Source organism: Pholcus phalangioides, unplaced genomic scaffold (genome assembly GCF_987345545.1).
Source record: "Pholcus phalangioides strain wild (caught in Gottingen) unplaced genomic scaffold, Ppha-v1.0 ptg000010l_1, whole genome shotgun sequence".
In the NCBI taxonomy this organism is placed as follows: Eukaryota; Metazoa; Arthropoda; class Arachnida; order Araneae; family Pholcidae; genus Pholcus; species Pholcus phalangioides.
Window position 1 is genome coordinate 27,997,208 of NW_028301603.1, and position 243,793 is coordinate 28,241,000.

The 243,793-nt window shown below is 37.8% G+C and overlaps 9 protein-coding genes across 13 annotated transcripts; 4 read left to right on the top strand and 5 right to left on the bottom strand.

The window, feature by feature from the left end:
* Window positions 1–17,734: 17,734 nt before the first annotated feature.
* ATP8A (ATPase phospholipid transporting 8A1) lies at window positions 17,735–70,221 on the bottom strand. 2 transcript variants are annotated; one of them, XM_089238018.1, is made up of 41 exons: window positions 70,072–70,221; window positions 68,776–68,893; window positions 67,572–67,671; window positions 64,696–64,794; window positions 64,139–64,184; window positions 63,446–63,560; window positions 63,059–63,128; window positions 61,724–61,851; window positions 61,531–61,601; window positions 59,923–59,963; window positions 58,013–58,069; window positions 57,216–57,324; window positions 55,791–55,918; window positions 52,526–52,692; window positions 47,159–47,216; window positions 45,317–45,428; window positions 44,841–44,923; window positions 44,589–44,638; window positions 44,419–44,488; window positions 44,167–44,251; window positions 42,065–42,117; window positions 39,035–39,121; window positions 37,619–37,666; window positions 36,418–36,508; window positions 35,930–35,994; window positions 34,594–34,683; window positions 34,349–34,431; window positions 32,731–32,836; window positions 32,534–32,611; window positions 32,233–32,343; window positions 31,978–32,052; window positions 30,596–30,718; window positions 29,538–29,616; window positions 28,376–28,437; window positions 27,579–27,635; window positions 27,280–27,387; window positions 26,731–26,819; window positions 24,198–24,299; window positions 23,138–23,226; window positions 22,387–22,430; window positions 17,735–17,957 (listed from the first exon to the last, which is right to left on the bottom strand). In XM_089238018.1, the coding sequence occupies exons 1-41, from the start codon at window positions 70,115–70,117 to the stop codon at window positions 17,904–17,906; spliced, it is 3,447 nt and encodes a 1,148-aa protein (XP_089094144.1). In that variant the 5' UTR covers window positions 70,118–70,221; the 3' UTR covers window positions 17,735–17,903. The 2 variants fall into 2 exon arrangements, with proteins under 2 accessions (XP_089094144.1, XP_089094145.1); XM_089238019.1 differs by lacking the exon at window positions 22,387–22,430 and having other exon boundaries at window positions 17,873–17,957.
* A 3,507-nt stretch (window positions 70,222–73,728) lies between these two features.
* Window positions 73,729–108,210, bottom strand: LOC149081202 (carcinine transporter-like). Of its 2 annotated transcripts, XM_089238020.1 has the most exons (11): window positions 108,085–108,210; window positions 103,788–104,221; window positions 99,160–99,263; window positions 96,065–96,219; window positions 94,493–94,661; window positions 94,152–94,281; window positions 90,979–91,091; window positions 87,135–87,349; window positions 86,304–86,485; window positions 81,679–81,842; window positions 73,729–74,392 (listed from the first exon to the last, which is right to left on the bottom strand). In XM_089238020.1, exons 2-11 carry the CDS (start codon window positions 104,163–104,165, stop codon window positions 74,257–74,259), a joined length of 1,746 nt encoding a protein of 581 aa, XP_089094146.1. In that variant the 5' UTR covers window positions 104,166–104,221; window positions 108,085–108,210; the 3' UTR covers window positions 73,729–74,256. The 2 variants fall into 2 exon arrangements, with proteins under 2 accessions (XP_089094146.1, XP_089094148.1); XM_089238022.1 differs by lacking the exon at window positions 108,085–108,210 and having other exon boundaries at window positions 73,730–74,392; window positions 103,788–104,288.
* A 7,475-nt stretch (window positions 108,211–115,685) lies between these two features.
* P5cr-2 (Pyrroline-5-carboxylate reductase-like 2) lies at window positions 115,686–141,333 on the bottom strand. 2 transcript variants are annotated; one of them, XM_089238024.1, is made up of 7 exons: window positions 141,048–141,248; window positions 136,565–136,635; window positions 128,387–128,566; window positions 128,080–128,292; window positions 119,377–119,469; window positions 116,096–116,253; window positions 115,686–115,910 (listed from the first exon to the last, which is right to left on the bottom strand). In XM_089238024.1, exons 1-7 carry the CDS (start codon window positions 141,112–141,114, stop codon window positions 115,889–115,891), a joined length of 804 nt encoding a protein of 267 aa, XP_089094150.1. In that variant the 5' UTR covers window positions 141,115–141,248; the 3' UTR covers window positions 115,686–115,888. The 2 variants fall into 2 exon arrangements, with proteins under 2 accessions (XP_089094150.1, XP_089094149.1); XM_089238023.1 differs by lacking the exon at window positions 116,096–116,253 and having other exon boundaries at window positions 141,048–141,333.
* A 6,658-nt stretch (window positions 141,334–147,991) lies between these two features.
* LOC149081204 (aspartate dehydrogenase domain-containing protein-like) lies at window positions 147,992–155,441 on the bottom strand. Of its 2 annotated transcripts, none has more exons than XM_089238026.1 (7): window positions 155,351–155,441; window positions 153,841–154,061; window positions 153,569–153,712; window positions 152,718–152,823; window positions 151,651–151,771; window positions 151,182–151,336; window positions 147,992–148,157 (listed from the first exon to the last, which is right to left on the bottom strand). In XM_089238026.1, the coding sequence occupies exons 1-7, from the start codon at window positions 155,388–155,390 to the stop codon at window positions 148,120–148,122; spliced, it is 825 nt and encodes a 274-aa protein (XP_089094152.1). In that variant the 5' UTR covers window positions 155,391–155,441; the 3' UTR covers window positions 147,992–148,119. The 2 variants fall into 2 exon arrangements, with proteins under 2 accessions (XP_089094152.1, XP_089094151.1); XM_089238025.1 differs by having other exon boundaries at window positions 147,998–148,175; window positions 155,351–155,433.
* A 242-nt stretch (window positions 155,442–155,683) lies between these two features.
* On the top strand, window positions 155,684–169,617 carry Scsalpha1 (Succinyl-coenzyme A synthetase alpha subunit 1). Its single transcript, XM_089238027.1, has 8 exons — window positions 155,684–155,781; window positions 159,001–159,101; window positions 160,532–160,648; window positions 160,746–160,958; window positions 161,056–161,275; window positions 162,370–162,443; window positions 163,617–163,805; window positions 169,353–169,617. The coding sequence occupies exons 1-8, from the start codon at window positions 155,745–155,747 to the stop codon at window positions 169,377–169,379; spliced, it is 978 nt and encodes a 325-aa protein (XP_089094153.1). The 5' UTR covers window positions 155,684–155,744; the 3' UTR covers window positions 169,380–169,617.
* A 1,539-nt stretch (window positions 169,618–171,156) lies between these two features.
* On the top strand, window positions 171,157–188,715 carry LOC149081206 (D-beta-hydroxybutyrate dehydrogenase, mitochondrial-like). The gene is made up of 3 exons (XM_089238029.1): window positions 171,157–171,624; window positions 177,998–178,150; window positions 187,059–188,715. The coding sequence occupies exons 1-3, from the start codon at window positions 171,303–171,305 to the stop codon at window positions 187,550–187,552; spliced, it is 969 nt and encodes a 322-aa protein (XP_089094155.1). The 5' UTR covers window positions 171,157–171,302; the 3' UTR covers window positions 187,553–188,715.
* LOC149081207 (m7GpppX diphosphatase-like) lies at window positions 179,359–182,463 on the top strand. The gene has a single exon (XM_089238028.1). It carries the CDS (start codon window positions 179,376–179,378, stop codon window positions 180,411–180,413), a length of 1,038 nt encoding a protein of 345 aa, XP_089094154.1. The 5' UTR covers window positions 179,359–179,375; the 3' UTR covers window positions 180,414–182,463.
* Window positions 188,716–192,912: 4,197 nt separating the features above from the next.
* LOC149081208 (uncharacterized) lies at window positions 192,913–208,769 on the bottom strand. Its single transcript, XM_089238030.1, has 5 exons — window positions 208,566–208,769; window positions 205,202–205,433; window positions 204,879–204,978; window positions 199,616–199,638; window positions 192,913–197,893 (listed from the first exon to the last, which is right to left on the bottom strand). Exons 1-5 carry the CDS (start codon window positions 208,569–208,571, stop codon window positions 197,268–197,270), a joined length of 987 nt encoding a protein of 328 aa, XP_089094156.1. The 5' UTR covers window positions 208,572–208,769; the 3' UTR covers window positions 192,913–197,267.
* A 207-nt stretch (window positions 208,770–208,976) lies between these two features.
* On the top strand, window positions 208,977–240,788 carry Slh (sec1 family domain containing Slh). Its single transcript, XM_089238031.1, has 25 exons — window positions 208,977–209,141; window positions 211,178–211,248; window positions 211,481–211,569; window positions 212,211–212,301; window positions 214,240–214,362; window positions 214,532–214,619; window positions 216,390–216,479; window positions 217,032–217,087; window positions 220,318–220,403; window positions 220,529–220,628; window positions 220,765–220,898; window positions 222,571–222,661; window positions 223,622–223,701; window positions 225,895–225,976; window positions 226,204–226,263; window positions 226,736–226,772; window positions 227,683–227,750; window positions 231,714–231,793; window positions 232,651–232,710; window positions 235,367–235,442; window positions 237,263–237,369; window positions 238,075–238,111; window positions 240,031–240,096; window positions 240,243–240,320; window positions 240,620–240,788. The coding sequence occupies exons 1-25, from the start codon at window positions 209,105–209,107 to the stop codon at window positions 240,647–240,649; spliced, it is 1,917 nt and encodes a 638-aa protein (XP_089094157.1). The 5' UTR covers window positions 208,977–209,104; the 3' UTR covers window positions 240,650–240,788.
* Window positions 240,789–243,793: the final 3,005 nt, after the last annotated feature.

Consider the following 243,793-nt stretch of genomic DNA (forward strand, 5'->3'; position numbering starts at 1 on the left):
AATAATTTGTATCAACCTTGTATTACAAGGTTTCTGGCAACTCTGTCGTTTTTCAATAGTATGAACTGGAAAAAAAATTTTCCCGATAAAAAATTTGCTGAACAAAGGAAATGCTTCCCAAACAGAACACATTATTGGTAGGAATTCCTTCTCAACATTTCTCCAACAACAGTTGGAGCCACCTCATTGGGCATTTTGCCTGTTGTGGCGTTGTATTTGTATAACAGTTGTTGTGTGCATCTTCAGCAGATGCTTTCAAGTAAAATTATCTTCTATCGCCTCAAAAATGGGAAAACGTCTGAATAGGCCAATCGCCAGTGTTGGAGAAACTCTGTGAAGCAACTCAAAACCAAGAAGTTTTTTAATCAATTGTCAGCTTTGGGAGCTTACTTCAGTTCTCAAAATGTTATCACTTTGTCTGCCGTTTTGGTCAGAGAAATGATCAAGCAGATTTTGCTCAGAACCCTTAAGTATGTAAATTGAACCAAACGAACTGCAGAAATGTGTTCCTTTTAGCTGTGATTTAGTATTAAGAGTGTACAACAGTGTCGTTTTGGCAGACGAAAAACATCAATGAAAATTGAAAGTCTATAGCATAAAACCATCAAAAGATCTATAAGCAAATCTTTGATATACCACAGAGCCATGCTTTAGTGAACCCAGTTGATAACAAACATCAAATAGAAATAAATTTTCAGATCCTTGAAGTTTCTTACAACAAGGTTTGCTTGTACATTCATATACACTGGCTTGTAAAAGTTTAGCAGTTGCAGCTTATATAACATAACCATACCACTTTAATCGTGTCCCTCTGGATTGGGCAGTTAGTGGAACACAAACATGTGGTACTCAGGCGTACAGTCCCTTCATGTGGAGCCTTCACACACAGTAGTTTCAGATATTGTCTTACTAAGTGGCACTGCAACTATGATTGTAATAGTTGTGGAGGTTGTTCATCGATTCCGCTTGTTTACTATAGCAATACATTAGAACCCTGCTAATCCAAAAACCCACTCAATCCAAACAGGTTTAAAAAAAAAAAGATGTGTGTGAAAAAGTTGAAGAATCAACCAACAGAAAAAAACAGACGCTCATAGATTCTGCATTGTGACACTTTACATTTTGCAAACGAACAATGAATACATGATCATACCGCATAATGGTGAATTGACATAAATAAAGTTCTTTTGAAAAAATCTCATTTTCATTTGAAGAAGTTACATATACCTAGCAAACAATGCAGTTCGTAGTCATCATCTCAGAGACATGATATCTGCAGGGCTTGCATTATCATGCTGCTCCACGCATAATGGGGCAGTTTCAAAAGCTGTCACAACTTCTGAATCAGCCTTTGGTGGGGGAACTTCATAATTTAACCCACTGGTTCTCAAACTTTTGCCATCCGTGACTGATTTGATACTACAATGTTTATCCATGACATCCTAGAATAATCTAAGAAATAACCATTCTAAAGCACTGAAAATCATCAATGTTCGCAGCTCACTAAAATGCCCTTGACAAAGGTTGGTGATGTCTCTAAGAGAAACCATTCAAACTTTGGAACCACTGATCTAACTCATCGCTTGAGGACGAATCATTGCCAGTTTAAACTTCTGAGACAATTTCTGCATCCGTGAAAATTTGATGGCTGTTGGGATTTAATATTTCACCCATATTTTTTATTCTGTTTCCCTCGCACAACCAGGGATTTATTTTTAAAGCTGGAGAATATTTCATCGGATTTCTTTGATTGTCGTCGAAAGTAATCTCTGCCATAGTTTTTCCCAGGTTTTCTTTCGCAATGTTTCCATCATGTATGCTTCGACAGGCCAGTAAATATTTTTTCCAGAATTGTTTTTTTAATTTTTTGGAGAATGGAAAGGGACACATTCTCATCTTCAATGAGCAGGGGTCAGCACGGATCATGGCCTCAAAATTAGTGAAAATAGTGACCAAAATGTTTGAAAAAGTGACCAAATAGTGACCGAAATGTTTAAAAGTGACCAAATAGTGACCAAAATATTTTTAGAGAGAGAGAGACCAAATGGACAATGAATTTTTATTACCAAATTGAATGAATTGAAATTGAATTTAGTTTTAACTTTGCATTTCAATAGAACTCATTGAACGGAACCAATTGAATCAAACTATCGGCCGATAGTTTAAATAAGGCGTACAGTGGAATATATATATAAAACACGCTCTTAGAAAGAATCGTTTCACGGTAAGCAGGAACAAAAAATTTTTGGCGTCCTTTAAGAAATTCTGGACATACGAATCAAAATTAGCTATTTGGCGCAGAAAAATACGAAAACACTATAGGAGCAGGATGGCGCAAGATGTTAATTTTGGCCCAGTGTTCCTACCCCTGAAAACAGTATAATTTTGGCCTCCCCCCGTAATTTTTAACAAAAAAAGAGACTCAGCGGCCTTCCCCGGTAAATTTCCCATGAACCTTGTAAGCACCAACGTGGCGACTTTTTTACGCGCCAAGGAATCGCCGTTTTGCGGTAGTCAATTCAAGATGGCTGACAAAGGGCACATAAAAAATTACAAAAAAATATACAATTTATAATATGAATTAACCTAATATGCGAAAATCGATAAGAATATATCGGGAAATACGGAAAATTAGGATGAAATGAACAGAAAAATCCAATCAACAACATACGGGGTTTATAAATGCGGTTGATAGAGTTTATGGATGCTGCTGTCAGGGCTACCTATTTTAGCGCGAAAACAAGTCGCCACGTTAGCGCTGACTCCTCCCGTAACTTTCAACGAACAAAAATAGTGAATTCGCCTCCATCCGGGACACCCGAATTACCATGGCCGTAATACAATTGTTTTTTCTGGAGGAGAAACGTAATTTTACTGCCCCTTGACTGTCAAATTCGATAATTTTGCAAAGGAATTTTTATTGCCTTTTCTTAAATATACCATTCCATCAAAAACGCCGTCCAAGGCATTGCCCCCCCCCCCCGCTTTTGGATCTGATCACGGTAAGTAGCAATCCGGGTCGCAAGTACGAACGAAAATTTACTATCGCTCGGGGCCGGTATCCACCCTTTTTAACAGAAAATGAGTAAACTTGGCACCTTTCATCGTTCAACACCCGTGGAACCAGACCCCCGCCCTCTCCTATTGCGGTCATAACAGACTCGAGACAAACGTTTAAATAACTTCCGAGGTCTAAAAATAAGATTTTTTTACACATCAAGAATGGCGCGCAAGATGTCGATATTTGTTGGGGGGCAGAGCGTACCGACTGAGCTGAAGAAAAACAATGATCAGAAGTTCATTTTGAACTCTTTTTCCATAAAAGTTGCAAAAACAAAAAACAAGATCATTTTCGTTCATCAAAAATACGGCCGGCAATCAAAAGGGAGAAACAAATCGAATCCCGACATACATCCATGCGGAAAAAACAGGCATCTCACCTATAGAGAAAAAACCAGTCTATATATCCGTGCTCCCGTGAGGGTACGCCGCCGCCGATTTGCATACAGCGTCGGAACAACCGGTTCCCGCACGTGCATGGAGAGAAAAAAAAAGGAAAACAATCCAACAATATTAAGTCAACAATCAGTATCGTGAAGATGCTCTAAATTAAGTTACGGCCCGGGCATAAAAAAAATTAATATTAGGCCCTTTAAATTAGGAAAAAATTTAAAGTAGGGGCCAAAGGCGCGCTCGGTGTGCCCATCGTTAAATCCGCCTCTAGTTACGGCTCGCATGCACGTTAACTGAGTTTTTATCAGCCTGATGACAAATTTTCATCTGATTTGGAAACCCTTGTGTTAAACTAAACGTTGAATTGCAGGATTCTGTGATCTTTTCATAAATAGTTCTCCTTTCGATCAAATTTGGGGGTACGGTTTCTTGCTGAGATTTAAATCCAGTTAGAAAAATAGTACGAATTTTATTTGTCGATAGATCGCGATTTTCAATCGGATGATTTTTTTTTTTATTGTAAGTAAATTCAAAATACATGCGAGCTTCTTTAACCTTGGCCAGCTACAAGAGTATTCTCCAAAGCGTATTAATACGCTTAATACGTATTAATAATACGCGTCTTTAATACGCGCTTTGGTATTCTCCCGCTGCGCGTAAGTTAGCTTCTGCACGGGCTCTCTAATCGTAATTTCAAATAACATTTAAAAAAATTAACAAAAGTAACGATAGAACAAACAACAAATGTAACTTTCTCGATGCTCCAAGAAAGGAATTCGGCCCTTAGGACTAAAATTTTTTAAAACAAATAAAATAAAGGATCAATTTTAAAATAAGATGAAAATGAAAGAACGAGTGAGCACGCGTGGGGAAATAAGAAAGAATGGTAGTAGGGGGGGGGGATTCTTTGTTGTAAGTACGCCTTTTATGCTAGTTTTTTTTCCGACCGGCTTTTCCATAAAATGACGATTCTTTAACCAAGGCGCTTTCTTTTTCCAAGCGCCTTGAAATCAAGTTATGCTGACGTCACACGGTATGCTCCCGGGAAGATAAGATGCCTTCGATCGTAGTTCAATGAAGGGAGGGAGAAAATTAGCGATATTGAACAGGTAAAGTTCCTCCTTGAAGAAAAGAAAAACACTGACAGCAGAAAAGCGCGCGAGACCGAGGTTTTTTTGCTAAAAAAGTGGAAAAAGTGACCTGGGCCTGAAAATACGTAATAAAAGTGACCAGTTTCTAAAAAAGTGACTTTTAGTGAAAAAAGTGACCCGTGCCGAGCCCTGAATGAGATATCAAAGCAACATTCTTTAGAACTCCTGTTTGATAATGTAAAGCCGCTTGGTCCATTGGCTGAAACAAAGACTGGAAAAGACTTTCCCCATAACTGTTTCGGACATTGGAAGCTATAATTATCTAGTCTGTAACTTTTATCCCATCCGTAGAGATATTCACTATTATTACGGTTAAAAAAAAAGCCATGCTTAAAAGACAAACCTAGTAATCCGAATAGGTCTTCGTCCCAATTAGTTTGGATTAGCTGGGTTCTACTACATACAGATCATCAGAGGGAGTAGTACACAGTGGAAGCGTGAGAAAAACATTTCTACCCATGTGGGACCTATTTTTGGTGCTCCCCGTTCATGTTTTCCAGTCAACAAAGCTTTTTTTCTATGCTTCTTCTAGAATGGTGCCCCATGAGGCCACCCCTGGTCGACTAGGTACAGGTTTACAGACAGCTGTTTGACTTGTTAGGAATTAATTATTATTTTTTAATCAAGCGCAACTAAAAAAACAGATAATGCATATCCAAGGAGCAAACATTGATCGCTTGTTCTTGATGTTAGTGAAAAGTAACAATTGAATATTTAATATCAGAATGAGAGAACAATTTTCTTTTGTATGAAAGAAAAAGATTAATAGTTTATTAAAAATTTTGCGGCAAACAGTGGTGGTAAAATGGATAAGGTGAACACATTTATATATATAATGGAAGTCTCAGTAAACGCAAGTTTTAATGAAGAAATTTAAGTTGTATAGGGGTAAACATGATAATGTAGAATATGAAAGAGGGTAGAAGGAAATGAATCATCTCTCGGAGAGAATCAGAAATACTGTTCAATGTCAGTAGTTGAATGGAGGTAAGATTTGATCAGTTTTTCTATATGAATGAAGACTGACAGCTGAAATCAGAGTCAGATTGAGAAATTTGAAGGTTGTAAGCACTTGAGTGATGTTGGTGCTCCCCCATTCAGATAAATACAGTATAGATAATTTTTGGTCGCGCATCTTTTCTCCCAATGCTTTAAGCACATGCTTATTTTGCTCAATGGTTAATACAGCCCTGATTGAAATCATATCAGATGACAGAGAGTTATAAAATTTACGAATTATATGTGAGAGTAGGGCCGGGTTAACATTATAAAAGTTTTTTAGAAAAGTTATTTTATAAAACTTGAAAATTGCAACCAATAAGCTGAAGCGAATGCAACAATAGGTTTGGCTGTTTTTTTTTCAAGTTTTGTAAAAGATCTTTTACCAAATTTTTATAGTGTAATCCCGGATTGAAATGCTTTATTTTCAAATTTTTCTGAACACAAGGTAATGCATAGGTTGAATTCTGGAAGAAGAACGAGACATTTTAATATTTAAAGAAAAATATAATTAATAATTAACTAATAATTGAAGATTTTTGAAAATGAGTAATTTATAAAAATAAAAAAATACATGTAGTGGCAAAACGTTGAAATGATTGCAAAGAACAAAAGAAGTCGAATGATTCGAAGAGAAACTACTGGTTGAATATATTACTAATATAGTCAATGCCCCAGATTGGGAGACTGTAAAGCAAATGAGAGTGAAAAAATAGAATAGTACACAGTTAATAAAAAGGACGGACTAACAAAACATTTAGTGTAGTAAAACTTATAAAGGATAAATCTTCTTAGTTTACATTGAAGGAATTCGATATGAGATTTTCACTGAAGATCTTGATCAAGGTGGAAACCTGCTCTAAAGCTTGGTAGGTGTGAGAACGGGCCAATGTACAGTTGGAATTAATGAAGAATAAGATTAAGCAGAGTCTTTTGGATGTAGGAAAAAAGTAATGAATTTAGTTTTATTAGTATTAATTTGGAGATCATTCCATAATCAGTATATTACTATAGTAGCCAAGTGGAATAGACGAGCAACCTCCACAACTGTTACACCCATGGTAGCAGCATCATTTGGTAACAATATCTGCCACTACTGTGGATGGAAGGTTCCACATGAAGGGATTGTACACTCGAGTACCATGTGTTTCACTACCCATCCACACTGCAAAGGGACCTCTGGTGGACTAAAGTGGCATCGTTATGTTGTATAAGCTGTCGCATGTTTAACTTTCAGAAGTCAATGAATGCATCATCAGTTTCTTCATTTAAAATTGAAATAAATAACCATTCTCAAATATGGCACATAGAAAGTTCTCGGCACACAAGGCATAATATAAATATTTTCAGATAGACATGTATCTGTATAAACCATCCATATTGAAACAAACGGTGACAACAACACCAATCTGCATGACGTTAAAAATGTGCGTGCGTTAACTAACTCACAACCACAATCTAACATGCAATGCTGAACTATCGCTACCCATTTAATCATGAACGAACTTTACCATGAAGTTTTTTTCAAAATTTAATATTCCTGAAACTGGCAGATAGAAATTTTCATATTTCAACATCACACATTAGTCCGAAAAAGATATGAAAGAGGAGGATGAGGACATTGAAGTGATACAATTCGCACAGTTATTTACCAGATCGCACACACACATATACACACAATAACGTCTTAATCCGAATAATCTACTGACAGTTGATCACATTCACATTACCGATATCTTCATTTAAAACTTAGCTTCATTGCATTTACTCGTATAATACATTATTTTTTCTCGCAACCGCAATTTATATATATTTATTTACTTAACTCATTATAAAAACAATTATGATATAATTTCGCCATCACAATGTCATTCATGCAACCAATGGAAGCATAACAATATGAATATATATTAATATGGAATACACCGTTATATATATGTAAGACAACAAACAGTCCCACATGATTCCTTGAATAATGACAAATATTGCAGCAACAATATTTTTATATGCAGCACGTGCAACTTACATTATTCAATGCACATATAGCCCCGCAACATTCATCCAATTAATGAAAAAAATTTACATGATAACTGTATTTACATGGTTTTGTATAAATAAAGCCATTCTCAGGTGCGACTGCTATGAGATGTTAACACGGTTTGTGTGGGTTACTGACATAATTAGTATTGAAAAAAATTTCAGAAATTGAAAATACTTTTTCTTTATGAATGTTCCAGCTGAAATTGAGTGCACCCGAGTGATGCAGAGGTAAGATGCTCATCTTCCACCATGAAGGTTAATCTCATGGTCCACAGGTTCGATACTGGAGGAAGAGCATCAATAAGTTTTTTGCCCACCAAGCCCGGGGTGACCACTGATAGATGGCGCCTTCATTTCTCACCCAACTCCATTGATTGAAAATTGTCATATGGCGATATGAACGGAGTTGGTCTGCAGTAAAGCAGTTGAAATTGAGTAGCACAGATATGTTTAGCAAACGATATCCGAAATGGAATGGAACGATATCCTGAATTCATCAGTAACTCAAATACATAAGTTGACCCATAATACCTCCTGTGTTGGGCAGAATCAAAACAATTTTAAAATATTCATTAGAATAGCTGCTAGGTAATGTTGAATCATTTTTCCAGAATTGGTGCAAAGTAGCCCTAGATTATGGTACTTCGGGTTACTTTAATAAATGTTGTTATTATTATTATAGGTCAGCGGAACACAAAAGGTAAGGAGCCCATATATATATAGCATAGTTTCCAACCTTGCAGAATGAATTAGAGCAATTTACTGATGTAGATCTGAACTGCTTAGAAAAACTGTATGCAAACAAATACAGGATGGTTATAAATAAACTGACACTACTCAAGTCTCCAAAGTACTCGAGTCTGAGAAATGTCATCTGGTCCCACAGAACTCAAGGAAGGGAAACACACAACCTGACATCTCCACATGATAGGGACCGGAAATGTGATTTAATGGCGGCTAAGGCAGGAGGAAGACCAAGTGGAAAACCAGAATATGTTTCCCATTTCGACCAAGTGGTGTAACAAAGTGCACTCTCATGTCCTTGGGGTGAGAAAAGTGAGAAATCGCCCCTAAAAGTGAATGAGCTGACTCGAATCAGTCAGCGTGGAAAAAGCACTGGTTCTGGAGGCCCAATGCTTTCTTAAAAGCCTTCAAGAAATCATGGATCAAAGCACTATGAGACAGAGAGCCATGGTTACCAACCTTCGAATCAGAGACGGCAACTTATGATGATGATGACACTATTGGCATATGTAGTACCCATTTTGATGAAACTTGGTATATAGGATATATGGACCATGGGGAAAAGAAAAATTCAATAAAAATAGTTAAGCTTTCGACCACCAGGTATAAAAGTGGTGCTTTTTATGGTAGTAATCTTTTTTCCTGATCCAAATAACGTACATATGCCAAGTTTCAATGAAATACGTCCACCACAATGGGCACTCGAAGTGGTGGCAGTATAATTGAACTTACAACTAACTCAACTTAACTACACTGACACTACTGCAACCTATGTAGCACCTGTTGTGGTGGACATATTTCATTGAAACTTGGCGTATACAGTATTTGGACCATGGAAAAAAAAAGATAACTGCGATAAAAAAAGTGCCACTTTTTAACTTGATGGTCAAAAATGAAACTTTTATTTTTTTATAGTGAATCTTTTTTTTACCCCATAGTTGATATATCCTATATATCAAGTTTCATCAAAATACCTTAATCAGAATAAACAGAATGGGCGCTACGTATGTCCAAGTAGTGTACGTTCATTTATAACCACCCTGTACAAGAAGGATTTTTTTTGGAAAACATGACATCATGCCCAGCCATCACCAATTAGAACAAAGTCTCATTATTGCCTAACAGTAGGTAAGTTAGGCAATAATTGGTCACTTATTTAAACTCAAACTACGCTCGAATTCAGGGCTCCTTGGCCTTTTTCACAGGGTCTTTCTACAGTGAAAAACATAAAATGATAAGAATAGTCTCAGGCTTCTGGGCTGGAGTCCCATTAGCCTCACCCTTTGATGGGGGGGGGGGCAGGACTGACTTGGCCAAAGTCAAGTGGGGGGGGGGGCAGAAGACTGGCTGGAATTTCTGGACAATGTCAAGTCAAAAACCCTAATGGAGTTGATATTGACCTTAAATCCAGTCTTCAAATGGTGCGGATTGGCTATATCCTTAGATCTCCTCTGCACCTTTTTCCTTTAAAAGGGTACCACAGATAGGAATCTCCTCAAGTATTTTAATAGGGGCCCATATCGGTTTGCAGTTATACCATAATCCCACTCAAGGGGCTAAACAATATGGTAACAGACACCATACCTCACACCCCCTACGCTGGTTGAAAGAACTTTTGGGAATTCACAGAATAATATCTCTTCACAAATGCATGACCCACAATTCATGTTACACTACTTGGTGCTAGAGTAATGGGCAAAATTGCCTAAGCTATTCCTACATGGGACACCAAAGATGATGATGATGGCCAAAGTCATTCAGTTGATCAGCCTAACTTATGCTGGTTGTTTGGCAAATTTTAACCTTTTCATTGCCAAAATATTTCTTTATGATTCCATGCAATGACGTCAAGTAATTTTTTTTTGGGGGGGGGGTAACAAACAGCAGGCTTTTTCCATGTAAATTCTTTGGGAATAATTTTTTTATTCCTAAAAGGTCAGGATTTTTTTTTCAATCACAGTCAAAATTCAGGATATAAGAACTTTTCAGAAATTTGGGACCCTTCAGGGAAAATAAAGGAGACTTGGCAGTGAAAAAAAGGGGGGATCACATGGATTCAACAGTGACTCATATAACACCAAACTCGTTATTGAGCCAGAATTCTGTGAAAAAATGGTGCTGTTGAATCAGTGTTTGACTGTTCTTCATATTTTTTTTTTAATATTACTCTCTGGGCAAAAGCGAGAAATTGAAGTTGAGAATTGAATGAGATCTTCGATTTTTCGATAAATTAAACTATCCAGTAGAATTGACTAATCCAGTAGAGCCCTTATTGGGACTGAAAAGCGTTGAGATTAATAAAAAAAATTCAAAATACCAAGATTTTAAACTTTTTTTTTTAAACGTTCAATATGACAGCAGGTATTTTGACAGAATATTCATTACAGAAATGTGTGTTCCCATATAAAATTGAACAAGTTACAAGTTCACTGTGTAACTAAGTACTACCCCCTGTTTCTAATGCTCATTTGAAACTTGCTATACCTATGTAACAAGTGTGATTTAAATATACTCATATGTATATAAAATAATATACAAAAACTATAACAGAAGCTCTGAGTGTTTAGATAAATATGATATAACGATAGAACTATAACAATCATAATTACAAACAGTTGTTGAACATATATACTCATAAACATACAGGTTTTGAGCCTTTCAGGAAGGGAGGGGAAACAACCAAAAACCCCCACAGGGTTGTTTTAGAAATCTGCAAACATAAACAAATAAAAGTGTACAGTGCAGGTCTGTAACTAAGATTTTTGTGATGGGTGGGGTAAACATGATTTTACCGCCCCCACAGTAAAATTCAGTGATGTTATAATGGGTTTTTTCACGCTCGAACATTTACAGTCCAATAAACTTTGCAGCCAGAGACATTAGTCGCCCTATAGTTCTGGCCCTGTTACAGTGGATCCCACTTATAACATTTTTCATAAAACCTCCATCATGAAAAAAAAAAAGAAGTTAAGTGGGAAAAGGCAACCAGAAATCTCTAATGCAGTAGATTCTTAGTCCGGCAGTAAGTTAGTCAGGCCCATCCAGTACTCTATTATTTTTAGGTGAGTTTTCTTCGTGCCATAGAAGAGGAAAACATGTCACTGCGTGCCTGTGCTTATATAGTTTATATTAATTAAAAGGGTTTTTGAATCAACTTCTAGTAATCCAGTGATTTTGATAATCTGGCACACCCCTGGTCTGATATGTGCTGGATTAGCAAGAGTCTACTGTATTAGCGAAAGTTGGGACCAAGAGAATGAGTGTGAATGTTGTAAGCGGGATCCACTGTATATTTTTATATATTATGGTAGATATATAATTAATATACATATATACACACATTCATAGTATATTGTATGCATATGCACACAGTCGTAGCCAGAAATTTCTTTCGGAGGGTAACCAAAAATTATGATAGAACAATATAGATGTTATTCTAATCGATACCATGCTATTTTATACGCTGTGGATCACAATTATAAGGCGTTTCAGAAAAACCATCACAAAAAAATGTAAGCAGGAAATCACTTTTAATGGGAAATCTCGATGAGTATTAGTAAAAGTTGGGACCATGGAAATGATTTTTATTAAGTGGGAACGTTGTAAGCGGGATCCACTGTATACCCCAATCATTTTCTCACACTTCGAGGGTGTAAGAACCAAACTCCTTGGTCCTCACCTCAGGCTACGGCCGTGAGAACATGCAAGAATGAGCATACAGTAGACTCTTGATAATCCGGCTCATCCAGTTATCCAGCATTTCTAGGCAGGTTTTTTTCAAACGTAGAAGAGGAAAAGCAATGTCTGGGCAGAAATTTATAATATTCAAACAAAACTTTTCAACTAACTTCCAATAATCCGGCACACCCTGCTCTGACGTGTGTCACATTAGCAAGAGTCTACTGTATTTCAATAATAATTTTCTAAGATCATAGGTATGATATGGTTTCATCAATACAATGGGAAAAAAAAGACGAAGTTGAAAATACAGTGGTAGATATAATCTGTTCTTAACATCTACTGTTGATAAATGACAGTAAATTATAAGTAAAAGGTCTATCATAAAATTTGTTTTTCAATATGGGATCACAATGTTCCCTCGCATCAATTTTACCTTGTTGGATGATAATCACCGTTTCTGATTCTACTTTCTAACTTATTGCAGGATAAGAAAGGAAATCGATTTATTATTTTATTTAACAATAATTTCTTCGAGAATTTATTTTTGTTTGCTCAAGAAGTTGAAAAACGGCAAAAGAGGTACAGTGGCTTAGAAAGGTATACAAGCGAATTCCAAATCTTATCAAAAGTTCTATGATCTAGATCAGTGGTTCTCATCCTGGAGCCATGTATCCTCCTTGAGGTGCTAAGATATTCTAAGGGGTGGGGAACCACTGGGTAAAAATAAAGTGGAAGGGGAATCATGACAAGTAATTTGGGAGGTGTCCACACAGAACTTTGAAATAAAATATAGATGTGAAGAAATAAAGTTTGTAATTGAAATACTACTATGTTCTAAAAGTTCCTGAACTTATTTTATTATAGAGTAATGAGAACCGATAGAAAACTTGGTTTTTTTTTATTTTCCTCAAAGTAACTGCTCTGTGCGATTATGAATTTTTGCAATTTTTCCATCCAAAGATGTAAATACAGATTTCAAGCCTTTTTTGCCACATCCTCCAATGCCTTCATCGCTGCACTTCTTCGGAACCTGAGAATCATTGCCCCTTAAGCAAATTCTTTATCCAAGAAAAAAGGAGTAAATCATATACCGAGAAATCAGGAGAATAAGCTGGTTGTGGAAGTATTGGAATGTGATGTCTTGACAGGTAATCTGACACCAGGAGGGACCCGTGAGCCACTGCATTATTGTGATGGAGCACCCATGACTTGGCCTTATAAAGATCTAGTTGCTTGCGTCTCACCAAATCATGTGGACGCTTAAGGACTTACAGGTTCCTCCTGGTGTCAGATTACCTATCAAAACCATACTTCATTCCGATACTTCCACAAACAGCTTATTCTTCTGATCTCGCCCCATGTCACTTTTTTCTCCTTGAATAAAGAATGTGCTTAAGAGGCAACGATTCGCAGGTTCCGAAGAGGTGCAGTGAAGTGTGATGAAAGCACTGGGGGATTGAATAAAAAAAGACTTGCATTCTGCATTTACATCTTTGTATGAAAAATGGCAAAAATTTATAATCACGCAGGGTAGTTACTTCAAAGGAAACACCAAATAAACAGGTTTTCTATCTATACTCATTCTTCCACAATAAAATAAGTTGAAGTTTTTGAACGTATAATTGGAAAAAATGTGACTAATTTTAAAATTTAGGAAAACTGCTTATGAAACTAGACTCATCTTTACGCCCATTCGACCCATTTTGGTTATGTCCAAAGAGGACCTACACAATGATTTCTGCTATTATGATTTTGGAGAGTAAGTATGTGAAAATGTAAGCTCTTACTTCCAGCCAAGTATGGAGGGTCCTCCTAGAACCTCATTTTACCTGGGAGCCCATTCTGCCCCTATGAGTTTAGAATAACCGTTTACTGTGCTATATAGCACAGTCTAGTTTCATATAACCAAGGTGAATTTTTCCAACTATACTGAGGATAAATTACAAAGCCCTGGAATGGAACGATTATCTGAGAAATAATAGCTGATTCATAGGTGCTGAGTTCAGGAAAAATTATAACAAAAATTCCAGCACCCATCAATTTTTTTGCTTCATCCTAGATTTAACTGTTTTTATCAGTAGTATTCAGATTAAAATTGAGCGCATCAGTACTTATCAGTTGTATGAGTGCATTCTTGTCATAAATAAATTTCTATGAAACTTTTCATTCTTTCAAGGACAGGAAAGAAAAAGTACAAATTGTGTCTTTTAATTGATTGTCATATAGACAATAATTTAAAAGACACAAAGTAGATAGCTGGGTGCAGCAAATGTAAAATAGTTTGGGAATTGAACGCTATATAAACAAATGACTATTTCTGAATTGAGCGCAACATTTGAAAGGATTTTGTTCACTACGTCTATAGCTTTAAATAGTTACAAATCTATAGCAAAAAATTATACAAAAACAATTGTAGATGGACAAAACAAGAATGCTCCATACACACAATTACAAAAAAATATGAATCGCGAACTTGAACTATCTATGTACATTATGTACATCAAACAATACCAGATGCTTTACGTAATAGAAAAACAAAGTCAATAAAGCACGTTATGTACACATGATCAAAAATAATAAATACAAAACTGTTTGGATACAAACAATAAAATGCATGACTAGGTAGGGAGGAAACAAACACTGAGCAGCCACCAATAAGCAGATGAAATATAAGAATAGAAAAAAAATCATAAGGACAAAAAGCGATGCATAACTTCAAATGATATTAAACCGTTACTGAAATTAACTTCATTTCCACATTTTTAACAAAACACTGGCACTAATCAGGTAACAATGCATGATCAAGAACTGCATTTAATGAAAAAATTCAAAGCTTTTCTGCAAAAAATAAAAAAAAAATACTGGCTGAGATATGGAACGTGCTTCGATATTTTTGTCCTTGTGTTCGCATAATTACCTCGTAGCTACATAATAATAGGTGTGTTTCTTCTATTCATTCTACTGCAGAATAAATACTACCTTAAAAAAAACTGAAGAGATTAATACCACATACATTTAAACAATACAATTCAATTTTCAAAATAATGAAGAGTTTGAAATATTGGTGGAGGAGTTCAACAAAACATGTTCAGCTTTTAGGCCATGGCCCAAGAAATGCATTCCCTGACATATTGCTCACGTCCACAGCAGTGAATAGTTAACTAATAATGATAAACTAAATAGTTTAAACCTATTTTGATAATTTTTTGAAGTGTTAAACATTTCTTTGTAATCAGACAATGGAAGTTAATTATTTAGTTTAGTTTTAGGCAGGTATCTTTAGCCATTCAATAACTGGGATTTACCATATTCCATGTTTGTGTAAAAAATTATAAATCGGAACAAAAAAACAACAACACTGCACAATGAGAATAAAAAGAACATCAGAGAAGGTGTTGCCGCCTGAAGAATTCAGCCAAATGTTGGAAACTTGGCACAAGATAAAATTTCAAAAAACCAAAGTTACCTCCTCCGAAGTGCATTAACATGCTCACCTTCATAAGAGAGGTGACAAAAATCTAATTTAAACATAAATTGAAAGGAGGAGATGATGAAGTGAATCCTACTTGGCTCCCATTACTCTAAATACTGCAGAGAACCAAGGTGTGACCCCAATAACATCCAGAGAGGAAAGGATCCAACCAATCGTCACCTGACTCCACTTGTAGCCAATCAGACCTGATACATTCAGTCAAACCAGCCAATACAACTCTCTTGGAGCAGATAAAATCTCAAACACATATATATAGATACACAGATTGAAATAGACAGTAAATTTATTTCTCCCGTAAATAGCACTCATTATCTTGGTATAATCATTGACAAACCTCTCATTTGTAGCGCAATCAGAGTATGCTATACAAAGAGCTAATGTGGGAAAACACACACTGAAGCGTATTCTCACATGTATATCTTTACTTACCATTAGCAATAAACTTAATGTCTATAAGATGGCAATATGAACAATCTTACTTTATGCAGCTCCCATATGGCTTTACTCGAGTAATAATCATATGGTGCAGCTACTACACTTCACTAAAACACCAACTCTGACCATATTGCTATATTGCAATTTATTGCCAATAATAACATGGGTTGGAAATGAAGGCACTATCTATAAATGGTCGCCTCAAGTTCATTAGGAAAAGTACCTTATGTATATCCTCTCTCGGGTTTGAACCTGGGACCGTGATGGTAACCTTCACGGTGGTAGACAAGCATCTTACCACCACGCCACTTGGGCTTGATATGGTGCAGCTGGAAAGATATAAAAATAAAACCATCAGGGCAATAATTGGAGCCAACTGGTTTATTAGAAACAAGGAACATCAGATCAGACACTAAAATGCATACAATATTCAACTTCTCACAGAAGTTAGCCAGGAATTTCTTCGTCTCTTAAGAAATCTGAGTACCATCATCTCAGAGAAATTTCAAATTATCCTGTTCAGATTGCCAGACACGAGGGGCCTTAATTTTACAAGGCCAAAAAACTTCCTGATTATGAAGAGACCGGAACTGCCAGGTTTGTAAATACCAAAAGCTGTATAGAATTTTGCTATCAATTAGCTTATATTTCTTAAGAGAACTTAACTTGTAAATAAATTTAATCTCATCTATATTATTTAATCACAATTACCTCTAAATAAATTTAATTGTATCAAATAAGTATTTATTTTAATACTATCACATTTATCTTGTATTATGAATGTCATTTGATATTTCTTAGTTTTACTGCATAATTGAACAAAATTTAATTGCTAGGAACACAACTATGATAATGATATCTTTATTGATATGATGTCCTTATAGCATCTAATAGTGACATAACATCAGTCACTGCTCTGTTAAGTGCCTTTTTTTATTTTTGGTAATTGGCTCCCTACCTGCCTAAGCTTTCTTTTTGAAACTGTAATCAGCTCAATGAAGAGCATAATTGAAACTAAGTAGTTTAATATTACTGTATTAAACCCTATATTACTATAGGATTATATACTATAATATATATAATATTTTACTATATTAAACCTATATATTATAGGTGCATATAACACCTATGGTGTTATATGCACTACTGAATATGGAATGGCAGAGATATGACTCGAGGATATGTACTGATTAAAAATTTCAGTTGGGACCTCCAGGGCCAATATTCTCATTTTCGAATTTTTATATTTATAGATATTATAATATATAGGGCAGAACTTGGCATGATATACCACACCGTTCTCACTTGTCACAGAGACTATATGTGTTATTAAAGCTTAAGATGTGGACAAAATGTCACAACATGAATTTCTCGAATCATGGCCAAACAGCCTGAAAGTTGCCATCCATAATTTCTTTAGTATTAAGCCGGATAGAAACCTTTAATCATGAAATGGTACAAAGTGAGAAAATTACTTCTATGAAAGCTAAAAAAACAGTTATGGAGCACATTTGTTATGAAAATAAAAAAAATAAGACATGAACCTGTTTTTTTACTACAAATATCTCTGTAGTGGCAGGCGAACAACATCTAAAATTGATCAATATATATATCACAGAATTATGTATATAATATGCATGTATACATAGTTTTTTCATCATTCACAAAGAGTCACATCAATATATATATATATATATATATATATGTATTCAATTTATAAACACTACCAACAATTGTTCAGATTCCGAAAAAAGGAATTTACAATTTTATTATGATTTCGGCTAAATAATTCTTGCTTTGAACCCGCAATGCAGGAAAGTAAAATAGTAAAATCTCTAATTTTCTTTGAAAACTGCCAGCGCTGAACTGCATCGTTGAAGAACTTGGATCCATTCTTCGGATGCTGCCTATACACCCTGAGGCTTGGTCTTGGTTGTATCATAGGCACGAATCAGTTCAGACTGAAAAAAAAAAGGTGTGATAAGTTACTGTGTATTTTTTTTTATCACATCCTTCATATGAATAAAATGTCAACTTTATCAAATTGATATTTTCATACTGATCAAATAGCAAAGTTGTCAACCTTAGAAAATAAGAATTAGGCAGATTTTTGTGCGGTTTCAAATTCTGAACAAAAGTGTACCTTCAGACAAATACAAAAGTTATTTTTGACTAAAAAAATGAGGAATTTTTTATGATTTAAAGTAAAATCATTCAGATTTTCTTTTTTTGAAAAAATGAGACATAAGTGCTAGCCATCCAATTAGTGCAAAGTTGTCAACTGCCACCTATTGGTAGGTTAAATTACCTGTGATTACTGCACTAAAATCAAATCACTGCAACAAAAAACCACCATTATGTCCAAAAACTAGACATACAGACTTAACGGGACGTATACTAATACCAGATGGGTGATTAGAGCTTGACCTACAGTTTATACTCAATACCATAGCTATGGATTTTTCTTCTATGTTTCTTACCTGGAGGTGGGTTTACAGATTTAGTTTTTAGCAGCCACTTGCTTGTGTAGTTTTCATGGTGTCATCTCTCTTTTACAAGAGGAGCTACTACTACTTTACTGCACATCAACTCTGCCATTTCGCTAGACAGCAATTTACAACTGATTGAGTTGGATTGGAAATAAAGGCGCCATTTATCAGTGTGGTTGCCTCAGGTTCAATAGGAAAAGAACTTGTCAACTACAATGTTTCAAAAAGTTCTGAGGCTTATTTTATTACAGAATAATGAATAAAGATAGAACCTGTTCATTTGGTGTTTCCTTCAAAGTAACCATCCCATGCAATTATGCATTTTTGCCATTGATCATACAAAGATGTAAATGCAGATAGCAAGCCTCTTTTTGTCACATCCTTCAGTGCCTTCGTCTCATAGTTAGAAAAACTGATGGCAGATGGTGGCACTACACATAACAAGAATTACACAGAAACAAACTTCACATCAGGTTCACTACACTTACGAGCACATTCCAACACGCACCAATTCGTTAGAAGTTCTGTAGAGGAATGTAGATGAGACACGTATATGGTTTAATAGCAGTACTTTCCTCACTACTTGTTGCACTTTTTCAGAACCTGAAAATCATTGCCCCTTAAGCAAATTCTTTTTGAGAAAAAGGAAAAAAATCACATTGGGCAAGATCAGGGATTAAGCTGGTTGTAAAAGTACTGGGATGTGATGTTTTGATAGGTAATCTGATACCAGGAGGGACCTGTGAGCCGGCGCATTGTCGTGATGGAGCACAAACAACTTGGCCTTCCAAAGAGCTGGTTGCTGGCATCTCACTGAATCATACAGATGTTAAAGGACTCACAAGTCCCTCCTGGTGTCTGCCAAAATATCAAATATCATATTTTGATACTTTCACAACCTGCTTATTCCCCTGATCTTGCCCTATGTGACATTTTCCTTTTTCCTTGGATAAAGAATTTGCTAAAGGGGCAACAATTTCTCGGTTACAAAGAATTGCAGCAAGCAACAATGAAGGCACTGGAGAGTGTGACAAAAAAAAAAAAAAAAAATCGGGCAATCTGCATTTATATCTTTGTATGAACAATGGCAAAAAACACATAATTGAACAGAGTAGTTACTTCGAAGGAAACACCAAAAAAACAGGTTCTACCTGTATTCATTGTTCCGTAATAAAATAAATCTTGGAACTTTTTGAACGTAGTAGTATGGTCTTATGAGGAAATGATCCAGAGGACCTGATGGTAACCTTCACCCGGTGGTGGACAAGCATCTTACCACTGCACCACTCAGGTGGTGTAAGAGAAACTGGTACATTCTAAATCAAAAAATAATTCTAAAGACTGAGTGGGCTAATTAGAAATTTAATTTGGCACACTAGTCAGATGTTTCATGGACACAGAGCTACATCACTCTTCTACATGTTCAACAACAATATCAGAAGTTTCTAAGTTAATGAAATATTGAATTTTGTAATACAGTGATACTTTGCCTTGCGTGACTAACTTGTCCTAAAGGCCCGTTTACACAAGGCAAGCGCTTTAGTTGGTAACTTAATTTTTAGTTGCCAAGTACGATACAATGTATGCAGACGATAAGGGCCGTTTACACGGCTTTAGTTGGCAAGTGTGCAAGTGATTTAGTGGTAAGTGAATACGAACGGTTCTATTTTTTCCGGTTAAGTAGATGTATGCGCATGCGCCAGTGGGCGTGACCTGCCGCGCTGGAGGGGTCTTTTTGCTCTCTCACGGAGGGGTTTATTTTGATCTCAAGCGCGAACCTGTTCATACTCCATCGTCTCCTGAAGTTTCGCTAGAATTCCACGGAAATATTGGATGGTGAGGTGGCCAGAGGACACAAGCTTCAAGTTTGTTGAAAAATATCTTCGCCATGAATGTTTGTTGAACTATTGAAATGAAAATTACCTTAACAAACAAGCTAAAAATTATTCGATGTTGGAAAAAGCTATGGAATATTCTGTCGACGTGATGTCAGGAGTTGAAAAAAATTGAAGATTCAAAAATATATATCAGGTGGGGAGGATTTATAAATTAAAAACTGGAAGGGGGCTTTCGAATATTTCTCTCGTCCAGAACGAATTTGCTGCCACCTATTGTAAAAATACATGATCAAATATTCAACATAAAGATGTCATCTCTATAGATTAAATTAAAAAATAATAATTTCGAAAATTTGGAAATAATTTTTATGTTTAATGAATTTTTATTATTTAATTTTTAACCTTTAGAATTTCCTACAAATGCCAAGAATCTTCTCCCGTATTTTCGGCTTACATAATTCATATAATTTATCTCCTCTTTAACGATTAAAATATCATATAATCGATATTTACATCTTAGAGGAGAAATAGAGAAATCTTATATTTCTTCTTGATGACTTACATAAGTTTATAATATGTTGTGTATTCTTTTTTCCCCTGTGGCGTCATCTCTCGCCCCCCTTACGTGGGTGGCAAAGGCGAAAAAAGGGTACAAGCGAACTGTTTCCCTTGCGTGACCTACTTCTTGCTCAGTGTGTTGCTCTCGCGCAAGTGAGAAAAAAGTTTCTCCTTTTTTATTGAATAAATTTATATTCTTTAAAAGAAATATCATATAATGTGGCTGTGATCACAGTATTCGTAAGTTCTACCTGATCATCTTCATCCATTGTTATGAAAGCTATGAGCTTTAAAAAAAGCACCTCTCTGAATGCCAGATAAATAAAAAATTATTACTATTATACTCCCACGCATTGCGTCTGTCTCTCTCTGTGGATTTGAGTAGACTGAAGCGCGTATGCGCTAACTGCGCTCACCTCCTTAAAAATGATCCAATGAGCGCCTACTTACCACTCATTGTGTACAGTTTCAAGAAGAATCGGTAAGTTAAAATTAAGTTGCCCACTAAAGCACTTGTCTCGTGTAAACAGGCCTTAAGACCAACAACGTAAGTCAAGGTAAACTTTTCCCTTCCCTCCTCAGGAGGCAGGAGGTAAATTTGCAGATTTACTTTATTATTTCTCATCTATTTGTTTTTTTTATGTGACTCTCTCGGGAAAACAGTTTTCTCTAAGAACTCAATGACCAAGACCTCGGAAATTTTTTTTTCTTCTTGGATATGACAACGTAAATGTGCGAGTATTTCTGAACAGTTAAAAATCATCATCAACTGAAATTTTCAAACAATCAATTAGTTTATTATTTTCATAATTTTTTTGTAGAAAAATATAACTATTTAACTAGGAAAGCTGAAAAAAAAAAACAACTAGTTTTAACCCACTGTAAAAAATTTCATCTTACAAGAAATGTATGCTCCACATGTTCTATTAAAGATGGAAGTGTTTAAGTTGTAGTTTCAATGTAAGAGTATGTGTATACATATAGTTGATTTACCCACTACAGTAAAGAAGTAAATTGGGTTATAAAAAGAAAAAAAAATTAATTCATTGAAATTGCAGTAAGTGGCAGCCTATTAATCTCACTAAACCTACTAATCTTCTAAACTTATGTTTTATCCCCACTTTCAAGGAAATTTTTTCGTTCACCCCCTTGCTAGAACAACCCACAGAATTCCATGCTGTATCTGTAGCTTCTGCTGCCCCAACCTGTTTCATTACCCTCCTCAAAGCACAATATTCCCAACTTTGCGAAATGCTATTCTAGCAGATAGGGGGAAAAAACAGCACTTATTCTTCAATTCACATTTCTTCAATGCTGAAAGACCAGAAGTTGTTTGGGACCAGAACTGTTTAGGTAAGACATTAAGTTCCATTAAGGCCAGGAAAATGTAGTAAAAAATGTAACCATAGCACCGAACCCAATAAAGTAGACAAGGAGGAGGAAGCACTTGCAGTAAGCAGAAAATAGATAAGCGGGAAACAGATCACATGCACAAAGAAAATTACCTGTGGAACAGCACCATGTTCCTCTTGGGAGAAAGCAAAGCCATCTGCAAACATTTTAGTCAGGTTAATACAAACACTACTGATACAGCACGTACTCACATATAACGCTTATAAAGACGGAACAATGAAAGGTTGGGTATTTAGGAAAGAATACATAGTCAGGGGGAAGGATAATGGATTTCTGCATGGAATTTCAATAATAGCACAATTATGCAAACATGAAAAATTCTTTTTAACATTCAAAATTATCTTTTAGTTTGGCAGGGAATTTTAGTATCTTATGATTTGTTTAAAAAAAAGAAGCAATTTTAGCTTATTTTTCAGGTTTGGAGACCTATGTAGATGATATAAACACCTGTTATGGAATACTCAAAAAGTTGCTTTATAATGTAAAAAAAAATTCACTAGATGATATTTTTAAAAGAATAAGTAACAAAGATGTTACACATTATTGCCGTAAATGACGTTCACTTAAGAATTAAAAAAAAAACCTGTAAAATTTGTTTATTCATTTTGAACTAATGAAGAATACTTGTTTACAGTTATGTATAATTAATAACATAATCTGTTTAAGTACTCCTTCCTGTTTAAGACATTTTTTATTCTTAGAATAAAGAAAACTATCCAAAATAATAGAGTTAGATTGATTTCCTATGTCAAAAAACAAAGAAAGGCCATTGATTTAGAAAGATGTAAAAATAAAAACTACATAAACTTTGAGAAAAGACATGAATTTGCATAAAAAACTAACGTTGCAATTCCATTTCAAGAGGTACCGCTGATACGTGTGAAGATGGTCTTCTGAATACATTCTTCAACAGCCTGGCAGTTTCCGTGAGCCTGAAATGAACAAAGATGATTTAAAAAAACACTCAGATAATGATGATAATAATAATCAGCAGTGCTTATTAATTAACATTCACTTGATTCGCACAAGTAATTTAACCCTTTAAAGAGGCTTTAAAAATTTTCTTGATCCGCATTATAACTGACTCAGTAGAAATCACTAAACCTTCTAGAAAAATTGCCACCTATTTTCAAGATTTTTTTTCTTCAATTGCACAAAGTGATAAAGCTCCCCCCCCCCCAACAAACAATAATAATTAAAAAATAAGGAAGAAAAAAAACTATTGTTTTCTGTTATTTATGCTGTATGCTTAATCATATAACTACATCAAGGGGAAAGGAAAAAACATTCTTACTCCCCCACTTCTGTTATCAGACTTTGTACAAAAACTGACTCCGCTCACTGGCAGTTGATTGGCAGGACAGGGGAAAGGGGAGGAGGAAAACATGTTATTGGGAGAAGAAAACTTACAACCGTATCTGGGTTCAGGGTTGAGGATATGAGAGAGAGCTTTAAGAACCCAAGATATTTTGGGATTGCTAAAATAAGCAGCTATAAGAGTTAATAAATTAAATTAAAATAATTTTCAGTTCAGTCTTAGTATAAATGTTGGTGGTAACCATTCAGTGGTTTGATGGCAATATGAGATTTTGTCTTTCTAGTGCGGTAGGTGATTCATCAGATTTATTTACAGAAAGACATATAAGCAATACTTAATTGTGCAACGTGCATAAAGAGGATCAATCTGGATTTGAAGTATGAAATGAAATATTTTGATATATTTTTTGAAGTATTTTATTCATTAAAAATTAAAATCATCACTATTTCACCGAGATGAAAGTAAAATTTCAGCGTTGTATTTTGCATTAAATAATTACAAATGCATAATAAAAACATGGAAAAAAATACTTTGAAATGCACAATAATGGGATAACTAAAAGCACAAAAATAAAACTAAATTTACCTCTGTTTAGTTGCGTGAAGTATAACTGTACCAGGATCGGTATTAGCTATTTCACTTTCACGGACAGCCTCAGCCAGGTTTTTAAATGCAGATCTTCTGATACTGAAATAATGACAATAAAAAAAAGGTTCTTAATCATCCATGGAAAAAGATGTTGCACATCATTAAATGGTTACACAATAACAGCCGGTTCAACAAAAACAATCATAATTCCATTCATTTTAAACTGATTACAGATATTTTTTCATGAAAGCTAAATATTTTACATTTATTTATAGCATGTGTTTTTCATTTCATATAGTGTTTTAGATGAATAGATTGACACACAACAAGACTTTGGTTGATTTTTAAGCTAAATATTTATAAGTTAAAATGTTACGATATGGACTTTTTCCTAGAAAAAGCAAATTAATTTATCTGTATATTTGTTGAGTGTCACTTGGGTGATCTTCTGTGGATCACATTGAGGTAAGAATGCACCACAAGCCACTTGAGTGATTTAGAACAGCATCCCAGGTCACTTAAGTGATCTGGAAATGCGCCACTTAACAGTTTTGCCCGAACACCATTCGGGTACTGCGAAAGGGGACTTTCCTGATTTGCCCATGCCTTGCTTGGGCAGCTTATTTTCCCACACCAATCCACTGATTTGCCTGGCTTTCTCACATTTTTAGTTTGCTGTGTTTCTAATATATGACTACAGTGGTCCAATAAAGATTGAATTGCAACAGAAGCGTACACCGATTTTAAGTCATGTTTTACTGCTCTTCGTTTATGCGGGAAAAGGAGTGAATTTTGTTTGCACTTGTTAAGGGTATCACGTGTTGCGCAAATACTATTTCTTTACAATTTTCCAATAATGAATGAAGTGAGAGGCTCATAACAGAATATCAATTCTGATACTTTCCAGTTCAGTGAGTTCTTTGGAAAAAAAAAAAATGTTAATTTTTAGCTGTAATTAAAAATTATTATAAATGAATAAATTCAATACTTATAATCGTTTTTACAGCTGATTTGAATTTATATAATTGATATGAACACAAAATTGTTTTCAAAAAATGTGCTTATTTTTGGACACAATATGGCACAAAAAAGAAATTTTTAAGTGATTAAATTGTGGCAAAAGTAGGAAAATAGGAGGACATTTCTAAAGAATAAGAAAGGTAGAAAAAATAGGAGCGCTGCGACCTCTGACGAAGTGTTTGCACTTTAAAAAATTTTAATATTTTTCATCCCTTATTTTCTTCTGGTAATTTGAAGTGACATTTGTTGATGATAAATGATAGTGAGAGAACATAACTACATAAACACTTCAACATACTACAGTGGAATCCTGTTGTAACGAACTCCAAGAGACCGGAGAAATCACTTCGTCATAATGAAATTTCATTATAAAGGAATTCCAGGTTTTTGCATTGTTCCTATGTAAACTTATCTGGCAGATTAGAAAAGTGTTCGTTAAAATGAGATTTTTGCAATAACGGTATTAGTTAAAATGGGATTCAACTGTAATTCATTGACATTTTTCTTAACTCTCTATGGTTCACCCCCATGAAAGCATATTGAAATTTTTATTTTATTTTTACAAATACCAATGTACACAGGTACTGTTAGCAAATTTTTTACTGAAAAAAAATCAACACAGAAATTTTATTAATTAGAGTGGATTTTTTAATTACAATATCCAATTACGGGTAAAATATTCAGTTTGACTTTATTTTACTTATCTATAAACTGATCAAATCTTACTTAGCTAAGCTGAATAGGCATTACGTTTGATTTTATTCCTAATTCCCTCAATTTGGTGCGATTTTATACATCTCTGAACTCATAATATTTCAGCAGCTCTCAAAAGATGACACCAATAAGGAATCAATTGTTTCTAGATAAAAAGTACTGTACTTATACAGCCATATTTTGTACTGAAATGACACTAAAAGTGCATCTTTTATTATCACTTGGTACATTTTAAAATTCCAAATAAATTGAGAAAAGAAATTGGTACAATGGATTTTTCACCATGTATCTGTCGTGCATATTCAAATACACACCGGACCATAGAGGGCTAAAATAATAATTTAACTGTAAAAACAGTGGTGAGTATTTAAGAAATAATTCAATTTTGATAAAATCATTGAAGGGTGAGTACAGTCGAATCCTGTTATAACAAACTCCAAGAGACTGCAGAAATCACTTTGTTATGACAAAATTTTGTTGTAAAGGAATTCCAGATTTTTAGATTGTTCCTATGTAAACTCATTTTGGGGGGGGGGGGGGATTAGAAAAGTTTTCATTAAAACAAGATTTTTTTTCCTATAACGGTATTTGTTGAAACGGGAATCGACTGTATTTATATTTAGAAAAAAGTACTGAATAAGTATTCTTTTTCTCTCTCTCATTCCAGATTAATATTCTGAAGTTGTTTAAGTATTATAAGTTCTTTATGTACAAAGGAAAACAAAAAGATGGCTGAAAAGATCAAAGAAAAGTATAACACACATCTGCACTTACACTATTCTGTTGATGTACTTACACTTTATATGTGAAATCTCCAAGGAGAGCGATGAATGGAATGATGCATAATCCTACCCAAAACACACCAGACTCAAACACCATCTTATCCTAGGAGAATGAAAAAAGGAAAGATTGAATGAAATCAAGCAACCAACTGAAATAGCTAAAATACAGAAGCAAAGATATCCTTAATATTTTTGTTGCATATTCAGTTTCACAATTCTAACAAAAAAATAATAATAATAATAAATAAAATAAATAAATAAAATAAATAAATAAATAAAATAAATAAAATAAATAAAATAAATAAAATAAAATAAATAAATAAATAAATAAATAAAATAAATAATAATAATTGATATTTATTAATTAGTTTTTTCAATGTTTCACATAGAATTGAGTGAACATGAACAAACTAATGTGATTCATTCTTTTCAATTCCAGTTTGCTGACTAGTTCATCTATGTGACAGAGCCCAGGCCATGTCTGGTCCTGCAGTTGGCTGAAAAAAATTTAATTCTAAAAATCATTAAACAAAAACACAGTTCAAGAGGCATCATAAACTTACCATTCCTAGCATGTCTGCCGCAATGGGCAGCTTGGGCCAACAGTTGCTGTATCCCCACAGAAATATGAACCAGCTGCCTATACTTCCCCAAATTGCAAGGTGTGTTAGCTTGAATATCGGAAAAAAAGTGCTATAAGTCATATTAAAGAAGATTAATCAATTAAATTATATAGGCATAAATATTTTCCAGTATCTTTGGTTTTGCGTGATTATTATCAGAAGCATATTTAAAATACAATGACAAGACTCTTCACCCTTTTTTTTTTATTTTAACATGAATTTTGAAAATGTGAACTCACCCATGTCCAAGCATTCATCTCAAGTCCAGCTTTTAAACACACTGTAACAACCACATGCTAAATGATAAATGTTTAACAGTTATTTTGAACCTTAAACATAGAATTATTTTAAATATCAATTTTAATTTTAAAAATGCATCAAAAGGCACCTTAAAAATTTATACAGAAATATTAATTTTCCCAAAAAACCCATCAATATTATGAAGGATTAGAATTTGAGACTTTCAGATAATCATCCTAGTGTTAAAGTTGTTTAAGTATCTTGTCACACAACACCTGATCGTTGGCCAATGAGTGTGTATTGGAATAGAAACTTCACAAGAGGAAGAATTCTTTTTATTTCTTTTATTAACCCTTCAAGCTGGTTTCTCACAGTATTTAAGTTTAAAAAAATTGAGCTTTGTGCAGCTCTGCTGATAATAATTTATATATTTTTCTAATTTATATAATTTTAATTCCAAAAAAAATTGTTATAAGGCAAAAATGTTTACTCTATGCAATAAAAATATTTTACTGTGATTATTTTTACAAATAATCAGGCGGTTAAAAAATATTAGCACCTGTGACGAGATCCCCACAGAGAGGTTAATGGTAAAAAAAAATTCAACTTCATAGTTTTAGAAGTGATGAGTTTTGATATAACTTTCACATGCGCTTTGATAATGCATAGGAATCTGTATCTCCATAATCATCACAAAGACACATAGCTTGATTGGTAGGTATAACAAATTCAGTTACTGTTAAATAAAATTTGAAATTAATGATTGATTGGACTTGAAATTGGTAATTGAACTTACAGTGTAGACCATGTTACCAAATACTAGGTACCCTCCATCTCTTCCATTGCTCCAAGCAACATCTGAAATAATTTGAATTATTATTGATTGATTAATGATCTAATCATCAAATGTATTATAGTACATTAAAAAAAAGTATTTTTGAAAATAGCACTGCAATATATATTTTTTTAATGAGAAAAAGCAGCATCACTAATTTTATGAAGCAAGTGACATGAATTTATACAGGCATCCCTCGCTTTACGCAATTAATTGGTTCTACAAAATAGTTGTGTAATACAAAACCGCATAAAGTGAGGTGTTTAACATGGGAAAGATAAGGGTAGGTGGTTGGTTTTCTACAGAAGAATTTAAAAAAATTGAACTCAAAAGCAAAGGAACGTTTTTAATGAATTAATTTTTCACAAACTTATATATATAAATAAATCTGAATTTAGGCAATATGAATTAATTAAACTAATACTTTTTCCTGTCTTCACTACTTATGATTGATTCTAGTGTGAGTGAGAATGTTTTTTTCCTGAAGAGCCTGATATGATAGGCTGATAACTCTTGATAAACAGTCAGGATTTAGCTGACAACCAGTATTTTTCTTCTCCTTATGAAAATTTTAATAGCAAAGCCAGAGAAATTTGCATATTTTTCACAAATATGAAAATTATAGTTTCACTGGAACCACTTTTTTCAATTAAATTTCGCATAGCATTGTCAATGTGTTACCAAACGTTGTTCATCAGTGAGATCCGGTGAGTTGTATCTAGGAATTTCTCTCATATTTGTTTCAGCTACGCAATCAAATCCGTCATCAAAGGATTTAAGTATGTTATATCTTCGATTTGAAGCCCATTTCTAAGATTAAAGTGCCAAATTTTACAGGTTGGAATTCCTAAAATCCACTTTTAAAAATCCTGATATAGTAAAATCGCGTAAAGCAAGGGATACCTGTACACAGTTTCAAGAAATATAGTATAGTTGAATTATTGGAAGAAATAATATTGAACTAAGAAATAGTAGCCAAGTATGGTATTAACTATGCTATAATTTATGCAATGTAGTTTTTCCTCAAATATTCATGATTTATGCTCATGATGTTTTGTAATTTAAGCATTACTTAAAGTTTGAATTTGATATTGAAATAGAATGTCTTATAAAAAAAACTCACCTTGTTCCATGCTCAAATATGTCAACCAAAATAAAATCACTGAGTGAAATATGGAATTTGATATCCAAACCCAAAACACCTGTAAAAAAAGAAGAGAAAAACTAATGAAAAAACAAAAACACTGATTTATAAATATATGCTTCGAGTATAATCCATGATACTAATTTAAATCACAAGTATATTCAAAATACAGTAGATGCCACTTATTAGAATCACGGATGATGTTATTATTGGAGTACTGTTATCCCATTTGCAAAGTACAAAACGCAACAATATCATAACATGGAGAAAAAGTTGTTTATAGTTATCAGGATTTCGGTTCATGTTAACTTTTTTTTTTGTCAAATTCTTTTTTTTTTTTTGCACACTTTGTAGCAAATATGGAACCAGACTTATTTTCCTCCCAAAAATTATCAGTATCAACCTGCAAGGCTATGTAGGAGGTCAGAAGGTGTACACCCTCAATTGTTTATAAACATTTCTGTACTCGGTTCCCAATGCCCTATTCTCTTCAGGCAGTAGCAGCTGCTCTAATCCATGTACCCATGAAGCTACTTTTGCAATCGCCTATGTATAGTAAAGACAAATATAAGGTTTAAAAAACCCTTCTTTGAGTTCTTGGTCATTTTCTTTCAGTTGACCGGATTCACAGTTTTTGTCCGAAAGACTTTCACGCAGAGGATCTATGAAACACACATCAAAAATATTATCATAATTCATAAAACACATTAGGCAGTTCCAGTCAAACTTTTCATGATGGACAAATAATGAATGCAGAATTTTAACTTAAAGCATAAATATCTTGTTTTAGAACAATTGAAAAAAAGAAAATGGCAGGATTGAACATTGTGTAACTGATTGCGTGGGAAAAAAATTGAGTTGTCCAGTTTTATAGAATGGGACATGTGGCTATAGTGTTTGCTTTGGAATTTCTTTTAGATATAGTTATCAATCTGTTATTGTTTTATCAGAAATCCAGAGTCTCGATGTGATTACATTAATAGGCATGCACTGTGCTTGGTTTCAAAGAGGGAAATGATATGGACATGCATCTTTACCTTGACATTAAAAAACTCTGATGTCTGAGATGGTTTATAGAGAGCAGGATATTTGAGCATTGTTTCTGCACTACAAGTACGATCAAATAACCCCATTGCTAGTGGTGGAGCAGCTGTAAATATCTGCAAATGCACAGGGAAGAAGAAAAATATAGTTGTAGTACAGTTAATACAAACTTTGGAACTCGTTGTAGCAAGCAAATACAAACCCCACGTACATAGTAAGCACGAATATTTCTAATCTTTTTAAAAAAATGCATATAGTATCTATAATCACTATAAATTGATTCAGAAACGAAAACATTCTTTTAGTCGCATAATACAAGGTGTTTCAAAAAGAATTACCTGATTTGAAATGTGTATATTACAAAAAATATTGAACACATAGACACTTAAGATCAATTTTATATTACATGGCTAATCATAAAGTTTTTTTGCAAACCAAATTGAAGGTGCTCAATATATCCACCTTGGGATGCATGGGACATGTCTATATGGTAGTCAAATTAGTCCCAAACTTTTGCTAGCATGTTTGCTTCCACGGCTACTGTTATGTGTATCTTCAGTTTGGCTAATGTAGCCAGAAGGGAAGGCACATAAACATAGTCCTTTATAAACCCCCCCACAAGAAGAAATCGCGCGATCTGAGGTCAGGCGATCTTGGGGGCCAGTGATGCTTAACTGCTCAGGTCTCGTATGACTGATCTGTCGTTTAGGAATGCGATTGTTTAAAAATTCTCAAACATTCAAACTTCAGTCTGGTGGTGGCTCGTCCTGCTGGAAAATGAACTCACCCGAATCAGTTTATAACTGTGGGAAAGTCCAATCTTGACAAACAGTGGTGACAGAAGGAAGGGCATTAGTGCTACCTATCGACAACTGTATGAAACTTGAGATTTCCCTCTTTCTACCTATACATTATTCGATCAAAACGGATTAAAAGCTGAATAGTAATGACTTTTTCTAATTGGATGCTTCTTTTTGAAATACCCTGTACTGCCATATTCATATTTTTCCATGTACTTCCAATTCACATTCAGCTTTAAAACAAAGATGATCATGGATAAGACCCCACCAGTTGCAAAATAGATGGGCTGAGTTGAGATCTTTAAGAGGTAGAAAATGAATCCACCAAAACAGGCATTCTTACACAAAAACAAAGTATGAATAAAGAAGTGGGGAGAAAGCTTACACTTCAACTAAAACAGAAAACTATTAAAAAGATTAAAAATGCAATTAAATATTGCACCTGCCCAACATGAAAAATAAGAGGCAAAATAAGAGATTCTCTTGGCTGTGAAGACGAATCTAACTGAAATAATGTTTGTAGAAAGCACTCTTCTTAGAAGAATGAATTTATACATATATAAAAAAATACATACCACATTATACATGCCAATAGTCCATCGTTCAAATAGGGTTTGTCCAGACCATCCACTGACGATAGCAAACCATAACTAGAAATTTGGGAAAGATTAAAAAATATAAGATTTTAGACACAAATAATTTCACAATTTTCATTAATTTATTGTTTACATATATTCTTCTAAAAATATTTTAGCTTTGTTTTAGAAATTGAATTGGTGATAAGAACGTTCGGCACAAAGATTTTGATCAAAAATTATTATCTCACAAACCTCTATGACATATAAACATATGTTTTTGTGGAAGGAATATAGAATCAGTTTGCACATTCTTCCATGGCTCCATGCCCCATGAACAAACAGAAGGCGCGTCAAGAACCGAAACTGGGAAATAAACGGAAAAGAAATCCAAGTTTCAAAACAGCTCTCATTGATTAATGATTTAGCATGCCATATGATACAAAAATAAATATATTGCCATACCTTAATAAACATCTGCACTGGGTAAAAAACATTCTGTATGCATAATGAAAGTAATTTTTGTATGAGTAAATACAAAAGTGAAAAAAACTACCTGAGCAATAGCATAATCTGAAGCACATGTTGCTTGAAGTCCTTCAACACCACTTATACCGATACCAACATGTGCTGCCTAAATTAACAAATAATTATGAACAAAAACTGTTATGGAGAATTTGTGCTTTGCAAAGTAGTTTTGAGAAATATAATAAGAATTTAAAATGTGAATCAATGTGCAACTGAACAAAATACCTGAATCATAGCCACATCATTTGCACCATCACCTATAGCCAATGTGACAGCTTTCGTGGCTGTTTTCACCATCTCAACAAGCTCTGCTTTTTGAATGGGAGACACCCTATTAACAGATAACATCTACACGTCATAATGGAAATCAACATTTTATTTTTTGATACTTCCTTATTCAATGTTATTCTTCATTATTATTATTTTTCAGCATATACAGGGTGAGCAAAAATCTGTGACACATTTAAAAAATTAATAAAAAGTAAATAAATTGACATTGTACAGTTTGCACTAAAATACTCATCAAGGCATAGACTTTTAAACATTTTAACATTAATTGTGTTTGTGTTGTATTTTATGTGATATGTTTTGTTATGTTGTGATAGTGCTATCTGTGAGTGAAATTTTGAATTTTTTTTAAATTAAAAAAAAACCGCCATGATCAGCATTTTCGTGCAAACCACTTTTTTTATGTCAATTGATTTTTATCAATCTTTTTCAATGTGTCAAGAATTTTTCACCAAACTATGTGTATCACATGATAAAAGTCATTCCCAAAGGTCCTTTTAAACAGATTCTTGGCAGAATACATTCTATATCAGGCAGTATTTGCCAATACACATCAAAATTCGATTTCACTCCCACAAATTTCGTCGATTCGTGAAAATACTTCTCAATTAATCCTGCTAAATTTTAGGTAATTCCCTTTTAATAGAGTTATTTCTCACTAATGGGAAAAATAATTTTTTTTACAAAAATACCCATTGTAATTTAGAAGAAGAGTGAAATTACCGTTCAATTTTTTTTTTTCAGATAATACTGATATCAGGTTGGCCACATACAAGATTTTATTAAAATTCTTAAATATTTTAATACTTTGTAGCACTTATTTATTTCTTGATGATTTTTCTTCACTTTAATTAAAAGTCACAATTGCAAATATGAATCCTCTCAACCCTAAATTAAAATTTATGCCACCTCTCCTAAGTAACCTGTCATAGCAGCAAGTGATACATTAAAGCAATGGCTCTCAACATTTTGGAGCCTGTGGCCGGGTTGATTTATTTTTGTAAGTAGAAGCATACTAGTGAGAAGTAAATGGGGGAAAAATGAAACGCCAAATTACTCAAGGCCCTGAGTGGTTGAGAAACACTGCATTAGGGCACAATTGCCAGAACCCTGTAACTAAGTATATTCTGTTGTTTATCTATCCCAAACCGATTTATCTTTGTTAACCAATGTGTTCATGTAATGTATGTTTCTGAGTAAATTGAATTTTAAGGTTTTTGAATGTTCCAATTTTTATATTTGTGGAAGTTACCCAAACAGTTGAACCTAATGGTAATAGTACTACGAGCTCAAATTTTGATTTAAAAAAAAGACTGTTGCAACTGAAAACCTGCATACTAGACTTGCATATACCACATAATTTCATACATCAATTCTTTTACTTTATTTCTTTTCCGCAATTAGGTGAAGAGAATTAGTATCCATAGATATATTAAAAAACATTTAATGTTTCTATTATTGCGTATAGGTTATATTTAGGCATAGGTTATTGTAAAATCATTTCGAAACAACACAAAGATCAGGAGAAACTATTCCGATAAAGACAATAATTTACCTGCAACATATTACTGATTTGCAAGACAAAGCAATATCAACGAAATCTCTCCTGACATCTGATGATAATGCATATTTCAGGGTCTATTATAGAATGAGAGAATTTCAAATATGAAAATATGATATGATGCTAGAGCTTTTTCAAATTATAATGGTAATAAAATAGTATCAAAACTAAAGTAGGATTTTTAAATGGGGGTGGGGAAGAAACCTTTAGAATTAATTTATGTATGTACATATACACACTTTGCCATCAGTAATAAGAGCAGCTTCATGTTCTTTTCTAAGCAAGCTTCCAAATTCCTGCATGTGACGATGCATAGCTTCACGGGTATTCTGAAAATTATAGAGTGACAAATTAGACATTGTTTCCATATAAACAGAAAAATGAAATTCAATATGGACGCTGAAAAATTGCATAGGTGAAATTTAACATGGCAAGTTGGATAGAAAGTTAAAATATGGTTATGTAGGCCTGGCGATGGTGGGATATACTCCGATGGGATGTTTTGGGTGTAAATTTTTTCCAAAGGGAGAATTGCTCTATTCTTCAGTTGAGAGTGTAAAAACTGACAGTACAGTCGAGCTTGAATATAACGAAGTTGCTCTGGAACGTGAAAAAAAACTGTAATATCAATAGTCGTTATGACTGATGCATGATAAATATGTAAGTTTAATGACAGAAGTATGCATACTTAAAGCAGGGTTTCTGAATTTATGATCCCCAACAGTAGAGGTGATTCCCAGATAGACTTGAATATAATTTTAATTAAAATGAAAATTATTCATGAGTGTCATACATATGAATAATGATATTCCCATTGGTCTGAATAAAATATTAGACTCGTAAGTCAATAGTTCAGTGTGCATCGTGACTCTTTGGGGACATCACCAGCCAATGTCAGGGGTAGCTGTCCATATTAGTGTGTGTCTATTTAGTACTTTGAAGTTCTTTATTAGACTATTCTGAGGAGCCGCAAATAAACGTTCACTGAAGCAAGAGAGTAGTGGAAGACAGAAACATAAAGGACCACTAATATGAGTGGTCACTCAAACTCTCTCTTTCTCTCTCTTTCTGTTACAGACATTTTAATGATCCTGAGGTTTACAAAAAATAAGAAATGCTGACATAAACCAAACGAAGGTTACGCCAATCCCTCTTTATTCGAGTGGTTCTGGAAATCACCAGAACCAGCACTATTTACAGTCATCTAGCTATATGTGGCGCTGACAGAACCCATCCATAACTTTTTTGGAATAGTACGATAGTACGTACTTCACAATCCAGTTTTGTTTCTGAAAGAGAATTTGTGATTTTTATGAAACTCAAATCCTACAGAAAAAAATTCAATTTTTGCCAAAACTTTGTTATATCTAATATTCATAAACACAACAATTCTTTATAGTTATATATAACACTATTTTGGTATTGCAGGTTCACTGGGATGGAAAGAAATATGTAATAACTGATACTTCATGATATATGATTTTTTTATGAGCAGGCTCAACTGTATAAACAGTTAAAAGGGACAGTTTAAAAGGGTGTCGTATAAAAGCAATTTTACAATAATAAAATACTTACATCTAAGCTATCTTCATTAATGACAAGAAGAGGCATTGTTGGGGAAAGTAACTTGCACGAATAACCTAAAAAAATAACAGGATTGCGCTTTATGAATCATTAACAATAGGAGCGATTAAAATGTTTTGAGGAAATTGTGTGAAAAATATTCAAAAAAATTAAAATGTGGTGTTAAAATAAAATAAATAAAAAACAAATATTTTATTAATAAATTAAATAAAAACATACTTTCATGCCAAAAACAAAAAGATTATTATCACAATGTAATTTCTGGTTTTAACTGTAATAATTATCAAGTAAATGGCTGGTGGATGAAGGCAATAACACAGAGCAGATATCCCATTGTACAAAGATGTTACAGAGAAACAAAGAGTGAATTAGATGTATGTTTCTAGATTTAGTATAGTTCAAACAAGGTCAAGAAAAACTGGCAGAATTTTCTAATTACTGTAAGTTATAATAATGTGATAACATAGCAAACTTTCAACCTATATTGATAGCTGTTTCTTGTTTATCTCCAGTGAGTATCCAGAACTTGATATCAGCTTTTAGAAGATCAGCAATGGCTTCAGGAACAGACTGAAATTTAACAAAAAATGTTCATGGGAAAAAATCAAAGATCAGAAATGAAATGCAATTTTTTTTCTATTCTCAACGTCTTAGATAGGACAAAAAATTAAAAAAAAGGAAAAAAAAAGAGAGAAATTTTGCAAACAGTGATCACTATTTGTAAATACAGTATAACTTCAATTAACCAGGGCCATGGTGAAAAAAACCATGGGATAACCGAAAATCATGGCAAAAAAAAGTTCTAAAATAACAGTAATCAGAAGATAGTTTTAATTGAATATATATTTACAAATTTTAGCTATTTAAAATGAATGTCCGATACATGTCTTTGAAGTTATTTATGTTAAGTAATCATGATTTATTTTTTTACCTATAGAATTTATTTCAGAAAAATGCATTTAAAATATGGAATTTTTATTTTTCTGTTCAATTTTGAGCATTATATCAATAGAAAAATTAAACAAACTTAATTTTGGCCTCCATGGGAAGGAAACACTAACTTTTCAGAATTTGAACAGAATTCAGCAACACAGGTAAGGAGGTTGAATTTAAAAAAAAGATGTAAAAATTTATCTATACTCATTATTTAAATTATTGCACTACAAGCGGGATCTAATTTCAGCATAGACAAGTTGGGCTTTGTCCAGAGTTTTATAATTTGATTCCCTAAATTTATGTAGTAAGCATATTCACTCCAATTCACTTGACATCTTTGACCCCAGTTTTGAAGGTCTGTAGTACCTGCTTTGTCCAGGGGCCCCCTTCAAGTCACAAATCCTAACTACAAATAAATCAATGAAATGAGCTTAACAGATGTTGTCATCACACAATCATTTCTTTTTCTGATTCGTTTGCTTCTCATTCATTTTTATTATTAAATAGCACAGTTTACGCAAAAAAGTTTGTTATACACAAAAGGGTGAATAACCATGAACCTTTCAACTAATCATACCCTTTGTTAAACCTTCACCTATCTAAAAGTTATTTTTTAATTTTTTGAACCTCTGTTGATCCACTTCGAAATAGTCCACCCGCAGATAATCAGTTCTACTGCACTCAAAATACCTGCACATATATAGACAGACATGTAAAATAGACAAACATTTTTTTTTAACATACTTCTTGTAGTTTATCCTCAATAGCAGTTGCTCCTAAGAGAGTAAGATTCTGTATAAAAAAAACAAAACATATATGTGTAAATATTTAATGCTATGCAACATAAAAGTTAATGATTGTTCAGAAATAAAAAATGTTGAAGATACATATAATAAAATAATTTTTTTTCAAAAGACGTGTATAATTGGAAAAAAAAACCTCTGCTTCAAAATTTGACACAATTTTTCTTTTAGAGCAAAAGCCACATATCTCACCTCTGACAAAGGCTTTACTTTTCATATTTGGTCTCACAAAGTTATTTTTATTGCAGCAAAACTTTGCTACAATGATATTTAATAAAACGAATCCAAGTACGACAATATTTTTTCAAATCTTACTTGGAGAATTGCCCATAATTTGATTTTTAATTCCTCTAGATATAATGACATCCTTTACTACGATACCTTTACTTTACTTACCTTATTTACCTGCGATACCTTTACTTTACTTACGATCCTTTACTACATCCTTTATTACGATAAATCTCTCCATAACGATATTTTTAGGAAATTTTCAAACTGCTAGAACACTATATTTTATATTTTGCTTAAAATCACCTTCAATTTATTCTAAAATTCTTAACCAGTTTCTGCTCTTTTGAGGGTGTTTAATGGAATCAGTGCTTTGCACTATTTACCCTCGGAGAGTGTTAATGAAGTTGCTGTGAAGCTACAGTCTGTATAGTACACAAAAGTGCTATGCCATAAACCACTTTACAGCTAGAAGCAACTAACTGAATTTTACTGATCAACCAATCAATAATTTTTTGTTGCAAATGAATACTTATAAATGTATTTTATGATGGTATAGTGGCCCCTCTTAATGGCTACCCCTCAGATGCATTCAAAATAATAATCCTTTTTTACAGCCAAATAATTTCCCATTCTATAAAAAAAAGTATGCAGTTGAAACACTTGACCCTTCTTTTATGGACAAATTGTTTTGGCCCATTTAAGTCTGTAAAAGAGAGGTTTTACTGTACTAATAATGCCAATTCATAAGAGACGAAACAACAGCATATCGTGGTGACTGCTACCTCTTGATATAACGATAACCTATCTAAAACATTTTTTTCTTGGTCTGCAAAGTGTCGTTATACCAAGGTTTCACTATATTTTTGAACAAGAAATTTTAGGGTCTCTTACAAGTTTGAGATTTCAATTGTACTTGTTACTGAACTTTCAGATATAATAAAAAAAATTTTTGGTATTATCCCATGGGATGCTCCCTTACTAGATCAGACATAGCGAGCTCTACAATAAAACTGAGCTAAATTTCCCATCCCTTGAAGTTTGTTATAACAAAGCTTGATTGTACATATCACCTGAAGAACTACAGAGACAAACTTTCATGAAAACTAATACTAGATCAAACACATACAGTTTCAATTAATTGGGCAGCATCTTGCACTTTTCTTTCCCTGTGTTGCAATGCAGTGCTTGCTTTGTGATAGGTATCTTTCCATTCCTAAAAATGAAGGAGGTGTAATACATTACAGTTCTGCTTGACTGCAATACTTTTCTATAAAAATTATAGGAGGAAAATTAAATCAGAAGAGTAAAAAATGAAACAAAATAGTTTAAAAAGGTATTAAAATTTGTAATCAATTAACCCTTTAAGCGTTTTTTTAAAATTTTCTTGATCTGCGTTATAACTGCTACAGTGAAAATCGCTAAACCTTCTAGAAATTGCCACCTATTTTCAAGAATGTTTTTTTTCTGATCTCATGCACTGATAAATGCTTCTCCTCCAACACAAAATAATAGTAATAAAAAAACAAGAACAGGGAAAAAACGATTGTTTTCTGTTATTTATGCTGTAAGCATAGTTGTATAAAACCTCAAAGAGAAAGGGAAAACAAAATTTTAACAACTGGCTGTTGCGAAGATGAATTTTTGGAAAGAGAAAATTCAACTGCCTTTGCAGGGAATCGAACCAACGTCCTTTCACTTTCTGGGTGAACGCCCTAAACCACAAGACTACAAAGGTAATGAATCTCTCAATCTTCTTTCCTTGGAGCTTGTGTGTACTGAACAGGACCGTACATGGACGGGCGGACCTGACTCAGGCTAAGCTCACAACTAGAGTGACGTCATCATTTCATGAGTTGCCATCTGGTGGCAGCATCAGCAGTTTCGAGCTTGGCTTGAACCAGGTCCGGCCATCCATGTATGGTCCTGTTCAGTGCACACGAGCTCCAAGGAAAGATTGAGAGATTTGTTGCCTTTGTAGTCTAGTGGTCTACGGAATTCACCAGGAAAGTGAAAGGACCTGGGTTCGATTCCCTGCAAAGGCAGTTGAATTTTCTCTTTCCAAAAATTCATTTTCGCAACAGCCGGTTGTTTAAAACCTTGTATGGATAGCGGAGAGTGATGTCATCCTTTCAAAGGAAAAACTTCCTTTCACTCCCCCTTCTGTTATCAGACTTTGAACAGAACCTGACTCCGATCACTTGCAGTTGATTGACAGGATGAAGGGGAGGGGAGAAAGGAAAACATGTTATCAGGAGAAGAAAATCTACAATGGTATCTGGGCTTGCCAACATGAGAAGAGTTTTAAGAACCCAAAATATCTCAGGATTGTCACTGTAAGGGTTAATACATAGCCGCAAACTAAATTTTTTTCTTTCACTATTTATCTTTAAAAATTCACAAAATAGAAATTTATGAAAATTTTAAAGATGATTGATGATTTGTACTCAAAAGGTTTCATGTTCCCATAAAACACAAATGTATAGTTTTCCGGTAGACTTAGTGACCATATGCTGTATATACACTGGTGAAATAAATTAGGAGAATTTGCATATTTTATCGAATTTCATGAAAAGAACTGAACTCAATGTAAAACCACTGCTTCTAGACAAAAATGCAAATCTTGTACGTCAAATACGTAAGCGTACACGTGTGTGTAGGCGGAGCCAGTAGAGAAACAGGCTTTATAAGCGCGCGTAAGTTAAGATGCATTTCGTTCGCTAGCACATCTCTGCGAATTTTTTGGTGTTATTTTGCAGCAATCAGTTAATTTCAAATTGTGACAGTAAAAATGAGTAACCACCAATGTTTAGATGATGGAATGAGGTGGCGAATTGTGGGGAGGCTAGAAGCAGGCCAATCTCAAGTCCAGATTTGTAGAGAGTTCAATTTAACGCCCAGCATCGTGTGTAACTTATGGAAACAGTTTCAGGATACCGTTTCGAGAGAAAGCCTGGGCAAGAGCCACGACAGCCAGAGAAGATCGCCATTTGTCGATTATAGCGAGGCGTAACAGGAGTGCTACAGCTTCTCAGCTCTCTCGTGACTTGTATGCAGCCACAGGAACCCGTGTATCAAGGGTGACTGTTTCCAAAAGACTTCATGAGAGAGGGTTGTTTGCAAGAAGACCTGCTGTTTGCATCCCGCTCACTTCTACCGACAGGAGAATCCGTTTATCATGGTGCAGAGAGCATAGAGATTGGAGTATGGATCAATGGGCAACCGTTCTCTTCACTGATGAGTCCCGGTTCAGCCTAAACACAGATTCTCGCCGTACGTTCATATGGAGAGAACAGGAACCCGCTACCTACCCTCCAATGTCCGCGAAATCGACCATTATGGTGGAGGAGGTTTAATGGTCTGGGCAGGCATCATGTTGGATGGCTGCAAACCTCTCCATGTCTTTGAAAGAGGCACTGTGACTGGTGTGAGGTATAGAGATGAGGTCTTGGAGCCCTTTGTTCGCCTTTTCAGGGGTGCAGTTGGCCCTGAGTTCATTTTAATGGACGATAACGCGAGGCCACATAGAGCTCTTCTGCTCGACGATTTTCTAGAGAGTGAGGATATTCGCCGGATGGATTGGCCAGCCAGATCTCCAGACCTTAACCCTATAGAGCATGTCTGGGACGCTCTGGGGAGGGCAATTGCAACTCGCAACCCCCCTCCGGGAACCATCCAGGGAATGAAAACAGCGTTGCTGAACGAGTGGAACCAATTGCCACAGGAAATGATAAACTGCCTTATTTCAAGTATGAAATTACGCTGCGAGACCTGTATATCTGTAAGAGGGGACCATACCCCCTATTAACCCATTTTTTTGTTTATTCTGCAACCACTGTTTCATACCTTTCGACTCCAACAAGTGTTACGCATGATCATGCATGTGTATTACAATTATTGAATGGTTATTTGTTTTGTATTGTATCAATGTATGTACATATCAAATTTCATTAAAATCGGTACAGTAGTTCTACAGATAATCGACCAAGTCTGCAAATTCTCTTAATTTCTTACACCAGTGTAGAAACATGAAATAAGAGAGTGTCTCACATCATATATCTAAATAATTTTTTTAAGTAAGTTCTCAACTAATTCGAAATAAAATAAAATGAATAAAAAAGAAAAAGGAATCAAAATACATAAATTCAAATTAACTTACATAGTAAACATCTGGCGAAATTTCTGCAACAGCACAACAAAGTGTTCGAAAACCTGATATGAAAATTTGAAACATTAAATTATTATATTGAAGATCATGTCAATGATTATAATATTACACTACGAAAATCCCTGTAGGGGATTTGCTTTAGCTAAAAACTTTGATGATAACAGATAGATGGCGCTACAGCAAAAGTGTCAAACAGGAAAGAAGTTGATATGTGTGTAGGTGGGGAAGGTGGCACTAGCCACATGGTTTTTGATTTCTCTGTTGCGTGTGGTTTGAAATAAAATCAATTAAAAATAATTTCATGTCTCTGTGGGAGGTTTATCCTCAACCAAGAAGACCTAGACAAACCCCACATTAATTATAATTGATCTTTGTTTGAACATCTCACTTGAATTTCCATTTGCTATCAAAATGAGGTTTTGTGAACAATTGTGCAAAACACTTTCAATTTTCCAAAACATATTGTTTCTATCACAAAAAAAAGATTTTCTAAATGAATTTATAAAAAATTTTTTAATATTTTTAAATCCAAGCAATACTATGAACTGTGGCTTTGTAAATAGAAGTACTAAAATGATGCTCTGCACTAGTTTGAAAAGACCTAATAATTTCACATAGCTGCCAACTTTTGAAAATGAAAATTCTGGAGATTTTCGCGCAAACCCGTATTTTATGCTTAAACCACTCCGTAATAAATACAATAGCCATAATAGATACAATATATACTCCGTAATAGATACAAAAATCCCAATAGGGATTTTCCAAATAAAATAGGGATTTTCCAAATAAAATAGGGATTTTCCAAATAAAATAGGGATTTTCCAAACATAAAAGTTAAAGCATAGGGAATAAAATCCCTACTCAAAAACTTAAGTCAAATTAAAATAGGGATTTTACAAACATGGAAGTTAAACCCTTGGGAATAAAATTCCTACGCGAAAAACAAGTGAAATTGGAGGCCAAAACTTCAGTGATGTAAAAATAAATATTGTGTTCAATCAGAAACGCTGCGAACAAACATTGTGCGCGAATGACCCCAAAATCATCGGAAGGTGAAGGAAAAAAGCGTCAATTTTTGAAGAACACTGACTAAGGCACTTGCTTGATTTTTTTTCATTTCACGAGTGATGATGGCAGTCTTTCCATGACCAATGTTCATGTCCGTAACACAACTTGTACAAAAACGAAAAGTCTGCCCTCTTCTGGAACATTTGATGAAAGGAAATTCATCGGAATAAGTATCTTTAAAATTGATTAAATATGTTTTTGCTTATCAGTATTCGTGTTTTGTTATATCGCACGTACGTAACTGCAACAAAAGAAATTTTGACCATATGAGCGTCACTATAATCTTCAATTATTATCCAGGACTATTAGCTGCTAAGCCATTTCCCTGCGCGATAAGACAAACAACTTTCTTGTTACCATCAGAGGGTTTGTAAAACTTCCTGAAAAAGGGAATTTCCCCATTTACGACGTGTGGCGTCATTTCAAAAGGGGGACAAAAGTCTTCATGCCCCAAAAGAAATTCCTTAGAGATTGTTTTCATAAGCGGGGATTTTTTTTAATGAAGTAGGGAATGTTTAGGGACAATTAGGGATTTTTTTAAAAATTCGGGAGATTTAAGAACTTTTCGGGAGGTCGAGTGATGAACTAAAATTCGGGAGACTTGGCAGCTATGATTTCAGAACAAAAAGAGGATAAAGGAAATCAGAATGCTGGCTGTGAAAACATTTTGCTCTACAGCAGTGTTTTTCCACCTTTTTTGTCTTGTGGTACACTTAAATCTACAGTCAAACTTTTCTGCGGCACACTATTTGAGATTTCAAAACATGTAATTTTAATTTCATAGTTTGACTACTTAAATAATTAATTAAAATAGTACTACTGTTTATTACTGGTACTTGAAACCATGAGGAAAATTTCGTCTGCATTTCATTTCAAATGAAGAGCAATAAACACCAGAAAACAGCTGAAACTTATCTGATGCTATATCGATACACTATAACAAATACCACAATTTACACATATATCAAGTATATCTGACAGCTTTTTGAAAATCTGAATACATTATTCACAGAAAATTTCTTTACCTGCACTTGCAAATTCCTTCAAGTGTTCCAAAGTTATTTCTTTAAATTGCTGATGATCACTCAACCGTTCATAAATGACAGTATCCTAAAGTAAATTTTAAGGAATGGAATTAAATCAAACATTCATGAAGGAAAATATAAATAATATTTGATTTAACTATATAAATTCAGTGAAAACCCTCACAAAGACATCATTCATTTGAATACCAATCATTTAGAATATAAAATGATGTATAACATCTATATATTTACAGCTCCTTTGCAATACAATTTTATTCGGCCATTTGGAGACTTCACTATGACTGACATCCTTTTCCGATCACTAGAAGAAAAGATAAAATAAGATTTGAAAAATAACATTTTAAATAAAATTTCAACTATCTAATTTCAACAACAGCTAAAGCAATACTATAAAGACATACCTTGTGAATTCTAACACATTGAGAACTTCATATTTCTCTTCTTGACCCAACTACAAAAAAGTGGGATATACCAACAAATAATATTATTCATTTCTTTATAATGAAAACTATTATACATAACATTAGATTTTACTTCAAATAGTTTCGACTGACTAGGAGAATTCTATAAACTGAAACTGCTGTAATTTATGATCTATGAAATGAGTTTGACAAACTGAACTAAAGATATCAAGAAAAAAAAATTATGCTTACCGCATTTACGATTATGTATGTAGGTGTCCGAGTTGTAAACACGAATCCTAGTTGTTTTGCTGCCTTGACTAGAGCTCCTTCATCTAAATTATCAAATCATTTAAAAGTTAATAAGTCAAGAATCTGTATCAAAAAATTCTTATTTTCATCAATGAATTACCTGAAAAACACCTACGATTTATTTTCTCTTTCTTGCATAAATATTGTAACACTGATTTGTTTATAGACAGAAATCAGGGATTCAGATTCTAGACTTACATCAATTTAAGTGGGGGAATTTAATAACAATTTAAATTCACGTATTAGTAGGTTTGCTATGTAATTGCATGACAAATTTTATGTGGTTTTCATGAGCATGTCAAAAATTAAACCCAAAAAAAAGAATTAAAAAAATTGTCTAAAATTATCATTGTTTCTGAAAAAGTAAAATTTCATTTTGAACAAAAAAAAAAAAAATGTTTTATTCATTTTCTCACCTGGAGATGCTGCCTGATAATACAGTTCATCAGTCTGCAGATCATGTTCAGGTACAACTGTATGACAAACAGCCATTAAAGTCATAAACTCTTTGATAAAAATAGATGTGGGCTGAAACAAAAAAAAAGAAAAGTGCACGTATAATTAAAATCAACTTTTTTTGCCAAACACAGACAATACAAGAATACAAAGTTGTGAAACAGTTTTTCAAGTCCTCCAGAAAAACAAATCCCTTTTCAAAAACGTCATTGCAAAAGGTGCCATTGTGAGAGTTGGCATCCTCCTATTCCTCACCAGATCATGACCCACCACTCTGTCTCAAGGAATAGATATAAGCAGGTGAAAGAGTTGGCATCCACTTCGATAAAGTTTTATCACAGTGAGCAGAACACTAAATATGCATTTAGCTACAAATACAGAGGCTACCAATAAGCAACTTGCCCAATGAGGTGGTGGAGAGAAATAGAAAAAAAAATTCCTATCACAAACTTCAAGAGTAATTTGTGTTGAAAAGGCACTTTTTGGTGAGACGTAGTAAATCATTTTTGTCTCCACAAATAAATGAATGTAAATAACTTTTAATCAGGAACTCTGTGGTCAGAATGAATAGCTCAAAATTATGATCATAAATTCAGATAATATACAGTATTTTTACCTAGTTGTGAGGGCAGCACAAAATTACCTTGTGGACCGCATGCAGCCAGCCATTGGCCACCCTTGTTCTAGATCATTCAAGTTTTTATTAAATTTGTGGTGCATAATAGATTTCCCTAAAAAGTTTGATAGATACTAAAAACAAATGTGTGCTTTCTATGCTTGATATGTTTTGTGACTACCTGGTAGGGGGGTAATGTTTGTAGTCAAAGATGTAATACAAATTTTTCCGGCTTTTGCAACTAAAAATACACAGTCCTTCTTTTGGATTATTATACTGCTACTAAACCATATACGTACCTTGTAAATATTCCTCTGAGAGTGAAATGAATTTCTCTGACAGCCTAACAAATCTAGACCGGAGTTGAAAGAAAGTCTAATGAACAGAGTATGTTGGAATGCATAGGCATACGCAGAATTTTCTCAGGGGGAATTTTCAATTTTTTTTTCTTCTTAAGTGGGGGGGGGGGGGTTAAATTTTTTCCTGCAAAATAACATATCTTGGCTTCAAGGGGGGTTAGAACCCCACACCCTCCCTTTGCGTACGCCAATGTTGGAATGTGCTGTGCCCCTAATGTGAGTTTTTGAGGAATGCTTGTTATTTGTAGTGCTGTCTAATTTTGAAAACAACATCATGTTTAATTTTGCCTGTTTCATATTATGCCTCAATTTTAAATGTTGTAGGACGGATTGCTCTCTGTGATATTAGTCTATTTTGTCAACAATCTATATTAGTCTATTGCTCAACAATCTATATTAGTCTGTTGCTCAATGATCTATATTAGTCTATTGCTCAACGATCTATATTAGTCTATTGCTCAACGATCAAAACTAAGCCAGACATACAACTGGGGCAGGCCATCAGAAAAAAATTATACTGATTACTAATAAAATGAGAACTAACAGACAATGAAGAAGAAAAACCAGCAATAAGGGCTAATAGCAAGACACTTCCTTGCTATTCGCCTTTATCACTGGTTTTTCCTGGGTCAGTAGCAGGCAAAATATTTCTATTTCACCATAAAATGAGAACCCTTATTCAATGTTAATATGTTTCAACTGTTTCTTGGTCTCATTTCATGCAGAGATAAAAATAGTGCTCTAATTTTTGGATTGGTCTAATAATGGGAAGTAATAGTTTGAGATATTATGCTTAGGGTAAAAATTTAATGTAACTGTTAACTTACATGTTTGCCAGTTAAATTACTCAGCAAATCAGTGCCGTCAAAACTCTGCTCTGGTGATCTAAAAGTTAAAAAAAATTAATATAGTGAAAAATAGAAAGTATATGATTATATTAAAAAAAATAATGGGACAGTGATAGTCATGGCTACAGGTATTTTTCATAGAACACAGATATGTTACTATTTGCAGCATCAATTGCAGTTGATAGCATGAAGTTTTCTGGAGATGGAAGCATTGAAGAAGTAACGAACTATTATAACAGAATAAACGTTTTTCCTTTCAATTTACTCCCCAATGAGCTCCCACTCATCATGTGGTCGCATGGCCTTTGATCATTCATCTTATTTTACGCTTTCACCTTTGCTCTTTTTGAATCAGTTTATTTCAATTATGTTTTGAAATTATATCATGATTTTTGACAATAAAAATATAATCATACCACACAACATTTGACAGTATTTAACCGGTTGAGCGGTGAAAGGTTTTTCGATTTCTATTTGAAAAATGGTGTGAGGTTATACGGAAAAATACTTGTAAAGTGGCGAAGCTTCTTTATCTCAAGTAGTGCTATCCCCCCCATCAAACATGCAGGACGACAGAGAAGGCGTGGTTGGTGGGGTCAATCCAAGTGACAGGTTGGCTACACCTATTCCTAAGTGATCCTATTCTTTACTAATACACACTCAACTTCAGTACCTGTTCTTTTGTTACAGTATTGGCTATTTTTTTCTCCCTGTCGTGGTCACAGAACATATTTAGAAGTTTATTTTTCCCATTGCTGTGGAACCTCGCTAAAATGGCACTTGATACAATGATATTTTTCAAGTATTGTTTGGAAATGTCTATACTCTAATGTTAATCGGCTGCCTCTCGATATAGCGATATTTTTTCTTAGTCCGCAGACTATCGTTATATCGATGTTTCACTGTATGTGTATTGTACTTTTCTCACTAATTTATTGGTGAAAAGAAGCGTTTATATTCTCTAAATGCATAGCAACACTATAACAGGGTATTGGGATTACGCAACAAAATTTTTCTTTTCTTTTTTATTGAAAAAAATATTTAAGCCTGTTCTGAGTCTACGTAGAGTTTCATGGCGTTACAATACTTTATAATCGCACTTCATTGCAATTTTTTTGTTGCTCTTTCGCTGACGTTGCATGTGACTTATCATTTTGCGGTATCACTAAAGTATCTTAGCACATTTTATCCGAGCAGTGTGATGCACTTTCCCAATGCATACTTTTCAGTTTAATCAAATAGTTTTTTCGCAAGGGTAAAAGCTGCACAGTTTTAAACAGTATAGGAAATCTATGAAAGCAACACACATTATGTGTGATAAGGCACAAAAATATACATATATGGTGTACCTTGAATTTTCTAGAAAGTTGAAAATAACAGTAGTCGATGATTTTAATTACATAAACATCGATATTATATCTTATGAGTAAATTTGAAATATGCTATGAATTGGAAAATACCTTCGTTTTTATTTAATCTATTTATACAACACGAAATGATTTATACTTCACATATAAAAAACTAACAGATTATAAAATATATAAATTTTATGTGTATATGGAAGGAAGCAATATTATGATGTATTTAATACATGCCATTAATAATTTAGGATACGTAATAAATGCAAGAGTTTCAAAAGCCTATTTCAGCCTCGTTTCGCTGGGTGGCATGTTCAGCAACGCGATGTATCTTACAGAATTTTTTTTTCCTTTTGATGAAATTTACTTTCTTTGATTATATACTGACCAAACAAAAACAAAAGGTAACAAAAGAAATGGAATATTTGTCAAAATTTTAATTGAATTAGCGATAACAACTGCTTTTTAGGGTTTATCTCAATGTAATGTCACATTCAGTTGGTCACATATAATTGAATTTTTACACTTCGCATAAATTGCATGTGTTATCATAGAATTCTATAAACACATTTCAAGAAAAAAACCCGCATACATACACACATATGCAGTTGTACCCGCTTATAACGAAGTTAGAAAAAACAACGAATCAAGGGCGTAGCGAGGGGGGGGGGACTTGGGGGTCTGGTCCCCCCCCCCCCCGAAATGTGAGAAAATGACCGAAAAAAGGGAAAAAGATGGCCAGATCCATTGTTCTGTCACTTTGGTCCCCCCCCCGAACAAAATTTCTGGCTACGCCCCTGCAACGAATGTATTCAATATACGGGAATTTCATTATATCCGTACCAGCTTGGAAAATGATATGATTAAGCGAATAACACATTTTGCACGAACGATACACATTTTTCAGTAATCTGAACATTCTTAAAATGAATAGATTAAAATAATGCATTTTAATAAAGATTAAAAATTTAATTGATGATATAATAACATTCCATATGAATAAATATGTGCCAGTTATTATTTTTTCTTGATATGATTGTAAATGACAAATGTATTGCGTTTAAGTCATTTTTGCCAATAAGCATACAAAATATGTCTTTTAATTTAGTAAGTGCATAAACACCAAACAATTTTTGGTTTCTTTTTTGTAAATCATTTAAAGAGAATGAAAGAATTATACAAAATGAATTATATTCTCAAATCCGGACCACAATCATCCCATTCTTTTTGGCATGCATTGTATGTATTACGAAAGCTACTATATATATCGAGTAGCTTTGTGTATCAAAAGTAGGCCTATACACAGCATAGGCGTTCTCAGGATTTTCTCAAGAATGGTGGAGGGGGGGGGGCAAATTTGTTTTCTTCTGAGGGGGGGGGAGTGAAGTTTTTACTGAAAAATAACGCTATAATCACGGCCAAAGCTTGAACCCCAAACACCCTTCTCCCCTTTTCATATGCCAACGAAACATTCTGTATTTTGGGGGGGGGGGGATCGTTTCATGCCTTGACGCTGCTCAGAAAACATGTCAATTTCAATATTATTTTTGACAAACAGACATCTATGATTTTTTTTTTCAAATTTCACATAAAAAAGAAAAAATTCTTGTGTAATAAAAGAAATTAAGATGTCGGATAAAACAGATTTTGCTTTCGAAGACAAATTAAACATGCAGCACAATGTTTCAAAAAGGCCACATCACATACGTTTTAAAATGAAGAAAGTCTTGGTTTTGACGTATACAGCGTACGAGCTATTTCTTTATAAAATTTAGTTTCTTTGGTAGGGTGCAATTCACATAGACTATTATTGCTTTCAAAAGAGAAAAAAGTCTTTCTGATCGGTATATTGATCTCTAAGATATCCATATACCGATTCCTTTGATCGTTAGAGTTGCTGTCACTAACCATAATTATAAATGGTCACAATTATCACCAAACAATATGTCAACGTGACGATGACCCTAAATCATAAGAATCGATACATGGGGGCCAGTCAAAGCACAAAATTTGGACATTGGCTGGGCAAACTGCCCAATTTCGGGCATCGCCACTATTATGCAGGGTCGCAACTAGATGCTTGGCCACCCCCTGCAAGTGCGCATTTTGGCACCCCCTTGTAATGTTGAAGGTAAGGTTTGAGAATGAAATTTGCACCCCCCCCTCTGGTCCAGCGCCCGGGGCACGAGACCCGCCTGCTCCCTCCTAGATGCAGCCCTGCTATTATGTGTGTGTATATATATATATATATTTATTTATGCAGACCAAGAAAGAAATATCGATATATATTGGTTATCGTTATATCGAGAGGCAGCAGTTTGACATTATAGTAGTGACATTTCCGCACAAAACTTGAAAAAATATCATTGTTGAAGGATTTATCGCTTATCGTTGTAGCGGGGTTTCACTGTATTTAAAAAATTTGTAAAATATAATTAAAACATGTGAAAAAACACAGCTATTGTGTATTAACAAATAGCATGAAATATTATGCAAGCCTCAAATTAAATCTGTATGCATATAACTCAGAATAAATTCTAAAAAAAAATAAATTCTGGAAAAAAATTTAATTTTAATTTCATCTTCCAGTCAATAAACTTTTTTGTTGGATTTTAGTGGATTGCATACGTTTATTTATGTGTTTATATACAGTGAAATTTCGTTATAATGACACTCGATACAACGATGAATCCTACTACAACGATATTTTTTCGTCTTATTTAGCAATGCCTACAGGCTAATATTAAAGTGCTGCCTCTCGATATAGCACAATAATCCTTCTACAACGATATTTTTCATGGTCCCGAGAATATCGTTATATCGAGATTTCACTGAAAAATTAAAATAAAAAAAACCAATATTTTTCAGAAAATTTTTTTCGTACAGCTTCACATGTTGTGAATATAAGTAGGGAAAAAACAGTTCCCCTCCTTGGAAAGATAAACAGTTTCTCTCTCTCTCTGTACCACGCTTCCCTAATTCCATTCTAACAATCTAGCACATTCTTACTTTCAAGATACCAGTAAGAAAGCCACACCTTATTCTGTACAGACGGTATTTATTGTGATGGTCTATAACCAATTCATTGTACTGTTCAACCGAGCGCTTCATTCATTTGAAGGATTAGGAGGCGTTGAAGGTGTCAGTCAAGCTACAATAGGTCAAGGGGGAAGGAACAGGTCTTCCATGACCCATATATACGTCACCACCGCTCAAGGATTGGAAAAATTTGGACCCATATATTCGTCATCACCACTCAAGGATTGGAAACATTATGACCCATATATTCGTCATTGCCACTTGACTGGTTAAGATATCACTGAAGATGTAGTTAGATCTGACAAAAGACAAATCTGTATTACACACTTGATGCTCATGAATTATACTTTTTTCAAGAGAGGCTTTTATATGACCAAACTGCAACACCCCTACCAGCTCACCACTAGTCAGGTGACCTTTGATTTAATTTAATTACACAATCTGATCTTTGTTTGCTTTGAATCAAATATCACTTTCATGATAGCTTCATTACTTTGAAGTGACAGCATGGTTTTCAGTCAACACTTTTTGCCACTTTGAACCATAATTCCTCACTGATCATGCGACTGCATGCCATTCAGCTCTATCTCATCAAAGTCTTCCATTGTTGCTCTCTTCAAATGAGTCAGCTTCTTTTTTTTTTTATGAATTTATTAGCTTTGAAATTATGGAATAATATTTACTTAACATTTTTTGCATGTAAGATTGGATGAAAAAAAATGGGGGATGAACAGGACATTTTTATGAAAATGTCATTAATGGTCAAAAATATGGTAAAAACACAGGAAACTCCCGTAAAATGCAGACCATATTGCCACCCTGCTTATGCCGAACTATGTTTAAAAAGTTACACACTGAAAAGAGGAAAATATATATTTTTTACAGGTAATTATGAAAAAATTCAGATATTTTAGAAAAGACGGATGAAATAAATAAAAATCACACTCACCCATATTTAATGCCTGCTATGGAGCTCTGTTTAAAAACCATGACGTTTTGAGTTAGTGTTCCTGTCTTGTCAGAGAAAATGTATTTTACTTGACCAAGCTCCTCGTTTAGATTTGACGTTCGTGCCATCGCTGGGGTGTCAGTGTCTTCTTGATACATATTGATGTCCTAGTGGTCAGCAAACAATTAAAATGAGCTTGTGGTTTATAAAGAAACAAACTTCAAAAGTGGCTTTTTTTATCCTCTATCAAAAGCAACGACATATAAAAGATAAGATATATAAAATATACAGATATATGCAGTAAAACCTGTCTTTAACAGAACCTGTATTAAGCGGAAACCTGTTTTCAACGGGAAAAAAATCATGGTCCCTTGATTTCAATGCCAAAATACACATTAAAAAACCTGGATAAAACTGAACCCGTCTAACATGGAAACGGAAAGGAAAATTTTACCCCTTAACGCAAAATTTCACACAAACACTGTGAGTATTAGTCAACCAATAGGCCAAAGGATCATACAAAATGTTAAAGTGTTCCACCAAAATTTTTTACGTAATCTATGCTTGCAAATGTGAGTTCTACATCATCCACCCTTAGATTAGCAAGAATCTGTTTCTGTAATTGATGCATCACACACGAGATCATTACTTAACTTCACTTTTATAAGAATTGAACTTTTATTAAAAAGAAGCCTGTGGAACGGGGAAAAAACTTGACTCCTTGTGATTCCATTGAAAACAAGTTTTACTGCAATATTAAATAGGTATATAAAAAAGATAAAATCAGTCCTGCAAGTTCAGTGTGATCAGAGGACAATAATCAAGGTTTTTTTCCCTTCTCAGAACTTTTCCTTGACTTTTATCAAATATAAGCCAGTTTCCCTGACTTCTGCCAAGTATTTTACATTTTCCCAAATGATTTTTCATTCCCCTGACTTTCCAGGTCGCTGGGAACCCTGTTGCACAATGGTTATAGGCAGTAGGAACACTTTAAAAAGTCTCGACACAGAAAGTGGCAGCACTATAACAACAATTACACAGAAACAAGCTTCACGTTAAATTTGCAACACATACATGCACATTTCCAAGCATGGTTTAGGTTTTTGACTCCCTGCTAAAATTTCTTCATTAACACAGAGCGACAGGCCATGATCTGGTTAGGAGGAGTAGGCAGTAAGAATACTGGATTAGGACATGTATTCTGCAAGCCAATCTCCCTGTTTAAAAGTATTGCCACAGAGAGCAACAGATCTGCAACATTATAATTTTTCAATCATCACACTTTACTCACAATTTTAAAAGTAGATGGCAACACTAGAATTCACGAATAGCAACAGATGTGCTCTCAGACTGTTAGGTACATATGCACACTTCCAGCACAACTAACTCAGCAATAAATTGCCCATGACGATAGACTAGAGTTGCGCTCAATTTCCAAGAAAGAAAGGATATGTATCCTAAATTAAAGTTTTCCATACCAAATATCAAAAATCCTTTTGATTTGCTCCACATTCTTACAATAATAATATGCATATAAAATTTAATTACACGACACAGTACAAAAATTATATACAAAATAAAATGTGGTTTTCCCACATTTTCAAGCTCGTTAATTATGAAGCAAAAAAATATTTGTTAAAAATGCTAGTGAAACATATCATTTTTAACAAATATTATTTTGCTTTTCTACTTGTGTAAAGAGGAACTTGTAGATCAAGGAATGGGATGATCCAAAAGTCGCACAACCCGTTACAAAATAATTAATTTCTCAAATTCTACTGATTGTAAATGCAGAGTTTTTTCTTAGACAGCAGCACTATGCTATTCAAAGTGGGAAGTCATTTTTTTTTTAATTTTCCATGTGTACTGATACTCTCAGTGGGGCTCTTTATTTATTGTATGACCAAGATGGTTTTTGCCAGAAGCAAAGAATTTTTATGATTGAACAATATTTTTCAATTCATTCGTTTCAAGCTATTATTGAGGCGTTCAAAAGTGGATTCCCAAATGTTTCTGTGCCCAATAAGAGTAATAATCTTATGATTGGTGTGCCATTTTCGAGAAACTGTAAATGCTGAAGAAAGCAGGTGAAGTGGGTGTCCATCTCTACTGAGCCAGCATACAATGTGTGAACTAAATGACAAAATGGTAAACTCACTTTCAGAGAGTGTAAGAAAGATCAGATCCTTCACTGATATGACTTTGATGAAAATGGTATAGATAATCTTGATTCTGATCTTTACAGATGAAGCCTAGTTTCATCTAACAGGTTATGTTGACAACCAAAACAGAATTTTCTGAGCTGAAACCTGCACGCCTAGCAAAGCCTCTGCATTTGATCAAAATCAGTGTGCAATTTCATGTCATAGGATAGTGGGGTTCAATTTTTTTTAAGAAACAGTGTAGGGCAAATTGTACAGGAATGTTGTGTGGAATTGTGTTCCAATTCATCACACTGTTGGGTAAAAATGAATGTTTGTGCTTTTCTTTTTGCAACAGGATGGATTAACCTGTCATACATCTAATGAGACATTGGCATTTCTTAACAAATTTTTCGAAGACCGTTTTATTTTAAAAGGATTGTTTGGCTACCAAGATCACCGGATCTGTCACCACCTGATTTTTTTCCTGTAGGACACCTGAAGGCAAATGTATAAAAAAATAATCCCCATCCCATTGATGAACTAAAAAAAACCATTAAATCAGAGATTGAAAGATACACTCGCCGTGAGAAAAGTGGCCAGAAACCTGGCAACAAGAATATGTGCTTGCATTCATGCAAAAAGCTCATATTTTGAACACATGTTGTGACATTTTGAAACACATTTTGTTTCTGTATCCATAAGTGCTGTTTTATTCAAACTGATATATTTTTTTTATTTATTTCTTCATATCATTTTAAAAATAAAATATTTTAGAACAGGTTGCATGACTTTTGGATCACCCTGTATAACTGTACTTTGACTGTTTTTTTTTTAATAAATTATAATTTTTTTTACTCATCTGCGTTGTAAAATAAAGCACAGTTTCATTATATAGGAGTTTATCGTATAGATGGAATATATTAACACTATGAGAAGAGTGTTTACCAGGACCAAAGAGTAACATAGTTACACAGGCGATTATTGTTACAGAGAGTACTGTTCTACAAGATTTTTACTGTATTTCTTATTTCAATAACATAATTTTTTCCTGGATTTATATTAAGCTTCATCTGATAGCATTAAGTAACAGTTGCAAATTTCTGAACACATAGCATACATACCATGTTGATAAAAATGGCCTGAATAAATCGAACAAGTTCTAAGGTTACTTGCAAACTTATGGGTATGAGGTTGTTGTATAATATGATGAACGTGAGGAAAGTATACCCAAAATTTCCGCTGCCAAGTTCTATAAAAAAGAGGAAGAAATTACTAATCAGTCAAAACTTATACTATTACACAGTTGAAATTTCACAGAATTCAACAAACTTCCAGAGAAAAAACAAAAAAATTAACATTATTTGCTCAATTAAATCAAATCTTTTACTGTTATGCACAGTGTTTTAACGCTAATGTAGCACCTTCGCATAGAAACTAATCTCACGCACTGTGAACAAAAAAATATGTGATAGTTTGAAAAAAAAACTCTGCCAAATAAAATACATGCCATATGGTCGCTCACTGCATTCGATATTAAACTTTCAATATACCATTCGTTAATTCCAGTTATTTTTTTCTAAATGTAAGGGTTACACAGAAGGAGGAAAAGCCTCAGTCAAAGTTACGTCAAGAGGGGAGGATGATTCCATAGGTTATTGTACATCTTCACGGAAATGATGTCTGTGCTGAAGTGCTGCCATTTATTTTTCAAATTAGAATGTAACATTGAAAGAAAAGTACAGTTTTCAAAATTTTACAATAAACAATTAACAATAGTGCCTGCAGAACCTGAACAGAGATTATCAAAGCTGAAAAATAGTAATACAATACAATACAAATACAAATACAACGCCACAACAGGCAAATTGCCCAACGAGGTGGCTGACTTAAGAACATCATGGATCCCCGAGCCCCTACCTACTACTGCTAAACCACACATCAACCCCCCCCCCCCCGCGGAACCCCCCAACGAATCGGTACATGCGGGAATGTGCGTGTACGTGTAGTGCAACCTGAAGTAAAGTTTGTTTCTGTGTAATGCTTGTTATGTGTAGTGCTGTCACCTGCCCCCAGTTTTTTACTAACTATGAGTGAAGTGTTATGGTTGAATGATTTACCGTTGTAGGACTGTTGCTCTCTGTGGCGAGACTTTTTAACGGGGAGATCGGCTCGCATTTGCGCCTTGAAGTTGGGAACCACAGAAAACCAACTTCAGCCGACCACCACTGTGGGGTTCGAACCCGGATACTCGCATCACGAGTCCGTCACTATAACCACTCGACCACCACAGCGGCCAATAGTGGTTAAGCATTCTGCACTAATTATGCATGCCTATATAGTGGTGGTTGAACACCACTTTTTTACATTGTACAGACATGATGTAAAAATAATTTGACTATCAGAAATAATTTATTACAGCCACCTTAGAATGCAATCATTTGATGCTAATCATTTTGGTGCCAAACCCTATAATTTTTACAGACGGGCCACTAGTGGCTTTAAATAAAAGCTTTTAGAAAAGTATGCAAGATTCTAACAAAACTCACCATCAAGACCCAAGTACCAGTCAGAAAGAACATGAGGTTTCGTCCACAGCTCACTGGCTATGGCACTGACAAGGCACAAGATAATCAATAGAAGAAACAGCATCAAGATCTAAAATGTGAAGGGGGAAAAATAGTGTTTTGTAAGTAAATCATTATACACATATTTATTATTACAACGGTTTTCATGACAATGTAACATATTTATTTTTACATTGTCATGAAAACCTGACCAATCACTGATAGAAGCAATAATGTGTATTTCCTAGCTTCATGTTATATGTATAGTGTGATGTTATATGTATAGTATATGATGAATAAAAAAAATCTCAAAATATAAAAAGAAAATCTTAGACAAACTTTTCTCTAAATTTTAAGCCCAAAAAATTAGAGGGTTTCTTATACATGTTAAAAAGTGGTATTCTCAAAAATTGATACAGATTGATTATTTTTCACAGATCAGATTATTATGAGACCCTCTCTGTGTTTGAAATCCCCGGGAACATACCCAGGTGGGTGACATTGATAGTCAAACCTTGTTAAAAGAAACCTCTAAATACCGCCTTACTGGAAACATGTATTTCGTCAAAACAAAGAAAAAGATTTAGAAAAATTTTATTGGGTAACAAACTTAGTTTAATGCAAAATAATTGCATTTTTGGTTTCTTTTGGTTTTATGTTCTCACTGTCTTTCTGTCTCTCTCAGCATTCATTTGTTACACAATCTATTTAAATATTCCAGATGTTGCAAAATTTACACAGATAGTTATATTTAGTATGAAACATCATATCAAAGTTACCTGGTTATTGGTAATTTTATCAACAGTTGATCTCTTCAATGGTGCTGTTGTGGAGTTCTGAAATGATAAAAGAATAAAGAATCTATTTTCAGTAACAAACACTTTACATTTTATACTTGTATTATTCTGTAAAATGAAAACTGAAAAAAAATAGGAATTTCAATTAATGAAACATATAAGGCTTTGATAGCTGTCATTAAAAACAAGAAAAAAAGAATCACATAAAAATCATATTAATATTGTACTTAATACAGTAGATGTAGCTTATTAGGATCATGAATAATGTTATCTCATTCCACTACAGTTATGACTTTCGCAACGACAGAACAAACCTATATCATGACATGGAAAAAATTCTGTTTTGTATTATTAGGATTTCAGTTTGTTATGAATTTTATTTTTCTGTCCATTTTTTTACACGATTTGAGGCTAAGGTTGAGCCAGACATATTTTTCCCCTCATAGATTATTATCATTATCAACCTGCAAGACTATGTACAAAGACAGAAGGTGTAACGCCCCTCCCCTCTTTGTTAATAATTGTTACCACACTCAGTTCACAATGGCTGTAGTAGCCACCATGATCCAACTACGTGTAGAGCTACTTTTGCAGTGGCCAGAAGGAAAAATAGGGAAGTTATAAAAAAAACTTCTATCAGTTGATCAGATTCACATTTTTCAACCAGAAAGACTTTAAAGAGATAGATGGAATGCACCATACATTGGAAAAACTATCATAATTCGTAAAACACATTATACCAGTGATTCCCAATGTGGGCGTTAATGCCCCTGGGGGCCATGGAATTTTCCAGGCGGACGGTAGAAACTACGGGTATAGCATAGGATCCTATGGGTTAGATTGCGTTGGGAGAAAAAAAATTCTGAAAAAGGGAGCAATGGGACAAAAAAGGTTGGGAAATACTGCATTAGACAGTTTCATTCTAACTCTTTACAATGGCTGAAAAATGATTAAAAATAAAATGGGGGATTCTAGTTTGAAGGATAAATATCCCGTTTTAGAATAAATTGTGTAGATACATTAAAAATAATGTCGATGTACCAATCTTCCCGAAAAGTAGTCAATAAAATGCAGCGGTACAGAGTGAAAATTTTGCAATCAGTTTTGCGAGAAAAAAACTTTCCTGTTCTTTTTCACTCACATCCAAATTTGTTTGATATAACTATCAATCCGTTATTGTTATCAGAAACACTTGAGTTCCGCTGTGATCACATTGAGTGGTGTGCACTGTATTACCTATTACCATCATTTCATGAGCATAACCCATGGGTTATCCAAGAAAAGATTTTTCTAAACCAATACAGTGTTTTATATATTAAGTTATATACTTAACTGTTGCTAATTAGCAACAATGTAGATCCCTAAACATTCCTTAATCCCTCTCTTATCTCTCTAACCCCTAGCACAGTGGTTCTCAAACTTTTATCACCTGCTGCTCCCTTGCCTAATTTACGGTTCATCTGTGGCTCCCCAGAATTGTTTAGTAGATCTTTTCACTTATAAAATAATCACTTCAAAGCATAAATAAGCACACAAATCTATATCTCCAGCTCATCGCAATGCCCCTTACAAAGGTTGGAGATGCCCCTAAGAGATGCATCACATGCTTTGAGAAATGCCTGCCCTAGCAGTAACATGAAATAGGCAAAATGTTTCAGGGACTTAAATGTTTCGAGGATATTCCCACAGACGCAAACCAGTGGTTGAAGAACACTGGTTTGGGACACATTTGAATTATTTTTGTAAGGACCTAGTGAGGCATTAAAAATGTTTCAAAATAAATTACTTCTTACACACACACGTGAGTCACATGCATACTAAATAAATTTATAAAAGTAACGATCCTTTTCAATTTTCAAATTTATTGTATGAATACAATAGAAGCAACATACCATCATTAATTTTGTTTCATGGCCTGTATAAACGACAACACCTAGAAATTTTGAGAAAAGCACAAAAACAATAAATTATGAGCACAATCGACTTTCAAAAAAGAGCAATACATAAAAATTCAGCATTTTTTGTAATTGTTTTGCACTAGATTTAAATCTTATTAAGGTTAATCATAGGAGTTAAATTAATTGTAAAATACAATGTGATAAACAGGTGGCAAGGGGGGGGGGTTGCTTACTCAAGTGGACTCAAAGAAATAAAACTATGAGAGTGGTGACTGCACCTGATGTGTGACAGGAAAAATAGAACTCTTCCTCGTGAATGCTCCTGATATAAGGCAAGAATATTCTTGAAGAATGAGAATAGGAAAGGGTTCAACCTTTTGAGCACAGTACATTAATATAAGTGACACCAATAAGTCTAACATTGCCAAAATTCTCAGCAGATTCTAATTTTCAGTGTTCTCACCCATAGAGATAAAATTTGTTTCCATCCAGCTTGAAGACCCTCTTGATAACCTCACGGATTGGGGCAGTTACAGCATTTTCTGCCAATGATGCTGTCTTTCATAAATTGGCCAAACCAAACATTCCCTGAAATTTTGACTTTCCGAACATAAGCACTATGTAAAAAATCAAGAGCCCGTGTTCTTTCATAGCCCATCACTTATGGACCAACAATGACCACTTTAACTTTGATTCTGCTAAAATCATCCAAAAATGTTCTTTACCTCTTGATTAAGATTTCTTTGAAGCACTTCACATTCATAAAAATTCTCCTTTGGTTAAGCATTTTTTCAGCCCTCCATATTTCTCCAATATTCAGGCCCAATTTTTAAATTTGCCCCTTCTTTCCACTCCATCATCTCTCTCTCTCTCAATACACTTTCTGCCTAACTATCATAATCACACCACCATCTTCATCACTATCAAGTCAAGTCTCTTCCTCTGCCATCATCTCACCATCATGATAGATCTTATTTCAACCACGTGCTTTGTTCAAGAGATTAGACTGCACTATAATAGACTATAACTGCTTATATCGTGAAATATATTAAATTTTTCACTGCCTATAACATGAAATTATTATGAAGAATTTCTCCATCTCTACCAGTGACTGAACATGAGCTTGATTAAATATTATTTATCGTCAATTTGCTCATTCCAATTCTCTTACAAGCACTACTGCTACTAAACCGTACATCCAACTTTATAAACATTCCTTCACTTGGTTCTATTTAGATAAAAAATCCCACCTCTTTCAATAGTTCAGATATCAGTATATCTCAAAAATTTTAAAAATGGTGCTTGGTTTCTTTTATATAAAAGCTGTCCATATAATGACATGCATTATAACAAAAACCCTTTATTTGCCATGAAACTGTCCAAAAGATGGATGTTTCTTCTCACAGAAACTCAAAAAAATACTTGATCTGGTGGAAAAGTATACTCCCCCCCCCCATTCTACAGCCAGTAAAAGGGTTAACATATTAAAATTTGTGTTTATGCAATATGTCACATTTATAATAATGAAATATTTGATTTTTCAGCACATTTAAAACACACTCATATGTGAAGAAATAACGTGAAACATGAGATAACACATACCAAATACCCAGTTTGTGTTCCTCATTTTGGCACCTCGCAGAAGAACTTGATCAGCTCCTAATGGTAATGTACTGAAATAATCACAGCAAAAATTTTTCAATATTTCAACAGATGAATAACCATTAAAAGTTTAATATTTGATACCTCTAGTAAGCTGATAATTTAATAAAGGTACATATTAAAATCATAATACCTTTTGCCAGCTACCCTCAGGTTTCCAGTGAACTCATATAAATGCCTATTAGGTAGCTCACATTCAACAGTTCCATGCAGGTTTTCCAGATCTTTTCCAGTAAGCCAAGAAGCTGTTTGTGGTAATCCCTGAAATAGAAAGAAACAAATGCAATATTGGTAAAATGTTGATCCATGCTTTACTGGACTCAAATCAAGAAACATAATTCAAGCAAGTTTTGTCACATTACCAGCATTGCAAAGATGAGCCTCAGTTGTACGATAAATAAATAGAAATTCATAATAATTGATATATACCCAGACCTGCAAAACCTTCAGAGAGTAAAAGTCCTGTAACTTTCTTATGAAAATCTGACAACTTACTTAAAAATCCGGCAAACATACTTGACGATTAACATTTTTTATTGCCATAATAAGAATCAAAATAAGACGTAATATATAAGGTGACTAATAGCCATAATTAAATAATTAATTAGAGACTAATAAGTCACAACTAACTAATAGTCACTGACTATATTATTCACATTTTACAAAACATACCCATATTTTTCGCTATCATTTAGTGTCCGATTACTATTCTAAAGAAATGTTCCATTTTTTTAACGATGAATTTCTATTTTTAGTGAAAATTTTTGTTATGTTATATATTTTTTGGTGAAATCGTTATAATTGACCGAGATTTGTAGAAGCTCTCCATTGCTCCACCCATTGAAAATCAATTTTCACCAATAAATTAAGAATTCTGCCCACAATTTGCGATGCCTGATATTTTCCTATAAATTCTTTGAATATGGTCAGCATAGTGATACATAGAGAAAATATGGTGATTGAATCATTTACCAGCTGTTTCACGAATAAACACATACGTAAAAAAACCATTTTAAATGTGAACGGGCTGCCATGTTTGTTCACATTCAAGGGTTTAGATGGCTTTGAGCACCTTTTGTACAAGCTACCGAGCCTGGAGTCTAGGAGGCAAGACATTATAAAAACTTTTTATTGTAATGGGAACGCGGTAACCTTTAAAAAAAAACTAACAGCAAAAATACTGCAAACTGAATATTTTCCTTCTTCGTCAAGTTTTTATTTTCTTTAAACTGATGGCAATAATTGAAAACTGGGAATGTGAATTCATAATCTGGAAACCCTGTAAATGTTGTGAAATCCAGCATCGCCAGGCTAACTTAGGAAAGATGGTAGCTCTGTATATTCATTTAGAAAAAAAAAAAACCACTACAAATATACAGTAAAATGAAAAGTCCTAACATATAAAAACATATGTTAACAAAACTGCCGGTTTTGAAATATTTTGTTCTATGAAAAAATTTATGCCCACCTGTCTGATTTTCAGATTTGTCTCGCCATCCAAATTTGCTGTTTCTATGTAACACATGGCTTGGGGTTCACTAAAATGGATTTAAAAAATTCATTAAAATATGCTTAAAAAAAACACAATCAATCAACAGTCGTCATAGTTAGTCTTGTGTTTACTTACTATTACTTAAATTATTAGAATCAAATGTGGTTCTAAAACAACCTTGCCTGATACAAATTGACTACAAAGTTCATTTATCGACATTTCAATTACGAATACTGTTTTCGTAAGTTTAGAAAGAAAAAAAATTATAAAAACAGCACCACAATGACAAGATTTCAACAAGAATCGGGAAGTAATTAGAAACACACTAGTAATATATGCAGGACAACAATTACATATACTTGCCTAGAAGATAACAATATAAGGTCTGCAGGAAAGAACTGACCACTAGTGATCTTCAAAATATCCCCAACTGAAACATCCATCGACTTAATCCATTGCCAGACACCATTTTTTAGGCCTGAAATTGATAATTATTTTAAAGTGAACAACAAACTATACTATCCACTGGATGCAAAAAAAAAAGTCAGACAAACTGATATAAATCAAAAAAGTTATAGAAAATATAAGGTCTGTACAAAAAGAAAAATAATTTTTAGACTAGGCATATATACTGAGACGTGTGAAACGATCTATGCATGAAGCAACATTACTACAAATTCACTATCAACAGGGATGCACAACATTATTCCTTACTTCATCAACTCTATGAATATTTTACCCAGGAAACAGTTATAAGCACCCTTCTTTCTTATATATACACATCATACTAAAATTCTAACTTGTTGGTTATTTTATTTCTTTATTTCCACCTCAAAAGTTCGAAATCATTATCACTGTCATGAATATTTCCTTCACAGGGTCTAATTAAAATAAAAGATTTAAGAAAAAAAATTACATTTAAATTAGTTCACTAATTGAACATTTCAAAGGTTTGGCTTTTTTGGACATACATCATCAGAGATTAGATTTTCTTACGAGATAAAAGTATGAATAAAAAAAATTTAGCATATGTAAAATGTTTGCTGTATATATTACCTAAAACTTTAGTTTTATTAACAGCATCATCAGCTCGGTGACGTTTCTATACAAAAAGAAATACGTTTAAAAAACTGAAATGCTTCTATAAAGTTTTAATAATATAAAATTTATATGCACATTAGTAATACATAAAAAAAGCATAAAATACTACATAACCACCCAGTAAATAATTTAAACCTTAACTTGTAATCATATCTTACAGTAAAAATGTTTTTAGAAAGAGGATGGACATTAAGAGGCAAGCAGGTAAGCAAGATATTGCAAAAAAAGATGAATCTTGAGCTTCCACTTTAAAAATTGCTAATTATGTTCATTGCTTTCGTGTTAGCTTTTGACAAATAAAATTAATGTTTATAAAAATTCATGAAGATCAAGAAATAAACTTAACTGGAACAAAAGGGGGGAAAAAAACTTATTGTAATGCTTGATTTGAAGCTTCAATATTGAAACTGTCAGAGGAAAGAAAAAAAAGTATTATAAATTGAAATTTTTATTCTTTAAACCCCCAAACAAGATACATAATGCTTTGTATCAATCCTTCAATACAAACTTACAATGTCTTCAACAACCTCCTTGATGGCTGAAATGCTGAGAATGAAAATAAGCGGCACAGCTGTTGTATATCTACCAGTTGGAGAGACATCTGGGATTTGCTAGAAGAATAGCAATTTTATTCATTGGATTACTGACATTAAAAATAAGAAAAAAAAATCATACATGCATAGATTAAAAGCTTCAGGGAAAATTCAAGGGAATGTAAGAGGTGTGTTAAATACACTCAAAAAGTCAGTTACAATCCACCACTAAAAAAATTTTCCTCGAAAAAACTAAAAGATAAATACAGTCATACCCTGGCTACGGAATTTTCCTCCATAGGTAGGTCATAACATAGATGCATGGTACTAACATAAAACAGACATGTCACGAGTTAAATTTTTATGCCAATCGATGAGTAATTACTACTCAAGTCAGATTTGTTTCTACCTCAGAATTGCTTTCTAGATAAACCTCTCTTTCTCTTTCAGAAAGATTTTTAAACCATTTCATGCAAAATGAATGAAATTATTAAGCTAAGAGAAAATGCACATTAAAAAAAAATGCTTCAGACTTCAATGATTTCAATGCATACAGTAAGACTCTCAATACCAAACTGAATGCCATCTGGACATTCTAGGAACTTAACTTTTCCATCTGCATGTGAGAGAGAGAGAGAGAGAAGAATGTGCTGATTTTATCACATAGCATCATCTCATACACTGTTTTCACTATGGCTTACGAACCCGATTGCATAGCTTTTTTTTTTTTTTTACATAGTATGAAATACAAAAATATTTATTTCTCCATCTGAGCCTTTGGTCAGTTTTTATTTATTTTTCTTATAGTGCTTTTTAATGATTTATGAAAGTTACTCTGAAATTTGGGACGATTCCTAGAACAAATTAAACATTTTTCCATAGAAAGCTATGGAAAGTAGTGTTTTCGCTAAGATTTCAGTTAATGAATATGATTCACGAGCAAATTATCTTTGTTAGCTCAGATATAATTGCATAATAAGCTCACTGGACAAAAAAATGAGTAGCCCTGGAGCGCAAGCATAGCGGTGTCTTAAACTGGTACAGATAGCGCAGCGATCGAGTCATGTGCTCAACTGAGCACACACTGCCTCTACGTAATCATAAGACAGTAACGTTGAGTGAGAAATTTGTGTTGCATGAGGTAATTGTTCATCAAGATAGGTAAATGCAAGAATGTGACAGAGAGGTAAAAAAGGGGTAATCATGTTTCGCCCAACCCGTGGCCATATGGTGAGTGAAGTCGCCGGATCCATTGATTTTTGCGCAGTGGGCTAGTTTAATGGGTCTACAAGAAGCGGTGTAACATGGATGGCCATGAAACATGATGCAAGAACTGCGGTCGGATAAAGATCCTAACCAAGAAGAACCTGGCTTGTAAATCAAAATTGCTTCCAAACCCGACAGGAATTGCTGCAGTCAGTGAATGAAGGTCCATCCCAACCTGTTTGCAAGAGAACATCGTGACAGGAACTGCATGCAATGGAAATTTGGAGTCTGGTACCTTGCAAGAGGCCATTGTTCACACAGGCACATAAAGTTGCATGTTTTCAATGGACCAGAAATCACAGAACGTGGGTAGTAGCTGATGGGAGGTGTGTAATGTGGTCTAACAAATCATGTTTTTGCCTTCATTCATTTAAACTTACCTTTATTGATGCATGGCGCCGAGTGCACCAAAGGCCCAATGAAGTATTTCATCAAAGTGTGCAAAGACCAGGTTCAGGCCAGAGGTGGGTATGTGATGTTTTTGGGGGGAGGGTGTTTTTTGTACTATGAATTGGGCCCAGTCATTGAGGTGACTACTAAGATGAAAACCAGCATGTTTATTTTAACATTCTCTGTGATCAGGTGTTGCCCTTCAGTCAACATCTTCATGAAAAAATTTACCATTGACACCCTCATTTTTCAAGATGACAACAACAAAGTTCACAGGGCTGATCGCATATGTGACTGGCGTGATGAACACTCACACACTCTATCAAACCTCGACTGGCCCACAAAATCCCCTTGCCCTCAACTCTATTAAAAATCTTTGGGATCTTTTGGAACAGCAGATAAAATGCCAAAATTAACATCCCTGCAATTTGATAGATTTGCATCCAGTTTACGCCTCAGCGAGTGGCTTAAACTGGATGCAACATACCTGAAGAACCTTGCGGACTGCCTTCCTAACTGAATCCAGTAGGTACTTATCAATACCAGAAACAAAGTTACACGGTATTAACATGGTTTCTCAAGGGGTGACTAATTTTTTGTCCAGTGAATTTACATTGCCCATAAGAAATTATGGCAGTCTTCATCTAAGTATGGATAGCTATAAATTTATACCAATATGGATGGTGTACTTTTTCAAATATACATGTCAATTGAGATAGAATTCGCGACACTCTGTGTGTGTGTTCAATTTAATTTACAACTCTGTTGGAGAAAAATATAGATTAGCAAGAGTCTACTGTAAATTTACTGGGAATAAAACACAAGTATCTTTGCTAGGAGGTCTGAGGTCCCAGAAAAAAAAAAGGATAATGAGGATGCAAAACTGACCAATCCCACAAGACACTGATCATCTCAAAGTAGTCACAAAACATACAAATTGCAGAGATGATGGACACAATGAATGTCTCTGAAGGTAGCACCAGCTCAGTGACAAAATATTTTGACACACATACAGTAAATGAACAGAAAATTAGCATGATATATCATATGCAGCATCTGAGGATTTGACCGTGACAAATACATACATTATAAGCAGATCAACTGGTTAAAAATAATCTAGATTGATTTAAATGTATTAACAGAAAAGAAGTCATGACAAAAACTTGTCAAAATCTGCTTCCAAACTAAGTAGTAATTACCTGTAGTAAAGCGATGAATAAAAAAAATATGTTGGAATATCTTCTAAACTGTTCAAACAGGAACTTGGGCAAGAAAGAAAATGCATTGTATTTTGCGGTACTGCAAATCAAAGGAAAACGAATGTCAACACACAGATACATACAAACAAAATGACGTGATGTAAAATTATAAAAACAGGCTGCAGTAAAATAAAGTTTTAAACTGGAAAATATTAAAAGTGAAACCTTACTACAAGAATACTCAATATAATGCTATTTTTTCAAGTCTTGTTTGAAAATGTCTGTACTCCAATGTTGAACTGCTGCCCTCGATATAACGATAATCCCTTTCTACATCTATATTTTTTCTTGGTCCGCAGCATTAGAGGTTTCACTGTATCAACATATCTTCATTGTTTCATTCAATTGAAGGAAAGATCCAATTACTTATATAAACCATTGAATTCGTCTAAGTTGAGCTTCTATAACTTAAATTTTTGATATCTTAAAGATATCACATCTATTATTGCAAGGGTTCTAAAACTTTTTTCATCCGTGACACCCCGTAATCAATGCTTATCTGTGGCTTCGCAGAGCAGTACAACAAGTAATTGCTTCGAATAGCATTTATCAGTGTAACCACTCCGCAGCACCCCTCACAAAGGTTGTTGGTGCAGCAGAACACTGTGGTGTAGTTTAAGAACCCCTGATGTATTGCATTATATCTTAACGATAGATACTATAATTTGATCACTTGATATTAAGTTTTTAATCTCTACTGAAATTAAATTTTTGATGATTCAAAGCAATATCAATCATGGTTTTAAATGACAAGTTTGTGATGTCAGACATAGGCAGGCAAAACGTTAATATTAGTGTTGTGATAAAAAAATCTTATTTTTAGAAGCAAGAGTGTATAATCATATTAATAAGAAAAAAATCATAGCACTGTAAAACCTTTATTTTGTGTTCACTGACGGAACAAAAAAATTTGCCTGTAAAAGAAGGGTGAACCATTAATCAGATTTGAAATGCATACTTTTATTATAGAAGGAGAAATTATTATTTGTAAAAGAGGGGTGATCGCATCTGCGGGGTGTCCATCAAAAAAGGTTTTACTGTAAATATAATAAAATCATAACAGTTGGAAGATATGGTTGTGATATAGGAGAAAACTTGGAACACACATATAACCCAAAAAATCCTACGATTTGTTGTTCATTACCTGATTCTGTTCGTGCAAAACTTCTGTTTCTGTGGATAATTTAAATATATAACCCTATGCTCCATTACGTCGGGCAGCTCCGTGACACCCGATGTTTGGTCATCATCGTCATCATCATCTGAGAGGAAAAGAATAAAGAAATACAAATGTACATAATATTCAACTCAAAATTTAACAATATGGGTATTTCATGTGCAAATTAATGAGTGATAACTTTAGAATTAATTTCATTCCCAATCTGTAAAATAGTATTTTTTAAGGATTTTGATGAAATATGGATGGGAAAAATAGCAGATGTAAATATTAGCCTATAGTGCAGTAGGATTAATCATTTTCAAGTAAGTGTGTAGAAACAATTTGCATCATTGCCCGTAAATAAAAAAGTAACATTAAAGCATTCAAGACTTTAGCATTTTAACATACCTGGGTTGTGCATGTAGCCCTACTATATGAAACAGTGACCCAGTCCATATTCAGAAGAATTTCTAACTGATAAGTCACTGCCTGGAACATGACGTGCATGTAGCCGAAAAAGATACATGCCCGGTCAAAGTTTTTACATGCCCTATGCATTTCGAGCAATATATTTGTCCAGCCCTGACCAATACTGATTTTCTAGCAGACCTGGTGATTGGGATTTCTCACTAACTAGTTTTTAGTTCTTGTATGAGAGAATGTGCATTCATTTCATGCATAAATGAGTAATAACATCTCGCTCACATAACCCATATGGTGAAGCACCACACCCAATTGAGTAACATACGTAACGCAATTGCTCAAGTGTTGAATTGGGTGAGGTTATAGGTTACAGTTCCGAGAGACAAAAATACACAAACAAAACAAATTCTTAGCAGCAATTCCTATACAAAATGAATTCCTCAAACTTCAGTAATAATAGTTATTGCGACGAGTTTGTATACAAAATATATAGATCAGTTATTTCCTCGAAAATCTATTAAAATAATGAAAAATTATTGTAAAAAGAATTCTTTTTAATGCATTTAAATATAATTGTGATTATTATTTTTTTTTAATGTGATCACAATTCCACAAAAAAAAAAAAACCGTGATAATAAACAATGAAGCGTTCAGCTTACTAATTGTATCCGCGTGAGGTAACATCGGTAGTACTTGAATAATAATCCACAAAATTATTTACAACAAAATAGACATACGTAGGGCTTTACCACCGCACTTCGTTATTTGTATACCCGATCGGTGGATAGGCGCACTCGAAGAGAAATATTCGAGTATTCAAGAAGAGAAGAAGAAGAGAGAGTGTGAGTTTTTAAATACCTTCGAGTCGCTCGAGATCTCCGTACGTTGTTCCCGCCGATCTCATATTTATTCAAAAAACCGGGAGAAAAAGAAAAGTCCACCTAAAGAAAACACAACACAAACCCACACACAGAAAAACCTGCCTGACTGACAGATGGAGGAAATCTTCGTCCCGTGGGGGCGGGACTGCACTTTGAGTTTCGACGTATTTTCACGAATCGTCTGCTGTTTATTGTTGCCGAAACATCGTAACTCGGAAAGAAATCGTGACGGTAAACGACTTTCTTGTGACAGTATTTACTGATAACCATATAACCCACATTTTACGGGACTGAATTAGGGGTGCGCGCATAGAGCTTATGGAGGTTTCGACAGCTGGCTGATGAGAAGATAAATCCAGGGAACAAAATTAAACTGGCCTTGCAGGAAATTGAACCCGCGTCTTCTCACTTGCCAGGTGAGCGCCCCTGACCATTAGACTCCATGTACGGAGCCGTTCAACGTATACGAGCTCCATAGGCGGTGATAGACTTGAAAGTTTGGGGGGGGGCACGTTCATTATTGCTGGGGGGTGCACGATGATGTACGATTATGATTATGTCAATTCATATATGCATATATACATTCGATCAGTCGATTCCACCTTTGATGCTGGGGGGGGGGGGCATTGTCCCCTCTCCCGTATCTTCGCCCATGACGAGCTCTAAGGGACGAGGGTTCTCTGGCTTTGTAGCCTAGAGATCTAGGGCGTTCCTCGACAAGTGAGAGGATGCGGGTTCGATTCCCCACCAGGTCACAGTTGAATTTCCTTTCCTAGATTTATTTTCGCATCACCTAGCTGTCGAAACCTTCGTAGTAATAGCGGAGAGTGACACCATCTTCGCATAGAGCTTATGTTATAAGGGTAATATAAGCTCGAGATATTATAACCTCGATGGGTGCGTGAGTGTTATTGCTCAAACAAGTTTAAAAAAATCATGTTGTAATCGAATTCATCCATTCGATGTATAGATGGTTGATCCCCCAGATGGTCAACCATAGACTCTCGCCAAAGCCCCGACCGGAGCCAATTAAAGCATATTTGTTGCAGAATATTCTTTGTCATATGGCGGATGTCGTTAAAATCAGTGGAATATTCCGTCTTTTTTTACCTTCAAAGAGAACCAGCGTGAGAATTTCTTTGGCTCTCAGGGAATACCCGCTGGTGCCTGGCACTAGGAGGCCCACCAGCGTGAGAATTTCTTTGGCTCTCAAGGAATACCCGCTGGTGCCTGGCGCTAAGGCCCACCAGCGTGAGAATTAAAGCTTTCCAAATTCTCTGTTGTACATTTTTGATTTTGAATATTTGCCATGCTACTGTTAAGACAATGTTCCACCGAGGACTGTTGTCGCGAGACATTGATCTAAAGCATGGATAAGTTAATATATATATATGTATTTCTTTTTTTGGTTATGGGGATCGGGTTGCGCTATGGCGGCCGCAGCGTTGTCGGTGCGAGAGGCGGGAGCGTTGTGGGAGATTGGGAGGGACGTCTGGCTCTCGGAAAGGCTGTGATGTTGTGGTAAGCCTGAGCTATAGTCGGTTTCAGATAAAGATACCTTCAAAGAGAGCAGAAACTGAGCTATTGAAATGTTCTTTGTGGTCAGCTGGGAAAGGTGCAGCAGCCTCCAGTCACGGAAAAACCCCTTCTTTTTCATCCTTATCACTGTACGAACACCCGCCATAGATAGCTCTCCGAAGAAGATAACCCCAGGGGATGTCGGCTGAACTCTTGTTTTTTTTTAACACCCTCAGTAATCTGAAATGAGCGCTGCTTCGCTGGACGCCAACTCACCCTCCCACCTCTAATTGTGACATTACTATTTGGGAAGGCCACACTCTGTAAATAGGAAGGTTAGGCAATCATGTATTTTTTCAACGCAGTCTGTGTGGAAAAAACACAAAAAATAAACAAAAATAAAAACAGTATGGTTTAATAATTATATATTACAGGGGTGGCCAATTTCTTTCTGCTCGCGGGCTAACATAATGGTCAGCTATAGCGTCGCGGGCCACATCAGTGGTGCAACTTCGGTGTATAAGCAGCTCCATTATTAATTGAATTAATTAGTTAGTTATTAAATTAATTTCGTCACTAGAAATAAGAAGTTTGTAAGCTAATCAAGGAGTCTGCTGTTGGAACCGATAGTTAAAATAATGATCACAAATTTAATTTTTTCACGGCAGTTTTAAGGGGCCAGTTGTTGGTCACCTTTGATATATTATTTACGATAGAAATGACGCATATGACACTTCCAGACGTTTACGAAACGTGAATTTAAAAAAAAATGTTTTTCTTCCCCCACTGTCTGTACTCCAAAATTCGCCGCCCTGGGCTATAGCCCACTTAGCCCTCCTGTAAATACACTACTGGTCACGGGCGTGAAAATTTATATTTTTATAATTAACTAAATTAATTGTCCATTAATTAATTGGCAAACTTAAACTATATAGAGTAAATAATGTGCATTACTTTTATGAGCATGTAAATGAATTAATTTATTTTCAAGTGACTTATTTATATTATACGGTACTTAAATTACATACGAGATCGTCACGTAATTTCACGCATTATGTCAATTGAACCTCTATTGAGCGGAAACCTGTGTTCAACCGAAAAAAAATTATGTTCGTTAAAATTTTTGGATTGGCTATATGCTAATAATGGCGTATTTATACAGGAGGGCTTACCGAGCTCTATGTAGCCCAGGGTGGTAAAGAGATGTGTTCAGATAAAGGCAAAATTCAGGAATGAGTGGCCAAGAAAATTATTAGAATGGGTGAAGATCGGCGAAATTTGCATAACCCTCAATAATTCCGCGTCTGCCCAGACAGCAAGGGTGAGCGGCCTAAAGAGGTTGCAAGCACGTGAGTGAACGAAAGAGTGACTTAGAGCATGAACAACCAAGGGAGTGAGCAAAACAGTGTACAAGCATGTGAGTTATCAAAACAGTGCGCGAGCATGTGAATTGCCAAAATAGTGTGCAAGCATGTGAATTGCCAAAATAGTGTGCAAGCATGTGAATTGCCAAAATAGTGTGCAAGCATGTGAATTGCCAAAATAGTGTGCAAGCATGTGAATGACTGAAACAGTGCGCAAGTACGTGTGATAAAAACAGTGTGCAAGTACGTGTGATAAAAACAGTGTGCAAGTACGTGTGATAAAAACAGTGTGCAAGCAGGTGAGTGACCGAAACAGTGTGATAGCACGTGAGCAACCAAAATAGTGTGCAAGCATGTCAATGACCGAAACAGTGTGCGAGAATTTGGGTGACCAAAACAGTGCGCAAGAATGTGAGTGACTAAAACAGTGTGCAATCATGTGAATGATCAAAAAAGTGACTTAGAGACACCGGTGTATTTGCAGGAATGGGGAGGAGGGACGAGAAGAGAGAGGCCAAGTGGGTTATAGTACAGGGTTGCGAATTCGAGGAAAGAATGATCAAGAGAATTGGACTAGAAGGGGAGAAAGGAATGCTAAATAGTCATCTCATGGCATCTTGGGATTTCTGTTCTGAGGATACGTCACAATGATGCAATAACGTCTGCAATGGTAGAGAAATGAGAGTGCTTGGTATTAATAGACGCATGCGATTCCTCCACTTCAATGAATTGAGGCATTTACAAAAAAAAATAGATAAAAAATATTTATTTTTAAATAATATTTGTGCATGAAATCAGAGATAAAATAAACACTGATGAGGAAAATGACATCATATTAACATGCGCGCATATGCGAACATTGGATTCCCTTATTTTGGACGAGCGAAAGAGAATTCTTTACGTATATAAATTTCAAATGGACGGCGATGGCGACACATTTACGTTTCTGACGGCGGCGCCGGCGGAGTATCGTATCATGTCTATGAAGCAGGGCCGTCATTTTAACTTTTTCCAGGGCGGGGGGCAAATCACGTGTACTCAATGTATGTATATATATATTTATATGTATATATATATACAACTTCTAGTGTATTTTCAAAAGCCAGGGGGGAGGCCCATTCCCTGCCCCCCCCCCCTAAATGACGGGCCTGCTATGAAGAAGTGTGTTTCGCTTCTTTGGGTCGGAGATTCGACACCGAGTAAAAGATGTGGAGTATTAAAAGTGGGGAAGGGTTCAACCAATGCATGTCACATGATAGCGATTGAGTCGACATTCATCGCTATTGAGATATCGTGAAGATTGTCGATGTTTGGCTTCTTGGAGTTACTGCCGGTCTTGGAATCGCATCTTCTTCATCATGCGTAGAAAAATCGGCCGCTTGGTTTCTTTCTCCGCTATAGACATCCGAGCACTTCCTGCGGAGGAAAAAAAAATTATACTACATACAGTACATGATAATTTCAGGCTAGTTAGAGCAAGGTAGCCAGTAGTGAGGGGGGAATCAGGACGCGTTTGCCCTGAAATGTGCGAAAGTTACTGAAAAAAGGGGAAAACACATGGGTCAAAATCTATTGTTCTATCACTTTGGTCCCCTTATCCCGAAATGCAAATGGTATCCCTCCGAAAAAAAGTTCTGGTTAGGGCTTTGTGTTTCAGGGAACATCAAAACGACATAGAAATGCATGATGGTAAACACCGGAGACAGTTAGTCACTGTTCGTCAGCACTACAGGTAGATGAATTGGATCTTTCTTTCATAGGGATAGTGTGGGGAAGTCACAGCTATGGCGTACGAAATACTCATTGTCTCTGAAACGCACTGCCATTGCCATGATTAACAATGGTATATCCACGACAACCGGCAATGCAATGATGCCTGCGTGATACCGACGATGCAGTGATACCATTGACGCAGTGGCTGGCAATGCAATGATGCTTACGCAACACCAGCAAAGGAGTAACATCAGCGATGCTTGATTGCTTGTGCAACACCAGCAAATGGGAATAACACCAGTGATGCAGTGGCTGGCAAAGCAGTGGTGCGTGCATGATAATGGTGATGAAGTGAAGCATGCGTAATGCCACCAAAGGAGCGACACCTGTGATGCATTTATTGCAGTAGTTTATGATTTCTATTATAATTATAGAAGACAGATGGCGATCGAACAACAAATTATGCGTACCCCTGACATCATAAATTCATTAGAGTCACGCATACTGTGCATATTCACACACAGCATTTTCTGTCATGCACCCATAACGTATCACCGGTGAAAATGATGTACGTAATTTTTTTAGTATTTATCAAATTTACCAACGATGTTTGAATATTATGCATAATCACCTGTAGAAGTGTAAAAAAAATATCAATCTTTTACGGAGACGATCAGCAATCGTAATAATCGATTTATTACATTTAATGTAACACATACTAAAACATTTTGAGCTACTTGCCTCTTTAGTCTCGCCTTTCCTTTTAGTGACGCAATAGTGACCTCAGCCAATGAGCGTAACCCCATGTAAAAATACTATGTATAGGATGGAATAACGCTTACGGGGTATGGCCGCAACTAGTTACTTGGTCAGTCGAGGCAAGCAAGCATTTTAGCACCCCCTTGTAATGTAGAAAGTACAGTTAAATGGTGAATTCGGTGCCTCCTTTAGTCCAGGGAAATGGGAACCAGACCCACCTGCTCGTCTCTAGTTGCGGTCCTGCACCGAGCATCATACAAGTCTGACAAAATTGATGCTAATTGCTATGGAAGACCGTAAAAAGTTCCCCTTATTCACCAAGCACATAGGCCGTTCCAGAGTGAGCCCTTGCGTTAAGTTCGCGCTGTTTTTCGAACTAACTTGTATAAAACTAGGGGCACACTCGCATCCAGCCTGACCCAATACATTTGAAGGTTGGTCATGGGCGAGTATTGCTGTCGCTACACAATGATCGTCAAATGTTAGAGACCGGAAGGTATTGGAAGGCTGGCTTCCAGCCTCCAGCCTAAGTCAAAGGAACAGTCTCACTCCCTTTTTCCCAATCTTCCAATCAGTCTGTAAACACATTGGTTGAAGAACGTCAACAGGCACAATGCGCATTGGCGTATTAAACTGTTCTGGAAGCAAATATCCGCTAAGGAACATTGAGCTACTCTGGGCCAGTGTATGCCGCTGCTGTTTCTTTGCATCGGAGACAGTATTTATGAATGACTATTGGACCAGTCTCGATACGAGGCTTTACTACGTTAGTGAAAAATCAATGAAAATATTTTCAGCCGAGAATTATGTGATCCAGTGTTTCCCAAAATTTTCACATCGCGGACTCCTTGTAGCGGAGGTCAATGTATCGCTTATTCCCTGTGGCGCAGGCAAATGTAATGAATCCTCTGCAACGTAAGGCCGAGCACATACTGCAGCGAAGAGATAAAGAGGGCGACGAGAAGATTGAAAAATGCATCGGGTTGGAGGTAGAAGTGCCCACACATAGTAAACGAGTCTAGGAGAGCGAAAATTACCGGAGAGGAGCTCTGAAATGTAAGGGCGTGGTGGTGATAATGATGATGATGATACCTCCGCAGGAGAAAGAAGAGAAAAAAAAGGGGAGAAACGAACCAATCAACAAATAACGAAAGTCCTTACCTCGCGGTAAAAACAAACCGGATTGCTGAAGTCGCGTACCTCGTTGTGAGTGGCCTCTTTCTCTTCTTTGTCTCGCTGCTCGAGTTTGCGAGGCGTAGAACAAAATAGTACAATTGTTTTCGACACACGGTCACCTCTATCTCTTACCTCTTCACTGCAGTATGCGTCCGACCTTTAGAAGGTCAATTTTGATACGTCCCTCCCATAAAATACAAAATGTATTGTTTTTTTTTCTAATTTGCATATCTTAAAAATGAATAAATTACAATTTCATAGCACAAAATGTGTCATTCAGGTAGGAAATGAAAATGATCCCGCGGACCCCTTACATAGTAATCGTAGATCCCCCAACAGGGGTCGGCTGACCGCAGGTTTTAAGCACTGCTTTATACAATGATCTTTCCTCCAGTAGACAATCTGAATGAGGAACATGAAATTGTTTTTTTTTTCTGAATTAATCTTTTTGTTTCATGCCTTTCATTTCTGAGATGTCTTTTTCTTGGCAGTTCGCCCCCCCCCCTCCTCACCCCGGTGACGTTTTGCGTGAAGCCAGTGGGAGATTTTCTCTCGTCGTTTGTGGAAATGATAACAAAAGTCTCGAGTAAACGTTATTTGTGACATTTGAGAGCATCGGGAGAACGTTTTCGAGGAACAAAACCGTTGTCTGTGTTATAAGGCAATCCTGACTCTCACTTTGTGTCTGGCTCGTAATTAACGATTACGCAGTCATTTCTTATGATAAAAAGCAGGTATAAATAAAGGCCGTCCTCTTGTAGCGAACTTTTCCGACGAAATACATCATGAATTTTTTTTTTAAAAATCAGAAATTACTCTGTGTCGTATATGTCTCCACAAATTGAAGAAAAAGAAATGAATTCCACACACAAGCCTTGATGTAGATTTTGCTTCTTGGTTTTACGTATATGGCAGGTGTGAAACGAGTGAAATTCTGTGTACTAATTGCTTTATTCCGCAACCCGTTTATTACCGGTCAATGTTGAGGTATACAGGGTGCACTATAAAAACTAATGCGGCCTTCATCGCATCAACCGCTCGTCGTAGAGGTATGATTCCAGTTTGAAAAATACTCAAAATGCGTTCAAAAACTACCCTAAACCAGTTTTGAGAGTGAAAATACATTGTCACAGAATAAAAATTATAAATTTTTAAACGGTACGCCTTCCTCTAACTTCTAATTAGACAGTTGTTGTCCAGTTTCTCCTGAGGACAACAAAGAAAATGCTATATTTCTAAGTGCAATATTCACTGAGATATTCGAATTCAAAAATCGGAGAAAAGTTGCGAAAGGACAGCATAAATGAGGGAAAGGATATCGTTGTCCGTTAGTTTCTGCTGTTATTTCCCACCTTTTCTCCGATTTTTGAATTAAAATATCTCAGTAAACTACTGAGGTAAGAGGTAGTTATATTATAGGTATTTGCTTCGCATAACCATTCCGTCATTCGCGGTGTCGTATATAAACTGGAACAGTTTCAGGGACCTTTACGAATCGATGATTCACAAAAACGAGCATTGGACGAACGTCCAGAAATTCAGCTACTTGAAGTGCCTTTTGGAGGATGATGCATCGGCACTGATCAAATATATACCAGTGTCAGAGGCCCCATACATAGAGGCGTGGGAGAAATTATTGCTTTTCGTTTCGATCGGAAGGAGGTCATAATTTCGTCCCTGATAAATACCTTCCTGGAACAGCAACCAGTTTCTACTCCTAATGAACCGAAACTGAGACACATTGTCGTTACTTCGGATGAGATATTCGAAGTTCATGTGCCATTGCTGATGAAGCTGTTACTCTGGACCCTCGGCTCATTCAAATCTTGCTGGAGAAAGTTGATCCGGAAAGCGACAGCTTTGGGCTCAAAAGACAGCAGAACAAGATTTCCCAAAGTTCGGATATTTCATCGAGTTCCTCAATTCAAGATGCGCTTCTCTGGAGATCTTCAATCCTGAAAGGTCAGCAAGTAGAATCAAGGTGCCACAGAAATCAACATCGTCACCTAGCGGTACCATCAAGAGGTGCCCATCATACTTTACAACAGATCTCACATGCTACGTAAGTGTCATGTTCAATTCCTGGTCAGTGGCCGAGAGGAAAAACTTCGTTCGCAAGAAACAGTTATGTTTAAACTATTTTTCCAGCTCTCACAAGATCTATGAATGCTTCTCGCCGTTCGCATGTTCGCGATTTGATCAGCGGTATCATTCTACTCTGCGCGAAATTGTTTCCAACCAGTGGTACCTCTGCGTTATCAGATGTGCCTGTAGCTACCGAGTCTGAGGTGAATGTTCCCACAGTGTTGCGATCAAATGTTTCCGCTAATATTTCGTTCTGTGCTCTATTACCTACGGCTCAAGTGTGCGTCTTGGATACGTTGGGTAATCGTCATATTATCCGTGCCCTTCTCGACTCGGGCTCTCAATGTGCCTTTATTAGTGAGGCATGTGTTCAAGCATCGAGAGAGAATTCCCCGCGAAAATGCCCGCTTTACTGTGAAAGGAGTGGACGCTAGAGGGTTAGTGAACTTAAAATTATATTCTGCCTATGATGATAATCATTATATTGACATCTTGAGAAAGTTAACGGCGCCATTGCCTACTGATTCTGTCCGTTCCGATGAACTGAATTCTTATGCTGATTCGCTTAAATTAGCTGATGTTTACTTTGAAAAGTGTAAAAATATTTACATTGTTATTGGAGCTGAGCATTCTTTCTCTTTGATACGCCCAGAGCAAATACGAGATAACGATAGCGCACTCATCGTCCAAAATGCGTTGTTTGGTTGGGTGCTGTCAGGAAAGATTCCTTTGACCTTTGAAGACCGAACACACCCCGCTTCCCATCTCAGAGAGATATCGAAGCGTTCCCGAAGGATGGGTGTATCCGGAAAGTTTTATTGTAAACAACAAAACATTGTCGCCTCAGACGATGGCAACAAAAAATAAAATATATTCTGAGATCATTATAACAGATAATTAAAATCGGAACAACAAACGCCAATAGGCAATCAAAATCATAAACAAGATTATACGATGATGGCATTCTCATAAAGAATCGTCAGTCAATCGAACGATTGCCAATAATCTAAATCTAATGATTGCCTATAATATCAATCTAATGATAGGAAAGATTCCCACAAAATATAATGAAGCTAATAATAACTCTCAGTCTAATGCTAATGTGATATGTCTTCATTCTCAGAATTGGATATCGATGAAACACTGAAACACATGTGGGATTCTGATGAGATTCCTACTGTTTTCTATCAAAAGTGTCTCTCCCCTGAAGAGGAATTTTGTGAGAGACATTTTCAGGACAATTATCGTATCAACGAACGTGGCAGATTTATGTTAAAATTCTCTCTCGTGCGGAACATGAAGTTGACATGTTTTGGAACATGCCAAAACATGAACTTTGAAGAATTATACACGTTATAAAGTAAATATTAAGTATATTTTTATAGTAAATATTATAACAACTTTTTAACCCTCAGACTGCGGGAATAGCTGGAGAAAATCTGCTCTCAGTGCGGCTGAGTAAAAAAAAAATATTTTTCACTTGATCTTTGTGAAAGGTAGGTGGCAATCAAAGTCAGACTTGCAAATTGAGTATAATTGAAAAAAAAATGTATGGTTCAGAGAATTGAACCCACAGTCACCGACAAAATAACGATTGGGGTATAGGAAAGCACTCTACCACTGCTTAACAACGTACACCCGTCCAATGCCAAGTTAGAAAATAGAGAAATGATAATATAGATATGCATATACAGGGTGATCAGCGAATAAGTCCTTATTTCAAAATTAAATATAACAACAAAGATCAATAGAATTATGCGGTAAACGGTACGTTTATTAGCAAAACTGTAAGAATGTTGTACAGAAATTTCGAAAATTTAGTTTTTTTTTAAATTTTTTAAAATTAAAAGAAAACAAAACAAAACTGGAGATTTTGGGGTTCCGAAAATCCTCATTTGTGTGAAGAGAAACCACTGCATTCGCCTAAAGTTACTGCATGGGCTGCGGTATGCGCCAGAGGCATTATCGGCCCCTTCTTCGTGCGAGAAACGATTACTACTGAACGTTACGTTACAATTTTGGAACAATTTGTCAGCACACATCTAGCGTTGGAGGATCGACCAGGTATCGACTGGTTCATGCAAGATGGGGCTCGACCACATCGAACAGATAAATTTTTTCGCTTTCTTCATGAATACTTTGGGAATAGAGTAATTGCGTTAGATTATCCGAAATTTACTGACACAGGAATAGATTGGCCTCCATATTCTCCCGATCTGACTCCTTGTGACTTCTTTCTGTGGGGCGCATTGAAAGACACTGTCTATCGAAACAATCCCGCTACTCTGGATCAGCTTGAATCGTTGATTGGTGTTGCATGTGATTTCATTTCCGTTGAGACATTGCAAGACGTGATGTCAAATTTCATTGTTCGTTTACGCCACCTCATTGTTACGAACGGTGAACAATGTCATCTATTCCTGTGTCAATAAATTTCGGATAATCTAACGCAATTACTCTATTCCCAAAGTATTCATGAAGAAAGCGAAAAACTTTATCTGTTCGATGTGGTCGAGCCCCATCTTGCATGAACCAGTCGATACCTGGTCGATTCTCCAACGCTAGATGTGTGCTGACAAATTGTTCCAAAATTGTAACACAACGTTCAGTAGTAATCGTTTCTCGCACGAAGAAGGGGCCGATAATGCCTCTGGCGCATCCCATGCAGTAACTTTAGGCGAATGCAGTGGTTTCTCTTCACACAAATGAGGATTTTCGGAACCCCAAAATCTCCAGTTTTGTTTTGTTTTCTTTTTAATTTTAAAAAATTATAAAAAAAAACTAAATTTTCGAAATTTCTGTACAACATTCTTACAGTTTTGCTAATAAACGTACCGTTTACCGCATAATTCTATTGATCTTTGTTGTAGAGATATTTAATTTTGAAATAAAGGCTTATTCGCTGATCACCCTGTATACGCCATCTGTACGTCATTTAAAGAATTTCATCTTAATTTATTATTAATTACCTGGTGCAGCTGAAATAGTCTTCGTCGGTGGAGAATCTCTCGACGTCCTCGATCGACTGGGGAAGTTTTCTGTTCAGAGTCTCCGGAAGGAACGAGGCGCAGGCGGCGGCGCAAAGGCTCGTGCACGAGAACAACAGGAACGGGAATTGCTTGCCGTACTTTGCCTGGCGGGAAGCATAAAACCATCCATTGAGAAAAATCAAGACAACCTTACACGAATAATATATACTGTAACAATTAAAAACATTAAAGAAAATTATAACCAGTTAATTTGGAATCATCGCTCGAGGAGAATTGTAAAATTCTGTAATTGAAAGAAGATATATGTGCCTGTGCTAATTACAGATTAAAGCTCGGGTTTTTGGCCTAGCCTGGATTGGGCTAATGTGTTAAAACGGCCCTGATTATATACCACGGAATTAGGGTTTTTTTTTCATTCCTTCTAATACAAATACAACGCCACAACAGGCAAATTGCCCAACGAGGTGGCTGACTTAAGAACATCATGGATCCCCGAGCCATTTTTCGGACGCCCTACCTACTACTGCTACACCACACATGTCACCGATTACGTTCCTAAGTGGATTTTGCCAGTTAAACTCAGTTCAAGAACTTGCAGACAAAGTCTTCCCAAACATTCAACAAAATCACCGAAACCATGAGTGGCTTTGTGAGAGAGCGATTCTGGCACCGAAAAATGACAGTGTGAACTTCCTAAAAATTATTCCGGGAGACTCCACATCTTACAAATCGGTTGACACTGTCACAGACACGGCACAGACATTTAGTTCTATATCCTGCAGAATTTCTGAACTCTTTGGATATTCCGGTTGTGCCACCATACAACTTGACCCTCAAAGTCGGAGCACCTATAATGCTTTTAAGAAATTCGGAGACACCGAGACTGTGATGGCACCTGACTCTACGTGAAGAAATTGCACAACTGCATCATTGAAGCAACGATTCTAACTGAATGTGCCAAAGGAGAAGACGTCTTCATTCCACGTATCCCAATTATCACCGAAGAAATGCCATTAACTTTCAAGCGATTACAGTTCCCGATTCGTTTAGCTTTTGCCATGACAATCAACAAAGCGCAAGGCCAGTTGTTAGTAATGGCAGGTATCAACCTACTTGAGCCCTGTTTTTCACATGGACACCTTTTCGTCACCTGTTCGCGTGTTGGTAATCCAAAAAATTTGTACATCTACACACCAGATGGAAAAAGAAAAAATATTGTGTATCCACAAGCGATTGCCTGAAGATTTTCATTAAAATATTTAAAAATAAACGTAATTTTTTCTTACTTGATGCAGAAATTTTTTTGATTAAGAAATAATTAATAAGCTATACGTATATAAATTTTTTACGGGGCGGGCAACGTCACCGGGTATCAGCTAGTCTTATATATAAATGTGAAAGTATGTACGTACTGTATGCACGTTTGTTCTTTATACAAATCCACAATTTTAGACCGATCGTCTCCAAATTATGCACATATACCAAACAGGACCGGGATTGAACCGTAGGCTACTTTAAAAGTTCGTCAGTGCAGGGCAAATGCTCGAAATGGGCAAAAACCGTCGGACAATAATGGTTTCTGAGCCCCAACAGTCACTTTCGGAATATTTACTTCGGTTGTCGTGATTTCTTAACAATGCGTTTCAAACGTGCATACATGCCTTTACAATGGTTTGCTTCTTTAATACTGCCAGTAGGTGTTATAGTTTATTCCTTTATAATGGTTTGTCACTTTTCAATCCTCCCAGCAATTGAAGAAAACCCGGGCAGCGCCGGGTATTTTTGCTAGTAAAATATAAAAGCAGTCTAAGCCAATAGGCAATCAAAATTATAAACATGTTATATCCGAGTATATAACACTTCATACGTCCTTGTCGTCAATGACCTAATTTGTCTCTACGTGCTTAGATTTCCCATTCGCTGGTTACTTCTGTTGACGACGACGTGGTCGGAGATCACATTTCCTCGTGTGATCAATCGTTGGGGCTCTTGCCGTCTTGAATTCATCATCGTTCCTACTGCTCAGAGGCGCACTTCCAGTGCTCTTAGTATGTATGCGGTGTAGGTTTAAATTATACATATTGCGGCGGATTATACATATTGTTCCATGTCTAGGAACAATATGTATAACCCGCCGCACTCGAGCCAAGTTCATAGGGCTCTTCAAAACTCCCCTTTTGAAAAACAGTTGACCGTGCTCGGGGATAGCACGAAAATGAAGTTTTGTCGTATGTGGACAAGATGTCAGGTAATGCCATAAAGATCCAGTCTCACCACAAGCACAATTGGCGTTGTCCGACTTCTTGAAACGTTCTAGATATGTCGGCAATGGGCCGTATTCAGTTTTCATGATCACTTTCTCTCTCTTGACCAAATGGCATCATTCTTACAACGGACGCATTTCTGTATCTTGTAGGCATCTTTATGTGCATTCTTGTAATAGGCGACACCAAGGCCAACAGATGACGACATATAGTGTATGTAGAAACAAAGATGACGTCTCCACTTGTTAATGCAAGATGCCCAGGAAACCGGTTGTTATGCAGAGATGATGATTGGAAAGAGAATCTACATTTTCTTCCACAAGGATTCGAACTACAGCTCTTTCGCAGTCCAGGCGAGTTCACTACCACTACATAGAAGAAATGAGAAACTTCTTCCTCGGAGCTGAATTCTATCGTGTGATGGACGGTGACAGCAAGCAGCCAATGGCTCGTAAACGACACGAAGGCCACCAGATGACGACATATAGTGCGTGTAGTGACAAAGATGTCCTCTCCACTTGTTAATAGGTACAAGATACGCAGGAAACGTTATCATGTAGAAGAAGGAGATGATGATTGAATTCCTAATTAAAAAAAGTCTCTCCGTAGAGAGCAGGCAGACCTATAACACGATATTAACATGGAAATTCAAGCATTTATCATCTTTACTTCAAAACGTGGAGAACAGGTGGCAGCATTACCAAGAACACGAAACAAGCACAATTCTGACAACATAAATACATTAGAGAGCTACACATACACTTAGAACACCCATTTCGACATGTTCCAATTCGTTAGAAATTCCGTAGAGGAATGCGTACGAGGTCCGTGTACGGTTAGTAAAGGAGATGATGACTGGTCTTTGTCTCTACATATATGTCGCCATCCGATGGCCTTAGTGTCGTTTACGAGTGGTTACCTGACTGCTGGCTGTCGCCGTCCATCGCACGGTACCGTTCAACTACAGGGAAGAATTTTTTTTATTGCTTCTATAGCGCAGTGGTAGTGAACTCATCCGGGCTGTGAGAGAGAACTGCGATTCTAGTCGCGGCAGAGGAAAATGTGGATTCTATTTCCAATCATCATTTCTATCCGCAACAACCAGTTTCCTGCATATCTTGTATTAATAACAAGTGGGGAGAACATCTTTGTCTCTTTACACAGAAGACGAATTTTGCAAAACAAGATGATCCCATGGGATATTTTAACTACATGTATCCGCTTCTCGCCATACAGTATGTTTTATATTTGTATTATTATATACCAGTGTTTCTTAACCTTTTTCAGCTCATGGCCCCCCTATGGATCACATTTTTTTCTCGTGGCCCCCTGTCCTATTCAGGGCTCCCCTACCCTCATTCAAGAGTGAGGTACTTTCTATTTTTTATTACGAGTGAAATTGTAATAAATCAAATCAATCTCTGGAATATCCTGGCTAGACACAGATTTAAACGGTGGATTATCATCTCTCTCAGGAGTAAAATTATATGGTAAAAAATGGTCTGTGTAAAATACGGGACCATCCAACGAACCTGCACGATAAATCGACCCTCCCAACACACCAACCGTTGCTCTGGCGGCCCTCCATACTTAGCTGGAAGTAACAGCTTACTTATGAAAATCATAGTACCAGATCACATATAATACAGTCCCCCCCCTCCCTCCCTCCATGATAGACATGAAGACCCGGGTCATGCCCACATAGACCCAAGGGTTAAAATGCCCTTGGTTCTATGGACGGATCTGATTAATTCTGAAAATAGTAATATTTTTTAACCGTGTTTCACTTTTAAAGCTTTTTTTTCTCTTCACAGCTCTCTATGACTCCCTTCACCACTTGTCGTGGATCACCTTTCTTCTGATTTTCTCTCGTGGCCCCCCTAGAATATTCCAGGACTGCAAGGGGGCCATATGGCCCAGGTTGAGAACCACTGTTATATACTATTGAATGGTGATACCGGGAAAGAAACCTGAAACGTCGATGCGAATGTTTTACAATATACATCAGTGTTTCCCAAAATGGGCAATGTCGTTGCGTCCTGGGGGAACTGTGGAATGGTCCGTCTATGCATTGGGAGAGAGGTGTGGGATGGTAGGTGCTATGGGTTTAGTATAGATTGGATTCTATGACACAGTGTGTGGTTCTCAACAATGCCGCGAGATCGCCGCGACGCTCCTAGAAGCCACGACGCACACTTTGAGAACCACTGTTTGGCTTGAGTTTGTGGGGAGGGAGGGGGTTGGCGATTCGAAGGAAAAAAAATCCGAAGAAGGGAGTTGATGCAGAGAACGAAAAAGTTTAGGAAACTCTGATATTCATCGAACATAGTGTATACGTACCAGATCCGCTATGTAAGGAACGGCAAGCGTAGTGGCACTGCCGATGGTTGCGCTCATGCTCATGCCCACGCCTCTCAGAGGTGTCGGGTACAGCTCTGGGCTCTGCTGGTACAATGTCATGAACGCGGCACTCGCACCAAGTTTCGCAAAAAGTGAAGAGATGATGCCGACCATAGCCATCTCTGCGAGAGAGGACAAAAAATTGAAAATTAGGGGGTGAAGTGTTAACCACTATATATAAATATGCAATAGTACAGTTTAGGCACCACCAGACACGTACCGTCTCAGCTGTAAGTGCCATTGAACTAAACCCAGGGTGTTCAACTTTTTTAGAAGAGTGCGGGGAACTTCATTGATTTGAAAACGTGTCGCGGACCATTTAATTGAGTGGTCTAGAACAGCACCGCAGGTCACTCAAAGTGATCTGTAAATGTGCTAATTGCGCTGCATATGTGCCGCGGACCGCTCGAGTGATCTGTAAATGTGCCGCGGGTCGCTAAAGTGCTCTAGAACTGTACCGCGGTGATCTGTGAATATGTCACGAGCCATTTGAGTGATCTGGGAACGTGTCACTTACTTCATTTTTCTTGTCATCGCTGCCCACATCAGATGACTCCGAGGGTCACATTTGGCCTGCGGGCCATGGGTTGAGCATGTATGAATTCAACGTTAAAACATGCTTCTAAATGTACGTCAGCTTTGAAGCGGTGCACATAAATTTCATTCTCTAGTGTTAGTGCTGTATTGTGACAACACAGTCCCAGTTGGCGATTTTGGGCCAAAAAAAGAAGAAAAAAAACAACTCGTATTGTATGCTAGTAAATACTGTACCAGTTTTGTAGAGAACCGGGAAGAGGCACGCGGCACCCGTCAAGGTCAGGGCACCGACGGAGCTCCAGCGTCTACCGAAACGCTCCATGACGAACCAGGTGATGGCGTGACTCGGGAACTCCACCACAGAGATCAGGAAGAAGTTGAGGAACTCGTTCCCGAACAGATTCTTGACGTTCACCTGAAGACCGAAATACGCCAAGGAATTCCCTATGCTTTTCAAAGAAATTGCAAAAAAGGCAATTAGTATTCGGTCAGACGTACAGGGTGTCCCATAAATTCCTAAAAAGTTTAAAAATTAAAGGAAAGACTCTCTTTCCGGATATTATGCCGAGGTGAACTCGGAAGGAAAAATCTACTTGTCTCTGCCGAGGATCGGACCCAGTGCTCTTACAATCCGGGCAAGCGCGCTATCCGTATACACCACAAGAGAAATGACTATTCCTTCCTTATTTACAGTCGGTGTCGTGACTGAAGTAGAAGCACAATAGCCTTCTTCCATGGCCCCCACAATGGGTGGGCTGACAAGGCTCCACCCCTGGGGCCCGGGAGGATTTTAATCATTTTTTGTTTTTCACTCTATAAATTCATCATAAGGGGGGGGGGGCCGTAAAATATCCCAGCCTAAGGACCCTGCTTCAGGATGTGGGGGCCATGCCTTCTTCCCCCCCCCCACCCCCACCCACTTCAACTTAAGCAAATGGCCCCTACGTGGCAGCAGCAGCGAGATTGAGATGATTTTTGATATTTTCTCAGCCTAATTACATGAAGGGGAGACTTTTTTTCTGGATATTATGTCGCGAGGTGAACCCGAAAAGAAAAGTCTACTACTCTCTGGTGGGAATCGAACCCAGTTCTCTTGCAATTGGTCTAAGAAAATATCTAAAATTATCTCAATTTCGCTGCTGCCGCCACCTGGGGGGGGGGGCGGAATTTGCTGAAGTTGAAGGGGGAGGGGGGAAGGGGGAAGGAAGAGGCTACTGCGCCTCTACTTCAGCGCGTCACGCTACAGACCGTAAATAAGGAAAGAATGGTCGTGTCTCTTGTGTCGTATACGGACAGCGCTTTTTTCCCGGGTTAGGGGCCGTTCAAGTATTACGTCATCATCGATGGGGGGGGCGGGGGGTTTCCGATTTGCTGGTTCTTGATGACAAGGGGGGAGGGGGGTTTGGATAATGCTTACGTCAGCAACCATCCTTTATGAAAATATGAGTTAGGATTTAGAGGGGCAGAGCTGATGACGAAATTTCGCTGACGGGGGGGGGGGGTTAAAAATGGCTAAAAATTTGCTTACGTAATACTTGAACGGCCCCTTAAGACCAGTAGACTTTTCTTTCCGAGTTCACCTCAGCATATAATATCCAGAAAAAAGTCTCTCTTTCGCACAATTGGGCTGAGAATATATCAAACATCATCTCACGAATTTTTGAATTCATAAAAATTGTAGGATTTAGTACGGTTGCCAAAAACTTATTCTTACGAAGGAAGGGTTTTTGGTACACGGGAAGGAGAGAGTTCAAATTCATCGATAGAGGGCACTGCACGAAAGCAAATCACAGAATTCCACGGGAAACATCAAACTTCTACAATCTCTTCTATGTTCGAAATACTCGCATAGCTGAAAACTTTTGAAAATGAAATTAGGGAGATTTTTGTGCGGACCCGTATTTTATACTAAAACCACTCCCTAATGAATACAAAAGGAATCTTTCCAAATAAAATAGGGATTTTATACACATAATAGTTAAAACATAGGGAATAAAATCCCTACGCAAAAAACAAATGAAATTGGAGGCCAAAACTTCAAAATGGTGATCTAAAAAAATATTGCGTTCAATCAGAAACGCTGTGAACAAACATTCTGCGCGAATGACCCCAAAATCATCGGAAGATGAAGAGAAACAAAGCGTCAATTTTTGAAGAACACGTGACTCTCTTTTGTGACGCTTGATGTTTTTTTTATTTCACGTGGGTGATGATGTCAGTCTTTCCACCATGACCGATGTTTATGTCCTTATCACAACTTGTGCAAAAAGAAAAAGTGCTTTTTTTCTGTAACGTTTGATGAAAGGAAATTCATCGTTGAATAAGTATCTTTACAATTGATTAAATATCTTTTTGCTTATCAGTATTCATGTCTTGTTATCGCACGTACGTAACTTCAACAAAAGCGAGAGAGAGAGACCATCACTATAATCTTCAATTATTATCCAGGACTATTGGTTGCTAAGCTATTTCCCTGAACGATAAGACAAACACCTTCTCTTGTTTACCATCAGAGGGTTTGTAAAACTTCCTTAAAAAATGGAATTTCCCACTATTCGCCCATTTATGACGCGTGATGTCATTTCGAAAGGGGGGGGAAGAAAACAGTGGCAAAAGATTTTTTGCCCCACAAGAAATTTCTTAGGGATTGTTTTAAGAAGCGGGGATTCTTTTTAAATGAAGTAGGGAATTTGTAGGGACAATCAGGGATTTTTGAGATTTTCGTAAAAATTCGGGAGATTTGACAATTTTTCGGGAGGTCGAGAGATGAAGCTAAAATTCGGGAGGCTTGGCAGCTATGTACTCGTATAGCTTCAACTGGTGATTCGTGGCTGAGTTAAAACATTTCCACCAATAGTGCTATTACCCACCAATGTCAATATCACAACGAGAACCTTGTGTAAGCACCAGCAGTGACGTCGGTGCTGGGGGGGTGCTCCAGCATCCACGATAGTTATTGGCATGGATCACCCCCAGATTTGAGATTCAGAAATCAAAACTCCCTGTAAGACGCTCACTCACAGATTCGAAACACTTCCGACGCCCCTGAGCGCCAGTAACAGGAAAATTCTGAGATCAGCTGTTAATCGCAAACCCTGCATTTTACAAGACTCTGATTTGCATATTTCCAGTGACTTGCTTTCGTACAGTGCCCTCTATCGACAGTTTTTTCTGTATAAAAAAAAATATGTGTATATATACGGGGTGATTATAAAAAAACTATCCCGACATATGGGCCCCTAACTATCATACCATTCACAGAAACTGAATGAAATTTTGGCATAAGGTATTTTGATGTATGCGCTCAAGAATGATATGGAAAACAACAGTGTCACTCTAACAGTTACGGTTACAGTGAGAAAATTTCGAAAATATCAAATGGCAACACCAAGTTTTTTGTATTGGAACATGATCTCCATTGTGAAAAACCCTAAATAGCGTTCGAACGGCAACTGTAGCATGAAAATCACCGGCGGTAGATAGACTAAAAGTGAGGACAACCAATAAGGACAGAGAAGCGGCATAAAATAAAGCATTTTATTGTGTTTCACAAATTTTCCACATGACCTTGTGGATGACTAATCAGGCTGGGATCGAAGAAACGGTGTGACGAATGAAACGAACATTAATGCTCTGGTGCACGGCAAAGTCCTTTTTTCCTTGCCTAGCTCCGGGGATTTTCGTGCTACAGGTGCCATTCCAACGCTATTTAGTGTTTTTCAGTATGGAGATCGCATTCCAATACAAAAAACTTGGTGATGCCATTTGATATTTTCTCACTGTAACCGTAACTGTTAGAGTGACACTGTTGTTTTACATATCATTCTTGAGCGCATACCTCAAAATACCTTATGCCAAAATTTCATTCAGTTTCTGTGAATGGTATGATAGTTAGGGGCCCATATGTCGGGATAGTTTTTTTATAATCACCCTGTATATATATATATATGTATATATGAATCTTCCTTCGCGACTTTTTCGCAAACCGCATTCAAGTATCGTATACCAATTCCTTCAAGAATTTATGGGACACCCTGTAGTAACTTCAGAAATGTTATAGCTCTTGAAAATTTCTTACAAACAGAGCGTGATCAAAATGAATTTCCTCCTGAGGGTCCTGTTCTTGACGAGGTCCAGCGGCGAGTGCTTCTTCTGACCTTCCTTCCTCTTCCTCATGTGATTCCCTATAGTCTGCGAACACAAGGAAAAAAGAAGCTCAAGTTATTACTCCTTACGTTCTTTATATTTTTAAAATTACAGCAACTACTACTACTACCACCAAAATTTTCAAAATGTGGGCATCTGGCTATCAGTTGACCTATAGGCGGATTTACGGTTTTGCCGCCGGATGTGGGCACAACATGAATTTTTCCGCCTTTTTCCTCATTCTAGTCTACTATTCTTGCCCACTCTTCCTGGAATTCGCCGCTCCTTTGCTGTTTGACACGCCTGCCCCTCCCCCCACTCCTGTGAATACGCCAGAGTTCTATAAACCCCTGTTATGGTCATGCTTGAGTGCTCTTCTGGTCACTCCCATGAATCTCTTCTGGTCACACAATCTCTATAGGTGACTCTTTTGGTCACTCACATGCATAGCCCCAAAAGGTGGGACTGACAGGGCGCAAGCCCTGAGGGGAGGGCCCGAAACAATTACTATAATTTTTTACAAGATATACAGAAGACTGGATGTTGTGAAGATATTTATTATTTGAGATGTTAATTTTTTAAGGAAGGAAAAAACTCATCTCTGCCTCTACCGGGAGTCGAACCCGGGTCCCTCGATTGCCGGACGAGTGCTCTGACCACTAAGCTACAGAGGAGATAGAGATTTTCCTTCGCTAGAGCGTATATATGCTATCATGTCACATAACGTATCATGTCATATTAGGAAAATCTCTATCTCCTCTGTAGCTTAGTGGTCAGAGCACTCGTCCGGCAATCGAGGGACCCGGGTTCGACTCCCGGTAGAGGCAGAGATGAGTTTTTTCCTTCCTTAAAAAATTAACATCGCAAATAATAAATATCTTCACAACATCCAGTCTTCTGTATATCTTGTATTAACAAGTGGAGAGCGACATTCATGTCATATAATTTTTTGTTTTTTCATGCTATAAATTAGGGTCATGTAAAGTCTGGCTTAGGAGCCCGCCAAAGATCATAGCCTAGGAAGCCCCACTGCAGGATGTGGGAAAGGGGCATGCTCACACGCTTGCACATGCTCAAGATCACTCTTTGGTTGCTCACTGACCCGATCCCTTGCTCTCTCCATGTACACACACGCATAAGATCACTCTTTGGTTGCTCACTGACCCGATCCTTTGCTCTCTCCATGTACACACACGCATAAGATCACTCTTTTGGTCATTCACATGTTGCATCCGATTTAGACCACTCTTTTGGTAATCCAGATGCTTGCACAAGCTCTAGGTCACGCTTTCGATTGCTCACTGACCTGGTTCCTTGCTCTCTAGGTCACACATATAAATATGGATGTCAAATATATGTATAACTAAAATACAGCAACTCTAAATAAGAGCAATTATCACCAAAAAACTAATACACGGTAAAATTAGAACAAATAAAGACTAATGATTACGATTAAATAAAATACACTGCCCATAAAGAAAACGCACGATGCGCCTCTCGATTAACCAATTCCCAACTCTGCCACAACACAACCTGGAGTTGTCCCCTTACAAATCGATACTGGTGCTCCCTTGTCGAAACACTCGATTGAAGGTGTATTAATAGTCCATCCTATCGATTCTGCTGAAAATTTTAAACACTTCGATCTTATCCCCCTGACACCTGCGTTATCCCAATGTAGACGTATCAAGAAAATGAAGTCTCTCTGCATTAACTCAAGTCTCGTTTTGTGCCAACAAGAGCACGCGTACCTTTTCTCTACACCTGCTACAACCAAGTCTATGTCTCTCTGTAGGTATGGTCTCCACAACCTTGTGGCATACTCTAATCCAGGACGAATTACACCCTTGAAAAGCGGAAGAATGACTTTAGTAGAACGAGGAGAGATCTTTTTAAGAATGAAGCATTCTATTCGATTTTTTGACCGCCGTGGAACAATGTTTAGAAAACCTAAGCCGCACTGAGTCAATGAGAATTCCCAGATCGATGATCCTAGTTGCATCCGGTAATGATAAAGGTACATGATTCACATACTCATAGGTAAAACGGGGGTTGATAGAACCAAAATAAGCGAGCGGCCCTTTCACTTGTCAACGTTAAAACTCATGCGCTCCATTGATTTTCCCATGCTGCGATCATATTCAAGTTCGTCTGGAACAACTCTCCGTGCCGTCATAAGGCATGAGCCTCACAAAAATGAGATCTGGTTGAAATTTTCGAGAATTTGCCTAGTAGACCTCAAAAAAATCACTTGGCCCGAGGGCCCATGATGCTCTTGAGACCGCCCTGACAACTTCTTATCGTTTAGATTCCCAATTATCCTCCCCCCAGCTTCACGTCAACTGATGTGCGCTAGGGATCTAGCTCGATCTAGAACTCCTTAATACACGACGTATATGAAGGCGTCTTAGCTCGATCAGGGAACAAGACTATCGATAAAAGGGAAAAGGGCATCCTGGTCAAGGACATTTCATTGAGGGACATCACTTGTGATACCAAAAAATTCCCTGTCGATCTCCATAACCCGCTGTGACCTATCTCGCAACTGCGATTCTTCTTCTATCCAGTTCAATACGTTGCCCCCAATGCCAATCTCATGTAGATGCTTTAAGAGTTTACCATGTTGGACTCGATAGAATGCCTTCTGGAAGTCAAGATACACAACGCCGACTACTTTTTTGCCTTTGCCCAAAGACTTAGACTCGTGATCATAGAAAGAATTTCAGTCATCGATATCTCCGCAGATTTTTATCTAAATGTCACGCGAATGATACACGCTTTCGATACAACGGAGAAAGGGAATGATGGTGAGAAATCGGCCTGGTTTGCCTAGAGGGCAGATCTCGATCCCATATGGATCTCAAACTTCTGTTATCCACGGCTCTCTTGCCTTATTTAACACTTATCGGCAGATCCCAAGAATAGTCCAATAAAGAACCTCATCAAAGACCGAACAGGCGCACATCAGTATCACCAACTCGTCTAACAACGGCTACGGCTTCGTTGCAGAGAATGTTCGATTCTCTCAGTCTTTTAATGGCGGGCGAGATTGTTTTGAACACGAGATAAAGCAAATTTAATCAAAAAAAAAAAATTAGTTTTAACCTGTAGGTTGTTTAAGAGTGGCTCCGGCTGCACGTTCTCCCCATTGGTTTTGGCGATCTTCATCATGATATCACGGGCCTCTTCGTAACGGCCCTGAGTCAGTAACCACCTCGGAGATTCCGGAAGGAACCTGTGTTCAGAGATATTTGAAGTCTCGGATTACAGTTTTACTAAAACGTTATTTTTTTACACTTCTACTCGATATTAGGTCTCCGTTTCTTCGGTGGAAATTTATCTATTCTTTTCGCCCGAAGAACCGTTGACTCAACAATCCTCGCATTTCTAAAATGTTTCAGAACTCGATAATATTGATAGTGAAGTTGAGAGAAAAAGAAACTTACCTCCAGTATACGAGAAAAGCGAAGGCACTAGTGGCGCAGATAATGCTGAGCTTTATCCAGCTCCTCGTGCCCCAAGCCAGTAGAGGGAGTATGCAAAGCCCGAGAGACCAACTTCCAACCGCGACGGCGTTCATACTAGCTCTGTAGCTTGTGCCCACCAGCTCCAGCACTAGAATTTGGTAAAAGAAAAGAACGTGGCGTATATATAAATGGATAATGAGACCTCACAGTCTCACATAAACACACCCATTCTAGGAGAATTGTGTCCTTACATCTTTTTACTTAATCTTTTGACTTACATCTTTTTACTTTCGTCGTCAGTATTGAAACGATTCCCTCATGTAAGTCGGGGTATCACTGTATATAAACACATTTTAAACCCTCCTGTCTCTTTAGCTCCGCCTTCTAGTGACGTATTTGCGATATTGGCCAATGAGCGTAACGCCGTATAAAATCCTATGTATAGGATGGCAAAATGTGACCGGGTTTACACAGGATCGATACGACAAGCTATACGACTGCGACACGTAAACGAAATCGCCACGGATTGGTTAAAAACCTAAAATCAATAGCGGTTTTGTGCTTTTCACCAATCTGTGTCGCGGTCGTATCTCTTGTCGTACCGATCCTGTGTAAACCCGGCCACATTTTGCCATTTTACACATGGGATTTTATACGGGGTTACGCTCATTAGCTAATATCGCAAATACGTCGCTAGAAAGCGGAGCTAAAGAGACGGGGGGGGGGGGGGGTTTAAAATGTGCTTATATACAGTGATACCCCGACTTACGTGAGTGAATCGTTTCAAGACTGACTACGCAAGTAAAAAGGTGTAAGTCGAGATTATCTTTACCAATGGTAAATTTTCAGATTTTCTCTAATCTTACTTTTTTTTTTTTTTTTTGTGATTTGACATTTTGACATTTCTCTCTAAAGATGAGACGTCAAAAGCCTTCCAGTATTCGTCAAAATGCGTCTAATTGAAAATAATAATAATTTTTAGGACGAGAAACATTTCTGAGAAACGTTCTCTACCGACTATCCTATCAGCGGATATGAATTTCTACACTACAGTAATACCCCGATTTGACCGTGACCCCTCATTCACGTCACCTCATCCTAAAAATGATTTTTTTTCTCAATTGGAAGGTTTTTGCGACATCGCATTCTTAGAGAGAAATGTCAAAGAAAGAGTCGCATCAAAAGATGACAAATAGATAAGAAAGAATAGAGACAATCTGCAAATTTACCATTAAACATTACCATTGGTAAAGTTAACCTCGACTTACGTCTTTTAAGACTTGCGCCGTCGGTCTTGAAACGATATACCCACGTAAGTCGGGGTATCACTGTATCTAAACGCATTTTTAAAACTCCTGCCTCTTTAGCGCCGCCTTTTAGTGACGTAATTGCTATCTTAGCCAATGAGCGTAACCCCATGGTAAAATCCTATGTATATGATGGCAAACACAACCCGGATGTACATTCACCAAGGGACGAAGATGAACTTTGAGTAACAAATTATCGGAAGTATCAGAGAACACTCGTGCCTATAGTCGCACGATAACTTACTTGATATGTAGCAGGAAACGTACAACGGATTCATTGTGGCCCCGTTCAACGCACGAAGGACGAGAAAAGCCGAGAAATTCGGTATGAATACGGATGTTATCTCGGTGAGGCCGGTGAAGACGGCCAGGAATATGACGCTGGCTTTCCGGCCGATCCTTCAGATGCATAGGAAAAAAAAAAAAAATTAATAATAATAAATTGTGATTTAAGCCGGGTTTTCCTAGGAATAAACTTTTTTGCGCCGCGTGAACCAAACTAGACCATTTCGCGCCGGCAGAAACGTCTTACATGATCATGCTCCGCGTTTGTGTTTTCCTAGCGTGGTGTATCAGATCAAGGCGGCTATATTATAGTACAGTGTTTCTTAACCTTTTTTTGCCCGTGGCTCCCTTTACACAGTCTTCACCTCTCATCTAGAAGCAAGATCCTTTATACGTATTGAAATGATTTTTTCAGTGAATTTATACTGAACGAAAATTTTGCAAAGAAAATTGGCCTCCATACCACTGGCCCAGAATTTATTGATCTCCCCCGCTAGTCCGAGTTCTATCAGGACCGTCTCAACATCATGGGCCTCCCTAGGCATGGTAGTCCCATACTTCGCTGGAAATAAACAGCCTACATATTTCCTACATATTTTCAAAATTAATTGTACTACAAAAATATCATAAGGTGGGGTCACTTATGGACATGAGGCACCCCAGGCATGACCTCTCACAAGAGCGGGACTGACAGAGCTGCAGCCCGGGGCAGTGGTTTTCATCATTTTTTGTTTTTCACACTATATTTAATATCCAGAAGGGGTTTGCGAAAAAACTCATCCTAGGGAACTTGTTGCAAAATGTAGGTGGTGAGGCCTGGGTGGGTCTATGCCCTAAGACGGCCCTGGTTCTATGGGTGGTTTTGTTGGATTCTGTAAGTGTATATTCACTAATATAAAAGCTTTATGTCTTCACACCTTAATTTATCTTCTCAGCTCTCTGCAACCCTCCGAACCACCTGTCATGGCCCCTTTCTCCATTTTCGTCCGTGGCCCCCTTGAAGTATCCCAGTACCACTAGGGGGCCATATGGTCCCCGGTTGAGAACCACTGTTATAGTATATGGCATTGGCTTCAGCTACTCTGTCGTCTGCATGGTCCGGTTTGAAGAGAAGGGAAAGGAAACACACAAGAGTGAAGGGAACATCTACAAAACGCGCGGCGCACGACGCATTTGACTCCTCCAGAAGCAGTCGGCCAATCACGCCCGACGTAAAGCGCTGTCGTGAGCCGTATTGCGCTCTGTAAAAGGAGAACAGTTATACTGATTTTCTTATTGGTGAGTGGACGGCATGTCGCGCTGGGCGATTCACGTTGCACGCGGCACAGAGAAAACCTGCTCCTGGGGAAAACCCGGCTTTAATTTCCGATAGATGCACCTAGTTATGATGGGTGAGAGTATGGGGGGGGGGGATTTTCTTCTTCTGTTGGCAGCATGACAGAACAAACCGAACACGAGCCGAACACACACACAATGAGGGTAGAATAATTTTGGAATCGGATGATTCTTTGTTAATCACCCTGTGTACGAAAATCAAGGATCATACACCTCGCTACACTTCCATCTCGCATGAGGGACACTAAGTACATCAAACAAACAAAATAAATATTTACTATAATATTAAAAAAAATTGAATACCTTTTTGGAGGCCAATATCGCCTAATCAAAATTGAAACAAGCATTCCGAAAATGGCTTTCGACACAACACATTTACTCGGAAACAATCGGAATGCCCCGGAAAACGGGACATATGGTTAACCCATGGTGGACGTATGGTCAGCTGGTGAAGGAGTCGCTGATAAAATTTTTGGTCAAAAAGGGGTCGCGCTTCAAAAAGTTTGCGCACCACTGGGCTAGATGGCTACAAGAATACTTCCTCTTCAGAACCATAAGCATGGTTTTTGAATTGAATCCTTATATTTTTACCGCGGAACCGACACATATATTACTCTATTCCAGTGTTTCTCAACCGCCGGGCCGCGAGCGATTAGCGTTTCATTTTCCCCTTAGGGGCCGTTCAAGTATTACGTCATCATCGATGGGGGGAGGGGGTTTCCGATTTGCTGACTTTTGATGACAAAGGGGGGAAAGGTTTGGATAATGCTTACGTCATCAACCACCCTTTATGAAAATATAAGTTGGATTCCGAGGGGCAGAGCTGATGACGAAATTTTGCTGACGGGGGGGGGGGGGGGGGAAGGTCAGCATTTTGCAGACTTTTGCTGACAAGGGGGGGGGGGAGGGGGTCAAAAATGCCTAAAAATTTGCTTACGTAATACTTAAACGGCCCCTTATTCATTTTCTGTTGGTCATGTATTTAACCGGGGCTTCGACTCACAAAAATGAGTGAAACCGGGCCACGGGCTCAAAAAGATTGAGAACCACTGCTCTATTCAGTTCGGCTCAAATATTTTTGATTCCTCCACACATTAACCCTTAAATGTATAGTTTTGCACGTGTATATAAAGGTTCTTTTAAACGTTCATGACTGCAGCCAGTTTGAAGATGAAAATTAGGAATAGCCTTCGCACATAAGGTGAGGTCATGTTCTTCGTATTTTACATTCGTAATTCGCTGGTAGATATTGCAATTAACCACAACAACCCTTAGTTTGTTGCGGGGCCATGATTTCTTTGATTTGTTGAAATGTTTTGTTTGCATATTTTATTTTTACCTTGAAGTTTGCAACCAGAATTTTTTTTTCTTATTACAGTTTGAATTACAAAAAAGGTAGTTTATATTTGGAAAGTAATATCACTCCAATATGATTTATTTAGCGTGCGATTGTTGAGGCTCTCTCTGTATGTCCTCTTTAAGGCCATGCAAAAAGCACAACGATTCGAAATAGATTTTTCCGGTTGCTTATCAGCTCGGAAAAAGAAAATCGTGCATTTAAGAATTAAAGCTCAACGGGGAGGGCACTCTCACCCTCCCTTACCCTAATATGTCTTGTAACGACGTTGCTTCTAGTAACAGTGCTTTGAATCCAGAGTCCCTATATTGAAACAGAATAAAAGCAGCGTGTGTGTAGGTCCATTGGAAAAAGCTACATACTTTTCTGGAAGATATCCGAACATGACAGTTCCGATGACGTTTCCAACGAAAACCAAGCTGACCACCAGAGTGGCGAAGCGGGATCTCGAACACACCATATCCCACTGCAAAAAAGAAGAAAAAGCAAGTGACTACACAAATTGACGAATACGGGGAGGGGGGGGGGTGTGAATAGGGGCGACCAACCCCCCACCACCCTTCCATGTTGCTCACAAATTTTAAAATTTGTGTTATTAGCAGAAGGTGGAGGGGGGAAAATCTGCCCCCTCCCCCGTTCGAAAAGCCTGTATCCGTTTATGGTGGTTAGGCCTACTGGTGTATCAGGCTGCGATTACACTATAAAGGTTTTTAAAAAAAAAGTTTTTATTTTATAGAACTTGAAAAAAATGCAACCAATAATCAAGCGGGTTCGAACCCATCAGTTTAATGGTTGCATTTATCAAATTTTATAAAAGAACTTTCATAAAACTTTTATAGTGTAATCTCGGGCTAAGAAGATAAATTCTATCAACGATCGAATCAAAACGAAGAAATAATGAAACGATTATCGAAGAAATTGTAATACAGTCGAATCCCGTAATAACGAACTCCACGAAACCAGAGAAATCACTTCGTTGTAACAAAATTTCGTTATAGAAGAATTCTAGATTTTTGCATTGTTCCAATGTAAACTTATCTGGGGGATTAGAAAAGTGTTCGCTATAACGGTATTCGTTGAAACGGGATTCGACTGTATTTAAATTACGAATTTTAACATTAACTGTTTATCTGTGAGCTTTAAATGATTGTCCTTTAGCATCGAGAGGTTACCTTTGATCTTTAAATAATTAAAACCAATCAGGCCCGTTGCCAGAATTTTCGTTTGGGGAGGGGACCGCTTTCATTTCGTGGGGGGGGGGAACCAAAGTGATAGAACAATAGATTTAACCATCTTTTTCCCCTTTTTTCGGTCATTTTCTCACATTTCGGAGGGGGGGGGGGGGGAGACCCCCCAAGTCCCACTCGCTACGGCCTTGAATCCAATAATATGAAATGTAAGTTGAATTGGAAAATAATTAGTCCAATTCGACTCTTTGTCTGGAACAGCGAGTAACTCCCGCTATAAGGGGAGTATATTTTCACTATCTTCCAATTATTTTACTTTGCTACTGATGAAGGAACTTCATTCAGTTCTGTGGAACGCGTCTAGCCGTGGTTACTTTTTTCACGTTGTTGTTTTTTTTATCGTTTTCCTTTATCGTTCATCGATATTTTCTGATTTTACCGACATCAACATACGTCGGTGAAATTTTGTTCAAACATTGGGACAGTCCCGTAAATAAATTTCGTAGCCCGTCCCATAAAGATCAGCAACCAGAAATACTTTCCCAATGTTAAGCGGTTTTCCTCAACAACGTCACCCCATTGCAAGAAATACGAGCGCCGTAATTTACTACTTATACTACACGGGTTATAAAAAGAAGAAAAGAAAACCATCTGAATTTCTCAGTGAGGATTCTCTCTGTGTCGTATCTGCAGCTTTTCTTTCCCAAGAGAGATTAGAATATAGTTGGTTTTAAGAACGATACACATAATATAATTTTTTGAAAGATAACACATGACACATACAAGAGATATCAGACCGGCATATATATATTTTTTTCACTTAACCCCTTCACGCATTTTGTCAACTATAGTTGACGTACCAGCAATAAATTTCGGAAACTGGCATCTTTGTTAGCATTTAGGAAATGAAGGATGAAGAAATGAGGGAAGCAAGAGTTTTCCTTTCTTTATCTTAACCGCATCCACACTTTTCTTTATTAGTGAGAAATAACTCTATTAAAACATATTTATATATATATACCTCAATTTTGAAAGAGTATTTTTTCACTGGTCAACTAAATTTGGAGAAGGGAAATTGAATTTGGATGCGTGAATCGCGCATCTACATGCGTATTGGCCAACACTGCTGCGTACTGGTGACGACATTAAGTACGGAAAAGTTAGTCAACGAGAGAGAGAGAGAGAACACCTTCTAGCTTCCTGCATGGTCTTGCAGCCTCATAACGATAACTTAAGGTACAGTCCCACGAGAGTTTGCTAGAGATAATTAAAGTTAAAAATAATAAAAGTCTTTGTCAGGATCCGCGGTCGTCTCGGGCCTCGGGGAAGCAATAATTTTTATTGCTTTCAATACGGAACGAGCGTCTTCCTTTGAAATGTCCGAACAAATACGGGATTTCCTTCACTCCGGCTGTGGTTTTTGCGGTTTATGTCCAACAAAGACTTTTATTAACTTTAATCATCTTACCAAGGGTCCCCTAGCAAACTCTCGTGGGACTGTACCTTTACACACACAAATAAATACTCAAAAAACAAAAAAGAAGACACAAGTCGGCGGAAGAAAAAAAAAATGGATAACATAATCCGAAGTCCCGATAACTGAAAACGAATTTTTTCCCATCTTGTGATATTGATCTGTCCCGTTCTTTGCAAAAGTGATAACAATACCCGAATTACCACATTATCCGTGATTTTCGTAAGTGGCGCCGACTGTATTTTTATTCCACACATTGTGCGTGTGTTGAAGAACTGGAACATTCACGTTGTGATGTTTGGTTCACGGTAAGCCACTGAAGTTGAATTATAAGAGAACTTATATATATATAAGAAATTTTTTTTACATGCGGATTATTAACCGCTTTAACACATCGCAGGGGGGGGGGGGGGGCAATGAGACCTCAGTCCAACGTCGTCTGACTGGGATTGAAAACTCGTTCATCAGCTGCAGAAAGTTGCCGAGTGTGGAATCCTTTGCCACATTTTTAAAACCGGGGTGAAAAATAAATTGAATTCGAAAATCAGATCTTCCCTCCTCTATCCTTCCCTTTCTCTGCTGATGAGAGAGGGGAAGAAAGCAAGAAGGTGTGTAGAGTTGGGTTTGCCGCCCTTCTCCCACTCCAGTCTAATTTTCTTGACTGCTCTTTCCTCGAATTCGCCACCCTGTACCATCACCAGCTTTACCTCCCGTCCTCCTGCAAGTACACCTGTGTCTCCAAGTCACTCTTTTGATCACTCCCATGCTCACGCACTCTCCAAGTCCGTGCACATAGTGCGGCGACCAAGAGGTACGGTAGCGTGCATAATAGTGCCTAGCGACGAAAAAAAAAAAATTGTGTTGTTTTGTTCTACACCGCACATACTGGAGATGCGAGACACAAGAGAGTAAAGCCCCGTTCACATGTGCAATGAAACATCCCGGGAAGTTCCCGGTAATGGTGATTTTCGCTACAAACCATTCACATGACGTTTAGTTGATGCCGGTAATCCCCCTCTTCTTTCCGGAAGTCGTCACTGGTTACGTGGGTTGAACGGAAGTGGCTGATTCAAGATGGCTGACGAAGGAGATTACGGTAATTTTCGTGGCGCAAAGGATTATGGGAGAGAAGGTCGGTGTCGACCACCAATCTACCCCAAGAAAGATGGACTTTTTTGTGATGAGCTTCTCTTCCACCTTTTTTTTCCCTACGAGGGGAAAAAAGTTGCCATGCCGGTAATTATCACCAAAGCGACCCCCAATCTTGCACATGTGAACGGGACTAAAGTGGCTACTCAACGAGGTGCGGGATTGAAAAAATTTGTTTTCACCTCGATCCAGTTGATTTTCGCTATCTTTTGATATATTGCTCCATTTCTCCCTTTTTTTTCTTTCCCTCTCCTACGGAGAGAATCATCATCATCAGCACACCCTTACATTTCAGAACTCCCCCGACTTTTTACTCTATCCTCCTCCTCTTTACTATGTACGGACATCCCGTACCGACTATGTACCGACATCCAGTCGTAATTCTTGGAACTCGTATCTCTTCGGTCGCCTGCATAAGCTTGTACACCGTTTTGGTCACTCACATATTTGCACGCTCTAGGTCACTCTTTTTGTCTCTCACTGGCATGGTTCCTTGCTTTATATATCACTTATTTTGATCATATACTCATTTACAGATGCTCTAGGTTATTCTTTGGTCATTCACATGCTTGCTAATGCTCTAAATTACTCTTTTGGTCATTCACGTGCTTTCAAACTCTGTAGGGTCACTCATTGACCTAGTCTCTTAGTCCCTTGCTGTGTGAGCAGAAGCGAATTCATTCCGGTTTGTACAAATTTTGCGCCTCATCTCCAATTCCACTAATTTTCTTGGTCACTTATTCCTCAAATTTGGAGCCTCCCCCTGTAAATACGTCACTACCAGAAGGGCGATAGGGTTGCAATATATCACGCTAGTGTTGAGCCTGAAAGAAACGATAAACACTTTTACCATTATAGCTGAAAATCGCCAGCATAAGGCCGGTATCGCATTATAAAAGTTTCATAAAATTTCATTTACAAAACTTGAAAAATTCAACTAATAAGACTATCGGTTGCATTTTCTCGAAGGTAGCCGATAACCTTATTGGTTAAATTATTCAAGTTTTATAAATGAACTTTTATGAAACTTTTATAGTGTAATCCTGCCTTTAGAAATGTTGAGGATTATGGGAGGACTTTGAGAAAAAAAATCAAATTAGCGGAATTTATACGCTCAGATTACACGGGTACGCCGTTGCATATTATATAAACATTATAATTACGTTAGTTATCACATTACCCTTGTCACAGCCGTTTCGTCGTAGTCTGCGGTGTCGTACTTCCATCCTGCGGGACACGATGTCGTCGGCCAATATTCGCCGGGTGTCCAGTTACCCGAAGCGATAACGGAAGAGAAATTCACGCCGTAAGTCACGCAAGTGCCTCTTCCGGACGACGGGGACGGACGGACGAGGGCCATCTTCTCCTGTCCCGTCAAGACGAAAGAGTTCTCGACCTCCGGGACGTTGCACCAGTGGTCCGGGGTCGACGACAGGAAGATGATGTTCATCGAGAACCAGGGAGCGAACGTCAACGCCGGTACCAGGAACAGACACACCATCACCTTCTGGTACCTGCCGAACTCACCGACAGTCTTCAGCACGTCCTCGAACTCCATGCTGATTGGTTTTTTCCGTCCGAAATCGTCGGGGCGCTTCAGATGACCATCTTGGCCTGGAAATAATTAGCGCAATTCGTTAATTTAATCATTGAGAAGAATGGGGTTGACAAATGCTCGCGGCAAATACCGCGGCCGATTCGTAGCGCCGAATGGAATTTCAAATTTTATACCGAATAAGAGCGTTTTTTTAACTCAAATGTGGTGTAAATTCCGATGGATAGAAAACAAAATATAAGATCAAACTGATGTAATTGCTGAATGACGAGAGTGATTTCGATGGGAGAAATAAACTGTGTTTTTTTCCCCCCGTGTCCCAACGCACCGATTTGGCAATAATTCCACATTATTATTGTCAACCGTGAACGAGAAAATACAGTTTGATGCACGTGGTGGCGTGGTTTCGAGTTTCCCCATCTTTCTGTTTCTCTCACACGCGGCTGCTGTTGCAAAACAGCCGTTTGATAATAACTAGAGCCCCCGGAAGTTTAAGCACTAAAAATGATCGCAATTGGCAGGCAAAAAGGCACTGAAAATGCCTAAAATAGGCACTTAAAAAAAAAGAGAAAGGGGTTTATAATCAAATGGTAAAAAGAAAAAGTAATTGAAATCTACGGTGTTAAAGGGTCCGAAGGTTGGGTAAAAATCCTCTGGTTGCCTTTCACTAAATCTACGGCTTTAGTAACTGTGCATTATTGGTCAATTTAATTCGGATATTATCATGCCAGAGGAAAAAGTGTTTGTGGTTCCCCCCCCCCCCTCACGGTTAGGTCGGAGTTCGATCCAATCGAATACAGTCGAATCCCGTTATAACGAACGCCAAGAGACCGGAGGAATCACTTCGTTAAAACGAATTTTTTTTTTATAAAAGAATTCCAGGTTAGCTAGCATTGTTCCTATGTAAACTTATTTGGGGGGATTAGAAAAGTGTTTGTTAAAACGAGAATTTCGCTATAACGGTATTCGTTACAACGGGATTCGACTGTACTTAATATGTAATTAGTTAACGTGCAAAAAATATGCTAGCTGAAATCAAAGAATACTACCACTACTAAACCACACATGCTTCGAATAAATTGGTACATGTTGGAATGTGCGTGTCCGTGTTGTGAATCCAACGAATCAAAGAATACAGTGGAATCGCAAATATCTGGCCTATATAAGGCGACTAGAATAAGGCTACATCTGGAGGCGGTGGGCGACCCTTAACGAATGGACCACATAATGGGGCCTCAAGCGAAGAGGGGGCCCTCATAAAAATGAGAACTGGCTGACACTTTTAGGAATTTGCTACGTACAGCTTCAGAAAAATCAATTGGCCCGGGGGACCATGATGCTCTTAAGGACGGCCTTGTCTACCGGCTATAATCCGGCCTAGTCTAGTGGCTATAATCCGGTGTAAGGCGCCACTAATTCATCCGAGCTATCGCCAAACTTTACTTCGTTATCAGTTTGGCGATATTTTCGGAGGAAATCATTAATTTTCATTTTACATTTTACATAAGATAATGTCTATTTACAGGCCAAAAATGACATAAAAAATGATAAGTATTTGCATAATTTTCGAAACAATATTTAAATTTTTGGACTTCCATTTTTACTCATTATGTATACATTTATGTATAAAGTACATTACATTTATGCATAGAGTAATGACTTGTACCAAGAGCTCACAAAATATAAATAGGAGTGATTTTCGTTACTAAAAATGGTGTTTTTGAAGGTATGAAGGGGGAAGGGGGGGTAGGAAGTGAGCACGTATAGAATTCCTGCTTATCCGGCTTTTCCGTTATCCGGCCCACCCTTTCGTCACAGTAAGCGCCGGATAGTCCGTATTCTACTGTGATTATATCGAGATCATAACGTTTTCAAACGGAATCATTGAAAAGAAAAATTTTCATAATAACGACACATTTTTCTAAAAAAATGTAAGCGTTGAGCTTTGTATTAGGTTTGCTCTCGTCGATTTTAGAGAATCTCTCACATTCTGGACGTGATTTGTGCGTATCTGAAATAACTTGCCATAATCATTTGCAGTTGTAAAAAAAAAAAAAATCAAATCAAAATAGGGGAGTTGTATAGCTATTTTTATGCCGTCCCCAGTACGGTCCAAAACCCAGTTAGAAAGTTGTTGCCCTATCCTCTCCTGATGCCAACAAGGAAAAAAAATCCACGTTTCTAAATGCAATATTCACTGAGATATTCGAATTCGCAAAACGGGGGAAATTTAGAGGAAAAACAGCGTTAAATGCGGGTAAGGGGTCATTCAAGTATCACTTCAGCATTGAGGGGGGGAGGGGGGGTTTGAAGGTTGCTTACGTCATCAACCACCCTCTTTTTGAAGATATGAAATATTCTAAGCTGCTGACGACGGGGGGGGGGGGGGGGAAGGGTCAGTGTTTTGCTGACTTTTGCTGACAAGGGGGGGGGGTCAAAAATGGGTTAAAATCTGCTTACGTAATACTTGAATGGCCCCTAAGACGGTTTATTCGCATTTTTAGGGCTGTTTTTCTCCCCCCAACTTTCCTTCGTTTTTGCGAATTCAAATTTCTCAATGAATGTTGCACATATGGCCTTATTCACAGTAAGAGTTGAAACTGCAATCGCAGGTTAAAGGATTAGCGATCGACAAGGATTGGTTAAAATCCTCACATTAACCAATTCGTTTCGATCTTCAATCCTTTCACCTGCGATTGTAGTTTGTGTTGGTGAATACAGCCGTTAGAAACGTGGATTTTTTTTTTTTTGTTGGCATCAAGAGAGACAGGGTCATGGCCATCTTAAGAGCATCATGAGCCCCCCGGGCCAAGTGGTTTTTTGAGACCCTACCTTGTAAATTCTAGAAAATTTCAACTGAATCTCAGTTTTGAGAGGCCCCCGGCCGCGCCCGGGTGGGCGTCTGCGTTAAGACGGCACTGGACAAGGCAAAAACTTTCTAATTGGGTTTTGGGGCACACGGAGACTGTATAAAAGTTATTTTTTATTTTATTTTAATAACTATACAACCCCCTTACAACATGAATGACATATCTCAGTGCTACACATTATTAGAAAACTTTTTATAATTGGAAGTATAACTCTACAGCAGTGATTCCCAACGTGGACGTTAACGCCCCCAAGGGGGCGATGGAATGTTCCAGGGGGGCGGTAGAAGCTACGGGTACAACATAGGATCCTATGGGTTAGATTGCGTTGGGGGGCGATGGGAGAAAAAAAATTCTGAAGAAGGGGGCGATGGGACAAAAAAGGTTGGGAAACTATGCTCTATAGGATCAACGGTTCGCAAGTAAAATACCGTACCCCTTTGTTTGACATATGTTTGCTAAGCACCCTGTATATTTGACATCCATATTTTTTTTTTTTTGGGGATTTTGTCTGTTGTGACCATTTGTATTTATAAAATAATGCTGAACCAAATTACGGGACAATTTCTTTAAAAGTGATGGCATACATTTTGTTCGGTGAACAATGCGTGGCTTTGTATTTGAAAAGAAAAAGGGGTTTGCTCGGGGTCACTAAAGGCAAAAGCCCTATCAGCCTCCCGTCGTCTTTAGGGGCGGCACACGAGGTTTTGCACCCGGGCAAGCTTGAGCCGCCCCTGCTCGCTTGCAAGACTTTATCGAAGGCTCGCATCTGAAGTTGAGGACCCTTCATATGGTCTAAATCTACCTGGATTTGTACCGTCGTAACATAGACGAGAATTTACGAGCGCTGCTGATCATACGATTCTGAAACATACGATTTTTTACACGGAAATGTTTTCTTAACGTGTTTTTAAACCGATGAAACCGCGTGACACATCCACTGTCTTAACGATGTTTTCCCTCCCCGTCTAGCCTTCGTAAAAGTCAAGGATTACGTTACGTTTTATATAATGGGGTTGTTTTTTTTTTTTTTTGCTAAGAGAAAAACAACTTACCTTGCTTCTCGGTTACGGTCCCTAGAAATGCGGTAATATTATCTTCGGAGTCTCGAATGTGAGGATCGTTTTAAGCTCAATCTCGGGGGTCTTAAAAAAGGCCGTCGTCGCGGAAATGAAATGCATATAAGTGTGGGGGGGGGGGAGAGTTATATTATCCTCTCGGGCATAAATTAGTGTCCCCCTCACAATCATAGGAAATTCGAATTAACGTTATCTCTGGGTGGGGGGACATGACGTCATAGAAAGAAAACCGCGCGTAAATCATTCAAAATCGCCGACTTTTCTTTCTTCCAGCACCTAATATGTAGTAGTAGTAGTAGTAATAGCGATATTGTTTCATTTGTGGAAAATTGCAGCATTCGCTATTATGTTGTAAGTAGGGTGAGCGCGAAACTGGACGCTTCCGGATCTTGTTCTTGTTGCCATGCGTATATTGTGCTCCGTAACATATTTTTCTATTTATGAAAATCACGGTTTTTTTTCGGGTTTGAAATCAAATATTAAACTCGAGTTGTGCTTATCGCGGCACGTTTTCTTATCAGTTCCATCGACCATGTGGGTCATCGGTGCTATAGACAATAAATAAGCTATTTTTCAACAAAAAATAAAAGATGAAACGATCAAAAAAACTGTAATGGAATCAAACGAAAAACAGGACAGTCACGGCGATGAGAGTATCCGGCCACGGCCGCTGGGGTGGTCGAGTAGTCATAGTGACGGACTAGCGTCGCGAGGTCCTGGGTTCGGACCCCACCGTCACCGCAGTGGTCGTCGGCTGAGTTGGTTTTCTGTGGTTCCCAACTTGAAGACGCGAATGCGAGCCGATCTTAACTTTAAAAAGTGTCGCCACAGAGAGCAACAGATCTAAAAACAGTACAAATGTAATTTAATCATAACACATCACTCACTTCACTTTTGAAATATAGATGGCAGCACTGAAAAATCAAACACACACACACACACACACACACACACACACACACACACACACACACACAACCCTGCATACGCATTCAGACTGTTGGGTACACACACAGTTACACTTCCGGCACAACTCACTGGGTAGTAAATCGCCCATAGGTGGTGATAGACCTGAGTTGTGTGCTCGGTTTGGAAAAAAAAAGAAAAGTATCCGGACACGAGAGACCGGAATCGAAGAACGAGTGGTTTAAAAGAATGGCCAAGGAGATGACAAAGCACTCAGAAACATCAAGGAAATGGTGGGCTTTTTGGAAGAGCGCATGAAGTGGCTCCGCAAACGGGAGCGGCAGATCAAGCGACGAGCCCACCAGGCACCAAGGAGAAGGAGTGAGAGGATCAGAAGACGTCAAGAGACTGAACGAAGAAGAATGGAGTCAGGAGGAAAACGACGATCAAGAGGCAGACGACCCAGCCTCTGACTCCGACTTCCAATGAGGACAAGGCGAAGAATCAGGAAGTCGAGAATCGGATTCTAATAAAATAGGGCAAAAGCTGTTCCGTACAGGCAACAGTCGCGAGGCAGCTCCTTTAAAACCCTGCCAGTTGGGCAACTGGCTTGTTTTTACAACAAACTGCTCGAGAGGTGGCTGGGCGGCAGCTGGTCAAATGCTAGGCAGTTGGGTTTATTTTGTGTCATGTACACTTTGTATACAATCGCTTTCGTTGCGGCCCGGGGGATTTGAGGGAACACACACTGATACTTACGGCACAACCCAATCGGTAGTAAATTGCCTATGGCGATAGACCGGAGTTGTGCTCGGTTTGAATGAATGAATAAGTATCCGGACACGTCGATTTTTCAAGATACTGGATCATAAAGTAGAAACTGATAACAGGTGGGGTCCATTTTACTAGGTGGATTATACATAGATTGTGCACAGTTTTGTCACACATCTCTCCCTTTCTTTCTCTCTCTCAGGAAGTGTATCCAAAACTTTTCGGAACGTTTGGATCAGAGTAACACGCCATTCTTGCAAAAAGGGACTAATTTGAAGCCGTTGTGACCTGGGCTCACAGTCGAATTTCCGCGGTTTTTTCGCTATTACTGAACAATTACACAATATCCTCGATTTCTTCGCCAACTGCTGCTGGACGATTACACAAGGCAAGGCTCCCAGCAAAATCGCCTTGATCATTTCCCTAATTTTCCCTGACCAAAACTGACGAAGAAAAGCAATATAATTCTCTCAAAATCTTATCCTAAATTTCCAATTTTAGTTTCTCCAGTTTGTGTTTTTTCCCCAACACAGAACTTTTCCCCCCTGACTTTTATCAAATATTTGCATATTTCCCTGACTTTTACTAAATAATTCCCCGACTTCCCATGTTACTGAGCAGTACCCTGCAAGATTCGCGATTTCCTCGCCAACTATTGTTGAACGATTTATAGATTATGAACTAGTCAACTAATAATAATACTTCATTGCTAAAATGTCCCTTCATTTCCGGACACCTCAATCCCTGTGGACACTTTAATATTTCTATAAGGAGATGTGAAGTAGAATGTGTGTGTGTCTTTCGCGTTCAGTTTCAGGTTCACCCCTACAGATGCTCAATCGTATTCAGGTCAGGGGGTCTGAGCCAACACCTGCTCTAGAAGGTGTTGTCTTAGCCCCCCTGAACACCCATTTCAAGGTACCAGCTGGGAGTATAAGCTACTTCTACTTAACCGTGTTTGCATCTCGTAAATATTCCTCTGAGGAATTTTTAACTTATTGGAGCCTATCGGAAAGGGTTGGCGTGTGAATTTACGCGTAACTCCAACGCATTTATGATGTCAGAGTTATGCGCGTTTCGTGAGCTATCAGTGCTGCCATCTTGTCTTCCATATTAGGAGTGGAAGTAGCAAGTAGTATGAGCTAGTGAGCGACCATGGTGAAACAGAAACTTTTTGCCCTTGCCGAATTATGTAGGCAGAGCATGGTTGTGTAAAGTGTCGCAATGTGGTCAAAGTTCCAAGCACGGCAAAGCGAGCGCTTACCAGAAGAAAACAGCCATGTATAATCACTGTGATCAGATACATAAAATTCCAGGGATGTTCGGATATTTGTATAATGCAGTGTTTCTTAACCTTTTTTTTGCCCGTGGCCCCCTTTGAACGAGGCCCGTCATTTGGGGGGGGGGGGAGGTCAGGAGAGGCCGTTGCCCCCCCCCCCCCCATTCCCGGAAAAAGTTGAAATGACGGCCCTGCTTTGAACCATATTTTTTTCTCGTGGCTCCCCCTGTCTTAGCCAGAGTCTTCAACTCTCATCTAGAAGCAAGATCCTTTATACGTATTGAAATGATTTTTTCAGTGAATTTATACCGAACCAAAATTTTGCAAAGAAAATTGGCCTCCATACCACTGACCTAGAATTTATTGATCTCCCCCCGCTAGTCTGAGTTCTATCAGGACCGTCTCAACATCATGGGCCTCCCTAGGCATGGTAGTCCCATACTTCGCTGGAAATAAACAGCCTACACATTTCCTACTTATTTTCAAAATTTATTTATAAAATGTCATAAGGTGGGGTGACTCATGGACGAGTCCCCCGGCCATTACCCCTCACAAGAGTGGGACTGACAGAGCTGCAGCTCGGAGACTGATATGGTTTTCATCATTTTTTCATACTATAAATTTAATATAGAGAAGGGGTCTGTGAAAAATCTAGCCGGGGACCTGCGAAAAACCCCATCCTAGGGAACGTGTTGCAAAATGTAGGCGGTGAGGCCCGGGTGGGTCCATGCCTTAAGACAGCCCTTGTTTTATGAATGGTTTTGTTGGATTCTGTAAGTGTATAGTCACTAATATAAAAGCTTTATTTCTTCACACCTTAATTTTTGTTCTCAGCTCTCTGCAGCCCTCCAAACCACCTGTCATGGCCCCTTTCTTCATTTTCTTCCGTGGTCCCCTTGAAGTATTCCAGTGCCACTAGGGGGCCGCCCCCTAGTGGCAGGGTGTGAGGGTGTGGTAAAAAGGTAAAAAAAAAACTTTTTTCAGTCAAAATGATACTAATCGTAAAAAAAACCAGTAACCACTGGTTTTCTTCAGTTTCTGTTTCCGCAAAGGTGTTTATTTGACCATAAAAAATAGTCTCTTCATGTTGAGAACGTGATGAAAACATGTTTTGATGGCGTTTCATTAACTCGGCATTTTTTTGAAGGAAGAAGTGGTTGTAGGAAAACGACCCAAATTATTCGTGATTCGATAAAAAATGCAATAAATTAGCTGTTCATTCTAAAATTAGCTTTTATCTCGCATTTGGTGCTCATTTAACGGGGACACACCTTCTTTGTCGCACCAAGATAAGGACCGCAATCTTCTTGGTATGGGGTATATATTTACTGTATATTCAACGCGGTAAAAGCGCGAAGACCGGTGAAACCTAAGTTTAACCAAGGCGAGTTGGTAAAAGTCCGTTTTCAATGAATCTACTAACTACCATTAACTTATTAGCTCCTAACGCTTATTAATTGATTAATAGTTATTAATCGATTATAATTATATAATAAACTAACCACCATGACCTTATTGATTCCTGAACGCGAATTAACAATTAAGTAATTAATTATCATTTATCGCGCTGATTCACGACCTCATGCAGGACATGGGGGGGCTACAAGGGCAGGGCGGAGGGGGCAACCACCCTCCCGGTTAACAAAAAAATTTATATTACTAGCATAGGCGGGAGGGCAGAGATGGAAAATCCGCTCCCCCCCCCCCCCCTCGTTCTAACAGCCTGTATTTGCTTATGACTCGGTAAGCGCAGCCATGATCCCGCACCACTCCGGGTTCCCCCATACATACTCCGAGGATGTCGAGACGCTAACTATCGGCCTTCCAAAATACAAGTGAACCTAAACTTGGCTATGTGCCAGAATTTGATGAATTAATGAATGATAATTATTAATTATACTTATTTAGCGTCAAAAAATAATAAATTTATGGTGGTTTGATTTATTACTTGATTATTTATTAATTATAGTTATTAAATAACTATATTATTCAACAATTTCCATTATAATTATTAAATAGTTATAATATATTTATACTTCTCTCTCATGACGGTTAATCGATTGATTAAAAGCAGGCTTTCGTTGTTCAAACTAAATTAATTAACTTATTAATGATAATTATTTAATTTGTCGGGAAATAAAAAGCACAGGGTGATTAATCAAAATCATTAAACATAAAAATAAATAATTACATTTTTTCAAGTCCAGTTCCTCCATCGCGCAGGCGCACTCTTTTCTCTATTAAGTGGACAGCGCTATCCAGTGGTGGGCGCTGTCGCCACAGATATTTAAATTCGAAAAATTGGGGGAAAAAAACCAGCGTTAAATGCAAGTAAAATGGGTTTTCCGCATTTAAAGCTGGCTACTACTGGCACTAACTCCCTACTTTTTGATGTCACTTATCTTATTTGCACATCCTCAGGTTGAACATCATCAGACATCACATTCCCAGAAGCTTCTTGAATAATCGAAGAGTTTTTCTGGGGGAAGTTCGATATTTAAAGATCGGAAGACAAAAACACCATATACGCACTCAGACTCTTAGGTACATGCGCGCACAACTCATTCCGTAGTAAATTGCCTGTGGCGGTTGGACCGGAGGTTCTCGGTTTGGAAGAAAGAATATAATTTTCTGATTGGATGATTCTTACAGGGGGAGTGTCTCAAGGGATTGTCCTAGGTCCCATACTCCCATACTTTTTTCGCTTTTTATCGATAACCATCCACCAGTAGGTCAAATCTCACTCTAGAAAATCAGCATCCTATGAATGGGAGTAGAAATGTCGGCTCCAACAAAATTTCATGTAAATGTTCGGAGTGTAAAATTCGAACACGAAAAGTCGGGTCGTTAGCACTACACAAATCCGCCGCCGATGAAGCAGCTGTGCAAACGAGCATTCGCGAGCCTCGTCGCCGAAGTTGTCTAGGTACAGTACGCACAACTTTTAACCGAACGATGGCGATATCTTGGGTTCTAAACGTTGTAGAATTAAGCGGTTTTCACCAACAATTATGGTTTGTGATTTACTACCAGACTATTTGCAAATCGTCTTGGTGAGGGGTCATCTACAAATTTATTATTGTTCAAACTTCAAAATCTTCAATGTAAACCCTTTCTTTCCCCCCCCCCCATCTTATCTGATTTATCGCATTGCATTTATCCTGAAAATAAAATTTCATCGCTCTAAGTACAACGAAGCACACACCAAACAAAAGTTTCGAACGATAAATACTCCATATGCCGCTACGCGAGTGTTTGGATTTAGTGCTGTTAAAAAATAAATAGTTTTTATTTTATAAAGGTGCAAAAAAAAAACAAACTTTTTTTTGTTACTCTTCATTTTAGTGACTTCATATCAGTGATTGAACGAATATTTATACCATAATTATTTCAAACGATAAGTAACAAAGCGAGTTTGTGAAGACAATTTCATCAATTTAGAATTTTCCATCGAACATTGCACTATGTTATGTTATAATTTTGTTTCATTTTGAAATTTCCTAATTTTTAATAATGCTAAAAAAAAATACGGATGAAACGAAATGTCGTGGTTTTAGCAGAGACGACTCCACCAATAGCCACTACTTTTAACTTTGCGCACACTAAGATGGTTTACGCTATTTATTGATTCTGATCTCCATAAATATTAACATCAATCTAGTTGCATGGTATTAATTTCCGAATTCTTTGCACGCTATTATATTTACCATTTCGGCACATGAATGTTGTCTAGGGAATGAAACGAATTTCTGAAATAGCGAAAAATTGCAAAATTTCGTTGTTTATTTGTTTACTCCAATACTTAACAAAAAAATGTTTGAAAAACTGGATGGATGACTTATTTATCGTATCACCGAATACTTAAAACAATAATTGTCCATTTTAGTAAAGTTATGAGCTTCATATTTAAACATTTTCGCATAATTTGTCATGAGGAATTTTTCAATGAGTTTCAAATTTATATCTGGTATATGGTCCCTAAAAGTGGTCATTTTCATATAATCGCTCATACCTCGCGAAATAGAGATCAGATTGGAATAAAAATTAATTGTGTTGGGTTTTCGACTGTGCCGATTCGAATGAAGTAAAAATTAATGTATGCTTGGATTCACAAATTTTTAAAATATGTTTTAATAGTTCAGAACTCATATTTAAAAAGAAAAGCCAAATTCAAAATGAGTAATAAACTCATGTTTGGCCCGTTAGAATCTATCATTTAAAATAAAAAGTAATGAGATACCTATACTATTTCAGTTATGCTCAAAAACAAGATGTTTCTGTTTAACATTACGACACTCGTTTTCAATAATTTATATTTCACTAATTTTTCGTTCAAAATTGATGAAATTTGGTATTTCGGCATTTCTTGAGATACTGAAACCAAATATGGAAGAAAAAAAAGGGGGTTACCATTGAACTTTCAAAAGTTGGATGTAGTTTTAACATCTAGATGTCCCCTTAAAAAAAATTAACATAATACACTTATGGAAGATCTCAAACGAAGAAGAATGCTACCTTTCTTTTTTTTTTTACAATAAATAGAACCCAAGATATCGCCATCGTTCTCTTAAACGTTGTGCGTATTGTACGTGTCGTGTACACTACCAATCAGAAGCAAAGATTTGTTGAAAATAGAAATATATTTATTGGCATTTTAATCGGACACGCGTCCTCCAGTTTCTTTAGATCTCAGAGTAGCAGCCTCGACGGCGTCTATGAGGGCTGATCGGAAACCGCTTTTTTCCAGCATGTGCACGGCCTGGATGCACGAACCGGCCGGAGAACAGACGTCGTCCTTCAGCGAACCCGGATGCGTTCCAGTCTCTAGCACCATCCTTGCTGCACCCTACGAGATTACAAGAGAAACAAAATTGATTAGAGAAAGATCAGTCGGGATTAACAAACGACGAAATCGCCAGTTGACATGCTGTGGAACTTGTACGGGCATAATAATAATAATTAATGAGATCATTCTGCCTGACATTAATTCTAGTCAAAGCCTTTAGATTTTGGCTTCGATTTGAGAAGTACCATTTGTTCTTCACGGATTCTTCGAACATCCCTAGAAGGACAGAGCGGAATCCTCGGTTTTCAAGGTGGTGTATCGCCTGTATGGTGGTACCAGCCGGGGAACAGACGTTATCCTTCAAACCATATATCCCGTCCTCCAAAGCTGTCTTCGCTGATCCCTGCAATACAACCATGGACAGAAGGGGGAAAAAAGAATCTAATCAATATTGGGAATTGCGCTCGATATCCATTGATAAGTCCACGAGCGAAAACAAGAAAGTCACACGATACCAGTAACTAAATAATAGCCAGGTGCAGGGGATATGCCATTGCAGGAGGGAGAGAGAGGAGAAAGATCGATTTTCCACCAGAGAATAAAAAGACCACTTTCCAGAGAGACCATCTTGGACGAGATTGCAAGCTGGAAAAGGGGAAGGTTGGAAAGAAAGCAGGGACAATACAGACAGCATAGGCTACGTATGAACAAAATAACCAAAGAAAACTGTTACGTGAGGGTACGACACGGACCGTAACATATACTATATTCCATACGTCATTCATGTCAACCGTTCAGTCAGAGAATTCTGCGTCCGTCCGTCCCCATGATCTGACCCGCAGTGACCACTTCCGCTGCAACGAATCTGTCCCATAGAACAAGCTATCGCTAACCTCGCATAAACATTTCGGGAGTTTACGATAAGAAACGAAAAGAGTGTTAGACCCAGGGCACTTATTTGCAGCACCGCACTTGTGAAAACCGTCATACCAGAAAATTCCGCAATCACTATGTTGTGAATCACAAATACTGTACATCCTACGATACAAATTGTCGCCAACCCAACTTAAACATTTCGAAAGTCAATATGAAGTGAAAAATTATTGGACATAGGACACTTCCTTGGGACACCCCACTTGTGTGCAACCGCTCAGCCAGGAAATTTCACATCCACCATGACCTACGGTGACAGATACTTCCTCCGCGAATATATTATATGATACAAGCTGCCAACAACCCCACGTGAACATCTCTACAGTTAACAATACGAAGTGAAAAAAGTATTGGACTAGCGACTTCCCGGCGTGACGTAACTAAAAAAACCGTCCAACCAGGAAATTCCGTATTCACCATGAGCCGAAGTGACCGATACTAATGACACAAATCTATCAGATACCCCAACGGTAGTAACTGAACATAAGTTGTCATAGCATTAGATGCGGTGAATCTAGACACGATTGGAGATTACAATCGCCAATGCATTCTTCGCGGAAATGCTTCAACTCCGTTTTTTTTTTGGCGATTCGAGTCATAACTGGCATCGTTCGAAGGCGCGAATTGAGTTTTCAAAAACTCTTTTCGTATAGAAAGCTACCCTTATTTTTTAAAAAAAAAGGAAACTTATTTCTTACAAAGATAGTCTCAAAGTAAAGAGCACGTGGTTGCAGCTTTCACAATTCGCTCCCATTTTCGAAATGTTATTACCAGTACGAACTTCGCTTGAAAAGTAGGAAAAGAGACAGAAGCAAAATGGATGCTATAAAAAGATGTTCTAGTTCGAGAACATCATCATCATCATAAACACACAACAAACGCCCTGCCAAGAAGAAAGATTCTAAACGATTCTCGCTGTTCTTTAAAACAACACGAGCAATCATCTGTCGAGAGGGTGGATCATCAGCTCCTAAATAAACAAGTGCTCTGTTCCCACCAAAAAATCCACAACTTCCGTAAGTTTGCGCGTGTGTTTTTATGTTAAGGTTTCCAGATTGCGAAACTTGAAAATGAGGGCACATGCACATCTCGCAACGACACTGGCATATGTTTACAACAGATGGCGCCACAAAACCAACAAAGACGAACAGTTGTTTTCCAACCGAACAGAACCGATAATGTAGGGTTACCAGATTTAAGAACCCGTAAGATTAAGAACCCGATTAAGGCCCGTTTATACGAGGTAAGTCATCAAGTAGTTAACTAAATTTAAAGTCGTCAATTGCTGAAAAAAACTATCCCAACGTAAGTAATCAAGTCGTGAATGCTCATTGGCTAACACGAGACCACTCTCATCTCCGCAAGCGCATAGTGAGTGCTTAATCGAAAAAATAAGCTGGATCTATCTACTTAACTACTGAATCACTCAATCACCTACGAAACTAAACCTGTGTAAACGCCCCCCTCCCTCAACGTCTGCATAGATTTTAAAGTATTTGACGACTTAAAATTAGTTCGATTACTTAACCCGTGTAAATGGACCTTTAGATATGAGGATATGCGCACACTTAGCAAAGTCTCACTTGCATGTGTTTACAACAAATGGCGGCGCCATTATAGTACCTACAAGAACACCAACAATTGTTTGTGAGAGTGTCATTATCATTACTTACACTTACTGTGTAAAGAGGAAGTATATAATGGGGCTACTTTTATTCAGATATTTATTTCAAATTTGTTTCTGTGATTTCGGGCGGGACAAGCAAGTAACAAGCCGAATTTTTCCCTTGTCTCTATTTGTCCGTTCCAGAAAAATTACTGCGGAGGGGGGCTCTAAAATGCACACTTGTTCCCCTTGTAAAGAGTATATTTTTGTTTCTGGTAATTACGATTCCCCCACTCCGCTATATAGAAACCTTATTCCAGTGGTTCTCAAGATCTTATTCCAGTTTTCTCAACATCTTCATCGTCAAAGTATGGCGCAGAAGCGTTATGCCATGCTATGTGTGTTTATTACTGGAGAAACTGGAGAAACCGCTAAAAAACTATGTGTGTTTATTTGATCATTTGATCATTTTTGTCGCACCACGGTCATCTTCTGCACACGAGGGCTAATTAGACCGGGACCTACAATTTATTGCCGATTCCGAACGGCAGGCTTGTTTTTCATACTCATCGAGAGGTTGGTGCGCTAACCCCTCGATGGGGGACTCCCTGCGGTAGCAATTTTTGCTGAGGTCAAATCGCCGTTTTTTGTTGTACCCCTGTGTCAGGAAAGTTTTCTGACAAGGACGAACTGGGTATCGAACTCGCGACACCTCTAAACATCCTTTGGTACTTTAGGCGAGCATCTTATCGACCGGGCTACCGCGCCCCCATGTGTGTTTATTACTGTTGGAAATATTTGAAACTTAAAATGTTTAAAACTTTGAAGTCCAACTGAAGCCCAAGCTGCCCCCCCCATACAAACCTGCCACCCGGGTACACCGCACCCCTTGCACCCTCGCTTAAGTCACCCCCTGACCTGATCTAATGTAAAACGAACGTGAAGTGCTTCAACATGATTAGTTAAAACCGTCAGTCGATTACTTACGAGTAACGTGTGAGCAGCCAATTTGATAGCGAGGTCTCTGCGGATGCCCATTTTGACTGCTCCGTCTGCTAGGGCCTCGATCGCTATATACATCTGCAAAAAACAAAGAAATAGAGAAAGATAACATACATAATTGGTTCCATTGTTACTTGTGGAATCGCGCAACCATTACATAAGTATAATGTAGGTAAAGATCGCGCCGAGATAAGATATAACTAGCGTCTCTATACGCTTACTCCAGAGAGAATATACACTAAATTAAACTGCCAGCGTATAAATCACGCTGTGAGTAAAAAAAATACGCTCAGAACTAATATTTCTTCTTTGTGTGTGCGCGAGAGAGAAAGGGAGAGATGAGCTATATTAGGATTTAAAAACAATGGCCGTTCGTTTAAACGTGCGATTGTTATGCCGAATTGCAGATGCACCGCACCAATATGACTGTATCACTGTATGGTCAAGAGACACCGCTTCCCCCTTGCATTTTCTGAAAAGGGGTGGGGGGTATTCCTTTCGGTCATCCGTTCCTGTGTTTCTTAACCTTATTTTGCCCGTGGCCCCCTTCGGATAATTTTTTTTTTTCTCGTGGCTCCTCCCCCCGTTTTACCCAGAATCTTCGACCCTCATCCTGAAGCGAGATCCTTTATACGTATTGAATTGGCGGGTTTTTTTTTCAGTAAATTTGTACTGAATGAAAATTATGTAAATAAGATTGGTCTCCAGACCACTTTGATAGAATTTATCGAGCTCAACGCTAGTCCGAGTTCCATTCAGGGCCGTCACAACATCATAGGCACCCTATAGGCAAAGTGATGTTATGATAGTCCCATACTTAGCTAGAAGTAACAGCTAACAAATTTATTTTCAAACTTTGCTGCACTATACGAAATCTCATAACGTGGGGTCACTTATGGACATGAGGCCCTTGAGCATGGCCTCTTACAAGAGTGGAACTGACACAGCTGCAGCCCGAGGACCTGATATGATTTTCATCTTCTTTTTTTTCACGCTGTGAATTTAATAAAGAGGGGCCCGGGGAAAATCTAGCCAAGAAGCCTTTGAAAGACCCCCATCTTAGGGAACCTGCTGCAAAATGTAGTGGTTCAGCCTCGGATGGGTCCATGCCCCAAGACGGCCCTGGTTTTATGGGTGGTTTTGCTGGATTCTGTAAGTATATACTGATATAAGTATATACTAATATAGAAGTTTTATTTCTTCACACCCCAACTTTTCTTTTCAGCTCTCTGTGGACATCCAACCCATCTGTCATGGCTCCTTTTCTACTTCATTTTCTCCCGTGGTCCCCCCCCCCCTGAAATATCCCAGTACCACAAGGGAGCCATATAGGCCCCCCCCCCCACCCCGCGATTGAGAACCACTGATCTACTCCATACATGTTAAAGCCTTTCACCGCTGGCAAAATGTGGCCCTCAGAGCGTAAGCAGATTCGTTGTTGAGCGCGATTGCCCCCCCCCCCCCACCGCAGTTTATTATTGACACAGGCGAGAGGGAAGAGGCAGATATTCATCCCTCCTCATTCCCTATACACACCATCGGTGATTCCTCTCCCCCTTCTATTCAAGGAGTCTATATCCACTCACGCGTTAGAGTCACCTGATGTGGCCCGCAACCTGAAACCTGATTTTGTAAAGATGAACTAAGTGGCACATTTCTAGATCTCTTAAGGTATCCGACTACGTTGAAAACGTCATTTTGGAAGAAAATATTGGTTTTAATTTTTTTTTATTCTTTATAAAAGCCCTATTTTTTGTGATTCCAAAACGGGCCTTGTTTTGTTTGTACAGTATGATGCTTAGACTCAAAGTTACGTTCACTTTAGTATTGCGTTTTTACATACAAGTAATACGCGAATAAAGACTTTAAACGCGTTTTACGAACAATGCTATTTTTGACATTTTACTTGACTTTGTGACATGATTTGTAAAAATCTATTCATTGCATCCTTACGAAATTTTAATGAGATATTTTGCTATATGTTGTTGAGGTTATGAACCAAAATCTAAGGTATATCACATATATTTTGTGAATTACAGTGTTTTACAGACAAAATGCAGGATGAAATTTCAAAAAAATTCACACGTACTTAAACATATTTTGGTGTAACTTATGAGCATATCATGCAATCTTTTAAATTTTGGTTCAGTACCTGCAACATTACTAGCTAAATGCACTGTGAAAATCACAAGGCATTTCATTAATAAAATTTTTTACAATCGTGTTAATGAATATCACATGAATTTTGCCTAAAATTTGACACAAAAACGACTTTTTCATAGAAAATATAACAGATAGACCAAAATTTGCCACTGTTTTCACCATTTCGAGACACTTTCTATCAAAAAATGTATTTAACGTTCACTCCAGAACCATTTTAAAGACAAGTGACAAGAAAGGTAGTCGGATACCTTAAGTGAACTACGGTGCCGTTCACCCGAGTCACCCGTGATATACAGGGTGATTCAAAAAAGATGGCAAAAACTGTAAAAAGTGATAGCACAACACACCAACAACACACAATCCGCAAACGTTAAAACGGCGTTCCTGTTGATATTTATCGGGAGGAGAAAGAACACCATGCGTGCAAATGTAACCTGGGGAAAAAGAAGAAGAAACCGTATGCAAATCTGCGTCACAGTGAATAAAAGGCGCGGACTCGGTATTATTACTAAAGTGCGCCATTATCCAGCACCTCCTAGAGAATAGAAGGCCTCTGTTTGCCATAAACGTCATCCAGACTAGCCTAGCAAGTTTGCCGCATTTTGAAACACAGCATCCTATTTCGTATCTTCTTATTTTGGCGTAAAATCTTCCTGATTGGCTCACAAATACCGCATAGTGATTGGATGTGGGGCATAGAAATCGCCATTTCTGAGCCCGATCATTTCTTTTCCTCACAACGATTATACTACTTCACCAAACACCAACTCTGGCCATATCGCTATATTGCAATTTACTGCCCTTAGTGAGATGGGCTGGAAGCGAAGGCGCTGTCTATCGGTGGTCGCCTCAAGTTCGTAAGGGAAAATATCTTATTGATATCCTCCCTTGGGTTCGAACCCGGGACCCTGACAACAACCTTCACGATGGTAGACGAGCATCTTACGACCATGCCACTCGGGCACACAACGATGATACTGGCACGAGCAGGGAATGTTTTTTCCCTGAATATTCTGAGGGAAAATGGACTACTTACTGACGTCACAAGACTGAGGCCTTATATCTCTAGGAGGTGCTGCATAATCCCGTACGTTACAACTGTTAGAAGGGTTGCACGCTGGAATAAATTCACAGGCCTGGCGTCCGCGGCTTCTTCTTCTTCTTCTTCCCCAGGTTACATTCGCATGCATGGTATGTTCTTTTTCTCCCGATAAATTTCAACAGCAATGCCGTTTTAACGTTTGCGAATCGGCCGTTTCGTGTTAGACCATGCATTTCCAACGGCGAATTCACAGATCACTTGAATGATTCACGATATACTTACAGAACACCGCGGCACACTCCCAGATCACTTGAGTGACCCCGCGGCATAGTTACAGAACACTTAAGTATCCTGCGGTGCTGTTCCAGACCACCTAAGTGGCTCGCAACACATTTTCAAATCAATGAAGTGGCCCGCACTCTCCTGAAGTTCGGATACCCTGGATACCTCGATCTACTCAATATTAAAGCCCCCCTTTCCTCTATGTGGGGGGGGGGGGGCATGACCCAGGGGGAAAACATTTACTTAAATCCAAAACATGTATGGTCACAAGCGCCCTGAGTTGACTTTCTATACACATTGTCTGCTTTTGCTTGAGCACTAAAATACTTTTGGCCGTCTTAAGAGCATCATGGGCTCCCATCATGGCCCCCACATCCTGGAGCAGGGCCCCTAGGATGGGACTTTTGGCGGCCCCCCAGACCAGACTTTTCATGGGCCGCTTTATAGTGAATTTATGGCGAGAAAAAACAAAAAAAAATGATGAAAATCGTCCCGGACCCTTTCAGCCTCCCTCTTGTGGGGGCCATGGCTCCCATGCAAATTGATCTTTCTGAGGGCCCCCCCTTCCCCATCTGACTAGTACCTCTTCCTACTAATTCACGTGCTTAATCTCGAAATTCTTAACCAGATGTCATTGTCATGAGACTCCCCCCCTTCTGCACTTGAAGCCCCCCCCCCGCCAAGCCAAGGAGGAGGCCCATTCGTTAAAGACGGTACTGTATATCTATTGGTTTTTTTTCCCCACACACACACACATTTTTACACGCTTTGACCAATCGCAGTAAGAATTCACAGAATACATGAACCCAAGTTTCTTCCAAGCTGGTTCCAGGATAATACGAAAAAGGTAGACTGAAAAAAAAAAGTCTTGATTACATCGCCTCTGGCAAAAAAAGCAACGCCCAAGAAAGAAAAACCTTCTGAGGGTAGAGGAAGAAAACCTCTCGCCCTGCTCTAAGCAAAGTAACAAAACTGATCAGACTGTAAATTCATAAAAATTGAGCGCAGACTGATATTTGTTTTGTTTTTCTTTTGTTAATGGTTCTGGTTGTGGGAAAAAATATTTTAATGGCAAGTGTGTGTGTTTTTTTGATTTCGTTTAGTGGCACCATCTGCGGAAAAAAATTGGGGAAAATGACGTCATCGAGGGTGCGTGTGCCGTACGCATCCTCATTTCTCGGTTTTCGAACCTGGTAACCCTAGCTTACCCCAAATTCGTATGTCCCGCATGGGTCCTCTCTTAATTCGAAATTAGATGGCAGCACCTACACTGTAGAAATCAAACGGCGGAATCACCCGCTCTGCTCTACTTGTCGTCTGCTTCTTTCGGGGATCTTTATTTTAGACTTCCCCTGTTCTGAAAAAACGAATTGAGCACCTTCCAGTTCATTTTTGAACATTGCTGGTAAAGAACTGAACTGAATGAAAAATTAAGTTTTTTGAAAACGAACTTGATCGTTTCCAAGAATCGGTTCATTTTTTCATAAGAGTCAATTCTAATTTAGAGACTAGATGGCAGCACCAAGAAGTGTGAATAAACAGTGTAATCTTCTACTTGTCTGTTTTTTTTAGGGACCTTTATTTTGACTTCTCCTTATGCTCCGAAAAAGAAATGACCTTGTTATCCGGTTCAGTTTGTGGGGTTGCTCGTGCGGAATTTCAGCACCTTCAGCGAGGAATGGAGCGCAGACAGACATCTTCGGCTGCGAATAGAGCTGAAAAAAGACATCTTCAGCTGCGAATGGAGCTGAAAAAAGACATCTTCAGCTGCGAATGGAGCTCAGAAAGACATCTTCAGCCACGAATTGAGCACACACATCTTCAGATGCAAATGAAACACACACAGACATCTTCGGCTGCGAATGGAGCTGAAAAAGACATCTTCAGCCGCGAATGGAGCACAGAAAGACATCTTCAGCCACGAGTTGAGCACACACATCTTCAGATGCGAATGAAACACACACAGACATCTTCAGCTGCGAGCGCACATAAACATCTTCAGCTGCGAGCGCACATAAACATCTTCGGCTGCGAATGGAGCTCAAAAAGACATCTTCAGCCGCGAATGGAGCTCAGAAAGACATCTTCAGTCACGAATTGAGCACACACATCTTCAGATGCGAATGAAACACTCACATCTTCAGATGCGAATGAAACACTCACATCTTCAGATGCGAATGAAACACACACAGACATCTTCGACGGCGACTGGAGCTGAAAAAGACATCTTCAGCCGCGAATGGAGCTCAGAAAAACATCTTCAGCCACGAATTGACCACACACATCTACAGATGCGAAGGGAGCTCAAAAAGACATCTTCAGCCTCGAATGGAGCTCAGAAAGACATCTTCAGCCACGAGTTGAGCACACACATCTTCAGATGCGAATGAAACACACAGACATCTTCAGCTGCGAGCGCACATAAACATCTTCGGCTGCGAATGGAGCTGAAAAAGACATCTTCAGCCGCGAATGGAGCTCAGAAAGACATCTTCAGTCACGAATGGAGCTCAGAAAGACATCTTCAGTCACGAATTGAGCACAAACATCTTCAGATGCGAAGGGAGCTCAAAAAGACATCTTCAGCCTCGAATGGAGCTCAGAAAGACATCTTCAGCCACGAGTTGAGCACACACATCTTCAGCTGCGAGCGCACATAAACATCTTCAGATGCGAATGGAGCTCAAAAAGACATCTTCAGCCGCGAATGGAGCTCAGAAAGACATCTTCAGCCACGAGTTGAGCACTCACATCTTCAGATGCGAAGGAGCTCAAAAAGACATCTTCAGTCTCGAATGGAGCTCAGAAAGACATCTTCAGCCTCGAATGGAGCTCAGAAAAACATCTTCAGCCACGAGTTGAGCACACACATCTTCAGATGCGAATAAAACACACACGGACATCTTCAGCTGCGAGCGCACATAAACATCTTCGGCTGCGAATGGAGCTCAAAAAGACATCTTCAGCCGCGAATGGAGCTCAGAAAAACATCTTCAGCCACGAATTGACCACACACATCTACAGATGCGAAGGGAGCTCAAAAAGACATCTTCAGCCTCGAATGGAGCTCAGAAAGACATCTTCAGCCACGAGTTGAGCACACACATCTTCAGATGCGAATGAAACACACAGACATCTTCAGCTGCGAGCGCACATAAACATCTTCGGCTGCGAATGGAGCTGAAAAAGACATCTTCAGCCGCGAATGGAGCTCAGAAAGACATCTTCAGTCACGAATGGAGCTCAGAAAGACATCTTCAGTCACGAATTGAGCACAAACATCTTCAGATGCGAAGGGAGCTCAAAAAGACATCTTCAGCCTCGAATGGAGCTCAGAAAGACATCTTCAGCCACGAGTTGAGCACACACATCTTCAGCTGCGAGCGCACATAAACATCTTCAGATGCGAATGGAGCTCAAAAAGACATCTTCAGCCGCGAATGGAGCTCAGAAAGACATCTTCAGCCACGAGTTGAGCACTCACATCTTCAGATGCGAAGGAGCTCAAAAAGACATCTTCAGTCTCGAATGGAGCTCAGAAAGACATCTTCAGCCTCGAATGGAGCTCAGAAAAACATCTTCAGCCACGAGTTGAGCACACACATCTTCAGATGCGAATGAAACACGCAGACATCTTCAGCTGCGAGCGCACATAAACATCTTCGGCTGCGAATGGAGCTCAAAAAGACATCTTCAGCCGCGAATGGAGCTCAGAAAGACATCTTCAGTCACGAATGGAGCTCAGAAAGACATCTTCAGTCACGAATGGAGCTCAGAAAGACATCTTCAGCCACGAGTTGAGCACACACATCTTCAGATGCGAATAAAACACACACGGACATCTTCAGCTGCGAGCGCACATAAACATCTTCGGCTGCGAATGGAGCTCAAAAAGACATCTTCAGCCGCGAATGGAGCTCAGAAAGACATCTTCAGCCACGAGTTGAGCACTCACATCTTCAGATGCGAATGAAACACACACAGACATCTTCGGCTGCGAATGGAGCTCAGAAAGACATCTTCAGCCACGAATTGAGCACAAACATCTTCAGATGCGAAGGGAGCTCAAAAAGACATCTTCAGCCTCGAATGGAGCTCAAAAAGACATCTTCAGCCTCGAATGGAGCTCAAAAAGACATCTTCAGCCTCGAATGGAGCTCAGAAAGACATCTTCAGCCACGAGTTGAGCACACACATCTTCAGATGCGAATAAAACACACACGGACATCTTCAGCTGCGAGCGCACATAAACATCTTCAGATGCGAATGGAGCTCAAAAAGACATCTTCAGCCGCGAATGGAGCTCAGAAAGACATCTTCAGTCACGAATTGAGCACACACATCTTCAGATGCGAAGGAGCTCAAAAAGACATCTTCAGTCTCGAATGGAGCTCAGAAAGACATCTTCAGCCTCGAATGGAGCTCAGAAAAACATCTTCAGCCACGAATTGAGCACACACATCCTCAGATGCGAATGAAACACATACAGACATCTTCAGCTCCGAATAGAATGCAGACAGACAATTTCAGCTGCTAATTGAGCGAAGGCAGGAGGATCCAGGCCAAAATGTCGAAGAAGCGACTTATGTAGATGCATGGGCGGAGATACGGCGGGGGGGGGGGCATTGCTCTCCCAGCGTCAAAGGCGGAGTCGACTGATCTAATGTACATATGTATATATGAATTGACATCATCATCATCGTGCCCTCCAACAATAATGAGCCCCCAGACTTCCAAGTCTCTCTCCGCCTATGTGTAGATGCACTAGATCCAGTGGCGGATTAAAGTCGGTCGAGGCCCCGGACGCAAAAAGAAAATATTGGGCCCCCTTAAATTAGAAAAAAGTGTGAAAAATCTGGGTTTTGTGAGAAAAAAGTGTGAAGTTTGTGTTTTTCGGGTCCCTGTAGAAGTCGGTGTGCCCGCCGTTAAATCCGTCTCTGACTGGATCACCCTGTATTTTACGGGACAGACTAAGTTCACCACACGTTATTCGGTTCTTGGATCCGCGCTTGCCTCTTCCCCGATGCACGCCCCTCCCTCAAAGAATACTACGTATATATAAGGAGCCCCAAAAATTCCATACCTGCCTAGGGCCTAAACTTATCAGGAACAGGCCCTACACACACGGCCTCAGGCTTCAAATAAAAATAAAGAGTCGAGAGAGAGAAAACCACACACACACGAGTCAAAATAGTACTCACATACGCGGGCCCGCTCCCGCTGAGCCCGGTGACAGCGTCCAACAGGTCCTCTTCGATTTGGGCGCACATCCCGACGCTCGAGAAGATCTTCTGGGCAGTCTTGACATCGTCGTCGGAAACGTGGTTCCCGCAAGCAAACACCGAGGCACCCTCGCGCACCAGTGCTGGAGTGTTCGGCATCACTCGTATGACGCTACATCTAGGTGCCAGAGCCTGTAACGATAATCAAACAAAAAAAAAAAACAATGGTAAGCACCACATCTCCTCGTCACTTTAAACACGCATTGCCATTTCTGGAATATCTGACCTGTTCGATGGTCTTGATGGTGATTCCCATCGCGACTGAGATGACCAGGTGCTGGTTCGTGATGTACGGCGAGACCTGCTTCAGAAGCTGCGGCACCACGAACGGTTTGACGGCCAGGACGACGACGCGACAGTCTTTCGCGACGTGGGTGTTGTCGCATGTCGTGTTAACGCCAAGTTTCTGTTTAAAAAAAACCAAAAAAAACCACTGATTAGAAAATCATCAAGGAAATGAGACACTATGTACCACACTTTTTTTAGTCACGGTATCGAGAAGTACAGCAAACCAGTGTTCGCCAATACACATCTTGCGCATGGGCGGAGATACGGGGGGAGGGGGGCAGCGTCAAAAGTGGAGTGGACAGATCTGACAGATCTAATGTATATGTGTATATATGAATTGACATCATCATCATGCCCCCCCCCCAGCAATAATGGCCTTGCCCCTCCCCCCCAGACTTCAACGTCCATCTCCGCCTATACAAATACAACGCCACAACAGGCAAATTGCCCAACGAGGTGGCTGACTTAAGAACGTCATGGATCCCCGAGCCATTTTTTGGAAGCCCTACCTACTACTACTACTACACTTATTTATCCTTCCCTTCAAACCGGAGCATGCAGACGACAGAGTAGCTGATAGCCACCCTGATCTGATGCGCCTCGCTTGGAAAACACAAAAGCGTAGCGTGATTATGTAACACGTTTCTGTCAGCGCGAAATAGTCTAATTCGGTTCACGCTGCGCAACAAACCTATTCCTAGGAAAACCCGGCTTAAGCACCAAAGCTTTGCTTAGCACTGAGAAACACGAGAGAAGGGTGAAAGGGGTTGTTTTTTAGCACGTAGGGGATTTTACGCTCGCTTTGGCCGCGCTAAAAAACGCGCCGCAAATACTGATGCGTGTGTGTGATGGCGCCAACTCTATTTTTGTCTTTTAAATTAGAATATATTTGAGTATAAAAAAATAATACATATTTAATAACTTCATCATTAAAGCCGGGTTTTCCTAGGAGCAGGTTCCGCGCACGTGATTCGCCCAGCGCGACACGCCGTCCACTCACCAATAAGAAAAGCAGCATGACTGTTTTCCTACAGAGCGCAATACGCCTTACGTCGGGCGTGATTGGCCGACTGCTTCTGGAGGAGTCCAATGCATCGTGCGCCGCGCGTTTTGCAGATGTTCTCTTCACTCTTGCGTGTTTTCTTTCCGTTCCCTTCAAACCGGAGCAATGCAGACGACAGAGTAGCTGATGCCAAAGCCATATACCAGCGGTTCTCAACCTTTTCTGACTCGCGGAGCCCTATTCAGTGAATAATTTCTCTGGCGGAGTCCTGTTTAACTCGAAGAGCCTTTTTTAGTATATCATTTATATGGCGGTACCCTTTAGGCCTCTTTTTTGTTTGTCTATCGAATTTATTGATTTATTTTATTATTCTTGAGTGGCCGCGGAGCCCTTGGGAAGTGCACACGGACCACCGGTTGAGAACCGCTGCTCTAGAATACTTTAAGACATTCATTTTTAATGTTGGTACTTTGAAAATCGGAAGTGCCTTATTGTGGTGATGACGAAGCTCATGTATAAAAAACTAAATTCTTCATTCAGCTTCGTTCCTTATAAACTGACCTGAAAGATCAAACTTCCAGTTCAGTAATAACAAAGGACCTCCACACAAGCAGACGACAGGTAAGATCGAAGAAAATGAATTCTTCCGCATTCTACTTTATAGTAATGTGCTGCCATCTAATCTCAAATTTAAAAGTGACTCATGTGGTGATGATGAAGTTCAAAGTAAAAAAACTATATTCTTCTATTCCGCTGAGTTCCTTATAAACAAAGCTCATAAACTGAACTGGAAATTTAAACTGAAAGTTCGGTTATTTTATCTGAGCATAAGGAGACGTCCAAAACGAAGAACCTCTTAGTGAGCAGACGACAGACGGTTTGTTCGGTTCCCTACAAGCTAAGCTCACAAACAGAACTGGAAGTTTGAACTGCCAGATCAGTAATTTTTTCAGGACACGAGGAGACGTCCAAAAAAGTAGCCTGGAGAGAAGCAGACGACAGCGATTCCGAGGCTTGCATCGAGCTTATATTACTCTCTATGTACTGATTACTGGAGGGAGCTTCCAGCCGCCGCGACTGCAGCGACATCAAATGTGAGGCGTGACTCGGCGAAAACAAAGTTCCCGCCTGGCAATTTGCACATGTAAATGTATGCGCCTGGAAATGTACAGTTTGGTCTCTAAATATTAGGTTTAAAAGATTAAAAACAGAGGCTAGAGAACTCATCTAAAGGTGAAAAAAGATTAAGTTATTTATTTCATTAATACTGGAATCATTTCTTTCATCAATTCTGGAATTGTTTCCTTTATTAATTATTATTTCTTTTATTACTTCTGGAGTAATTGCTTTCATCAACTCTGGATTTTTTTTTCTTTCATTAATGCTGGAATTATTTCTTTCATTGATTCTGAAATTATATCTCATTAATTCTGGAAATTGTCTCTTTCATCAAATTGGGAATTATCTCTTTTTCATTAATTTTGGAATTATCTCTTTCTTCATTCTGGAATTATCTTTCAAATTTTATTATTCATTAATTCTTTCATCAATTTTGGAAGTATCTGTTTTCTTCATTCTGGAATTATCTTTCAAATTTTATTATTCATTAATTCTTTCATTGATTTTGGAATTATCACTTTTATCAATGCTGAAATTATCTCTTACATTAACTCTGGAATATTTTCTTACATTAACTCTGGAATATTTTCTTACATTAACTCTGGAATATTTTCTTTCATTAATGCTGGAATTATCTCTTTCATTAATTTTGGAATTATCTCATCGATGCTGAAATTATTTTTTCATGTTCTCAGCACTGCCAAGGCGGAGACCGCCGATGTCATACTCTCTCCAGTAATATGAGCTCGATGGAGGCTTGATTTATATACTGTTGGTGCTGCCATCTAATCTCGAAATTTCAGGCAACTCGTGCGATGATGAAAAGAGAGAGAGAGAGAGTTCTTTTTGTTATTTTTTGGCATAAAATTTTTTTATGAGACGAAAATTTTGATAACAAAATTCGTACATTTGCAACAATCTATTTTACGTAGAAAAAAATAATTATTTCTTTCCACAAAAACATTCGGACAATATGGATGATCGAACAAATAAGTGAAAATACTGTCTTCAGATAGGGTTACCAGATTCAAAACTGAAAAAGGAGGACGCCTGGTGCGAACCTTAGGCAGTGCCGTCTTAACGCATGCTTCCCCCACCCCGGGCCTCAAGAGAAGAGGTGCCTCAGAAAAAACGAGACGTAGTTGAATTTTTCAGATAGGGCCTCGAAAAAATCCCTTGGATCGGGGGCCCATGATGCTCTTAATAAGGCGATCCTGCCTGTCAGCCACACCCTTGTGAGGGTCATGGAATTTCAGTACTTGATTCCTTTACTTCTATTCCTTTACTCTTAATTAAACAAAAACAGCGATAAAAAATCCGAAAAATGATCGTTTTGCAACGTATATTTGATAAAGAGATGATGAGGCGCTTTAAAAGTATGACAAAATGTCTGCCTGTTCCAATACGGTTCCAGCCACAATACGGCAGGTGGACCACGCGCTAATTATTATTAATAATTTATGAATTTTGTAAAATTAATTTAAATGCCATTCCCTCTCAATGGATCGTGTTCGATTACGATCTAGTCTAGGCCAGCGGTGGTTCTCAACCTTTTTTGACTCGCGGAGCCCTTTTCAGTACATAGTTTTTACATCGGAGCTCTATTTGACTCGAGGAGCCTTTTCTGTATATAATTTTTATTGCGGAACTCCGTAGCCTCTTTTTTTATTTATCTGTCAAATTTACATATTTATTTTCCTTGAGTCGCCGCGGAGCCCCTGGGAAGCCCCAAGGGCTCCGCGGAGCACCGGTTGAGAACCGCTGCCATATACTATAATATTTTTGTTCTGCATAGGTATAATACACATAACGGGAAAAACAATTCGATAAACGACAATTAATTATAAAATTTCTGAATTCAGTGCAATACACATAATACATAATTGTAAATACTTGACTACATATTTTCACCGATAGATGGCAGTAAATATTTCGAATCTGCTGCCCTCCAGAATATCCGACCATCGAGCTTATATTACGCCAGTTCATGGCATAATATAAGCTGGATGGCCGGCACTGATAACACTGCGGCTAACGTACAAAATATAATTCTTAACAATCCCAACAGATGGCAGCACTAGAATCAATGTAGAACGCGAATTTAAAGGATACATCCTTTTGATCCAATTTGATCCTTATAAAGCCGGGTTTTCCTGGGTGTTTTGCGCCGCGTGAACCGAATTGAATCATTTCACGTCGGCAGGAACGTGTTACATAATCGCGCTACGCGTTTGCGTTTTCCTATTGTGGCGCATCAGCTCAGGGTGGCTGTATAGTATATGGTCCCTGGAATCAGCTACTCTGTCGTCTGCATTGCTCCGTTTTGAAGGGAAGGGGAAGAACAAAACACACAATAGTGAAGAGAACATCGGCAAAACGCACAACACATTTGACTCCTCCAGAAGCAGTCGGCCAATCACGCCCGACGTAAAGCGCTGTCGTGATCCGTATTGCGTTCTGTAGGAGAACAGTCATACGCTGCTTTTCTTATTGGTGAGTGCCAGGCGTGTCGCACTGGGCGATTCACGCTGCACAGAAAACCCGCTACTAGGAAAACCCGGCTTAAGGCGTGTATACACTAGCGCGCCGATCTTTCAACGCACGACCCCGTGCTGCAGCGGTTCTAACCAGCACCACCTGTAGAACAAGGCCTCCGCACGAAGCTTGTGACGTTAATGAAGGCCATTTCTACTATTGCCATATTGGATATATACTACAAAAAAAAAAAGAACGATATCGTATGCGTCGAGCTGCTGTTCGTTGAAAAAAAACCGATTCCCGGTGGGTCCAGTGAAAACAGCTCACGAATCGTTCACTACACCGTACAAATTACTGCGAACAACAAGTTGCGGCTGCTTTAATTGCATGATCCGCGCGCTAATATATACGAGCCTTAATATGATTTATAAAACAGTGTTTCCCAAACTGCGCCAATATCCCCCCCCCCCCCCACCCACCTGGGAGATATGGAAAAAGCTATGGGTTTGAGTAAAGGGTTACCAGATTCGAAAACTGCGAAAGAAGAAAGCCTGCACGCGCACCCTTGGTAACAACGTCACTTTTCCTAATTTTCAAAACAGATGGCATGAAGTAGAACTCCTTAATACACGTATATGAAGGCGTCTTAGCATGAAGGAGATATCAAAGGATGACGTCACTCTCCGCTACCATACGAGGGTTTTTAACAACTGGCTGTTGCGAAGAGATGAAAATTCGCAACAGCCACTTGTTAAAAACCTTCGTATCAAGAGATAATGTTTTAAAGTGGGGGGAAACAAATTCTTTAAGAAAGAAAAAAAGAAAGAAAAAGAATTCCGGAAACCTGGAAAAGTAGGACAAAAAGACGAATTTCCCGAAACGTAAGGAGGACATTTGAAATGACATCAAACAGGGCCGTCTTAAGAGCATCATGGGCCCCCGGGCCAAATGCTTTTTCTGAGGTCCTACCAGGCAAATTCTCGAAAATCTCAACCAGATCTCATTTTTGTGAGGCCCCCTTTTCCTCTTGAGGTGCCCGGGTGGCCCATGCTTTAACACGGCATTGACATAAAAAAGGGAGGTAATCCTAGTTGAGTATAAAAGATCTTATGGGTTGGCTGAAGTTTAGGGGCGATGAAAAGAAAAAAAAAGAAGGGGGCGATTGAACACAAAAAGTTTGGGAAACTATGATTAAACCCTCTTACAGCGGCAATCCTGAGAAACCCTCTCATTTCGGAGTCCAATCCAGAGTCCAGCTTCTGCGTTGAAGTTGTTTCTACAGTCAAACATGTTTTCCATCTTGACCCCCCCCCCCTCAAGAGACGAGGGGCCTCACAAAAATTAGATCCGGTTGACATTTTCTAGGATTTACCAAGTAGGGCCTCCAAAAAACCACTTGGCCCGGGGGCCCACGATACTCTTAAGACGGCCCCCCCCCCAACTATCAATCAAGGTTTTGAGTCGGGTTTTGCTTAAAGTCTGATATCATAGGTGGGGGGGGGGGGGAAGGAGGATGTTTTACCTTTCCCTCGAGGTAGTAGAGGATTATGCGCGCAGCTATAATAATAGAAGAAAATAGTTTTTTCCTCTTCCTAGTTTTTATTTTTAGTGTTTGGGGGGAGGGGGGCATTTATCAGCTCAAGCAATAGAAAAAAAAAATATTATTCTTGAAGACAGGCTAGGTAGCAATTTCTAGACGGTTTCGTGATTTAATGGCGGTTATAATGCGGATCAAAAGAATTTTAAGAAACGGTTAAAGGGTTAAAACACGAGTGCTCAACCCTTTGGAGAGTGCGGGGGCCATTTTATTTGCTTGAAAACGTGTTACGGACCCACTTAAGTGACCTGTGAATGTGCCACGGACTGCTTAAGTGATCTGTGAATGTGCTATGGGTCACTAAAGTGATCCGTAAATGTGTCGCGGTCCACACTGCATCACTTGAGTGATCTGATAACGTGGCGCTTAAATCATTTTTACAAAATCAGGTTAGAGGTTTCGGGCAACATGAAATGACTCCGGGTGGTCAAATTGGGACTGTGGGGCCATGGGTTGACCATTTATGATTGAAGACATACATACTGTATATATATGCACAGGAACTGACATCATCATCACTGTGGTAATGATGTCACCGCTATACAAACAGGGCGCATCGAAGCGGTGAGGGTGCAGTGAGCACCTACAGTGATTTGTAGCACGTGGGTCAAGTCGTCTGTGGAAGAGGTCTCAAGTGTGGGATCAATTTTGGGGAGAGAGTTCTGGTTGTCATATATAGCTATAAGAGCCGAGCATTCACCAGGTCTAAAAGCACTTCCGGCGCCCCTGGTCGCTACTAATGGCTGTGCGGTCACATTTTCTGCCAGGTGGAATTCACCATTCAACTAATATGACTAATATACTACAGCTAATATGACTCCCTTGTCTAGGTGATCATTCACCAATGGGTCGTGCACTAGCGATCACGTGTCCGCTAGCACGGACTGTCTCTTACATGGGCAAACGAGGCACGTGAGTTGCACCCAAAAATTGTCATGGACAACAAAATTGGCTGGCTTTTGTATTTTATGCACAGCCCCCTTCCCCCTGCATACGCCTCTGCCCAGAGGCGGATTTACTGTTTCGCCGCCCTTCTCCCGTTTTAGTCAAATTTTCTTGACTTGACCACTCATTCATCGAATTCGCCGCCCTGCACTATATCCCACTTACATACTCCTTTGGCTACTTACTCCCATGCTCTCACACAATCTCTAGTTCACTGTGTTTTTGACACTCACATGTTATCACACTGTTTTAGCAACTCGTGTCTGCACACTCTCCAGGTCACTTTGGGTCATTTACACGCACGCACGCACACACTCGAGGCCACTCCTAAGGACCACACACACGCACACATTCTCAAATTCATTCTTTTGATCATTCACATGCTGGCATGGGCAGAGATACGGGGGGGGGGAATGCATGCCCCCCAGCGTCAAAGGTGAAGTTGACTGATCTAATGTATATATGCATATATAATTAATATCATCTAAATCGTGCCCCCCCCCCCAGACTTCAAGTCTATCTCCGCCTATGGTTTTGGGTCACTCACTGACCTATTCCCATAGGCGGTGATAGACTTGGAAGTCTGGGCGTGGGGGGGACACGATGATGATGATGATGTCAATTCATATATACATATATCCATTAGATCAGATCAGTCGACTCCACCTTTGACACTGGGGGCAAGCAATCCCCCCCCACGTATCTCCACCCATGCCTATTCCTTCTCCTGGGTAGAGGAGGGGATCTATGGTGGGGCTATACAAATGTCTCAGCCCTTCTCCCATTCTACTCATTTTCTCGTTCACTTATTTCTCAAATTTCCGCCTCTCCGAATTTGCCGACCTGGGATAGTCTTGCCCAAGCGATCATATATACTGCACACCTCTCCCTCCTACACATCCTGCACTAATTCCCGTAGCAATCAACGACACTCTCATGGCAGTACTAGTTGTTAAAATACAGGTGATACTTACCCTCATCTGCTCTAGGAAGGTTACATCGAAGGCGGGGCAGCTGGCGACCACTTTTTCCGGGGTCGTCATCTCTGAAACACCAATCAAAAGATACACATTTGTTAAGAGATTTCCATTTCATGCGTCAAAAACATTTTCAATTAAACATTCGTTAAAAAAAAGAGATTATTGATTGATAAGGGGCTATCAAGATAGATAACCTGTCAACACACAAACCTCCCTCGTCCCTATTCTGAATAAACGGGAAGTCTTTCAACCAGGGTCATCTTAATGGATAAGCCAGGAGTTCTTAACCTATAGGTCACAACCCAAACTTGGGTCGCAGGGGCTTTCGAGATGGGTCGTACGAATCCACTTACTGAGAAGAATTCTGAAGCTATGTTTAGCGACCCAAACTTGATTCGAAGGAGCTTCTAAGATGGATCGTACAAATCGACTTACAGTACTGTAATACCAGGGCCGCAACTAGGGTGGAGCAGGCGGTCCAGTGCCCCGGGCTGGAGGGGGGAGCGGAAATCACCTTTCAACTGCGCTCTCTACATAATACCGGGGGAGGGGAGTTAAATGCTTGCGTGCCCCGGCTGACAAAGTATCCAGTTGCGGCCCTGCTGTAATAAATGCACTTATTGCGTCACTAGTTTCCTGTTTGGCTAATATGTCAATATCACAAAGGGGGGTTATAGATAAGAATTTTATTCAGAATTTAGAAAGGAGCAAGGGGAAGGACAGACATTCTGAAAGGAGCAAGGGGAAGGACAGAAATTCTGAAAGGAGCAAGGGGAAGGACAGAAATTCTGAAAGGAGCAAGGGGAAGGACAGAAATTCGGAAAGGAGCAAGGAAGAGAAGAAATTTTCAGTAAGGAGCAAAGAGCAGAAATTCGTAAAAAAGCAAGGGAAGGGCTGAAATTCGGATAGTGGCAAGGTAGAGCAGAAATTCGTAATAATGAAGCATCTCTGCGCTCCCGCTTACACCACCTATATAGGCGGGTAAAGGAGGCATAGGTGGAGATACGGAGGGGGGGGGGGTTCGCCCCCCAGGGAAAAATGTGGTGTCGACAGATCTAAGACGCCTTCATATACTATGTAAGTAAGTAAGTGTATTAAGGAGTTCTAGACAGATCTAATGTATATGCATATATATGAATTGGCATCATCATCATGCCCCCCCCCCCCCCAGCAATAATGACCATGCTCTATTCCAAGTTTATCTCCGCCTATGTGTGAGAGGAAGCTCCCTTCTTTTTCCCGCCTATATTGAAGATGATGGTAAATATGTTAACGCCGCAGAGGATTAACACCTAGGCTTGGACAAATGTCTCATGTGGCCATTGTAGAAACCAATCACATGTCCCTTCGGGGAATTTGGGAGCGTGATCTTGGTATTGATGCGATCATTTTACGATGTCATCCGCGATATTATTATACGGTTCGTTCGTCATAGAGAAACGTTTGACGTTAGATCAAACACGAACGAATGCATTTTATTAACTCAGGTGCTCGTAGTTAAGACTTTATGGGGCTTTTTATTTTTATTTCAATTGCTCCGGAAACATTTTTCGTAAACATAATAAAAGGACCTTATAACAAGGACTTGACGACGGTAAACAGACTGTTTACACGAAAAATTTCTCCCGTAACTCGAAAGTACATAGGTAATTGGCGAAGAGCAAGCAGCATATAATGTAAACATTTGCCGGATACAAAAATATTTCCTTAACGTTAACTTAATGTTTGATCGCATATTATTCTATTAATAGTTAATACTACAGTGTGTGTTATTTTTGTAAATGATTGTTTGGAAAACATTCACTTGGCATGCTCTGGATTCATGTTGCAAATAAGCATGATTTCTTCTTTTCCTTCCTGTTCATCATAATTAGAGTCCGGATTACATCAGGATCTAGAGCTCGCTGTTGGGCGGGGTGATTTTTTTTTATTTTTAAAATTTTACATTGCTGCAAATGGAATGACCATACGTCCCGCATTGTCCGGGATAATCGCGATTTTCTTTTTGTTTTGAATTTTTTTTTTTAAATGTCCCGGTTTTTTTCGAATTTTCATTAATTATGAAATTATTTATATTAACCAACTAACCAAAGCAATCAATTTTCATTAATCCTGTTTTTTATCAGCCTGCGCTAAAATATTCGTAGGTTTCTCATTTTCTGTGTAAATTCTGTTATTTTTTTTGGAAAATGAGATCTCGAAGGATTTTGTATCATTCATGGATGGGACTCAAACATTTTGTGGTTCCGCGTCCATGTTTTTGGCAAGTGAGGCCAAAAACATGGACACAGAACCCCCATATGCATACGCAATTGCTGCACTTTTTATAGTTACTCTGCATATAAATGCATAAAATCACCGAAATTTTACAATAAGTGCATATTTTTAGCATTTTTCCAATTAAACGTATTGTTTTCAAGATTACATATTTTTATCTTTACACCATGAACTTTAATCAAATTTCTTTTCTAGAGAAAATGTTTCAGCATTGAATATTGTTCATTTTAGGCTTAAATGCATACTTCTGCACTGCTAAATGCGTGTTTTCTCTTTTTTTTTTCCGCATATTTTTCAGTTTTACTACACATTTATCTTTTCTTTCAGGGCATATTTCAGTGCTTTTAATACGCGTATTTTTTTTTTTTAATTTTTCTGCATATTTTTTTTTTTTCATTTCCTGCAGTTTTTTTTTATTTTTATGTAAATTTTCTTTGCATATATTTTTTATTTCAATTATTTTTATGATCATGATTTGCTTCATTTTTATTTCAACTTTCTACATTTTCAAAAATCTACGTTTTATTTTCTTCCTTTTTGGCTCATATTTCTCCTCTTATTAGGGAAGGTTCATCATTTCTTTCTTTCATTCAACGTGTATTTTTCAATATTCCCAAGTGGTGCATATTGAAGAATTTTTAAAGTTTTTTAAATTTTTATTTTTACATATTTCGGTATTTTTAAAAGCCTATTTCGGTGTTTTTAAGTGCATATTTTAACATTTTCTGTGAACGTTTCCATTTTTTGCCACTTTGAAATGCACACACATTTTTGCTTATACCAGCACTTCTCAACCGGTGCTCCGCGGAGCCCTTGGGGCTCCTTGTGCACTCTCCAGGGGCTCCGCGGCCGCTCGGGGAAAATAAAAAGAAAGAGTGAAATTAAAAAAATAATTATAAATATTTTTTCTAATAGTAAAAATAAATTTGTAACTTTGATGAATAATTAAAAAAATTGGCCTACGGGACTCCGCCATAGAATTTTTTTACTTAAAAGGGCTCCGCGCGCGAGTCGAAAAAGGTTGAGAACCGCTGGCTTATACAATAAACCTCTCTTATCGGACACCCGTCAGATATTGGTGTCCCCAAAACTGTATTTTTCATGGTTAGTCTCATACTTTAGCATTATTATAGATGGAATTGTTTCCATTTTTCTCACATATTTTGTGATTTCATGTCATATCTCGGCATTTTTAAGGTACCCGACTACGTTGAAAAGGAAATACAGTACATATATAATATATATATTTGGAAGAAAATATAGATTTTCATTTTTTTTTATTTTTTATAAAAGCCCTATTTGTTGCGATTCCAAAACAGGCCTTGTTTTGTTTATATGATGCTTACATTCAAAGTTACGTTCACTTTAGTATTGCGTTTTTGCATACAAGTAATACGCGAATAAAGACTTCAAACGTGTTTTACGAAGAATAATGCTATTTTTGACATTTTACTGGAGTTCGTGACATGATTTGTAAAGATCTATTCCTTGCATCATTACGAAATTTTAATGTTATATTTTGCTACAAATTGGTGAGGTTATGAACCAAAATCTAAGGTCTATCACATATATTTTTTGAATTGCAGTGTTTTATAGACGAAATGTAGGATGAAATTTCAAAAAATCCACATGTACCTAAACGTATTTGGGTATAACTTATGAGCATATCGTGCAATCCTTTAAATTTTGGTTCATAACCTGAACATTACAAGTTAAATAATGTACTGTGAAAACCACAAAGCATTTCATAAACAAAATTTTTTGCAATCGTGTTTCGAATATCACGTGAATTTCGCCTAAAATGTGACATAAAAACGACTTTTTCATAGAAAATGTCATAGGCAGACCAAAATTTGTCACTGCTTTCACCATTTCGAGACACTATCTATTAAAAAATGTTATTAGAGTTCACTCCAGTACAATTTTAAAGAAAAGTGACAAGAAAGGTAGTCGGATACCTTAAACGAAGATTTCCCTTAATTTTCAGTGCACATTTCAGCGTTTTTTAAGTGAATATTTTGCTACTTCTTAGTGCATATAATCCGGTCTCTAGTGATGATGAAACCCTCCTCCCCACGGTGTGTGACGATGTTGTTTGCACACGTGGACGAGGCGCGAAATGCCGTCAACCCGTAAAACTATTCCGGTAAATTATTTTTCTACGAAGAAAATTGAAAAAAATAAATGTTAATGAACTTACCGGCGGCGATGACGCCTCTCGCCAAGGCCTGTGCCATCTTGCCAGCTCCAAGAAATCCGATCCTCATGATGGCAAATTTAAAAAAAATGGAAGGAATATCAAAGAAAATGTATGGAATGATGACCTTGTATACCTGTCTTCTCCAACGAACGAGTCACTGACTGGTTGGTCACAGCTGGAGAGTGGAATGGAAAAGAAGCCTTTTTTCCACAACAGACACCAAAACATCCATCTGGCGGTACAAAGAAGAAGCCAAAGCCATTCCAACAGCTGACTAGACATCAATGAGTGTTTTGTTTGTTTGTACAGTTTTTGGTTTTATCCACCGGAAAAGGTCGGTTCCGTCTTGTCTTGTCCGATCTTTTCTGTTTATTTATACGCTTCTGGTGCATTACAGCAGAATCTATTTTCTATTTCAACAAAATCATTAATTTGTGAGCAATATATACACATGTTTATTTAATCTCGCATTTAAATACTGTAGACCAAACAAGATTTTTTTTCTTCCCCGTATGTTAGATAGCTGCTGTAGTTTACTTAAGGAATCCTTTTTATTTTTGCTGATGTGGCTGGTTTTGGAAATTAGTCAATTACCTTTGACTATCTGTTTCTAAATTACTGTATTTTCCTGCGTATAATCCGCGGTGGCACATAATCCGCTTGCGAGATTTGAAGAAAGAGAAAAAATAACGTATAATCTCCGCAACGGCGTATTATCAGCAGGATTTAAAAAATATAAAATAAAAACTCACCTATAGTGTTTCAATAATCGATCCATTGGTATGATAATTGATGAAATTTATTTAGGTAGCAATAGCATTATTTACACACGAAACAAAATTTACAGTTCAATGAAAGACTTTCAAATTTGAGTCATCGCGATGCTCACCCGGCTGATAACATTATTTTCTGCACAGCGGTAGATATAATCCGCATTTTTTTTAATGTTTGACCACTTTTTTAACAAATAATCCGCGGATTATGCGAGGAAAATACGGTGGATATTCATAGGAAAAGTAAATACGAGTCGAACTCGTTTAAGTACGTCAAGCTGGTGCTCCGATTCAAACACCCTAAATTATTCAAGTATTTTATTGGCCCTGTGTGTGAATTTTAAACAGTTCTGGATTATCAATTACCCTGCAAGTTAATTATCTTTTCTTCTTTTTGAAATTATTTCTTGCGTTAATTCTGGTTTTTAGTTGATTCTAAAATTATTTCTGCGTTTTTAGTTAATTCTGAAATTACTTCTTTTGTTGATTCTGAATTCTTATCATTCTGAATATCTTCCTGAATTTTAATTAATTCTGAATTTTTATCAATTCTAAATTTTAATTCTGAAATTATTTCTTTCATTGGTTCTAAAATTCGTTGATTCTCAATTTTTAATGTTTCTGAATTTTTTTTTTCATTCAAACAATTTCTTTCATTAATTCTAAAATTATATATTTCATTCACTCTCTGAAATTGTTTCTTTCAATCATTCCGAAATTACTTCTTTCATTCGTTCGGAAATTTTTTGAAATTCATTGTAATTCTTAATTTTCATTAATTCTGAAATTATTTCTGATTCCTTTAAAAAAAAAATTTTTTTTTATATAACACTGAATATAGATAAGTAGTGAAAACACTTTTACGTTATAAAATAACAGCGCATCTGAGAAAGTGTTACTCGCGAATCACTGATGTATAATGACACATGATTGAAAATTAAAAAAGAAACCCCCCCCCCCCAGATAACAACTTAAACTTAAAAAAATTTATGTAAAAAAAGAAAATTTTTATGTATTACCTGTCGCCAAACCTTGGCGCGAAACAAGAAAAAGGCTAACGGGGATAGTCGAGATGATGCAACAACGACCGTGGCTTTCGCGACTCAAAAATATGGAATGGTTGACGGCAATCGTTTTGCATTGCAGAATCCGAATTTAAAAAAAAAAAATACTAGCGATCATGAGATAATAGAGAATATAGGAGTTTCCAAAATAGTTAAATTAATCTAAAAAATTATACAGGGTGTCCTGTAAGTCCTAATTCGGCTTTTATCTCATCAACCGGTCGCCGTAGTAGCAGAACCGCCCTAAGGGGTGTGCTCAGTGGCGTATAAACGGGGGGGGGGAGGTGCTTAGTGGGCTACAGCCCAGGGTGGCAAGTTCAGAGGGGCGGCAAATTTGAGGAATGAGTCACCAAAAGAACTAGTAGAATGGGAGAAGGGCAGCAAAATTGGCATGACCCTAAACAAATCCGCGGCTGCCGAGACACCGAGGGGCTAGGACAGTGAATGGCCTAGAGAGTTTGCAAGCACGTGATTGAGCAAAAAGTGACTCAGAGCGTGAACAAGCATGTGAATGACCTACAGAGCGTGTGCAATCATGCGAATGACGAAAAAGAGTAACCTATAGAGTGAGGGACCAGGCACACGTGAATGAATAAAAGAGTGACTTGGAGAGTGCGTACGCATGAGAGTGACTAAAAGAGTGGCTTTGGAGACACGGGTGTACTTGCAGGAGTTGGGGGGGGGGCAAGAAGTCGAACGGGTGGCGAATTCAAGAAAACAGTAGTCAAGAAAATGACACTTGAATGGGAGAAGGGCGGCAAAATCATAAATGCGTCTCTGGGTGTGCGTCTAGTGTGGTCGCACCGGAACCCCTCGTTTTTGGGGGGGGGGGAAGGTGTTCCACATTTACGGTAAAAGAAATGAAAAATAAATATATATATATTTACTTATGAAACATACATTTTATTTTGTAATAAACAAAGAGTGTCTGAGCTTCATAATTCTGGAATTATTTTTTCATTATTTAAGAATTTTCATCAGTTCTGGAATTCATTAATTCTGAATTTTCGCCAATTTTGTTATATTCTAAATTTTTATCAATTCTACATTTTCATCAATTGTGGATTTTTATGAATTCTGCAGTTTTTTCTTCCATTAATTTTAAATTTTCATCGATTTCGAATTTTCGTCAATCCGGAATCAAACATTTTTTTCATTAATTCAGTTTTTATCAAAATTCTGGAATTTTCGTTTCCATTAATTCTGAGTTTTCATTGGTACTGGAATATACATATTTTGTTTTCAATTAATTCCAAATTTCAATTAGGTCTCAGATAATGTGTTTCGTTAGGTCCTAATTTTCATTAGTTTTGAATAATTTTTCTTTCATATCAATTTGAAATTTCCTTCAGTTCTGAATTTTCATTAATTTTTGCGTTAATTTACATTTTATTGTTATCTGTAGTTTTTTTTTTTTGTATTGATATTTTTCCACATTCCTGTATATCTATAATAATGTATTCGGATGCCGATTCGCCTCCCCCTTTCAGGGCGAGAATGGCTGGAGGTGAACGTGAATCATTTTGAGGCAAAAATTGTAACTGGAACAAAATACGATGCACAACTGATGCAACAAATTTTAAGGTGCCGCTGAAAGCGCCTCTACATGGGATAGGGAGGTCGGAACAATTGGGGGGGGGGACAAATTTCAAGGAGAAACAAAAGAAAACCGTTAAAAATTACCGACTTTTACAGTGCAGGAGACACCCGCCCCTTGACAAAAACGACTTCTGGTAACAGCACCGGGGAAAGCTAGGCGAGTCGAACGTTTTTCGGACCTACGGGTGCTCGGGTTGATCACCAATCTCTATGAAGAAGGAATTTGGATTAGAATGAGTTATTTCTGAGGTTCTTTCGAGCGTTCCACTTTATAGGGTGTGTTTCGAAAGTGCCACGAACATATGAAAAGTCTGAGAATCCCCGATGCCATTATCTTTCCACCTCTATTATTAAGGGGGTTGGTGCACGCAAATTTTCCAAAAACCACATTTTTCAGTTTTTAAATACTATGGAAATTTTCTGCGTCAAACTATGTTCAAAAGTTTTTGTTCTACCTGTACTAAAAATAATTTTAAAATATTTTAATATAAATTTCTGGCAGGCATTACACATGCTAATGTTTTTCACTAAAATGCTCTGTTCTCAAAACGTTTTTGTTATATCTATCTATATATATAGATACATATAGGAACATTGTGTCTCTCTCAATATGGTGTTATACAATTTAACAAGAGCATTTATGATTTTAATTGTTGGTTATCGAATTTGAACTCCAACAACATGCAACTTTTTCAAAAATCACCAAAATTTACCCATATTTTGTGCCATAAAATTGTTTTTAAATAATTTTAATAAAAAATCCTCATGTATTACCATAACGTTGAGTGACACCCGCACACAAAGTTTCAAAACATTTGAATGAGTAGTGTTCGAAAAAATGTTTAGTATCTAACAAAAAACTGGAAAAAAGCATTTTAATGGGGGGAAACATTAGCATGTGTAATGCCTGCCAGCAGTTTATATTCAAATATTTTAAACATATTTTTAGTACAAGTAGAAAAAAACCTTGAACACAGTTAGACGCAGAAAATTTCATAGTATTTAAAAATTGAAGAATTCGAAAATGTTGTTTTTTTGGAAGATTCGCGTGCACCCTTAAATTTCCAAAGCCAAAAATTGTTTAAAATTACTCGCTAGCTGCCAAAAAAAGACGACTTTAGCGACTATATATTCTAGAAACCTTGTTTAGCGCCACCGTGACAAAAAGAAAAAAAAGGTCGTTGCCTCAACGAAAAAAAAGCTCTCATCCATCAGGTAGAGTAAACGACTTTCACATGAAAGAAGAGATCCGAGAAGATTCTGAACGGAAAGCAACTTGATGAATGGGATTCCGAATCCGATTATTATTTAGCCGACTAACGAAGTAAGTGAGCACCGATCCGTTCTGTCACATCAAACGAGAATTTATGGTATAAGCTGCCGGAGCCTAATAAGATATACTGTACTGGGTGTGGGCTCAGACAACACCTTCTCAGCTTTAGAAGGTATTGGCTCAGAGGTCCACGTGACAGATTCATTAACATAGTTACACCCAGGGCTGCAACTGGGGAAGGGGGGGGGCAGGTCTGGTATCCCAGATGCTGGACTAGTGGGGGCACCAAAGTCACCCTTCAAATGCTCCTTCTATATTACACGGGGGGTGGGGATGCCAAAATTCGTGCTTGCCTCGAAAGTATCTAGTTGCAGCCCTGGTTTACAGCCGTTACGACTTTGATGTTATAATTTTACGGGTCGATTGTCCAATAAAGCATTCAGTTACTTCTCAGTCCTGACCAATGGTAACATATTCCTACTCTCCAACAAAGATATCCGTATTATTTAAGAGGATAGGAGGGATATATTGGGAATCAGGTTCCACATCCAAAACGCTGTAGATCAAGTGTGTTAAACCTTTGGGATTGTGCTGGCCACTTCATTGAGTTGCGAACGGATCACTTGATTAAGTGATCTGGAACAGCAGCGCAGATTGCTTAGGTAACCTGTAAATTTACCACAAGTCACTCAAGTTATCTGGAAATGTGCTGCGGGCTGTTTGAGTGATCTGTAAAAACCTGGGCCACCACTTAAGTGTTTTGGGGCTACTCAACTGGTGTGGAACTGCAGCACAGGTCTCTTGAATGATCTGGAAATGTGCCACTTGCAGTAAAGTCTCGATAATTCGAGTCCCGAAAGTTCGGGGTTACGGATAATCCGAGGTGGCGGAATTTTTCGAAATTTCTTCTCAAAAAACCCGTTTTTCGCTAAGAATGCATTTTGTGTCATTTTGCCGAGGAACGCCAGTATTTTTAGTTTGAAGAGAACTTGTCCCATACATCCGTCCATGACTAAAGGTCTTGATTCCCATGCCGAGGAGAGGGGGTTCCGGTGGGACCTTAGGCAGGGCCGGAACTAGAGGGGGTAACTGTACTTAGGGGGCAGCATACGTTTTAGGTGGGAACAAAAAATATATATTGTTATAAGATGATCGAATTTTAAAGATGTGGGGGCGGCAAAAGTCCTAGTTACGGCCCTGCCTTAGGCTAGAACTTTTCGCAGGCTCCTCTATAGTTAATTTATGAAGTAAAAAAAAATCATATTGGTTGCCTCAGGGCTGGAGCCCGTTACGAAGGGGACATGGATCTTGGCAACCCTAATGTAATGAATTAAGTCTGTGAATCAAGAATTGAAAAGGTAAGTACGAATATGCAGGTCCAAACAGGGCCGGATATTAAATGCTGGCTCGAATGCGGTCGCAGGTGTCAACTGCAGGGAACGATTTTTTTAAGGGCGCCAACTGGAGGGAAGGGGGGCGATTTTTCATCACCAAAACATTATTCGCTTACACTTGAAAAATGTTTAGATCCGGCCCTGGATCCAGAGAAAACAAATTAGAAAAAATTTATCAGATTTTGCATTTTCTTAATTTTTCACTACACAATATATACGGTATATTTATAGTTCTCCCAGTGATCATTTACTTCATCACTGATCATTTTTGTCGCACCACGATCATTTTCTGCACACGAGGGCTAATTAGACCAGAACCTACAATTTATTGCCGATTTCGAACGGCAGCCTTTTTTTTATACTCACCGAGAGGTTGTTGCACTAACCCCTCGATGTGGGACTTCCTGCCATAGTAATCTTTTTCTGTGGTCATATCGCCGTTTCTATTGCACCCCTGTATCAGGAAAGTTTCTGACAAGGACGGACCGGGTAAAACAAACTCGCGACACCTCTAAACGTCCTTTGGTACTTTAAGCGAATATCTTATCGACCTGCCCCCCCCCCCCTTCCCGAAAGTTTTTTTCTATTATTTTTCGGATGATCCGAGTTTTGCGTAATCCGAGGTGGTCTCAGTCTTACTCACCTTAGAGCATCCAGACTCTACTGTAGTTCATTTTTTTACAAAATTAGGTTTGAAGCCTCCTCAGAGGCCACATCAAATGACTGCATCATATTAACATCAAATATAAAGAATAAATTCTATATATATTCAAATGAACAAGAAAACTGGTTAAACGAAATCATATGAAATGACTTCCTAAAAAATAATGACAAAATTTCTATGGAAAAATAATTTTATTTTACTGGGAAAAAAAATCTATCCAAAGAACAAAAAGACTGCTCGTCAATCACTGTTTACAGCAAATTCTGTTGGCATAACAATGAACAGCAATAATTTCTTCCGATCTCTCAACATAAATGAATTCCAAATGATTTACCATTGGCTCCTGTAAAAATTGTAATAACTATAAGACATTAGTGTATTATATCTAAACAATATTCATATTCTACATTTTTGTATTAAAATTAATATAATTTGAATTAAGAGATTTGAAGGCCAGTAAAATTCTTTTAAATTAACCCTTTATTTGGCTCTCAAAAGCAACATAGTTTTCTTACATTTGTCAAGTAAAGACATTTTTTTTCTTAGCTAGTTTATGCATTGATGCTTTTAAACAACTCCTAAACGTTTGAACGTTTAATTTTTACTTGTGAACAGTGCGTGAAGTTTTCACAATCACCAGCAGATGTCTCAAAAGTACACGTGTCTTCTACTTTTTTATAAATCAAGAGAGCATAATTGTTAGTTCTAAGATTTTGGAGTGAAATACCTCGTGTAGAAGAGAAATATTGATGTGTATTGTTAAGCAATGGTACAATGCTACGTTTTCAAACAATAAATATTTTTATATTATTCCAAAAACTATGTAATTATATGTATTTTAGGCAACATTGCTGGTTATAAGCATGGTGTGGACAGGTTATATTGCAATGATGAAGCAACTTTGAGCAATATTTTCTGTCACTTTCACATGTTAATATATCAAACAATGTTTTATAAATTTAACAATGACAATGATTAAGCATGCTTCTAATGCAGACTTTTAAGAAGCTTCAAAAAAAAAAAAAGTTTGTTTAAATTTTGAACTAAAAAGTACTTGTTTTTTTTACGGAAAAAATTGACCCCAAAAGTTGCTTTTATACTACTATTATTTCACTGTCACGCAACTCTGATTTTATTCATCAGGAAGCTAGTAAATACTTTCATTTTGCTCAAAAAGTGATGAACTAACAGGAACTAGTTCCTTACAGGCATGCACTGACAAAAAGCACAAAAGCAAAGCAAAAGCAGAAGAACGCCAGGACCATTTGATCGGGTGCAGCAAGACATTGCATCAAATCTTGCCAACTCACCTGAAATTTTTTGTTAGTAAAAACAAAACTGCTCTGCAATATCTCAGATGATATTTTGATGTAAATCTTGTAAATCAAATAGTATATAAGATTTACCCGTACCATAGGAACTGTTTCAAAGCTTTTCATATAAAGCTGTAAAGTGTTCAAAAAAATGTGTAGCCTATTACTAAAGCCCCGATAATGTGCATAAGCAATTGCATATTTTAGCACTTTTTATAGTTACTGCATATATGGCTGCCAGTTGAACTTGGTTTTCTCAGATTTTCCGAATTCGAGCCAGAGTCCCCCCATTTAAAAAAAGTCTCTCCGCAGAGAGCAGGCAATCCTACAACACAATACTGGCATAACATGAAATTTCAAGTGTTTAACATTTTTACTTCAAAATATGTTAACACAGATGGCAGCACTAGCAAGTACAAGGAACAAGAAAAAGTTGGACAACATACATATGTTAGAACCATGCATATACATACACTCCCACAACACGTTCCAACATGTACCGATTCGTTAGAAATTCCGCAGAGGATGTGTGCGAGGTGCATGTGTTAGTAGTAGTAGTAGTTCCTCTGCATATAAATGCATACAATCACTAAAATTTTAGAATAAGTGCATTATTTTTTTCTATTAATCGCATTGTTTGCAAGATTTATTTTAAGATTTTTTTTACAAGATTTTATCTCCTTATACTTGAAATTTAATCAAATTTCTCTTTGATTTTCTCACGAAAATGTTTCTCCATTGAGTATTGTTCATTTTAAGGCACATTTTTAATGCTTACTTCTCCTGCGTTATAAATTATGCTTTTTCATTTTTTCCGCATATTTTTCAGTTTTACTGCACATTTTTCTTTTGGGGCACTTCAGTGCATTTAATATGCATTATTTTTTTTCATTTTTGTGTTGTTTTTTTTTTCATTTCTGCAAATTCTTTGTATATATTTTTCATTTTTATTTCAACTTTCTACATTCTCAAAAATTCACTTTTTTTCATATTTCCCCTCTTTAGGGAAGCTTCAGTATATATATTTTTTTCCATTTAACATGTACTTTCCAATATTCCTATGGGACATATTGAAGAATTTTTAGAGCTTTTTATTTTATTTTGTGCATATTTTGGTATTTTTAAATATATATTTTAACAATTTTTATGAACTTTTTCATTTTTTTTGGCACTTTTAAATGCATATTTTTTCACACATTTTTGCATATATTTTTTCTTTTTAATCCCATATACTTTAGCATTATTTGATAAAACGTCTTCATTTTTTCTCATATCTCGGCATTTTTAAATGAAGAATTTTTAGTGCTTATTTTGCCACCTTTTTAGCGCATATAATCCCGGCTCTACTTATTACAGTATATTCAAATTATCTATTATTAGTATTTAGGATTCTTTTTTTTTCCAAGTCCAAAAAAAAAACTAATTCTCATTTATGTGTATGTTTGTATATCTTATTTAGCCAATTTTGCTTATAGGCAATATTTGTTTCATTTTTATATACTGCTACTGGGTTGGCAATGTTGCTCACAAGCAACATCCTATATTTCTTTCAAGTATTAATAAGAATTTTTTCTCCATATAATGACATTCAAGACATCTCTTTTACTCTATATAACTCGTCAAAAACATTTTCTGTGCATATTTCAATTTTTGTCAATTAAAGGGTTAAAAAAATTCTAACATTTTTAGTATTAGCATAAATGTAATTTTAGCTTCACAAACTACTCTCTGGTGAGGAGTCTGGTGAGGAGAAAATGCATTGAACATGTTAATCAATGAAACAATGGAAACAAAAATGTAAACACAGTACATTTAAAACCAGTAGTAGTACCACACAGTTTACTTTTTAAAACCACAATAAAACAATTTTACAGATGAAGAAAAACCAGAGTTTTAATGGATGTCGAATGATTAATCAAAAGTTCAACTGTTTATTTTCTTGATTCATGATCACAGAGATAGATTCCTCTTGATTTTTTACTTTAAAAAACTAATCTTTTCATTAGTATGCAAAAAGAAAAAGCTACAAGATCAATTTAAGTTTTTGAACGTACTTTCAAGGCTGGAAAAGTAAGATGCGTATGTGGCAATGCCCGTGACTTCACCAACATTAGCTGGGTTCTTGCGCACTGTGCGAACGCTAAAGAATGATCCATCAGACTTTGGAAATCCTTCAACTTCTATTTCAACGATGTGGTAATTCATTAACCTTTGAAGAGTATGTGACTTAATAAAACAAAATAGATGGATGATACAGTAAAAAAACCAATTTAAACAACCGTTATATTACTCATTGTAGAGAGGGCCTACCATAAACAGTACCACTCATATTGTAGCATTGCTTATGACAGGCTTCATACCGAATATCATATACATAACAAAACACAACTGTCAGCCCTGTTTTAAACATGTTTATCTCTTCCCCCCCCCAATTTTTTATGCCGTAAAGGTAGCATTAGTATGCAAAAAGAATAGAATGGAAGAAAAAATATTAATTTCACCAAACTATAATAAAGCCCTTACTGTGGATCAGATACCAAGCATCCTATAACGCCATCAAAGCCTAGTGTGTGACCAGCAATGGCTGCAGCTGCCATCGTATTGGTGTTCTGAGGAGCCATCGAACAAACTTCACGCACAGGGCCTTTAAAACAATTATTATTATATTTATAGAATTATGAACTGACATCTTCTGACATTTTAAAAATTTGAAAGTGAAGTTATGCACAAATTAAACAGACACAATAACTTTAAGTTATTGCATCCTGATCTGCGGGTGTCAATCAAGTTTACCAGAATCAAAAGATTTGAACTATGGACAGTTTTTTTTTTGAGGGGGAGAGTCACACCATTCAACTTAAAAGATGTATGGTAATACCTACAAAGACATATTTACAGTAGGGAGAAAAGGACAGAGGCGATTTACTACTGTTTTTACTCCCACAAGGTGGGGTAGCTGTGTGGGAACTGTATTTTTGTAGAACAATGCATGTATAGTGTTACCAGACATCCTCCTTTTTGATGTCATTTCAAGCTTCCTCCTACGTTTCAGATAATTCCCCCTTTGTCCTCCTTTTCAGGTTTCTGTAATTTTTATTTTTTCTGGGGAAAATTTTTTTTCCCCACTACGAAACATATTTTTTCATTGACATGTGTTTGTACAGGCTATTTTTTCTCACGTGTTTACATGATTTGACCAATCGACAGGCAGCTCTGGAAGACGAAAACGCCCATTTTAAGAATACAATTGTTTTCTCACCAACATCTAATGTCATATCCTGAAGTGGGGAAGGGTGTGTCCTCTCCCATTCAAAAACAAAAAATCAGGATGCAAACAACACACAATGCTGATTTCTAGTGACGTCATCTGGTATAAAAATTCGGAAAAGTGATGTAAAAAAGGGTGAGTGCAGGCATCCTCCTTTCTTATTTTTAAAATCTGGTAACCCTATACATGTATGTAAACAGCCTGAATGTTATGTGTCTAGGCGCTAGCATTTATATTTTGAATCAGAAGTGAGGGAAACCCAAAGAGAAGTATCACGAGTGATGAAAGGAATTAAATACACTTTATCTCAAGTGCCTTTTACCTTCATAAATAATTTCGGCGCTGTCTTTAACCAGTGAATTACATTCTTTCAACTTCCCTTCAACCTTCAGACTCAATGGGTGTTTCGTCATGGTAACCTTCAAGAACTGAAAATGAGATAAATAAAGGGATTCACCACTAACTGATTTAATAGCATTTACTGGACCAGTGGGAATAAAATTAAATCAAGAATGCTCCAAAAACGGTGATGACTTGTACACGAAAATCATGATGAAAAATTAAAAATGATAAAAATCGTGATATTTGCAAAAAATTAGGGATATTGAAGATTCAAGCAGTTCTGTCCTCAGAGCTACACCTCCACAAATAACCAGTCTTTCGATGAATCTTGTAATGGATGTTTGACAAGAATGGGTATTATCTTAGGAAATAATTTATAAAAAGTGATTCAAGGTTTATTGATTTTTCCTTAAAAAAACATACATATTTTTGCATAATGATTTTGTGATATAGCAGTCATCTTCCACGTATACACAAACCAAGCACCACAGAGGTCTAAATATCACATTTTGAGGAACTCTGAGATACTTACTCTGTGTTCATCCATATTTCAGTAGCATGGTAATTCTGCCGAACAAAAACTCATTCATATGAATCTATATTTGTACATCTCTGAAACATTAAAAGCTTGTGCTGTCACCTGTCACCCCCAGTATTATATAATGAACTTTGCTCAGTTGTAAAGAAGTTTTTAGTTGTTTTAGGCCGTGAATGTTTTAGCACAGATCATCATTCAACTGACTACCACTCTTGATTTTTGAGTATATATTCAGTTCAAAGCTGTATTTAAAAAAAATGTTTTTAATTTTACTTTATTGATGCAACATATACCTTCAAGTTTCCAAAATCTGCCATCTTTCGTATGTCTTCACCTCCCCAAAAAGCACCGCTTGGCACATATATGGCATGTTCTGTAGCAGCTTCATGCAATTCTTTTTCCGTAGAAGAGCAGCAAAAAACTGTTGGAGATCCCACCTGGTCAAAGACAAAAATAAATTTACTACCAACATATCCATTCAGGTGTGTTTTTCATGAGGTACCTATCGTGGTAACTACAATTTCATTGCATTTAACTAGCAAAATAGTTACGAATATATGATTACCATGAGATCGCAATACTGCAATATTGAGCACCCAAATTGCTTCGTTATAGATGGATGGCATACTTCTACAACTATATCGGGTCTCTTGGATGCAAAGTCTGCTAAATCTCTTAATATTAGGTCTTCCCGAATATTCCCTTCAAGTTTGCTTTGAGTTCGGTTCCAAACAAATGCAAGTTCGAGATCTTTGCTGTTTTGAATGCATGTCACCAAATATTGACCTACAAAAATATTAATCACAGAAAATTCAAACATTGAAAAAATACAGTAGACACTTGTTACAAGGACCCCATAATTCCCTCAAAAATAGACTTTATATGGTGTGGTTGTTATATCAAAAGGGAAAACATAAAGTATACTCATTATACGAAAAAAATTTGAGACTTATCCTACCGATTGCTGTAATGAAATGGTCAGTATAATATGGGACTGTTATAATGAGCGTGAACTATATATGGGTTTTTGAATAGCTGAAATACATGAATCTGAAAAAATTTTCATCATCCTAATAACCAATAACAGGAAAATTACTATTCTTATTTGGCTTTGTTTCTCATAAATATATATTAACTTATACATTGGGCAGTAACATAAATAATGTATATTGTGGCCAATACATTGCAAAAGCATGTGAATGACCAATACAATGCAAAGGCATGAGTGATAAAATTCATTGCAAAAGTACACAAGTGACCAATACATTGCAAAAGAATGTGATTGAGTGACCAATACATTACGAAAGCATGTGAGTGACTATAATGCATTGCAAAATCATTTGACTGAGCAACCAAAAGGACTAAAGAGCAAGGTGCTAGGTCAGGGAGTAATTGAGTGACACAAAGAGTGAGGGGACAGGCGAGTGAATACCAAAAGAGTGATATATAGATCATAGGCGGAGATAGTCTTGAAAGTTTGTGGGGGGCACGATGATGTCAATTCATATATACGCATATACATTGGATCTGTCGACTTCACTTTTGACGCTGGGTAATAGCTGGGATGTGATCTTTCCCCCCCCCCCATATCTCAGCCCATGATATATAGATTGTGTGAGCATGGGAGTGACTAAAAGAGTGACTTAGAGAGTGTGGAAGCCAGTGTGTGATCACAAGAGCAACTTAACGGAGACGGGGGGGGGGAACTGAGTGACCTTATAGCAAGCCGATCTCCCCATTAAAAAGTCTCACCGCAGAGAGCAACAGGCCTACAACGGTAAAATCATCAAACATTACACTTCACTCACACAGTTGGAAAAATATGTGATAGATGGCAGCACTATAACAAGCTTCACGTTAGGCTCACAACACGGACACGCACATTCCAACATGTACCAATTTGTTAGAAGTTCCGCAGAGGAATATGGACGAGGTACATGTGTGGTTTAGTAGTAGTGAACTCATAGCCCAGGGCGGCCAATTTGAGAAATGAGTGGTCAAGGAAAATTAGATTGTGTGGGGTGGCACACAATATTTGTTCGATAAAAATTTAAGTCAATAAAATGTTATCTCGCCTAAATGACCGAAGCCAATTATTCCAACGCGACGGACCATTCCCACGGGTATCTTTCAAAAACACTTATTAGCGTAAATACTCACTTTATCAGATCTTGCCTTATTGCTGTTGAACACCTCGTGTTTACAATTCAACGTAAACAACAGAATTTAAAGTCACGTGATCAATACCTAATAAAATAATTTTCACTCTTTTTTTTCCTATTTTCTACTTAATTTATACATTTAAAAAACTTAATTCTCAAAATATACATTAAAAAAAAAACTCATGCTTTCTTTTATGAAATTTCTTTTATTTTCCCTCTGTTATAGCTTTTTATTATTAACGCTATCAAAAAGAAGTTTCGACTCAAAAAACTAACCTACACAATAGGGTTTGATTACTATTTAATCATGGCGTCTGCAATATCATTTTTACGATTGCTATCGGGTAATTATACTTCTCGGTTGTTTCTTCTCGTCTGCAGTGAATGTTAAAATCTCGTTGTAATTGTTACGAGCAATAATTGTTTTTTTCCGGTTGTATTCCGAATGTGTTTTTATCGTGGTTATCGTTGCACGTGCAATCGTATGTTGACTGTTATCTAGGAGGTTTTTTTTTTCTCGTAGAGTCTCCATGAAGGAGACTTTCCTTGTGTCCTATGTTTGACTTTGACACGTAATTTAAATAACGCTCGTACCATTTAGATAGAAATGTCTCTAGAACATTTGTTGTATTATTTATTCTGATTTTTATTTTAAATTTCGGGTTTATTCGGTAAATCCGTAAATTATGATTCTGCTCCCATTATCAGAGGAGAGCAAAGGTCACACGTAGCAGCAATTACCGGTAAATAGCTGAGAGTTATCGTAAATTGAAATATTTATCCTATCAGTATTTACTGGTTTGAGTATTTCGTTGGTGTAATTTGGGTTTTGCAAAGTCATTAACATGATATTAATATCCTGAGAAATCACTTGATGTCATGGTAAACAAAAAAAATCTATATGAATATCATGATGCTGTTTTGTTACCAGTTTATACAGTTTCCCACAATAGATTGACGGTATCTGAAATGGAACAGCTAGAAAATGGTGATGGGTATTTAAAGTCATTCTTCGGGAATATAAATGCGCTTCATATTAAGAAGTCACCGGTATTGAATCCAAGTCGGATCCTCGGTCAGCGTGATAAGTGGTTAGATATATTCTGTGAAGACCATTGTGTATTTTTTGGGTATTTGCCTTGTTCGTTAATGGCATCATTCATGTTGCAAGGGGTTGTATCATGGTTTCCACATCTTGGTGCAGGGTCTCTAGGCTGGGATCTTTGGTGGGCCTCTGAACAGGATTTTTCAGGGGACTTTCTATAGTGAATTTATAACATGAAAAGTCAGAAAATTATAATTTCCCCGTTCCCCAGGGCTGGAGCTTTGTCAGTCCTGCCCATGTTAAGGGGGAAGGGGCGTAGTGAGGGGGGGACTTTGGGGTCTGGTCTCCCCCCCCCCAAAATGTGAGGAAATGAGCAAAAAAAGGGAAAAAGATGGCCAAATTTATTGTTCTATCGCTTTGGCCTCCCTCGAAATGAAAGTGGGTCCCCCCCCCCACCACGAACGAAATTTCTTTCTATGCCCGTGGCCATGGGTTGTATAGTTATTGAAATGAATTTTTTATACGGACACCCTGTGTTCAAAAAGCCAATTAGAAAGTTGTTGCCGTGTCTTTCATGAGGCCAATAAGCTAGATTTCATCTCACTAAGTGCAATATTCGTACAGGTATTTGAATTAAAAAATCAGAGGAAAAAAAGCTGGGGAAGAACAATAAAAAATAACTACTACTAAACCACACATGCACCTTAGTTCACATTCCTCTGCGGAACTTCTAACGAATTAGTACATGTTGGAATGTACGTGAAATAACTGTAAACCTAAATGTTAAGCTTTTTTTTTCCCATGTGTAGTAGTGCTGCCATCAATTTTTTTAACTATGGGTGAAGTGTAATGATTGAATAACTGTATTATTGTGGACCTGTTGCTCTCTGTGGCGAGACTCTTTAATAGGGAGATTGGCTTGCATTTGCGTCCTGAAGCTGGGAACCACAGGAAACCAACTTCATCCGACCACCGCTGTTGTGGCAACGGTGGGGTTCAAACTGAGACCTTGTGGTGCAAGTCCGTCACTATGACCACTTGATAACCACTGTGACAACTAAATCTGGCAGCCGTTTCTTTCCTAACTTCCCTCAGTTTTTCGAATCCAAATATCTCTGCGAATATTGCACTTAGAAACTTTGATTTTTTTTTTTTTGGTATCGGGAGAGAGGGGCAACAACTTTCTAATTGGGTTTTTTGGGACAGGGTATCTATATGAAAAGTTCAAGTTTTTAGTTTTAAATAAATATATATATATATATTCCCCCCCCCCCCTGCAACATTAATGACGTATCTGAAATTCCTGCCTTCACACATTTTCTATTCTGCAAGAATGACTTTATTATCCGTCACTGTTTTCTTAGTATCCAATTTTGAAAACTGTCAGTCAATTGTGGGACACTATGTATGTGTTACTGCTAAAGCCCGAAGTTGGCCACTTCGTGAACTTACCAACCCAGTTGACCCTGCCAATATTTGAAATTCAGGCCCCAATATATTGATTCCCTATCATTTGGGCTCATCGCCCTATTTTTTGTTGATAATTATGGTCATTTTTAATTAGCCAAGCTAACCATAATTATTATGCTTAGCAATGGCAACCCTAACAATCAAAGGAATCTGAATATCGATATCTTAGTGATCTATATATAAGGGTGTATATGTATAGGGATCTACATGTAGGAGCCGGTCAGAGCCCAAATTTTGGACATTGGCCAGTTCGTGAAGTAGTCAACTTCGGGCTTTGGCAGTAGCTATATATACAGTAGTGTCTACTACTTGTTGCATATTTATGGGGAGGGGGAGTTAATACACTAGGGGCAGGTTTAAGTAGAAATTTGTAGTCAAGAACATTAAATTATCACACGAAAAGGGCAATTTCACTGTATATATGTTACTGCCAAAGCCCAAAATTGGCTAGATCCCGAATTGGCCAATTTCGTTGTAAATTGTTTGTCCAATGTCCAAATTTCAGGCTTTGGCCAGCCAGTTTGGGAAGTGGCCAGAGATCCCTAACCAAAGTCTGATAACAAAAGACATGATTCAGGGTCATCACCAAGTTGGCATATATTTTCATGATAATTATGGGTGCGTTAACTATGGTAACCCATCATATCGCGGTTATGATGACGTCATAATTTTTTAATTTCAAAATTTGACTGAAAATGTTTATATTATCATTTTTGTAGTTTTTTCTCTCTCATCACATGGAGCTAATCCAATACAGCTACTATATATAGTTATGTATCTCACATTAAGGTTTAGAACACACCTACACAAGTATATTTAAAAAAAAAAAATTAGTAGGTAGTCAATTGCAAAATGTTGATGTACAAGTATTAAGGAGAGAGATTCGTTCGAGTCAATCACTACTTACTTGTGATAGTGTTCATTCTCTCGTTTTTATATCTGAAAAATTTCTTTCATTTCTACCGTTTTTATATCGTTGTTGTGATAGTTTTCTTATATTTAATTTAGCTCATTCTAATATATATTTATTTAAATATTTAATTTCCAGCTAGAAGTATTAGAGTGAGAAGTTGCTATACAAGTACTCGGCCTCATTTGAAAATTGATGGGGAAACTAGAGTCATTTGTCAAGGTTTCACAGGGAAACAGGTTTGTCGAAAGAATATTTTTCTCTTACGTGTGTAAATGTTTTGCATTTTCATTCATGAACAAATGAAAATAGATCAGATTATGCTGTGTTGCACAACATGAAAGACTGGGCACACAAAAAAACTTCAGTGTTGACTGAGGATTTGCAGAATATTAGGCCGATGATACATTCAGCGGAGATGGTTCACCATTTTTTTTTGGTGCATATAGTATGTGGGTGTTAGTAGAAGACTGATTTAGCAAAGTTCTGGCCATGGATGCAGGTCGCTTTTTTTCCCCTCCTTATATGTCTTTTAAATTATCTGACGATACTGGGAGCATTCGCAAAAAGTTGCTTGACAAAATTCTTTAGATGCTCATATCACAGGAAGTACTCAACGCAATTCAAAAGCAATGGTATCGTCAGGTGCATTCAATGGTATCACTTCAGTTTTAATATGTCTTGCCATCTGGGTTCTAGGTCCACTACCTAGATTGTTCTATGCGATCCTTTCATCTCAAACAAACATTGTCACTTATACAATTTACATATTCAAATGGAAAAATAATTCGAGCTGCAATGGCTTAGAATTGCAACCCAAAAAACAATATAGAACTGTTAACAAGTTACCCAACATGTTAACAAGGCCTATTGTATCATGAATAACATGTGAAAACATATCAGCACTACTAGAAGCCCCCTTCCCCCGCTTGTAAAGGTATTATGGTGGTATTAATGGTATGGTAGTATAGGTATTAACTCAGATATTTCAACACAGCAATACTGATCAGTGACCGATAGTGGCCAATTTGAGGCCTAGGTAACAAGTGTTGTTCCAGAACACTCATCGGTCCACAGCATGTTCCCAGATCATTTAGGTGATGGATCAGTGCATTTACAGATCACTTACGTGGCCCGCAACAAGTTTTCATACCAATTAATTGGCTCTCACTTTTCATAAGGTTGAACATCCTTGATTTATGTCTATACAGGGCTGTTGTCGACACTCCAGGGCAGATCGACTTCTTCGGAAGCCTCTATGTTTATATTTTTCCATCTAATTTGCCTTGGGACCCTGGCTGCTCCCTGCATAGTTACCACCCTGGCTTATATAACAAGGATCTTGTTGTCATGAGTGATGTGTATTATACCATTGAAAACTGATCTGTAACTAGATGCTTTGTGAACCGGGGCAAGCACTCATTTTAGCACCTCTTATAATGTTGAAGGACAGGATAAAGGGTGAAATTTGCACCCCATCTGGTCCAGTGTCTAGGTACCAGACCTGCCTGCCCCCCCTCCCCAAGTTGCAGCCCTGAGTGAAGATATATATTGTTCAATGAAAATTCCATTGTAAGGATGATTTTTGCCGTTCCTGTGATCTCTCATAATAACACTTTTAATATAGTTGTTCAGACTGATTTTTTACCCTCTTTTTTTCTCTTTATAGGGAACTTTCCATAGCCAACAAGCAATCGAATATGGATCCAAAGTTGTTGGTGGAGTTTCGCCAGGGAAAGGAGGAACAACCCACTTAGGCCTTCCCGTTTTTGATTCTGTTAAAGAGGTAAAAAAGTGTTAAAATTGCATTTGTTCTGTATTAATGTATTTCGCTTCTTAGAGAAGTAAACATTCATTCTTTCCCCCCACGCTTTTGAATTCAGGCGAAGGAGAAAACTGGAGCAACAGCATCTGTGATTTATGTCCCAGCATCGGGTGCCGCCAAAGCAATATCGGAAGCTATTGATGCTGAAATTCCACTCGTAGTATGCATCACTGAGGGTATACCGCAACAGGACATGGTTCGAGTCAGGCATAAATTAGTTTCTCAAAATATCACAAGGCTTATAGGTCCAAACTGCCCAGGCATTATAAAGGTAACGTTTTGTTTTTAATGATGGGTTACTGTATTTTTCAATGTCTTAGTTTTTTGCAAGCAATGTTTATTTTGTTATATTGTTATTCTTTCTGCAGCCCGGTGAATGTAAGATCGGCATCATGCCAGGACACATCCATCAAAAAGGTAAAATAGGCATTGTATCCAGGTCAGGAACATTAACGTATGAAGCTGTTCATCAGACTACTCAAACCGGAATTGGCCAGTCCCTGTGTGTTGGGATCGGCGGCGACCCTTTCAACGGAACGAATTTCATTGACTGTTTAGAAATCTTTCTCGCTGATCCTGAAACCAAGGGTAAATATTGCATGAAAAAAAGCTTCTAAAATTTTATTGAACCAGACTCATTTTTTTCCCACTGTAAGTTATCGGCCTGCCAGACTATGTAGGTCAGAAAGTATATATCCCCCAATTATCGAAATTGGCAATAATTTCTTTACTCAGTTCAATATGTTCTAATCAGGCCATTATCTATGAACTATCTATGGTAATGATGATCTATCTCTGTGGGTTTATGGAAATTTGGCTCAGAAATTTCTTCTTTGGCACATTTCATCTCCAGTACATTTCGCCCAGACATTTTGCCTACCCTGACCGTATGAGTCACCAAGTGATTGTGTGACTGACCATATAAGTGACCAATTGAAAGGGTGCATGACCATGTGAGTGACTAATTTAACAGGTGAGTGATCGTTTTGAGTGAACGAGTTGATGGGTCACCATATGAGTGAGTGACAGCCAGTGCCATCTTGACACATTTGCCCACCTCAGAAGAAAGGGGCCTCACATAAATAAGAACCAGTTGAAATTTTCTGGTAGAATTTGCCTTCTAGGGTCTCAGAGAAAATCACTTGGCCCAGGAGCCCATGATGCTCTTAAGATTGCTCTGGTTACGGTGTGCAATACCAAGTGAGTGTGGTCACTCATACAGTCACTAACTTGATCATGAAAGTGGTCACTCGTACGACCATGAACTTGTTCATCTGCCACTCCCTCATACTCTCAGTGTAGGCCAAATGGCAGGAGTGAAATGTCTGGGACAAAATGTACCAGGGGTGAGTCGTCGTGGGAAAAACTTCTGGATCCCATATGTGCGCAGCTACAGATCACTAGTGATCTGTGGGGCAGTTCTGCATTAGTTGACATATTCCGGATGACTCAAGTGTTCCACAGCACATTCGCAGATCACAATTATATAGCTGTGATACATTTGCAAATCAATGAAGTGACCCATGATTTTTTAGGCTTTCTATACATATCATTAACTATGAAAAAAAATGAGCAGCTCAAAAAAAAAAAAAACCGGACATTTAAGGGTTAAAGGTTATCATTGAAATATGAGATCTCCATTCTTTGCAATAAAATACCTACTGATTTAACTTTCTCAACAGGAATAATATTAATTGGTGAAATCGGAGGAACGGAAGAGGAAAAAGCAGCAGATTACTTGAGACAAAACAATACCGTAAGAGTCTGGGAATTTTCTATATTCTTTAATGTTCAAAAAGTGTATATCCTAGGGCTGGACAAATCCTAGGCTCCAGGTTGCCATGACGAACAAAAAATTGGTATTAGCACCTAAAGTATTAGCACTTTTCTTTGCATACTTATTAAATTGCAGGCTGAGAGCAGCACAAAATGTTTGGAATTTATAGCAGCATATCTGAAAACATGAAAGAGGGTCACTGTGCCCTCAAAAAGTCAAAAGAAACTGTGGATCTTTTTTTTCGGGTAAAAAAATGTTTGGCTCTGAAAAACTTTTTCTAGCACCTAGATTTTCTTGAGATTTGTCCAGCCATGCTATATCCTGATCATTTTAAAATTAAAACAGTGTTATTGATTTTAATTGCTGGACAATTTTTGTCTGACCATACTCGTATTTAATTAACATTTATATCTACCACAATGGAAACTGTCATTTTGGCCACAAAGCTACTTTGATGTGCAATTTCTCCTCAAAAGTTGTCTTTTTTCTAGACATGCTCAAAACCTCAATATCATACATTTCTATGTGTTACGTGGCCAGCAACTTTCATTTTAACACTTATACAGGGTGTTTAAAAAACACATTGGCAAAATGCAATGTCAATTCAGGCATGCGATAATCAAAAATCACATAGGAACATAGGTTTCGCAGACGTCATCCAAAGTCACTACAGGGAGTTGTGTTACACATTTGTAAATACACCTGGTAGCTGGTGTTTGAGAAGGTGTGGCAGTCCACGAAACTGTTTCCAGCTTCAAGTTGCGAATGCAAGCCTTCTCCGATTTGAAAAAGTTTCCCTTCAGACAGCAGGCACACCTACAACATGATACTGACATAGCATGAAAATTTGAGCATGTCCATCTTTACTTCAGAAAAGTGAAGACAGATGGCAGCAGGAACACGAAAGAAGCTCATCTGAACAACATAAATGTTAGGGCCACATATACACTCAGAAAACACATTCTGGCATGTGCTGATTCATTAGAAATTCTGTAGAGGAATGTGTACGAGGTTCCTAAGGGGATTTTGGATTGTTATTGTATGCCTGAATTGTCTTTCATTTTGGCAATGGTTTTTTTTTTAACACTTTGCATATATTTTTAAATGTTTTTTCTTCAGCTTTGAATACTTTTTTCATTCTCTCTCCTGCAGGGGTATAGTGCAAAGCCAGTTGTTTCATTTATCGCTGGAATAACCGCAGTTCCTGGTAGAAGGATGGGCCACGCAGGTGCTATCATCTCAGGTGGTAAAGGTGGTGCTAACGAAAAGATCGAGGCTCTCACATCTGCTGGTGTTGTGGTGACTCGGTCACCAGCTCAGATGGGTTCCACCATCTTACAAGTATGTATTGTTCGAAAATATTTCACTGGAAGGGGGGGGGGATTGTATCAATTTTTGTCAATTGTTTGTATGGAGAAATTTTTTTTGAGGCATATGGGCAGTGTTCCCTCTTAGCTGCATATGTATAGGGCATCTACCATCATGGAATAGTCATGAAATAAGAAAAAAGGTTGCAGAAGTCGAGGAAAAGTTATGAAATAAGAAAGAAGGTCACTGATTTTATATAAACCATTTTTTGGATTTTCGTACACTCGGTTTTACCCCAGAAAATCAGACTTATCGGGCTACCCATCGCAAAAGCCCAATATATTCTAGTGATTATGCAGTGGTGGGTTGGTTAAGATTAGTTTTCAGATTTATAAGATTTCATACATCCAATGTTACCAAATAATGCGTGTTAAATCACTAATGACTTAAATGACCAAATTCTTCTTTTATTCGACCTGTGCTTATTCCAAAGCTGTATTAACCAGGTTAATTAAAGCTATGGCTTATTCCGTAGAGAACCCCGTGCCACGCCCACCCCACTCCATTTCCTCTTCCAATTAAAAGTTCAATCTTTCCCTGGATAGAAGAATGGATTAAATACTAACCCATCTCTGAATATTACATTTTAAATAGTTATTTCACTTTGATTAATTTGATTTTATTTAACATCTTAGCGGGAAGCAGTTCCTCTATTTTATCGATGATTACTGATTGAATATTTTCATTCACCTTTCGCCCTGATCTTAAGGTTTGTTGCAACCAATTATACGCACATTAAATTTTAAGCAAATCATTGTTTGGAAGCACTCTACATCATAGCTTCCCAATTTTTAGTGTCCCATCGCCCCCCCCCCCAACGTAAACCCATAGGATCCTATGTTATACCCATAGCTTCTATTCCCTCTGGAACATTCCATCGCCGCCCATGTTGGGAATCACTACTCTACATGATTGTTGCCACCTTTTGCCAGAAGTAGTTTCCAAAAATTCACTGTTAATATGACAACAATCGAAGAAGGGGGGGGGGACAAGGAATAACAAGAAAATCTCATTGTGCCAAGGTATTGTGGGTAATTTTATATATTAATATGTATAGGTAATTTTCGGTGACGTAGTATGATAAGTACATTCACAAGTTAATGACCAAGTAATGAGTTTAAAACATCGAATGTGCAAAAAATTCATCTTAAATTGAAAATATAGCCAAACATTGCATTCCCAAATTTTTATCCTATTTAGTAATGCTTTCTTTCTAAGGGCAGGATTACGCCAGGGCTTGACAAATCAAAAAAATATTTAGGTACCATCTTAAATATGGGGAGCCAACCATTACTCCAATTTAGCAGCCAACATTTAAAAAATTTAGGCACCAATGCTGATTTTCTAGTTGCCACGGGGACTTGGCATTTCGGATTTATCCAGCCCTGGATTACACTATAAAAGTTTGATAAAAAGATCTCTTATAAAACTTGAAAAAGCAATTAATATGTCTATACATTCGCTCGAATGTAACTAACATTATTTGCTGTATTTTCAAACCTTATCAAATAACTTTTATCAAACTTTTATAGTGTAATCCCAGCCTAAGAAGCTGATTTGCAAAAAAAGCAAATAAGAATCCAGCAGCAACCACACCCATAAAATTGGGGGGGGGGGGAATTTAATAGATTAAGTAAAAGTGATTAACCGTCATCGTCCGAACCAGAGTTATGACGGATAACTGAATAGGGATCGCAGAAATATCTTAATACATATGTACTGTTCACTTCGGGCTTGGGATGAAAATAAAAATAAAATCCTTTAAAAGTGAATAATACATACTTATTGTATTTAATTTTACAAAATGATCAATATAAACTTCAATGTAAGAGTAGTAATGTACAGAAATGTATTGCAATACTATAAACCTATGTTGCAGTACTTTAAAATCTGTCATTTCCTTCTGTGTCTTTTGAGGCTTGAGCTTTATGCACGGCGATGTTCGTTATCTTAATGGTCATTCAAGTATTACGTCAGCATCGAGGGGGGGGGGTTCAAGGTTGCTTACGCCATCAACCACCCTTTTTGAAGATATGAAATATTCTAAGCTGCTGACGAAATTTTGCTGACAAGGGGGTCAGTGTTTTGCTGACTTTTGCTGACAAGTGGGGCGGAGAGGGTCAAAAATGGCTAAAAATCTGCTTAAGTAATACTTGAATGGCCCCTTATGCAGAAGTAGGATCTGTATTTCGTTTGCCTCCTCTTGCATTTCCTACCAGTCGGTGCACTTTGATAACATTGTTTCTGCTTGTGAGTGGCTAGTTATCGGTTTTTGGTTAAGAACTGATCCCTCATTATCATCAATTTCTTCTTCAATGGCACTAGAAACAATTTCATTATCATTCAAAATTTCAAAGCCTTCATCCATTTTGTCACATTCCTTCCAAAACAATCATTCGAACAGGCTACTCTGTCGCGACTGAAACCAGTTTATAACATAAATAGCTACTAGTTAGTGAGGGATTTGCGACAATCCAGATAAAGCTCAACTCCTTCACCACCGATGATTAGTCACTTCGGCCATCATACAGTACAGTAGCTTCCAGTTTTATACAGAAGGGTGTAAAAGCAATCGGTGGACAATTTTAAAGATGTCTGTTGATGCTCACTCATTTTTTAAAGATGATGACAGATAACAGAAACTGAGGTTGAGTGAGTGACGGTTAATCAAAGTTTTACTATATATATAATTTTCTATGTATGTATTCTTTATACAAATATAAAGAATAGAAAGAATTTTACATATAAACAAACGGAACCTGACTTGAATGATAGGCTACCTACAAAGTTCATCAGAGCTGGGCAAATGCCTGAAGTGAATGAAAAACTGTCAGGCAACAATGGCTTTTGCTCCTCAACAATAACTTTCAGAATGTTTACTTTGGTCACCATGGTTCTTTAGCAATGCGTTTCAGACATGCATATGTCTTCACAATGGTTTGTTACTTACATAATACTAGCAGCATTAAAGATGATAATTCATGTCTTTATAATGGTTTGTCACTTTTTCAATCTTCCCCCCTAATTGAAAAAAACCCAGGCAGTGCATAGTCATAAATATATTTGCCCATCATCAGTTTCTCACTTGCAACATAAATGGTAGTACCTCTTGAGCACATAACACTGATTTACCAAAGAATATTTAGAGGTTTTATGGTTTCAAAATCGGCTTGCTCCTTGTCAAGGCACCTTCATGTCCTTGGAACAAAGCCTGGTTCAGAAGTGAAAGTTGCCACCTGTACCTGGTGATGGGCCTAATTTTTCACTCTAAAGGCATTTTTTAAACTTTAATTTGTCGAAGGAGGAATCCTGCATTTATTCATCTTATCTTGTCGTTTATTTATAAAATGTATGTGTAGATTATAGAATTTGATTTGTTACATTTTTTTACGCTCTTTTACCAATATTTTTTAAATACATAATTTAAATCGCCATATTCACCATGACATGTATCTTTTTAATCTTGTTTACATTTTAGATAAGAGCAGCATTTTGTGTGTGTGTTTTTTCGTAGTTTACACCAATGGCTCTAAAATTTTTGTCACTCAAATTACGCGGCTCCCTTACCCTATTTGTTAGAGATTCTTTCGATAGGAAGAAGATTCTCAATAAGGAAAGTGTTGAATCAACAATTAACTGATGTTTAATTTCTTTATGTAAGGAGGATGGTTCTACATGACCATCCGTCCTTGTCTACAACAAGCACACACACATATATATATATATAAACAGACAGAGTAAAAGGAGAAAATAAGAGGAACTAAAACTAAAGAGCGTGGGTGGCCTCTTCCTAGAATGTCGTCGGGAGAAGAGAGGCTCCTTCTGGGTGTTTTATTCGTGATTCATCTGCGGTTCCCCAGAATAGTTTACTAGATATTATGCATGCATAAAAAAAACCATTTCAAACCATAAATAGGCACACACATGAGTATTTTCAGCTTGTCATGACGCTCCTGATAAAGGTTGGTAGTGCCCCCTTGGAGCCACGATGCACAGTTTCAGAATCAATGCTTTTCACAGTATTCTTTTATATGTTCACATAATTTTTTCTAAAATGCAGATTTACGTATGGGATGTTACCAGATTCCAAAACCGAGAAAGGGCAACGTGTGTGCCCTTGGTAACGTTGCTTTCTTAATTTTCACAACAGATGGCGTCACTTCCATTGACAAAAAATAACACCCTTCACCACAATAATTTTTCTCAACTAAGACAGAACCTCTAAAAAAGAAGGGAAAAATAGCAGATAATGATGAATCTTCTTTTGCTTATAATGAATTGTTCTCACCGTGTGCTGGTAAATTTTATTACTTTTCCTGGAGCATGGAGAGAGATTTTCTTTACCAAGAAAATTGTCTTTTGTTACATTTACTGGCATTTCTGAAAGTTTTCAAAGCCTTGTTAAGCTCTGCCCTCAGAAGCTTCTTTTTCTGGGAGTGTTGCTTTTTTGTCAAAGAGACCAAGAGACTGGAGGACTCTGGTTATCTAGAGACTGGTCAACTAAACGACACAGGTTGCCTGGAGACCAAGAGACTGGTTTATTGAACAATTCAAGTTGCCTGGAAACCAAGAGACTGGTTTATTGAACAATTCAAGTTGCCTGGAAACCAAGAGACTGGTCAACTGAATGACTCGAGTTGTCCATTCTCTGACACAGTGCAACTGAAAACACTTTGAAACCCAAGAGACTGGGAAAGTTTTCTGTTTTTAGTTCCTTACCATCACACAATCACCAGGATTTCTACGTACAGGGTACTACATGGTGAGAAGATAGATGAGACATTTATATTGAAGAGACTGGTCGACTTAATGACTTGAGTTGTCCGGAGACCAAGATACTTGATAACATTTATTTGATACTTAACCATTTATTGATGAGAAATTTCCCCTTTGTCCCATTCTATAAATCAGTGTTCCTAACTTTACCGAGAAATACACGTGTAATTGTTTGCGAGGATAGTGTTACGCAAATGCCAAATTTTAATTGCTCAATATTTCTACTTCATCAACTGTAAGATAGTTGTTACCATTGATATATAGTGACTTGTTGTCATTCGCAATATCCAGACTTCTAATAACCATTGCAAACAACAGGGGCGAGCACCATGATGCGTATCACTGCTATAACAAAAGAGGCTAGCAAATGTCAAGAAGTCCCGCATAGAAAAGTCACAGAATTTTCCTTTTGGTATATGGTAGACACCGTGATGTGTTGGCTGCAAGCGATGAAGATATTTCTGTGCTTCTGCTGTACATAAAACCACTAATATACACCATCATTAAGTGCATAGCATATTTCCTTTCTCTGCAAAGAGGGGAAAAAAACTGGTCAGCGCAGGTTAAAAATTTTGTTTGAAGGAATGCTGTATACAGAGATTATACATGATTAAAGGAAAAGAAATTAAAAGTGAATTGTTATGTTTGTCTGACAGTTATTTTTTGGGTTCTTCAGTAACAATTGTATTATTCTGCGATTGTTATGCACACCGTATTCAAAAGTTCTTTTTGAAATCTTTCCAGGTGATGCAGCAGAAAGGACTGGCCTAAAACGATAATAAAAAAAATCTGTTTTGTTATATCAATTGTCATTTGTTTTTGTGAGCTTATTTATCCCGCAGAAATTTAAAATGAAATCATATTTGAATATTGTTTCTTTCGAAGGATCGGAAAAAAAATTATTCTGATAGATAAATAATGATGAATTGTGAAATTGTCACATCGCTGATTGAATGTTTATTGTGTTATCTCTGTGAAAGTTAATAAAAAAAAGTTATGTGTTATATTATGCAATAGTTTTTTTTTTACCTGCCGTTTTCTTAATCCTTTCTGCAGCACGGTAGAAATTCCTAAAACATATTTAAAATGCCATGTCTTTTTTGATGAAGTAAACTTTCCCCTGATTTTCAGCTGGTGCAAAACAAGGGATATTAGGGAAAAGCGTTCAATTGAGAAATCGATTTTACAAAATATCTGGGCTTGTCAATACTGAAATAAGAGACTTTTCAAGCGGCGAGATATCTCGTCAATGACTCTTAAAGGGTTAAGCAAGTATTTCTGTTTTTTTTTTTTCCATGGGTGGAGATATGGAGGGATTATAGGAGGGGAAGCTGATAAAGATCAAATAAATAAATGACACGATCAAAATAAAAAAATGGATGATAATTTTAAAATTCTTTTGCAGGGGAAAAAAATTGGTGCCCTTTCACCTGTCCCCCACAAGGATGGGGCTGCAGCCCTAAGGCCCGGGACAATTACCATCATTGTTTTTTCCTACTATAAATTTACTACAGAGGCCCCTCCCCCAGTGGAAACTTTATCTTGGGGACCCACCAAAGATCCAACAGCCCTGCTCCACGATGTGGAGGGAAGATCATATCCTTTCTACAGAAAACCAATATTGTTTCCAAGAGGGCTCCCTACTGCCACTCTGTAGGTCACACTCTTTTTTTAGTGACCTACAGATTGAGGGATCAGGTCAGTGAGTGATCTAGATTGCGCAAGTATGTGAATGACCAAACCACAGTGAGCTAGAGAGTGAAAGCATGTGAATGAACTAGAGTATGTGTAAATGATCAAAAGAGTGATCTACAAATTTATATAAAGAAGGAACCCTGTCATTCAGCGACCAAAACAGTGTGCAAGCATGTGAGTGACCAAACCAAAATATCGTGCAAGTACGTGAATGGACTGAAAGAACGACTTAAGAGACGGGTGTACTTGCAGGAGTGGGGGGGGGGGGGGAGGGGAAGAAGGCCAAGCGGGTTATCGGACAGGGTGACGAATTTGAGGAAAGAGTGGTCAAGAAAATTAGACTAGAATGGGAGAAAGGTGGCGAAAGAAATTCGTGTAGCCCACAGGCAGGGCCGTAACTATGGTGGAGCAGGCGGGTCTCGCGCCCCGGGCGTTAGACCCGAGGGAGCCGCAAATTTCATTCTGAAACCTCTCCAACATTACATTGCGCGCTTGCCCCGGGTGACCAAGCATCTAGTTGCGGCTCTGCCCACAGGTGGAAAAACCATAAATGCGCCCCCTGTTTATATACGCAGTAACTATAAAAAGTGCTAAAATATGCAATTGCATATGCACTTATCCATTTGGACATTATCCGGACACTACTCACAGTTATCTAAAAATTAAATCGTTCTGGACGTCCCTCTTAAAGATTGGTACACCATTACCATATTGCAAAAAGCTTTTTATTTTTCTTGTTTTACTCAGCTCAGTTTTTGTTTTCGATGCCACTTTTACTATCATATCTATAGAAGAAAAAGACGTGGGGGGGAGAGAAAAAAGGCCTGATTAGGATTCCAGTCTTGTCTCTTCGTGTTAAAAGCTTCTTTTTGAAGAGAAAATAGAAAAAAAGTGCTCTTCTTCCTTCATCAGTCAGTTTGGCGTCGTTCGCTGTTGTATCTCTCATTTTCATCTCATTCGGGTTCTGAAAGAATACTACAGTGTAGTCCGAGACCGACCATGCTGCTGCTGCTCGCTTTCGCTTCATCGATCGCGTTCGTTTTGTTACTGTATTTTTATGTTAGAGGAAATAATTCGTTTCTCGATCCGAGAGGAAAGGTGGTCTTCATCACCGGCTGCGATTCAGGGATCGGCCGACACCTTGCAACGAGATTCGCCTCGAGAGGATGCGTCGTGTTTGCCGGCTGCCTCAACTCGACAACTGTCATCTCGAATGATGAGTACGCGTCGATGCACGTCGTTCAGTTGGACGTGACGGACCCCGAAAGCGTACAGGGGGCGCTCTCGAAGCTGAAAGACTACTTGCAAGAAACAAAATCTGGTGAGTTGTTCAGAATTAATGGTTGATTTTGAGTGAGAAAATTTAATATCCTACAGAGCGGAGGTTTTTAGCTTTTCTTTCTTTCAAACCGAGCACAACTCGGTTCTATCGCCATTCGCAATTTACTACCTAGCGAGTTGTGCCAAAAGTGTAAGTGTGTGTACTTAACAGTCTGAGTGCGTATCCAGTGTCGCGTCTGATTCTTTTTTCAGTGCTGCCATCTACAGTCGAATCCCGTTATAACGAACTCCAAGAGAACAGAGAAATCACTTCGTAATAATGAAATTCCGTTATAAAGGAATTCCAGATTTTTACATTGTTCTTATATAAACTTATTTGTGGGGGGGGGGGCTAGAAAAGTGAGATTTTGGCTATGACGGTATATTTCAGAAGTCAGGTGTAATAATTGAATATTTGTACCGTTTGTAGGCCTGTTGCTGTCTGTGGCGAGACTTTTTAACGGGGAGATCAGCTCGCATTCGCGTATCGAAGTTGGAAACCCCGGTGGGGTTCGCACCCGGGACATCGCGATGAGAGTTCTTTACTATGACCACTCAACCTCCACAACCGACCACCACTGTAGTCCCGGTGGGGTTCGCACCCGGGAAATCGCGATTAGAGTTCTTTACTATGACCACTCAACCTCCACAGCGGCAGGGTTTTTAACCTATAGGTCACGGCCGAAAAGTGAGTCGTAGGACTAGGGTTGCCACTAGGAATTAGCAGGTGGATCTGGTGCCCCTAGGCTCTGATCCAGAGGAGGCACCGAATTCTCCTCCCCCCCTTAACTGCTCTTTCTGTATTACACGGGTAATACGTAGGCTGACCATATTTCCTCGAGAGAAATACGGGACATCGGGATTCCAAATACGGGAAAATACGGGACTTCGCCAATTATCGCCAAAACCAAACAAAATTGCCAAATATTGTTGAAATTACGGAAAAATCACAATGGCGGGAAATGATGCATTGCTGCAAATTGCAGTGGATTAAAATGTATTCCGCGGGAAAAAAACGTTTCCCAAGGCACATGTGGGAGATTAATATCCCATATATAGTTGTAACTAGGGTGACCATACGTACCGTATTTCCCGAGACAGTCCCGGTATTTTCTGTTTTTTTGGCCGTCCCGACTTTTTGACAAAAGTGTCCCGGTTTTTCCCGTATTTCGCACGAAGCCTGCTTGAATTTTTATTCTTTATTGAAGACAAAGATTGAAATTATCTTTCAACTCATAAATTATTGTATGATAATTACAACTATATATATGGGAATATTAATCCCCACATTTGCCTTGGTAAACTTTCTTTTTTTCGTGGAATAGATTTTAATCCACTGCAGTTTACAGTAATGCATCATTTCCCGCCATTGTGATTTTTCCTTAATTTCAACAATATTTGGCAACTTTTTTTGGTTTTGGCGTCGTTTTTGGCGATAATTGGTGATGTCCCGTATTTTCCCGTATTTGGAATCCCGATGTCCCGTATTTATCTCGAGGAGATATGGTCAGCCTAGTTGTAACTATCATAAAATAATTTGAGTTGAAAAATAATTCAATCTTCGACTTTAATAAAGAATAAAAGTTCAAGTAGGCTTCGTGTGAAATACGGGAAAAACCGGGACACTTTTGCCAAAAAGTCGGGATGGCCAAAAAAAGAGAAAATACCGGGACTGTCCCGGGAAATACGGAACGTATGGTCACCCTAGTAATACGTGCTTGCCCCGTCTGACTATCCAAGTATCTAGTAGAGGCCTATTGCAGGTCCTTCCGAGATACAGTTGCGTTAAAAAAAAAGTGCGCCGATATCACCTAATAAAATACATATCTGAGAAAATAATGTCGTAATAGAATCATATATAGGCCTACTTCGTTTTTTACAAAACTACTCAAACTTATGAGATGAAAGAAAATCGGACGATTCACAAGAATTATCAAAAATAAACATAATAAATAACGTAATTTGAGATATTTTTAAGAATAAGTACGCCATGGCCTTTTTAATAATTACAGCACTGCATCTGCGGGGCATAGAGTCAATCCACTGAATCAGTCAAAGTTTTGGTAGGTATTATATTATCTTTTTTTTTTTCATTCTTGTTGAAAAAACTCAAACTAGCGGGCCATGATCTGATTAAGAAGCTCCATCATTAACGCCAACCCCCCCTCCCTACCATATATCCTTTCGAATGCTTTGATGGAGGGTGGGGGACTGCAGATACTCCTTTCCCAGCACAATCCTTTGCTGTCCACTAGTGCGTTGCAAAGTTTCTTTTTCTCTCTCTCTTCTCAAAAGTTGGAGGACTAGTCTGGAAAAAGTTTGCAGCTGGAGCAGACCCTCAACGCAATTTGCATAACATGAAAATTCGTCTATTTTCACTTCAAAATGTGGAAGGCAGATGGCAGCAACAGTATGACAGAGAACAAGCACAATTATGGCAACATAAATACGATAGCGCTACGCATATTCAGGGTGATTCAGAAAAAATGGGAAAAACTTAGAAAGGCGGTAGTACACACCAATGCAAACAATTGTCATCAAAGAATGCATGGTCTGAAGGCCCCTTTCACACGGAGCGCATGCGGGTGCGGGAGAAGTTTTAACTTTTGTTATACAGAATAAACGGAGTCTTTTTCAGACGATACGGAATGCGCCCGCAACTTCGAAGTGTTCGTGCGGGTCCGGATGTCGTCCGCATGTGTCAAAACCTACGGGCTCCGCATCTGCACATACAGGTTTTGTACATTACGTTATATGGGACTATTCACACGGAACGGGTCCGGGTGGAATTCGCTCGCATCTTTGGCTACTTTTAAAATGATTTTGCATGGAATTTTTTTAATTATTTGCCGTAAATACCTTTAAAATCACCATATGAATGTCCCTGTTCATCAAATATGATGTACCCACATACGTCTTTCCCTCCGTTTCCTTCTGAGACAAAGGAGATATAGCAACTGTAAATTTTGACCATACTTTGCAATTTTATACAATAAAACCAGCCAACAATGGCCACTGACGGGACCATGAAAATGTAACCGCTATTGGGAATGAAATTTTATTTCTGAAAGAGAAAAAAAGACCACTATAAAATTTGCGATCTATATACAGTACTATAACACGTAAAATGATAAGCCGTTCTGTAATTCATTACGAATATTTTTAATTGACTAAATACTTCAATAACTTCAAAAATTTAATTTTTTCCTTTTAAATTTTTAATATTTAAAATTATTTAAAAAATAATAAATATATGAATATTTAAAATTATTTAAAAAATAATAAATATATGAATATTTAAAATTATTTTAAATATTTATTTTTAAATTTTTAACATATTTTTGACTGACGTTGGTTGTTTCATTTGCGCAACGCTTTGTTAAAAAAAATTTCCAATTAATTTTTATTCATATTTTTGTATGAAATTAACATTTTTAGAAATTAAAAGGTCCAATCAGTGCTCTATAGCAGTGGTTCTCAACCGGGGGCCATATGACCCCCTTGTGGTACTGGGATACTTCAAGGGGGCCACGGAAGAAAATGGAGAAAGGGGCCATGACAGGTGATTTGGAGAACTGAGAAGAAAAATTAAGGTGTGAAGAAATAAAGATTTTATATTAGTGACTAACACTTACAGTGAGAGAGAATCCAACAAAACCACCCATAAAACCAGGGCCTTCTTTAGGGCATGGACCCACCCAGGCCTCACCGCCTACATTTTGCTACAAGTTCCCTAGGATGGGGTTTTTCTCAAGTCCCCGGCTAAATTTTTCAGACCCCCCCTTCCCTATATGAAATTTATTGTATGAAAAACAAAAACAAAAAATGATGAAAACCATATTAGGCCCCGGGCTGTAGCTCTGTCAGTCCCACTCTTGTGACGGGCCTCATCATGCCCATAAGTGACCCCACCTTATGATATTTTGTATAGTACAATTAATTTTGAAAATAAATAGGAAATATGTAGGCTGTTTATTTCCAGCTAAAGTATGGGACTACCATAGCATCACTTTGCCTGGGGGGGGGGGGGCATGATATTGAGACGGTCCTGATAGAACTCGGACTAGCAGGGAGATCAATAAATTCTAGGCTAGTGGTATGGAGGCCAATTCTCTTTGCAAAATTTTCGTTCAGTATAAATTCACTGAAAAAAATAATTTCAATACGTATAAAGTGTCTTGTTTCTTGATGAGAGTTTAAAACTTTGGGTAAGAGAGGGGAGCCACGAGAAAAAAATATGGTTCAAAGGGGGGCCACGGGCAAAAAAAGGTTAAGAAACACCGCTCTTTAGTATTTTTTAAAATTTGTTTACAAAGAAATTTAATTGTTTATGGCTTTTTTCAAAAATTTAATTTTCGGAAATTTTACCCTAATTTTCGATCTTGAATTTTTTTTCCCCATGACCATTAACGGAAATAAATTTTTTAAAAATAGAAAAAAAAATATTTTTTTCTGAAATTTTCTTTGTCACATAATACAACCTCTGACAATAAAGTTCGGTGAATAGTCCTGTAACATTAACGTAGATCTGTCCTTCGAAATAGTCACCTCCCATTACTATGCACCGCTGAGATCTCCTATACATGTCCTTTGCAAGAAGTCTTCTTTTGGGATGGAGTTCAAAAGCCTCGTCACGTTTCGTTGGATGTCAGGAATATCGTCAAATCTCTTTCCCTTCAAAGCTAGTTTGAGTCGTGGGAATAGGAAGAAGTCTGGAGGATTGAGATCTGGCGAGTATGGTGGATGTTCAATTTGCACCACCCCCTTTTTGCCAGGAACTGTTTGACGATATTGGCTGTGTGAGGGCGAGCATTGTCGTGAACAAGAAACCATGAACCTTGTTGTGCGTAGACGTTTCACGAAACGGGTCAAAATTTCAATGTACCTTGCAGGATTCATCGTCGTTCCCTCAGGTAGAAATTCCTTGTGGATTTTCCTGTTCTCAGTTAAGAACCAACGCACTAAACAAGCACTTTGTAAAACAAGTCTTTCACGGAACACAAACGACGCTCAACTGAACAACGGTGGCGGCGGATGGTCAACACATGCCGCTACGCATGTGCAGCGTTTTGCTTCGCCAGTGTTGCCAGATCGGCCGTTCTGACTTCATTCACCGAACTTTATTGTCAGAGGTTCCCAATACAATAACCACTAGTTATTTTTATTAAATCAAGTTAATTTATATTAATCAAAAAGTTTATTAATTGTAAATTTGCATTAATTACAAAGAAAAACATGATAAATTGCTATCCAATTTTTTGGAACTTCTCAAATATGTTATTTAAGTAACCAGGTTATCATATATAAACAAATTGTGCAATTTTGTGCATGAATTTGAGGGGCGGTCAAAAATGGGTTCATATTTTAACTTTTAAAATTGAATACTTTTATTAAACAATGTTATCTACGTATGGCATTCACTGGATGAAAACAAAATCAGCCTTTCAAATTCGCCCGCAAATATGTGCTCGTGTGAAAGGGCATGCGGATGCGGACCCGCGTCTGCATCCGCTCCGTGTGAAAGGGGCCTTACATGAAACGTAAGAAACGGCCGCTCCGCCAACGTTCAAACGGCATTCCTGTTGAAATTTATCGTTAGAAAAAGAACACCATGCATATGCAAATGTAACCTGGGGAAGAAAAAAAAAGAAACTGTATGCAAATCTGCGTCACAGTGAATAAAAGGTGTAGACGCCAGCCCTGTGAAGTTATTTCAGCGTGCAACCGCGCGTGCGTTCTAACAGTTGTAGCGCATGGGGTAATGGCGCACTTCAGCAATACTGAAAAAGCAGACATGCATTTTATTTACGCATTCATTACGCTGACATGCATTTCCTTCATGCATGTCTGCTTTTTTCAGTGTTACTAAAGTGCGCCACTCTGAATTTATACGACGATTGGTCAAAGCATGTAAACTTGTGTTGGGGAGGGGGAACAAGGGATATATGTTATATAGTGAGAAAAAAAAGATTTTTCCCCAGAAGAAAAATAAAAATAATTCCGGAAACCTCAAAAGAAGGACACAAAGGTGAATTTTGTAAAACGTAGGAGGACGCTGGATATGACATTAAAAAGGAGGACGTCTGGTAATCTTAGTAGTAGTAGTACAGTAAGGGCAAAACATCTCTGTTGCGGTCACCGGCGGGGCAAAAAAATTCGCCCATAAAACAGGGGGCGATAGTCGATCGGGGGTTTGTAATGCATACTTTTAATAAAAAAGGGGGAAATTATTTGGGCGTAAAAGACGGGTGACCGCATCTGAGGGGTTTCCATTAAGACGGATTTTACTGTAGTGTGTTGCGAAAAATTCTTTTTCCTTTGGGATGAAAAAATAAAGAGGAAAGCATGTAAACACATTTTTTTTTTCTTTCAAGAGCTGTGGTGCCTGATAAACAACGCTGGAGTCTGCACATGTGGAGAATTCGATTGGTTAACGATGGAGCAATGCAATCGCTTGGTTCAAGTGAACCTCTTGGGTACAATCCGGGTGACCAAATCCTTTCTACCGTTGCTCAGGAAAAGCCGTGGTGAGTAGCAATATATTGTTTCTTTGATTATACACAGGGCCACAACTAGATGCTTGGTCAGCCGGGGCAAGAACGCATTTTGGCGCCCCCTCATACTGTTAAGGAGAAGTTAAAGAGTGAAATTTGCGCCCCATTTCGTCCGGCGCTCGTGGCACCAGATCCTCCTGCAACCCCCTCCCCCCAGTTGCGGCCCTGATTATACGTAAAAGAAAATGTGATAAATGTTACCTAAAACTAAATAAAAAAAAGGCTATTTGGTATTGTTTGTTTTGCCTGCACATGCTCTTTTATTGTATCTGTTGTATTTCGTCATTTGTAGCACACGTACATTTCTCTGCACACTACTAATGGCAAATCGTTCCTTAACTTCCGCATGTAACTTCCCAGGGTAAAGCAAGGCCAGAAAGCCCAGCCGGCCACATTGGAGAAAAGGCAGATTGGCCCACCTGCGCCCCATGTAAATTACGCCCCCCCCCCATTTGGTGCTGTGGCACCAACTTTTGAATTTATATGTCATATATGCATAAACGGCGCACGAGGTACTGGACCAAAGGAGCGAGCGAAATTCACCCCGTTTACTTCTTCCACATAAAAATGCGTGCTTCACACGGCTTGCAAAGTATCTAAGCAGGGCCGCAACTAGAGGTGGGGGGGGGGGGGAAGAAGGTGGGTCTAGTGCACCGGATCAGATGGGAAGCAAATTTCACACTTCAATATTGCGGGGGGGGGGGGGGGGATTGCCAAAATGCGTGCTTGCTCCGAGTGACCAAGCATCTAGTTGCGGCCCTGCTTTTAAGTATGTAATTTTTATGGTGAAGTCCCGTAGGCCTCTTTTTTCATTTGTTAACTGATTTATTTAGTTTTACTCGAGTGGCCGCGGAGCTGCTGGGAAAAGGACATGGAGGCCAAAGAGCCATGCAGAACCAGTTGATAACCACTGGCCTAGGTCACGGGTTTCTCATGGGTCTCGTAGCGATCGTACTATCAATTAAAACCATTATTAAAATTTAATAAAATTAAGAAGATTAATTTTTTATTTTTTACCCATTAACATTCAAGTTTAATCTTTGTTGTCGTTCTCAGAAAAGATACAAATATGGTCAATAATTTTTCGAGAATTTTTTTTTTCTCGCTTTGTCTTCAATCAATAGGGCAATCAAAACAACGCTTGTCGGTTAAATCGGAAAGCCACAAGTTCAAGTGTCAAAGTAAGTGAAAAAAAAAAATGGAGACAGCGCCGAAAATGGATGGCGAAAACAACGTTGTTGACATGTCATCGAAAACATTAAACGCAGACGAGAACAAAACGAAGAAAAAGCCTGTGGAGGACAACGAGTCGAACAAAAGTCCGAAGAAGCCGAAGGTCTCGACGACGCTCGAGTCGTTCAAGGGCTTCAAGTTCAAGCGCGTCCTCGGCGAGGACACCAACCGCAAAGCCATTTTCGTCGAAGGGGCGTTCGAGCATCCGGGCGGCGCCGCCGCCGTGGTCGTCCTCGAGAAACAGGCGTTCAACGTAGACACGACCAAGAGCATGTTGTCCGAGAACACGTGCCTCAAGAACAACTTCGTCAACGACGTCTACGCCAGCTACAACGGGTTCCCGCTACCGGAGCTGAACTCCGTCAAGACCACTGTCATACACCCGGCGACAGAGAAACATATCCAGAAGTACCTCCACCAGCCAGTATTCGTGACCAGGGAGACCCCGGAGATCCACAGGGACGTCGTCCTGCCCCACCTGGACGGCCAGCAGTTCTCCCTGCAGTGGGTCTACAACATCCTCGAGCACAAGAGCGAATCCGAGAGGATAATCTTCGAGGATCCGGACGCCGACACGGGGTTCGTCCTGCTGCCGGACTTGAAGTGGAACGGACTGCAAATCGATGACCTCTACGTCCTGGCCATCCCCTTCGAGAAAGGGATCAGGTCCCTTCGAGACCTGACCGCTGACCATTTGCCTCTCCTCCGAAACATGCTCTCGAAGAGTTTAGCCGCTATCAGGAAAAAGTATGGGATCTCTGGCAGTGAACTCCGGGCATTCGTCCATTACCTACCATCATTCTATCATTTTCACGTTCATTTCACTTGCGTCAAGTCATCAGCCGGCGGGATACAACCCGAGCATGCTCATCTATTGGACAACGTCATCAACAACTTGGAGATAGCTTCTGATTATTATAAGCGAGCCACCCTCGTCTTCACAGTCAAGAAGAACGAAACCCTCTACAACAAACTTCTAGAGGCAAAAGTGTTTGATCAGTGAACCGTTGCAATTTGGCTTGTTGTAATTAGAGAAAAGCCCACCAGTGATAATGTACTGATAGATTTTTAATAATCTACTGATTTGTGAGATGCGGTAGAGCCCTTATAATCCGAGCTAATCAGGACCATAACCAGCTTGGAATCGGGATATAAAGGAATACATTATTAAGCTCTCGAATCTGTGAATTTCCATTATACTGTTGTTTGGCAACTGTTTTTTTTGGGTTAGCGCACACATCAAAATTGCCGAAAAACGTCTCTGGAATTTGGCCTATGTAATCCCACCCAGAGGAAAAATTCAGGATAACTGTGCCACTCAGGATATGGCGATATACTTGGTCCATTTTTATCCTGAAGCTGGGTTTTCCTGGGAGCAGGTTTTCTGTGCCACATAAACCAAATAGGTCCTCTTTCGCGTCTGCAGAAACCTGTGACGTTATCATGCTGCGTGTTTGTGTTTTCCTGGCATGGCGCATCACCTGTTCTGTCATCTGTATATCCATGTATTTTTACCATTTTGCACAAAAAAAAAGGAAGAGAAAAAAAACACAACAAAAATGAATAGAAGATCAGCGAAATGCACGGCACGTTTGACTCCTTTAGAAGCAGTGTGCCAATTGTGCTCGTTGTAAAGCACTGTCATGAGACAGTTTGCCCCCCATAGGAAAATGGTCATACTGCTTTCCCTTATTGATGAGGGGACGACGTGTTGTTCAGGGCGATTCATGTTGCGTGTGGCACGGAAAACCTGCTCCTATGAGAAACCCAGCTTTAAGCTGAATAACTGAATGGCAAATATTGCTAGCTAAGTGCAAAAGAAACTGTGGCAGTGATGTGCAAATTCCTGTTTCTTACCAAGGCTGATATAGCAATGAAGTACCATATGCTACATCATAGTTGTTAGCATAAGTGGTTATATAGGCGAATTAAAACCAAATTGTGGGTGGCATCATTGTTCTGCGAGTTCCCCTTCCCAAATTGCACTGATATGGAATGTTTACGAGCGTTGCTGGGGTAGTTTAGCTAAAATCAATCATTCATTCAGTAAGAAAGAAAAAAATGTATGGTATGAGATCTCTGGCAAAACTCAGAAGAGACTCCGATTATCTGGGCTCTACCGTATTTGGAATGTATTTTTGGGACAATGCCATTGCTGATGTGTATTCACATTTTCTGTGTGAAACAGGATGTTGCTGAGGAAGTTGTCAAACTAAATATCTGCGTTCTTTGTGTCGCATGTATTTCAAATGCCGATTTGAAAGAACGGATAGGAATTCAGGTCTTTGTGATTGATAGCCACATTTTTGTTATCAACTTCATTGTATTGCGTTTTAAGGAATGGTTCTTCGCATCCATCTTTCATTACCAGGGCCGCAACCAGATGCTTGGTCATTTCATTTCATACCGTGCACCGCCCAGGGTCTATCGACCATTGTGAGATGGTTGGTCAGCTGGAACAAGCCATGACTGGCTCAATCCAAGGCCAATAAAGCTAGAGATCACATGGCTTTATCTGTCCAAACCTCAGGCATGGCCATCTGGATATGTTTGATCACGTGACATTCCTGCTGATGTGCTGGGGGTGAAGGTAGGGAATGTTTATATTCACATAGGGTTGGGATTACACTATAAAAGTTTGATGAAAGATCTTTTACAAAACCTGAAAAAGAACTTATTTGCTTTAATGTGACATTTATTGGTGGTTTTGCAAGTTTTGTAAAAGATCTTTTATTAAACTCTTACAGCATAATCCCACAGAATATATTTAATCATAGGAAATATATTCCCTAGGTCGGACGAATAGAATACAAATACAGCGCCGAATAACATCACATGATTTCTAGCTTCGTTAGTCTTATCCAGAGTCGGCCGTGGACAGGCACATATTTTGAAACCTTTCCCCCTTCTAATGTTGGAGTAGTAGTAAAAGAATTGGCACTACCTCTGGTGCAACGCACGGGGACACTGGTTTCACCTGCTCGTCTTTAGTTGCGGCCCTGTTCATTACAATAAAATTTTATACATGTTTTATCAAATAAAGTTTTTACATGATTCACTAAAATATATTTTTCTTTATTGTTCGATATAACAAATTTTCATTGTTATCCAATCACAAATGCGGTTCCTGTTGCGGCCTGTTATCCCATCAATACTCATTAACTTTTACCTGTGTCTCTTCAGCTGAACTATGACCTGGCAATTAAAATTGGGATTTGAATTTTCTGAAATGACTTCGTTTGCCATAATTGTAAGAGATTGTTTGCATGGTAGAGACCTCTATTGGCTCAAGGTATTTTATTACTGGTTGAGGTGTTGCCATCTGGCTTCTATGACTCTTTACGGAGTCGTGGTCGGTTTGACTTCCACAAACGTCTTTTTATTAAATGGAACACCAGTCTAGTTTTCTTTTAACAGGAGTGCTATTTTGATCACGCTGTGTGTGTCTGAAGAGGTGGTTGCGAGGGCGTATGCGTCACGTGCCGCCATCTACCTTCCAAAGCAAGAATGATAACCTGGCAATCGATTTCCCTTCCCTATTTAAATGGTGGGGGGGGGGGGGGGGAAGAGAAGAATTGTGCCAAATGCAGTATTCTGGTGTGATGGGACTCAAGATGGTTTGTCACCCTTGAATGTTATCCTGTTTGAATTTTGAGGTCACTAAATTATGCAGCCATGTACTTCAATTTCTTTTTGTCGCCCAGAACTTGAATATTAATTTAAATATCTAAACATTTTTTAGGACCTTTGCTGCCATCTGTCGACCGACTGGAATAATGAGACCGATTATGGAAGGCAGACAGCTGCTGTCATCTGGTATCCATTAAAAAAAATAAAAAAGTCTAGTATCAATCGTTGAGAATTTAGTAGTGAACCCTTCATCAAAAAATATAAGGAGAAAAAATAAAATAAGGAAACTAACTATACATGGGTCAGAAACGTACAGCTTTGGGAAAAATTGCATGAAGTCAACACCGACCATATTTACATCAGTAATGTATATAAATTGAACGTTTATAGATTATTTAAGCCAAGGGGTTTAGCGAGGGGGGGGGGGGAACTTAGGGGTCTGGTCCCCCCCCCCGAAATGTGAGAAAATGACCCAAAACAGGGAAAAAGATGGCCAAATCCATTGTTCTGTCACTTTGGTCCCTCCCCCACCCCGAACGAAATTTCTGGCTATGCCCCTGATTTAAGCCCTAAGCAGGCATAGAGGACGTTAATCTATCTATCTATAGATTATTTATACTTGTCCATTACCTGGACAACCATTGCCGTGTTTTTTCCCAACTGCCGCTCTCAAGTTACAGCTGAGATGAGTTTGTTACATTGATGGTAGACAGTATCCTCAGTGATTCCTAACTTGGGCATTAACGCCCCCTTAGGGGCGATGGAAAGTTCCAGGGGGGCGGTAGAAGCTGTGGGTATAACATAGGATCCTATGGGTTAGTTTGCGATGGGAGAAAAAAATTTCTGAAGAAGGGGGCGATGGAACAAAAAAGGTTGGGAACCTATGCTCTATATGGTCGAGAACATCCCGTGGGGTCACGACTGCAAATACAACAAGCGATCCGCCATCTTTGTTGACATGAAATATGAACGGCTTTGACAAATGTTGAAATAATCCCATGAATTTGCTGCCATCTATGGTTGAGAGAGTGTTAATTTACAGTTTTTCGTTTGCTTTCTAAATATTAGATGGCAGCATAAGGTCTATTTTCCTGTTTGTGATTCATTAACGAAGTTCTAAAGTTTTCAGATTGATAGCAGCAAAAGAGCGTCAATATTTCCGATATGGACCTCGAAGTTGTAACAAATGACCATATTTCCCCGTGAAACACACGGCCAATTTTTCTCCAAAAATGATGGCAAAAGTGAACAATAAGTGAGCGCTAATTATGACGAATGTCTTTGAAACCTTGTGGAAAATGAAATGCTCGTGGGTGCAGATGCCCCCATCCTTTATCCATACCCAAGCAATCGGGGGCTGCTGGGCATGGATAAAGGATGAGGGCGCCCTCATTGCCGTGCGAAACAGGCCGCCGCATGGGGGCCCCACTTTCACGAAGTGCCTTAACTTTTCCTACGAATACTTTTGGAAAAAACCAAAATACCATGAAGAATTACCGGAAGATATTCGTCTCGCAATCATTTTCTAATCAGGCTCAGCGTCTGGGATGTGAGGAGAGGATGGCCCTGGCGCGGTTGAGAGTAACGAACGGCAGGGATTGACAATCAGGGTATAGCTACCCTGAAGTCAAGACTGCTGCTATCTCGCATGACAGTCATTTATCACAGATTTTTCTTGAACGTTTAATGAGTCATATATGGGGAAAATTCAGCACCCTACTTGACCCAGAGCCCGGGGCACAGATCGCCCCTTCCCCCAGTTGTGGCCCTGGCTACAGCCACCACCAATAACCTCTCTCCTGTAAACACGCCTCTGGTTACGATCTTTAGGCAGAGCCGCAACTGTGGACGACGATAAAGATATCTGATTCCTCGCTCTCGGGCGCTGGGCGAGGAAAAGCGTGAGTGCACTCTTTTTCCGTTCAAAACCACGGAAATTGTGGGGGAGGGGTGGACACCAAAACGGATATTAGCTCCGAGCTACAGGGTAAGTTTTCGTTTCTAGTTGTAGATCTGCGTATAGATAAGGTGGCTCTGGAATTCTCAGTGCCTCGGATTGATTTCTCGCGTCTCTGACTCATTGCCCTGCACCCGCCTGCATCCGTGCCATTCGAAGCTGATGATTTCTGCCTCCTGTTCATTTGTAGCTGGTTTCCAACTTCAAGGCGCGCAAATGCGAGCCGATCTCCCCGTTAAATGTCTTGTCTCTCTCAGAGTCTTACAACGATACAATTATTCAATATTTCAGTATCAAGAGAGGAATTCCTGTAGGCTTCGGACCACTCAATTATTCAATATGGCAGATGGCAGCACTACACGTGGCCCCCACCCACAAGGGTAGGGCTGACAGGGCTCCAGCCCTGAGGCCCGGGACGACATTCTCATCATTTTTGTTTTCACGCTGTAAATTCCTCATAAAGGGGCTCGTGAAAGTCCTGGACGCCCTGCATCCAGGATGTGGGGGCCCATGGCACTACACATAACAAGCAATACACAAAGTAAGGGTACCAGACGTCCTTTTTGATGTCGTTTCAAACGTCCAACTACATTTTGGAAAATTCACCGTGTTGTCCTCCTTTTCAGGTTTCTGGAATTATTTTTCTTTTTTCTACCCCCTCCTTGAAAGATATGCAGTAAAAGTCCGTTATAACGTGAGTACGGCTTATACGAGAATCTCGATATTACGAGTGATTTGCTGGCGATTGCCAAAGAGAGTTAATGTTATTAAAAAAAAATTTGCTTATATAACTAGAAGTCCGTTATTACGACAATTTTTTTCGTGTTTGTGACATGTGCCGTTATATATATAACGGACTTTTGTAGTGTATCTCTACATTGATGTGGGTGTTTTGGTGGGGTTTTTTCACACACGCATTGGGCAATAACCGTCGGAATTCCCAGAATTTTTTCCTGTTTTTTTTAGTGGTTCTGTTTCATAGTTCGAAAACCTATTGTTATGGCCGGTTTTTTTCTTCTTCAAAATAGTGGCGTCATATCTGTTGTTGGTACAAGTGACGTTACTGAGGGTGACTACACAAGCGTCCTCGTTTTCTCAGTTTTTGAAGATGGTAACCCTGATTATAAAGAAACAAACATCACGTCAGGTTCACTACTCATACATGCACATTCCAACATGTACCCATTCCGTAGAAGAATATGGACGAGTTGCATGTCTGGTGTAGTAGTAGTAGTAGTCCATTTGTAGCTATAAAGGTGCCTCCCTTCACCCCATTCGAAGCTACCTCTAGTCCATTTGCAGCTGATGATTTCTGCCTCTAGCCCATTTGCAACTGAAAATGTCTACCTCTAGCGCATTTCAGTGCCGTCTTAACGCATGGACCCACCCGGGCACGGCCCGGGGGCAGCAAGAGAAGAGGGGCCTCATAAAAATGAGATTTGGTTGAAATGTTCTAGAGTTTACCTGGTAGGGCCTCAAAAAAACCACTTGGCCCGGGGGGCCATGATGCTCTTAAGACGGCCGTGGCCCATTTGCAGTGGATGATTTCTGTCTCTAGCCCATTTGCAGCTGAGGATGTTACCGCAGCTTCATTTGCAGTTGAAGATATCTGCCTTGGCTCATTCGCAGTTGAAGATAAAATTCGCTTTGCTCCTTTCGCAGCTGAAGATGCCTGCCATTCGTAGCTGAAGGTGTCTGCTTTCGCTCAGGCGTGGATCCAGGGGGGAGCGATAGGAGCGACCGCACCTCCTAACAGCCGAATAATATGGGAAAATTTGTCTGTCCCGTAAAATACGGAATAATCAAACAAATTTACACAATTAGCGCCTCCCGTCACATATCATTCTGGATCCGCGCCTGATTGCTGGTCGTAAAATCGGCAATATTTAGAAAAAAATTGACGATATTATTTGTGTGTGAGAATCGCCTAAAAAATGTTTCGGTTTCAGTCTCATAGGGAAATGTGGGCCACCACCACCTATAGATGTCACGCCCGCATGATTAACTGAATCAGATTAACTACTGCAAAATGAAAATAATTACGTTTGTATCTCGTTTCAGGTCGTCTCATAACAATCACGAGTGTGAATGGCTTTGTTGCATATCCGGGTCTTTCTGTGTATTCAGCGACCAAATTCGCTCTCGAAGGATTTCACGACGCCTTGAGGATAGAGCTCGGATCACACGGCGTTTCGGTGGCACTGGTTCAACCGGGCGACCTGGCGAGACTGACGTCGATCATGGCCGGCCACAGGAAAGAGGCGGGCCGGATGTGGGACGAGATGTCCGAGGAAGACCGTCGAGAGTACGGACCTTACTTCAAACAATATCACGAGTCTGTCGTGAGAAACTACGGCATGAGCAGTCCCGCAAGATTTGAAGATTCTACATTGCCGAGAGACATTGAACACGCGATGCTGAGCGATAAGCCAAGACCGCGGTATCTGAGCGCTCCCCTCGTATATATATGTGGGTACAAACTGCTAGCTGCTTTACCAACGGCAGTTAGAGATTATTTATTGGGATACATTGCTCAATCGGTGTTGCATCGTTGACGTCACCAGCCAACCATCTAAAGGCCGAAACACACTACGCTGACGTGACGTGATTATCACTTGTAGGGTGTTTCGGCCGACGGATTTAAGGTTTTGCTGCCTGTGGGCAACGTAAATCTTTTGCCGTCCTTTTCCCAATGTTGTCTAATTTTCTTGACCCACTCATTTTTCAAATTTGCCGATCTTGTTTACAGCCAGCTTAGCACACGCCCCACCCCTAGTGAATATATGCCTCTGTCACTCTAATGGTCTCTCTCTTTCTCTAAGTTACTCACACGCTTGCACAATTTCTTGGTCTCTCATTTTTTGGTCCTTTACTCTCTAGGTTACTCTTTTGATCATTCACACAGGCCTGCACACTGTTTGGGTCACTGGCATGTTTTTACACTGTAAATTAGTGTCTCTCAAACCCGGTCCGGTACCGGGTATTAATTCGTTTCATTTTCCCTCCATTAGTCGTGTTTTATGTCCGGGCCTTCCATTAAAAAAAACCGGGCAGCGGGATTCTAAATGTTGTAAGCCACTGCTCTAAATCGCTCTTCTGGTCACTCATTTACATCGTTCCTCTCTCTAGGTCACTCTTTCTCATTCACCGATCGGTTCCCTCGCTTTTTATAAGTCACTCCCATGCTCAAACACTCTTGGTTTTTCTTTTGGTTAATCACTTGCACGCACACTTTATTGGTCGCTCACCAACCTGTTCCTTAACGCACGAGCCCGACCGGAAACCTCAAGAGCAAATTGTGGGGTCCCCAGTGATTGCGATCTTGTTATAAATTAGTAGACAATCATTCATAGTCAGCTAGGGTCCTTAGAACAACCAATTGACCCGGGGCCCATCATACGCTTAAGATGGCCTTGCCTGTTCCTTCACACTCGTATGTTTGCAAACAGGGCCGCAACTAGATACCTCTTCAGCAAGGGCAAGAAAACATTTTGCTCCCCCCCTTGTAATGTTGAAGGATGAAATTGGTGTCCCTTGTGGTACGGTGCCAGGGCACCAAACCCGCTAAATACACCTTTGATCTGAGTTATGCTGAATTTTTTTATTTCAAGCCTGAACTTCGGCACTGTATGTGAATGCATTCATTACCATGGCTGTCAATTGCAGATATATACGAGTTGTTTCATGACTTCTTATTAAAATATCATGCACATTATAATTTTTTTTAAAATCCTCAAAGCTTGTATTATCTAAAAAAAAAATACAGGGCAAAACAATAATAAAAAATTGAGCATTCACTTTTTGCTTTAACCCAGGGTCCTCCAACCCACGGCCCGCGAATCAAACGTGGCCCACCGACCATTTTTAGAAAATAGTACTTTACATAGAAAAACGATGAAATTCCAAAAAAATAGCTCTGGCTATTGCAAATCTGTAATTAGGACTGCGCGAGATTCTTTCCAGATCCAGTAATGTTGTGCATTCGATGCATTTAAAAGGGCCGTAACGAATTCGAGGGACCCGGAGCTAAAACACTTTTTTTGAGTCCTATGTTTTCATTTCGGCTACATATTTCAAGAGGCCAAATTAGACATTCGAAAGGCATGCATTAATTAAATACAGAATTCAAAGAAATGCTAAAAAAAAAACCCTAATGAAAAATAATTTTAAAATTAAACGTTACGATTTATAAAAAATCTATTATTAATAAATAATGAGTAATAATTCATGAAAAAGAATTTTTGAAAGAAACAATTTTTCTTAATTAATGAAAATTGCAAATGAATAAAAAAGTAATTTCAGATTTAATAAAAGAAATAATCAATTAAAAATAATGAACGGATTTTTTTTTAAAATAATTTTAAAGGAAATTATTTGAGTATAAATTAAAATTTAATAAGAGAATTAAATTCAGAGGGGAAAAAAAAAGTTCAATAAATTTGGGAACCCTGTTTAATAACTGAGAATACCGCGGTATGATTTAGTGGCCTGCGGACTTTGTGGAAAGTTTAATTTGGCCTGCAACCGCGGCCCCACAAAATAATGTACTCTTTTTGTACACTGGTGAAATAAATTAAGAGAATTTGCATATTTTATCGAATTTCATGAAAAGAACTGAACGGAATGTAAAACCACTGCTTCTAGACAAAAATGCAAATCTTGTACGTCAAATACGTAAGCGTACACGTGTGTGTAGGCGGAGCCAGTAGAGAAACAGGCTTTATAAGCGCGCGTAAGTTAAGACGCATTTCGTTCGCTAGCACACCTCGGCGAATTTCTTGGTGTTATTTTGCAGCAATCGGTTAATTTCAAATTGTAACAATAAAAATGAGTAACCACCAACGTTTCGATGATGGAATGAGGTGGCGAATTGTGGGGAGGATAGAAGCAGGCCAATCTCAAGTCCAGATTTGTAGAGAGTTCAATTTAACGCCCAGCGTCGTGTGTAACTTATGGAAACAGTTCCAGGATACCGGATCCATCGAAAGAAAGCCTGGGCAAGGTCGTCCAAGAGCCACGACGGCCAGAGAAGATCACCATTTGTCGATTATAGCGAGGCGTAACAGGAGTGCTACAGCTTCCCAGCTCTCTCGTGACGCATGCAGCCACAGGAACCCGTGTATCAAGGGTGACTGTTTCCAAAAGACTTCATGAGAGAGGGTTGTTTGCAAGAAGACCTGCTGTTTGCGTCCCGCTCACTTCTACGGACAGTTTATCATGGTGCAGAGAGCATAGAGATTGGAGTATGGATCAATGGGCGACCGTTCTCTTCACTGATGAGTCCCGGTTCAGCCTAAGCACCGATTCTCATCACCGGCATCATGTTGGATGGCCGCACACCTCTCCATGTCTTTGAAAGAGGCACTGTGACTGGTGCGAGGTATAGGGATGAGGTCTTGGAGCCCTATGTTCACCTTTCCAGGGGTGCAGTTGGCCCTGAGTTCATTTTAATGGATGATAACGCGAGGCCACATAGAGCTCTTCTGCTCGACGATTTTCTAGAGTGAGGATATTCGCCAGCCAGATCTCCAGACCTTAACCTTATAGAACATGTCTGGAACGCTCTAGGGAAGGCAATTGCAACTCGCAACCCCCTTCCGGGAACCATCCAGGGAATGAAAACAGCGTTGCTGAACGAGTGGGACCAATTCCCACGGGAAATGATAAACTGCCTTATTTCAAGTATGAAATCACGCTGCGAGACCTGTATATCTGTAAGAGGGGACCATACCCCCCCCCCCCCTATTAACCCATTTTTTTTGTTTATTCTGCAACCGCTGTTTCATACCTTCCGACGCCAACGAGTGTTACGCACGATCATGCGTGTGTATTACAATTATTGAATGGTTATTTTTGTACTGTATCAATGTACGTACATATCAAATTTCATTAAAATCGGTACAGTAGTTCTAGAGATAATAGACCAAGACTGCAAATTCTCTTAATTTCTTACACCAGTGTATAATAACTCTTTCGAGTGTGCCCCCCGAGAAGGCACGCTACGGCCGTGCCCACAAAAACGCCTGAAAGGTTGAAGTCCCCTGCTCTAACTTATCTTTATCCTGATACGAAATACGGATACCTGAATTCCGCACGTTCAGATAATGAAGAAATAAATATGCTGTCGCTTTTGTATTACAATATATCAATACAATTTTACAAGATATTTTTTTTCCGCTTATTCGAACCTTAACTCATCATCAAGGAATACAATTTTTCCCCCCATTTAGAACATTTAATCTACGAGAACGAATATGCTTAATATCCGACATTCGCAATAAACCAAGACTTGTGTATGGCAGTGCCGTCTTAACGCATGGGCCCACCCGGGGGCTTCAAGAGAAGAGGGGCCCCACAAAAATTAAATCTGGTTGAAATTTTCTAGAATAAACCAGGTGGGGCCTCAAAAAAATCACTTGGCCCGGGGGCCCATGATGCTCTTAAGACGGCCCTGGTGTATGGTAGCAAACGTGAAATTTGAACTATTTACTGCCTCCAACTTGGTTCGCGAAACACAAAAAGGGTACTACAATTCACAGAACAGACAAGCTTCAAATATCAGCCCATTCAATCCATCCGAATAGTTAAGTATTTCCCGGCATGCCGGCTAATGCGGAGGAATACGGTATTTATTTTTGGCCCGTCTTAAAAATACAGTCGAATCCCGTTATAACGAACTCCAAGAGACCGTAGAAATCACTTCGTTATAATAAAATTTCGTTGTAAAGGAATTTCAGGTCGTTTAAAAATGTCCCTATGTAAACTTATCCGGGGGACTAGAAAAGTGTTCGCTAAAACGAGAATTTCGCTATAACGGTATTCGTTAAAACGGGATTCGACTTTTTTTTTTGCATGTCCGCAATTTATCTCATTTATTTTCTACTGATCCGCAGATCATTTCTCACATTTCCTGATTCGTGAAAAATTTCTACGACTTTTACCGGTCCACAGCTGTTGGTATAGACCAGGGGTCTTCAACGCATGGCCCGCGGGCCACATTTGGCTCTCGGAGTTTCGTCACGTGGCTCACCGATTATTTTCAGAACATGGTTGAAAACATTAATTGATCATTTCTGTCGCATCACGGCCATTTTCTGCACACGAGGGCTAATTAGACCGGGACCTACAATTCATTGCCGATTCCGAACGGCAGGCTTGTTTTTTGTACTCATCGAGATGTTGGTGCGCGAACCCCTCGATGGGGGACTCCCTGCGGTAGCAATTTTTTGCTGCGGTGAAGTCACCATTTTTTGTTGTACCCCTGCGTCAGGAAAGTTTTCTGACTTGAAAACATTAAAAAACGATTAATTCTAGAATTAACGAAAGAAATAATATCAGAAACAATTCTAGAAAGCAGTTCCCGGGAATTGATTGATGAAACCTCAGAATTGCTGAAAGAAATCGTTTTTGAAACAAATAATTTCAGAATTAGTGAAAAAAAAACCAAACTTATAGATCAATGAGATATAATTTCTTAATTTCTGATAGAAATTATTTCACAATCAATAAAAGAATAATTGCATTTAGTTATTGAAAGAAATGATTTTGAGCTATATTGAGAAAGAAAATAATTTCAGAATTACCGAAATAATTAAAGTGGAGTGATTTCAGATTAAAATTAATCTCAGAATTTAATTCAACACTTTCAGAATTAGTGAGAAAATAATTTCGGAACTAATTAAAATTGATAATAAAAGAATTTCAGAATAAATTAAAAGTCTTCAATTATTTTCGTCCCAGTTCAACTCGGGGGGCCCTTCTAATAAGATGCCAATAAATTACACGAGCTGGTGCCTACGAGCTTTGTGGGAAAAATAAATTTCACCCACCCTGTCTAAAAAGATTGAAGACCCCTGATCTAGACAAAACAGTACAAAAACCCATACCAAACAATCAAAAAAACAGACGACAAAAATTCCATTCACATACACAGTGGTTTAATTAAACACATAAGTATAAAAAAGAAATCCCACATAAAACTTGGCCAAATGACTAGAATGTTTCGCCGATACAGGCTGCTTCTGCACGAATAACGCAGTAAACCAAAACGCACACACACATGCATACATATAATATGCAATAAATACTGTAGTTAATTTTTCTGATACTATAAATACACACATTACGTTAGTCTTTTGTTCAAATTTATATGGCTCTATCATGATTCCTGATGCTAAAACCACTCACAAATACACACACACATATATATATTTTTATATACTACGATAAATTCTAAAAGTGCACCTCTAAAGAGTAATTGGAAAATTAAAAAAAGAATATTTACAACACAGAGCTATGAGCGAGTGGTACTTTTTGTGAAGGAAATATAAACTATGCATCTAATACATTTCATATCATTACACTAAAATCTGTGAGCTTGAGACACACACACGCAAAATACAAAAAAGGTCCACACATTAAAACACCAAAATAATAAAAAATGAATAAATTGTGAAACTTGCGACATCATGTTTTCGAACCGCTACAGCACCACTTAAAAACGAAACCCCCATTTACCCACGACACTCACAGTACACTTGGTTCAATTGATTTAAATGTTATGTCTACTTCTCACATGCATATTTGAGATGGCGAAAAATGAAATTGCACAGCACTCAATGGTAAATACATAAATTACTAGAGAAATTTAAAGTAACCCACCTTTTTTTTATCTGGTTAAAAAAAATGAATTGCAGGAAATAGCAAGAGCACTTTCTCATTTAAGGTGAGGATTCCAGAATATTTCTTGAATACGAGATTTGAATTTCAAATATCTCAGTACCTTAATATACGAGCTCATCCACGATTGCTGATGATGACAGTGAATAGCAATCACATCGATTGTGTCAAACTTGTAGAGGGTCCCAATGCAGCACTCAGCTAAGGGAAACATAATGCTGTGTTAAGACAGACCTGCTTGGGACACCACTGCTTCAACTCCTAGCTATTTAACAGCACTGTAAAGTGCTGCAACATACCAGTCAAAAGCAGCTGTCATATAATTGCCACTTTCAATATACATAATTTATATCCCCAACCACCATTAGCTCATCTCGAGAAACCCAAAGAAAATCTGCTACGTCTCAGAAAAATCAGTGCTACTGCAGAAAAGTGTGGAAGAATTCAAAGAAAAATGCAAAAAACACCATTATGGGAATTTTTACTGCGGAACATTTCCAGTTAGCTAAGGGCTCATTTCAGAACAATGCAAAAGATTCTGCTTTGGGGCTCGAGACACCATAGAATACCAGTTGGAAACTGCTGATTCAGTGAATGGAAAATATAGTATAAACAGGTGTCACTGAATTTGTAGCCCAAATCTGATTGGGGGAATGGTAGTGTAAACAGAGAGAATCCACCAATATTCATCCTAAAATATACTACCTCCAAAAATGGAGGATGCAAAATGGCCCTACTCCATAGCTGGTGACAGTTCATGTGCTCATACATTTGCATACCAACTGACATAGAAAATATTTGCCTCAGACAACTGGAGTTGGTATTACAAATGTTCCACAATAGGGAGCAGTCTTTCACAGTCGTCACTGTGGTGGTTGTGTGAGTGGTCATAGTGAAAGACTCGCATCGTGAGGACCCGGGTTCGAACTCCACTGTCCCCACAGTGATGGTAGGCTGAAATTTGTTTTCTGTAGTTCTCAACTTTGAGGTGCGAATGTAAGCCGATCTACCATTAAAAAGTCTCGCCACAGAGAGCAACAGGCCTACAATGGTACAATGCTGTGCTCAGAGGGCAGAATGTTATCACTTTTCCCAAAAAATTGAGTTGCTCACATTCCAGAGTTTTGTTTGTTAAAAGTTTGGAAAGTGGCAAAATTTCATCTTTCTCTTTCAGTTTATGGGGAAACAACGGAGGCAAATTGTAACGTCAAAAAGCCACAGTATCGCATGTTGGTAAAATATTATTTACAAATTTGCCATCGTGAAGTTTTAAAAAGTGACAACATTTTGCCACCTGAGTACAGAATTATTTAATCATTACACTTCACTCATAGTTATAGAAATTGATGGCAGCACTACACATAAACAAACTTCACGGTAGGTTCACAACACGTACATGCACATTCCAACATGTACCAATTCGTTAGTAGTTCCACAGACGAATATAGACGAAGTGCATGTGTGGATTAGTAGTAGTAGCCTTTGATATTCTCAAAAATCACCAGGTGTAAATCAGCATATTCTGCATTTGTAAACTACTCAATCTCGCATGAGGTCAATACTGAGAATGCTTTGGCAGATACAAAGATTTCAAGTCATGCTATATGCTACGTTTCAATAGCACCAGACTGCATATTCCATGGCAGATACTGATGGGTTTGGTGTATACTATCATCCCCTAACATTGGAAGCATTAATTCAAAGACACCTTGAATAATCATAATTGAGTCAAAATAACAGAACTGGTCTCCATTCAAAAACTGCTTAACAAAGGCAGGAGCAGAGAAAAATGGCACATTATCGATATTATAGAAAAATTATGGGGCAAAAACATTGATAAAATGAATTTTAAGACAACTTACATATCAATAACATACTGAAAAACGAAACTCAACAAGAGAATTAAGATTCATGCACCCATATTTATGACACAAATGATTATGATAAACTAATGAGAAGGCATATCAAGAAAAAATATTGAATGGGGAAAAAGTTTCTGAAGATGTACGGTACCTGTCTATTAAGCAATGCTGTGTAATTGAGATAGTCACCAACAAATACACTTGACAATAACTTTTTAATAAAAACTAACCCACAATATACAGGTCATATATAAGTTAAGTTGGTCATTTAGGGTACTTCACAGCTTTAATAAATCAAGGTGTCCTTAACGTACACAAGGGAAAATTCAGTGACTTTTTCTCAACTGATCAAATGAGCTAGACGCTTTTGTTAGCAGTAATATCCAACACAGTGCTCACTATACCATTGTGTCCGGAAATGGCAAATTGTTATATATCAATGGCAACCACTATGATAAAGTAAATGAAGTTGAAGTTCTTAACAATAAAATTTGAATATTTGGCAACCATCCTCACAAAAAAGTACACATTCATCTTTGGGCATACATAATTGGGACCACTGCCTTTCAGAACAAGACAAAGGGGAAATTTCTCATCAATAAATGATGAGTATCAAACAAATGTCAACAAGTCTCTTGGTTCCCAGACAACTCAAGTCATTTAGTTGACCAGTCTCTTGAACTCAAGGCACTCAGTCAACACCAGTATGTTTGTCTTTTTGTGTTCTGGTCACATGAATAGCTCAATCAACCAGTCTCCTGACGTCCAGTCAATTTGAGTCATTCAGTTGACGTGTCTCTTGGTCTCCAAGCAACTGAAGTCGTTTGGTTAACTGGTCTCTGGGCAACTCGAGTTGCTTGGTCAACCAGTCTCCTGGTCTTCAGACAAACTGAGTCATCATTCAGTTGACCAGTATCTGTCTCCCAGCTACACGAATCATTCAATCAATCAGTCTCTTGGATTCCGGACAACTCAAGCCATTCAGTCAATCAATTACCTGGTCTCTGGGGAACTTGAGTATTTCCACCGACCAGTCCCTTCATCTCTGGGACACTCTAGTTGGCCCGTTTTTTGTTCTCTGGGCAACTTGAATGAAAAGTTTCTTGGTTTCTCAGCTACTCAAGTTCAATTTGAGTATATCCATGTGAGGCAGGTTCACATACGATTCATGGCTATATTTTGATTGTATTCAAGTAAAGAAGACCACGTAACCTGCATTTGTGAAAAGAATGAGTCACATTTGACACATGATACAGGGGATGCCTCTAACTTTCACGTCTCTGCAGCACTTCAACAACTTTATATGGTACCATACTCTTCAGAAATATGAGAATGATAAATTTGAAAATGAATTTCAACTTTATAAGATTAAAAAAAAGTATTGCTAGATTTATAGGCACTCCATTGTTAATTACAAGCATGTGCTGTAAATCTATATTTTAAGAAAAATAAATAAAAACCAATTATGTAAACATATGAAACGATACTCTGTAAAGTATGAAAATAAAACAATACTTTTACCTAAAATGTAAACGAGATTTAAAAGATACATGATAGGTGAATATGTCGATCTAAATCATGTATCAAAAAGAAATATAGATAAACACAAGTGTAGGTATAAATGTAAAACTTTCAGATTCGAATCAACACATGCATCCTAAAAACAAATGATCGAAAAGAGACAAATAAATACAGCATTCACCTTCAAGAAATTAAAATAAAACGTCTTTTAGAGTGAAAAATTTGGCCCATCACCAGGTACAGGAGGCAACTTTCGCTTCTGAACAGGGCTTTGCTCATTAGAGAATTTAGTGATAGACACATTCCTTGGAGCATGGCAAGATCCCATGGTGTTGGATGAGCCTGGATACATGAAATGGTTGTTGGCTGCAGTATCCCGAAGAATCGGGTTGAAGAAACCTCTGCCGCTGCCACCAAAGGTAGAAAAATGAGGGACCGGCATACTGCCGACGAACACCGGTTTCGGCTGCAACTGCTGTGAGCCCATCAATCCAGAGGTGAAGCTTGGCTCCAGCAATCCCCTGGACAACGGCATCTTACCGTGAGCATCTCTGCCAACCATCAGCTGCGAAGGCTTATCCATCAGAACTACTCCGTATGGCGAGCAATCTTTACCGCTCGAGAGAGGTGGACCAACCTCTTCATAAAGAGAATCCTGGGAAGGAGGCGAACATACTTCGTATATGTTCTCAGACTGGAGAGAGCGTGAGGATCCACTCCAGGGTCTTGGTTCTCCCTTGAGTTTTTCTGTGCTAGGCGAGGGACTTGGCAATGAGCTGGGTGCTAGCTCTGTGTGAGGAAGCAGGTTACGTGGAAATATCCAACATCCAGAAGCTGATGAAAAAAATTGTAAGATGAATTTGAATTGGATGACTTATTATACTAACAAAAATGCTAAAAAAATATAAATACAAAAATGCAACATGTAGTTAGTATTTACTGGATATTTAGTTTTTTTTTTTTTTTCATGCTTCGATTCTAAGAGAACTGAACTATAGACTAGAATAAGAAACAAAGGGATACAGAGCTTGATAAATCTCAGGCACCAGTTTGCCATGGCAACGAGAAACTCTGTATTAGCGCCTGAAGTTTTCCATATGTGTGAGATTGCTAAATAAAAGTTTTAAGAATGGCATAAAATTTTGATTTCTTGACAGCGTCTTCCAAAATGAGAAGGGTTTATAGTGCTGGAGAAAACATTAAGACAAACTTTTCTTTAGAGAAAACTATACTCGGTTCCCATGACATTTCCCTCTGTGCCAACCAAGTCGAGAAAAACAAGCATAGCCATAACATCCTTTCCTGAAAGCAACTTGAGGTACATTCGAGACCCTCATATCTCTGTATTGAAGTTGCTCGAGTACTTGCAATTTGAAATTTCTAGAGCATCTTACAAATTCAATTAGACCTCTGAATTTAACTCTCTTTTTTTTTTTATCATTTTTAATTCATGAGAAATTTGAACTCAAAGCTTTATTATTTTGACACAAACTCACAGATCATCAAAAGCATCATCTAAGCAAAGAAAAATTGAAAAATCTACAAAATTCCTCCCAGGATTGAAAATGCAAATTGCTAAAAGCAATGTCAAATGATTGCAAAATTGCCAACTATAGTTGAAATTGTTCAAAATTTGCCAAATATGGGAAAAGGGTTTTTACGTATATCAACAGTGGTGTTGATTTAATACTGTGTCAATACATAAATTCAGTGTTAATTTCGAGAAAAAATTCAATTATTATATTACATATATTGTCATTGATATTGTGACAAGGTGCAGAAATAGAACAGAACAATTACTGTTAATCCCAGACTATAAGACTATTCTTTAACAAGGCATATTTTATTCTTGTTTATTTTTCTTTCTGGAATATTCTATGTTTTTGGTGTTCTGGTTGCAGTCAGAGTGTGTGGTTGTGTAATTGCTTTGTAATATATATATATGTTGAATAAAACTATGACAATATATTCTCCTAAAATCACCCAATTTGATGGGAAAAAAAAACTAAATTTTATTCTAATTTTGTTTCATGGACAAATATTAATCTCCAAAAAACATGCAGGAACCCCCCCCCCCCCGTATTTCTCGGATGATATCTCTATAGAAGGAAATCATAAGGGGGTAAAAATAATGAAAAACAATCTGAATCCGGCCTGTAAAATGTTAAAAAATGTACATACAGTATTTGTTAAGCACGACAGAAATTCGAGATGAACATACACAAAATTTTTCATCACAATTATCATAATATAATTTATACATTATGCATATTATCTTCTTCCATGGCTTCAGTAAATATTACTAACTCAACTGAGCTACGGTGAAAAACTTGACGTATTTTTAAAAGTAGGGTCACGATAGAAAAATTACTTGAATATCTTTTTAAAATGTGGATCATGTGGTCACTATAGTAAAAAGGCCTTTCAATGCGTGTGTTTGACATTATATGGTGAAGCAATGTACAAAATATAATTAAAAAACAAATAAAACGGTGTTCAAAAAGTACGCAAGCATTATGGGAGAGGAAAAACCAAAAATTTATAAAAAAAACTCACCTCTGGGAAAAAATGCTCTACACCTATAAAATGAGAAAAGACGGAAAGTAAAACCTTTACTTCTAGAAATATGAAAAAATTTTAAGCATTATTCATTACATATACAGGGAACATTTACATAAACTTGTTTAGAAAAAATTAAATTTTACCAAAATTTAACAAAAATCTTTTTCGAAGGAATGATAGTACCCATTAAGACGAACAATATTTACAATGGAACCTGTCGTTGGAAACCCAGATTGTCAGAAAAGATAAAAACTTGGAATTTTATATATTGCACAGTTATCAATACAGTAGAGTCTCAATAATCCGAGATGAATGGGACCGAGGTCACCTGAGATTATAGAAAAACTCGAATTATTCGAAAAACAATTAAAAAAATGTTTTACATGTTGGTTTTATTTAAAGAAAAGACAAGCAAAAAAACAGTACTGGAATAGTACTTTACTATAAGGATATAACGTTATAATATTATATACTACTGTATTTGCAACCTCTTAAGCTGTTTGGTCTCCATCAAATCTTTTTATAACTTCACACTTAGTAAGCATAGAAACAAACTTACTTTTGTGCTGAGAAATTGAATTTTCTGGATGTTATGCCAAAACTGATATTTGGAAAAAAAAGTGATGTCTTCTCCGGGAATCAAACCAGGGTCACCTTGCATATCGGCACCAATACATCAGAGACACACTTTTCAATTCCTTATAACACGCATTAGTAGTGTGAAGTGCTAAGTGAAGTCATAGCAGCCTCCCTTAACTACAGCAATTTTCGCCCCAGTTGGCATTCACACTACTAATGCACGTTATAAGGAATTGAAAAGTGTCTCTCTGGTGTATTGGTTAGCACACTTGCCGGTATGCAAGGAAACACAGGTTAGATTCCCAGAGGAGACAAATCATTTTTCGTTCCAAATATCAGTTTCGGCATAACATTCAGAAAATTCAATTTCTCAGTATATTTCAGGCTGGAAAAAAAAAAAAACCATCTCTTCAAACTTTCTTTTACTTGTATTTTTTGCCTCATCTCATGGGGATTACAAAAAAAGCAAAGAGTAGAGATCTTAGCCATATGATGATGTGTTTCAAAAATTAAGAATGTGAAAAACGCGAAGATGAGTGTGATTGAGCATAGTTGGGGATGAAAATGATGGGTGAACAATGCAGAGACACTAATAACTTTAAACTGCCTTTCTAATGGTGGCTTGGATTATTTAGAGAACCAAACCTTCAAGGTTTGGATTTCCGATATTCTACGGCAGAGTAGACACCTTTGAGTATTTGAAGATTTTTTTAGATTCAAAAGTATCTTGGAAAAACACATATCGGCTACTTGAGTGTAGAATTAAATTGCAACATTTAAGAAATTTTATTTTATCAGGAATAAATGTTCCCAATTCATTTTAAAACTACTTTATTTTGAGTTAGTAGAATCAAGATTGATTTATGGCATTACTTGTTGGGGGGAAGTGTAACATACATCTCAGCAATCTTTCTAAACTTTTCGTCACACAGTTCTTCATTTGTATCTTCATTCTGAGTAAAAATAGACTCTCACATACATTTCCACTTTTCACACACAATCAATTGAAGATACTCCCTCTACAACATTTGTATGTTTGAAACTTTTCTATAAAAGAAGTGGTCACTTCAAACTGAAGTTACAAAAATCTGGAATACAATTCAGACGTCATACTATGCAGGTACCAAAGCCAAATAAAACTTGTTTCCAATTTTTTTTCTAAAATTAACTCCCAAAATATTTAACCACTTTATCAGGGTATGCTGATTTAAATCACAAAATTTAAATTTTGTTTTTTCTTTACTTAAATACAAATACAAATACAACGCCACAACAGGCAAATTGCCCAACGAGGTGGCTGACTTAAGAACATCATGGATCCCCGAGCTATTTTTTGGAGGCCCTACCTACTACTACTACTACACCACACATGTGCCCCCCCCCGGAACCCCCCAACAAATCGGTACATGCGGGAAATGTGCGTGTACGTGCAGTGAAACCTGACGTGAAGTTTTTGTTGTTTCTCTGTAATGCTTGTTATGTGTAGTGCTGCCATCTGCCACTAGTTTTTCTAACTATGAGTGAAGTGTTATGATTGAATGATTTATCGTTGTAGGACTGTTGCTCTCTGTGGCGAGACTTTTTAACGGGGAGATCGGCTCGCATTTGCGCCTTGAAGTTGGGAACCACAGAAAACCAACTTCAGCCGACCGCCACTGTGGGGTTCGAACCCGGATCCTCGCATCGCGAGTACGTCACTATAACCACTCGACCACCACAGCGGCCGTTTATGATAGATGAAGTTTAATGATATTGAATTAAAAGTAACCTAGTATGGTTTGCATGTTGCTGATATGTGGTAAAGTTTGTGATTAAAAGAAGTGTAGAAGATCTTTAGGATAAATATAGACTTGAACTTAATCCCGATACAGTGCAGAAAAAAAGCTGCTCCATATCTAGAATTTGTGCATGGAAAAATTGCAGAAAAATATAGGGAGTTGAATTTAACATTTAGCTAGACTGCACTAACTATTTTCAATTCATTACATTGTGGCAAAAAAGGTTTCCTGATTAATTAGGAATGATTTTTTGTATAAAGCCTTGAAGTCTATGCCCTAGTTGCTGATTCAAAATAATAGATGTTGTACCAATATAAATATTCATTGGGCTCTATACTTTACTATTTGTATTAAAATTTTCAGAAGAGAGAGTTGTTTGCATTTTTCTACCAAAACTCACACATTAAATCTGTGACAGAATAAAAATGTGTGAAGTTTTAATCAACATCATGCAAGTCGGAAACACATCCACAAACTGTGCAAGAAACAATCTTGTCAATAGAATTTGTTTATTTAGTTGATGTTGAATGGCCCTTTAGTTGTATATCCAGTAAATTGAGATACCTGCACCATATGTGTGATACTGAAGGGGCACTCATGAACAAAAACACTTTTTCTCTACAAGAAAAAGTTAGTCCATGAAGTTAATTTAGGCTCAATGACCTTTCATGCTACGTAAACAGATTTTCTGTGTTTGGATTTTCGCTTGTAGTTCGTTTGTAGTTTATTCATTAGTGCTTAATTAAATTTGAGGAATTACGGGAAAAAAGCAGGTAGATGTGAAAATATGCATTTTTAATGATTAACAAGATTTGTTTTAATTGATAAGCAGTCAGTTAATTAAAATAAAGAAAAATGAGATTCAAATAAAAAAACTGGTTTTTTTTTTAATTTAAAAAAAAAAATCACGATTTTTTCATACCCTGCACTTTATGAAGGCATAACATTGTACCCAAACACCAATAGAATAAATTCAAACAAGTTCTGTTTTCTTTCCTCTCTTCTCAGCATCACAGGGCTGTTCCCTGTGATGCTGGGCTTCCTGTTTGGGAAAAAAGCAGCAGGAAACTGTTGGGATGTTAGAAACAGCTTATGAGAATGCTGCTATGGGTATAACTCAGGGCCACAACTAGGCAGGGGCAACCAGTGCCCCACAAAAAATGTACACTTATTTGGCATAATAACTCTTTAAGGGGGAGGGGCTCGAAGAAAAAATCTTCCCCGGGGCCCTCGAGAAGACACGATACGGCCGAGATAAAACTCAAGTGTATGGATGCTTTTTTACAAAATAGCTGCTAAGAAGATTGCACAACAGTGTGCGAAGAAAAGACCTGATTCGTTTGATCATTTGATCATTTTTGTCGCACCACGGTCATTTTCTGCACACGAGGGCTAATTAGACCGGGACCTACAATTTTTTGCCGATTCCGAACGGCAAGCTTGTTTTTCATACTCATCGAGAGGTTGGTGCGCTAACCCCTCGATGGGGGACTCCCTGCGGTAGCAATTTTTGCTGTGGTCAAATCGCCGTTTTTTGTTGTACCCCTGCGTCAGGAAAGTTTTCTGACAAGGACGAACTGGGTATCGAACTCGCGACACCTCTAAACATCCTTTGGTACTTTAGGCGAGCATCTTATCGACCAGGCTACCGCGCCCCTACCTGATTCGTGAGAGACAGGCGACTGGTTTTTGCATCACAACACAATGCTGTTTCATACATCTCTCAAAGTGTGCCAATTGTTAACAAGCAACAGTATGACTCCTGCACCCCATATGGACTATTCACCTGATTAGCTCTGTGAGACTTTTCTTTATTTCTATGGATGAAGAAAAATTAAAAAGCATTCTCCCAACATGGATAAGATGTAAACAAAAAAGATGGGGCGCTGTTCAGCGTCCCAACAGATAAATTTTAAAAATGTTTTGAACAATGGAAGAAAAGACTTGACAAGCCCCCTCCCCCAGTATATATATATATATATATATATATGTGTGTGTGTGTGTGTGTGTATTTCTTTTTTTCTTTCTTTTCTAGTACATATTTGTACCAACAAAGGTGTAACAATTTGGTACCTCAAAACCATACTATCGTATGAACCATATTTAGTGTAGTTCTGAGGTGATTATTTTTTGGGCTCACAAGTTAGCTTGACTCTGAAATATTTTCTGTGTTTTAATGGATTAAGTAAAATTATCTTAACAGAAACAGCATCCTTGGATATCACTTTAAGCATCTCTTTTGAGTCGTTTGCTGATCTGCATGGCATTGTGCAACTTATTTTTTGAATGTTAAAACTTCAACGTGAACAATTTACTTCTTTACACTTTTCTGGCTATAGATTCCATTGTAAATGTTGTTCGTCTTGATGGGTACTATCACCCTCCTAATTTTTCCTAAACAGGAAACAGATATTTTCTGGATTTTATGCAGTCGTGAAATCGGAAATAAAAGTCATCTTGTCTCCGTGTTCGAATTAAACTGCGCATAAATTCCAGAAAACACATTTCCTTGGTATGTTGGACTGAGACAAAGCCGTCTATCTTTTCCTAAACGGTTTTACAAACACCCTGTATATCAGGCCATTCTGGGTACAGTGGAACCTCCCATAATGGACACACCCTGTTAGCAGACATTTTTTATAATTATGTTGATGGGTCCCAATGTATTTTACTATCTATTAACAGACACTCCTAATTCATAGACGGTTTTCTGTCACAGTGTGCTGTGTCTGTTATTGACAGGTTCCACCGTATTCAATATCATATTGTGAGTTTTAAGAGAAGAAATGTTTAGACTCTACAAAGATAAATAAATAGGGGTTTTTGTAAGGAAAAATATGAATTTTTTCTCCTGCTATTCTCAAAAGAAATAATAAAAAATATAACCGCTCATTACTTACTTCTTAATTTTTGCAATAAGCACAGCTAAGGTCAACGAAATAAGCACAACTCCGACAAGTAAAGCTGACAATATAGGCAACAGAGATGCTTCGGTTAACTCTGAAAAAAATAACACGACTCATGTAAGGAAAAAATAAAACAAGATACAACACCTAGCGAATCAGTAAAATAACAAGTGTCTTGAAATTTACAGCGATTCAGAAATAAAAGTTGAGCAAATAATTTATGTAAAATCATGTTTCCCAAATCTCACTAAACGCAATTCAGAAATCAAAGCAGCAGATTCCAATTTGAAAAATAAAGTAAAAAAGAAATTCCTTACGTGATGGTTTGGGTTCCACATCATGGAGCAAATGGCAAATGTTGCAGTTACCGGTTGGTAAATCCGCTCGGTTCTGAAAATTAGCTGGCAGAGGGGGTGGAGGGCCTATGTCTAGAGGAGGTCCGCAGACGTCACATTCGTTAGGTGGCAGCATCTCCTGTATGACTTCGCTCCAGCCTTCAGGAAATGCACCGATCACATCGGACATTGGCCATCCTCCTTCTGAATATTCCTATTAAAATAATAGCTAATTTATTTACTGCCAAATAAAAAAAAAGTGGGGGACTTGAAATGTTTCATAATTTAGCTCCTTTCAAGAAGAGCGTTCTATATCAAAGAAACTTAACTAGAGTCTTCGGGGTCACAGAATTTTTTCCTTACTACAATTGGTCAAAACACACTCTGAAGGTCTATTCACAACAGTCATGTCTTGTCTCTGCTCTGATCAAAAAAATATTTCTCTTCCCTCTACTTTTACCAAAACCCCAGTCATATATCGCCATACTACAATTTCCAACCAGTGGAGTTGGATGGCAAATGAAGGCTCCATCTATCGGTGGTCGCCCCAGGCTCGGTAGGTAAAAAACTTGTTTCTGGTGTTCCTGCCCAGATTAAAACCCGTGGACCTTGATGGTAACAATTCGTAGTGGAAGATGAGCATCTTACCACTGTGCCACCGATCTTCCCTCTACTAGTCTATCCCTTTTTCACTCACCGGCAGAAATGAGGTGGATTTTTTGCAATGAAGACAGGCTGTGAATATGTGTGAGAATACAATAGGTAAATGGGATCCGGAAATTTAGCCTTCGACATTCCACCCTTGGTGTGTTTCATCACTGGCACATTTTACCCCAGACATTACACCGGCCCTGAATGTATGTGACCAAGTAAGTGACTGACTATGGGAACAACCAAGTGATTGGGTGAGTGTATATAAGTAAGTAACTGTATGAATAAGTGAGTGATTCAGGCTGGGTGAATGAGTAACTGTGACCAAGTGCCTGACCATATTAGTGATCATCACATGAGTGACCACACTCACTTAGTCTCTCATACTGTCACTCACTTGTCCACTCATATGATCACTCACCCCTTCAATTGGTCACTCATACAATCGCTTACGCATTCACTTAGTCTCTCATATGGTCACTCATAGTCACTTAGGTGGTAACTCACCTATTCACTTTGTCACTCACATGATCAAGGCAGGTGAAATGGCTGGGGCAAAATGTCCGATGTTGAATGTCAGAGGAGAAATTTACCAGGGACAAAATGTCGAAGGTGAAATTTCTGTAAAACTAGGTGCACATGCATAACCTTTTTATTCTTCTGGCCAGATATGCATGATGACAGTACATGTCAAGAGATCTCCCATTTAAAAAAGCGGAGGATACGTACATGGTGGCGTGTTTTTTTTCAGTGCATAGCAAGTAACACGTAACGGAGAAGCGACATCACACAGATTGCGTATTTTTTAAAAACTAGGTATGCCATGCATTTATTAAGGGTACGATGGCTAATGGCTTGTCGTATCTTCTGAGAGCATTTATTCAGTGTATGGCTAATGGCTAATATAGCTACATGCCCGCATTAAGTGCACCACAGATATTTTAAAGTGCATTTTTACAAGATTTTGTGGGATTGGCGTCAACTCAAAAATAGTTGATGGTGTAATATGTAAATATGTAAGAAACTACTAAGAAGGAAAATAAATAAAAGGTCATCAAAAACGGAGATGAACCAATGATCTTTACAGTGCTAAATCAGCACGCTCTTACTTAGACTAATTTTGGTTGCCATAAGCAGTTCTAATAAAACATTGTATAGGGGCCGTTCAAGTATTATGTCATCATTGATGGGGGGGGGGGAGGTTCCGATTTGCTGACTTTTGATGACAAGGGGGGATTTGGATAATGCTTATGTCAGCAACCACGCTTTATGAAAATATGAGTTAGGATTCAGAGGGGCAGAGCTGATGACGAAATTTTGCTGACAAGGGGGAGGGGGGGGGGTCAAAAATGACTAAAACTTTGCTTACATAATACTTGAATGGCCCCATATAAACTTTGGCAGTAGTAAACATGTGCATTATGTAATTTCTGCATATAGTCTTCTACCGTACACAGAATAAACGAATGCCATCATATATGTATCCACAGTATCATATGTATCCAAACAAAGTCTCTCCACAGAGAGCAATCAGGCCCACATTTGAAAATTACGAATCATACAACCGGTAAAATAACCTATCTAGTTTTTTTGGGTTTTTTTTGCTTTCAAATTTGGAAGACAGATAGCAGCAATTCACACAAGCATTCATTGGAGACAAACTTCACAACAGATTCTGACACGCACCAATTCATTAGAAGTTCTAAGTGTGGGTATCGTTGCATGATGTTTCTCGCAGCACACGATCCTCCCTTTCTTTAGGAACAGGAAGATTGCTTGAAAAAAAAAGAAAAGAAGTGGCTATCTTCTTCTGCCACCATGCTCTTTTGGCCTTGACAACAAAAAAAAAATTACCAAAACATGGTAATCTGTATATTGGGAATTTCACAAAGTTTTTTTCAACATTAATACCCAGAAAGTATTAATATCAACAGGCTGGGTACAGGCTCTTCAAACAGCGATGGGGCGATTACACGCTTCCTTCCTCCCACCTCTATGCCAATAATATAACTTTTTGAGTGAGGGATGGAGTGATCATTTCCCCCAATATGGGTACAGACAAGCCTGTCTTAACACATGGGGTCCACCCAGAGACCAAGTGTACAGGGCCTCATGATAGTGGGATTTGGCACTATGATATTTTTTGGAGTACATTCACAGCAGGAACTTCTAGTTAGATAGGGCCCCCTCCCCCAAAACAATTTTATCTGAAAGGGGGCATATAGGTTTTAAGATGGCCCTGTTTGGGTATATGTGTGGTAATGCAAACATATGAAATATTAAACCATGCTTGAACAACAATACTTGCTTCGAGGAAATGAGAATTTAAGCACCAAAATAAGCATTACAGCTATAGGGAGAATACAAGTATAGTTCAGGGATTATTAACCTTTTGTGTTCGACGAACCTTTTTACAAAATACTATCTAGTGAATAGCAATGTAAAAACTAGTTGTTTTTTTTATCCAAGTGGGGACCCTCCTGAAATCTCTCCAAAGACCCTAAAGGAGCCCGTGTACCCTTGGTTGAACCTCTGGTCTTGTTGAATAGCTAGGTATGATATAAGATATAAATTTGAGCAACAATGAAACGTAAAATTGATTTTGACATTTCAACAAATGTTTGGTTTGACGTTTAACTAACGGAGTTAATGAGAGTTTTGTTTATGTTGATATGTAGGAGAAATGAAAACTTACTTGCATATCCTACGAGGATCGATAATACCTTATATTTAACGATAATGATCTTATCAACTTATCTTCTTATCACGAGCTTATCTCGGCATCAAAATGTCCGAATGAAAAATCGATAAAAACAAATTGCTAGGAAAATAAACTCCAGCGAGATGACAAGCAATGGCCGCTCCCCTTACGTCGACAACAGTCTCTCCACTTCACTTCCAATGAAAAAAAAAAAAAATGAAATAAATAATATTTTATCGCCTGATTTTTTCCCTCTCTCTGAAACCGTATTAAAAAAAATAATCGTATTTGAGATAGAATTTACATTTTTCTAAATATTTTCATTTTTCTTAATTAATTTCAAAATGAGTTTATGGTTGAAGGGAGGAAAATAAGTCAAAAAAGGAATTGTAGTTTTCATGAGTGGCAACACGCCTGCTGTGGGGGACACGTAAATTTGAGTTGTTTTTATTTGTTTGTACGGCTCATCGTGTGTGTTAAATGTCCGTGTCTTGATGCGTTGAATTTATTGACGGGACTGATTTTCGAAGGTTATGGTCATGGGCTCGGTTTTGAGAGACAAACAAATCAGTGAGAATCAATGTTTCCTTGCCCCTCTCTCTATACATACATAAATAAATTTGTGAGAATCCCCGTACCATATAAACAAAATATGCTAAGTCATACTGATGTTAAACAGTTTACATCGGTATGAGTTAACACATTTTGTTCACTGTGTAATGTTTTGACAACGTTTGTTTACTGTGTTACATGCAAACCCCAGGCTGGTGCTGACTACAGTTTACACCAGTAATGAGTTAGCATGTTTTGTTTGCTGCGTAATGCAAGGTAAACATTTGTTTACTGTGCTATATGCAAACCCCATACTTATGTAAACTGTTTACTTCCTGGGGAAGATCGTCCCTCTCAAAAGCCAGGGCTGTCTTATAAGTATCATGGACCTCCCCGGGCCAAGTGATTTTTCTGAGACCCTACCTAGTAAATTTCAACGGGATATTTTTGTTGGCCCCGCTTCTGTTGATGGCTGAGGGTGGGTCCATGTGTTAAGACGTTACTGCCAAGAGCTGAATAATATAGGGGAAATTTTGTCTTTCCTGTAAAATATGGAATGATCCAATGCACCTACACAATAAGTCACTTCTCTGGCACATCGCTCTGGATCTGCCTGCCTCCACTCCATTCACAGCTGAAGATGTTTGCCTCTGCTCAGATGCAGATTCATGGGAGAAGAGGAAATGATGTCCCTCCCAAGAGCAGAATAATATGGGAAAATTTGTTTGTCCCATAAAGTATGGGACGATCAAAGTCACACATTCGCCTCTCCTGTCACATTGTCCTGGATCTGTGCCTGGCATGAGTTTACAGGAAACTTATTGGCCATTATGTGTTGCATAAATATTTTACTCTAAACTGTATAAACTGCTGTTCTCTCAACTTGAAAAAATTGAATTGGTTCTTCCTTTTTCTTTGTCACTCACTGACCTAGGTCCCTTACTCTCTAGGCCAGGGATTCTTAACCTATGGAGCACAGCTGTAACTTAGGTGAGAGGGGGGGGGGGGTCATACAAATCCACCTACAGCTGGGTTTCTTAAGGCATGGTTCATGACCCAAACTTGATTTGCAGGGACTTCCGAGATGTGGGTTGTACGAATCCACTCACAGCCTCTGGCTCCTCAATCTGTGTGCCAAAACCTAAATTTGATTCACAGGGGACTTCCTAGAAGAACCGTGTGAATCCACCTACAGTCTTGCTATAAATATAGTTATTGCATCACTGGTTTCACTAATTTCTAAGAACAAACAGTCCCATTGATTGCAAAGCTGATCTTGTTGTTGAAGTTGTGTCGCAACTAAAAAAAGGTTAAGAAGCCCTTTTCTAGGTAGAGGCAGATTTATGATTTTTTCCCGCCTGTGAATCTTTACAAATTTTGCCAACTTACTCCCATTCTACTTTAATTTTCTTGAACATCAAAGATTTGCTGGCCTCTCCAAATTTATCGCCCTGGACCTGCTTAGCACCCTGAAAATTCACCTTCCCTGTTGTACACACTTGAACTTGCTTCTGAAAGGGGTTAAAACCATAGTAACACATAATGATAGATTAAAGTTATGATCTGTTCAGAAAAAGCTGCTTCAACCTCAGTGCATATCCCATGAATGTCAATTCATTGTGATGTGGTAACCCAGGTCGATAAAGACACTCTCTTACTGAACCAATTGATGCTTGCCTTTGCATAGGCCCAAAAATCCATAGTGTCATATTATCTGCAGATATGAATTTCACTTATTTGAGGAAAAAATGTTGTTGTATAGTATATAGGAGCTTATGTGCATAGGTCTGCAACTGGGAATGATAATTTATTCAATCGTCTGGGAACTAACATCCCTCGGACCTTTTTGGCCCAGGGCACCAAATCTCCCTTCCCTCTCTTAGTTGTGGCCCAAAGAGTATAATCGGCATGTGAGCATTTCATTTTAAAGAACAGAAGGGGTTGATTTTTCTATTGCATGCAAAATGTTGCAACCACTGTTTTAGTGACTCTGGTACATTTCCTGATGTATTGTATGATATTATTATGATGGTTTTTTTTTTATTTCATTACAGATGCGTTGAAGCATATGTTGAATTTCAATATCAGCATAACAAAAGCGACAGCTGCAGAACCAGTATGGAAAGTGAGTAACAAAGTTATGTAATTTTATTTATATTATTTACAAAGCCCATACAGAAAGTACCGTTTGGGCATTAAAAAACCTAGCAAATCTTTTCAAAGTTATTTTATTACTGAAAGAAATCTACATACTTTAATCTACTTCTCTACGTATTTAACATGTAAAATGAAGCATGTCATATCTATGAAACGTGTGAAATATTGCAATTTAACGAGGTAAATGTTTCTACTACAAGGTTCTGGTGTACGATCGCTATGGTCAAGACATTATATCGCCTTTGTTGTCTGTCAAGGATCTCAGAGAAATGGGTGTCACTCTTCATTTGTAAGTATGCACCTTATACTGTACTTTAAATATTTTAATAAAATTTATAAGAAATATATTTATTAATGAATGAAAAAAAGGTGCAACAGCTCAGGTCAATAATATACTCTTGTAAAATACCAAAGGATGTTTCAAGGTGTTGAGAGTTTGATGCCTTTTCATCCTTGTCAGAAAATTCCCTTTTGGAAAGGTGCAGCAGATATACAGCGGCAACATGACCACAGAAAAACATTGCTACTGCAGGGAGTTGCAGAGTATAAAAAAGCAAAATGTTGAACGCTGCCTATTCGGAATCAGCAATAATAAATTGGATGTAGGTCCCAGTATAATTAAATTAGCTCTAATATGAAGAAAATTACAGTGGTGTGACCAAAATGATCAAAGGATGATCAAACGAACAAATAAGGGAATCCTATTTAAGAGATCTCTCCTTAACTCTGCTGCTCAGAGGTTGAAATTCATGGATTCGTAAATTTTGATTCTGCGACAGAATTTTTTTGCTCTCAAAAATAATGTTTTCTGCGATGAGCAGTGTGTTTAATAAGACAATAGCTGTACAAGTTTTCAAAGGTGAATCTACTCATGAATTAAGTTTCTTTATTCAATTACAATAAACTAATTATTTTCACTATTATCGATAGATTGCTCCATTCCGACCGTGAGCCTATCCCAGATGTTCCAGTTGTATATTTTGTTGTTCCTAATGAAGAGAACATTTCTAGAATTAGTCAGGTAAGAATTCGGTTTTGTTTATCTCCTCCCCTCTAGTTAAACTAGTGAAAGGGGCCATTTTTAGCATTCTGAATGTTACAAGAAGCATGATTTTCAACTTTTGAAACAAAATAAGCAGTACCGTTAATTTACAAGAGAGAAAATCAACAGGCTTTAATGTAACTAAAAAAGCCACTGAGGTAAATACCTGAGACAGATAGTCAAGTGTCCATATTTGGGGCGATTTTGAACTTTTCACTGAAAAATCAACTCCTCAATGAAACGTTAAAACTGAAAAAAAAAAAGCCAGCATTTTCTGAAGGTTGTCAATGCTCCAGTGGTGTCTGAGCTGTGGGTGCTCAAGCACCTGCAGAATTGATTCAGAAATCAAAATTTCCTATGTGAAACTTAACACGAGCATCCACAGGTTTGAAACGCTTTGTACACCCCTGCTAGGCTCTTTGTACTGATAATTTGAAAATTTTAGCTGTACCTTTAGTATCTAAAGAAAATAAAATAGCATTTGTCCCAAGTTGAGCACGGGTACCCTAACTTCAGACAGTATAGTTTTTGTGATGTCTTAGTGATGGACTCGCATCACGAGAATCAGGGTTGGGTTCGAACCCCACAGTTGCCGCTGTTTAAGCACCATAGTTTTAACTTGGCCGGGTGGCCCTTACCAGATGCAGGGCCAAGTGCATCTCAACAATTTTGGGGTACTAAAAATGTTTAGGACACCCTTTTCTATGATTTTATATGTTTTGTGGGGGAATTGGCATCCATTATTTCAGCACATACAGGAATGCTGAGAAATATCCATACAAAAACTTTTAAAAACACAATTAAATGTAGATTAACCCAAAAATATTTGAAAATTTCAACATTGAAGGTAATTTAAACTAATAAGAGGAAACAATGCCCGAAAATATTAAATTTTAGAATTGACGAATTGCAAATAATTGAAGTATTCCAGAATTGATAGAAGAAATAATTCTAAAGTTGATAAAACTAACGAAAACGATTCCATAATTGGTGAAAATTCAGAATTAACAGAAGAAAAATTTTAGAACTGATAAAAATTCAGAATCATTAGAAGAAATAATTCCATTTCCCTGAAAGAGATTAGCTAATCCCTAAAGAGAAAGCTATTCTTTTAATCCTTTAAGATTCAGAACCAATGAAAGAAATAATTCTAGAGTTGACGAAAATTCAGAATTAATGAAAGAAATAATTCCATAAGTCATAAGTGATAAATTCAGAATTAATGGGACGGGATTTCAGAATTTATGAAAATTTAGAATTAATGGGGGGGGGGATTTCAGAATTTATGAAAATTTAGAATTAATGAAGGAAAAAATTCCAGAATTAATGAAGAGAAAAATCCCAGTATTGATGAAAATTCAGAATTAATGTGACACATTAATCCCACAATTGATGAAAATTCAGAATTAATGTGACACATTAATCCCACAATTGATGAAAATTCAGAATTAATGTGACACATTAATCCCACAATTGATGAAAATTCAGAATTAATGTGACATTAATCCCACAATTGATGAAAATTCAGAATTAATGTGACACATTAATCCCACAATTGATGAAAATTCAGAATTAATGTGACACATTAATCCCACAATTGATGAAAATTCAGAATTAATGAGAGAAAAATTCCAGAGTTGATGAAAATTCCAGAATAAAATTAGTTGTATCGATCAAATCAGCTCGGACACCTTGTTCATTATAAAAGAAAATGTCTTTGATGTATGTATATTTTTCACTTCTATTACCGTAAGTGCGGGAGCTCCCAAACGGTGGGACCCTGTGCAACCGCACCTGTCGCACACCCCCAAGGGTGGCTCTGGAATATGGTAATATCTTGTTCATTTTCCTAACTGCTCCATCTATGGATTTTGTAATGTTTAAGAACTTATATAACTGATGTGCTAATCTTTGTAGGATTTCAGGAATCAACTATATGATAGCTACTATCTGAACTTCATTTCTCCTATATCTCGTCAAAAACTGGAGGACCTTGCAAGCTCATCTATTCAAGCAGGTTGTGTTGGTGCTATCAGCAAAGTATGTAAAAAAAAATTCTAGTTTTTTTTTTTTTTTTTTTTTTTGAAAAACAAGCCAAGAATCAGTTTACTTGTCAAAAATATTGGTGACTTTTCAATGGTAGGAGTTGCCACCAGCTTTCAGCCTGTATTGTTTGAGGTTATTATTACAGTTTTCTTTTTTGTTTTAGGTGTTTGATCAATATTTGAATTTTATAACGTTAGAAGAGGAGATGTTCATTCTAAGGCATCAAGATAGAGGATCTCTAAATTATTATGGTGAGAATGAGTTTTCCTTTTGGGAAATTGCTTTTAAAATATATTATTAAAAACTCTGTCGCCACATGAAATAGATTCTCAGCATTCATTTTTCCTATTATTCTACTGACCTATTGACTATTTAACAATTGCAAAATCGAAGAAAAACAATAACCCGTTTTTTGAGTTAATACTTGGTGTGTTCTAGAACTCTACAGATAAAAAGGGAAAGGGTGATAGTATACAAGACAAACAGTGTTTTCAATGGGACCTAGTGTGCAAGCCACTTATGCTACTTCATTCATAGGTATTATGGATAAAGTAACATAATTACTTTATGTATTATACTTGAGTAATTCTTACTTAACGTATTCCAGGGATATGTGCAGTTATATATTATAATTATTATATTCCAGGGATATATGTGCACTATACTCACTTATTCAAGGGATATGTGCATTACCTCTCTTCAGAAGTTGTTAAAATATAAGAACCTTGCTCACATCATTTTAGGAGAAACAGCAATTTCATCAATCCAGTGAATAGGCAGTTATGGAGGAAAAACTTTCTTTAAATTAAACTGTATTATGTGTGTGTGTCACTCCCAGGGTCACTTTAAGACTTTTTTCCCTCCTTTTTTGGTATTAGTGGCTAAAATTCTATATTAACATGCTCTGGGCATAAAAGCCATTTACAACTCTAGGTTTAATTGCAAAAATTGTTTGTCTTGACAAGAACAGTGGAACCTCCACAACTAAAACTCCTCGTCAGCAGATATAATCTTTGAGTATGCATGTATGAATGTTCAGCTTCTGAGATTTTTATTAATCAAAGCATTTTTTAACCCTTGCAGCGGCAATCCTGAGATATCTCGGGTTCTTAACGCGCTTTTATTTCCAATGTGGCAGTTACTATTCAGATCAGGAAAAAATTTTAAAGACTGCTGAAAAGGTTAACAAAATTTTAGAACAGTTCTTTGATGTGATTATTTGAATATGTAAGTACAGTGATGCGCCTCTGGTGACAAAAGCTTTTTTCATGATTTTTCTCCTCGACTAACAAAAATGCTCGTTGATATAGATGCGCATGCTAACATAAAATAGCATTGTCATCAGCTGAATTTTATTGCCAAACATCATAATTAGATTCATTCGAGCCCAATTAACTCATGTCTACCTCATAATATTTTTCTAAATGTACCTTCACTTCTATTTTTGAAAGCTTTCAAACCATTTCATGTAAAATAAAAGATTCAACCAATAGACATGCATTGAAAAAAGGAGCCTATGTTTTCAGAGTGCGTTTTTTTTCACTGCATTAAACCAAACTGTCTGGACATTTTAAGAGCATACCTTTTCCATCTGCATGTATCAGACACAGAAATGAGCTGACCAAATCCAAATAGATGGGGATATCTATGAACTTGACTGGGTTGTGTCAACACAAACCTTTAGCTGTTGGTTGTGCACATAGTGTAAAATAAAAGCTTCAGTATCTCATCTTCCTACAAATTCCCATTTACCCAATTTTGAAGCTACTAATTTAAGCCTTCGGTCAATTTTTGTCTTTTTTATAGTGCTGTAATGGTGTTTAAAAACTTATCTTTGAACTTTTTGCAGAACCTGGAACAAATTAAATTAATCTCCATAGAAATGTGTGGGAAATTACATTTGTTAATGAACATGATTCTGGAACAAATTACCTTTGTTAGCCGAGGCATCACTGTATGTACATATATGTGCACATGATTTCACTTGTAGCCTCTACCACTTTTATTTACACCTTTTCCAGCTGTAAATAGAGGAGATGTAAAAGACACAGAAATGGAAGTCATGATAGACTCGATAGTTGAGAGTTTGTTTTCAGTATTTGTTACTCTAGGTAAGCGAATATTTTAATATCTTTAATTAGGGTGAGAGAATTGTTCTTGAGAGAATCTTACTCATTAATGAACTAATATTTAATGATTGGCTCTGCCTTTTTTAACCAAATTTATAAAAAACATTTATGTATCTGTATATGGCAATAGTTTCCTTGTTGAGGGACAAAAATAATAAGTTTAGTATTGATCACATAACATTCATTTTTCTCTACAACTTTCTAATCCAGTGGTTCTTAAACTTTCCTTAATCAATGCTTATCTGCGGCTCGCCAGAGCTGTGTAACAAAGACTCGCTTCAAAGAACCTTTGTCAGCACCTCTGAAGGACTTTCGAATTGTGTGCTGCTATACTTAAGGAGTGCCATCAGTGATCTACTCAAAAAAATCCTACTCTCCCCCCCCCCCCATTTCTCTGCATCATATTCTATAAATTTTCTTCTTTCATGTCAAACTCAAATGCATACTCAATACCTAATGCAAATAAACAATGCATTGCATAGTTGTAATTTACATTAGCCAATCACAATGGATATTTATCTTTTTTGTTCAAAGGGGTTGTTCCAATAATACGCAGTCCTCGAGGAAATGCAGCTGAGACAGTAGCTGAGGTAATTTGACTGATTTTTTTAAATTAAAAAGCATCTTCTGTACACATACTCCTGTATAAGCCGAATAGTTTTTTTTTATAAAATTTTATAAAGAGGGTTAATTTTTTGATTAAGTTAATCAGGCTTATATATAGGTTTAAACTATTTGCAGTTTTGGTGATCCTCAAAGGGGGGGGGGGGGTTTGGCTTATACAGGGCGTGATGAATCCCAGGCTTCAAGTGGTCACAGGGTCTATAAAATCAGCTTTGGTGCCTAAAATTTTCTGTGTCTGATTGCTGAATTGGAGTCACAAAATTTTATGATTTCATGACAGTCTCCCTCTCTTTCCTTCACTTCACTTCTGAAATATAGATGGCAGGACTGAAAATCAGACAACCCTATGCATGCACACAGACTCTCAGGTACACACACTCACACTTCTGACACAACTTATTTGGCAGTAAATAGTCCATGGCAATAGACCAGAGTTGTACTCAGTTTGAAAGAAGAGAAGGAAAGAAAGACTCTCTCTCAAAATAAGGGGATATAAGGGGCCGTTCAAGTTCAAGTATTACGTCATCACAGATGGTGGGGGGGAGGTTTCCGATTTGCTGACTTTTGATGACGGGGGGGGGGGGGGTTTGGATGTTGCTTACATCATCAACCACCCTTTATGAAAATATGAGTTAGAATTCAGAGGGGCAGAGCTGATGACAAAATTTTGCTGAGGGGGGGGGGTCAAAAATGACTAAAAATTTGCTTACGTAATACTTGAACGGCCCCTAAAGTCCCAGAAAAGTTGAAAAAAACTTTCTTTCGGACCGTTTTTCTTGAGAAAAAATTATTCTTGTTTTCTAAGAAATTTGGTTGGCATCTACATTTTTTCCTTATTTGTCAAACCCTGGACTTATATGCAAGTACATATACACTGTGAATCTGGCCTATGTTGCCAAATGAAAGAGGGTAGTAGATGAGCCCAAGTGGATCATGAAACATTCCACCAACCCTATCCTATCTCGAATTGTTTTTGGAGTTATGGTGGATAATCGATTGTAAAGTCTTAAAAAACTCCAATTTCTGTAGTTTCTGAGAGACCTACACACAAACTAAGCACATATTTGGAAACTGCAAAAAATATCTTATAAGGTCACACCAGTTTCATTGAAATATTTGGATTTAATGGCAAGTTACAGGCACTGAAAATTTGGCAAAGTTCAAAATCGAATTGTCGCCAAAATTTTTAATTGTCAATTCTGCAAACACCCTTCTAGCTACTGGTCAATATTGGTCAAATTTTCCAAAACTTTTCCATTTCACCAGCTTGTGAAAGAGCCTAGAATAAACCAAATTGGTCATCTAGTTCAGGAGAAATTTTGTTGTTTGTGTTTGCAATACATCACAGAAATCTTCGTTTGTCAAAGTAATTTTAGTGGGTTTTGGTGACAATTTTATTTTTCACTTCACTGATCTTTCAGCTTCTGTAGCTCACCATTTAATTATGGATATCCTATCCTGTCGATAGAGGTAGTGTCACCTTATAGGATATTTTGTGCAAAATCAAATTGTCCCAAATCTGTGTTCTTCAATTCCAAATTTTTTGAATATCTGCTTCGCAAATCCTGATTTCTTAGTGATGTATTGAAAATAAAAGACTAAATTTCTCATGAACCAGAAAACTGTTATGGTTTATTGTAAGCTCTTTTGAAAGCTGGTGGAATGGACAAGTTTTTTGCATCGTAGCTAGAAGGGTGTTTGCAGAATCACAATTACAAATTTTGATTTTGAACTTTGTTAATCTTTCAGCGCTTGTAGCTCGCCATTATGTCCAGATATTTCAATGAAATTGGTGTCACTTTATAGCATTTTTTCTGCTCTTTTTCCAAATGTGTGCTTAGTTTGCATATAAATCTTTCAGAAGCCTCACAAATTCTGGTTTTTTCAGACTTGTCACTTTTTTCTTATAATTGATTATCCACCACAACTCAAAAATGGTTTGAGATGGAACAGGGTTGGTGGGGTGTTTCATGATCCACTTGGGCTCGTCTATCACCCTCTTTCATTTGGCAAAATAGGTTGGATTCACCCTATATATATATGTGAGTGTTACTGTGAATATAATGAATTGGTAATCATGCATAATCATTAATCATCTCAGTTAAGTTTGATAAATCTCACAATATTTGTCATTTTCACCAGTGATTAAGCACAATTTCCAAATAAAGTTGTTAAGTTTCATAAATATGAATAAATCATACAAAAATATCACTTGAATTCAACCACATTATCAGTTTTGCCCATACATGATGCATGCTCTATCAAATCCTCTTGGGTAGATTAACACTATAAATATTTTGTCATATACATTAATTAAAATAAGCATGCAGAAGGAAAACATCACAATATCTATCAGTTTTGTAATATTGGCTTTCTTCACTACTATCAAAACCTGTAATATTAATACACACAACAACATTTCGGAACTATATCAAGTTCCTTTTTCAGTAGCCAAGAAAAATGGAAAGATAGCAAGAAGGAGTCAAAAACTCCATTATAGTAGGAGCTGTTTGTTGTTCAAGACAAAGAAAGTTGAAATGAAATGCTGCCAGCGAGGTGATTTTGGGCGGCATGTGACTATGTAAAAACACAATCAAATTGAATTTCTGATTATTATTTGAAGTATTGGTTCTAACAGCAGATTTCCTGATTAACCCCACTATTCACATTCATTATTTCAAGTGATGGCATTTCATTTTGAAGAGCGAGTAACACTCCTGCTATATGGAGTTTTTGCCACTTTTTTGCTATCTTTCTATTTTTCTTTTCTACTGAAGAAGTTCTGATACGCGTCTAGCTGTTGTTCTCTTCATATTTTGGGTTTATTTACATTTCTCTTGTGTATTATATTTATAAATTTAAAATACGTGTAATTTAATTCTAAACTCTAATTTGTATAGTATTATCATAATTGACTGGGGACAAATAAATTATGTTATATATTATCTAACCCAGAAGGTTTATTTCTATATGCAATATTACCAATCAAATTTATCATCCTGGATCAAAGTTTGAACATATTGTCTGGTAAATTAAAGTACTACATTGGCAATTTAATATACTTACCAATACTAGTTGAGGATTATGTGTAATCACCGATAAATGTGGTGATTTCACGATATATGACAAACATTTATCAAACTTAAACTTTTAGCAGGTTTTCTTTCCTGATTTTTTTTAAATATTTTAATTATAGAAACTAGACAAGAAAATAAGGGAAAACTTGCGAGATTCAAGAAATAGCTTGTTTTCTACAGATGTCATTCCTTCTGGCCCATTCGGGTAATTACATACATTGTGTATCTCTCATGGAGATTATAATAGGGAATATGGAAAACTATATTTTTTTTATGACAATTATTTAAATTTTGGTAACAATATTAATTCTGTTTTTTTCTTTCTTTAAGCTTTCAAAGGCCACTATTAGTGATATTAGACAGAAACCAAGATATGGCAACTCCTTTACATCATACGTGGACATACCAGGCATTAGCTCATGATGTTCTGGTAAATAGTAATATCAAAAAAAGAATTCAGTATATTAGAAGGAAAAAATATCTTTCTGCCTTTTGTAGTGTAATTTGTTTTTGAATAGATGCATGTGTGTGTGTTGATAGAGAGAAATTTTTTACCTTGTTAACAGGACTTGCAGCTGAATCGAGTTACCGTGGACGAAGCTAACGAGAAAAGTAGTCATACAGGTGCACGACCCAGAAAGAAGACCAAAACTTATGACTTTTCAACCAGTGATAAATTCTGGTCACAATTCAAGGGCAGGTAATAGCTTTCTATCATTTATGAGCCAAAGGTAATAAATACCTTAATTTTGTGATATTGATAATTCTATTCACATACAGCGTTTTGTTCTTTAGTGATAGGGAGACAATTATGAGGGCTAGTCAACAATAATGAAAATTGATTTTATTGTTCTGAAACTGCATTAGTCAGCGTCCAGCTCGATATGACTTTTTTTTAATGGATCTTAGTGACTTGTATGCATTTAACTTAGTGTTTCTGTCAGAGGTGCCGATGCAAATAGGAATAAAATATTAGGGAAGGCCTAACCTTAACATTGCCAAATGCTTGTACAGGGTGATTCTGAATTTATAGGAAAAACTTTAAGGGGTGGTAGAACATGCCTAAACACACATTTTTTGTCATAGCATATGTGGTCAAATATGAAAGGTTGAGTTTTAAACTCTGTAATAAAACACATTAGTGAAGTCCCCCAAGGTTTCAATGGGAATCACATATACGATGCTCAGGAGATGGACCATCAATAAGAAATCAAGAGTGAAGAGAGATTGTGCAAGACTGGTGACCAGTGTTTCCAACTTAGTTATTTTCCAGCTAGATCTGGTCTTTTTTTTGCCATTTAGTTGAAAAATATACCTATCTGGTTGCTAGCTGTTTTTCTAGTCTTTTTCAAAAAATTTTCGTGTGTGCTAGTAGTCTGTGAGTCTTTTCGAATAGACATCACAATCATCAAAATTACATGAAAATAGGGGAATATCCTGGGAAATATGGGACATATGGCCATCTTAATAATGACCAAATTTAATTCTGGTTATTTTAAACCTGGTTTCTAGTTGTTTTTGATGAAGAATCTGGATGAAAATTTTTTGACTGTTGGCAACACTGTGGGTGCGTGTGATAGGCTCCCTGAATCTAATCCATTATAGCAGAAATATAGTGTTTGAGGATTTTAGAGTTTCCCTGCAAAAATGAGTCTATTTTATGTTGAAATCACATTTTCCTTCCGTTATGATTGGATTTTGGTTTTTATTTGTGCAAGGACCGTTAAGGTTGTGCTGCATCCAACAGTGACAAGTGGTACAATGAGTTATGGTAGATTTTGCTTCACCCACGGTGAACTGCAAGGAGGCTTACCACATTACAACTTCTGAACCCTTGGATGGTTGATAGTGCATATTGCAGTAAATTTGTTGGAAAATGTAATATTTGCTACGGGTGAAATGCTATTTTGGAAAATGTAATATTTGCTACTGGTGAAATGCTATTTTGGAAAATGTAATATTTGCTACTGGTGAAATGATATTGTGCACTCTGTAAAATCACCTCCAATGCCTTTGCTATTGCAATTCTACCATACTTTCCATGACCAAAAATGCTTGTTTAGGTGTCTTATATCACCTCTTAAAGAATTTAGGATTCACGGCATGTGCAGCAACTCTCTTAGAAGAAATGTTTTCCTGTGAGAAAATCTCATTTACCTCTTTTCTCATTCTTCTACCTCCAAGGGCATTATCAGTGGTAATATTCATTTATCTTGACTTACATCATTAGCTTTGAAATGAAAGTCATAAGTTATGGGAGGGGGGTATCACACACTGTAATCATTGTTTTAATATTTAATCAATTCATTGCTGTATAATATTGATAAATTTTAAAGCTTATTTATTTAAAGGATAATTATTTACTCTTGAAGCCCATTCCCAACAGTGGCTGAAGCAGTTCAAGAGGAGCTGGATTCTTACAGGTCTTCAGAAGAGGAAGTCAAGAGGCTTAAAGCTGCTATGGTATGGCTTTTTCATATTATGCTTATATCTTTTTTTTTAAAGTAATTTTCACATTCATAAAAATTATGCTTATGCAAATGTATACATGGTGTATATAATTAAATTTGCCCTGTTTATATTCATAGCTATTCATCAGAAAGTTTTGAAACTTTGAAAATGCATGAGTGAAGAGATTGGGGAAAAAATTGCGAGCAACAAAATCAGTTTTGACGTTTACGTTTAGAGGATATCGTAGTGTATACTAATTAGCAAGAACATGCTTTTCTGGTGAAACTCTTTTACAAACACATTGATTTCACACCAAAAGCAATGCAAAGATTTTCTGCTCATGTACAGTGGCATTGGAGCTTAAGCACCCACAGCAACCCCACAAACTGCATCACGGCATTACATCATGGCAGTTTGTGGCGTGGATCCGAGCTACATAAAGTCCAAGATGAGCACCCACACGTTCAAAACACTTCTGATAAGAGAAATAATATGCTGACAAAAAATAAAAAATGAATGGGAGAAATAATTTGAGGACTGACAAAAATTAATAAACAGGAGAGCTAATAAGAAAAATAAAATTATTCAGCAGTTGTATGAATTGAGCAAAATGTTTTGCAGACTGGCAGTAAATTTCCACAGACTGTTATTAGTCTATGGACCAGTGTTTGAATAACACTGCTGAAGAATCACTGCTGCTCAGAACACATCAACTTTAATTATAGACACCAAGTTATTTGTATGCCTTCAATTTTATTTTCTCCTCCTTTTATCTCAAAAAATATGTTTCCAATGTTTTGTTTGGCAATTTTTATTAGGCTAGTTTTTAATATGCCACACCTTCTCTAGATCAAAGTATGTCACTCAGATTTATAAACTTTTAAAGACAAGAAAAAATCCCTTGTGAAAATATTTATTTGTGTAGATATTTGCAAGCTCCAATATATTTTAATTATGATGTTCTCTGTGCAGGGCCTTGAGGGAGATGGTGCAACTGATGAAGCTATGGGCATGATGTCTGATAATACTGCCAAACTCACATCAGCAGTAAGGTAGGAATTTTAATTGCACAAATACTATTGTCTTAAACTCACTTTTATTGTTTCACATAGTTTACTTTGTTTTGAATGTTTGTGTGTACGAGTCTGTTAAAATATTTATTCCTGATATTTATTTTATTCAGCCCTTAATTAAACTATACATAGTACAAACTTGTCATGGTTTAATTAACATTTTGTATTACAGTGATAGCGTCGCTGTGTGCACAAGGGAAAAATGTCCCAATTTTTTTTTAATGCAAGTCATCATTATGTGATTCAGCATCTTACTAAGCTCATCATCTATTTGCTACAAGAGCAGTTTAACTTTAAATACCATGAACTTGTACTATGTATCTTTTCATACGTGCAAAGCATTTTTTAAACTTGTATTATTGATATAACACATATAAATTTCTAATTTTGCACATATTTGTTTAAAAAAAAGATAAGATCAAGAATTATTAATATTATTAACACATTCATGTATTTTAACATTGCAAAAGAAAGTTTTTCTTTTTACCCAAATAGTGAAAGAATAATCAATATAAAAACCTGACCATTAAGAGTTAAGCGTTGAATCAAGAATCACAAATTTGAATAATTTTTTGTATTTATGAAAAAAATTGTCATCCATTATTAGATAAAAGTAACTTTATTTATTCAAATCTAATACACAACTTGTGCTCAGCTGTGGAAAATGTCTGTTTTTCATTAGTCAGGGTGTCTATTATCATGGAAAAGTCACAAAATAGGAAAAATATCATGGAAATCAAAAAACCACAATCAAAAAGAATGTCACTAATTTTTTTATAAATCGGTTTTCAGATTTTTCCCGACAAGTTCCCATGCTTGATTTTATAACCAAAAAAATCATGGCCCCCTTATCTGGCTTCTCATTGAGAAAGCCCCGACGTAAACACACGATCATGCAGTAGCTGAAGATGGTTTTCCAACTTTAAAGTGTGAATGTGAGTCAGTTTCCGTCTTTAAAAAAAGTCACGACAGTGTGAGCAGTGGAAACAACTGGGGTTTATATTGTTGATCATCATTGCTTCAAATCTGGATGAAATGTTTCAGTTTGTGAGCAAAAGAGATATTTTGCCCAATGATGAGCGATAATCTGCTAATAGTTATCTTATTCTAAGTATGAATCGAGAAGCTATCCATACGTAGAATAAGACAACCATAAGCATTCTTTATGGGCATTATATAATATTTTATCACGTGTATATATTGTTTATAATTTTTATTAATTGCATTTTTAATTGGGTTGCTATATTTTTGAAATATATGACATTCATATTTTTATGGGCATCTTTTTCTCAGCCACCTCGTTGGGCATTTTGCCTGTTGTGGCATTGTATTTGTATAATGTTGCTAATTATCAAATGTTAAATTGCCAAATAAGAAATTTTAAATTTTCAATGATGTTACAAAATAATGAGTGTGTTAAATCATGAATGTTGCGAAATAAGTCAAAGAAAAGTCACAAATGTTTTATTTAGGTATGTGTTGGATCAGGGCAGGACAAATCCTAGGCGCCAGGTCACCATGGCGACTAAAAAATTGGAATTTGTGCCTAATATTTTTTACTGTCACAGTCATAGGTTCGAACCCAAGAGAGGATATAGATAAGATATTTTCCCTAACGAACTTGAAGCGACCACCGATAGATAGCGTCTTCACTTCCAACCCATCTCATTAATAGCAGTAAATTGCAATATAGCGATACAGCCAGAGTTGGTGTTTGGTGAAGTAATATTTTTTATGTATGATAACTAATTGAAGTGGAAGGACAGCACAAAATATTATCTGAAATAATGCCAGCATGTAAAAGGGTCGCTAATTTTCGGACAAGTAAAACAATACACTATTTTGAACTGATTTCATAGGAAAAGAAATTTTGCTGGCATCTAAATTTTTTTTCGATTTGTCAAGCTCTGTGTTAGATACCCTGTTAATACTCAAAGCTTGGATCAATTCAAATGTGCTTATAGATAAACAGAATTGATTTTGGGGCAAAAAAAATATAGTATCTGGAATAGTTTAAATTTGAAAGAAAAAAAAAAATCTCAAACCGCATTTTCTAGTTATAAAACTATGAAAATAAAATTTCTTTGCTTTTATGCATTGATACTCTATGCCAAACCTGCACCTTAAATCTTTACTTCTATTCTCACATTGTAATCTAACTGATTTTCGTAGTTCTCTACCTGAACTTATGGAGAAGAAGAGACTTATTGACATGCATATGACAGTTGCAACCGCAATACTAGATCATATCAAGGTGAGGCAAGGCAAAGTTTTAACTTTTACATCAAATAATGTTTAGATTTCCGTCAAATTGAAGAACTAAATTTTCTAATTCAACAATCATTGTTCCAAAATGTATATCATCAATATCAAGTTGTAGATTTCTTCGAGTTTATTAGCTTCCAAAGACAAGCAATTTGGTAATGATTGTAAAGCATACAAAATGCTTTCTGAATATTCCTCTTTTCTTCTTTTTTTTAGTGTCGTAAGTTGGACATATATTTTGAAATAGAAGAAAAAATTTTGGGTAAAGCAACTCTAGTAAGCAGATTTTTCATTTCAAATTACTTGTTAATTATATGTTTTATTTTGCTCCCAAATTATTTGTGGTTTCTATCATGATTTAAGTGTCCATTTGAAAAAAAATCTAATTTAGTTGATAAAAAGTGAATTAATAAAAATGCTAAATCTTCCCTCAGAAACTATGTTTATGTAAATTTTGTTACATGATTTCTGCACCACAAACGTGAAAGTTCAGTTTCTAGACAAAAAGAAGACAAAAAAACCCTGAGCCTGCATATAGACTATCGATTCCTCAAATTTTTTAAATTTAATAAAATATTACATTTTTGGCTTCTTTCTGGAGAAAAGTGGGTGACATACTTTTATCCTAGTTAACAAAAAAAAAAATTCACCTTATAAGAAAGAAAAAACTTTTTTTTTCCATCAAGATTAATAGATATAGTATCTGGTTTCCATAATGTAAAACTGAACATTTTAATTTTTATTATAGGAGAAATCACTGATAGATATGATTACAGATCCTGAAGGTATGTTGCACATAATTTTTTCTAATAACTGTTGAAAAGTGTTTCTAAAAAAAGATTACAGTAACAGTTCTCTGATCTGAATAAATCAGGAATAAGCTAGGAAGTTCTCATGCCATAATTTTCTGTGTGTTACACATGGGCACTATCCACGAAAAAGTTTTTTATGGGCTTCAGGCAATATAATAATGTTTTTTTTTGGAAACGGGCAGATAATTTCAATCCAATAATACAGTTTTAATTAGCAAAGGAAAAGTAAAAAACTCACCATTTGTAACCTTAATATGTGATGGGATTTAGGAGAAACAATGTATTTGTAAATAACAATGTTTTCATCAGTATTTCACCCCATTTTCATACACTCATCTCCATTCTCTTCATTCATCCATCTCTCTTCCATTTGAATGAGTTGCAGAAACCAATGTTAAAAATCTGCAACGGCTGCACATTGATTTTTTTTAATTTATCCTTTTCTCGCCAGTGGACACTGTTTCCTCTAGGCTGCATGAGTGCACGGCTGTGTATTGTGAAAATGCTTTGAATATAGTTCCTAGTTCCTAAAATACACTGTAGGTGATTATGGCATATTGCCATTCCATGCACGAAAAAGAAACGGTTGTATACATAAAATAAGAATTAGAGGAAACATTACTGTGTAGGAAATATCAAAAAGGTTGAATGTGCTATGAGATTGTGAACAGTACCAGGTATAAATTTAGCACGTACAGTATTAGCTATAGTTTCAATATTCCATGGCATACAGAGCCCCCTCCACAATAATAAATTTTATTTCATAACACAGATTTATAATTTTTTAAATGAAAAAAAAAACTGCACAAAATTGTAAATTTCATATAGGTAGTATGATAGTTTTTCCCTCAACCTTTTCTTTTTGTTTGTTTGCTTGCTGTAGCTGGTACTTCATCTGATAAGCTGAGACTGTTCCTCATCAGTTTTATATGTGGACCTCCAATGACAGAGGTTTGTATCATCAAAAATCACTTATTAACTTCATATTTTTTAAAATCATGTTTAAAGCTTTCACTTTAACTGAATTCTGCCGTGTGAAATTTCACAATTGAACTTAAACATCTGAACAAACAAAATAAATTTGCTTGTAACTAGAGATTCATAAATTTTGTTTTTTTACTCAAAAAAAAAAAATTAAATCAAAAATTTTGCTTGCATGCTTTTAATTTCAATTAAAAACATGCTTGATAGACTTAGACTGGTGTTCCCAAAGTAGGCAATATCGCCCCCTGGTTGGCAATGGAATGGTCCGGGGGGGGGGCAATAGAAGCTACTAGTTTAACATAGGCTCCTATGGGTTTAGGGTGATGACAGAAAAAACTTCTGAAAAAGGGGACAATGGAGCAAAAAGTTTAGGAAACTATGACTTAGACCAGTGGTTCTCAACCGGCCCTCTTGTGGTACTGGGATACTTCAAGGGGGCCACGGAAGAAAATGGAGAAAGGGGCCATGACAGGTGGTTTGGAGAGCTGAGAAGAAAAATTAAGGTGTGAAAAAATAAAGATTTTATATTAGTGACTAACACTTATATACAGTGAGAGAGAGAATCCAACAAAACCACCCATAAAACCAGGGCCTTCTTTAGGGTATGGACCCACCCAGGCCTCACTGCCTACATTTTAGACTCGACCACCACAGCAGCTGTGGTGGTCGAGTGGTTATAGTGCCGGACTCGTGATGCGAGGATCCGGGTTCGAACCCCACAGTGGTGATCGGCTGAAGTTGGTTTTCTGTGGTTCCCAACTTCAAGGCGCAAATGCGAGCCGATCTCCCCGTTAAAAAGTCTCGCCACAGAGAGCAACAGTCCTATAACAGTAAATCATTTCAACCATAACACTTCACTCATAGTTAGTAAAACTGGGGGCAGATGACAGCACTACACATAACAAGCATTACACAGAAACAAACTATACGTCAGGTTGCACTACACGTACACGCACATTCCCGCATTTACCGATTCGTTGGGGGGTTCCGCGGGGGGGGGGGTGCATGTGTGGTGTAGCAGTAGTAGGTAGGGGCTCGGGGATCCATGATGTTCTTAAGTCAGCCACCTCGTTGGGCAATTTGCCTGTTGTGGCGTTGTATTTGTATTTGTATTTTGCAACGAGTTCCCTAGGATGGGGTTTTCCTCAAGTCCCTGGCTAAATTTTTCAGACCCCCCTTCCCTATATGAAATTTATTGTATGAAAAAAAAATGATGAAAACCATATTAGGCCCCGGGCTGTAGCTCTGTCAGTCCCACTCTTGTGAGGGTCCGCATGCCCATAAGTGACCCCACCTTATGATATTTTGTATAGTACAATTAATTTTGAAAATAAGTAGGAAATATGTAGGCTGTTTATTTCCAGCTAAAGTATGGGACTACCATAGCATCACTTTGCTGAAGGGAGGGGGGCCCCATGATATTGAGATGGTCCTGATAGAACTCAGACTAGCGGGGAGATCAATAAATTCTAGGCTAGTGGTCTGGAGGCCAATTTTCTTTGCAAAATTTTTGTTCAGTATAAATTCACTGAAAAAATCATTTCAATACGTATAAAGTGTCTTGCTTCTAGATGAGAGTTGAAAACTTTGGGTAAGACAGGGGAGCCACGATAAAAAAATATGGTTCAAAGGGGGCCATGGGCAAAAAAATGTTAAGAAACACTGACTTAGACCAGTGGTACGCAAACCGTGGGTCGTGACCTCTCAGGGGATCACGTCAATGAACTAGGGAGGTTGCGAGAGATTCTCCAAAATAAAAATTTCCAAATAAGAAATTCATTTTTGTTTAAAAATGTGTCAAAACTAAAGAATGCCTTTATTTAGCTGAGCTAATTACCCTGTATTGTGCAATGCAATTTTATCAAATTCTACTTGGACAATAATCAATATATCGTCTCCATCATGCGTGAATCACGAATGTGCAGTGTCTTTGCAAAAAAAAGGAACATGGGAAATGATGTTTGAATGGTTACTCTATGGTAGTTATTTTCCATAGAGTAACTAATGAAAAATGCTTAAAGTTAATATCGCCTAATCAAAATCAAAACAAGCGTTCCGAAACAGGGTTTTGGGATAACATTTATTATAATGTTCTGGAAAACTGGGACATATGGTCAGTCCATGTTGAGGGTTGTGGGACATATGGTCATCACACCTATTTAGGGGGGTCTCCGAAAAAAATTTTTGTTGCAAAGGGAGTTCCACTTGAAAAGGTTTGCGCACCACTGACTCAAACCATACCTTCGTGCTATAGCAGTATGGTGACATTGAACTACAAATATTCCTGAAACACCTCAACAATATTCACCCAGCCATCAAATTTACAGTGGAGACGTAGAAAGATGCACAACTAGCGTTCCTAGATGTCCTGGTCAACAGAACTGACAACAACTTCTTAGGGCACAGCGAGGAAACCTACTCATGCAGATTGGTACCTCCACAAAAACTCCAATCACCATCCAAAATGGAAAAAAAAACATACTAAAGACATTGGGAAACTGTGCTAACCCCATCTGTGAGTCATTATAATGTTGAGAAGGCAGCATCCCATAGTTTCCCCAACATTTTTTTTTTTTGAAGTCTACTACTTAACCCCGTGGTTTCCAACCTTTTTTGCCATTCTTTTCTCACCAAAGTATCTGGAAAAATCCTGATGCCATGCTTTCCCTTAAGAGATATCCAGGGTGGGGAGATGATCAAAAATTGTAAAAAAGTTATAATATTGGAAGAAAAATTTAAATGCTGTTTCAATCAATTTCCCTGAATTCGAAACTCTTTTTGAAGGTTAAAAACTCAAAATATCTCTTTGGAGAGGTTCCTTATTTTCTACCTGAAATGTCAAATTAGCCTGTTTGCTCCCTCATCCCCCAAAAGTAGGTCCTACTTACACTTCTGTCCCCCTTTCTGTGACATATGCAAAAGAACCTCTCTATAACGGACACCCATGGGACCAAAATTTTTGTCCGATAAGGAGGAATGTTCATTGATAGATAGAAAAATACCCTGAGGCTGGTCTGTGTAATTTAAAAAAAACCCCTGTTAGTGGGAGGCGTCTGCTAAATGTGGGAGGGTTTGTTGAGGGTGGTTTTACTGTAGTTTTTATTGTTTGAAAAAAGATCTTTTATCCTCTTTGTACAGGAAGCCAAAAATCTATTAACCTGGTCTAAAGCATGGTTTATAACCTTTGAGACATTGTAGGCCAAAAAGAAATTTCAATGAAGCCAATAACTCACACTATGGTGTATCTATTCACACAGTGGCGTCCTAACAGGTGGACCCATCGGGGCCCTAGGGTTTTCAGTTTAATAGGGAACCCTACATCAGTGGAGAATTTTATTTATTTTGAAATAATTTTTTTTATTAAATATGAATTTTCATTAATTTTTAAATTACTATTTTATCAAATATGAATTTTTCATTAATTCTGAGAAACTATGTTTTCATCAAAAATGATTTTTTTTAAATCCTAATGGATTGCACTAAAAATCAAATTGCTCCCCCCACCCCCATTGGAGTGTGGGCTCCACGTTCGGAATCAGGCTTAACCGTACATGCTAATCCATCCTTCTCCCCTTTTTTTAAATCATTTTCTCACATTTTGGGGGAACCAGATTCCCTTAAGTCCAAGTCCCCTTCTCTTGCTACAGCCTTGTCACATATGTATGAGATTCGGGATTGTCCACATGGGGGGAGGGGGGGGGGAGCAAGCACCTGGAGTTCTCAGGTTCCAGCATTTATATCCAACATGATGTAGATAAGATGAACTTCTACTCGAGTTGGATTTTTTCTCTTCAAAAAACGTGAGTATATAAGCTAAACCCCCCCCCCCCAAATTCAGGAATAAATTTAGAAAGAAAAAAATTTTGGCTTAAGCATGAATATATGTAGTAATTTTATTTTGATTGAAATGCCAGTTATCTTGGTTTATAGGCAGAAGTTGACCAGTATGTCACAGCGCTCACCGATGCTGGTTGCGACACAAATGCTGTGAAATACATCAGAAGATGGAAGTAAGTGTTATTTCATAGTGTTTATTTTCAATTACAATGTGCAAAAAAATTGAAGTATTGTCTGAGACTTTCATGGCCACTACTACACCAAACACCAACTCTGGCCGTATCCCTTTATTGCAATTTACTGCCATTAATGAGTTGGGTTGACAATGAGGACGACATCTATCGGTGGTCCCCTCAAGCTTAGTAGGGGAAAATATCTATATTCTTCCCCCAGTTCGAACATGGGACCTGACAGCAACCTTCGCGGTGATAGATGAGCACCTTACCACCATGCCACTCGGGCGCTTTCACGGTTGGCATTTGATGAGTTACAAGCAGTTTCACATTTCACACTTTATGTTCACATCACCAGCGAATTGCAACAGGGATGAGTGACACAGTCTGAGCGATACTGCAAGTGTACAAAGTAAATAAGATCTAGCCTAACACTGATCCCTGGACGACTCTACTTGACACCCTGCATTCTCTGGACATGATGCTCGCTACAAAAATCTGATGAACCCTCTCTGGTAGCAGAGCATCAATGCCAAAATGAGCTAAAAATATAAAATGCCTTTATTTGAAAAATATAAAATCAAATCTGGCAACACACACACTGCCAGATAAAGAGTTAATCAGTTCCTATTGAATATAATTTCACCATGTAATGAAAAACTTAATCATTTGACATTGCGTGTTTGCCTTTTATAGGACAAAATGGTGCAAAGCTTGGTTTATTGAATTGAAATATAAACCTAACTTTGCTCTTTTTTTTTTCTCTCGTGCTGTGACTCTAACGTTTGATGTTGCTTTTCAATAAATCAATGACTGGATCTGAGAAATCAACAACTAATTGTGATTTTTCTTTTCAGGACATACAGTAAAATGTCACATTCTATAAGTCAGTATGGTGGTGGAACCAAAACTGTCAGGTACAAATTATTTTTTTTTTAATATGGAAATTCATATGTTAGTTTGAATAATTTTGGCAAACATTTGATGGGATAGTCTTTAACCGTAGGATAGTAATACATTTAACAAGGAAAAGATCCAAAGGTATCATCCTGAAAAAAATATGAAAAAATATTTTATTATATATTAATATTTTATTATCTATATATATAAAATTGATTCTCTGTGTATAAGTTCTCTATACAAATCTACAATTTTAGACTGATCGATGCCAAACTTTGCATATATACCAAACAGGACCCGACGTGAACGATAGGCTACTTTAAAAGTGCATCAGGGCAGGCAAATGCCTAAAATGGGCAAAAAAAACCTGTCAAGCAATAATGTTTTCTTTGTCTCAACAATCGCTTTCGGAATTTTTACTGTGGTTCCCTAGCTATGCGTTTTCAGACGTGCATATGCCTTTATAAAATTATTTGTCACTTTTTCAATTTTCCCAGTAATTGAAGAAAACCCGGGCAGCGCTGGGTATTATAGCTAGTAAATTAAAATATTAGTACATTCATCTCGCCTAGAAATACATAAAAATGAAAAAATTAGCAGTGGAGCTCAATTATCAAAACCGCAAATAATTATCAAAAATTATAACAGTTGGCTACTCATCACCTTTCATACTACTTGGCAATATCTATAAAATTTTCTTTCCACTCTCTAGCTTCCCTTTTTGTTTTCTTTTGAATACTAAGCGACGAGAAGAAAAAGAATGGGAGAGATAGGGGAGAAAATCTTAATAAAAGAAAGTGTTGGGAGACAAAATAGCATAAGCAAAAAAAAAATTTTTTTTTAATTTAGCGCTTTCATGCGCACATTTCCTTCTTTCCCTTCCAGCTACTTTCTTTTAGAAACCAGTTATTTGTCTCTTCCCCCCCCCTTCTTTGTGTATGCTGTACCTGATCATGTTAAGGCGACTATAGATCATGTGTTTGAATGACTTCACTAACACTCTAAGACTGTGGAATTTTTTGTCATTCTTGGCTTCTATTGGCATTCAAAATATTAATATTTGCAATTTTTTTAAGTGACCCATAATAATTCCACTGGATATTTTTATATTTTTGTGCATATTTTAATGAGTAGAATTAGTGGAGATTTTTTCAAAACTTTTTGAAGATGACACCTTTGGACCCTTTCCTTGTAAGAGACATAGTCCAGTGGAAGAACAGCAGAACAGATTCTTTTAGGTACCATTCTGGGGTTAATGATTTGAGTATGATTTGAAATTTTAAGCATTATGTTTACGTTTAGAGCATAGTTTCCCAAACCTTTTGTTCCATCGCCCCTTTCATCAAAAAATTTTCCTTCTCATCGCTTCCCAACTCAAGCTAATCCATAGGATCCTATACTAAAGCCAAAGTTTTTACCTCCCCCCAACCAATAGGCGCATTGGTTGCATTCAAGCAAATGCAACTGGTTATCTTATTAGTTGAATTTTTTATGTTTTATCAAAGAGTTTTTACAAAACTTTTATAGTGTAATCCCAGCCTAAGACATGAAAAATACAACCAACAAGCTTATCGGTTGCATTTGTATAGAACTCATGATAATTTTATTGGCTGCATTTGTCAAGTTTTATGAAAGAACTTTTCTAAAACTTTTGTAGTGTAATGTCGGCCCAATACAACATTATCATAACAGTATGTTTCTCATTATATGGATGTGATCTGTTAGAAATGTATTAAAATAATGATTCATCATGTTTCGCTTTGTGCTATTTTGGTTAATTTTTTGGCTGTAACAGCAGTAATTGATGGTATAGTATGGACTGCAGGGGCGGATCTAATCAGGGGCTTGCTGTTGGGAAGGGTGATTTTACAAATTGTTGTGTATATGGGGGTGACCATATGTCCTGTATTTTCCAGGACAGTCCCCATTTTTTCTCTGTCCCGATCTTTCCTGTTTTTTAGTTGAAGTTTTCTTGAATTTGTTATATAATCAAAAACATTGATACAGGTAATTGTCAACAAATTTATTGAATGTGATATCATATGGGGGGTTACGAAAATTTCAGGCATTGAGGGCAATATTGCACATTTTACTTGGGGGTTGGTGTGATCACCCCATCTCCCATAGATCCGTGCCTGGTGGACTGCAAGGACCAGAGTCCAGGCTGGAGAATAATGTTAACAAATCTTGCTTATAACGTCAATTAAAAGTAATCGCCTCAGATATAATGACAAATTTTTTTGTTACTTTTGTTTCCATTTCAATGGTGTTTTCTCTTAGAGATTCCTGAGATTAGAGCTGATCACAAATAGGGAATGTTTGTGGTTTCATATAATATCTAACACTGAAAAAAAAGATTTATTGCATGTTTCACTTTCCGACTTACTGATTGACATAGCCACTATACAAAACATTTCTGTATTTTGTATTTTCCAAACTATTTTGTATAAAAATGTCTAGTTTTTTTCAGCAAAGCTTGCTTTGTACTCTACTGTAGTATCCTCAACATATTTTGTTGTTACAACAGAATCAATCGTGTAGAATCTGTAATTTGCCATGCCAATTTTCAGAATTTAAATTTAACTTCAGTCCAAATTTCATAGGTTGCCATTTCTTGCATTGACTTTTCAAAATTGTGTTATGGTAAAAATGTGATTCTTGTTTTTTTTTCAGTATGTTTTCGAAGCTCATGTCTCACGGTTCCCAGTTTGTGATGGAAGGTGTGAAAAATTTGGTTGTAAAAAAACACGTGAGTATTTCTTTCACTTTGGATGCAAATAAGAATTTATCATTTATAAATTAATAGCTGGTAATTTTTTTTCCTCTCTTTTTTTGCAAAAGAAAAAAAATTAGGGCTTGCCGGATTAATCGATCAGTTGTTAATCTCAGTTCAAAATTTTAATTAATCTACCAAGTCAATTCAATTAAAATTTTCCCCTACAAATTTTTGAATGCGCTTATTTGGCAAATCTTATTGGGTCTCTTAAATTATGTTTTAAAATATAACATTTTAGTTGAGTGACCATATTCATTAAAAAAAAAACCGTTTTATCCACACATACAAAATAGGGTATATGATCACCCCATTTTTAAATAAATTCATAATTTACCTTTTACCCTGTTTAAAATAAACAGATGAGGCATGAAGTACAGTAGACTCTCTGTAATCTGGCACTTATCAGACCAGGGGTACGATTGGATTGCTTTCTCTCTTTCAAACTGAGCACAACTCGGGTCTATTGCAGTGGACAATTTATTACCTGGGTAGTTGTGTGCCAGAAGGGTAAGTGTGTGTACCTGACAGTCTGAGTGTGTATCTAGTGTTTTGTCTGGATTTTTCTGTGCTGCCATCTATATTTCAGAAGTGAAGTGAGTAAAGTGTAATGATTAGAAATTTGTACCGTGTGTAGGCCCTGTTGCTCTCTTTGGCGAGATGTTTTAACAGGGAGATCGGATCACATTCGCACCTCAAAGTTGGGAACCACAGGAGACTTCGGCTGACCACTACTGTGGTGCCAGTGGGGTTCAAACCTGGAACTCGTGTTGAGAGTCCGTCACTTTGATTACTCAACCACCACAGCGCCGTGCTCAATTACTGGAAGGTTTTTGAAAAAGCAATGCATTTTAATTATTTAAACTACTGTACACCAGATTTTTGTTAAAAAAACGCCATATAAAGCCAAAAATGAATATCAATGTTATTTTTACTCGTCATTTTTACTGAAATGACTTTGCATAATAAAACTGTACATTTTTTTCTCATAACAAAAAAAAAATGCAATTATACCTGGTGATTGTATTAGAGTAAACTAACTAGGGGTGCAGGGGGGGGGGACATATTCCTTGTCAAGGTCAAACAACTTCCCGCCCTTCTTAAGTTTTTAATAGCTTCATTTCTTTTGAACAGAAGTTGATGTTTTATGCTTTCATTTTTAACTGCTGTTACGTTGCACCAGAGACTGAATTGACAGGATGGGTAGGTGGGTGTGTTACAATACAGAATATTGTTCGGTATGGTTTTTCCTTTATTGGGCTGAGAAAAAGCCATCTATCTCTACCGTCTTAACTGGGAGCCATTTGCTGAAGTTAAGAGAGGCTACTGGTGCCTCTACTTCAGTGCCTCACACCACAGTGCATGAAATAAGGAAGGCAGGGTCATATCTTCATTGGTGTAGATGGTAGCATGTTTACCTGGAATGCAAGAAGGCCTGGTTTCAAGTCCCAACGAAGACCAGATGACGTTTCTTTCCGAGTTTACACCTCAACATAAAATCCAGAAAATATCTGTTTCTTTGGTATATTGGGCTGAGAAAAAGCAGTCTATATCCCTATCAAGTTACAATGTTCATTTTTCTCATGTAAGTCTTTGCCAAATTAAATTGGTTTCGATGAAATTTATTACAACGAGTCATAGCCATCCAGAATCGTCTTTAAAGTGCAGGCCTCGGTCCGATACATACTTTGTGGTGTGACAAAGTGATTCAGTTATGAATCAGGTTCTGAGTGTAGAAACAAGCATTGAGATAAATTTATAAAACATTAATTGAATTTTGTTAATTCTTTTATTAGAATTTGCCGATAACGAAAATTGTGGATTCATTAATGGAAATGAAGTCTCTTCCAGAAACCGATGACTATCGATATTTCGATCCGAAGCTCCTGCGAGCCACAGATAGGTTTGTTCAAATTTATTTATTTAGCATTCTGTTTAATTTAAAACTGAAGGTAGGTTCACACTATGGCAGCTGGTACTAATACTTCACCACACACAGACTCCAACCATATCACTATACAGCAACTTACTGTCATTAATGAGTTGGGTTCACAATGAAGACGCCATCTATCGATCGTCGCCTCAAGCTCATTGGGAAAATATATTTTTATCTATATTCTCTTCCCCCAGTTTGAACCTGGGACCTGACGGCAACCTTCACGGTTGTAGACGTGCATCTTACAACCATGCTACTTGGCTTCATCGTAAATCACGACACACAACCACAAGCAAAAAAAACGTTTGAATCTCTGATGATTCATTGCTAGGTTACAATCTTTAGAAAAATGAAAAATGCTGCAATGGGAAGCAGCATTGAGTATTGTTTATGATTGGTCATTACACCAATGTTAGCCTTTGTGCCAATAAGACAAATGACAGGGACCCCTCCCCGTTGCCAATGAAATGAATTCCTGTATGCATTATTTTTAACATACAAGTTGCATGAAGTGAATATTTGACATCCATATTTTTATGTTCATCTTTAGTCGGCCACCCCGTTGGGCATTTTGTCTGTTGAGGCCTTGTATTTGTAAATGATTGTAGGAAATTCAAAATTTTTGAAGAAATGTTGAAATTTTGTATTTTAACACTATTTTGTATTTTCCAGCTCATCCATACCCCGGAACCGAACACCATTCCAAGATGTGAGCATATTTAAGATTTATTTACACACACAGTGCAGCACATTGCAATGCTAAACATATGCAATTTTTTGTACTTGGTTCATAATTGTAATCCTGTATTTCTATGGTAAATCTTGATTTTATTGCTAAAGTCAGGACCGCAACAGCATCACTCACTTAATCTTGCACTCCATTTAATATCTATAAGTTTTTTAATATCTATATCTCAATTTAATATTATAAGACCTTGGTTATAACGATGCATTTTTCATTGATTTTGCTTCCACTTATATGGTGTTTCCTTAAAAAATTCCCACCTGTTCACATTGAGGAATGTTCATCTGTTATTCTACTGATGCAATCTTAATTTGCTAATTGGTGTGACCAGTAAACCAAACATTCCTGCATTTTCCCTTAATGTTCTTTTAACTGTTTTTCTCATAAAAATGCTCCGTTTTTTTAGCAAAACTTATTTTAGCTTATAATCTTCACTGAAATCAAAATTAAGATGAGTTGAATGATTTATAAATTGGACTAATATGCATAAGACTGTAAAAATGTGAAGGTTCAACCTCTTTTTCCCCTTGAATACATTTTAATTCACTATAAACTTGTTGCATCATTGTATTTCTCACTATGGTTTGTTTATAAGCAATAAGTGGCAATTTTTGTGACAATTGGCAATATTTTTTTGGCAAAAATTGGAGATAATCTTATACTTATTATTCCGATTTCTCTCAGTAAAATATGGTCACCCCTGATCGTTATGAAAATTCAACTTCATGTATAGTAATTTTTGCACTTGATTGCATTTTGCATTTTTTTAACTTTAAAAGGGTGACGACACCTCAGTTATAATGACAAAATTTCATTTGAATTTTCAATGTTATTTTAGCCGAGTTTGACTTTACCCTTTAAATAGAATGCGAAAGTTCTATTTGTTCAATGGAAATTAAGTACACAGTCAGTGCTCATCATAACGACCTTCATAGTTTTGTATCCAAACATGCATTGTCCTTGAGTGATTTGCTGAACTAAGCAGATACATGCTCTTGAAACTGAGGGTGTGCATGGTGATCGGGGGGAATTCTCTACTTTCTCCTGCCGCCATGGCCCTCACATTCTACGGCAGGGCTTCTAGGCTGCAGCCTCTGGCAGGTCCCCAACCAGACTTTTTACGGGCCCCTTTATAGTTAATTTATAGAAATTTTATGAAAAAACAAAAAAATAATGAAAATCATCTAGGGACCTGCCAGCCCACCCTTGTGGGGGCCATGCCTGCTGGCCTAATGATACAATGTTTCGTGAATGGTGATCTGCCATTCACGCTCAATGATCTGTACTTCACACCAACTAGCAATGGCAATCTATGCCACTGTTCTGAACTGTGCTAAATTAAGCTATTAATTATTAAACTTAAAACACAAGCTAAAAATATAGTGTGTTCGGTCTATAATCAGATGAAAAATAATCCTTGTGCACACATAGCAAAATTCACTACAGCAGTGTTAGAAGATTGGAAGATGGTGGTTAGATTCCCTATGTATATTCTAGTAGGGCAGCAGGGCAATCCAATAGGAAGCGTATGCAGGATCTGTCTTTTGAGGAGGCATAAAAGGCTTAAGGGGAGTATTGTAATGAATTTCTTAGAGAAATTTTCAGCTCTTAGCCTTCAAATAGCATTGAAATTAACAGAAATTGTTTATAATAACATCTAAAGGTATTTTCTTCCGATATTTTAATTTTTTCCAAATATTTTTTGCATCAAAAATGTATTTTTGATCATCTGGGGGGGGGGGGGGAGGAGGAGAGATAGAGGGCTCCTGTTAAAACTCTGCTGATGTAATGCTTGAAGGGCCTCTGTCTGTTTGTTGGCAACAACCATTGAAGAATTTTAATGTATTGGTATTTACAAATAAGAATTTTCACTTACTTTACAGGGAATAGCATTTGTTATTGGTGGCGGCAATTACATAGAATACCAGAATTTGATAGATTATGCTAAGGTAAGAAACTTATTTTACTAAACCATTTTACAATTGGATGATTGAAATGTAAGCCACAGGACAAAGTTTTTTTTAGTTATTGTAATCTAATTTTTAGTTATTGTAGCGTGTGCGTGTGTGATAGCTGTTTTCTTTCTTTGTTTCAGGCAAAGGCAGGCCCTTCCAGCAAAAGGATTATTTATGGCAGTACAGATCTTGTTAATGCGAACCAATTCTTGAAACAAGTAATTTTTTGGATGCCTGTGAATGTGTTTCCTTTATGATTTCTGTGTTTTCTGAGAATATTCACACTCATGCTAACCTGACAGATAGGACAATAACCAGATGTATAGGCCTCTAAAGCCTGGTGCCAGGCACTTGGGAGTTAAAACCATTAAAGGACTGTAAAGGTTCAATCATTATCAGTAAAAGCAAAGATGGTTTATCCTGTTATTCTTGGAATTATGATTTCATTCTGTGGCATCATTTTATTTGTTTTTGATTATTTTGCGTGTTTAACTTTTCATTTCACTTCAAATTTCAGCTTGTTCATCTCGGTGAAGAAATGCACTGACATTCGTCCTACGCTAGTTGTGTTGAAGAGAATGATGATTCAACAGCTGATTTGTTGGACTTTTGTTCATCAACCATATGTTTCATTTTGTATTTTCTACTATGTTAAAAAAATCATTAAAATATATCTTTTTATCTTCCGTATTTGGTAAGTTTTTTTTCTTTAAATTTCACCTCAAATGCTGTAGTGAAAGATTTATGGGAAATTCACCAACATTGATAGAAAAATTCCAACATTTCACCACAAGATGGCAGGCACGAGGAGATTCAGTCAGATGTGTTTGGACTTTGAGAGAAAGTTGTTAGCTCTCTGATTAGCCTGTAAATACGTGTAAATTGCTGTTCTGTAAATAAATCTGTGTTTGTCCGTCGAACCGCTTCTTGTTTTGCAATCTTGAAGTCTTGTGGAAAATTATCCGGAACAATTTGGTGTCAGAAGTGGGATAATTCAAGACTTGCACGAAGACGAGAAGAATGGACATGGATGAGATGCGAGAACAGCTGAACCAACTGATGTCTGTGATGGGCCAGATGAAAATGGGCATTGTGAACGAGATAAACTCGTCCATCGCTGCCGTCAACTCCTCTATCGCCGATGTCAAAGAGGATGTCACCACCGTCAAATCCTCCATCGCCGAAGTCAAAGGGGATGTTACCGTCGTCAACTCCTGCATCGCTGAAATTAGAGGGGATGTGGCCACTGTGAAGGGAGACATCGCCACGGCCATTGCTGGAGTGAGAGATGACATCGCCACTGCCGTCGCTGGAGTAAAAGAAGAACTCTCTCAAGAAATTCCATCACTGAACAGGTGAATGCTGTCGACGAAAAGCTCTCAAAAAGAATACTGGAGCTGGAGAAGAAAATCCAAGAGCCAACGTCTTCCGCGGATGCCCACCTTCTGTGGCATTAGAGGGGATGTGGCAGCTATAGCTGACGTCAACCAGCTGAGCATCAAGCCCTCGACGTATGACGGCAGGACATCGTGGTCGATATACAGGACCCAGTTCGAGATGATCGCTTCTGCGAACGGATGGGACTGTATGCTCAAGGCCTTCCACCTAGCTGCCTCTCTCCGAGGTGAAGCCGCCGAGGACCGATCCAGTTATGAAGCCCTGACGAACGCACTCGACTTGAGGTTCGGAAAATATTACCTCAAGGACTTCCACAGGCTGCAACTGAAGACCCGGCAGCAGAAAGCGGGTGAGACATTGCAAGAACTGGCCATGGACATTGAGAGACTCTCACAGCTGGCATATCCCGATTGCCCGCCTGACATCAGGGACGGATTGACCCTACAAGCCTTCGTCGATTCCGTCAAAGACCCCGACATCCAGCAGGCGCTGCTTCTGGGCGAGTACAAGGACGTGAGAAGTGCTCTTGTCTGCGCCATGAAGTACGAAGTAGCCCGTCACGCTTCGAGGAGAGAGCGACGAGTGGCCCGAAGAAGACCAATGGCAGGACCGGAACCGTTCTCTCACGAGGGTCAGATGGCATGAAGAAGACGATCCAGCTTCGTAGAGAAAAAGCGCATGGAGATGCCGACGCCCTGACGAAAGGACCGGGTACACAGAACCGTTGTCGTTGCCCCAAGGCAGAAGAGAAGTGCGGACCGGTGAGCCCTATAGTGAGACAGATAACATCTCAAGTGACGATCCTTGGAGCGACGAGAACACTAGGAAAGCCCAGCTAGAAGATCCCGACATACGACCGACCATGGAGTTGAAGGAATCCACCGGTAGTGAACCGACATGGCAAGACGTCGCCTCTTCCAGTCCGACGACCAAGAGATACTGGGCGCTATGGGACTCTCTGGAGATGAGAGATGGCGCGCTGTACCGCAGATGGGAGTCTGAGGATGGAAAGGCGTTCCGGTGGCAACTCGTCCTGCCAAGGAGCCGTGTGAAAGATGTGCTGAAATAATTGCACGAAAGCCCGACCGGTGGACATTTCGGCGTGATTAAGACTCTCCAGAAGGTCCGCGAACGATTCTGTTGGGACAAATCCAGGACCGATGTGCACGAGTGGTGCAAGAATTGCGACGCCTGCGCCGCCCGCAAAGGAATCGCCCCGAGCATCCTGCGACCGCTACCGAGGACCGCCTACGTGAGCACCGGATACTCGCCATCGCCGATGAAAGAGGACCTTCGCCAGCCAGGTGATCTGATGATCCGGCGACCGATAGATGCTGCTCTTCTACCGAAAGAACACGTCCAGGGACTCCAGGAGCGCCTCGAGGACATGCATCGAATCGCCAGGCACAATATCAACATCGGCTCCGAAAAGATGAAGAATCGCTACGATGCCAGGGCCACGTCTCATGACTTCAAAGAAGGAGACCTTGTCTGGCTCTGGAACCCGAAGCGCCGGAAAGGACTGTGCCCGAAACTTCAAACGTCATGGGAAGGACTCTACAGAATCGTGAATAGACTGAAAGACGTCGTAGCTCGGGTCCAGGAAACGCCATCCTCGAAGTGCAAGGTGGTCCACTTCAACAGACTGGCCTCTTACCAGTGACAACCCGCCGGACTGAATTGTCGGGACGAACAATTCTAAGAGAGGGGCAATGTTACGAACTTTCGACGATAGATGGCGTGATTTATTCGATAGAACTATCGATTCAGAAATATCGATGTTACCGGTTTCGGTCTGAGCGCAGAGACATGCGATTGGCGGAGAACTGGCAGGGCGTGTATAGAAAAATCTAGAAAGTCCGGCCCCTCCATACAGTAGCGCCGCCAACTAGGAAACTGTGAAATAGAATTTTGTGGAATGTTCTTTTTCTCGAAGTTTCTCCGGGGTTATAAATACCGTGGCGCTCACAAGATGGCAGGCACAAGGAGATTCAGTCAAATGTGTTTGGGCTTTGAGAGAAAGTTGTTAGCTCTCTGATTAGCCTGAAAATACGTGTAAATTGCTGTTCTGTAAATAAATCTGTGTTTGTCCGTCGAACCGCTTCTCATTATTTATATTTTTTTACTGCACAACAAAAGAGAAAGAAATTGCGTCTCCCCCCCCCCCCCCAAAATCCCCCGCAGGGGAAAACGAAAAGAGAGAGAGAGAGAGTGTGTATTTTTATGAGACCAAAATCGCTGTGTATAGGTGCACTACCCATCGATTATTTTCTATTCGAAAAATAACCGTGAT

What these genes read in the sequence shown, in the direction of transcription:
- ATP8A (XM_089238018.1), bottom strand. Translation starts at nt 70,117, where the DNA reads ATGAGATCGGCGGGAACAACGTACGGAGATCTCGAGCGACTCGAAG. An exon ending in ATGAAACAAAATTAATGATG is followed by an intron (nt 58,070 to 59,922) that starts GTATGTTGCTTC and finishes TTATCATTTCAG; the next exon opens with AACTCCACAACAGCACCATT. An exon ending in CGGCAGACATGCTAGGAATG is followed by an intron (nt 26,820 to 27,279) that starts GTAAGTTTATGA and finishes TCATTCTCCTAG; the next exon opens with GATAAGATGGTGTTTGAGTC.
- LOC149081202 (XM_089238020.1), bottom strand. Translation starts at nt 104,165, where the DNA reads ATGGAGTTCGAGGACGTGCTGAAGACTGTCGGTGAGTTCGGCAGGTAC. An exon ending in TTCGGATATCTTCCAGAAAA is followed by an intron (nt 96,220 to 99,159) that starts GTATGTAGCTTT and finishes ATGCATCTGAAG; the next exon opens with GATCGGCCGGAAAGCCAGCG. An exon ending in TTCCTTACATAGCGGATCTG is followed by an intron (nt 81,843 to 86,303) that starts GTACGTATACAC and finishes GCTTCCCGCCAG; the next exon opens with GCAAAGTACGGCAAGCAATT.
- P5cr-2 (XM_089238023.1), bottom strand. Translation starts at nt 141,114, where the DNA reads ATGAGGATCGGATTTCTTGGAGCTGGCAAGATGGCACAGGCCTTGGCG. An exon ending in GAGAGGCGTCATCGCCGCCG is followed by an intron (nt 136,636 to 141,047) that starts GTAAGTTCATTA and finishes TTGGTGTTTCAG; the next exon opens with AGATGACGACCCCGGAAAAA. An exon ending in CCATCAAGACCATCGAACAG is followed by an intron (nt 128,293 to 128,386) that starts GTCAGATATTCC and finishes TTATCGTTACAG; the next exon opens with GCTCTGGCACCTAGATGTAG.
- LOC149081204 (XM_089238025.1), bottom strand. Translation starts at nt 155,390, where the DNA reads ATGGTCCGTCGCGTTGGAATAATTGGCTTCGGTCATTTAG. An exon ending in AATTGGCTTCGGTCATTTAG is followed by an intron (nt 154,062 to 155,350) that starts GCGAGATAACAT and finishes ATATTTTTGTAG; the next exon opens with GTCAATATTTGGTGACATGC. An exon ending in CAGATTTTGGAAACTTGAAG is followed by an intron (nt 152,824 to 153,568) that starts GTATATGTTGCA and finishes TCTCATTTTCAG; the next exon opens with TTCTTGAAGGTTACCATGAC.
- Scsalpha1 (XM_089238027.1), top strand. Translation starts at nt 155,745, where the DNA reads ATGGCGTCTGCAATATCATTTTTACGATTGCTATCGG. An exon ending in ATTTTTACGATTGCTATCGG is followed by an intron (nt 155,782 to 159,000) that starts GTAATTATACTT and finishes TTTAATTTCCAG; the next exon opens with CTAGAAGTATTAGAGTGAGA. An exon ending in TGGGTTCCACCATCTTACAA is followed by an intron (nt 163,806 to 169,352) that starts GTATGTATTGTT and finishes AAATCTTTCCAG; the next exon opens with GTGATGCAGCAGAAAGGACT.
- LOC149081206 (XM_089238029.1), top strand. Translation starts at nt 171,303, where the DNA reads ATGCTGCTGCTGCTCGCTTTCGCTTCATCGATCGCGTTCGTTTTGTTA. An exon ending in CTTGCAAGAAACAAAATCTG is followed by an intron (nt 171,625 to 177,997) that starts GTGAGTTGTTCA and finishes TTTTCTTTCAAG; the next exon opens with AGCTGTGGTGCCTGATAAAC. An exon ending in GTTGCTCAGGAAAAGCCGTG is followed by an intron (nt 178,151 to 187,058) that starts GTGAGTAGCAAT and finishes ATCTCGTTTCAG; the next exon opens with GTCGTCTCATAACAATCACG.
- LOC149081207 (XM_089238028.1), top strand. Translation starts at nt 179,376, where the DNA reads ATGGAGACAGCGCCGAAAATGGATGGCGAAAACAACGTTGTTGACATG.
- LOC149081208 (XM_089238030.1), bottom strand. An exon ending in CTTATTGCAAAAATTAAGAA is followed by an intron (nt 199,639 to 204,878) that starts GTAAGTAATGAG and finishes CTCATTTTATAG; the next exon opens with GTGTAGAGCATTTTTTCCCA. An exon ending in TAGAGCATTTTTTCCCAGAG is followed by an intron (nt 197,894 to 199,615) that starts GTGAGTTTTTTT and finishes TTTTTTCATCAG; the next exon opens with CTTCTGGATGTTGGATATTT.
- Slh (XM_089238031.1), top strand. Translation starts at nt 209,105, where the DNA reads ATGGTCATGGGCTCGGTTTTGAGAGACAAACAAATCA. An exon ending in ATGGGTGTCACTCTTCATTT is followed by an intron (nt 211,570 to 212,210) that starts GTAAGTATGCAC and finishes TATTATCGATAG; the next exon opens with ATTGCTCCATTCCGACCGTG. An exon ending in AGAGGCTTAAAGCTGCTATG is followed by an intron (nt 222,662 to 223,621) that starts GTATGGCTTTTT and finishes TTCTCTGTGCAG; the next exon opens with GGCCTTGAGGGAGATGGTGC.